Source organism: Vipera ursinii (assembly GCF_947247035.1).
Source record: "Vipera ursinii genome assembly, chromosome: 8".
Lineage (NCBI taxonomy): Eukaryota > Metazoa > Chordata > Lepidosauria > Squamata > Viperidae > Vipera > Vipera ursinii.
This window is the reverse complement of record NC_139519.1, coordinates 1308578-1594125: the sequence shown is the minus strand read 5'-3', so window position 1 is coordinate 1594125 and position 285548 is coordinate 1308578. Positions and strand designations below refer to the sequence as shown.

The 285548-nt window shown below is 44.9% G+C and overlaps 8 protein-coding genes and 3 long non-coding RNA genes across 19 annotated transcripts; 4 read left to right on the top strand and 7 right to left on the bottom strand.

Annotated features, from left to right (window-relative positions):
• Window positions 1-16897: 16897 nt before the first annotated feature.
• On the bottom strand, window positions 16898-33239 carry ACTG2 (actin gamma 2, smooth muscle). 2 transcript variants are annotated; one of them, XM_083368709.1, is made up of 9 exons: window positions 33184-33239; window positions 29638-29803; window positions 28646-28774; window positions 27766-27876; window positions 27259-27343; window positions 26015-26176; window positions 19070-19261; window positions 17466-17647; window positions 16898-17144 (listed from the first exon to the last, which is right to left on the bottom strand). In XM_083368709.1, exons 2-9 carry the CDS (start codon window positions 29761-29763, stop codon window positions 17001-17003), a joined length of 1131 nt encoding a protein of 376 aa, XP_083224835.1. In that variant the 5' UTR covers window positions 29764-29803; window positions 33184-33239; the 3' UTR covers window positions 16898-17000. The 2 variants fall into 2 exon arrangements, with proteins under 2 accessions (XP_083224835.1, XP_083224834.1); XM_083368708.1 differs by lacking the exon at window positions 33184-33239 and adding an exon at window positions 30208-33083.
• A 10370-nt stretch (window positions 33240-43609) lies between these two features.
• On the bottom strand, window positions 43610-76165 carry STAMBP (STAM binding protein). Its single transcript, XM_083368297.1, has 10 exons — window positions 76071-76165; window positions 74528-74741; window positions 72448-72523; window positions 60813-60908; window positions 55148-55511; window positions 53935-54059; window positions 51014-51151; window positions 50229-50341; window positions 47920-48019; window positions 43610-45729 (listed from the first exon to the last, which is right to left on the bottom strand). The coding sequence occupies exons 2-10, from the start codon at window positions 74728-74730 to the stop codon at window positions 45673-45675; spliced, it is 1272 nt and encodes a 423-aa protein (XP_083224423.1). The 5' UTR covers window positions 74731-74741; window positions 76071-76165; the 3' UTR covers window positions 43610-45672.
• An 8451-nt stretch (window positions 76166-84616) lies between these two features.
• LOC310643759 (RNA/RNP complex-1-interacting phosphatase-like) lies at window positions 84617-111371 on the bottom strand. The gene is made up of 9 exons (XM_083368301.1): window positions 110977-111371; window positions 105850-105925; window positions 104786-104917; window positions 95796-95919; window positions 93452-93512; window positions 91905-91951; window positions 90760-90835; window positions 88841-88942; window positions 84617-84818 (listed from the first exon to the last, which is right to left on the bottom strand). Exons 1-9 carry the CDS (start codon window positions 111339-111341, stop codon window positions 84776-84778), a joined length of 1026 nt encoding a protein of 341 aa, XP_083224427.1. The 5' UTR covers window positions 111342-111371; the 3' UTR covers window positions 84617-84775.
• Window positions 111372-111395: 24 nt separating this feature from the next.
• KANSL3 (KAT8 regulatory NSL complex subunit 3) lies at window positions 111396-153330 on the top strand. 4 transcript variants are annotated; one of them, XM_083368296.1, is made up of 25 exons: window positions 111487-111814; window positions 113097-113166; window positions 113669-113946; window positions 114197-114367; window positions 121744-121834; window positions 122058-122243; window positions 122674-122805; window positions 123431-123547; window positions 124421-124522; window positions 124667-124738; window positions 125809-125883; window positions 126275-126432; window positions 127268-127331; window positions 127553-127756; window positions 128385-128538; window positions 130515-130694; window positions 133177-133261; window positions 141222-141379; window positions 142199-142311; window positions 142865-143090; window positions 143473-143612; window positions 143850-144003; window positions 144616-145047; window positions 147567-147709; window positions 153046-153330. In XM_083368296.1, the coding sequence occupies exons 3-24, from the start codon at window positions 113729-113731 to the stop codon at window positions 147605-147607; spliced, it is 3273 nt and encodes a 1090-aa protein (XP_083224422.1). In that variant the 5' UTR covers window positions 111487-111814; window positions 113097-113166; window positions 113669-113728; the 3' UTR covers window positions 147608-147709; window positions 153046-153330. The 4 variants fall into 4 exon arrangements, with proteins under 4 accessions (XP_083224421.1, XP_083224422.1, XP_083224419.1 ...); XM_083368293.1 differs by lacking the exons at window positions 147567-147709; window positions 153046-153330 and having other exon boundaries at window positions 111489-111814; window positions 144616-145295; XM_083368295.1 differs by lacking the exons at window positions 111487-111814; window positions 113097-113166; window positions 147567-147709; window positions 153046-153330 and adding an exon at window positions 111396-111417 and having other exon boundaries at window positions 144616-145295.
• Window positions 131364-133256, bottom strand: LOC310643761. Its single transcript, XR_014493139.1, has 2 exons — window positions 131946-133256; window positions 131364-131584 (listed from the first exon to the last, which is right to left on the bottom strand). It is a non-coding gene; the product is annotated as an uncharacterized lncRNA (long non-coding RNA).
• On the bottom strand, window positions 146878-154938 carry UFM1 (ubiquitin fold modifier 1). Its single transcript, XM_083368302.1, has 6 exons — window positions 154878-154938; window positions 154734-154790; window positions 154199-154256; window positions 153850-153889; window positions 148900-148932; window positions 146878-147938 (listed from the first exon to the last, which is right to left on the bottom strand). Coding segments are annotated over exons 1-6 (288 nt in total). The 5' UTR covers window positions 154880-154938; the 3' UTR covers window positions 146878-147840.
• Window positions 154852-212586, top strand: POLB (DNA polymerase beta). Of its 3 annotated transcripts, XM_083368298.1 has the most exons (15): window positions 154852-155081; window positions 162426-162483; window positions 162593-162682; window positions 163566-163632; window positions 163967-164041; window positions 165456-165514; window positions 172260-172309; window positions 172841-172892; window positions 173687-173741; window positions 173830-173902; window positions 181988-182058; window positions 195237-195323; window positions 209177-209241; window positions 210182-210321; window positions 210782-212585. In XM_083368298.1, the coding sequence occupies exons 1-15, from the start codon at window positions 155021-155023 to the stop codon at window positions 210874-210876; spliced, it is 1098 nt and encodes a 365-aa protein (XP_083224424.1). In that variant the 5' UTR covers window positions 154852-155020; the 3' UTR covers window positions 210877-212585. The 3 variants fall into 3 exon arrangements, with proteins under 3 accessions (XP_083224424.1, XP_083224425.1, XP_083224426.1); XM_083368299.1 differs by lacking the exon at window positions 195237-195323 and having other exon boundaries at window positions 210782-212586; XM_083368300.1 differs by lacking the exon at window positions 162593-162682.
• Window positions 212587-222360: 9774 nt separating this feature from the next.
• On the bottom strand, window positions 222361-232455 carry DKK4 (dickkopf WNT signaling pathway inhibitor 4). Of its 2 annotated transcripts, XM_083368787.1 has the most exons (5): window positions 231333-232455; window positions 228820-229104; window positions 227326-227479; window positions 226756-226905; window positions 222361-224417 (listed from the first exon to the last, which is right to left on the bottom strand). In XM_083368787.1, exons 2-5 carry the CDS (start codon window positions 228937-228939, stop codon window positions 224164-224166), a joined length of 678 nt encoding a protein of 225 aa, XP_083224913.1. In that variant the 5' UTR covers window positions 228940-229104; window positions 231333-232455; the 3' UTR covers window positions 222361-224163. The 2 variants fall into 2 exon arrangements, with proteins under 2 accessions (XP_083224913.1, XP_083224914.1); XM_083368788.1 differs by lacking the exons at window positions 228820-229104; window positions 231333-232455 and adding an exon at window positions 228278-228741.
• LOC310644027 lies at window positions 225514-235034 on the top strand. The gene is made up of 3 exons (XR_014493213.1): window positions 225514-225563; window positions 232918-232999; window positions 234908-235034. It is a non-coding gene; the product is annotated as an uncharacterized lncRNA (long non-coding RNA).
• Window positions 235035-235684: 650 nt separating this feature from the next.
• GGCX (gamma-glutamyl carboxylase) lies at window positions 235685-269354 on the bottom strand. Of its 2 annotated transcripts, none has more exons than XM_083368785.1 (15): window positions 268786-269354; window positions 268307-268495; window positions 264252-264410; window positions 262991-263156; window positions 254452-254530; window positions 253774-253880; window positions 253492-253655; window positions 252574-252851; window positions 252054-252185; window positions 244939-245090; window positions 244086-244255; window positions 237523-237653; window positions 236696-236843; window positions 236359-236554; window positions 235685-235925 (listed from the first exon to the last, which is right to left on the bottom strand). In XM_083368785.1, the coding sequence occupies exons 1-15, from the start codon at window positions 269051-269053 to the stop codon at window positions 235778-235780; spliced, it is 2487 nt and encodes an 828-aa protein (XP_083224911.1). In that variant the 5' UTR covers window positions 269054-269354; the 3' UTR covers window positions 235685-235777. The 2 variants fall into 2 exon arrangements, with proteins under 2 accessions (XP_083224911.1, XP_083224912.1); XM_083368786.1 differs by having other exon boundaries at window positions 269020-269354.
• Window positions 237652-243170, top strand: LOC310644026. Its single transcript, XR_014493212.1, has 3 exons — window positions 237652-237797; window positions 242398-242536; window positions 243046-243170. It is a non-coding gene; the product is annotated as an uncharacterized lncRNA (long non-coding RNA).
• Window positions 269355-285548: the final 16194 nt, after the last annotated feature.

Sequence of the window (285548 nt, the reverse complement as noted above, 5' to 3'; positions counted from 1 at the left end):
GTCCTTCGTCGGAGCTTTCAGATGTCCCTGACTATTGTGTAGTGGGTCCGACGCAAGGAAGAGATGCCAGCCGGTGTGTGAGTTCAGCTCTTTATTGGATGGGGGGTAGCGAACTGAGAGATGAGGGTTATCTGGCCTCCTTAAATACCTAGCCAGGTAAGCGGACAGCCAATGGGGTTGGCCCTAGGTTTCCTGCCGAAACTGGGTTTCCCGCCAAAACTGTTCAGGCCAACGCCCCCTGGTGGCTGTTGCTATGCAGGTGCCTGCATACATAACACCCCTCCCCCCCTTAGAGAAGAACCAAATAACAATGAAACAACTTGCAACTAACTATAACTATATACACTGTGTGTCAATAATAATAAAAAAAAACAATGCAACTGTGTAGGGGTCATTTGCACACATAGTCCGACAGGTAGGCAGGTGTCCTGTGGGGCCGGGTGGACCATCTGGGTGTGGCCTGGCCATGGGCTTGGACAGCTGGTTCCTGGGGCCTCTGTGCTGAGTTGAACAGAGCTGGGTTCAGGAGGCCCTCCTCCTCTGGTTCCTGCTCTGTGTTGTTTCTGGTTGGGCTGGCCTCTCCTGGGGTGTGGCCCTCCAGTTGGGCGTGTGTGGTGCACTCAGGGACCCTTTCTCTGAGCTGGTCAATGTGTCGCCTTATGTGTCTGTCCCCCTCCATCCCCACGATGTAGGAGAGGGGTCCAGTTATCTCAATCACTGTCCCTGGAACCCATGGATGCCCTGCCCCGTAGTTCCTTGCCCAGACCAGGTCCCCCACGTTGAGAACTCTGTGTGCTGGTGATGATGGCGATGAAGATGATGAAGATGATGATGATGAGGGTGGTGGTGGTGGTGGCCTAACCGTCTCGGCTGCTACCCGGTCTGGGTGTAAACGGTCCAGCTTGGTGATGAGATGCTGTCCCCATCGCAGTTCTGCTGGGCTCTTCCCGGTAGCAACGCATGGTGTAGTGTGCTGAGCGAGTAGGAATTTCGCCAGTCTGTGGTGCCAGTCCCCACTAATGATGTGCCGGAGTGCGTCTTTGGTCGTCCTTACCATCCGTTCAGCTTGCCCGTTGGTCGATGGATGGAAGGGCACGGAGGTGGCGTGCCTAATCCAGTTTGTCTTCAAGAACGCCTGGAAATCATTAGCGGTAAACTGAGGCCCATTGTCAGACACAATTACGTCTGGGAGGCCGTGTGTGGCAAAGAGAGCTCTGAGCACCTGGATTGTCCACCCCGAGGTCATGTTGGGCACTGGGACTACCTCCAACCACTTGGAGTGGCTGTCCACCACTACTAAGAATAGTTGGCCCTGGAATGGCCCTGCATAGTCAATGTGGATGCGGGACCAGGGTGTATGTGTGGCCTCCCACCTGTGCACGGGTGAGTGTGGCATTTCCGGCCTGGATCTCTGGCACGTGTAACAGGCCTTGACCCGTTCCTCAATGTCCTTGTCCAGCCCTGGCCACCAGAGGTAGCTTCTGGCCAGGGCCTTCATCCTAACCACCCCCGGGTGTCCCTCGTGTAAGGAGTCCAATACCCTGCCCCGTACTGTGGTGGGAATGATGACCCTGCTCCCCCAGAGGAGGCAGCCCCTGTGCATGGAGATCTCGTTGCGCCTGGTGAAATAGGCCTGGAACTCAGGCCCCAGGGACTTGTCCTGCCACCCTGTGCAAACCCATGAGTGTACCCTGCTCATGATGTTGTCTGTGGCTGTGTGGCTGGCAATGTCCTTGGCATGAACTGGGCACTCTGGTAGCTCTTGCAGTGCTAGGACCTGTGTGGCTGGGGCCGGGTCTGGATCAGGGGTGTCTATGGGTAGCCTACTTAGACCGTCTGCGTGGCCCATCTCCTTCCCTGGCTTATGCACCAGCTTGCAATTGTAGGCTGCAAGGAAGATGGACCACTGGAGCATTCTGGGGGACAGGATTTGTGGGGTCTGCCTGTCCATTGTGAACAGGCCCAGGAGTGGTTTGTGGTCCGTGAAGACAGTGAACTCCCTGCCATATAGATAATGGTGGAATTTTTTGATTCCTGCCACGATTGCCAGGGCTTCTCTGTCGATTTGGGCGTAGTTTCTTTCTGCTCCAGACAGCGTCCTGGAATAATAGGCTATGGGAATTTGCGCCCCATTGGGCTCAAGGTGACTGAGTACTGCGCCCACACCGTAGGGGGATGCATCGCATGCGATGCAAATGGGCTTGGACTCGATGAAATGGGTTACTGTGGACTTATCCGACAGTAGTGCTTTCAAGGCCCTGAAGCTATGGTCATGGGCGGCGGTCCAGACCCATGCTGCCTGCTTGTCTAGCAGCCTGTGGAGTGCTCTGCAATGGCTGCTTTGTGTGGGAGGAATGCATGGTAGAAATTCAACAGGCCCAGGAATGCCTGTAGCTCTGCCTTGTTCTTGGGTGTGGGTGCTAGTTTGATGGCCCTCACCTTGGACTCTGTGGGGTGGATTCCCCTGGCATCTACTCTGAACCCCAAGAACTCTGTGGAGGGAACACCTATGCTGCATTTCTCCCTCTTGAGTTTGAGTCCAGCTGTGCGTAGCCTGGACAGTACCTCCCTGAGCCTCCCTGCTAGTTCCTCTGCTGACGCTCCTGCGATCAGGATGTCATCGAAGTAGGGGCAGACTCCCAGAATGCCCTTGAGTGTCTTTTCCATAACTTCCTGGAAAACGCTAACTCCAAACTGCAGCCTATTCACCCGGAACGCCCCCCTGTGTGTTACTATTGTTTGAATGTCAGCTGTTGCCCTAGTAACCGTGAGTTGCTGGTATGCCTGCGCAAGAACGAGCCTTGCAAAGATGGCGCCACCTTGGAGGGAAGCAAGAACGTGGCTGACCAAGCGTGCAGGATCAGGGCACGGTTCACCGAGCACTTGTAGTCGGCGCAGATCCGTATTTCCCCGTTGGATTTAAGGGGGGTAACAATCGGGGTTTCCCACTCTCCCCCATCTACGGGCTCTAAGATTCCCTGGGCCACCAGCTTATCTAATTCACGCTCTATTTTTTGTTTGAGCGCGAAGGGGACTCACCGCGGCCAGACCCTAATGGGGGGAATGTTCGAGTTAAGCTTGAACGATATGGGGGGCCCTGTGACCCATCGAAGAGGTCTGCAAACTCCTTGCAGACGGCCTCGATGGAGTCCCCCTGGATCCGGTGGATCCCGGTGATTGTGATTCCCAGGGCCTCGAACCAGTCTAGGCCGACCAGGCTGACTCTCCGGCCCTCTGCTACTACAAACCCCAGGTGCTCTTCACGACCCTTAAACCCCACCGAGACTGTAGCCTCCCCCTTTACCTTGACCGGTGAATTCTAGAAGTCAGTCAGGGTTAAATTTGTAGGCTGTAATTTGATCCGCTGCTTGCTCTGGCTATTTATGTAGTTAAGGGTCTCGTCTGAAATGATCAAGACCGCTGATCTGGAGTCAAGCTCCATGCTGCAAGGGATGCCTTGCAAGCGGATTGTTAGTCTAATTTTGGGTTTGAGCAGCTGGCGGCTACCCGTTTGGTTAATGGCCAGCCGGCTCTCAACATAGCCAATTCGCGTTTTGGTCAGGGCCCCAGTACCTTCAAACGGTGATTACTCCGGTTGCAGCTCATGGATCTCCTCTCGGGGGCGGCGGCTACGACAGACCGTGGCTATGTGGCCTGTTTTCTTGCAGGCCCGACACGTGGTGGACCGGAACTTACAGAGGCTGCGCATGTGGTTCCCACCACACCCTGTGCACTTCTGAGGGTTGGTGGCGTTGCTGGGAGGCCTGGGCTTGTCTGGGCATTTGGCTCGCTGGTTGGGGGTTGACATCTTCCGCTGGAGGAGGTCGATGCTCTGGTCGTCCTCCTCCGTGGCAAATTGCCGGTGGATGCTGGCTGCCTGGCTGCCGGTCCGGGTTTCCTGGCATGCTTGGACGGCCCCGCAGGCCGCTTCATGGGCCAGGATGGCGTCCTCGGCTTCCTGGAGCAAAACCTCCTCTCTCTCAAACAGGCGCTCTTGCAGCCGCCTGTCGCATAGGCCACAAATCAGCTGGTCCCGTAGCCACTCCTCCAAGTTTGAGAACCTGCAGGCGATGGCGGCTTCTCGGAGGGCAGCGAGGAACTCGGCACCGGTCTCGTCGGGGCGCTGGTCCCTATTCTCGAATAGGGACCCGCTTTGGAGCGCCAGGGCTTGAAATGGTCTTGTCAGGGTTGAGTCGAAGCCTGTTCCTCCCCATCCAGACCCGAACCGCCTCCAGGCAGCGGGACATCACATCGAGGGCATCACTGGGGTGGTTTGGGGTCAAAATGAAAAGCTGGGTATCATCAGCATATTGATGATACCCAACTCCAAAACCACGAATGATCTCACCCAGCGGTTTCATGTAGATGTTGAACAGGAGAGGCGAGAGGACCGACCCCTGAGGGACTCCACAAGCGAGAGGCCTCGCTTGTGGAGTCTGTGGACTAAACTCTTTGGCATGCCCCTCCAAGGGTTCCTCACTCACCTCCTGATTAAGGAGGGAGCGGGTCACCCTAAACAGGGCGGCCGGGTGATAAGGGTAGTGAAGTAATTAGACCTCGCCACCCTTATCACTGCGAGATAAGACCTAATATGGGTTCTTAGTCGCAATCGGTCGGATTCAGATCGGTTGGACCTCCAACCGCTCTCCAGGCCCCGTCTCCTACGCTTCATCTCCCAGAGCTCTGCGGAGAACCATGGAGCCCACTGGGATCTGCGCCGGGTCAGGGGCCGCAAGGGTACAACTCGGTCAAGTGCCTCCGTGGCCGTCCTTTCCCAGGCTTCCACTAAGGCATCTGTCGAGCTGTGAGCAGAGGAGGCAGGTGGGGGCCCCAGCGCTGCCTGGAACCTCTCAGGGTCCATTAAGCACCTGGGGCGGAACCATCTAGTTGGCTCAACACACCCACAATGGGGAGTGGCAAAACGGAAGACCAGCCGCAGGAGATGATGATCGGTCCATGACAGGGGCATAACAATTGGGGAGCCCCCACCAAGATCATCTAACCACCGTCCAGATAGAAAAACCAAATCCAGGGTGTGACCTCCCACATGAGTCGGTCCATGAATTACTTGCGTCAGGTCCATGGCCGTCATGGAAGCCATGAACTCCCGAGCTAACTCGGATGATCCTCCCAGGGATGGTAGATTGAAGTCACCCAAAACCATGAGTTTGGGGAACTCAATCACCAGCCCTGAGAGGATATTGAGAACCTCAGGCAGGGCTGCTGCTGCACGACTAGGCGAAAGGTACACCAGCAGCAAGCCCAACTGCGCCCTAGGACCACACCTCAGTAAGAGAGATTCACACCCGACTATCTGAAGAACGGTGGCCTCCTGCAGACATAAGGTCTCCCTCATAACCACAGCCACTCCCCCACCCCTACCCTGAGTCCGAGGCCGGTGTAGCACCCGGAAGCCTGGTGGGCAAAGATCAACCAGGGGGATACCACCCTCTGGGCCCAACCAGGTCTCCGTGATGCAAGCCAGGTCCGCATGCTCACCCTCGACCAGATCCCGGATGAGAGGAGCCTTATTAACGATGGACCTGGCGTTCAGGTACACCAGCCGGAGCTCGGGTGGCTGCACATCCTCACTCCCAGGGCCTTGGGGTGAAGACAGAGGGTCAGAGCGCCTCACCGCTTGTAGATAGCGGGGATGCCCTCCCGGATATCGATACGGCCCTCTGTTCATACACCTGCTGCCATTCCCTAACGTCGTGGGAATAGGTAATCCCACACCCGCTCCGGAGCTCCGGAGGCAACTAACCCCGGCTCCCCCCCTACACGATCTGTCCCAGGCCTGGCCTGAACAACGGTTGGTAGATTACCCCCCATTTCCAACCAACCACAACCCTTCCCCCTCCCTAACCCCACAAAAAATTTTGCTAAAAAAGTAACCAGGGGCCTCTTATTAAATTTAAACCTGAGGCCCCTGTTCCTGCCCAGCCATCTCTCAGGGTCCCAACAATCGGGCCCTTCATCAAGAGGCAGAGTGGAAAATGGGCAGGTCGCACCCAGGATGGGGGGGCACCTCTGAGGGTGAACAGAACGGTACTAGGGTAACTAAGGCGCTTAATAATAATTAAATAAATCCAGCGGTCCACATTGGGCTATTTGTAGGCAGCTAGGTAGTTAGAATAAAGTTAGAATAGAGATGTTAAAGAATATTGTTGACCTTGTCAAGTCAGGGCGGCAAAACATAAAAAACCATTAAGCCAAGCCCGTCCAAGCCAAGCCAAGCCAAGCCAGCCAAGCCAGCTCTACTCTCACCCGAGCTGGCAACAGATATAAAGCCATGATTCCTGTAATGTATTGTGCCTTGTTTTACTGAGTGTACCACATGGGTTTGAATGCTGGAAGATTGCTTAAGCTAGAAGCTGGCTAATGGCTTCCAGCTCCTCAGACAACCCGTCTCCGGTGCTGCCATTGGCTGCCTCTAGGGTGGCAATAGGTTGCTTTAAACCTATTGGCCACCACCTAGAGGCCAGTGTATAAATAGCTGCATCACAGCCCTGTTTTCTCAGTTCAGTTCCTGTTCTCAATAAAAGGATTAGGATTAGGATTTATTAAATTTATATGCCGCCCTTTTCCCTAAGGACTCAGGGCGGCTCACAACAATAAAAATTAAGAGACATAAAATACAAAAATTAAAAAAGAATTAAACAATGAATATAAGAAATACGGGACAATTTAACACAATAAAAACCAAATTAAAAACCATGGTCAGTCCAGGCCCGCTTGTTGGAACAACCATGTTTCTGCCTGAACTCACTTGTCTCTTCCTTCAACACAAGAACCCAGTACACAACTCTGGCAACGAAGGTAGGATCCTGCTCCTCCCAAAGAGCTGAGAGTAACTAGGGGATGAGGCCAGTAAGTGCCTGGCAGGGAAGCGATTTTTTTCCCCTCGGTCGGCCTGTGGGTGCCAGGAAAAATCGCTAAAATCTCATAGTCATTCTCATACGAAGTGACTCTGGATGGCAGGTGAGTCGTTTGCTGCCATATTGATCAGCTGTGGAAGTGGTTCCCAGAACGGCCACAAAGCAAGGACTTCATCACAGGTCTGCTCCTAGAGACAGAAACCGGCAGCCAAGTGGGACAATTTACATGCTCTGAGGACCCTAGCTGTCAGAGCAACAGGGAGGTGGTCGTAGATGGGAAAAGCCCAGGAGTGCAACATGGGTCCCCTGACAGGGAAAGTCAACCCGACCAATACAGCCGCTGTGCTAACTCTGCTCCAACAATGGATTTTGGCTTGGGCCGACCTGGAATGGCCAGCCAGAGGGACTCGAGTCAGCCTCTCATGGACTCAAGAGTCCTGGTCTACCCAGCCCAGAGGGCAAGCTGGTAGACCAGGAGTTGCCTGGGACCCCCAGGTAATCTGCGAGGGTTCGTAAGCCTCCAGCTTATTTACAGGATTTTGTTCTTAAATAATTGTACTAGTAATGTTGTGTGATTACTGTAATTGCTGCCTGCTCAGCAAAGTCTCTGTATTAGCAAATACACTTGAACACTACTGTACTTATGCTTACTGCTATTTTGTACTATTGCAAACTCTGTAATTTGCTGTATTTTATTTTTTTACTTTGTTATTATAATGTGTGCACATTCTAGGGGGGAGGAGTGTAATGTATTGGGCCTTGTTTTACTGAGTGCACCACCTGGGTTTGAATGCTGGAAGGTTGCTTAAGCTAGAAGCTGGCTAACGGCTCCCAGCTCCTCAGACAACCCATCTCTGGAGCTGCCATTGGCTGTCTCTAGGGTGGCAATAGGTTGCTTTAAACCTATTGGCCGCCACCTAGAGGCCAGTGTATAAGCAGCTGCATCACAGCCCTGTTTTCTCAGTTCAGTTGCTATTCTCAATAAAAGCATGTTCCTGCCTGAACTCACTCGCCTCGTCTCTTCCTTCAAGACAAGAACCCAGTACACAACAACTCCTTTTCCAACAGGACTCCGGTCTGGAGTGGGAGACTTGCAGACTAACAAACAGTTCAGCATCCAATATCACAAGTCAAAGTTATGTTATGGACTGACTCTGAAGACAACTATCATATCCAGAAAACAAGTGGTTTTCTGGCTTCCTGGAGCCAGGGCAAACATGAATATGTTCCTCTTTTTCCATTTTGACACCTGTCTGGAGCCGGACACTTGCTGGGTGAAAGGGAGTTCATCGTTCATATTAATGGGCTTGGTTTCAAGTCAAAGCTATGTCTTGGAGTAACTCCACAGACGAGCATATGCAGCCAGGGACAAAGATGAAAATAACAAAACAAAAAAAAAAACAAGTGAATGGATTTTAGGCACATTTATTAAATTAAACCCTCAGTTGTCTGGATTTAGCTTGGGAAGCAAAAGATTTTGCCCCTTGTTTGGGATGAAGTCCAAATTAAAACGTCCCTCATATCTCTAATCTAATCTTAGAGAATCAGAGAATGCAGGTTTTCCTGTCCGTGCCCAAAGGAACAGGAGCAGAAAGGGAAATAGGCATAAGGAATCGATATCATTCATACAAAAAAGACATTGTGAAGAAAGTGTTCAAATAAACACATGGATCGAATTGTGTACAGTCCCTAACCAAGTATCCCACAGGTAGTCCTCGACTTACGACCATTCTCTTAGCCACAGTACCAAGCAACCAAGCCACGAAAAAAGGGAATTTTGACTTCCGGTGGCAAAGCTCTGTCGATGGCGGCTGTTTCAGTCGTCAGCCCCATTGCTTTCCGTGGAACCGCTAAAACAGCGACGATCAGCTGTTTTGTGGCTCGGAAACACTCTCCTCGGGAGAAGAGGGGAGGGTGAGTGTTCAGGTATGGGTAGAGTTCCCCTAGACCCCGAGAGTTTAAATTCTGGGGGTTGAAGGGTGAGAGCCCCCCCGAAGCCTGAATTTGCTCCGGACTCGGGGACTCCTCTGCTCCAAGGCTTTGGAGTGGAGCAGGATGCTGCAACCATCCCTGCAATCAACAATTAACTTTGGATTACTTGGATGCAGGCAGAGCTGTGCAGGAGAATATTGAAACAGCAAGTATTTGAACTTTAACTTTGGTTTACTTTGAAAGAAAAAGTTGCAAGTGGTGTGGAAAGTAAAAGTGCGCAACGGAAATTAACTGGGTGTTAAGATGGCTTCTAAATCAACCAAAGCTTCTGTTCCTAGAAGTGCTGGTGCTTCACCAGTTCAGCATTCTTCATTACAGGCTTTGATGCCCCCTCCTGTGGCACCCGCACCCGCATTAACATTAAAAGATTTACAAGATGCTTTAAAAATACAATCCCAGCAAATAGCTGAACTTATTGAGGAGAAGAATACTGAAATAAGAGCAGACGTTTTGGCTGCATTTCAGGGGCTTGCAGTCTGTAATGAGCGCCTGGATGATTGTGTGGAAGAGCTGAATCAAAATAATTTGGATGCTAAAATGTTGGAAGCTAAAAATAAGATGGAAAAGATTGATGATGATGTAGTTATGATACAATATAGAGATATGGAATTTGCTTTGAGGATTAGAGGATTGAAAGAGGACCCAAAAGAAAATTTGAAAGAGTTATTGGCACAAGCCCTCGAACCGATCTTGGAGCGTCAAGCAGAAGATATTATGGGGGATATAGACAAAATATTTCATGTTAATTCTTGGATTGCCAGACAAAGAAACTTATCTAGAGATGTGGTGGTCTATTTTACAAAGAGATCAATCAGAAATGTGATTATCCAAGCTTTTATAATAATAGATTTAAAGTTGCTGAGCAAGAAGTTTTACTTTTGAAAGAGATTCCTCCAAGAATTTTAAGGAAAAGAAAAGAATTTGCTTTTTTGGCAGATGAATTAAAGAAACGGCAGCTTCAGTTTAGATGGGAGATACCAATAGGCTTGGTGGTGAATTATGCTGGCACGAGATATCGTCTTAATACAGTTTTGAAGGCACGAGATCTTTATTTTAACATATTGAAGGCAGGTCCTCCGCCATCTCCAGAATTCAAAGAAAGGAAGGAAGAAGGAGAGCATCAGACTCAAGTGGAGAGTAAACAAGGAGATGAAGGAGTTACTTTGCAGATGGTTAAAGAATCTCAGCTAATTGTAGAAGTTGAGCAGCCCCAGACGTCGACAGAAGAGGTTAAAGAACAAAGAATGACAAGGGCTGCAATTAGACGAATGAGACAAGAACAAGAACAACAGACAGCTGCAATCATATCTCAAGAATTTACTTATAGTGAAGCTGTGGGAGGAGCGAAACCAAAGAGGCAGGTCCAGGTGGTTCTGCAAGAGGCACTCCGAAAGCTTCAGGTCGCAAAAGATGGCGACAAAGTTTCTAACCTGGAATGTTAATGGATTAAATTCCCCGCACAAGAGAAATAAAGTTTTTCAGTACTTGAAACAATTTAAAAATGATGTTATTTGTTTACAAGAAATGCATATTCATGCAGTTGATCAAAAATATCTGATAAACTCTAGATTGGGTATACAGTTTAGTGCGTCTGCTCCAGATAAGAAAAATGGAGTAGTCATTTACGTGAAGAAGAATTTAACAGCAAATTTAATTGAAACAGATTAACAAGGAAGATATATTATAATTGAACTTTTAATAGAAGGCAAGAAAATACTTTTGGTTGGATTATATGCTCCTAATCAACAGCAAGGAGAATTTTATAAACTTTTACATAGTAAGATAATTCAATGGGATTATAAATCGTGTATTTTGATGGGAGATTGGAATGGAGTCCTGGACACACAGAAAGACAAAAAAGGTCTTTTCAAAAGCATACCAAATCATGCTAGATTGCCTAATTTTTTTTTTTTTTTGAGATGAAAGATGACTTGGAATTGAGAGATGTTTGGAGAGAAAGAAATTTGGAAGAAAAAGATTTTACCTTTTTTTCTGATAGACATCAATCCTTTTCCAGGATTGACTTTGTATTAACTACTAATGATTTTTTTCTAGGATCAAGAAGATTAAGATATGTCTAAGAACTTTATCAGATCATAGTCCAGTATGGTTGGAATTGGAAAAAGAGAGTGGAGAGAGGAGGTCTTGGAGATAGAATGAAAATCTGTTTAGATATCAAGAAAATGTGGATGAATGTAAAAAACAGATGAAAGAATTTTTTAATACAAATATGTATAAGGGTAGTTCTATTGATATGGTTTGGGATGCAAGTAAAGCTTATATGAGAGGAGTGTTAATATATTTGAATAATAAATATAGGCGTAAATTGGAATATAAGCGAAAAGAGAGGAGGAAATTAAGAGGAAAGAGAAGGCTCTAATTTTGAATCCATCTGATAAGAGGATCAAAGAAGCAATTACTTTGTTAAGAGGTCAGTTTAACATGTTGATGGCAGATCAAGTGGCAACCAACCTACGGTATGTTAAACATAATACTTTTTGTAATGCTAATAAGCCGGGTAAGTGGTTAGCTTATTTGTTAAGGAAGAAACAAAGGTCACGTAACATAGATAGAATAGTATATAAGGGAAAAGAGGTGTTTCAGCAAAATCTTATTAAAAAGGCTTTTGTTGAATTCTATTCTAAGTTATATGTTAGGGATAAGATTCAAGGTATAGATATAGATAGATATTTGCAAGAAGTGAATATCCCTGTTCTTACACAAGAGCAAAGGGAAGGGATGAATCAACTGATAAATGCTGAAGAAATTATTTTAGCAATTAAACAATTAAAGGTGGGGAAAGCACCAGGAACAGATGGCTTGACTGCCGTTTATTATAAAGATTTACAGTTAGAAATGGTGGAACCTTTAAAAGAATTATTTAGAACAATCTAATCCAGCGGAGAAGTGCCTCCATTGTGGAAAACAGCTTTTATATCGCTGATTCCGAAGGAAGATCAAGATCTTACCCAAACCAAAAATTATAGGCCAATATCACTCTTAAATACTGATTACAAGATATTTGCAAAAATTTTCGCAAATAGATTAATGAAGGTAATACAGCAAATGATTCATAGTGACCAAACAGGATTTATAAGTGGTAGACAAATGAAAAATAATGTGAGACATATTGTAGATTTATTGGAATTTTTGGAAAGAAATAACCAGGTCTCTGCAGCACTGATTTTTTTTGGATGCTGAAAAAGCTTTTGATCAATTGGACTGGCAATTTTTATTTAAGGTACTGGAGAAGATGGAGTTTGGGGATAACTTTTTGCAACCTATTAGGGCAATATATCAGAAGCATACAGCTCAAATAATAATTAATGGTACTTTGACAGAAGCATGTAACATTGAAAAGGGGACAAGACAGGGGTGTCTGTTGTCACCTTTGTTGTTTGTTTTAACATTGGAAATATATAAGAGACTCAAATAAAATTAAGGGAATTAAAATAAGAGGTCAAGATTATAGATTGAGAGCATTTGCAGATGACTTGGTTATTACATTAAGTCAACTGACTTACTCAGTTGTAGATTTGATGGAGATAATATTGTTGTATGGAAAAGTTTCTGGATTTAAGATAAATACACAAAAAACTAAAATATTGTCTAAAAATATGACTACAGAACAAAAGGTTGTTTTAGAAGAACTAACTGGATTTGAAATAGTTAAAAAGACTAAATATTTGGGGGTATATCTTTCAGCTTGAAATGTGAAATTATATAAAAATAATTATGAATTGTTGTGGTTAAAAATACAAAAAGAGTTAGATAGTTGGAAAAAATTACAATTATCTTTATTGGGAAGAATTGCAGCAGTGAAAATGAATGTTTTGCCAAAGTTTTTATTTTTGTTTCAAATGATACCTATACTTAAAAAGGATTCAAACTTGGAGGAATGGCAGAAAGGTATTAATAAATTTGTTTGGGCAGGGAAAAGACCAAGAGTAAAATTTAAGATAATGCAAGATGTACGTGAAAGAGGTGGTCTTAAAATGTCCAATTTTAAATTATATTATGAGGCTGCTGCTTTATCATCAATTAGTGACTGGTTTAATTTAACACAAGGGAGATTATTGAGATTATTGGTTGTGATTTGTTATTTGGTTGGTATGCATATTTATTGTATAACAAGAAGGTGGATAATGTTTTTAAGACACATACATTAAGGTATGCTCTGTTGCGAGTTTGGAAAAAATATCGATATAAGTTACATTATGAAATACCAATTTGGGCAATACCTAAATATGCAATAGAAAATATAAATGTGGGATTTAAACATGATGTGACTACATATAAAGAAATTCTTAGGATGGAAAGGAATATATGGCAATTGAAGCCATATAATATTTTAAAAGAAGGGAAAATAGTACAAACTTGATTCCAGTATGGGCAGTTACAAGCTAGATGGAAGGAAGATCAGAAAGTTGGTATTTCGATAACTGATGAAAATTTGGTAAAACAAATTAGAGATCAGGGTCAAGCACATATAAGAAGGATATATAATGCATTGATAGAAATAGACTCAGAAACGGAACTTGTTAAAGATTGTATGATAAAGTGGGCCCAGAATTTTCAGGAGGTCATAACAATGGATACGTGGGAAAAGATATGGGTTAGAAATGTAAAATTTACACAGGCTCAAAATTTAAGAGAGAATTTTTATAAAATATTTTATAGATGACATTTAGATCCTAAAAGATTAGCAAGTATGTATCCGAACTGTCAGCCTAAATGTTGGAGGTGTGGTTGTGATGATGCAACGTATTATCATATATGGTGGACTTGTAAAAAAGTCAAAGCTTTTTGGATTAAAATGCAGAAGATATTTAAGAAAAAGATAAGGTTTTCTCCACAGTTGTTTCTATTGGGTATTATTACAGATTGTACTGTTATAGATACTAAATTGATGTTGAATTTAATTACGGCAGCAAGACTTTTAGTAGCGCAATATTGGAAGAAGGAGGAACTGCCTACTATAGAAGAGTGGACTTTGAAAGTTTCAAACCTGGTGGAAATGGCAAAGATTTCAACATATTTGAAAGAACAATCGCAACAGAGATATATTGTGGAATGGAGAAGATGGATCGAGTATATTCAGAATAAATATGGGACTAAAAAGTTTCATTTAGCATATGAATAAGTATTAGTTTTATATGATGTATTATTAGGTATTCATTATTAGTTAGTAATTTAGTTATGTTTAAGGGGAGTTAAAGTGTGATAGAATTTAATGTGGTTTTTTTTAGTTAGTTAGCATAATTTAGCTTAAGTTTGTAAAAGTTAATACCCTGTATTCAGCTCTGGGAAGTCGGGGGGGGGGAGGGCGAGGGAGGGTAAGTGGGGGGAGGGGGAGGGAGGGAGTTCATGTTTTTAAAATGTATTCTAAAACTTTTCAATTAAAAAAAAAGGATTTATGATGGGTCCTTGCACTTATGACTGCAGCCGCATCCCCAGGGTCACATGATCATGATTTGGGTGCATGGCAGTCGGCATGGCTTTATGACAAGTCATTTAATGGGAGAAACTACAGTTGCTTAACGACTGCACGATTCACATAAAAACCGCAGTGGTTTGCTTAATAACTGCACCAAAAACATTGTAAAATTGAGCCCAACTCACTTAACGGCCACCTAGCTTAGCAATGGAAATTCTGGCCCCAATTCCAGTCATATATTGAGGACTAGCTGGATGATACAGCAGTGGGCTGATATGGAAAAGCTTAAGCAGGCTTGAATTTAAGGTGGGTTGGGAGACCACCAGGAAATGTCAGGGTTAGGTTGAGAAGGCGGCAGCAGCCAACCCATCTTGCTCTCAAGAAAACTACCCAGATGCAGCCGCCCAGTGAATGGGGCTGACCTCCCCACCTCGAAGGCGGCAGCATTCCTTTAATTCCTGCGGAATAGGCAGCCAACGTCAGATGTGCCCAGCTCATTGCATCGACTGCACCGCTGCCGCAGATCCAACTCTAGAACCTCAGGGATGCAGGTGGTCCTTGACTTACGGCCACGCAAGGTGCCAGCCTTTCCTTTGCAACAGAAGGAAGTTGTTCAGTGAATTAGAGCCAGTTCTTTTCACCTTTTGTGCCATAGTTGTTAAACAAATCATTTCAGTTGTGAACTAAATCACAAGGTTGTTAAGTGAACCCAACTTACTGTAGTTTATGGGAAGGCAGCACGGAAAGTCACGAACCAAGATCACGTTACCCCGAGACTGGCAAGCACTGAAATATCTGCTGGCTGCCCAATGTCCAGATGTCAATAGGGGGACGGTGGGAATGTCGTGATGGTTGGAAGCGTGGGGACTGGCCATAAATCACTTTCCTTAGTGCTACTGTAATTTCTAACAATTGGCAGAAAAATGTTTTTAAATCAAGGACTCCATTTACCTAGAAAGGTAGAAATCCCTCCGCATTTCTGTCCTTGCTCCACAGGGCAGGAGCAGAGGCTGGAATGACGTCTTCAGCCCAATCGCTTCCTTGAATGTGGGGGCACTGAAGTCCAAGGTTTTCCCCAACCTTCCTTCCATTGGTGGATTTGATGCCTTTTTCTATTTTTGAATACATCAAATTCTCACTGCAATCAGCATTTTTAATAAAAAAATAATAAAAAATTAATAAAAAATAATTTTAATAAAATTTTAATAAAAAATGCTCCATTTTCTTGTCCAATTCCTTACCTTACGGAACTGAAACAAAAAAACCTGGTTTCTTTTGTATACGTATTTTAAGAATCTTCTGGACTGAAACGTAAATTTGGTCCCTGCATTTCTTTGCCTTGTGACGATAGCCATAGACGATGGAAACGCCTTCTTTACCATGACATTTCCAATAGACATTTGAAACATTTTATATACTTTTCCCAATTTCTCAGGTGTTCAATACAAACAGTACATTATTTGATACAAATTCACGATCAATTTTTTATAATTACATTATAATTCAATGTAAATTTCCAACAGATCATTTTCCTAAACATTGTCAATTTTTATTCCTCATTCTTCCAGTGAATCATTGATAATCATCATTTATTTATTTATTTATTTATTTATTCGTTTTATATACCGCCCTTCTTCCGGAGGACTCAGGGCGGTGTACAGAGCAAAGTAAGTATACAATAAACCAACAATAAAACAAATAAAACCCCAGATCTACAAATAAAACCCCAAATCTATCAGGCCAGGCTGGCTTGCTGGAATAGATAGGTTTTTAAATCTCGCCGAAAGGTGCGAAGGTCGGGGGCCATCCGGATTTCGGCTGGTAAGCGGTTCCAGAGGATTGGCGCACCCACCGAGAATGCTCTCCCCCTGGGGGTCACCAGCCAGCATTCTCTGACCGGTGGCACCCTGAGGAGGCCCTCTCTGTGGGAGCACACAGGACGGAGGGGTGTTGACGCTGGCAGTAGGTGATGAATGTTAAAGATTATAGGATTATATATTTAATGTTACTACAATACCAATTTATTTATCAGCAATCAGTATACATGATGTCAAAAAGTACAAATGAAACCTTAATGATAGATATAACTTGTGGCTCCCATCTGTCTGTTCTTATACAGTATGAGGTTGCTGAACAGAAACTTTTCCACTGGGTTGTATTTATGTACCTGCTTCTATTGAGAAATCATACATATTTATTTTCCTGAAAGCTGGAAATCTTTTCAAAGTGACATAAATAGCTTTATCTAAGTGTTGGTATAAATCTTTTATCACAAAATCATGGCTGACTCATATTTATGACGGTCACAGTGTCCCAGGGTCACATGATCACCTTTTGCAACCTTCTGACAAGGAAAGTCAATGGGCAAACCAAATTTGCTTAATAACTGTGAAACTAATTGAACAACTGTATGTTTCACTTAACAACTGTGGTAAGAATGGTCATAAATTGGGGCAAAATTCACTTAACAAATGTCTCACTTAACAAGAGAAATTTTGGGCTTCATTGTGGTCGTACGTTGAGGACTACCTGTATATGATAAAGCACTAAGATATTTATTGAAAGCAGCTAAAATAACAAGGACAGAGAAAAGGCTTGAAAAACAGTGTTTAATGCTCCTTGCAAGGTTCAGAACTCAATGCAAAGAAAGAAGAAAGGAGTCTTCTGATCTGAGAATAATCTGGTTTTGTTCTTTAGAAGCACTTCCGGTGCACAATGGAAGGGCCGGCTTCGTCATATTCTGGTTTGCTTATCCACATCTGCTGGAAGGTGGAGAGAGAGGCCAGAATGGAACCTCCAATCCAAACAGAATATTTGCGCTCAGGAGGAGCAATGATCTGTGGAAAGATTTTCAAAAGGGTTAGGAGCAAGCAAGTGGATTACAGATCTCACATTTTGGTGGTAGAGAAACCCAGATCCATGAGAACAGCTGTCTTACAGCTGTCTTAAATGAAACTCCATTTATGCGAGTGGTGGGCGCACCTGCCGCTTGTACAAATGGAGCTTCACAGGAATGTCGCTTGCACAAATGGAGCTGTCTGTCCATGCCTGCTGCTTGCGCGGTCTGGTTCAGGACAGGTCACAGCCCAGCACCAGGCCACAACCTAGGGGTTGGGGACCCTGGGCTGAACCCCAAAGTACACCCCAGAGTAGCTTGCCTTTATCTTCATTGTGCTGGGAGCCAAGGCAGTTATTTCCTTCTGCATTCTGTCTGCAATGCCAGGATACATGGTGGTGCCACCTGAAAGAACGTTGTTGGCATAGAGGTCCTTGCGGATGTCAATGTCACATTTCATGATAGAATTGTATGTCGTCTCATGAATACCAGCTGATTCCATGCCTGTGGAGAAAGTACAAGATCACAGGGGCACCATCCCAATTCCAGTGAGGTTTCAGAATTGATCTAGAATTCCCTCTCTAGCTTCAAGGAGGATTTTTGCATCAACCGTTCACCTTGGTTTATCACTGTCACTACCCCAAATACTACTACTGGGCACAATTTCTTTCTGCAGAATATCTTTGGAAAAGATCTGTGCCCCTCTCGTTTCCAGCACTAGTGTTCGGGTAGTAATGGCCAAGGGGATATGCAACACATATAAAAAGAGGCTGGGTTTTGATTGCACCATTGTGGGTGCCATGTTGGCTTGTCTGACCATCATGTACAACAGAAAAACAAAAGCCTTTAGGATTTGTCATTGCTAACTGGCATATAATGGCTAGCTTCACTGAAAATGTGACTTTAGTGTTTCCTACAGTTTCACTGCAAAGGAGTTTATTTCCTTTGGACTACTGTAACGCTCTCTACATGGGGCTGCCCTTGAAGACCACTCGGAGGCTTCAACTGGTGCAGAATGCGGCCGCGCGAGTTGTAATGGGGGTCTCCCGATACTCCCATGTAACACCTCTACTCCGCGAGCTGCATTGGCTTCCGGTTGCCCTCCGGGTGAAATTCAAGGTGCTGGTTATTACCTATAAAGCCCTACATGGCCTGGGTCTGGGCTATTTGAGGGAACACCTGCTGCCGGCATCAAACGCCCTTCGCCCAGTGCGCTCCCACAGGGAGGGTCTGCTCAGGGTTCCGCCGGTAAGAGACTGCCGGCGGGTGACACCCAGGGATAGGGCCTTCTCAGTGGGAGCGCCTGCCCTCTGGAACCAGCTGCCGGTGGAGCTGAGAACTGCCCCCGACCTCCGATCATTCCACCGGGGCCTGAAGACCTGGCTCTTTGAGCTCTCGGGCCCAGGCTGAGGAGAAATTTTTAATTGGGGTTTTAAGTGTACAGGGTCAATTTAATATTTTTTAATTTGGTTTTTAACTTTTGTATGGTGGATTTTTTAATTCCCTGTAAACCGCCCTGAGTCCTCAGGGAAAGGGCGGTATATAAATGTAACTAAATAAATAAATAAATAAATAAATTTCCTTCCATTCATTCTTTAGCAATAGCAATAACACTTAGACTTATATACCGCTTCACAGTGCTTTACAGTCCTCTCCAAGTGGCATATAAGAGTCAGCCTGTTGCCCCCAACAATCCAGGTCCTCATTTTACCGACCTCGGAAGGATGGAAAGCTGAGTCAACCTTGAGCCAGTGAGAAACGAAATGCCGAACTGCTGGCAGCTGGCAATCAGCAGAAGTAGCCTGCAATGCTGCACTCTGACCACTGTGCCATCACAGCTCCTATCCTTCCTTTATCCAGAAAGAGGCACTTTGTCAATGATGCTAAGATGCCCCCAGCTGACCCTCCTCCACAGTAGAGACTCACCAATGAATGAGGGCTGGAAGAGGGTTTCAGGGCAACGGAACCGCTCGTTGCCAATGGTGATGACTTGTCCATCAGGCAGTTCATAACTTTTCTCCAGGGATGATGAGGAAGCTGCCATTGCCATCTCATTCTCAAAATCCAGGGCGACATAGCACAACTTCTCCTTGATGTCCCGCACAATTTCTCTTTCAGCTGTGGAAGACACAGGCCGGTTGCACCTGCAGCAGCCCCCAGCAGGGCACTGAACATGCAGGTGTAAGGCACGTACAAACTGAAATAGGCTCCTCTGAGCCCAGGGCCAAGTTGCAGATATGTCCTGCACTAATCCGTGGTCTGTTAGAAGCCACACAGTCCTGAACTAGCTTGTTTTAACCACAGGCTTGATATATAAAACCTAAAACATGCAGTGGATTGTTCCATGTCCTGCACTGGGCAGACCCACTTTCAAGCCTTTTCTCAGCACTGGTCAGTTGTTCTCTCTTATTCCCATCCTCTGCACAGGACTGTTGTTGGGGGATAAAATAAAAGCAAGTTTCCATGCAAACCACTTGGATCCTGAAGAAAAAGGAGGGATAGAAATCTAAAAAAAATCAATATAGTAATTGACTAATTGACTAAATGCAGATAGAATTGTGACAATCTTTAGAGTTACATCATTAATATGACCATAACTGGGCCAGGCTATACTAGAGTTCCAATATAGTCTAATTTTAGTTATCATTTTAAGGGCAGTAGAGTACTGTAAAAGTTGCTGTTTGATCACACATTCAGCAGCAAAACATCCAGCTGCATCTCATAGCTGTGACATCAGTCATCTGTCCTAGTGCTTTTATTCTTAAGGGCTATGACATCCAATCCCTGTGACTGCAAGGGCCATCATTCTAGAATAAGGCTACAGCTTTTTGGATGTCTGACGCCAGCCAATGAGCCGGTCTGGAAGTTCCACTGGCTCAAAAGCTGGTGCTGCCGAGAGAACTTCGCATTCCTAGACCAGGGTCTGCATTACCTACACGAAGGGCTTCTGGCAAGGGATGGGCTGCACCTCACAAGAATTGGGAAGAATGTACTTGGAAAACAACTGGCTCAGCTTATCTGACGGGCTTTAAACTAAACTGAAGGGGGAGGGTGACCAATCTTTAGGATCTTTAGGATTTAATACCAAGCATAAACCCCAAGACAACCAGACAAACAAGGAGATAGGGAGTGGAAGGAAGGAAGAAAAACTCAGATGCAAAGTAGGAGATGTAGGAAGCATACCCAGGGTTAGCCACAAAGGAGTGAGATGCCTATACACTAACACTCAGTTTAGGGAACAAACAGGATGAACTTGAAGTACTAGTAAACTTGGGCAGTACACCAAGTTTCAGTTGCCGTCACTGAAACTTGGTGGGATGAAACTGACAACTGGAATTCACTGATGGAAGGATACAAGGATACAAACTATTCAAAAGAAACTGACCAAACAAAAGAGAAGGTGGAGCTGTATTATTTGTAGAGATCACTTCCTCTCTACAGCCATGCACACAACAAAGGATGAAAGTCCTCTAGAATGCATACAGGTCAACATAAAAGGAAAAAAGAATGACATTGCCATAGGTGGATACTACAGGCCACCCAACCAAGCAGAAGAAATAGATGAACTTTTTGCCCATTAACAAACACACCACAGTAGTAAGGAGACAAACTCTGCACCAAGTGAGAAATTGAACAGATTCCTAACAAACTTAGTTGACAACCTAGTCATCCAAAAGGTAGAGGAGGGAACTAGAGGCTATACAGTAATGGACCTTATTCTTACTAAGAGAGAAGAAATTAGAGGGTGTTGAAGTTGCAGGAACTTCGGGGGAGTGTGACCGTGTCATATTGAAATTCAATTCAATGCAAACACAAGCAATAGAACATTATCAAACTAGGATCTTAGATTAAAAGAGCTGATTTCAACAAACTTAGAGCTTCCGAAGGATTCCATAGATGAAAATCTTACAGAGGAAAACAACTAAGAAGCTCAGGAAACACTAAAAATGTGATTATTAAAGCTCAGTCCAGCACAATACCACTGAAAGAGAAAAACCAGAAATCCAAGAAGAAACCAGTATGGTTGCACAAAGATCTCTCTCTGATAAAGTGAAAGACAAAAAAGATAGATATAAAAAATGGAAAGATTTTATATTATACCAATATATAACCCGAACCTGCAAATATGAAGTCAGGAAAGCAAAGGCTCAGAATGAATTAAGTCAAAATATAATGTCAAAAATAATTTTAAAGTTTCTTTCAACATATAAAAAACAAAAAAGTCAAGGAAACAATTGGTCCACTGATGGGAGAAGATGGCAAGGAAGTAATGGGCAGCATGGAAAAAGCAGAGCTGCGTAATTCTTTCTTTGCATCTGTCTTCACACAAAAAGAAAAACTAGCCCAACCTAATGGAAATAGAACAGAACAAAAGACAGACTAGGAATACAAATTAAAATCAGCAACAAAATGATAAGATAACACTTGTTCTCTCTAGACAAGTTCAAATCACCAGGTCCTGAACATCCCAGGGTTTTGAAGAAGCTGGCAGAAATGATTATGGAAACAGTGTACCGTATCTTGCAAAGATCCTGGAGCACCGTGGAACTACCAGAGGACTGGAAAAGAGCTGATATGGCTCCCATTTTCAAAAAAAAAAAAAAAAACAGATGCAGGAAACTACAGACCAATCAGCCTAACATCAATACCCGGGAAGATACTGGAAAAGATAATCAAGCAACACCTAGAAGCAAGCAAAATTATAACCAGGGTTTGTCAAAAATTAATCATGCCAAACAAATTGATAAAATGACAAAATCAGTGGACCAGCAAAATGCGGGATAGACAGCATCACCACCAGATGGATTTGTAACTCGCTGACAAACTGCACTCAACAAGTAATCCTTAATGGAACTACATCTACATGAAGAGAAGTAAGCAGTGAGGTACCACAAGATTCTGTTTTAGGCCCAGGACTCTTCAATATCTCCATAAACAATTTAAATGAGGGAATAGAAGGGGAACTTTTCAGATCTGCAGATGACACCAAGCTGGCAGGCATAGCCAACTCCCCAGAAGTTTAACCAGATGAATCATGATAGACATGAACAAAATGGAATTCAATGGTGAGAAAAATACAGTTTTACATTTAGGCAAGAAATACCAAATGTACAGGTAAAGATTAGATGAAACATGGCTCACTAGCAGTAACTTTGAGAGGGATCTTGGAGTCCTAGTGGTCAGTCACTTAAATGTAAGCCAGCACTGTGCTGCAGCCATAAAAAGAGCCAATGCAATGACCCAAAGATGGAGTCTACAAACGAAGAAAATCACAGTTTAACCCAGACAAAGAAAAATCTGCAAGATTTTACCATAATATTGGAAATGGAAAAGATATTTTATTTTTCAGGACTTCAAAACAAAACTGAGGATAAGAAAGAAGATTTGATAAAATGGACTAGAGATGTCAGCAGAACCACTAGAGCAGGGGTGTCAAACTCAGTTTCATTGAGGGCCGCATCAGCATTGCGGTTGCCCTCAGGGGGCCGGGTGGGTGTGGCCAGGGTGGGCGTGGCCTACTGAGTGGGCGTGGCTAGAGTGCATATGGCCTGCTGGGTGGGCGTGGCTAGCTCTACATCGTTGGCATCAAGGGTGCCTATGGGGGCCTGGGCAGGAGTGGGACAGATCTGAGGGTCTCTGGGCCAGGGCCAAGGCAGTGGGGGCAGTTCCTTCACTGTTTCCAGGATGGCTTCAGGGGCCACATGAAACCACTTCGCGGGCCGGATCTGGCCGCCGGGCCTTGTGTTTGACATGTCTGCACTAGAGCTTGGGAGACAAAAGATGAAAAGAGAAATTGAAGGAGAAGGAAAGTGGAGGCTTCTAAACGAATATAAAGGGTGAAATTCCCCCTCAAAAGCACCTTACTCAATTTGTCTTTCCCATTTTTAACAACACTTATAAAAATACAGGAAGAATCCCCTGGCAAGCTGAACACACTGACCCAGAAAGCTGCCTGGCCAAAGAAGGTGGCGAGAGCCAGACTCAAGAGAGATAATGTGATCTAACAGACGGAGTACTACATGACTAAACCCTTGTTTGAATATGGTTGAAGGAATAGTTAAATTATGGACATGAATGGGTTTCATAGTAAGAGAGATGTGATTCATAAATAGTATAGTATTTTTTTATGATATGGGAAACGTAAAATACTGGAATGATTTAAATGTATGAAATGTTTTGGATATTTAAATATAATCAATTTTGAAAAAATAATAATTGACAAGAAATGTTTTGACTAGTGAGGGAAAATTAAGCTTAAACAAGAATTCTGAAAACAGGATCTACAGCAATTTACATGATAATTTTTGGCAAATTATAAAGCAAGCTGATTTGAAAAGATTGATGTTACCATTATTCGTATAAATATTAGAAAAATCTTTATATTCAACTTTATATGTATTGAAAATACTAAGAACTATAATTGCTTAATGTTGGTAAAAGGAGAATATTATTGGAAGAAGGATCAAGGAAAGGTATTTCTAGTTAGGATGTTGATTATGAAATCATAGAAATTAACTATTAATGATTGTTAAATATATGAATCCAGACAACACGTTGTTTACCAAGTAACAAAGATTGTTATTGTAAAAAATCAAATCAACCAGTGGAACAGCTTGCCTTCAGAAGTCATGGGTACTCCATCATTGGAGGCTTTTAAGAACAGACTGGACAGCCATTTGTCTGAAATGGTATAAGCTTTCCTGCTTGAGCAAGGAGTTGGACTAGAACAGGGCTTTTCATCCAGTGGTACGGGTACCACCTGTGGTACATTGGCACCTGGCAGGTGGTACACGACCATCCTAGAAAAGTGGTAGTGGGGGAGGGGAATGAGCTGAACCGCATAAGCCTGAGCGAGATGACTGGAGCTGCAGGGCTGTCAGGGCTCAGTGGAAGCGCCAGGATCAGCACCAGGCTCCAGCTGGAGCTCACTGCTGATCCTGGCGCTTCTGAGCCCAGAAGAAGCGCCGATCAGCTGGAATGTTGCAGCATCTCCATGGTCTTGTGATTTACATTCAGATGCTTGGCAACTGATCCATATTTATGACAGTAACAGTGTCCCAGGGTCATGTGAAGTGACCAAAACCTGCTGCAACCATCCAGCAGACCGGGGGAATAAAAACCAAACACCCCCCCACCCCACCCCCGCTGCCAATCCTCAACAGAAATGCTCACAACAATGAAAACCTTGGACAGGAGGAAGAGCACCGCCGGGCAGGCAGGCAGGTGTCTTGCTCGGCTGTGGCTTGGGGGGAACTTTTTCAGTGTCATTGTAACTTCAAACAGTCACTAAGCAAACAGTTGTAAATCGAGGACTACCTGTACTTCATCACTTTTTTCCTTTTTTTTTTGGTCATCAAGTTTTTGACACCTTGCTAGGTGACTGGTGGTACTCGGATGTTGCCATATCCTAAAAGTAGCACAATGGGTCAAAGGTTGAAAAGCCCTGGACTAGAAGATCTCCAAGGTCCCTTCTAACTCTGGTGTTCTATTTTCTATGTTCCTTGGGCTGAATGAAGGTGGGGACCTAGACGCTGAGTGCTTGACTTTCAGCAGGAGGTAAGCTGCTGATTTGGTCTGTCAAGCATCAGGTACAGCAGACTGAAACAAGCACATTCAACTCTTTGGTCAAGCTTTGAGGCCTATTGTGTCAATCAAACTCCAAGCTGTTTGAAGTTTGGGTGACAAAGTAAAACCAGATCTTGGTGACTGACAAAAAAATATAATGGTAGCATATCTGTGTCCTTATTTACCAGCTCTGAGAGAGATGGGTGGTTAACAAAGATGAAATATAAACAAACTAACTTTGTAAGTTGCCCAAAGTCCTGTGACAACTAGAAGAGCAGCAAATTAATTTAATAAAATAAATATGTTTTTCTCTTAGGTGAAAGCAGGGTTTTTCCCAATGATTTCCTGGGAAGTGTAGCTTTGTGGGAGGGAACCTGCACTCGCTGATCCTCACTGTAGCCATAAAGATCCTTGCATGGAAGTCATGATGTAGACCTATAAAATGGGCTCATCTACACAGAGATGACATGTCATAAAATCACCAGTCACATCACAAACTAAGCCTCCAAGCAGGAATTAAAATTAAAGCTCTGCTGCTTCCACCTGTAAACTTCCAGTGAAGGGGAGAATATCACCTCTCTGGATCAAACTGCTTGACTTTTTAGAAATCAGAATCTATCTTCTGGAAAATTAAAACCCTTCTGTGGTGTCCGGCTTTCTGTAAAAAGAGAGCATAAGTTCTGAGCTTCTTCTACGTGACATCCTTCAGGGGGCCATCACGCATTTCTCCCTCCAGACTTCTCCTTTCTCAAGACTAAGCATATGCAGCTCCTTCAATCTACCTTTATCAGACTTAGTTTCTAGTTAATAAAACAGAGTGGAATGATTACTTCCCAGGGTTTAGAAATTATATTTCCGTTGGTGCAGCCTAAAGTTGCATTTGCTACCGTCACAGTCCCTTCATACTTATGGTTCAGATTCAGCTTGCCATCAATTATTCCAAGAACTGTCCAATAGATGCCATTACCAGGCAAAGTATCCTCCACCTTACATTGCATTCTATGCCCTGAGTGCAAAACCTTAACTTGTTCTTGGATAAACTTTGCTTTCAACCCATTTTCCCAACCTCTTAAGATCATTCTGAGGGCTGTGTCTGCTTTTAGGACACTCTTCAGGGCAGCTATGCATCCATTAAATTGCCATGTCATCCAGACCATGCTCACTCCAGCCTGGCTTTGTACATGGGCATGAAGGACTTTGTTCCCTGAAAGAAGAGCCGTTTTCTTCCTTGGCAGAGAAAGAAATGCTAATACAGTCTCCCCTCCACATCACTGCAGAGCCTAAGTAGTCTCAATCCCACCTTACCGGTGGTGACAAAAGAGTAGCCTCTCTCTGTAAGGATTTTCATGAGGTAGTCCGTAAGATCCCGGCCAGCCAGGTCCAGGCGCATAATTGCATGAGGCAGGGCATAACCTTCATAAATGGGCACATTGTGAGTGACACCATCACCAGAGTCCAGGACGATACCTTGAAATTAAAAAAAAAGGGGAAAATATTTTTTTCCTCCCACCTACTAGCAAAAGCAGGGTGTGTAAAACCTCAAGAGAGATGCCCATTTGTGTGTGGCTTAAGGCTACCGTCACAGCCTCCCTTCCCTAGCCTGAAGTCCCTTGGAGCATTCATAGGGGTCCAAGGTAGCTGGAGACCTGCCCTTAGAGGCCATTGAGACTTTGCCCATTATAAGTATTGATCTCCAGCACAAGCTTATAAACTTGCATAAGGCCAATTGGCTATGGCTTCACCTAAAGAATCCAGACAAGAGATTAAACCAGCCTGGCTAGAAGTTGCATTTATCATGTTCCAAGTACCAGCAGGGAAAGCTGGAGCAGATTGGTAAGGGGAAGCAGCTGGTAGAAGATGTCCATGGAGCCCTTCTAAGCAAGCCTTTAAAGCAAATGCCAGGTTCTTGCAGCCCCAGGAAGAAATGCAGCTGCTTTAAACAGCTTTATTTCCCTTTCAGCAGCGCTGTTGGACTTATTTCTGGATTTGCTGTAGTTGTAGTTGTAGAGTCTTTCAGATGAGATGGGTGGTGTAGAAATGTGATGAATTAAATGCTATGTGTCAATGCTGCTAACATTGGATGTTCTTGCTTTGACAACATATGGAGATGCAGCCATTTTCCTTCTTATGTTTTACTCTTAGAGTTAGAATTAGTTGATGCTGGGGGGAGGAGGAGGAATGTGTGTGGGAGTTAGTTAGACATAACAATATTGCAGTAATATGAGAGTCAAGGTTTTTTGAAATAAGAGATGATAAGAATTGGCGGGTTGGAGAACTGGAGGGAAAGACTGCACTTCAAATTAATTGGAGAATGTGATTTATGACTGTTAATTAGAGGAGGGATTTGTGCTAGATACTATGTGTTCAGGGGAGGGGAATTCAAATTTTGCCTTCACTTATGTTTGTGCCGATGTTATGCTACTCGAATAAAGATTCTTTAAGGAAAACAATGCCTTGAAGTGCTTTGAAGAGTTTCATCTGTTGGAACCATGATACTATGTATGTATATATGTATGTTACAAAATCACACAGAGGACTGAAGTACTCACCAGTGGTTCGGCCAGATGCATAAAGAGACAACACTGCCTGGATGGCAACGTACATGGCCGGGACATTAAAGGTCTCAAACATGATCTGGAGGAGGAAAAACAAAAATCAGGAACAGGTCCAAGACTGGAGAAACCAACCACTAAGAAAGGGGTTTTTCTCAATAATTCTTGGGAGCTGTTGTGCAAAATCCAAGGGGCACCCTCTATAACTCTAAAAACAGGGGATCCAATCCTCTGTAAGACTCTCTTGAAAATGAAGAGGATCTGTCCAAGGGGAGATCTCCACTTCTGGTTTTGCCTAGGAAGCTTCTGAACTGCCTGCTTTCTGGGCCTCCCAAATCCTTCTTTGCACAGATCACGTTGACCAACATCTCAAGTTCTGCCCATGACACTAGCTTGCAGCAGAACCAGGATTTCTGCCTGCTTGCCGTCATGAGGATGCAGGCGAAGTAGCTCCATCCCACATATCTGCCCTTTCCCACAGCAGCCTTGGGATGGAGGATTTACCTGGGTCATCTTCTCTCGATTTGCCTTGGGGTTCAGGGGTGCCTCTGTGAGCAACGTGGGGTGTTCTTCCGGGGCCACTCGCAATTCATTGTAGAAGGAGTGGTGCCAGATCTAGACAAAAGGACAGTGTTGCTGAGCTTCATTTGCAGCAGGAGGGGGTTTAGAACGATCAAACGCAGCTACTCTAGCACTGGGACCCCCACTGCAGCTGGCTCCCCATGGCTATTCATATTCAGCTGGCCCTCCACGGGTGCTCCTTCCCTGCTCCTTCCTCCCTGATGATTCACAGAGGGACAACTGGCTGTGTAGGACATTTAACCAAGCATCCCGGCAGGTTCGGGCGCTGGGGAGGCAGGAGGTGCGGTGGTTGCTTTGCTGCAGTCAGCACAGAGCATCCTCCGCATGGGGGGGGAAGCAGCCCGTGGGGGTGGGGGGGTTTCCCCTTCCCAGCAGCCCTGGGATCGGGACCACCTGACCAGCTCGCTACGTGGTCAGATCAGGTGGGCTGGGGCTGCCCGACCGGCCTGAAGAGCAAACAGGAAAAAAAAAGAGCCTTAAAAGGTTTAAGTGGGAATTGGTAGTGATGACATTTTATAAGGTATTGTTGCCCTTTGTGTATCAGATATAAAAGATTCATACTTTAACATACATCCCAGAAGCTTTTTTTCTGGGGTAATTCAATTAAATGCACATCTGTCTCCAATTCCAATTTTATTTACTTGGAAACTGGCAGGTTGTGGTTTGAACTAGCTGATTAAATTCCAACAGACAAATCAATCAAGGCATAAGAAAGTGTGCCTGAATTCTCTCCAGCTGCTTCCAGTCAGAAATTTTGCTTAAAGACCTGAAGGTCAGATACATCCTTTGAGTAAAAGCCCACCTTCTCCATGTCGTCCCAGTTGGTGATGATGCCATGTTCAATGGGGTACTTCAGAGTCAGGATTCCTCTCTTGCTTTGGGCCTCGTCCCCCACGTAGCTGTCTTTCTGGCCCATCCCCACCATCACGCCCTAGAAAGCAAAGGCCGGGCAGGGGGTAAGGGCAAGCAGGCAAAGGAGGCAGAACCTACTACAAGTGTTGAAAAACGTTTAATTTTCTCCAGCCAGGGCAGACTCGACTCCTTGGCCTAGAAAGGGGCCAAGTGCTATCCAACATTCATAGGGCAGCTTGACCTTTTCACAAACTTTAACAAACAAGAATTGGAGTGTTGTCATAGCTGAGCTGGTATGAAAAGGCCCCTCCCCTCCTAGAGAATGAAATATTTTGGAGAATATTAAAAGAGGCAGAATATTATATTTCCCCTAAGGGAGAAGGGGAGAAACATGTTTTTAAAGGCAGAAATAGGAAAAACAGCTTCAAGCAGAAGCCTGAAGTCTTTTGTAATGGAGATTTTGTAATCCATTCAGAAAGACGTCTGTCTGTCTGCTTTTTTCCAGGATCAGACTTAGATCCCGGATGAGGCTGGAGCCAAACAAACTGTCCATTTCTAGGGGTCTGATCTCATTCCTATAGAAAATGCTAAAAGGTCTGCAGTTGAAACAACTCAGACTGAATCTTCTTCAGACATTTGACTTGTTGTATTTTGAGGGTGATTGCTAGTTTCATACATCCAAATGCAGGAGATGTGTGACTTTTGCATTATTAGCATTTAATGTACATTTTCTTGATTGTTCTTACATGAAGCATTTTCCTTTCAGATTTTAATTAGTAGCATTTCATCTCCTCTTTTCTCCGAATACCTTTGATCCTGTGGTTGTTTTCAGCAGGAGAGGAACTGACCATCTTGATGCTCTGGATCCCTTAGCAGGCTTTTGCACCCCTTCTGAGTACATAATCACTCCCCACCCCCCAAAAAAGAGCTTGAGATACCAACCTGATGACGTGGGCGGCCCACAATGGAGGGGAAGACTGCGCGAGGAGCATCATCCCCAGCAAAGCCAGCCTTGCACAGCCCAGAGCCATTATCACAAACCAAGGCCGTTGTCTCCTCTTCACACATGGCTCCGATAAAAAGTGGTGCAGGGGACCTCACAGGGGACCTGGAAGGACAGAATAGTTTGGCTGTGCTGGGAAGCTGATGGTTCTTTGCTTGGAAGAACTGGGGTGGGTAGGCAAGCAGCGGCAGCAGGACTTATGGCAGGTAGCACAGCAAGCCCCAGGTCCAAGTCAGAAGGGGAAGAAAGCACATCTGGGGAAACTGTTTCTGAAGGCATTGAGCCACAGAGACGTCTCTCTGCATGGGCTTCCAAAAAATGCCAGCGGGAGCAGATCAGGAACTCTTGCAGAAGTTTTGTTGCTACATCACAAAATGCAATTTCTTGGATTCTTTAAGCAGAACCTTGCTTGACAGGCTAACTGGAAGGAAACCATACTATATGTCCAACAATCAATCAATTTTATTTAGGCCCGAAAGGCCCAAAAGATATATGTGTGCTGCACTTACTGGTGCCTATAAAACCCATCATGCTGACATCTTAGCAGCTCCCCCTCACTGGATTTCAGCTTTTCGAGAGGCAAACCAGAAGCCTTGATTGATAGTAGCTGCAGCTTATCCTTACAGGTGCACCCAAGGAAGCTGTATCTCGAGGGAGAAGTATTAGCAATGGATGGGGACAAGAGAATTTTGTAGCAAATGAACTCAGGATTGCTAATGGGGATTTTGCCTGTGCTGTGCCCTCCAGCTGCTGTTCCTTGCCCAACTGAGACAAAATGCCTCTGATACAAGAAGAGCATTTCACTGCATGGAAAAGTCCCAAAGAAACTTCAGTAGGATAAAACAGAAAACAAGAAGTCTTTGCTACCACTAGATGGCTCTTCGAAATGACATAGCCAACCTACAGCACCTCATAGGGTTTTGTTGAAAAAAATCTGATGAGAAGGCACTAGGCTGCCATTGAGCTCTTGTACAAAAGGTGGGGGGCATCAAATAAATCAAAAATAAATAAATCTTCTTATTATATCAAGGAGTTGCTGATATAGTTCTACAGAGGAATTACTGAGTCTGTCATTTGTATTTCTATAACTGTCTGGTTTGGCACAGCAACCAAATGGGGCAGATAGACACTTCAACAGATAGGACTGCAGAAAAAACAATTGCTACCACCCTGCCTTCCATCGAGGACCTGCATGCTGCATGAACCAGAAACTGAAAAAATATTTATAGACCCCCTCACATCCTGGACATAAACTATTTCAACTCCTTCCCTTAGGATGCCACAATAGGGCATAGCATGCCAAAACAACTAGACATACAGTTTCCCCCCCCCCCCAGTGCCATTATTCTGCTAAACACGTAATTCCCACAACACTGTCTTCTACCTAAGTATATTTATCCATGTAGTGTGGCTGTTCTCTTTCTCACCTTTCTTATTACCTACTCCTATTGGTATCTTGTAATTTATCACTTTGTTGTTGGTATGTATACTGAGAGCTTATATACTGGACACAAATTCCTTGGGTGTCCAGTCACACTTGGCCAATTAAGAATTCTATTCTATTCCATTCCTTTCCATTCTTATTCTACTCTATTCTACTCTACTTTATTCTTATTCTAGTCTGTTCTGTTCTATGCTGTGCCATGCCATGCCATGCCAGCATGTAGGCCAGGGCTACGAATGTACAATAGCTATTGGTACAATCCATAATGACTCTCTACACTCAGAAGAGTGAGCATCTTTGCTGGAATCAAATACAGCCCTTTCCACCTGGGTCTACCCCAAATAAATGGATGATGCTCTGTTCCATCCCTTCACATTCAGGGAATTCTTGACCAGCAATTCCCAGCCCACACTAGAGATTCCACATGTCCTGTGTGACCCAGTGCAGTTTAATGACCAAAGGGCAACTTCATATTCATCTCTAAAGATCATTGGGTAATATTAAACTAATATTTTGTATCAACTTTTTTCCCAATTGCCAACTAACTAAAAATAACTGCTGCGTTTGAATTAAATTTTCTTTCAGCTTTATATCTTTAGCTTTTAAGGATACCATAAGTCATTCTAATATCCAAAGAGGCAACAGAGGCAAACAGGCTCAGCACTTTTGCAGACCAAAAGACTCCAGTCTTTGCTCTATCCCAGTCCAGGCTGTGTTTCTCTCCTCACTTCAGGACTTAATGCATGTTTAGGTAAAGTAGGACGTAATGAAGGTCTCCCAGACCACACAGCTCTTAAAGCTAACCAGCTACAGAAAGAGGAAGGAAAGATGATGTTCCCAACCTCAACATTTGCTTCTCTAAAAGTAAAATTCTTAAAGTATTTGAATGAAAACCTGGAAGGAGCAGAAACATCCATGATGGTTTAGTGGTCCCCAACCTTTCTGGCTTTGCAGACCGGTGTGTGGGGGGAGAGGAAATGGTTCTGTGTGAGTGGCAGGCTTTGCACGTGCGCATGAGTGCCGCCGCTCATGCAAATGTAGCTGCATGCATGTGCTCACCTGCCACTTGCATGGTCCTGTTCCAAATAGGCTACGGCCCAATCTCAGGCTGTGGCCCGTGGGTTGGGGATCCCCGGTTTGGGGGATTTCATGTCTAATTTCCTCCCCCAGACGATGCGGTATTATGATGAATTTAAACAATCCATCTTTTTTAGCACAAGAAGCATGGCAATGTGAGACCTGGTGATTTGCTAGAGTCCCTTGTCAGTAGATGGCCACAACCTCTGAACTTTCCATCCATCCCAACAGCTCAGCACATGAATCACAAAGCTGTTATGGAGGAGAGCTCCAGCATGGGTGAAAGTAAAGAGAAACATGAGGTACACCAAGACTTTCCCCAAAAATGAAAATAATCTTTTCTAGTTCTGCCTTTTTAGAAAAAAGCCTCTCCCTATATTTCAAATCCAGGCACAACATCCCACTTTTGTAACATTAAAAAAGAACAAACGGTCAGATTCTAGGAACTGATACTTATTTCAGTGGAATTTTTTTAAAAAATACAAATGTATTAAAGTAACGGAATAAAAAATTTGGGGAGGTAGTAGGAATGGAATAACATGTGATCTGCCTGTCTTGAATCATATGCAACATTCAGAAATAGCAATCCAAATGCTACACAATTTTCCCCAACGTTTGTTTCCAAACTGCCAGATCCAGCTTTTCCTGATCCTCCAATTTAGGTCCTCCCTTCCCTCATTCTGGAAGCCACGACAGAAGCTGCTGAGGGTGTTTCACCCCTCCTGCAACTGAGACCTGCCAAAAGATTAAACACAATCTCTTTGTCAGTAACTCAAGAGTTTTGGGGGCTATGCAAAGATTCCCTGGGACTCTGAGAGGACCTAAAACACCAGAGACCTGACTGCTGTTTCTCAATCCAGATGGGATCCAACTACCACTTCTACTTTCAAAAGCAGCAGCCACAATTTTCAGAGGCAGCCCTTCCCAGTCTTCTCCCTGAGCAGAACCTTTCCACCTTACTCACCGAGTGCAGAAGAAAATTCCTTTCCTCAGGGACTTTGCTCTGGGGATGCCTTCTGTATAAATACCAGTGAGATTATAAAACCCCAGAGGCGGATCTTCCCCCAATCAAGACCCTAAAAAGGCCAATGAGTAGCATGTTAGCCATATAAGGTGCTTTATTTCAGTATATTGACCTTGGCTGATGGTAGAACAGAGCCCAGTGAATTGTAAGAAAAATGTGTGCGGTAAAAAAGTTGGAAAGCAACGCCTCAGTTGTGAATTCGCTCCTTCTTTGCTACACTTTCAATAAACAAGTGAGGGTCAAGTCCTTATAAGCTACAGTTGGAGAAGGAGGAAGGAAGGGAGAGAGGGAGGGAGGGAGGAAGGAAGGAAGGGAGGGAGGGAGGGAGGAAGGAAGGAAGGAAGGAAGGAAGGAAGGAAGGAAGGAAGGAAGGAAGGAAGGAAGGAAGGAAGGAAGGGAGTTGCAGCACCAAGCAATGAGGTGAGAAAGCTTCCCAGAAAAGCAAGGCTCTTGAAGGCAAATCCTTCAAGACAAAGAATCTCCCTGCTGCTGGGAAGATTGCAAGGATGTCCTTTCACTTGTGGAGAGCCATGGGATGAGCATGAAAGCAAGAAGGTGCACCCCAGAGTCTAATCAATTTGGGAAGGCTGAGGGTGGATTGGGACCTGGAGGTCAGATCTGTGCCTTTCCTGCCACTGAGAAGTCTGCTTCATTTTTGCAAGTCTTTTACTTTGTTTTGCTAAGTTTGTACCTGACAGAACCAGCACCTGATCTGCAATAAACACAGATCTACCATGATTTGTGGTAGGCTTAAGCTAACAAAATGGCAACTAATCTGGGCACAATGACAGTTTGGGGTATATTATGGCTGTTCTCAGAAAACATCTATTTTGCAGAATCTAAAGAGGCCTCTTGAATCCAGCTCCACCCAGGTCATCTGCTGGAGCCTACAAAGCTCTCTTGGGCAAAATTTCTCTTGGCCACTTAAACATCGTTCTTAGTATGTGTCTATTTTTCAGATGCCCTTCATGGATTACTGCCTTGTCGTGGCAAAGGGGCTTGCGTAATTCAATGAAGCTATGAGCTATGCCGTGCATGGACAGGTCATAGCAGAGTTCTGACAAAACGTGATCCACTGGAGGAGGAAATGGCAACCCACTCCAGTATCTTTGCCAAGAAAACCCCATGGACAGTACCAAAAGGCAAAACGATATGACGCTGGAAGATGAGCCCCTCAGGTCGGAAGGCGTCCAATATGCTACTGGGGAAGAGCAGAGGGCTAGTACTAGTAGCACCAGAAAGAATGAAGCGACTGGGCCAAAGCCGAAAGGATGCTCAGCTGTGGATATGTCTGGTGGTGAAAGGAAAGTCCAATGCTGTAAAGATTTTTTCTCCATAGGAACCTGGAATGTAAGATCCATGAATCAAGGAAAGCTGGACGTGGTCAAACAAGAGATGACAAGACTAAACATTGACATCTTAGGTATCAGCGAACTAAAATGGACAGGAATGGGTGAATTTAATTCAGATGACCATCAGGTATACTACTGCGGGCAAGAATCCCTCAGAAGAAATGGAGTAGCCTTCATAGTCAATAAAAGAGTAGGAAAAGCAATACTGGGATACAATCCCCAAAATGACAGAATGATCTCAGTTCGAATCCAAGGCAATCCATTCAATATCACAGTAGTCCAAGTCTATGCCCCAACCACCGGTGCTGAAGAGGATGAAATTGACCGGTTCTATGAAGCCCTACAGCACCTTATAGAACTAACACCAAAAAATGATGTCCTTATCATCATGGGGGATGGGAATGCTAAAGTAGGAAGCCAAAAGATAACTGGAATAACAGGCAAGTTTGGCCTTGGAGTACAAAATGAAGCAGGGCACAGGCTGATAGAGAATACAATGGTCATAGCAAACACTCTTTTCCAACAACCCAAGAGACGGCTTTACACATGGACATCACCAGACGGTCAACACAGAAATCAGATTGACTATATACTCTGCAGCCAAAGATGGAGAAGCTCTATACAGTCAGTAAAAACAAGACCAGGAGCTGACTGTAGCTCAGACCATGAGCTTCTTGTTGCAAAGTTTAGGCTGAAATTAAAGAAAGTAGGGAAAAGCGCTAGGCCAGTCAGGTATGAATTAAATCATATCCCTGTTCAATATACAGTAGAGGTGACAAATAGATTTAAGGATTTAGATCTGATAGACAGAGTGCCTGAAGAACTATGGACAGAGGTTCGCAACATTGTACAACAGGTAGCAACCAAAACCATCCCAAAGAAAAAGAAATGCAAGAAAGCAAAATGGCTGTCTGAGGAAGCTTTGCAAATAGCTGAGGAAAGGAGGGAAGCGAAAGGCAAGGGAGAAAAAGAAAGATATGCCCAATTGAATGCAGAATTCCAAAGAATAGCTATAAGAGATAAGAATGCCTTCTTAAATGAACAGTGCAAAGAAATAGAAGAAAACAATAGAATAGGGAGGACCAAAGATCTTTTCAAGAAAATTGAAGGGAACGTTTCATGCAAAAATGGGCATGTTAAAGGACCAAAATGGCAGGGACCTAACAGAGGCAGAAGAGATTAAGAAGAGGTGGCAAAATTACACAGAAGAACTATACAAGAATGAGCTAACGTCACTGATAATCACAATGAGGTGGTCACTGACCTCGAGCCAGACATCCTAGAATATGAAGTGAAGTGGGCCTTAGAAAAGATGAGCAACAACAAAGCTAGTGGAGGTGACAGTATTCCAGCTGAGCTATTCAAAATCTTAAAAGACAATGCAGTAAAAGTGCTACACTCAATTTGCCAGCAAATTTGGAAAACTCAACAGTGGCCACAGGATTGGAAAAGATCAGTTTACATTCCAATTCCAAAGAAAGGCAGTGCCAAAGAATGTTCAAACTATCGCACCATTGCACTCATTTCTCATGCTAGTAAAGTTATGCTTAAAATCCTACAAGCTAGACTCCAGCAGTATGTGGATCGAGAACTACCAGAAGTACAGGCAGGATTTCGAAGAGGCAGAGGAACTAGAGATCAAATTGCTAACATACGCTGGATCATGGAGAAAGCTAGAGAGTTCCAGAAAAACATCTACTTCTGCTTCATTGACTATGCTAAAGCCTTTGATTGTGTGGATCATAACAAACTGTGGCAAGTCCTTAAAGAGATGGGTGTACCAGACCATCTTATTTGTCTCTTGAGAAACCTATATGTGGGCCAAGAAGCAACAGTGAGAACTGGACACGGAACCACTGATTGGTTCAAAATTGGGAAAGGAGTCTGGCAAGGCTGTATACTGTCGCCTTGCCTATTTAACTTATATGCAGAGCACATCATGAGAAAGGCAGGGCTAGATGAATCAAAAGTTGGAATTAAGATTGTCGGAAGAAACATCAACAACCTAAGATATGCAGATGATACCACTCTAATGGCAGAAAGTGAAGAGGAACTAAAGAGCCTCTTGTTGCGAGTGAAGAAGGAGAGTGCAAAACTTGGGTTGAAACTAAACATTAAGAAAACCAAGATCATGGCATCCGGCCCTCTCAATTCCTGGCCAATAGATGGGAAGAAATGGAGGTAGTGACAGATTTTATTTTCCTGGGCTCCAAGATCACTGCAGATGGGGACTGTAGCCAAGAAATTAAAAGACGCTTGCTCCTTGGGAGGAAAGCCATGGCAAATCTAGACAGCACACTAAAAAGCAGAGACATCACCCTGTCAACAAAAGTGTGTATAGTCAAGGCTATGGTCTTCCCAGTTGCTATGTATGGCAGTGAAAGTTGGACCATAAGAAAGGCTGAGCGCCAAAGAATTGAGGCCTTTGAACTCTGGTGCTGGAGAAGACTCCTGCGAGTCCCTTGGACTGCAAGGCGATCAAACCGGTCAGTCCTAGAGGAGATCAACCCTGACTGCTCTTTAGAAGGCCAGATCCTGAAGCTGAAACTCAAATACTTTGGCCACCTAATGAGAAGGAAGGATTCACTGGAGAAGAGCCTAATGCTGGGAAAGATTGAGGGCAAGAAAAGAAGGGAACGACAGAGAATGAGGTTGCTGGATGGAGTCACTGAAGCAGTAGGCGTGAGCTTAAATGGACTCCAGAAGATGGTAGAGGACAGGAAGCCCTGGAGGAACATTGTCCATAGGGTCGCGATGGGTCGGACACGACTTCGCAACTAACAACAACAACAACAACAATTTTTCAGATGGTCTCTGAAAAATAATTTAATTTTTTTTAAAAATATTTTTCTTTGCAGCTGGTGTCCTTGTTTGAAACACAGTTTGTTGTGGTGGCCTTTGCTCATGCTTTCTTCCAACTTTTCAGCCTAGGCTACACCCTGGGATTCCTTGGTGGTCTCCCATCCAAGGACTCCATAGCCTTGACCTTAACTAGCTTCCCATAATCAGCCTTGGACAGCCAGGTGCAGAATGCAAACTGGTAAAAGAAACTTGCCTCAAACCCCAAATTCCAAGCAGGCATGGAATTTGAATGCCAAATTGTTTGGGCCTTGATCTCCGAATGAAATCCAGCAAGTTGAGGGGTAGAGCCAGTGGTGGTATTCAGCCAGTTCGCACCACTTCAGCAGAACCGGTAGCTAATTTTTTGTTGTGCAGGTCCAGAATGGACTTCCAGAAGCGGCATCCACACAAATATTGTTCACATGTTTGAATCCCACCACTGGGTAGAGCCCAAGAAAGGGGAGCTCAGCCTCTGGGCAGGAGGACATGGGAAAAGGCCGTGGCTCACAAAAGGCTCCGGCAGCACTTCTGGTTGAAAGAACATCCGATCTGCCTCCAGTGGAGAACAAAGGAGGCAGATCCAATGACACTTCCCTGGCACCCTAACCTTCTTTTCTTGATGGGGGGGGGACAGGATGATGGACCCAGTCGAATGGCCTTTACCAGTGTTTCACCTCTCTTACTTTCAAAGGGAAGTTGAAGCAGAAAGGGGAGAGAGCACTGGGGATGGTCCAGCTGAGGACTGATTCAACCTGTGGCCTGCAGTACCTACCTCTCTATCCTGCCCTGCAGGTTCTCCACGCTACAAGTGTGGCTTTTAAAGAATAACTGTGCTGGGCACCAACTAAACTGAACATAGAACGGTCTCTTTTTCCCCCAAGACTGGGGGCTGCTTCTGAACACAGCCATAATTTGCAGAGAAAGATGCACCAACAGGCTAGAGGCTTGGGAAGATGGGGGGGGGAGGGAGCTCCAAGGCCCCTTTGCTTCCAGGACAGGTCCCAGCAGAGCAACCCAAATGGCCTTCAATGCTTGTCCAAAAGTGCCCACATAAGACCAGTAGAGAAGGCACCAAAGTTGACAGCTAAAGCCAAATATCTGCATACTGCCTTGATGAGATCCTATGCACAAACTCACCTGAGTGTCTGCAAAGCAAGGATGGGGCAGACCCACTCTTTTTGTCACACTGTATGGGTCCCCATTCATACACCCCACCTATTTTTAGTGAAATGATTGTGCAAGTGTGTCCTTAGGGGCTCAGATGGAAGCAGAAAAGACTGGGGAGATGATGCTAAAAAGGTTTGTGGTTTGGGCAACCAAAAGACTAGTTACAGGCTGCTGTGTGAATTTAGTTCATTTTTTTTGCCACTCGCAGTCATTCAGAGTGGGTGATCTACAAATGTGATTTAAAAAAAATAAGTTTCTTCATGCCTACCTGTCTTTCTGTCCACTAATCTTGGGGGAAAGAGAGGTCCATACTCACTGTTCACTTTATTTTACAACTGGAACTTCTCAAGTCTTTTGACTTCAAATCCTTAGTATTTGCCAGTAGAATCCACCACAGAAATCTGGAGTTTGTAACCAGAAAACTTACAGGGTGTATAGGTGATAGTTGTGCAAATGTGCTCTTCCCTATAGCCAGCAGATGCAAATCTGGGGGCATTTGGAGGTTCATTCAGGCTCTTTCTGGGAGACTGCTGCCCCACACAACACAAGCTTTTTCATGATTTTAGTTTTCATTTTACCAACAGATTTAATCTCGGTGTATGCTTCTTTCCTGGGCCTGTAATTGGATTAAACCCCATTCAGGATCTAAGAGACAAAGAAGAATGGAGCTGCCCACTGGCTTTCTGATATACTTTATTCCACTCCAGAACTCTGAATGACCACCCTGTGCAGTTGCATGTAGGAGCTGAACAGCAAAACAGACAAGAGAATTACTCTGCGGAGTATCACAGACACAGTAGGAAGAGAGATGTGTTGATCTATGGCTGTGTTTCTCAACCTTCACTACTTTAAGATATGTGGACTTCAACTCCCAGAATTCTCCAGCCAGCATGCACTGGCTGGGGAATTCTGGGAATTGAAGTCCATACAACTTCAAGTTGCTAAAACTGAGAAATACTGGTTTATGGTGACCAAAAAAACCCAACAACTCCACCTCTAAAATGGAGGTAACATTTTTTCCAGCTCATCAATTTTATTTAAAGGCATACGCTTTTGCCTATAGTGGCCAGACTGCTATAGGGTTTAAATTGGGATGGGCTGATCAGCTGGTGACGTCAGTCTTTGTGGGTCAGGTAAATCAGTCTGATAGACAACAGTGGCAGAACTCCAACCCTGCCCCATCACACATTATAAAGCAGGGGTCTTCAAACTTGGCCTTTTAATGACTTGTGGACTTCAACTCCCAGAATTCCTCAGCCAGCATGGCTGGTTGAGGAATTCTGGGACTTTAAAGTCCACAAGTCATAAAAGGGCCAAGTTTGAAGACCCCTGTTCTAAAGAATGACCGGAGGGGAAAATACAGAATCCACCAATTCCTACTTTGCAACTTTCCTGCCTTAAACTGTATGAAGCCAGGCCTTGTTGCCCAGCTGCAGACAAAATATTGCTATTTCTGCCATGCTTTGCTCCTCACTCCAGGATCTGAGAGAAACACATTAATGTGGCCCTGAGGAGAAGTCTTATGCTGAAGCAGAGAAACCTACGCACACCATCAAGCCGACATCTGTATGTCAAGATGGAACCCCAGTTGGAGAAAGGAATTTGACCAGATCCACCGTGAGCCTGAAACTTTAGTGTGGAAAAGCACTTTAAGGACTGCAACAATGGCAAGAAAGAGGTCACCTTGATCCACTCAGTTCAGAAAGCTCTAAAGGGGCCAGAAGCCCAGCCTCAAGAGGACTCCCACCAGAGGAAGGGCAGTCTAGTCTAGTGGACAGGCTCTCTGGAGTACCCAGCTTGGAATATACACGGCCTTCATTTCTTGACAGAGCTTTTTTCAGTTTGTACCCGAGACAGCCTGGGATGGATACGGTGTGGATATGAGGCCATCCATCTCCTGTCTCTGCTAGGAACTGATCACCCCACAGGCTTTCATAAGGTACCATTTCAGCTTGACGCCAAAGGATGAATTTTAAAGATTGGGTGTAAATTGATTTGATTTAAAATACATTTCTTTTCAGTTGGTTTATATTTTCTCTTAAGGCTGTTTTAACACCATATTTTATATGTAATTCAGCATAATGGAAGGATATTGGCTATCGACATTGATATTTTCAAGTCATTTATATTTTTGTTACATGTTGAATGAAAACCTTGTTCCGACTGACTATAAAAATGCTATCTGAAGGATCTTAACCTGGAAAATAACTGTATCTCGTGAAAGCCTTCCCTGTTTCTGAGAAGAAGGTTTCTACCTTGAAAGCATCAAAACTCTGAGGAGCCCAAGACGCCGAACTGCAATTGAATGGTGGGGGAACTGGCCGTCAGCTGACCACTCCTCACAGAACAAGGGAGAAGATGGCACAGATCAGCCTGGAAGGATTTACCCCAACAAGAGACTGAACCCCAACCAGGGGCCACCTTTAAAGCCGCCAGGCTATTAGGGAAAAGAGCATTTTCTGGTACAGCATAAGCTGACGTTCAAGGACTGATGGGAAATACAATAAACAGCAGATGAAGGCCTGGGACAGGTTTATGCCTGACATGGGCACCCTCCTTTCTCCATAAAGAACGGGGGGGGGGGGCGTGGATAGCAAATGGCACATCGCCATTCCAGTCCTGCCCGCCTTGGCAGCTGATGCGCCAGCGGCGTCAGTTCACCCTCGATGCTCTTCAGCAGAGGACCACTCCCTGCTGCAGACGTGGGCCGCTTCTCTCTGCTCTGGGCCCTCTGCTCCTTGGTCCACTGCTAGGAAGCTTTTAAAAGCTTCTGCTTAACTTTCAACTCACTCTGAATATTAGCAGGCAAAGTAAGCATGAAATCTTCCTCTCCCAGACGTTGAAATGCCTCCTCCCCTTCCTGGTGCAAATCCAGTTCTCAGCCCTGCATTTACACATCCATTTCGGGCCCCTGACCCCCACCCCACCCCACCCCACTCTTCCCTTTAATTGTGGGCCAGGCATCCTCAGCCTCCTCTCTGTCTGCAGGGCCGGCTGGCCCTCCAAGAGTCCCTGGGAGGCTCCTTCGGATGGCACAACCCATTTCCTGCCAGCTGTGATGAAAAAAATCTGCAACACGAGAAGGAAGAGCAGATGCCTTAAAAGATCCGACCAGATGCTGAGAAACTCCCCGTTGCCTTTTTAAGGGAAATGAATGTGCCTCAGAGCCCAGCAGAGTCTCCTCAGGGTTGGCTGGGTGCAAGGAAAGGGAGGCTAGCCAGACACAGAGCCTGCCAGTAGGACACTTGCAGGATCAGGAGCAGCTCGTTCCCAGAGCTTCCCGTCTGCCTCCAAACTCAAGGACAGAAATTTGGCATTATATTTGACAGACAGCAAAATTCACCTCCAGATCCGCGACTTCAACCTCAAAAGACAGACTTGCAGGAAAAAAAAGTGGCACCTTAAAAATAGGCAATTTCGTTAAAATCCAGTTTTACTTCCCTTTGCAAATGCTGCGCTTTGTCCCCCATCCTGTCAGCCAACGTGTTCATTTAGTCTACACAAAATTCCGGGCAAAATATGAAAGCTCAACATGTTCCAGCCAGAAACTGGGGAAGAGGGTGGTGGGAACCACGGCCATCTTCAGATGCACCCATCAGGAAGGCGGCACCATTGACACCGGATGACCTGTACCCAGGAATGGAGAGAGAAAGTTTCCATATAAGAGGACGGAGGCAGATGGAAAGTGGGAGTAGGGAAATAAATCCCCAGGGGGTCCTGCTTTCCATTAAAAATCTGGGGAAATCTTAAAAGCAGCAGTGGCAGGTAGGAGAGTCCTCCTAAAGCTCCGCTACAAAGGCAGGCAGCCCTAAAGCTGCTGGTGAGCCTTCTGCTTCCGAGGGGGGAGGAACACGGCTTCTAACAAAAAGCACACACATATCAGAAATTGGAATCTCTCTATTTAGAAGCAACAGGCCTAACCGTTCCAGATATCCCAAGAAAACTACCAGGAGAGGCTGTAGTCCTGGCTTCCTGCTCAAGCAAGTAAAAACCTGGGCTGGACAGACCCCTTGGTCAACAGCAAAGTTCTGTCCAGGACACCAACACCAACTCTTACCCCTGTAAACAACTGTACCAGAAATTTGTCAACAGAAGCAAATCTGCAAAATACTGTAATTGCAAAAGTCCATCAAGCCACAACTGGCCTGTTGTATAATGCTCTTCATACTGCAAATGGGCACTTCTCCTGAGACAAAAGTTGCTGCATCCAACATTGTTGCTGGAAGGGATGCCCCCAGTTCCAGCCTTTCCCAGGTTCAGCCAGAAAGGCGGAAGAGGATGCTCCTGTCTGTGGGTCTCCTACCTGCACACCTGTGTTGGGCTCACAAGAGTCAGAGGTGGCTGGAAGAACAAGGAAAGAGAGACTTGTTCCCAGCTATCAGTGCAGTTGAAGAACCGCACAACCCACCTCACCACCAAATGTCCTGCTCCATTGGTGCCCTGTTGAAAGAGGAGCAGTGAAGAGGGGGGCATTTTGCTGAAGGCCTGCACACCACAGCTCCCAATGAGTGATCTGCGGTAATAAATTTAATGGATGACCCTCAAGGCATGCTGAATATCCTCTGCAACAGTCTTGCTCACCAAGTGGCAGCTTCAGAGCTTTAGCTCAGTTTCTGCTTACGCCAGGAAGGCCTTTTGAGCTCACCCAGAGGACCCCTTCCCCTTCCAGATTCAGAGCCTTTGTTCAAACAGCCCCAATTTGTGAATAAGGCAGCACTGACCTGGGCATCCAGTCTGGCTCCTGCCTTGGGTTCATATCCCTTGGCCATTGTAATGGAATGCAGCCCTGAACATAGAACAGGTCTGGGGGGGGAAACCAACTCTCAGGCCAGGGATGCTGCCTTGCGTGTCGGGGGCAAAGCTGTCCTTGGCTGGGCAGCAGCAGCTGGCCTCCCATGCTTGGGAATTGGCACTATCCAATTGACTATCATGGCCTGAGGCCACCAGCTAAGGTTTTTTGCCATTTAACTCAGTAGTCCCAAACCTTTCTGGTTTTGTGAACCGGGGGGGGGGGGGAAGAGAAAATGGCTCCATGCGAGTGGCAGGGGCGCACACTTGTACACACAGCTCCATGTATGCGAGCAGCAGGCACTCGAACATACACGAGTACCTGCCACTCAGGCACATGGGGCTGCGCCTGTTTGCTGGCCTGTCACTTGCACAGCCCAGTTCCAAACTGGCCACAGTCCACTACTGGGCCATGGCCCAGGAGTTGGGGACCCGATTTAACCTTCACATTTTTTATTGATTGATTTGAAAAATCCTATTTTGCCTAATTATTAATCATTGATTAGCATGATGCAAGATTTCCAGAGCATGTTCAGATACTCACTGCAAACCACATAGCAAAGGGTCTGCCAAGTATCCCTTGGAGAGAACAGGTAAGACTCCATTTTCTAGCACTCTTCTGCAGTTGCATATTGCAGAGTAAGATCAGTAGCAATTGACAGCTGTCTTCTGAGAAATCTGAACTACTGATGTCTGCTGGCCTTCACCTGCCAGATCCCAAGACAACTTTGGAAGCTTTTGGCTTTCCCAGAGGACAGATCAAAGGCCACACAATTCAGTGAAATAATCCCTCCTAAATCAGCTCTGACAGCCACCTTTTTTGTTCCTCATACACCCAGTTCCACACCCACAGTCCAGACTTCGGAACCCAGGCGAACCCTGGAGTGAAACTTGCTGTGGTCTGGGGAAGGACATGCAGCAAAGAAGCCTGGTGCCCTATTTTCAAGGAGCAAAAATAGCCTATTCTCAGTAAGAAGTGACACATCTAGAAGTTCTTCAGCCAGTCCTCCTCACAACTCAAAACAGGTAGCAGAAACACACTACCAAGGGTAAATGAATTTGTGCAGAAATGATAGGCATTTTCATGTCTCTCTCCACAGAAATATAACTAATTACAAATGAATGAAGTCACTGGAGAAAATCAGAAATTAGAATTACAAAGGGTCTCATTTCGCATCAGCTGCTATTAAGATACAATTATGGAGGTCACGTGCATATTTTGGGCACTTTTTTTCACTTTGGGATAGGACAGGATCACAGCAGCAGCACAAGAGGAATTTATTGGGCTTGAATGCAGGTTTTGCATCTTCCACTAGGCTGTTCTTCTGCACATGGACTACATGGGATAGTTTAGTCCTTCACAGGGTTTAGAGCATAGCTGTAGAAAGATTAAGCTTAGATTGATGTTTTATAAAATCCAGAATCCTAAAAAGAGAGAATCGGTAAAAAAACAAAACCTAGCTAGTTATTTCAAGAAACTCCTTTGATTCTCTCTTCTTAAACCTATGAATTATTCCCTTGGAACAAGGTGCCATTATCTAGGGCAGGGGTCCCTAACCTCCAGGCTGTGGCAAGTGAGCACACACAGCTCCATTTGCGCTCACACAAATGGAGCTTCACACATGCGCAAAAGTGCCCACCATTCATGCAAGTGGAGCTGCATGCACAAGTGTGTGCATCTGCTACTCACACAGAACCATTTCCTCTCCTCCCCCTCACCTCTGGTCCACAAAATCGGAAAGGTTGGGGACCCTTGATCTAAGGAAGAGGAATCCAAGACCTAATAGACGCTAGCCTGATTTTTTTTGTGGGTGCTTCCTTCTGTCCGACACAAAAAATGCTTTATTACTGCTCACTAATTTTGGCACAGCACAGTCGAGCGTGAGAATTCCAAATCACTGATGGGAGCAATGTTTTCCAAGAACATGCAAGAGTTGAGAAAGATCTTAATAGACAGAAGGACGGATGTTCTCCGAGTCAAGCCAAACACTTCCAAGAATTGTTCCTGTTTGTTTATGCCTCTGGGTGTGTTCTGGAGCCTGGTTTGTTGAAAAACTTTTGTCAGCAGCCAAGATTAGCTGTATCAAGGTTAGGGTTAATTTTAGTTTATAATTTTGCTTTACTGATTCTCAGCGATGCCCAAATTATTATTTGCATGAGATCAAAGAGAAGACAAAATTCCTTTGCTGTTACAGGTAAGATTCTGGGTATCACTGCATAGAGTGAGAGAAGCAACCATAAAGAAGGTCAAGAATGGCTGATAAGAGATATAAAGGTAGCCTTATCGAAGGTCCAGCACTGCCACTTCTTGTTCCATGATGGTCACATGGTTGCAAGTCTGAAAGAGAAAAAAGAAATCCATGAGAGTCTGGAACAACATAGAGACTGAAGGGCCAGGTCCTTACCTGGAACCCATGGCTCCTTCCTTGGAGACAGGGCTGTCCTCCCTTTTCCTAAGCAGGTGGCGGTTCCCCTTCCCCCTAGAAGCCGCCTTAGACCCAACTTTCTGGACACTTTTTTGTCCAATTTTCAACATTTCCTTTCTAGGGAAAGTTGCTGAGAAGATGGTTGTGCAGCAGCTCCAGAGAATCCTGGAAGAAGCAGATCTATATTCAGGCCAGGGGATAAGAAAAGCAGAGGTCGTGTTCTTCTGGTGGGAACGGAATGGGGTTCTTAACCTCTTGGCAGCTGTTGATGCCATCAACCATGGCATCTTTCTGATTGGCTCCAGAGGCTGGAAGTGAGGAGCATTGTGTTGTGCTGGTTCTCTTCTCTCCTCTGCAAGCAGTTCCAGTCAGTATGGGGAAGAGGCCTTGCCCTCAAGCCCCGGTTTTGTGGGTTTCTGTACTCCCTCTACTCTTATTTAACATCTATATAAAGCCTCTGGGTAAGGTCACCCAACAGCACCAGATGAGGTACACAGACGATGCCCAGCTCTATATTTCCATTGTAGAACCTACAAGTGATGCCATGGAGGTCCCGTTTTGGTGTTTGGAGGCTTGGATGGGGAACAACAGGCTTCAGCTCAGCCCCAGAATGACTGAGGTCTTTGGTTTTTGGGGTCCTGGCTTCCAGGGACTTTCCATCTCTTGTTCTGGATGGAGAAGTGCTGCCCCAAATACTTCTGGACCCCTGGCTTTTGTCTGAGGAAGTGGCAGCGGTGGCCAACAGGACCTTTGTATAACTTTGTGTTATGTGCCAGCTACACCTTTTCCTAGACTGGGAGGCTCTGTTCAGAGAAACTCTTGTAGAGCATCTGGAAGCCAGGGCTGATGCAGAATGCAGGGGCACAGGGCAGTAATGACCACTTCTCGATCAGCACGCATTATACCTCTACTTCATGAGTTGAATTGGCTGCCACTATTATTCCAGTTTCAATTTAAAGTGCTGTGAGGACCTGCAAAGCCCTTTGTGGCTTGGGGGAGGACCATCTTTCCCTGATTATGTCTCCCATCCATTAGATCTGGCACGAGGGCCTGTGAGGGGATGGTATCTGGCCAGCCCAGGAAGAGAGCCTTGGTGTCTAGGTGCACTGAGAGATCAGGTTGGCCTCCACCCTACTGGGTTTGTGTAATGCCTGAAGGACACAGTTCTGCCACTGGGCTTGGGGATCTGGATGACTGGTAAAGCCTGTACAATGGTTATATTGATTGTTGGTGGTGATTTGTTATATCTGAGTTGCTGATTGTGTTGCATGGTTTTTATATTGCTTTTAGTTCTTTTATGTTTTTTTTAAATTGTAAGCTGCTCAAAGTCACGAAGATGAGATGAGCGGCCACATAATTTGACATAACAAATAAATAAATTGTGGCGCAAAAGGAATTGTGGATTCTAGAATTTAGAATTGGCTAAACATTTTACAGGATGGGAAACTGTTCACCTTCCTCACTGGCTGCAAAGTTCAGGCACATGCAACTTACTCAGAGATTTTACTCCTTAAAAGAGCAGACACAAAACCAAACATGAAACAAAACAAATTTCAAAATCAAGGGGATGCCTGGTTGTAGATCAGCTGTTGAAATTCAGAGGCCTTTCAGAGAAGTGACTGGAATTTATTTCCATTTGACCCAGTTTAGCTCCAGATTAAACAATCTGAGACGTTTATTCTATGATATATCAGGGGTGGTTTTTATTGCCAAGAAAAAAAAACACTTCCTAAAAGCACTTTGGAGTCAAATCTATGGCATTTTGACACACTTTTAAGAAGCTTTGGAGGTAGAAAATTTAGAGGGGAGGTGGGAAGAGATGGAGAAAAGTTGTTTCCTGACCTGAAGAGGCAGAGAGTGTTTCACCATTGAAATCCCACTGCTTTATTTATTTTGAAATGCATCAGGTTGTCCAACTCCAATGCAACACTGAAGGGATCAAATCATACAATGAAGGAAAAAACCTCCCCACCCAAAGGCCAGAAGAAGAAGGGCAACCCTGGAGGCAAGACTCGCCCCGCGTTCCAGGCCAAGGCCTGGGGAAAGGCCTTCTTCCCTGGACTTTCAGAGGGAGGCCTGGGAAGCAGCTCTTGGGTACTTACAATAAAGAGAGGAGGATCTTTGCAGTGGGGATGGAATCCTTTTTGTCTGCAGGAAGAGATCTCCTCCATCCCATGGTCTGTCAGTTTAAAGAATCCAGTCCTAGACAGTAATTGTGGACAAAATCAGCTGGCTCCAAATGCTGTAAATGGCCTCAGAGCCAAGAACAGTATTAAGTTCAAAGAACAGACGGAGAGTGTACCTTGAAGAAACTTGTCCAAAAACTGAACAATTCCTTCCTACCTACAAAACCAGAACCCTGCTTATCTACAATATGAACCATTCTTTACAATTTTGCCCTTCTGTGCTCCCTACCTTGGCTAGGTTTCCCCCAACAGGTAGACTGGAACAGAACTAGAATTTCCACAGGATTTGAACAAACTAGCCTCATTAATGAGCTGCTTAAATTCAGCTGAAGTGTCTCTGAATCACAATCTTCCCCAATTTCATTAGTAATTCAGGGAGGAATAGAGTGCATCTGAAATGTGGTACTTGTCCCTTAAAGCAATATGAATAGAATAGAATAGAATAGAATAGAATAGAATAGAATAGAATAGAATAGAATAGAATAGAATAGAATAGAATAGAATAGAAGGATAGGGATAGGGACATCAAGGTTGAATCGCTAAAATGCCTGCTAATTTCTATGGCTAGTCAACTTGCCATAGAAAGAAGGGCGAGGGGTGGAAAGCATAGGGAGGAAACGGGATTCCAACAAGCCGTCCACAGACCACAAGAGCCAAGGTCACTAACACAGGCATCTGACGGAGAAATGGATTGTTCTCATAACAAACCAAACATATATGATTGGGCAACATGAACACCTAGTGGGTGGGAGTTAAAGGAAACTATTGCTAATTAGGTGTCAGAATCCATTTATATCCCATTCATAAAACTCTATCTGTATGTTTCTAAAATCTTATACCTCCCCCTGGATTCTGCATATTTTTCCAAGGAGGAGAAGAGAGGATGTGTATTCAGCCTGCCGGGAGGCTGTCTTTAAGGACCAGGGGAAGAACCTTTGAACTGAGAACAACAAAGGAAGGGGGGGGGGAAGAGATCTGGTTTGTATCTTCGATTGGAATCTCTAAAGGAAGGGAGCAATTGTCGTGAAGACATGAGAGTTCCATCTTTCCCATGGAAGGATTTGACACCTGAATTTTAATTGATCCAGGACAAACCAGAAGGCTTGGAGGGAGGGGGTTCGACCCGGGGACTCTTTAAAAAAAGCACCTGTCTAGTATTCCCATTACCAATCATGTTTCAGTAAAAGCTCCTTTTGGACAATTCCTGTTTCAAGAGTTCATTCTTTCCTGGGATGCGGATTGGGTTGGGTCCTGACACTAAGTAAAATTTCGTGCAGGAAAACCAGAGCTGGTTTTGTTTCTTCAGTTTCGATATGTGTATTCAATAAAACTTATCTTTTATGGTCTTGTAAAGTCTTGGAGAGTACTTTTTTAGATTCACTTGTTGGACAGCTCACAAGGAATAGGAATGGGAATGGGAATTGGGAAGAATAAGAATAAGAATAAGAATAGAACAGAACAGCTTTATTGTTCATTCACACAAGGAATTTTTTTTGGTGCAGTAGCTCTCAGTATATATGCAAAGCAACAGAATCATCATTATCATTAATCATCCCAATAAGAAAGGGGGAGTAAAGAAGATAGTAAGTGATAATACTACGTATCATATGGGTAAATACACACAGATATTAGACAGCACTGTAAGAATTAGGTGTTCAGCAAACTGACGGCCCGAGGGAAAAAGCTGTCCCCACACCCAGCTGTTTTGGCATGCAGTGCCCAAGAGTGCTGCATGTATCGAGGGGAGGGATTTCTGTCCAGGACGTGAAAGGTTTTTGTAGTCCCAAATGCAGCCCTGTGATCTTACTCAATCTCACAACCAGATTGGGATAGTGAGAGATTGCCGGCGAGAGATTGCCGGTGAGAGATTGCCGGTGAGACATTGCCGGCGGGTGACACCCAGGGATAGGGCCTTCTCGGTGGGAGCGCCTGCCCTCTGGAACCAGCTGCCGGTGGAGCTGAGGACTGCCCCCGACCTCTGATCATTCCGCCGGGGCCTGAAGACCTGGCTCTTTGAGCTCTCAGGCCCAGGCTGAGGAGAAATTTTTAATTGGGGTTTTAATGTATACAGGGTAATTTAATATTTTTTAATTGGTTTTTTTAACTTTTGTATGGTGGATTTTTAATTCCCTGTAAACCGCCCTGAGTCCTCAGGGAATAGGGTGGTATATAAATGTAACTAAATAAATAAAAATAAAATAAATAGACGCAGTCCAATAACTTACTCTTGATACTTCGGTGAACAAACAATAGCAATAGACTCTGGCAACATCATCTGATAGGAGCAATGGGTATGCAAATCCACACTGGAAAGGAAAGCCGTCTGAGTAGGATGAGTCTGAAGGAGAAAAAAAAGTGGGTAAATGTTAAAATGAAAGAAGAATCGGGGGGGGGGGGTTGGGGTATGTTTCAGTTTCACTCTGCTTATTATTTTTCCATCCTGTTTTTTAAAAGGCCAAACAGAAATTTTCTTCTGTATTTTCTGGAGATTTTTAAGCAGTGTTCCTTAATATATTGCCGGATTTTATTCTCAAAAATATAGTTTTTGTGAACAATTTTGAGACACTTGCACATTCTTATTTACAGATACCTTTTCTATATAATGAGAAAAAAATCAAAAAATGTGGAAAATATGAACTTCTAAAAATATGAACAAGGAAATATGAACAGTTTTGTAAACTGTTATCTAAATTCCCATAAGTGGACTACTCAGCGGGCAGAAGAGGCAAGATTCCCAGGAGGTCCCTCCCCTCCCCCGCTAAGGGCATGGAAAGGGCATCTACTGGAAGACCCAGAGGCAATCCACTTGGGGGCCCTCCTCTGAAGAACAGCTTCTGGGAGAGAAGCCCAGAGGGACTGTCCAGGGAGAGGCTCTGCAGCCCCCCACCCCCACCCCGAGTCTTCCTCTGCCCTGCAGCCATTCTCTCTCTCTCGGGGAGAGAACGGCTACAGGAGACCCGCCCCTGGGCAGGTTTTGGATCCTGGGAGGGCCTGGGCAAAGGAGGCTTACGTGGATCCATCCCAAGGTGATCAGGCTGTTCTGATCCTGGATTAAGAAGAGCTCCTCCTCACTCTCAGTGTTGCAATAGTCAGGACCTCCATGCTGCTTGGGAACAATGACGTGGGTTATTGTGAATTCATTCCTCATCTGATGGGGGAGAGAAAGAAGGCCAAATGTCAGGAAAAAATAGCTTTTTCAGGTAAATGGTTGGTAGGCAGGCATGGGAATATGGCATCCTCTAAAACAGTGGTCCCCAACCTTTCCAGCTATGCGGACCAGCAAGGGAGGGGGAGAGGTACAGGAGGCCCCCTGCTCACGTGAATGGATCTTCACGCCCGTACGTGTCTGTCACCAGTGCAAATGGAGCTACTGCTTGTGTGGCCTGATTTCGAACAGGCCGCAGTCCACTACTGGGCCATGGCCCAGGGACTGGGGACCTCTAGTCTAAGTAGCTTGGTTTTAAAGTTGTTCCACAGGAATTCAGATGCACAATTTGGCTGTAGCCTTAGGAGCAAGGACACCATCTCTTCCCTTGGACTCACCTCGCCCTTTAGCTTTACCTGTACCTAGTGGCAGCAGCTTTTGAGAAGCCCTTCCTGGATTGCCTGCCTGTAAAATAAGGCTTTAATTGCTGAATTACATTCTTTTCCCCACTACCCCTATGTGATACAGGAACTTGCAAGCCAGGCAAAACTTCTAGATTTGACCAATCTCCCTCCTGCAGATGGCTGGGTCAATCTGCTAAAAGTGTTGTGTGAAAACCTTGAACTGACAAACTGACAAACCATGATTGCGATAAGACTGAAACTTGAAATATAACAATATTTAATAATTTAAGAATATTTAATAAAAGGCACTAATTTATATAAATTAAGACATGTAAATAATGTATGAAATTATGAAATTTAAAAACTAGATAAGTTGTGTACTTACAAAACTAAGCGAAAGGGAAGAATGTAATAGATTGACAGAAGGTAGTCATACCTTGTGGAATGGAATTGAGGAATACAAACAGGAGAGATTTAATTGTGAATGAAAGGATTAAAATGTCAGAATGAAGGAACTGGGGTCACCTGTGGATATATATTGAAATACAAATTCATATGTTGGTGATAGCTGCATGTGGAGGGTGATAATGAAAGGATGAGTTTTGGGAAGAATGGCATAACCGTATCTTGAAAGCTATATGCAATATGGCAAATGAATCTGAAAATTGATTTACTAAAGACAAAGGCAGTTGTACTTAATGGGAAACAGAGTGAACTGCAAATTATGCATAAATAACAAAAATAGTGCAATTGGAAGAATTTGTGAATTTATTAAATGCGGGGTAAAGGATGGAGAGCTTTTAAAGAAAGTAGTGCACAAGAAACAGGTGGTATGTGGTCCATAATGAAGAAGCTTGTCAAAAGAAGCCTGGGCACAAGAGCATGCCTCTCTTCACTTGAGCTACCTGGAAGGGAGAATTCTCATGTCAGGAGAAACATAAACGTTGAATGCAGTGAGAAAGTGGTACAGGTAGTCCTTGACTTACAACAGTTCATTTAGTGACCATTCAAAGTTACAACAGCGCTGAAAAAAGTTTAGTTATCACCATTTTTTACACTTATGACTATTGCAGCATCCCCCTGGTCACCTGATCAAAATTCAGATGCTTGGCAACTGATTCACATTTATGGCGGTCGCAGCGTCCCGGGGGGGGCACGTGATCCCCTTTTGCAGTTTTCTGACAAGCAAAATCAATGGGGAAGCCAAATCACAAAATAGGGCAAAATTCATTTAACAAATTGCTCACTTAGCAACAGAAATAACGGGCTCAACTGTAGTTGCAAGTCGAGACTACGTGTATTTAGTTGTGAGGTCAAAAAAAAAGAGACACCAATGGGTGAAGATTTTGAAACCACTATAGAAGAAGCATGTTGGTTTGAGTCACATAAAGAAAATGGTCAAGGACCGAATCCCAAAACAAACGTAAGCAGCAGCCAAGAGTGACTCTGTTAAGAGGAAGGGGAGAGTCAAGAACACCTTGGCTGCAGAGGATGAGAGCCGCAAGAGTAAGAGACGAGACATCTCAAGTACAAAAGTCAGCGGGTGAATTAGTATCGGGATGCAATGGAAGCAACGTTTTGCAAACACAGAAAGTTACACAGAAATAGACAGCAGTGAGTTGTGCTGGTGTAAATTCTTCTCATCTTCTTTAATTTATTTTCCTATTGCTTCTTACTCTTTTTCTGCACTTTGCATAATGCTGTTTGCATTATAGCATATATGTTGTTAGTGGGGCTCATTGGGGAATTCTGGGAGTTGAAGTCCACCCATCTTAAAAAATGCTGAGGTTGCGAAACACTGAAATATTGGATTTCATCTTGTAGCACTCACACAAAAAAGAAAAAAAATGTTTAAAAGAAGCCCAATTTCTATCTAATTTCTATTGCTTTTATGTCTGTGAAAAAATATGTTGTTGTCCTTATCTCAGGCACAAAGAAAACATGGAAGATAGAGTAACAGGGTTGAGGGGACTTTGGAGGTCTAATCCCTTCCTGCACCATTCTGGACAAATGGCTCTTCTTAAAAACCTCCAGTCTCAGCCTCTTTTTTTTGTATCTTGGTGACCAGAACTGGACATCTGCTTTCCCTGAGTTTATAGTTACCATTTACAATTCACTCAGTTAGGAACTTCTGCCATAACAACATGAGATCATGAGTCATGCTTAAATTACAAAAATCTATTATGAAAGGCAACAGTTTCTAAAGTAACAAGACCTTATAGTTCTTCCGACTATTCGGGCCTGCTTCTGTCTCATATACTTGCATACTTCCTTCAAAGATGAATGGTGAGACCTGTATCACTATTTAGGGTATATCCAAATGATCAAGTTACCATTTCAGGAGACTTCACACAGCCTTGAGGATTTATGCCATCATCTTACCAGTTTCCCACAAAGGATCCCACATGTCTCCACACATCTGGCTGTATTTGCATCTGCCAACTGCAGAAATTTATGACAGAGCTCCCTGGGCACAACGATGTGGCGAAGACCATCTATAACTGCATCTGTAAGGAAAGAGCTAAGTCACAGGGTGTAACAGGCTGAATTCCAATGTAGCCATTTCACCAACTTGCTAATTTGCTAGGTAGAGAGTTTTATTCATCACAAGCTCTGCCTACAGCCCACAAGGCATAGTCTAGCAGTCTCACTTGATATTTGTAAAACAGGGGCCAGAAAAATGTGGACTTGAAATTTATCCTTTCAGAGGGCCAAGCATTATTTTAACCAGAGCAAACTCCTGCCAAAAGTGGTGAGAATAATCAGCTAACCTATTGCAGTGCTGGAAATCTTTTTCCAAAGTGGTTTTGTGCTATTCCAGCTTTTGTGTTTTTTAAAAAACTTTCAATAAAAGTAAATATTGCTAATCTGTTACAAAAACAGATCACTGCAGCAGCACCATCTACAACCTAGAAACTTTTAGGGGGAAATCTGAAAACCTTTTGGTGGCACGAACACGGGCAAGGACCATTAATGCCAAGACCCTCTATTTGGTTAGAGGTCAGGGTTTTCCAGTTAACAGCTGAAGACCGTCATCTTGCCAAGCTTTGAGGAAAAACTCTCTCCAAGGCCAAATGGCACAACTCTTACCCAACTTGATTTCTCAGAAGATGAAGCATGGTGGGAAACAGGATGGGCCTTCATTTGGAGAATCAAAGAGGTCCCCTCTGACCCCAGTGGTTGTTTCCAGGCCACCTTGCTTAGAAGGCAGACAGCAAGAATCAACTCTGGGATAGCGGCACAATGCTAGCTAGCTATAAGGCTGGTTGGAGACTGTCATGGGAGGCAAAGAGAAGCATGTAGAAGAATTTTTCAAGCAGATTTGACTTTGGGAGGATTTAAGTTTTGGAAAACAACAGATTTCAGAAGGCAAAAGAAATGCCAAGCAATCCAGATATTCTGCTAAGAACCTTCCAGTTGATTAGAATTAGAATGTTAAATAGATCAAACGTTGTCATCTTAAGCATTCCCTCATCTGCAACAAAGGGATTGGATTGTGCAGGGACAGGGGATTATTTTGAGCCTTGGGAGCCAATTCCGACAAGGCTATCACTGCATTCCCTAGAAAGTGTACCAAATTCATTCCAAAACATACTGTTTTCTGAGTTCCCCAAAGTGCCAGGTTTTAGAGACCTGTCCACTATGGGCGGCTTTGGTAGTCCACTTCCTCCAGCGGGGCTCAAAGGTTGACCAGCAGACATAAGAGTTTGGGGGTCAGTGGGTGGCTTGAGCACACCAGGTATTAAGGGACCCTCCAAGAGGCCAGGAGTTGCTGTCCCAAATTGCTGCACCACCCTCAGGCGCTCTTTCTCAAGCTCCTGGCGCCTGATCATGTCTTCAAAGGCGTGGAACTGCTCCTGTTCGGCCTGCTGTTGCTTCATGCGAGCTACTCTCTGCCTCTCCTCCTCCAGCTGTTGCTGTAGGGCCAAGCTGTGGGCAAACTCCTCCTCTTGCTTCTTCTGGAATGGTAAGAGAAGAGTCACCAGATCATATGAGGAATAACAGCAGGAGCAACACTCTTTGGGCATCTCTTTCCCTAGCAGCAAAATCTGGGTTAAGAACTGAGCAAGATTTGAGGAGCAGAAATTATCTTTGGGCGAATTTGATCCAATAGTTAGAACAGGCGAATAGAACAGAATAGAATAACAGAGCTGGAAGGGACCTTGGAGATCTTCTAGTGACTAGTCCAAACCCCTGCACGAGCAGGAAACTCTATACCATTTCAGACAAGTGGCTGTCCAGTCTCTTCTTAAAAACTTCCAGTGTTGGAATATTAACAACTTCTGGAGGCAGGTTGTTCCACTGGTTAACTGTTCTGTCATGAAATTTCTCCTTAGTTCTAGGTTGCTTCTCTCCTTGGTTAGTTTCCATCTGTTGCTTCTTCTTTTTTTGTAATATATTTTATTGATTTTTAACAAGACATAAATCACTCAATAACTGGGGAACAGTGTGTTGTCTGGGTTGCATTTGTAAAACAAACCTTAACAATTAATTTCTATAATCTATATTCCATATATTAATTTTAGTTGATTTCCTCTTTCCCCAAAATATCCCTTTTTGCAAACATTGAGTTAATACAATTATTTTAAGTTTAAGTTTAAGTTTATTGAATTTTTATACCGCCCTTCTCCCGAAGGACTCAGGGCGGTGAACAGGGCAAAAAGTACACCAGCAGCAAGCCCAACTGCGTCCCCGGACCAAATCTCAAAAAGAGAGACTCACACCCGACTATCTGAGGAACGGTGGTCTCCCGCGGACATAAGGTCTCCCTGATAACTACCGCCACACCCCCACCCCTACCTTGAGCTCGTGGCCGGTGTAGCACCCGGAAACCTGGTGGGCAGAGGTCAACCAAAGGGACCCCACCCTCTGGGCCCAACCAAGTCTCCATGATGCAAGCCAGGTCCGCGTGCTCACCCTCAACTAAATCCCTAACAAGGGGAGCTTTGTTAACCATGGACCTGGCGTTCAGGTACACCAGCCGGAGCTCAGGAGGCTGCACATCCTCGCTCACAGTGGAGGCCATTTTCATTTCCATAGGGACTATTAATTTCTATGATATTAATTTTAATGGTAAAGGAAAGCACACTGTTACTATCTAACTAAAACAGAGGGAGTCCAAAAGCATTTTGGGAAATGGACCTTTAGTCCAATCCCCAAACTCCCCAAGAGAATAGAGTTGTGCCCCCATAAATTCAAGCTTTGCTCCCCCCCTCTACAGCCAAGTGAAGGGCTTTGCCTTCAGAAGTTGTGGTTGCTCCATCGCTGGAGGTTTTCAAGAAGAGACTGGACAGTTGCTTGTCTGAAATGATAGATTTTCCTGCAGGGAGTTGGACTAGATCACGGGTCGGCAGCCCGCGGCTCCGGAGTCGCATGCGGCTCTTTGAGCCGTCTCCTGCGGCTCCCAGCCGCCCGGTGCGCGCACACCTCTTCGAACGGGCAGTGGTGCGCGCGCACCTCTCCAAATGGAGAGTGGCACCGCCCGTTTGGAGAGCGGTTGTAGAATTGATGGAGATAATAATGTCATATGGAAAAGTTTCTGGATTTAAGATAAACACGCAAAAAACTAAAATATTGTCTAAAAATATGACCATAGAACAAAAGGTTGTTTTAGAAGAGCTAACGGGATTTGAAATAGATTAAATATTTGGGGCTATATCTTTCAGCTTCTAATGTAAAATTATACAAAAATAATTATAAATAACAATTGAGTATATAATTTTTCCAATATTCCTAAAAATAATAATCATATTAGTATATTTCTTTTCAGTCATTTTGATTGCTTTATCATAAATACTGTTAAAATCCTTATTTTAGTTTATTTCTCCCATCAAATTCTAGATATTCTTTAGTGAAAATTTTCTCAACGATTAATTACATTTCCATTGACAAATTTCTATTTTTCCCATATAAGCCATCTCACACTTTTACATTTCTTAAGAAATAGATAAAACAAGGAAAAGAGAGAAGAAAAAGAAAAATGAAAAAAAGAAGAAAAGAAAGCAAGAGCAAAGGAACATAAGAAATAACATACTACTTAAAATATATATCCCTCCTAGGTTAATATATATTTATTTCCTCAATTTCTTATTCTTTTTAACCATAGTTAAGAATATATTTAATCTTTAATCTTTAAACATTCAATAGGTCTAGTCATCTAATCCCTTAACTCTGATTCAAAACATTTTTAATACTTTTCTTAAATTCAATCACATTTAAGTATCTAAAACATTTCCTTTATTTAAGTCGTTTTAGCTCTTTTTTTTACAGAAAAGAAAGAAGCATTATTATTTGGAGAATTCATCCCTCTTAAGAGTAGTATATTCCAAAGTTTTTCTATTTCTTTAACCATATTCAAACAAATGCTTCTTTTTTAAGTATTCTCTCTGATAGGTCCCATCATCTATTTTCTTAGTTTCCATCTTAATCTTTTTTCTTTGCCCAGTATCTTTCTTAATCAATGTACTTTGCTGAATCAAAAGGTTTTTCCATATGATCGTAAGTGTTGCTGTAGATATAGAACATAAATCAATATCTTTGTTATGGACATTTGCCCACTCCTTTTTATTAGGAATCTTTTTTTTAAATCCCATTTATATCACGCCCTTCTCCGAAGACTCAGGGCGACTTACAATCTAAGCACAAATCAAATGTGCTTAGCAATAGCCTTCATTCTATGTATATGCCAGCTATCATGTCCTTTTTTCCCTTAAACTAGACATACCCAATTCCAGCAACTGTTCTTTATATGTTTTAGCCTCCAGTCCCTTGATCATCTTTGTTGCTCTTCTTTTAACTCATTAGGTGACTGGCTCATAAAGCAGTTTCCTGTATACTGTTTTCATTTTTTAAACTCTGCCTTTCCATTATGTTTGAAGGAAAATTGTTACAAATGCTAATGTAAAAAAGGAACCTGGGCTGGAAGAGAAGCTAAAAGTAATTTAAAAGTAAGGGGGGGGGAAAGGAGAAATAAAACTGGTGCTGGGACTAAATGGAAAGTAATATGGGTTTATCAAGAAACAATTATGCTAAGCTAACCTAATCTAACCTTCTAAGATGGCAGCGCCTAGAATGGCTGCGGCTGCATTGGCTCTTGAAGGCGAATAGTTTTGGGAGGGATAGTAAGGGCTATAGGCCACATGATCAGGAAGATTTTAATGTGTTTGAGCAACATGGTGGAACTAAGGGCTGTTTCCAGAGGAGAGCACCTGGAGCTTATGCAGCGAAGGAACTGGATGAGGCTGTCGGCAGGCCCAGAGGAAGAGAGAGGGGCTTTTGGAGGAGTTGGTGGCGGTGGCAGCAGCGTGCTCCAGGGGCGAAAAGAAGCAAGGCCTCTTTAAGGAAAGGGTGGAAGAGTCAGGATCAGAAAAAGGAAAGAAGGCGAGGTTGTCAGAATACAAGCGAATTTGGAGGGCTAATCCACATGGAGCCCCATTTCCATCTGTCCTGTTTGCCATCGTTCACTCACTAGAGACTAAAATGGACAATGTGAAATTTGAGCGGGCCACGAACAAGAAGTATATATCGGAGGTGGTGACCCTTTGAGAGCTGGATGCAACGAAATTTCATTTTGAGGTATGCCGATTGGTGTACATTTAATGTGACAATAAAGTTATCATTCATTCATTCATTCATCTCCTTTTTCTGATAAAGTGACTGGTTTAAGTGATCATGGAAGTGCAGTGGACATTGTTTGTCATGACTTCAGCAATGTATGAAATCCTAGTAGAAAAGATGACAAAACATGGGGTGGACTATAGTATGTCACTATCTGATGGCTACAATGCTGCTTGAACAAGCACACCAGATGAATGTATGTCAGTGGCTTGTCAATCAGCTGGAGGGGAGACTGGGTGGCATCTGGGGGGACTCTCTTGTAAGCCTTGTGTTGTTCAACCCTAAGTGACTTGGGGGAGGGATTAGAGAATAAGATGATCAAATATGCTAAAATCACAAAGAGTGGGGAACTTCAAGGACCTTTAAAGGACAGTATCATACTTTGGGAAAAATTGGCAAGCTGGAACAATATTCCTAACCCATCAAAATTAATTCCAGCAGGGACAGGTGAGAAGTTCTACATTTTGAATAGGAAAAATTGAAGGCAATTAAAGGACTAGAGAAAATCCACAGGGCAACTATGCATGTGAAAAGAATCACTAACTAATCACTAAGCCGAGTGTGATGCAGCTGCAAAAAGAAAGCAAACAGAATTCTAGTTGCAGCAACAGAAACATGCTGCCAAGATCAAGGAAGATACTGTTTTCTCTTTTCTGCACTGGTCATTTCAAACCTCGAACACAGCACGCACACACACGTATGCACACACCAACTGAATGCTGCAATTTAGGAATGCCGGTGACAAACTGAAGTGTGCCATCATAAAGAGACACTTGGAGGGAAACCTTACAAGGAAGGAGGGGAGGTATGTTTAACCAGAAAATAAATTTGCAGCTGTACATGATAACGCCTTCTAAAAGGCTGTGATGAAAGTTGGGGCAAAAGTATTTTTATGTTAATATACTGCTCAAAAAAATAAAGGGAACACTTAAACAACACAATGTACTGTATTTAATAGTAGGATGTCTTATCTTGTGTTCCCTTTATTTTTTTGAGCAGTATATAAACATGTTTATATTTCGGTGGGGCTGCAAGAATTTCCTAATATTAAGAGTTGTTCACCAGTGGAACAGCCTGTCTTACGAGCTGATGGAGCCTCCTCTGCTGGAAGTAATTAAACAGAGACTGAAGGAAGGGCTGCCAGTGGAGGATGTCATAATAGTAGATTCCTAAAACAGACAGAGGGTTGGATCCGATGGTCCATGTAGTTTTCTTGGCAACTTCTTTGAGAACATTTCTCTGTTTCTTATTCAAGTACAAATGAGGGCCCAACTCTGCTTAGATTCAGAACCTAGACATCAACCTGCTGCCGTCATTTATACCCAACAATACTCATATTAGATTAGTTACATCTAAATTAAATCTTTTTAGTTTTTGTTAAGGCCCTACCCACTTTTTATCTTGATGCAGCTTATTTTGTCCCTTGACCGTGCATTCTCCAAAGTATCTCCAAAGACACCGACTGGGCTTCTGCAGCGCTTTAACAGACATAATTCCCAGAAATTAAGGAGAATCAATCCAGGCCAGCAGAGCTACATTGCTAGCATGACAGCCAACTTGTTTGCTTCTGGCACAGCCAGATTAGGGGCCAAGCATTCCAATAGCCAAGGCAACAGAAAGCTCCAGAACATTCTGTTACTCACCTTCTGTATATTGTACTCTGCATATTCTTTGTTGTATTTTGCTAAAAGCTCTTTTTTCAACTCCTCTGCTTTAGGGAATGCAACCTCTTTTAGCTTCTGAGTTAAGGAAAAAAACAGTACAAAATTAGAAATTTGGAACTAGAACTAAAACTGAACAGTGCAGCTTATCAGTAAAAAAAGTATCCTTAGAAGGCTAGGACAAACAATCCCCTGGAGAGGTTTCTAAGCAATTTCCACGCTGGATCCACCAATCTTGTACTGAAACCTGGAGAAAGAGAAGCCAGTCTTCTTACCACAGGGCGCCTCCATCCAGGGCCTAGAAGATCCTCGTTCTAAGTCAGAAAGAAAGATGACTTTCCGTTCCACCTCTCTGAGGAGCCTCCTGTACTAATGCACAGTTGGGAAAGTCTCAGAGAGGACTAGGACTATCCACAGGCCAATAGTCTGCTAGCAACACTCATAACCCAAAGACAGGACACAGACAATTTTGAAGAGTCACAAACGTTTCAAAGCCAAAACCAAACCAGCCTCCATTTTCATGCTCCCCTTTCTTCCCCTACCACAGATATAAGATATATTTACCTCCATTTTTAAATTAACCAGATTCATCCAGATTTGAGGCTTCTGGGGAGTTTAGGGTTTAATTAGAATACTTCATTTGGCCAAATGTGATTAAACATACAAGGAATTTGTCTCCGGTGCCTAAGCTCTCAGTGTACATGCAAAGCAACATAGTAGTAATAATTATAATACCAGTAAGAGAGAGTAGTAAAGAAGATAAGGATACCGTATTTTCCGGTGTATAAGACGACTGGGCGTATAAGACGACCCCCTACATTTCCTGTTAAATTATAGGGTTTGGGCTATACTCGCCGTATAAGACTACCCCTCTTCCAACGCACACCAAATAAAAATTAAAAAAACATCAGATTTGATTTTAATATGGTAATTTTAATTCAAATGCTTATGACATGCAGGTGCTTAGTAGGAAAACTGTCACTTATAAACATAAGGCTGTTTGTCATCAAACATGTAAACATAAAACAGTGCAAGTGGATTAAACTTTATAATAATAATAATAATAATAATAATAATAATAATAATAATAAGAAGAAGAAGAAGAAGAAGAAGAAGAAGAAGAAGAAGAAGAAGAAGAAGAAGAAGAAGAAGAAGAAGAAGAAGAAGAAGAAGTAGTAGTAGTAGTTGGAAGGGACCTTGGAGGTCATCTAGTCCAACCCCCTGCTCAGGCAGGAACCCTATACCATTTCAGACAAATGGCTGTCCAGTCTCTTCTTAAAAACTTCCAGTGTTGGAGCATTCACCACTTCTGGAGGCAGGTTGTTCCACTGGTTAATTGTTCTAACTGTCAGGAAGTTTCTCCTTAATTCTAGGTTGCTTCTCTCCTTGACTAGTTTCCATCCATTGCTTCTTGTCCTGCTTTCAGGTGCTTTGGAGAATAGCTTGACTCCCTCTTTGTGGCAGTCCCTGAGATATTGGATCACTGCTATCATGTCACCCCTCACCCTTCTCTTCGTTAAGCTACACATACCCAATTCCAGCAACCATTCCCTATTTTCCTAATTCACTTTTTCACTTTTCCTAATTCACTCTAAAGCTTTCCCTGCGCAGAGCCTTAAATAACACCAGCTGCCTGCAATTAGTGCAGGTTCGCATCCCACCAGGCTCAAGGTTGACTCAGCTTTCCATCCTTCCAAGGTAGGTAAAATGAGGACCCAGATTGTTGGGGGCAATAAGCTGACTTTGTAATAATGCTGCTTGGGGGGGTGTGTGAAAGCCCTAATAAACAGGCATATACACAGAATGAAGGCTATTGCTAAGCACATTGATTTGTGCTTTAAATTGTAAGCCACCCTGAGTCTTCGGAGAAGGGCAGGATATAAATGGGATTAAAAAAAAGAGCAAATGGGAGATCCGCTCCAGGTTTTCCAGCCAGCCCGCCCAGTTCCTGAGTCAAATGTGTCCTTAGAGCTAAGCAGCTGCTCTGGCTGCTGCCTTCCCCACCTGCCTTTCAAGTTCGGATATACTACAGCTGCTCTTCAACTTTAGAAGGAAAGACGCCCAGACCCCAGCCTGTAAAAAATCAGACTGCAGCTTCTTCTCCAATTGGTCCCGCTTTCCCTGCGCAGACTAAATGGGAGATCCGCTCCAGGTTTTCCAGCCAGCCCTGTCCCTAAATTTTCAGCACCCGGCGTATAAGACGACCACTGACTTTTGAGAAGATTTTCATGGGTTAAAAAGTAGTCTTATACGCCGGAAACTACGGTAATAATACTACACCCATGCAACATGGGTAAATATATCTAGACATAAGACAGTACAGTGAGTATAGCCTGGGCTGCTCCCAGCTGGCTAGCGTCTCTGCTCCGGACTTTATGGAGCAGAGCCAGGCGTCTGCGACCATCCCTGCTTGAAGGAGAGACTATGAAAGGAAAAGAGCAGGCAGAGCAGTACAAGAGGGAAAGATGAAGAGATGAAGAGGATTATTTTATTTTACTCTCAAGCTTGATGGACTTTGTTTAAAACTTAAAGTGAAAGTGCGTCACAATTGTAAGTAAAAGATGGCGGCTAAACCTCCCCCTAGAACTTTTCGGAGTGCTGGAAATTCTCCGGTGCAACAACAATCATTACTGCAGGCGTTGCATTCTCCTGATGTATTGACATCGAAGGATCTTGAAAAACATACCCAGTTAATTTTGGAGTCAATGGGTGTTAAATTTGCACAGATGGAGGAGAAATTGGAGAAATTGGAGCAGAGAATGGAAGAAAGGATGGAGCAGAAACTTAGAGAGATGAAGGTAGACATTTTGTCCTCAGTGCATAAAGTAGCTAAATGTGTGGAGGTGCTGGATGATCAAGTGGAAGACTTGACTCAAAGGAATGCTATATTAGAAGCAAAAGTATTGGAAATTGAAGATTTAAAAGACAAAATGGATAGCGAACAGAGTTTGGCTCAATTTTACCAGATGCAGTTTGCTGTTAGAATTAGAGGCCTAAAAGAGAATATTAAGGAAGATTTAAAGCAGCTGGTTTCTGAGGCTTTTGAGGGGGTATTGAACCATCCAGCATCTGAAATAAAACAAGGCATGGACAAAGTGTTTCGTGTGAATTCGTGGATTGCTAAGCAGAGAAAGTTGCCTAGAGATGTGGTGGTTTATTTTGTAAAAAGGGAAATTAGAGATGAAGTTATACAAGCTGCCTATGATACTAAAGTTGTGATTGCTGGTCAAGAAGTTTTGGTTCTAAAAGAAATTCCTCCAAAGATTTTAAAGAGAAGGAAGGACTTTATATTTCTTGTGCAAGAGCTCAAGCAAAGAGATATAAGGTTCAGATGGGAGATCCCAGCTGGGTTGAGCTTCATGTATGATGGCAAAAGGTACTGTTTGGGTACTGTGAAGCAAGCGCATGATTTTTACAACAATGTTTTAAAAGCAACCCCATCAACACTTCTGGAAGCTGCAGAGGGATCTGGAGAAGGAGAACATCAAGAGGATGAAGATGGACAGATAGACGAGAAGGGTACAGGAGGAGATCAAGCTGCAACTCTTTTGGATGATCCTAGAGAACAGAGGGTGACGCGTGCTGCCTTAAAACGCTCAAAAAAGAAATAAGACCAGTAGAAATCTAGAACTTCCACAATATACTTATAGTTAAGTGGTAGTTGTGTTTTTAAGAGTTTTGGGATGATATGTCTGGTAACAGAATGTTCAATTTGGAATTAATGGACAATTTACTACAGAGGAAGAGGAAGAAAGTTTTGTGGGTTAATGCGGGTTAATTTGTGTAAGAACTATCTATTATAGCCTATTTTGGCTAGAGAGGTTAATAGGGATAGGTGCTTGTGATGAGTAAGTGAGAATATGTCTAGGTAATAGTGAATTGTGGAAGAACATAGATGGGAATGATGCTAGTTTTCTTTTATTTTAGTTTTTTATACATATTTAGTATTGTTAAGGATTGGTTTACTCTATATAAGCTAGAGAGTGATGGATTTTAGAGTTTATAATTGTTAGTATATGATTGTTTATGATTGCTTTTTAGATATATACCTTGTATTTTGCTCTGGGAAGTCGGGGGGGGGGAGGGGGGGAGGAGGGGAAGTAGAGGGGGGGAGGCAGGGGAGGGAGGAGGGAGAGGGGGAGGGGGGGAGATAGGGGGGAGGTAGGGAGGGGAGGAGGGAGGGGGAAGGGGGGTTTTTCAAAGGAAAATTGTATTTTAAAACTTTTCAATAAAAAAAAAATCAGACTGCAGCTTCTTCTCCAATTGGTCCCGCTTTCCCTGCGCAGACTAAATGGGAGATCCGCTCCAGGTTTTCCAGCCAGCCCTGTCCCTAAATTTTCAGCACCCGGCGTATAAGACGACCACTGACTTTTGAGAAGATTTTCATGGGTTAAAAAGTAGTCTTATACGCCGGAAACTACGGTAATAATACTACACCCATGCAACATGGGTAAATATATCTAGACATAAGACAGTACAGTGAGACTTAGGTGTTCAGCAGAGTTATCGCACAAGGGGGAAAAAACTGTTCCTGTGTCTACATGTTTTGTATGCAATGCCCTATAGCAGCATCCCAAGGGCAGGAGCCGAAACAATTTATGTCCAGGATGTGAGAGGTCTGTAGATATTTTTTCAGCCTTCTTTCTGGCTGTTGCAGTATACAGGTCCACAATGGAAGGCAGGCTGGTTGCAGTTATTTATTGTGCAGTTCTAACTATCCGTTGAAGTCTGTACCTGCCCTGTTTGGTTGCTGTGCCAAACCAGACAGTTATAGAAGTATAAATGACAGACGTGATATTTCCTCTGTGGAACTGTATCAGCAGATCCTTGGGCAGTCTGAACTTTCTGAGTTGACGTAGAAAGAACATTCTTTGTTGTGCCTTTTAAATGATGGTTCTAATATTAGGTGTCCATTTTAAATCCTGAGAGATCATAGAATCTAGAAACTTGAAGATTTCTACTGTTGATACCGTGTTATCTAATGCAGTAAGAGGTGGTAGAATAAGAGGGCTCCTCCAAAAATCCAATTTCATCTGTACAGTTTTAAGTGTGTTCAGCTCCACATTGTTCTGGCTTCACCATAGGGCCAGTTGTTCAACCTTCCATCTATATTCCAAGCCAAACCAATGACTGTTGTATTATCTGAAAACTTCAGTACTTTAACAGAGGGACCCTTAGAGATGCATTCATCGGTATCTAGAGCAGGGCTTTTCAACCAGTGGTACGGGTACCCCCTGTGGTATATCTGCACCTGGCAGGTGGTACGCGACCATCCTAGAAAAGTGGTAGTGGGGGAGGGGAATGAGCTGAACCGGTGGTAGCACCGCACAAGCCTGAGCGAGAGATGGCTGGAGGTGCAGAGCTCAGTGAAAGCGCCAGGATCAGCGCTTCTTCGTGGCTGTCACGGCTCAGCGGAAGTGCCAGGATCAGCACCAGGCTCCAGCTGGAGCTCGACGCTGCTCCTGGCGCTTCTGCTGAGCCCAGAAGAAGAGCCAGTCAGCTGGAACGTTGCAGCATCTCCAGGGCCTTGTGATTTACATTCAGATGCTTGGCAACTGATTCATATTTACAATGGTCACAGTGTCCCAGGGTCATGCGAAGTGACCAAAGCAACCACCCAGCAGACGGGGGAAATAAAAACCAAAAAAACCCCCACCCCACCCCCGCTGCCAATCCTCAACAGAAATGCTCACAACAATGAAAACCTCGGACAGGAGAAAGAGCACCGCCGGGCAGGTAGGCAGGTGTCTTGCTCGGCTGTGGCTTGGGGGGAACTTTTCTCAGTGCCATTGAAACTTTGAGCAGTCACTAAGCCAACTGTTGTAAGCCGAGGACTACCTGTACTTCATCACTTTTTTCTTTTTTTCTTTTGGTCAAGTTTTTGATACCTTGCTAGGTGATTGGTGGTACTCAGATGTTGTCATATCCTAAAAGTGGTACAATGGGTGAAAAGGTTGAAAAGCCCTGATCTAGAGAGAAGAGTAATGGAGAGAGTACATAGTCTGGGGGGGGGGACACCTGTTCTAATTGTACAGGTATTCTATGTGATTTTTCCCTAGCTGCTTCCTATCTTTTAGAAAGTTTATGATCCACTTACAAATGTGGTCAGGCATAGCTACCTGAATCAGCTTAAAGTGAAGAATTTCTGGAATGATGGCATTGAATGCCAAACTGAAGTCTACAAAATAGACCCCTACATAGTTCCTTGGAGATTCAATACGCTGCAAGATGTAGTGCGGCAGCATATTAACAGCATCATCTGTTGATCTATGTGCCCAGTAGGCAAAATGCAAGGGGTCTAACAGCAAAATAAAATAAATAAATAAATATCCAAGATGATTTTCAGGTGGGTCAACACTAGCCTTTCAAAGATTACTACAGATGTCAGAGCAATCAGTCTGTTAGGCTTTCAACTCCTTGATGGAGGGTTTCTTGGGAGCTGGGATGATAGTACAGCATTTGAAGTAGGAAGGGACATAACACATCTCCAATGATTTAATAAAGATGCAGGTGAAGATGGGACCAGTTGTTCAGCACAGGTTTTCAAACAAGGAGGAGTCATTTCATATGGGTCTGGCGCTTTTCCAATCTTTTACCTATGAAATAGACCTCACACCTCTTTTTCTAGGATCACCAGAGGTGGGGGGCCACAGGGAGGGAGTTAGGTATAGGAGATTTGGCTATTGTTGGTGTATTTGAGGTGGGGAGGGTAGCAATATTTGGCAGTGTTCTCAAACCTCTGAATGTAGGAACACTCAGGTCATCTGCCAGTTGCCAATTCTCTTCAGCATGGGAAGGTGGTTTGCTGTAGACATTGATGTTCTTCAGGCTTCTCCACACATTTGCTGGTTCATTTAATGAGAGCAGATTCTAAGCTTTTCAGAGTAGCTGTCAGAATCCATTTATATCCCATTCATAAAACTCTATCTGTATGTTTCTAAAATCTTATACCTCCCCCTGGATTCTGCCATTTTTCCAAGGAGTAGAAGAGAGGATGTGTATTCAGCCTGTCTTCAAAGACCAGGGGAAGAACCTTTGAATTGAGAACAACAAAGGAAGGGGGGGGGGGGAAGAGATCTGGTTTGTATCTCCGATTGGAATCTCTAAAGGAAGGAGCAATTGTCGTGAAGACATGAGAGTTCCATCTTTCCCATGGAAGGATTTGACACCTGAATTTTAATTGATCCAGGACAAACCAGAAGGCTTGGAGGGAGGAGGTTCGACCCGGGGACTCTTTCAAAAAGCACCAAGCTGTAACACAGTTCAGATCCTGTCTAGTATTCCCATTACCAATCATGTTTCAGTAAAAGCTCCTTTTGGACAATTCCTGTTTCAAGAGTTCGTTCTTTCCTGGGATGTGGATTGGGGTGGGTCCTGACATTAGACAGGATCTGCAGTAAGAGTCAACCGGGAAGGAAAACCCCTACCGGGGGACTTTGCAAAAAATACAATGTCTAACGACGAAGCAAGGCAGGAGGAAAGCCCCATGGAAAGGGAGTTTTTCCCTCAACCGAAACCCCACCAACGGGGGGAAGCCGAAGCATCAGATTCCTCCGGGGAAGAGGCGGTGGAGACGCACGACCGCAAACCACGGTTGTCGATGGGCGCTGGAAGGAAAAGTGAGTGGGAAAAAGCATCGAGGAAAGTGACCCTGAGGCGGGGCGGCCACCAACCGGGATGGAAGCAAGAGATGGAGAGCTCCCTGCATGCCAGTGAAGAAGAGCGGGTGCTAGAAAAAGCTATTGACCTGATGAAGACAACCCTTAGCTCACTAAGAGGAGAAAGCTGAGCATCGCAGCTGCAGCAGCACCTGGGGCCGCAACTGGAGAGACAACGGAGGGGATCCTGTACCTGGAACACCATGGCCATCCGCTGAAACAAGGTTTGCTGCCTCAGTAGTACCCCCCCCCCCAGAACCACAGACAGGGTCCAGGATGAGGGGCAATACCGCCTGCAATGCAGACAACAGTCCAGGCAAAGACTTCCACCTCTGGAAACAAAATTCAAGGGGGAGCCACCACGCTTGGGGTTTTTCCTAACCCAAGTCCTCAGCTATATGGAAGAGTACGGACGGGACATCCCCAATGACAAAGCCCACATCCGTATTGTGCAATCCGCCCTGGACGGACCAGCTGCAGACTGGGTGGTGAACCTACATGACTCCAACGCCCCAGAATTCAACGATTTCAACCGATTCATGTCATCCTTGAGGCGGCGGTTCGAGGATCCTTTGGCTGATCATAAGGCCCGGGAGAAAATCAAAACGGTGAGGCAGGGCAGACGGGCGGTGGCTGAATATGCCCAAGAATTCCGAGCCATTGCCAGCAAGCTGAACTGGCCAGAAGATATCCTCCTTAGCCATTTCAAAGACGGGCTAAACTACGACCTGTATAATGCTTGCCTGCCTCGAAGAGACCCACACCATCTCGACTGGCATGTCCTGGCAGAGGAAGTGGAAATAGACCTACTGAAGAGGCACCGTCGGGGGAAACCATGGGGCCGGCCGCCAAACGAACAAACACGTGAGAGGGAAAACCCACCGTCCACAGCTAAAAAATCAACAGGCTGTTTCAAATGCGGGAGAGAGGGTCACTGCGCCACAGAATGCCGCTCAAAAATCCCCCAGCGTAAATCAGAGGCATCACCTCCCAAGAAACTAGGGAAGCCCCAAGGCAACCCAAAAAAATCTTCCATGAAGGGGACAGAGGCTGTAGAGTCCACAACCCCTGCCAAGAACAGGGATTGGATTCCGGCCTACACCGCAGGGGCAGTGGATACCTCGGAAGACAGCTCAGAGGGAGAGCCTTTGGTAAGTGGATCCGTCCCACCCATCCTTAAGACAGTGACTATATTAGCTTCCTCTATGCCTAAAGCCTTCGAAATAAAAGCTCTGATAGACACTGGCTGCATCCGCTGCCTCATCAGCCCAACGCTGGTGGAGAGACTGAGCATCCCAGTGAGGAGGCTAAAACAACCAATCTCCTTTAGTCAATTAGATGGATCAATAGCAGGGGGGGGACCAGCTACCCTAGCCACTTTACCAATTCACTTATCCCTGGGGTCTCATGAGGAAGACATAACGTTCGTAGTGGCCCCAGGCATGGAATGCCCAATGGTTTTAGGACTGGAACAGCTGAAGAAATGAAACCCCAGGATAAATTGGAGGACAGCAGAACTCAACTTCCCAGAGGGGGAACTTAGGAATTTAAAACCCAAAAGCACCCCCTCAACCCCAACAGAGGAGTCAGCATCGGTGGGGGAAGAGAAGGGGTTACCAGAGATACCGGAGGAATACAGGGACCTTGCTGAAGTTTTCAGTGAGGAACGGGCAGATGAGCTTCCCCCCCACCGCCCCACAGACTGTGCTATAGAATTCAAACCTGGGGCAAAGCTCCCAAAGCCCAGGATGTATGCCATGAGCCCAAAGGAAATGGCAGAGATGGAAAGATTCATAAAGAAAAACTTAGAAAGAGGATTTATTGAGCCTGCCAAACCCAAAATGGCCACCCCGGTCCTGCTCAGGGAGAAGAAGGACGGTTCTTTCCACTGTTGTATAGATTACAGAAATTTGAACACAATTAGTGAATGTAATCTGTACCCACTACCCCTAATGAAGGATATGCTATCCCACCTATCGAAAGGAAGGATTTTCACTAAACTAGACCTGAGGGAAGCATATTACCACATTAGGATTAAGGAAGGAGATGAATGGAAGACTGCATTCAACTGCCCATTGGGTTGCTACCAGTTCAAAGTACTGCCATTTGGACTGCAAGGGCCCCCTGTAGTCTTTATGCAAATAATGACGTGCTAAGAGAGCACCTATATAAGGGGGTCCTGGTTTACCTAGATGACATCCTGATATTCACTGAGACCAAAGAGGAACATATCAACCTAGTCAGAGCAGTCCTGAAAAAGTTGCGGGCTGCCTACCTATATGCTAAATTATCTAAGTGTGAGTTCCACCAGGAAAGAATAGACTATCTGGGATATCGCATATCCCCAGAGGGCATCGAAATGGACCCTGAGAAAGTCAGGGCAGTATTAGAATGGGCACCCTCCCCCGCACACGGAAGCAATTGCAAAGCTTCCTGGGATTTGCAAATTTCTACCGCCAATTCATCCCTTCATTTGGCCAAATAGCCATGCCCCTCACAAACCTGTTGAAAACGAAGGGGGGGGGGGTTCCCCCGTGAAACCCAGCCAGCCTCTGAAGTGGACCAGGAATGTCAAGCAGCATTTGAAAGGCTAAAGAGACTTTTTTCTGCTGAACCTGTCCTGAGACATCCAGATCCCGATAAACCTTTTGTAATATAGGCAGATGCTAGAGATGTAGCGGTGGGAGCAGTATTATTACAGGAAAATGATGAGGGGGTGTTACAACCATGTGCATATACATCCAGAAAACTCACGGAAACAGAACGTTGGCCCATATGGATTGGGGTGGGTCCTGACAGTAGCTTCTCTTTGCTACCCTGATTTCTCTTGTTAATACATTCCTGGCCTGTTTATATACTGGTTTAAAGTAATTAAAGCAGTATTATTATTATTTTCAAACCAACTGTCAGAACCCGTTTTCTTGTTGAGGAGGGATTGGTTCTGTCCTTTTCCAGTTTCTTCTGTGGGTTCTGTAATTCTCCTAAGGGGGAGGCCCTATGGAATGTATTATTTCTCCTTTACTTAGCTGCAATGTATCCTCTCTGTCCTTTCTATCTGCTTGCTTTTTGAACCTTGATGTCAACCTGGGGTGAGAAAGGAATGTGCCTCAGGCCATCTGGCATATCTCTCGCTGCAGAAGAGAAAGGTGCGGAGACCCAAAAACGTCTTCACAGGCATAGGACGGACTCCGTTATCAGCCCCGTTCCCACAACGGATTTAACACCTGGGGATTGGCTCGTTTGAACTGACCGGATGAACTATTGGGGTGGGGTTTGCTTGAGGCTCCTTAACCTATTGAGACCTGAGCGGGAAACCCTCAGATCCTGCCTTCCCTGCCTGCTGTCAGCTTCTCCTAATAAAAGTTCATTTTGGAATGAAAGTGTTCCAAGAGTCCTGCAGTCCTACTTTCTTGGAATGAGGTTTTGAAGTGGGTCCTTACACCTAGTTTGATCTGTGATGTCATGCAATTATGATCCCGGCTTGCTCAAGCTCATTAGGACAATCCCAGTTCAGATGCAACGGAAAGTGAGTTACAGACTAAAAGTAGATGCTTATTCTTTCTTTATAGCCATGTCAGAGGAGAACAGAGAAGCTAGTAAATCCTAGGCTCTTCTGCAAGTAAATACTAATTCAGAATTAAAGGCATGAACAACAGTGAGCCATGGACTGCCTTGGCTTGGTTAGAAGAACAGAGGCATCACATCCAGAATGAAACAAACAGCACTTCCCACCTTCCACTGGCAAAGTTGAAAAAGTAAATGCGAGATTGAACAGAGATATTCAGTTTCACAGGAGGAGCATCATGTTTGTACATCAAACTTGTAAAACTCTCATGCAGGACTTTCTCAAAAGAGGACTTCTGAACATGCTAACTGGGCAGCCAACTTACCTTTTCCCATTGCCAATGTAGATAATTTTTAGGGGAAACTCTTACAAGAAAAGTATTTTTATCACTTACTTTCACTGTCTCTCTCTTCTCTGGAATGATTGCAGTTTTATATTCACGATGCTTGGGGAGTTTCTCTAAGAAAAGCCTGGAAGAACAGAGCACAAAGGGACATTAAGATAGCTAAGAATATGTCTAAACATTTTAATCAGAATACTTATGCCAAAAATAAGGTGTGACTTTCCAGATGTTTTGATCTATTTACTTATTATAGCGTATTTTTAAATTCAAATATTAAATACTAATAATAACAACTTTGTCACTTTGAATGTACACCAATCGGCATACATCAAAATGAAATTTCATTGCATACAGCTATCAAAGGGTCCCCACCTCCGATATACACTCCTTGTTTGTGCCCCGCTCAAGTTTCAGAACATCCACTTTAGTTTCTATGGAGCGAACGATGGCAAACAGGACAGATGGAAATGGAGCTCCATGTGGATTATACTATCCTCTTAAATAATTCTACTACTCACTATTCCACCCTTTATACCTTATCCCTGGCAAGCTGACAAGGCGAATGGTAGTTTCCACGAAAGTAAGACCTACCCCAAAAATAAGCCCTAACTTGACTTTGGGGAGTGGGCCTAATATAAGCCCTACTCCCAAAATGAGCCCTAGTTTTGGGGTGAGGCACCAAAAAATCAAGCTAGGGCGGGGAGAGGGGGTGGAGCTTACCATTGCACCCAGGCCTCCCATGGATTGATATCTGCCTCGCTGGAAGAAGCAGCTTCATTCTGCAGCTGAGAATGGAGCTCAGCCTGCATTTCATAGTCAGAGGCCTTTCCAGAAGGCCTTTGCAGCAGAGAATCGAGCTGTGGATTGAATCCATAGCTCAGTTTTTGGCTGCAGAGGCCTTTCGGAAAGGCCTCTGACTGTGAAATGTAGGCCAGAGCTCCATTCTCAGATGCAGAATGAAGCCGATCCTTTGGCCGAAGAAGGGGGGGGGGGTCTGTCAGTGCCGCTGCTGTAAGGTAAGTGGAAAATAAGACCTGGTGCCTCTTTTGGAGGCAAATAATAAAATAAAATAAAATAAAATAAAATAAAATAAAATAAAATAAAATAAAATAAAATAAATAAAATAAAATAAAATAAATAAAATAAAATATAAAATAAAATAATAAAATAAAATAATAAAATAAAATAAAATAAAATAATAAAATAATAAAATAATAATAAAAAATAATAAAATAATATAATATAATATAATATAATAAATATAACATAACATAACATGACATAACATTAGTAAAATAAAATAAAATAAAATAAGACCGGGTCATTTTCGGGGAAACATGGTCAAGTCCGCAGAGCCAAAAGCTATACATTCCAGGGTTAGACTCTTAAAAGTATATTTTTAGAGACAAGATTACTATCCATATAACCACACAAATTCTCTTTCCAGATGAAGTTCCAGGAAACCTCTTCTACACTGCAGTAACACAGTGTACTTTTCTTTAAAGGTGATCAGTTGTATCTGTCACAGAATCATAACTTCTCCCTGAGAAATTACATCTCTAATAGGATTCTGAAGATCCAGTCCTGTAGCCCAAGACAAATTTACTTTTATGTAATTCCCCCCAAATCAAATAGTTTTCAGGCCAGAACTATTGCATGATAATCAGCAAAACACATTTTTCCTTTTCAGGAAATTGTATTATAATATCTATCCGAGGTAGGTAAAATGAGGACCCAGATTGTTGGGGGCAATAAGCTGACTTTGTAATAATGCCGCTTGGGGTGTGTGTGAAAGCCCTAACAAGCAGGCATATACATAGAATGAAGGCTACTGCTAAGCTTGTAAGCCGCCCTGAGTCTTTGGAGAAGGGCGGGATATAAATGTAATAAAAATAAATAAATAAATAAAATAACCTACTTTGCTCCTAAACATACACCATTCTGACAGAACAAACTCTTTGGAGAAATTGTAATTTTGTTTTACTTAGAGGCAAAAACAGATGAACTCATTTGGGCCATAGATAAATAAAAAGTTTACAAATTCCAGGATGGCTAACTAGTTTGTAACACAAAAATATTCTATTGATTTATCAGTATAAAGGCTTACAATTGAGCAAAGCTTATTTCTTACGTAATGTATTTGTTGTACAATATAAAGGCACGTTCAATGTTGCCCTCTTCAGAATAAATAGTTGCCATTCGGATGATTTCAACACCTGAACGGTAGTATCGTCGTGGTGGAACATCTTCATTCACCTCCACTGTACTCCCCATATGAATAAGACCTCTGACCCGGTCTTCTGGGGGGAGGCTGATATCTGCGTAGTCAGGCATATAGGTTTACTCTGAAAGAAGAACTGATCTGAATATTTGTATCTAAGTTAGTTATTTATTTCATATATTCCAAATTTCTTAAGATATATAACCTTGAGATATCAACAATAAAGTTGGAAGGGACCTTGGAGGTCTTCTAGTTCAATCCCCTGCTCAAGCAGGAGAACCTATACCATTTCAGACAAAGGGCTGTCCAATCTCTTCTTAAAAAACTTCCAGTGTTGGAGCATTCACAGCCTCCAGAGACATATGGTTAATTGTCCTCACTGTTGGGAATTTTCTCCTTAATTCCAGGTTGCTTCTCTCCTTGATTAGTTTCTATCCATTGCTCCTTGTCCTGCCCTCTGCTGCTTTGGAGAATAGCTTGAGTCCCTCTTCTTTGTGACACTGAGATACTGGAAGACTGCTATCATGTCACCCCTAGTCCTTCTCTTCATTAAACTAGACATACCCAATTCCAGCAAATGAATGAGAAAAACTTATATTTGAATCCAAAGAAGCTTGAAGTTCTAGCTTTACAGTTTTGTTTCAATACATGACATTAAAGAATATTTTCCCTACATAGTCCTATTAATGCAATTTCAGTAGGAAAACTTTAATTGAAACATGCTCTGTTCCAGCACACGGATGCAAAGCACAGCTCAGATTAGTGAGCTGATCACTATATAAATTTGATCGACAAACTACAAATTGAGCAAACCATGCTTTACATTGCAGGCTGAGCGTTTTCTGGTCAATAAGAACTCTGGCAGGAAGAAGCTGCATCCCACTCGGCATCTCCGTAAAGGAAATCCCCTCTAAAACATATCAAGAATGATTGCAGAAGGACTGGGAGTGGCACGATAGCAGTATTCCAGTATTTGAGGGGCTGCCACCAAGAAGAGGGGGTCATGTTATTCTCCAAAGTACCAGAGGGGAGGGCAAGAGACAGTGGATGGAAACTGATCGAAGAAAGAAGCAACCTGGAATTAAGGAGAAACTTCCTGACAGTGAGGACAATTAACCAGTGAAACAGCTGGCCTTCACCTGGAGGGTTTTAAGAAGAGACTGGACAGTCACTTGTCTGAGATGGTCTAGGCAAACTTGGCTCTTTTATGACTTGTGACTTCAACAGTCCACAAGTCATTAAAGAGCCAAGGTTCCCTAACCCTGGTCAAGGCTCTCCTGCCCTGGGCAGAGGGGCTGGACTAGAAGACCTCCAAAGTCCCTTTGTTATTCTGTTCTCTTCCAACCCGAGAAGCCCTTCGCCCACCGCCCTGGAAGCCACTTGGGCCCGTCCTGCCTGCTGTCCTGGGGTGGCAGGAGGAAAGGCGAAAGGCCAGCCGCTCCCGCCGACTGACCTGCACAGGAGTTCCCGGCCGGCAACGGGCCGCCACAGAACTTCGCAAGAGTCGCTTCCGGCTTCTCTAGGCCAGCTCTCGGACACTGAAATGGGGCCGAAAGTTGAGCCGAGGGACTTCCGCTTCCTTCGGTTACGAAGGCCAACCCGGAAGCTCTCCCTGCGAGTGCCGGATGCCCGGTCTCGCTCCCTGGCTGAGGCTTCGGCGGCGGCTTTCGCGGCGCCCGGGCCCCTCGCTGGGGAGGGGGCGGGTTGTCTCGCGGGGCTTCCCGAAAAGCCGCAACTGGGCCGGGGGGACTTTTTTTCTTCCGTGGGAAAGGAAACGGCCGGGCGAGGCCTGCGGCTGGCGAAGAGCGGAGGCCCCCCGCGACTTCCTCGAGACCTGCCCGGTGAGGCGATCGGGATCTCGGCGGCTTCGCTCTCGGTGAGCGTTCACAGCTACCCCGCGGTGACCACTCGCCGCCTTCTCGGCGATGGAGAAGCGGAGGGTGAAATCGCAAAGCAGGCCCAGGTGGCGCCTTGCTTAGAGATGGCATCCCGCGAGGATGGAGTTCCCAGAGCCCCGAAAGGGATTGTTAAGAGCTAGGATGCAGCAAAGCGTGTTTACGTTTGGGCTTTCTGTGCTCCCTGATCAAAGACAGACCTGTGGGAGGGCTAGAAATTGAACCAAAAGGCAAAGGCCGAAAGCCCCCGTCGGTTCTAATTTGTAAAATAACCTGGAAACAAAATGCGTCTCGTTTTGCAGGAGCCATGTCGCCATTTTGGATGGGTATATACCAGCTTCTGCAGGAGCTCTAAGAGTGGCCTGAGCCCTTTACGTCACTCCAGGATCCTTCTTGGAGGGTGGAATTACAGCCAATGATTAATCGAGCAAGCGGGGGGGGGACCCCTGCTGTAGCACAGTATTTTGGCCGTCTGAAAGACGTGAGGACTTCAGCTCCTAGAATTCTCCAATCGGCATGCCAAGTTTGAAAATCATTTCTCTGCCAAATAGTTAATTTCAGCACCCGGTTCCCAAAATGTAAACACATTTTGCTACAGCCACTTTTGGGACTGGGAACTTAGGGGATGTAATCATTAAGCAAGACACCATCTGTGTTTTGCAATTTTACTGTTAGCTTCTCCATTGCTGTGAAGCCGGCAAATGGTGATAACGTGACAAGGTGATAATTGTAAATACCCATCGAGTAGCCGGAATCCTGATCACTTAATTGCAGGGATGTTGCAGCAGTTGTAAATGCAATGATTAGTCTTGAAGTTACTTTTTCAGCACCATTGTAACTTTGGTTTGCTAAACGGAGCATTAGTTAAGGAAGGCTAGCTCGTCACATTTTTCAGCCACCAATGAGTATTACAGTATGAAATAGAAATCAGAAAATTGATCTAAATTACTCATCTCTTAAATTACTGATTTCAAAACATTTGTTGTTTTTGAGTTACCACATTTGTATGCTTATATAGTAGCTGACATAATATTGTTGGAGGGATAAGGGAATTTCATTTATTCTTAGGCCTGAACAATACAGGATTCCAAGCTGTAAAAATGCAGAATATGTAAAAATCTTCAGAATCTTCTGTAGACATTTACACAGCCACACCATTTGTATTTTTCACATTTTCTAGTCTCAAAAATGTGTTAATTTTTAAATTTCATTTTAGATAACATAATTTTTTAAATATCTGCTAATTCAGCTATTAGGTGATATTTTTACTCATCCTAGTGAGGGCCACCAAACATGGACTTTGTATTACCAACAATACGGACTTTATAATATTGTACTTGCTAACTAATGGTTTTTTCAATTTTATTTTTCTCTTTTAAACTATTAACTGATAAACTGTTAAATAGTTTATCAGAATCTTGCAGTTGGAATATAGAACTCCCCCCCCCTCAATAGTTGGACCCTGTTACTGCTAATTGATTATTACATTTAACATTTTCTAACTGCAAGTTAAACTACTTTTGCTCTCCAGGTGAGGATTGGGCAGAAGTGTAATTGGGTAACAGGATGCCTGTAGCTTATCTCCTGAAACTTTTCCAGCGTTAATTAAAATCTTATTTGTCTCTTCATGGACTCTAATCTTACAACAATTTCCTCAGTAACATTCTAAGTTCTCCATCTACAAGTTTCTAGAAGCTTATTTAAATGATCATGCTTATTATTATAGTTAATATGTAGCATGTTTAACATCATATAATTTACTTTCTATGTAAAGGGGCACCATGGGCCTTGTCCTATCCAATTAACTATTCGTTGTACTATCCTTTGATGTGTTACCTATAAAAGAGAATGCAAATTGCTGCCCAGAGTTCCCTCTTTACCTAGTTTATACTGTTTCAATTATTTTAAACTTGCTTAGTCAGATCAGGAAAATGTGTATGAAACATCTGCAGCAGCAACTGATTGTATTGAAAGCCCATTTGAAACCCAGTACTATCACAAAAATCCATAGCACATTTTTCTGTATTGCCAGTTCTACAGGGACATTCACATTCACCTCTTTTATTTAAATTTCTGGAGCACTCTGATAGCTTTTATTTGCACTGTCTGAAACTGAAAACATTCAATGGGATGACTAGGCTGGGTTTAGAACAGGATGTTCAACATTAGACCATGCTTTGATGCTGCAACACCTAATATAAAAGTATGTCCATAATTCAGGACAATTTATCTCTAAAAATAGCAAAATCTTGCTACATTATATGTAAGCTTTGCTCACAATTATTTGCTAAGAGATAGTTTTGTGTTCATTTTATTAAACATACTTTTACTGGTTAATTACCAAAATAAAAGTTTGTCTATTACAGTGTATTCTATTGCAATTAAGAGCTGCAAATTCTCTTTTAATGGTATTATCTATATTTCAGGTACTGCTTTTTCCAGACCACAAGTTACTGCTGCTAACTTGGCTGGCAACTTAAGCTTTTGAACTTAATGGTTCAAATTGCAGTGGATGAACCTCCTGCTGTTTAGGCTTTAAAGCAAAAAATAATGGTGCTGATAATTATTAGTAAATGCCAAGGGTCTATTAAGGCATGATAGTTTTAATTACAGGGTAATTTCCACTCCAGCCACAAATCATTGCAGATTAATCTCAAAGGCAGTTCTTTTCATACTATGCTTTTATTCAGGGAAGCAGCAACAATTAAAAGCACAGCAACTCTTGCTGCAATTTGCATATTAATATAACAGTGCCATTTTGGTCCAGTGGTTAAGCTGGTAGATTAGAAGCCAGGAGACCAGGGGTTCTAGTCCTGCCTTAAGCATGGGGGCTGGCTGATGACTGGGCAACTACTGCCCACCCTACGAAGAAGTCCTAACAAGTCACCAGGAGCCAGCAATTCTTAGTGGACAATAACAGCATATATTTATTTATTTTATTTATTTATTTTAATTCCATTTATATCCCGCCCTTCTCCAAAGACTCAGGGCGGCTTACAAGCTTAGCAGTAGCCTTCATTCTATGTATATGCCTGCTTATTAGGGCTTTCACACACACCCCAAGTGGCATTATTACAAAGTCTGCTTGATGTCAGAATCCATTTATATCACATTCATAGATGTATGTTTAAAACATTATCCCCCCCATGGATTCTGCCATCTCCCGAGGAAGGAGGAGCACATATGGATTCAGCCTGCCTTAGGTTATTTCAAAGGCCAAGGGAACCTTTTGAACTGGGGGGAACAAAAGGGAGGGTTAGAGAAGAAGGCATCTGGCTTGTGTCTTCCTTTTAATTCTGGAGAGGAAGAAGGCAATAACCATAAAGACTCGAAGTTCCCCACAAAAGGGATGACACGAAGTAGAAGGATGGGGGCTGACCAAATGGGGTTGAGGGAAGGGGGGTTGAACCGGGTACCCTTTATAAAATTTCAATTTGGAAAACAATACTAAGTCCTGTGTTGTATTCCCACAACCAAGCATGTCCTAGTAAAGATTCCTTTTGGACTAGAACTGACTCCAAGAGTTTTTCTCTTCCTAAGATGTGGATTGGGGTGGGTCCTTACAGTTGTACTTTATCACTTCCTGGAACTTGGTTAACCACACAAATTAGGAAGTTTGTGGTAGGGCATTTTGACAGCCTGCTAGATAATAGCACTTAAGACTGCTTTACAGCTCTAAGCGGTTTACAGAGCTCCCAACAATCTAGTAGTAGTAGTAGTAGTAGTAGTAGGAAGGGACCTTGGAGGTCATCTAGTCCAGGGCTTTTCAACCTTTTCACCCATTGTACCACTTTTAAGATAAGGCAATATCCGAGTACCACCAGTCGCCCAACAATGTGTCAAAAAACTGACCAAAAAAAAGGGAAAAAATGATAAAGTACTAGTAGTCCTCGACTTACAACAATTCGCTTAGTGACTGAAGTTACAATGGCACTGAAAACGTGAATTATGACCATTTTTCACATGACTGTTACAGCATCCCCAGGGTCATGTGATTTACATTCAGATGCTTGGCAACTGATTCATACTTATAACATTTAGTGTCCCAGGGTCATGTGATCAATGGCCAGGTCATCACTCAGGTTGCAGGGTGCCTGTGAGGGGGGGAATCCATCTCTGGTGGAGGGGAGTGGGACTGGGATGGGTGCCTTCCCACTTTCCCATTGTCCCTTCTTTCTTTCCTTTCTTTCTCTCCCTCTTTGTCCTTTCCTTCCCTCCCTCCCTCCCATTGTCCTGTGCTACGCCGCCCAGATCCCAGCCTGGTTTTGGCAGGTAGTGGCGCATTCTCATCCACACAGAGCGGCCGGGCAAAGTAAAATCACGGACATCACAGCCCTGCCTGTGCACACACAAAGGCAGAGGAGAGCGCATGCGCTTCAGCCACTACGTGCACACAGGCAGGGTGGGGATGTTGCCGGTTCACCTCCTGTTTTCAGGCACGTACATTACGAACCGGCTACTTCTCCCAGTCATTTTTCCCCTACCGGAGCCCACCATTTGAGCCAGGTTCCCCAATACATCGTTCTTCCCATAGCTCTCCCCAGCGCTGTCAAGAGATACCCATTTCTGGCCGCATTGCTACCATTCTTAAGTTAAATTTGAACCCGACTGAAGAGAGCGACGCTTTTCTCCCTCCTCCAAAGGAAACAAACCCGCATCGCCACCCAGTCACCCTTCCTTTGGGTGAAGTAATCTCTGGACCCAACCTTGATACTGTTTTAGCCTGAAGCAGAGAGTTGGAGAGCTGTGTCACTCTCGCCGTTTGGACTCTACTTTTATGCTCCGGAAGCAGCTTGCCTTTCAAACCTCTGATATATAACAGAAGGGGAAACCCACTGCAAAGGCGCATCTCGCAGTCTTTGCCAAGCGACGCCTGCGCTCCACTGCTGCAGGAAAAGAAGCACCACGTTTCCCACCAGTGCAGGCAGCCTGGGTCCTGTGAGAGGCTGAGTGGGAACAAAGCAGCCCTCAGGTCTGCACTGCGGAAAAACTGCTAGTGCCGGTGTTGCCTGGGGAGGCTGCTTGCTAAATGAGCTGGGCAGCAGCCCGGGATCAGCATTTCTGAGCGTGACATTTGAGCGCGACCGGGATCAGCTGAGATCCCGGGCTTGTGCCTGGCTCGCTTCAGGAAAAGAGGCTGCTTGCTAAGTGAGCTGGGCAGGAGCCCAAGATCAGCTGAGTCGCACTCAGAAATGCTGATCCCAGGCTCCTGCCCAGCTCACTTAGCAAGCAGCTTTCTGCAAGCGAGCCTGGCAGGAGCCCAGGATCAGGGTTTCTGAGCATGATTTCCGAGGGCGACTTGTAAGCTGATCCCGGGCTCCTGCCTGGCTCGCTTGCAGAAAAGAGGCTGCTTGCTAAGTGAGCCGGGCAGGAGTCCAAGATCAGCTTAGTCACGCTCAGAAATGTTGATCCCAGGCTCCTGCCCAGCTCATTTAGCAAGCGAGCTGGGCAGGAGCCCGGGATCAGCTGAGTCACGCTCAGAAATCGTGCTTAGAAACACTGATCCTGGGCTCCTGCCTGGCTCACTTGCAGAAAATAAGCTGCTTGCTAAGTGAAGCCCCAGGATCAGCGGGCTACCTGGTGCTGATCCTGGGGCTTCACTTAGCAAGCAGTATGTTTTCCCCAAGTGAGCTGGGCAGGAGCCATTTGCTTGCTTGCCCTTGTCCCCCCAAACACTCCACTTGCTCACTCACCCTTCCTCGCTCGCCGCTCCACTCGCTGTTCCTCTGAAAGCAGGCTGGTCTGCCCTCCTCTTCCGGGTGCGCCGGAAGTTCCAATTAGCATGTCGCCACAGATCCTGGGGATTCTGGCAAGCTCTGCAGCTCCAGCTGATCTCCAGGTCTGTGCGGCTCCGTTTTGACTTGTTCCCTCCCCCACTGTAATTAGCTAGGGCTTGCGTACGTACCACTGATGGTACACATACCACTGGTTGAAAAGCCCTGATCTAGTCCAGGGCTTTTCAACCTGTAGTACGCATACCACCAGTGGTACAGGAGCCCCTGGCTAGTGGTACGGAAGCCCAGCCTAGCTAATTACATTGGGGGAGGGAACGGGTCAAAACGGAGCCACACAGACCTGGAGATCAGCTGGAGCTGCAGAGCTTGCCAGAATCCCCAGGATCTGTGGTGACATGCTAATTGGAACTTCCGGCGCACCCGGAAGAGAAGAGGAGGGCGGAGACAAGAAAAGGGATAAAAGGGGCAGACCGGCCTGTTTTCAGAGGAACAGCGAGCAAGGGAGGTTGAGTGAGCAAGTGGCGTGTTTTGGGGGGAAGCATTTACTTTTTCATATTATAAACTAGCCATTTCTATAACAACAAATGAATCTAACCAATAAAACCCAAAATACCCCCCCCTTTTTTAATTCATCAAGTTTTTGACACCTTGTTAAGCACTGGTGGTACTCGAATATTGTCATGTCCTAAAAGTGGGTCAATTTCTGAAAAAGTTGAAAAGCCCTGATCTAGTCCAACTCCCTGCTCAGGCAGGAAATCCTATACCATTTCAGACAAATAGTTTTCCAATCTCATCTTAAAAGACTTCCAGTATTGGACCATTCACCACTTCTGGAGGCAAGTTGTTCCACTGGTTAACTGTTCTGTCAAGAATTTTCTCCTTAGTTCTAGGTTGCTTCTCTCCTTGATTAGTTTCCATCCTTTGCTTCTTGTCCTGCCTTTGGACAACAGCTTGACCCCCTCTTCTTTGTGACAACCCCTTAGATATTGGAACACTATCATGTCACCCCTAGTCCTTCTCTTCATTAAACTAGACAGATCCTATTGCAGCAACCGGTTTTTGTGTTTTAGCCGTGATCAACTTTGTTGCTCTTCTCTGCACTCTTTCTAGAGTCTCAATAGCTTTTTTATATCATGACCAAAACTGGATGCAGAATTCCAAGTGTGGCCTTACCAAGGCATTGTAAAGTAGTATTAACACTTCACATGATCTTGATTCTGTCCCTCTATTAATGCACCCTAGCACTGTGTTGGCTTTTTTGGCAGCTGCAGCACACTGCTGGCTCATATTTAAGTGATTGTCCACTAGGACTCCGAGATCCCTCTCACAGTTGCTACTATTGAGCAAGGTACCACTTATACTATCCCTGTGCATTTGGATTTCTTGCCTAAATGTAGAACCTTACTTTTTTCACCATTTAATTTTATTTTGTTAGATAGCATCCAATGTTCAAGTCTGTCAACATCCTTCTGTATCCTAGGCCTATCTTCTGGAGTATTGGCTATTCCTGCCAGCTTGGTGTCATCTGCAAATTTGATTAGTTCCCTATCTGTCCTCTCATCCAAATCATTGATGAAGATGTTGAAGAGTACTGGGCCCAGAACAGAGCACTGGGGCACCCCACTACATACTTCCCTCTATGTATATGCATTGAGGACCACATGCTGAGTACGGCTGGTCAGCCAGCTACGGATCCATCTGGTGGTGATGCTGTCTAACCCACATTTTTCTATCGATAAGATAGGTTGTGGTCTACTTTATCGAATGCCTTTGTTCTGAGTCCTCATATTACTGATCTCAGAAGGATGGAAGGCCAAGTCTTCCTCAGGGTACCGCCAGTCAAGTATTGCCGACAGGCGATCCACAGGGGGAGGGCGGTCTCTGGGCGCGCCTGACCTATGGAATCAACTGAAAACAGAACTCCGGACTGCCCCCGACCTTCGTTCATTTCGCCGGGACCTAAAAACCTGGCTCTTTGAGCTATCTGGTCTAGACTGAGGGGTTTTAAATTGTGATTTAATTTTTGTGGCTAGACTTAATTTATTTTATTTTAATTTTATATTGGATTGTTTTTAAATTTTGCCTTTGCCCTGAGTCCTTTGGGAATAGGGCAGTATATAAACCAAATAAATAAATAAATAAGTCAACCTTGAGCTGGTCAGGATTGAACTCCTGGCAGTGGGCAGTCAGCCTGGAATACTGCATGTGACCACTGCACCACCATGGCTCATGGATACGTATAAAAGCCAGTAGTTATTTTAAAATATGTCCATGAAAGCATTTATTCCAGGAATCATACTTTCTCTCACACCTGAGCACTGTCGAAAAAGGATACTAGAAACCCTTATTCTAGAAATAATTATGCCAAATCAAGATAACAATGCAGTTTTAAATTACACAAATCAGGACAATTTATGACTGCCTATTGCGGTATAACATGAACATCCCTGGAACAGATGTCCTCTTCATCTAAGACCAACCAGAGATACATGCTTTATCTGCAGATGTTTCCATGAGTCCTCTGCAATTTACCTTTTTGGGTTTCGTCCACCTCTCCTAAATGGAAAATGCCTGAAACAGAAAGAAGGCAAAAGCTGCTGATGCATAAATAACAGGAGCATTTGTGGAAGGAAGGGCTTGCAGTGGGCAATATGAGCTCATCCTTTCGTTTTCTCCCCTGAAAATTAAACTAAACTGTTTTCTTGTCTCACCTTAGCCACAAAGCTTGCTGGGTGACCTGAAGCCAGTCCCCCTCTCCTTTTGCCCTAAGAAGAAGGCGATAGCAAGCCATTTCCAATACTTTGCCAAGAAAACCACACAGACTCAAAGCACAAAAACCCAATATGTGTGAGATACAAACACAGAACCTGAGAACCCCAAGCTCAGGATTTTGTCAATAGAGAATGCAGCAGACGGTTCTTCCCCATTAAAGTGACAACAACCCAATAACTTCAAGTCTGGGGTTACTGTTCTAAACACGAGGATTTATTCACTGATATACAGTGGGACAAAGAGTATTTAGTCAGCCACCAATTGTGCAAGTTCTCCCACTTAAAAAGATGAGAGAGGCCTGTAATTTTCATCATAGGTATACCTCAACTATGAGAGACAAAATGGGGGGAAAGAATCCAGGAAATCACATTGTAGGATTTCTAGCCAATTTATTTGCAAATTATGGTGGAAAATAAATATTTGGTCAATAACAAAAGCTCATCTCAATACTGTTATATACCCTTTGTTGGCAATGACAGAGGTCAAACGTTTTCTGTAAGTCTTCACAAGGTTTGCACACACTGTTGCTGGTATTTTGGCCCATTTCTCCATGCAGATCTCCTCTAGAGCAGTGATGTTTTGGGGCTGTCGCTGGGCAACACGGACTTTCAACTCCCTCCAAAGGTTTTCTATGGGGTTGAGATCTGGAGACTGGCTAGGCCACTCCAGGACCTTGAAACGCTTCTTACGAAGCCACTCCGTTGCCCGGGCGGTGTGTTTGGGATCATTGTCATGCTGAAAGACCCAGCCACATTTCATCTTCAATGCTCTTGCTCATGGAAGGAGGTTTTCACTCAAAATCTCACGATACATGGCCCCATTCATTCTTTCCTTTACACGGATCAGTCGTCCTGGTCCCTTTGCAGAAAAACAGCCCCAAAGCATGATGTTTCCACCCCCATGCTTCACAGTAGGTATGGTGTTCTTTGTATGCAACTCAGCATTCTTTCTCCTCCAAACACGACGAGTTGAGTTTTTACCAAAAAGTTCTACTTTGGTTTCATCTGACCATATGACATTCTCCCAATCCTGTTCTGGATCATCCAAATGCTCTCTAGGAAACTTCAGACGGGCCCGGTCATGTACTGGCTTAAGCAGGGGGACACGTCTGGCACTGCAGGATTTGAGTCCCTGGAGGCGTAGTGTGTTACTGATGGTAGCCTTTGTTACTTTGGTCCCAGCTCTCTGCAGGTCATTCACTAGGTCCCCCCGTGTGGTTCTGGGATTTTTGCTCACCATTCTTGTGATCATTTTGACCCCATGGGGTGAGATCTTGCATGGAGCCCCAGAACGAGGGAGATTATCTTGTATGTCTTCCATTTTCTAATAATTGCTCCCACAGTTGATTTCTTCACACCAAGCTGCTTGCCTATTGTAAATTTAGTCTTCCCAGCATGGTGCAGGTCTACAATTTTGTTTCTGGTGTCCTTCGACAGCTCTTTGGTCTTGGCCATAGTGGAGTTTGGAGTGTGACTGTTTGAGGTTGTGGACTGGTGTCTTACACTGATAACAAGTTCAACCAGGTGCCATTCATACAGGACAGAGGAGCCTCTTAAAGAAGTAGTTACAGGTCTGTGAGAGCCAGAAATCTTGCTTGTTTGTAGGTGACCAAATACTTATTTTACCGAGGAATATACGAATTAATTCATTAGAAATCCTACAATGTGATTTCCTGGATTCTTTCCCCCCATTTTGTCTCTCATAGTTGAGGTATACCTGATGAAAATTACAGGCCTCTCTCATCTTTTTAAGTGGGAGAACTTGCACAATTGGTGGCTGACTAAATACTTTTTTGTCCCACTGTATACTGTATCACAAGATGTCAGAAACAAACCATCTACCAGGAGACGCATAAGTAGTAGCTGGCAATTTAAAGATTTTGCACAATTTTGTAGCAATTTTAAAAAGCCAAGGGAAGAAGGTTAATCCTTCCATCCACTACACAGCAACAGTAGCCTGCTTTGTGCAAACAGTGTTCCTCCCACAGCCTGGCTCCTTAACCAACATACTTAGCCACTGGGCCTCCTCCTAAATCAGCTGAGTGATCAGGGTAGGGAACTTGTGGGAAGAAGATGTTAAATGGGACCAGATTGTCCCGTCTGCTATTCAAATGTTTTCCAGGGAAAATAGGTTCTAGAGGTAGGAAAAACAGGCAGGGGACCATGGAACTACCAATTCTCCCCAGTCCTCTGGAGAACAAATCAAGGTTTCTTACAGAAGGCATAGCATGAAGGGCTCAACACTGTCCTGGGGGCTGGGGAGGGAATGAGACGCTTCTAGAAGTTACTTGAACACATGTCAACATCTAACTTTACCCTAATCTTTCCTACTTTTATATCCAGAACCTCAGAAAGCTCAATTTGTGACTTTGGAGTTGGGTATCATCAGTATGCTGATGATACCCAGCTTTTCATTTCGACCCCAAACCACCCCAGTGATGCCCTCGACGTGATGTCCCGTTGCCTGGAGGCGGTCCGGGTCTGGATGGGGAGGAACAGGCTTCGGCTCAACCCTGACAAGACTGAGTGGCTGTACGTGCCGGCATCCCGGGAAACTCAGATCGTTCCATCTCTCACTATGGGGGGGTGAGTTAATACCCCTCGTAGATAGGGCTCGCAACTTGGGAGTTCTCCTAGATTCACAGCTTTCTTTAGAACAGACATGTCAAACACAAGGCCCGGGGGCCAGATCCGGCCCACGAAGTGGTTTCATGTGGCCCGCGAAGCCATCCTGAAAACAGTGAGGGAACGGGCCCCACTGCCTTGGCCATGGCCCAGAGACCCTCCTTCTGCCAGAGACCCTCAGATCTGTCCCACTCCTGCCCAGGCCACCATAGGCAACCTTGATGCAAACGATGTAGAGCTGGCCACGTCCACCCAGTAGGCCATACGCACTCTAGCCACGCCCACCCAGTAGGCCATGCCCACCCTGGCCATACCCACCTGGCCCCCTGAGGGCAACCGCAATGCTGATGCGGCCCTCAATGAAATTGAGTTTGACACCCCTGCTTTATAGTAACTGTGACTAGGGGGGCCTTCGCCCAGGATCACCTGGTGCACCAGTTGCGGCCCTATCTAGACCGTGATGCCTTGCGTACGGTCACTCATGCGCTCGTGACCTCTCGGTTAGACTACTGCAACGCTCTCTACATGGGGCTGCCCTTGAGGACCACTCGGAAGCTCCAACTGGTACAGAATGCAGCCGCACGAGTTGTGTTGGCGGTCTCCCGATACTCCCATATTACACCTCTGCTCCGTGAGCTGCATTGGCTTCCGGTTGCCTTTCGGGTGAGATTCAAGGTACTGGTAATGACCTATAAAGCCCTACATGGCATGGGTCCGGAGTACCTAAGGGAGCACCTGCGGCCGGCATCAACTTCCCTCTGCCCAGTGCGCTCCCACAAAGAGGGCCTCCTCAGGGTGCCACCGGCCAGAGAATGCCGTCTGGTGGCCCCCAGGGGGAGGGCGTTCTCTGTGGGTGCGCCTGACCTGTGGAACCATTTACCGGTTGAGCTCCGGATGGCTCCCGACCTTCGCTCCTTCCGACGTGATCTAAAAACCTATTTGTTTGAACAAGCCGGCCTGGTCTGATGGGTTTTGGTTTTAATTATTGTTTTAATGTAATTTATTTTCTGCATTTGGGCACTAGGGCTTAATTTGTTTTTAATTTCTGTATTTTGGGTATTTTGGTATTTATGGCCCTGTCCACCGCCCAGAGTCCTTCGGGAGAAGGGCGGTATACAAATCTAATAAAAATAAAAAATAAAAATAAATTTTCACTGAATTATACTGAATCCATGGAAATAGAAGAAGAAGAAAAACCTTGGTGCGTGTTCCCAGTTTTGTGCTTCATAGTCAGCAACTTCATAATCAGGATTTGGGATATGACCAACATGCCCTTTCATCCAAGCCATATGATGGTTCCTTTGGAAAAAAACATAAGAAAATCAAATAGAGTTATTTCAAATATTGCTTTCAGGGGTCCAGAGTATCTGTTAATAACTTCTAGATGCTAGGCATAGTCTTTTGGCTTACAAGGAGTTTCTACTATAGCAAAGTTCTAGTTTGCTCAGAATAGAAAAAAACACAGTGTAAAACTGGGTTTTGGTTATGCAAATTGTGCTCAAGCTGACCAACATACTAGCATTGGGATGTGTTTATTTTTAACAAGTAATTATTCTATCCCTTTTTTTATGACAAGCATTATGTGAAAGCCTTGGATGAGCAAAGTCATGATGAACCGTGGAAGTTAACATTGTAAAGTGGTTTGGTGATGACCATGGCAAGTGGGAAACTGTGACTCTGAAAGTAAATGTTGTCACTGGTTGTAGTGGAACGTGTGGATGACCCTGGGGGAGGAAGGAAAGATATACTGCTTAGGGAACAATCACACGAGAGGAAGGAACCCCAAGTGGCTTAATGGTGGAGAAAGAAATTTAGGTTAAGGTGATTAAGTGATGGTTTGAACGTGATTTGCAAGACTCTGTTAATGTAGCCTTACAATAAAGTAGAATTAGTTCATCTAATCCTGATTCTTGTCTGGTTTACCTGGAATAGCTGACAGTGGTAAAGAGCATGAATTAAGGAATGAAATAAATGGAGAGAAAATAGACAGGTTATGTGTCTGTGAAACTAAAAAAAAGGAACGATGTAAAAGAACTAAATGAAGGTGGTCTAATCAATTTGGAGAAAATGTGCAGGAAATCATGTTCCCATGGTTTAATGTACTTATGGATAAATCTGTAGGAAATGTGATTATAGTATGGCAACTGGCGATGTCATGGTTCTGATTAATGAGAGACATAATGATATAGACAATGATATGTTGGCCAAATAATTTACAATAAGTATTGACCGTGACATGGGAATCCCACGCAAGCAGGCCAGTGGGCAAGAACTATGGTTGGGTGGTGCTGCAGGTGAACACTACAGTGTGGCTTGATAGGTGCCATGGGTGGATCCTAGAGCGTTCAGACAAGAGGGGGAGCACTGCAGTCAGGGCTATGGAGCACAGACGGACAGGCAAAAAGGCAGCCTTGTGGGAGTGAATCTCATACTGGCTTCCCTATTGACTTTGCTTAACGGAAACTGGTAGGGAAGGTCACAAATGGTGATCACATAATTGCTATTTTGATTCACTTTTCTTAATTATGAACCAGTTGCCAAATGCCCGGATTGCGATCATCTGACTACGCAGACGCTGTGATGGATGCAACTTTGAGGACCAGATTTATATCCTCCTTGTATAGCACCATACTTTTGAAGGATGCTGAACAAGTGGTTGTAACCCAAGGACTATCTGTAGAGGAAACTGGCTGGATGGTGTTGATAAGATTCCAAAAAAGAAAGCATGAGAAGTTCAAGCAAAATAAAGCAAAGGATGGGATTGGGGAAAATCAGGATAATTTAGAGGAATAGTATTATTTTTTTAACAAACTTGTAAGCCACCCATTTCACCAAAGGTGATGCTAGTATATGGACAGGCATAATTGCTACTGCATTTGTATAAATTAGATTCAATTGATTTCCTATGATCTAGTGCCTACTTCTTTTGCTTAGTACTAGGGGGGGTTTTTTGCACTTTGTGTAACATTCTGAAACTGTGAGGGATATGTTCGTATGTTGCTTATAGGATAATATGCAAGAGCTAGCAGCTATGGGACACAATTTTACAGGCAGGAATTCAATAGTACAAAATGCAAAAAAATGTTGCAGCAAGTCAAACTGGAAGAGAGAATTACCTTGTTCCAGATGTTTTCTGAAGAGCAGAAATATAGTTCTTCCTCTCTATAGAATGTCCCCTGCATCTGTTGAACACTATGAAAAAAATAGCTGTAATGTTCTGTGTGCCCCACTATATAGATGTTATTTCTACACATACTATTTTCATTAAAGCACAAAGCAGCAGCATATCTTTTGCTTAGGGTCAATTTAATATTTTTAATTTGGTTTTTAACTTTTGTATGGTGGATTTTTTTAATTCCCTGTAAACCGCCCTGAGTCCTCAGGGAAAGGGCGGTATATAAATGTAACTAAATAAATAAATAAAATAAAAATATCTTAATTCTAGAGAATCTTGGAAAATCTCTACTGTATAAAATAAACTGCTCTATCTCCACAGGCAATTTCCTGACATGGGGCCAGAGGCAGAGTACTAGTTTTCTCAGGGAAACTCCTAAATTTGCAGCATGGAGACCAAGATAGTTTTCTATGGAAACCAGATCACTATTGTCAGTCAGAAAATAGTTTTATGCAAAACATCTCATTCTGAATGGGACATTCTAAGTAACACCAGGACATTCTGTGCTTCATTTTTACTAGGGCAATCAGTTTTGCTCAACCCTACTGGAAAGTGCAAGTCTATTGTTGACCCAGTATTAGATTACAGCGATGCGCACTATGTGCAACAGGAAAAATAAATCTTTAGAGAAAGCATTGTGGGTCCTTTTCTTTATCAGTGCAATTCAAATTCCCTATGTATTTTATAAGTATTTCAGTGGCAAAGGGAAAGTTACGGAGTTATTTAATTTTAAAAAAGTTTAACTTGAAGTAGTCATAGAGACTTTTTTTTCTAGATAATCTGATGAATTATATCACCAACTGTATATTATATCTAATCAAAACTGAAAAATGTTTCTTTTTTGCATGATAGCTTGTAAAATATGCCTGCAGTTAATAGCTATTATTTTGGTTATCATATCCCATAATCCTACTATTTCAATAAAGCAGGGCACTACAAATTAGGTTAATTCACAGTGCTTATTAGTTAGTGTTTAATGCTTTTTGTCTTTTCTTTTTTTGGCTGTGCAAACTTAAATTTATTAGCTACACTGTAAGCAATAAAGAGTTGAACTAGAGTGCTCTCAATTAAGGGCACAACACTTACATTCTATTGTCGTGTTTGGATCCATTCCTTCAACGTCAATAAGGTATCTTAGTACAACAATAATAAAGAAAGAAGAAAGCTAACATAAAACAGTGAAAAAATTATAACACAGTGAAGCTCATTTACTAGACTTCAGTGCAACAGACCATAAACAGATCAAATTCACTCTCAGATTTACATTATCTGCATGATGTAAATTTAAAGGGAAATCCAGTCTGCTAAAAACAACCTGTTTACAGTTTACTGAGTTCCAATAAAATGACACTTTATGCAGTTTGTCAGTTAATATTTGTGCAATGAGATAAATGAACACAAATGAGATAAATGAACACAAACAGCATCATTTGTACGACATCCCTCATTACTCCATGGAAATGAGATCCCATAACATTTTTAAAAATTGGTTCAGTTTTAAAAATACATTTATTGGACTACAACAACTCTGAATATTTACTGCGCATTAAAAATGAACAGAAACAGAGGAATTGAACACATCACTAAATAAGAGTCTGTCTACTAATTACATGACTGAGATACAGGAAGTCCTTGAGTTACAACTGTAATGGAGTCTGCCTATCACAATCATGGTTGTACATCAGGTCATTCATGTGATCGATTTGTTTTGACAACCTTTTTTTGTTGTGGTCATTAAGCAATCACTATGATAATAAAGTGACTATCATGGTTGTTAAATGAACCCAAGTTTCACTACTTATTTATTTATTAAATTAATATGCCACCCATTTTGCCAAAAGACTCCAGGAGGCTTACAACCTAGTAGGCAAGAATGGGCCAGTTTTGCTGAGACTCAGAAGTAAATGCAGCTTTTCAGCAAGACTGAAACGCAGGGGTGGGCAGGAGCAATTGGACGGGGCCACGGGCGGTAAACGCAACCTGGCCAGCAAGAGCCCAAAGTGTCACCATAAGAATTGGGAGCGAGGAAGCGGAGGGACAAGGACCACTGGAATTTTGAACCTAGTTCATAAGTGGCCCCAAGGAGGTCCACTGTGACTTCAAATTGTCCCGAAGCAACTGGCCATAAGTCAAGGATTACCTGTACTAGTTCTCTGGAAATATAACAATTAATAGCTGTGTACAACTTAAGAACTAATTCTAAAATATTTCTCAATTTTAAGAAATTAAAGATTATAAAAATGTGTCTACTAATTCTCTCCCTTGGAATTCATGGATAAGCTCTCCTGGGAAGCATGTTTAACAAAAATAAAAATCCAAAGTTTCAGATTTAAAGTACAAAACTGTATTGAGAAATTAGGATCTCTGACAAACAGGCACATCTGGGTTGCCTAAAAAAGCAATTGTGATTTTTTCTAAATAAAAAACCCTGTCTTCTCCCTTCCTTTCATTGTTCTTTTATAGTATTAAGACTAACAGAAAATAAAAAATTTCTAGAGGAATTATAATTAACCAAGTACAACCCAATGCAACAATATATCAACTGAAGATAAACATAAATTGACATTTCTGCAACAGATGTGAATTTTCAAATCACACCAGCTGAATCACCTTCGTTTCTAAGAAAAATTTACCTGCAAATAAGGTAACCTGTTCGATTCAAGCCATGTGTACAGTGGACTCCAATAAGTTTGTCTAGAGAGATAGGAAATGCAAATGGTGTATTTATAAAGGCTCAACTACAGAGATGATTTTACTTTTTAACTGCTTGAACAAATATATCTGATTTCTTTTTAATGTATGGCAAGAGGCAGTAGTATTTACAGGCAAAAAATAGTAACGTCAAGTGTAAATTAAAAATGGCATACAGAACTCTTAATAGAATAACAGTTGGAAGGGACCACAGAAATCTTCTAGTCCACTCCCCTGCATTTTTTGGTAGATTTGAGGCATCAAACAGCACTCCTGCTAGGAAAGCTGTGCCCCATCCTGACGAGCAAGTGCTAAGCTTTGATGTCACCTGTCCAGAAAACACTGCAGAAAGTTAACATTCGGAAAGCAGCAGGCCCAGATAACATCCCTGGATGTGTCCTTAGGGAATGCGCAGATGAGCTGGCTTGTGTTCTCACAGATACTTTCAATCTCTCATTGCAGTAGGCAGTGTTCCTATCGTGCTTTAAGATGGCCATCATCTTGCCAGTGCCAAAAGTCCACAATTACAGGCCTCAATGATTACCACCCGGTTGCACTGACATCCACTGTTTTGAAATGCTTTGAGAAGCTGATAAAGGACATTGTGTCCAGCCTCCCGCCAGCATTTGACCCACTTCAGTTTGCCTACTGACCAAATCGCTCTACAGAGGATGCGATTCTTCTGTTCTCCATCTGAGCTTGAAGCACTTAAGAGGAAAGAAATACGTGCGTTTGTTGTTTGTTGACTTCAGTTTGGTGTTTAACACAATCATTCCCCAGCATCTAGTAGACAAACTGGGCCTTTTAAGCTTAAACACTCCTTTGTGCAACTGGATTCTTGATTTTCTTACCAACAGGCCCCAATATGTGCGAGTTGGAACAAATACCTCTAATACCATTTTCTTGAGCACTGTTTGAGGGGTTGGTGAACTGGTGTAGGAAAAATAGCCTGAAATCGATCACTGTCGATTTCAGAAAAGGCAGGCACAGCCACACTTCTCAGTGCATTAATGATTCACCTGTGGAGATGGTTACTAGCATCAAATTCCAGGATGTGCAGCTAATGAGTAGGCTAGCTTGGTCGTTCAACAGTGAGAAACTGGTGAAGCGGGCTCAGCAGCGCCTGCACTTTCTGCATCACATGAGAAAAGCTCATCTTCCTTCCCCTGTTCTGACCACTTTCTACAGGGAGACGACTGAGAGCATCCTGTCATACAGCATCACAGTCTGGGTTGCAAGCATCCCTGCTTCAGACAAGAAGGCGGTGCAGAGTGGTGAGGATGGCCGAAAAGATCATGGCAGTTCCCTCCCCTCCATCCAGGACATAGGACAGAAGAATTGCTTGAGCAATCCATAAGATTATCTGGGACACTACACACCCTCTTCACGACCTGTTTTCCTCGTTCCCTTCTGGGAGGAGGGGGCTTCGTGGTATCCGAAGCAGAACATCCAGATTCAGCCATAGTTTCATTCCATACAGCATTAACCTTGTGAACTCTCAAACTTCCTCCTTCCGTTATATATTCAAGATGGATAGTATTTAATGTTTGTTATGTAATGTAGGGGTGTGGGTCTACACACGTTAGTTGTGTGTCATGTATGTGTTTCACTTTGAGAGTGGGCAACTTAAATTGATGTGTGCCGTTGTGCCCACAGTAAAAAAAATGACAATAAACGTTAACTTGTATCGTTGTGACCCAAACTGGACACAATTTTACAAGTGTGGCATTACCAAAGCAGTATAAAGCTTGCTTCTAGGTGTTCACACACCCATTGTTTATTTTTCCAGGATCTTCCCCAAAAGTACAATGTACAATATGCAGAAACTCTCTAAGAAAATGGAGATACATTGAATTATTTAATAGTGGCAACTTAGTTTTTAGGCAAGGATTAACTGATATGTTCCTGAAGTAATACAAGTATCCCTATCTCTTGCTTATTTATCCTCAGTATCTAGTTTTATTATTCCAGAACGTCTTTCTGTTTTTACCAACCCTTTTTGACTTTGTATTATCTTGATGTGTTGGTTATAATTAAAATCAGCTATTTCAGGAAGTAAATTCTCCAAACTGAAAGCTTTTTAAAGTTTTCTTAGCTGGACTAGGCCCAAAACAGATTCGTTTCATCCTCCTCAAACCACCTCCAATTGGGAAGTTATTTCCGGCAACTGTTCCACAGTGATTGCCTTGAAATGGTCCACAAACAGGTTTAGGAATGGAATTTTTGGGGTTTAATGCAAAAATTCTGTTACTAAATCAAAATGTTTGCACATCCAATGGGACTCACCATTATGCTGGTTCTCTTTGAGGAATTTTTTTACAGCGCTTTTGAATTTAGAAACTATAGCGTTATTTGGTACTTGATGTCCAACTGTTAAAATTTTACAATATTGTAGTGTATCTGGTAGTTCCTAAAAGAAAATGCAAAGCCCTTGAAATAATTGAAATGAATACCCAAACAGCCACTTAAGAAAAAAATAAATCAGCTCAATAGAGCAGGCAAACAATGACAAGGCTAATGATCATGAATGCTCACCTTAGATTACACAATATCAGGATGATCTTCTTGGACCTAACTATATCTGGATTCTCAGGGAGCAATGGTAGCCATCACTAAACATAGCTAGCTGTCTCTGAGAGAGTGCTGTGTGTCAGTCACTAAGTTACCTCCAGACTGATCTACTGCAATGTACGGTATGTAAGGCTACTACTGAGATGAACCTGGAAGTTCAACCAGTGGAAAATACAGCAGTCAATTTGCTACTCAGCGTGTAAGAAGGGGAGTCCATAATGCCTGTTAAAAAATTTCCACGTTTTCTAGGCATAATTAAGGTGTTGCTTTTGATACTTCAAGCCCTGAAAAACTTGGGCTTGCATATCTTATGCATCAAGCTTCTTCTCTCAATCTAGATTTCAGAATGAAGTGCTTTGGTCAGCAGGAGAGGCTGTCCTGAAGATATCCTCATTGAAAAGTGATTTTGATAAAAATGAATAAAAAAATTAACAATATGGACTCTCAATTTGAAAATTTTAAACAGGTGATCACAGATAATCAACCAAGAACCCAAAAAATAGAAGATAAATCAACTGAGGTAGACCAGAAACTAGAAGTTTTAAAAGATGAAAATCAGAAATTGATCCAAATAAATGAAGAACTAGAAGACTTGATAGCTGGGATGGAGATGGAAAGATCCTCATACTTTTTAAGATTTCAAAATATAATGGAAGATAAGGAAGAGGATCTCCTAGACTCAGTGCTTTTTTTGTAAAAGAAAAAGGTGCCGGAACTCACACATTTCATACAATCCGCCTTGCCTACCCTACAAGGTTCCATCCAAAAAAGGTGCCGGAACTCCGTTCTGAGCGTTCTATGAGAAAAAAAGCCCTGCCTAGACTTGATAACAGAATTATTGGCAGATGCATTAGGAACTGGGAAACAGCAAATGGAAGGAGAATTAGACCAGATCTATCGAGTCAATTCAAAGTATGCTAGAAGAAATAAAGTCCCCAGGGAAGTACATGTTAGATTTCTCAAAAGATCTACAAGAGTCGAGATTCTGAGAAGAGTGAATTTCAGATGGCTGATTCCAGAAGGGATTTTAATCTACTGGGATATGAAAAGATATAGACTGGTTATGCCACTTAAAGCAACAGAATTCTTCAACAACCATAGAGCATTTTTGGAAGGAGGTGACTCTGAACCCGGTAGAGAGAAGCAAAGAAACAGAAAGAAATGGCAGTAGAAGGAGCAGTCAAACCAAGAGAGGAGGAAGAAATTAAAAAGACATATATACATACATACATACACACACACACACACACACACACACACACACACACACACACATATATGAAGGAGCAAGACCAAGAGATCAGAGACAGATAAGATCGACTAGAAGATTAAGACCTAGATATAATTGAAAGTGATGGAGGAGAGTGGGATTTTGTCAATGAATATAAATCGACTAAATTCTCCTTCAAAAAGGAAAAAAATCTTTACACAATTACAAAATTAAAAATGGATATAGTTTGTCTTCAAGAAACACACATTAAGAGACACAACATTATAAGTTATTAGAACAACAGAAAATTGGTAAACTTCACTTTGCTTTAGCATTTCAACATTAAAGAAACGATGAACCCTAAACAAATTTATGCGGTTGAAGAGGGGAGAATATTAATGGTGGAAATAATGATGGATCAAAAATATATATATGCACCAAATGATAAACAAGAACAATTTTACCAAAAATTACATTAAAAATATTAGATTTAAACTATCAAAATCTTTGTATAATGGGAAACTTTGGGACTATAAAAGCGCCAAACAAGGGAGAAAAGGAGGAAATATATTACCTAAAGCATTTTTAAAATGACAGAAGAACTTTGTATCCAAGATATATGGAGAGAAAAAACTCCAAAGAAATTACAATATAAATTTTACTCAGACATAAACCATGGTCTAGAATTGATATGATATGGACATCTTTGGAACTTAATACAATGATACAAGAAATTGAGTTAGAAACTAATGTTTGGGCAGATCATAACCCAATAAAGATGACTTGGAGAGGAATTAAGACAAAAATTAAGATGGTCTTTGAATAAATCTATACTGTAAGAAAAAGAATTTCTACAACTAGTGACAAAGGAAATGGATTTCTTCTTCAAAATAAACAAGAAAGAAGAAACATCACTTCAAAATGTGTGGGACACAGCTAAAGCATATTTCAGAGGGTTGGCTATAGCTTATATTGCTAAAATGAATAAAGAAAAAAAACAAAAAGTTGAAGGAAGAATTCAGAAAGTTAGAATCAGAATTACAAATAGATCCACAAAAGAAAATACTTAAGAAATAAATGGAGATAATAAAACATAAATTAAATCTAGCCAAGATGGAAATAATGGCTCAACAGATTAAAAGGGCTAAACAGAACTTTTTTGAAAATCCCAAGAAGCCAGGCTGAAAAAAAGAAAAAATTGATAAACAAGCTACAAGATCCAAAAAGCTGAATTAGTTTCAAAATGATACACTTAACAAAATTATTAGATTATAAGATACTTTACAAGGCAGAGGAAAGAAAAAATACAGCAGTATTTTAAAAAAGCAGACTCACCAAAAATTTCAGAGAACATTTGAAATATATTAAATGGAAAAATATCAATGATGGAGATTAGAGAGACTACCGTATTTTCCGGCATATAAGACGACTGGGCGTATAAGACAACCCCCTACATTTCCTGTTAAATTATAGGGTTTGGGCTTTACTCGCCATATAAGACTACCCCTCTTCCAATGCACACCAAATAAAAATTAAAAAACATCAGATTTGATTTTAATATGGTAATTTTAATTCAAATGCTTATGACATGCAGGTACTTAGTAGGAAAACTGTCACATATAAACATAAGGCTGTTTGTCATCAAACATGTAAACATAAAACAGTGCAAGTGGATTAAACTTTTCCTAATTCACTCTAAAGCTTTCCCTGCTAAGACCAAATGGGAGATCCGCTCCAGGTTTTCCAGCCAGCCCGCCCAGTTCCTGAGTCAAATGTGTCCTTAGAGCTAAGCAGCTGCTCTGGCTGCTGCATTCCCCACCTGCCTTTCAAGTTGGGATAGACTGCAGCTGCTCTTCAACTTTAGAAGGAAAGACGCCCAGACCCCAGCCTGTAAAAAATTACAGACTGCAGCTTCTTCTCCAATTGGTCCCACTTTCCCTGCGCAGACCAAATGGGAGATCCGCTCCAGGTTTTCTAGCCAGCCCTGTCCCTAAAGTTTCAGCACCCGGCGTATAAGACGACCCCTGACTTTTGAGAAGATTTTCATAGGTTAAAAAGTTGTCTTATACACCAGAAAATATGGTATAAAAAGGCAACAAAATTGATAAGACTCCTGGTCCAGATGGATTACCTGCAGTTTTATAAATCATTATAAGATGTATTAAGTCCAATCTTGAAAGAACTGTGTAATGAAATACTTCTGGAGGCTAAAATACCAAATACATGGACTGAAGCCAATATTACTTAAATACTGAAAGAAGACTCCGATTTAATGCAAATAAAAAAACTATAGACTAATATCACTATTAAATGTAGACTATAAAATTTTCACCTCAATAGCAGAAAGACTAAAGAAATTTTTGATCTAATTTATACATTCAGACCAAAATGGTTTTCTACCTAAAAGATAAAAATAATTTAAGAATGATTCTTGATGTGTTAGAGCAGACATGTTCAACTCGCGATGTCACGTGATGTCATGCCACACCATTGGCGGCAATGGGGTGGGTGCGGTTTCTTCATGACGTGTCCAGCCCGTGGGCCGGCAGTTTGACATCCCACTGTTAGAGTACTATGAAATTCATTCAGGGAAACAGACGGTTTTAATATTCCTTGATGCACAGAAAGCGTTTGACAACGTAAACTGACAATTTATGTTCCAGCAACTTGCAGAAATGCACTTTGGGGGAAAAATTATAAATGTAATTAAAACAATTTATTGTAAACAAACAGCCAAAATAATGGTAAATGGGGACCTTACAGAAAACTCCAATATTTAAAAAGGCACAAGACAGGGATGCCCACTATCTCTATTACTATTTATACTAACACTGGAAGTATTGAATAGAAATATTAGACAAGATATAGAAACTAAAGGACTGGAGATAAAAGATGAAAAATATAAACTACAAGCATTTCCAAATGATTTGGTTTGCGTATTGGAAGGTACATTCGAAACAAGCCCTAAACTTCTGGAGAAAATAGAAAAATTTGGAGAAGTGGCAGGGTTGACAATAAACAGAGAAAAGACTAAAGTGCTAACAAAGAACCTAACAGAAAAACAAAAAAGCAACTAACAAAAAAAGCAAATCTTCAAATAGTTAAAAAAGTTAAATATTTGGGAATTGATCTAACAACAAGATGTGTAACAATAAAAGAAGATAACTATGTAAGACTGCTAAAAAAATAAAATTGGATTTGGAAAAGTGGAAAAACTTCCAACTTTCAATGTTGGGGAGAATAGCAACAGTGAAAATGAGTATTTTAGCAAAAATACTCTTTTTATTTCAAATGATTCCTGTAAGGCTGGGAAAAACCTTTTTTGACGAACTGAATACAACAATATTGAAATTTATCTGGCAAGGAAACAGAGATAGAATTAGATTGAAAATGCTACAAGAAGCGAAAGAAAAAGGAGGATTTGGACTGCCGGACTGGAGGTTATACTACCAATCAACTATTTTAACATGGCTTAAAGAATGGATAATGCTTAGAGACAAAAGACTATTGTACCTAGAGGGGCATGGCCTACAAATTGGTTGGCATGCCTTTCTATGGTATGGGAAGAATAAAATACATAGATACTTTCAAAACCATTTTATAAGAAATACACTTTTAGAATGGGAAAAAATAAAAGAAAAAAAATTATATTAAGATACCTGGATGGCTTTTAACAATGGAAGCTTTTGCTTACCCAAATTTAATTAACTACGATAAAGTTATGACCGATAAAGATATTTTGGACAATGAAGAAAAATTGAAAGACAGACAAGATTTACAAGAAAAAGGTATTGATCTAGCATGGTGACCATATCTGCAAATTCAAATGAGATATGAAAAAGATACTAAAACAATGGGATTCTATAAAGAACAGAAATTAATCAGATACTGTTAAAAACAGATGAAAAGTTGATTAAGAAACTCTAAAAATTTCTGTTAAACTTAAAGAAGAAGAACAAGTAAAAGAAACAATGATAATATGAGCAAAGAACTTTGGATATTATATAGTTGCAAGAAAAAGTATGTGAACCCTTTGGGATTACGTGGAGTTTTGCATGAATTGGCCATAAAATGCGCTCTAAACGTCATGTAAGTCACATCAATAGAAAAACACAGTCTGCTTAAAATAATACTACACAAACATTAGCTGTTGTCATGTTTTAATTGAACATAAGATGGAAACATTCACAGTGCAGGGTGGAAAAAGTATGTGAACCTTTGGACTTAATAACTGGTTGACCCTCCTTTGGCAGCAATAACCTCAACCAAATGTTTCCTGTAGTTGCAGATCAGAGACCACTCCTCTTCACAAAACTTTCAGTGTAGCAATATTCTTGGGATGTCTGGTGTGAATCGCTCTCTTAAGGTCATGCCACAGCATTTCAATCGGGTTGAGGTCAGGACTCTGGGCCACTCCAGAAGGCGTATTCTGTTCTGTTGAAGCCATTGTTTTGTTGAATTACTTGTATGCTTTGGGTCATTGTCCTGTTGCATCACCCATCCTCTGCGGAGCTTCAGTTGGCAGACAGATGGTCGTATGTTTTCCTGCAAAATGTCCTGATAAACTCTGGAATTCATTTTCCCATCAATGACAACAATCCGTCCAGGCCCTAAGGCAGCAAAGCAGCCCCAAACCATGATGCTCCCTCCGCCACGTTTTACAGTGGGGATGAGGTTTTGATGTTGGTGTGCTGTGCCTTTTTTTCTCCACACAGTGTTTTTATTTTTTTATTTTAATCCCATTTATATCCCGCCCTTCTCCGAAGACTCAGGGTGGCTTACACTCTAAGCACAAATCAATGTGCTTAGCAATAGCCTTCATTCTATGACTACAACAACTACTTTATTGATTAGCCCTTGGGCCATATCAAAGTACAAAGTTCCAGCAACAAACCGTCACCAAAACTAGATAAAAGCAATCCGAAATGGAATTTGATAAAATACAATTTAAAATGGAATTAAAATACAATTTAAGTTAAAATAGTAATAAAATGCAAATTTAAGATATAGATAAAATATGGAAACATTATATTTCGGAGTCGCCCTTACAATCTACCCCAATCAGTCCCACATATGCAGATCTTAACTGGATCATTTTGTTCAAATACTGTGCTACGTTGGATGTTATTTTCAAGTTCTGGCCGGACATAAGGCAAGTTATTTTGATATGGGGATCCCAATGGGTCATTCGTTTGGTATATAGACCAAGATACCTGTCTCTCACCCTCTTATACAAACAACAGTCAAATAGGTCCTCTACCTCTGCTGCTCCGCAAATGCAGAGACGCTCATTGTACGGTATAGCATGAAATCTCCCATATCTGACCATTGTATCAAGCTGTTCGAATCTCGCTCTTGTAAATATCTCCCTAAGATGTTTTGGGAGTTGTAACTTCAAATAACTGTCCACTTGAAAAGTACATTTGTATTTACTCAGCCATTTCAAGTTACCCACCTTACTAAGGATAGCTATATCAGTTTGTGCTTCTATATCCTTAATTCTTTGGGCAACTCTTTTTTTAGATTGTTCTCCTGTTACGCAAGAAACAGGAAGGCCACAGCTTCTTACAAAATTTGTTAGTTTGGTGATCCAGGAGATTTGTGATTGCAGTTTTATTTGCTCTAGTAGGCATAATTTGGGGAGTCTATCAGTCTCCATTTCATTAACTTTGCACCAGTAGTTATAAGCTCTAATTTTAGATAATGCCTGAATTGTAGCCTTCATTCTATGTATATGCCTGCTTATTAGGGCTTTCGCCCCCCCAAGCGGCATTATTACAAAGTCAGCTTATTGCCCCCAACAATCTGGGTCCTCATTTTACCTACCTCAGAAGGATGGAAGGCTGAGTCAAGTGTTGTGTGTTTTTCCCAAACAACTCAATTTTTGTTTCATCTGTCCACAGGATATTTTGCCAGTAGTGCTGTGGAACATCCAGGTGCTCTTTTGCAAACTTCAAATGTGCTGCAATGTGGTGTCCTCCTATGTACTCCATTCTTGTTTAATGTTTTCCTTATTGTAGATGTGTCAACAAAAATGTTAGCATGTGCCAAAGATTTCTGTAGGTCTTTAGTTGACACTCTAGGATTCTTCTTTACCTCATTAAGCATTATGCACTGTGCTCTTGCAGTCATTTCTACAGGACGACCACGCCTAGGGAGAGTAGTAACAGTGCTAAACTTTCTCCATTTGTAGACAGTCTGTCTTACCGTGGACACATGAACATCAAGGCTTTTGGAGATACTTTTGTAACCCTTTCCAGCTTCATGCAAGTCAACAATTCTTGATCGTAGGTCTTCTGAGACCTCTTTTCTGTGAGGCATGGTTCACATCAGACAGTGCTTGAGACCAGTAAATCCAAAACAGGTGTGTGTTTTTAAAGGGCAGGACAGCTGTCAGCAACACATCCAATATCATCACACTGATTGGAGTCAAGGTTGGCTCACTCCTGGCTCCAATTAGCTCTTGGAGAAGTCATTAGGCTAGGAGTTCACATATTTTTTCCACCCTGCACTGTGAATGTTTACATGTTATGTTCAATTAAAATATGACAACAGCTAATGTTTGTGTAGTATTATTTTAAGCAGACTGTGTTTTTCTATTGTTGTGACTTACATGACGTTTAGAGCCCATTTTATGGCCAATTCATGCAAAACTCCACGTAATCCCAAAAGGTTCACATACTTTTTCTTGCAACTGTATACAATTAGAAGACTGGCAAAAGTTATGGGAAAGAAATGTTAAATTAACTAAAGCAGTGGCATATAAAGAAATCTTATATAAAATGTTTTACAGATGGCATATAACAACAGTGAGATTAGCAAAAATGTTTAAAAATACTTCAAACAACTGTTGGAAATGCAAACAAAGACCAGGTACTTATTATCATATCTGGTGGACATGCCCTAAAGCGAAAAGATTGGGGGTTAAAATACAATTATGGTTGGAGAAAATGACTAAAAAACAAATAGACCTTAAGCCAAAATTATTTTTCTTAGGAATAATAGCAAATTATAAGATTGCAGATATTTAATGCTACATGTACTAACTGCAGCAAGAATTGTATTTGCCCAATATCGAAAAAATGAAAATTTACCAGCTGAAAAAGTACTAATTAAGAAAATGTTAGACTATGCAGAAATGGATAGATTGACTTTAAAGATAAAAGAGAAAGAAGTGTATTTTAGAACATGTATAATTTCTATCAATGGCTAGAAAAACGAGTTAGAAAGGAATGTGATTTGTAACTTTGAATATATATTAGCAAAAAGACTATCAAGCAATTAACATATTGTTTATGATAGCTAATCTCAATGTACACATGTTGTACTTTGACAATAAAGGTTTATTATAATTATCTATTATCTATTATTGTTTGTTTAAACACATGAACCAACTTGAAACCAACTTGAAAACCCCTTGTCTCAAAGTTACTTCTATAATCCCAAAGCAATGACTGTATTAACAAGTAATTTATCCCTGTTAAAGGAAACTTACCATTGGGTCATAGTAGCGTGTTGTGTATGTTAAATCGATGATCAAACCAAGTTCCTCTTTTTGCTCTTTCACTTCAGTGAGAAGGTCTGAGGGGGAGAAGCGCTTGTCTGGTGCAAGCCTCCATTCAAAACTCTGAAAAAATGTTATTTTTTACAATGTTATTTAGAAAAACCCCAACCCAAATCACAACCCCACCTTACTCCTATCCCTATAAAAACTAATAAAACCTATAAAAAAAGATATCATTTTCTGAGGTATGCCCAGCCTAGCAAGGCCTTTGACACCCTACCCCAGCTCCCTCCCATCTCTGCCCTGTAGCCCTGGAGTGCAGGACGACCAAGATGGCAGAGAAGTGTTATTCCCAGGCCTCCAATTCTGAGGAAGCTACTCCAGCTGAACCTATGTAATGTCAGATTCAGAAGACACCAAGCCAAGAATCACATGATGATGATCAAAAACAGGCATTACCTAGAGTAGGGGGGTCAAACTGCTGGCCCACAGGCCAGATGCGTCATCCGGAAGCCACACCCACCCCACTGCCAGCAATGGCAAAACCATCCCGATACATTGCACGATGTCACATGACATCACGAGTTTGACATGTCTGACCTATTTATTTTTTTATTTATTTTATTTTAATTCCATTTATATCCCGCCCTTCTCCAAAGACTCAGGGCGGCTTACAATTTAAAGCACAAATCAATGTGCTTAGCAATAGCCTTCATTCTATGTATATGCCTGCTTATTAGGGCTTTCGCCCCCCCCCCCAAGCGGCATTATTACAAAGTCAGCTTAATTGCCCCCAAACAATCTGGGTCCTAGAGCAATCAGATGAGTTAGGCCCCCTCCCCCCAAGTAGAACAAACAGCAAGCAGAAATGTTCTATGAAGCTTCTCACCAAGCAACCACTTGGCTGATGACAGCTGGTTGCAGTCTGATTTAAGAGGCAGCTCTGGCCCACCATGTTCCTTCACTGGAAACAACTATTTATTATTTGACTCTCGTATGCCCGTCCTGTGGATTCCGCCCATCAAATTGCTAAGCACATTCTTCACCTTACTTACCTTCCTAAGAGGAACTTTAAAGGCAATGAAGCGCGTCCCAGGCATTCTTTTTCCAAGAGGCAGATAATCAGTCCATCTAGAAAGGAAACTTCACAATGTATTGCATTTGCTTCAATGTGATTAGGATAGAGTTGCAGTGAGGAAGGATAACATAGAAGCTGAGAACCCTTGAGGCAGTGAATACATTTCAAATGTAGGCACTTTTAGAAAACAGCTATCAAACTCTCATTTCAAACTAGAAATCAAACTATTGATGAAATTATCTCTATTATCCCAAACTATTTTTGTCTTTTTTTCTGAGCAGGTAGACATATTTCCAAAGGAAATACTCTGCTGCACCTGATTCATGAAAACCACTTCCAGCTGATGGATCTGTCTTGCCAAATCAGCCCATCCAGGTCAGGGGGGCTTTGGGCTCCCCACCACTGAACGGTTCAGTGCACTTCAGCTGCAGCCTTGCCCTTTCCCCTGAAGAAAAGAAGTAGCTAATTAATCCTGCGGAACATTAATGGGATTGGCAGTGCCAAAGAATTGTCGTGGACCATCCACACCATGCCAGTGAAAGAACTGTGAAGCGTCTCCTGCCATCTAACGTCTTCTGGACTAGAAGACCTCCGAGGTTCTGCTCTTTTCTCTTCTCTTCTCTACTCTATTCTATTCTCACATACAGAAAGATGACTCGGCAGAATAACCCTTGGCAGCAAACAAGGGACCAGAAATAGTCCTTATTTAGCAACCACCATTGGGACCAGCAGCATTATTGCTAAGTGAGAAATCCATTCTCCCACCTTTTAGAACACTCAGGACAATGCAGGGATAGCCAGGCTGGTAGCTCCTGCCTGCAATTGACAAAAGATTAATCAGTTTTACCCCTCCTGCTTTTATTTGTCTCTTAATCATTTTAGATCACCTTCCCCTTTTTCCACTGCCCCACGCTTTGGAATACACTGAAATAGTTAGCAAGAAAGGAATTGTTTGTCTTTACATTCACTGAAGAGGAAGAGATTACAAACAAGGAAGCACATAACGGGGAATATACTGGGCTATTTAGGCAGTACACTCAGGGCTGCTGGCACCAGCACTGTCAGAACCCCTATTTATCTCTCTTTCCCCTTGTTTTTGGGTTCTGCCATTCTAGTGTGTGGGGGGGAACTGATGGGTTTTCTGCAGTGCATTCCTTTGCTTTGTTCCTTTTTGTTTGAAGTATCTTGCTTGGGGCAAGAATGGAATGTGCCTACGGACATCTGCCTTATCTCCAGGTTGAGGGAAGAGGCCGCGGAGAAACCTGACAGCCTTGAGACCGGCGCCTTAATCGGTTCTTTCCCACAATTTGACACCCATTGATTGGTTCTGTGTGAAACAGCCAGATGGACAGATGGGGTGGGGTTTGACTGGGTTCTTTTAATCTACTGTTTCACACAGGAAATTCTCAGATCCTGCCTTACTTTCCTGCTGTCATACCTTCCAATAAAAGTTCCTGTTGAAACAAGAGTTCTGCTTTCTTGGGAGGTTTAACTGAGGCAGGTCCTTACAAGCACATTGCTTTCAATTTGTATTCCTCACTTGGTGTCTACTTACTCTCTTCTAATCCCTTCCTCTGCAATCTCTCCACTCTGCAAGAGGAGGGAGGGTGGAAGCAACAGATCATGTGCAGGAAAATGACTACTGGCTATAATGGCAATCACATGACTGTAGGACACTGAAGGTTTGTAAATACAGGCAGCGGTCATATTTTTCAGCATTGTTGTAAAAGGGCTACAGTGGTTCATGTGGGTAGGATGCTGAGTCAGAAGACCATGGAGAGTGGACGGCTCAGCAGAGCACAAGCCACATTATGGAACGAGCTGCCATCAATCTGCCCAGTTCCTGCCCATCTCACAGTTAGAAAGCATGCAAATGCAAGTAAATATACCACTTCAGTGAGAAAATAACAGGGACATGAAAATGAGCCCTCTTAGGCATCCCCTGGGCAATGGTGATGTCACCAGCTAATCCTTTCAACCGGGTGTCAGAATCCATTTATATCCCATTCCTAAATCCCTATCTGTATACCCCCGAATCTCACACCCCTCACTGGAATCTGCCATTCCCAAGGAGGAGAAGAGAGGATGTTAATTGGCCATCCCTATCCATTAGATGCAAGGTTGTTTATTCAGCCTGCCTGGAGGCCGTCATCAAAGATCAGGGAAAGAACCTTTGAACTGAGAAGAACAAAGAAAGGGGGGGGGAGAGATTCTGGTTTGTATCTCCAATTGGAATCTGAAGGGGAGGAAGGAAATGTCGTAAAGGCACGGAAGATCCCTCTTCCCATGGAAGGTTTTGACACCTGAACCTTAATTGATCCGGGACTAACCAAATGGACTGAAGGGAGAGGGCTTTACTCGGGAACACTTTAAAAGTATCAATCTGCAACACAGTTTCCAGATCCTGTCTAGATTTTCCACTGACAATCATGTTTTAGTAAAAGATCCTGCTTGGACAATCCTGTCTCCAAGAGTTCTTCTTTCCTAAGACGTGGATTGGGGTGGGTCCTGACACCGGGAGTGCCTTGGTAGGAGCTTCTGAAATGAATGTAGTAGTAGTAGTAGGATAGTAAGTTTGAACAGCTGCTGTACATGGCGGTCAGTAAGCAAGGTCTTCCTACAGTTCCTAGTTCAAGATGAGCTGGTTCATCTGGGCCGGGACCTCCTAATATGCTACTTCCACTCCTGATACGCCTGTGAGGGAGGGCCGCAGCTCCCGGAAGGCCACTCCTCTGGCCAGCAGTGTGTGAGTTTCCCGTTCATTTTACTTGCATTACAACAAAACTACAGATGAAACTCGAAAAATTAGAATATCGTGCAAAAGTTCATTTATTTCAGTAATGCAACTTAAAAGCGGAAACTAATATATGAGATAGACTCATTACATGCAAAGCAAGATAGTTCAAGCTGTGATTTGTCATAATTGTGATGATTATGGCTTACAGCTCATGAAAATCCCAAATCCACAATCTCAGAAAATTAGAATATTGTGAAAAGGTGCAATATTGTAGGCCACGCATGTCAAACTCGCGACGTCACGTGACATCACGCGACGTATCGTAACTTTTTCCCATTGCCAAAAATGGGATGGGCACTGTTTCTCCGTGATGCTCCGGCCCACGGGCCGGCAGTTTGACACTCCTGTTCTAGGCTCAAAGTGTCCCACTCTAATCAGCTAATTAAGCCATAACACCTGCAAAGGGTTCCTGAGCCTTTAAATGGTCTCTCAGTCTGGTTCAGTAGGAATCATAATCATGGGGAAGACTGCTGACCTGACAGTTGTGCAGAAAACCATCACTGACACCCTCCATAAGGAAGGAAAGCCTCAAAAGGTAATTGCAAAAGAAGCTGGATGTTCCCAAAGTGCTGTATCAAAGCACATTAATAGAAAGTTATGTGGAAGGGAAAAGTGGAAGAAAAAGGTGCACAAGCAGCAGGGATGAGCGCAGCCTGGAGAGGATTGTCAGGAAAAGGCCATTCAAAAGTGTTGGGGACTTTCACAAGGAGTGGACTGAGGCTGGAGTCAGTGCATCAAGAGCCACCACACACAGACGGATCCTGGACATGGGCTTCAAATGTCATATTCCTCTTGTCAAGCCTCTCCTGAACAACAAACAATGTCAGAAGCATCTTACCTGGGCTAAAGAAAAACAGACCTGGTCTGTTGCTCAGTGGTCCAAAGTCCTCTTTTCTGATGAGAGCAACTTTTGCATCTCATTTGGAAATCAACCAGAGTCTGGAGGAAGAATGGAGAGGCACACGCTGCTTGAAGTCCAGTGTGAAGTTTCCACAGTCTGTGTTGATTTGGGGAGCCGTGTCATCTGCTGGTGTTGGTCCACTGTGCTTCATTAAGTCCAGGGTCAACACAGCCGTCTACCAGGAGATTTTGGAGCACTTCATGCTTCCTTCTGCAGACGAGCTTTATGGGGATGCTGACTTCATTTTTCAGCAGGACTTGGCACCTGCCCACACTGCCAAAAGCACCAAAAACTGGTTCAATGACCGTGGGATTACTGTGCTTGATTGGCCAGCAAACTCGCCTGACCTGAACCCCATAGAGAATCTATGGGGCATTGCCAAGAGAAAGATGAGAGACATGAGACCGAACAATGCAGAAGAGCTGAAGGCCGCTATTGAAGCATCCTGGTCTTCCATAACACCTCAGCAGTGCCACAGGACGATAGCTTCCATGCCACACCGCATTGAGGCAGTAATTGCTGCAAAAGGGGCCCAAACCAAGTACTGAGTACATATGCATGCTTATACTTTTCAGAGATCCAATATCGTTCTATGTACACTCCTTCTTTTATTGATTGTATGTAATATTCTAATTTTCTGAGATTGTGGATTTGGGGCTGTACACCACAATCATCACAATTATGACAAATCACGGCTTGAACTATCTTGCTTTGCATGTAATGAGTCTATTTATTTTTTATTTATTTTAATTCTATTTATATCCCGCCCTTCTCCGGAGACTCAGGGCGGCTTACAAGCTTAGCAGTAGCTAAGTGTCCCCTTTTAAGCTGCATATCTGAAATAAATGAACTTTTGCATGATATTCCAATTTTTCGAGTTTCACCTGTATATCTGAAAAATCAAATCACATCAAGCAATCTCCTCTTGGGAAAACTATGGGAAGAGGTTAAATAGCACCCACACCAAATGATTTTTATTTTCTATTGCAAGGGAGCAATAAAAAATAAACGAATCCAAGGGATTTACAGAAACGCCCTAAGAGTTTAATATGGATTGGATGCCTTCGGCAAATTTTTTTTGCCCGGCCCTGAAATTAAGCAGGAGGGTGTCTGAAGTTGGGTAGCTTTGACGCAAATACACTGAACGGCTAACTGGACGCCACCCTGGAAGGGTCAGTACAGGATCAAGCGCGGACCAGGCCGTTCCGACTCGAAGCCTCCGCCTCGCCTGCCCAATCACGGAGACCGAGGGAGGAGAGGCGCCGGCGCTGCCCGATAAAGCGGCCGCGGTCGGGAAATCGCCGCGGCACGGCACCGCCTCGCTCAGCGGCAGAGAGCAGGGCTGGAGGACGGGCAGCAGAGCCGATTCCCGGGGAAGCGCTTCTCCCGCCCGACACCCCGCTCACCTGTCCGGCAAGCCGGTCCTCCGCTTCCCCATGGCTCCCCCCGGGACGAAGCCGCCGTCGCGCCAGCCGCCGCCCTGGTGCGCTGGGCCGGGAGAGTCGGCCTCCGCCGCTTCCGGCTTCCGGCCCTGCGCAGACCCAGAGCTTCCGCTGCGGCCCTGCCAACCGCTGGGACGTAGGAGTGGCACCCGAGGGACTGCGCCGCTCCCGCCGCGCGGAGCGCCGCCTGCAGGCCGGACGGGGTAGCGCGCATGCGCCCATCCGCCGTCGGCCTGCTCCTCTGGCCTGAAAAGCGGTTCTGCAACCTGGAAGGGGAGGCCCAGCCTGCCGGCCCGCGCGCCCGACCTGCCGCCGATCCCGAACGCCATCGCCGCCGCCGCCGCCGCCTCACGCGTGCGCAAAAGTGACGTGGTGGCGTCACCGCCCTGCTTGGCTGGGAAGCAGGTGAGAGGCGCTTCCGCTGGGGAGGGGACGGCGTAGTACTTGACGGGAACTGTAGTCCGGGAGGGGCCTGCAGCGTGCACATGCGCAGGCGCGCCGGGGAAGGAGCGGAGCTGCTGCGGGCGCCCGGCCTGGCTTTCCAGGCTCCAACTTGGGCGCTCGCCGCCTTGCGGCCCTCCTGGTGCCCGGAGGACGGCGCTCCCGGATCTTTTTGCGGACCGGCCGGGGGCTTGGGGCGCCGTCCCTTCGCTCGGGAGCGTCCTGCCAGCCCTGGAGGCGCCGCGGCCCCGGCCTGGCCCTCTGCTTGACCGGCTGCCTCCTGGATCTGGAGCCGCAGAGCCGGACCCCACCCCCGGCTGCTGTGGGCGGCGTGAGGTGTCCTTCGCTGAGCACTGCAAGGGTCGGTCTTCCCCCCCTCCCACGAAGGCTGAATGGGAAAGGGGGTCCAATAATGGGGGGGGCGGTTGCTGCCATCGAGACCCGGTTTTGGATTGTTACTCTAGGCCACTCTGGGGCCCTTGAGGTCCTGTTTTGGCCTCTGGAGGCTGCGAGGGGCTGGAGGCGAGATCCCTACGCAAAACCGGACACTGTTTGGCCATCGAAGCCGTGCCTGCTGCAGGGTTCTTGCTCGACAGATTGGCACCAACCGTGAGGCGGCAGATCTTGGACTTGGAGGTCCTTTTGGACTGACCCTGCAAGCGTAGCGGGCACTAGAGGCTGTGGCCAAACAGGCCTTGTCCAGCTTTGCCTGGTGGGCTGGTTGAGGCTGCTGGAGCAGCAGGACCTTGTCTTCACTTGCAGTCGTGCCTTTGAAAGACCACACAAAGGCTACAGTCGATTGCGAGTGCAGAGACCCTGGGCTAACTGCTATTTGCCAGCAGAAACTCTACACCAGTGCTGCAAACTCTACCTTGGTTGCCTAGTTGCTCCTAGGTACAATTTAAAGGGCTGGTGTTAATCTATAAAGCCCTGGTGGTGGTGATGATGATGGTGTTGGAAGGGACCTTGGAGATCATCTAGTCCAACCCCCTGCTCAGGCAGGAAACCCTACCATTTCGGACAAATGGCTGTCCAGTCTCTTCTTAAAAACTTCCATTGTTGGAGCATTCACAACTTCTGGAGGCAGGTTGTTCCACTGCCTCCTTAAGTAACACCAGCTGCCTGCAATTAGTGCAGGTTCGCATCCCACCAGGCTCAAGGTTGACTCAGCCTTCCGTCCTTCCCAGGTAGGTAAAATGAGGACCCAGATTGTTGGGGGCAATTAAGCTGACTTTGTAATAATGCCGCTTGGGGGTGTGTGTGAAAGCCCTAATAAGCAGGCATAGACATAGAATGAAGGCTACTGCTAAGCTTGTAAGCCGCCCTGAGTCTTCGGAGAAAGGCAGGATATAAATGGAATTTTTTAAAAAAATTGTTCTGTCAGGAAGTTTCTCCTTAGTTCTAGGTTGCTTCTCCCTGATTAGTTTCCATCCATTGCTTCTTGTTCTGCCTTCAGGTGCTTTGGAGAATAGCTTGACTCCCTCTTTGGGGCAGCCCCTGAGATATTGGAACACTGCTATCATGTCCCCCCTCGTCCTTCTCTTCATTATACTAGACATACCCAATTCCAGCAGCCGTTCCTTGTATGTTTTAGCCTCCAGTCCCCTAATCATCTTTGTTGCTCTTCTCTGTACTCTTTCTAGAGTCTCAACAGCATTTTTACATCGTAGTGACCTAAACTGGATGCAGTATTCCAAGTGTGGCCTTACCAAGGCATTGTAAAGTGTATTAATACTTCATGTGATCTTGATTCTATCCCTCTTTTAATGCAGCCTAGCACTGTGCTGGCTTTTTTGGAAGCTGCAGCACACTGCTGGCTCATATTCAAGTGATTGTCCACTAGGACTCTCACAGTTGCTACTATTGAGCAAGGTACCCCCTATATTATACCTATACACTTGGTTTTTCTTGCCTAAATGTAAAACCTTATTTTTTTCACCATTGAATCTCCTTTTGTTAGATAGTGCCCAGTGTTCAAGTCTGTCCATTTGGGTTGTGGTTCCCTCTGGTTGGATTATAGTTTGTTACTAATTGTATTCTATTTTTAAAAAATATTTTACAATGTATTTCATTGCATTTTATCTTGAAATTAGATAGAGTACTTCAGAATCATAGTGGTCAGTGATTAATAAATAAATGAATCTGGGTTCTGGGAACACAGCCCTGGCTTGTGTTTTTTCAGGCTACTCACTCATTCGTTCTCCTTCCCTTCCAGACAGAATGATGTGCAGCTTCGAGAGCAGGTTGTGCCATTGTTAAACACAAAGAGTGAAACATGTCTTATCGAGGGAATGAGCGTGATTTTCAAACCTCAGCACGGAGGATGGGGACCTCTTTGCTTTTTCAGCTGTCAGTCCATGAGAGGGAACTAGACTTGGTCTTCCTGGACCACAGCTATGCCAAGCCATGGAGTGCCCACCCTGATGCCAGTAATGCTCGTCCCACACGCCTGCTGTTTGTCACTCCCAGACGGCATCAGGATAACAGCATTGTGTAAGTTCTTTCTTTCTTTCTTTCTTTCTTTCTTTCTTTCTTTCTTTCTTTCTTTCTTTCTTTCTTTCCCTCCCTTCCATGTTGACTTGAATATTTATGGAACCAACACTTGATACTTATTGGGCCCATGTTATTTTGAGTATTGCATGTATTGCTTGTGTGATGATTTCCTTCAAGCTCATAAGCCCTTAAAGAGGAGCAGATGGTTACAAAATGCTCTTTGTCTTAAAACTGCAATATCTCTTTTCAGAGAGGCAGATGTTCCTATTGACATAGAAACAGTGACACCAACACCCGTGCCCCTCTATGACAACCAGAAAGCCCGAACTGTGATGAATGAGTGTGAACGGCATGTGATTTTTGCCCGTACAGATACTGATACACCTCCTCCACCTGATGACTGGGAGGAACATATGAACAGGTATAAAAATGAGTGGCAGGAATCAGAGAAGAAAATCATTATAACTGCTGATGTTATCTCTACCTTGATGCTCTTGTTTCTGATCCTGAGTGTAATTTGGGGATATATAGTATTAAAGTTCTTGTCATCTCAGATTATACTGTGAACTATGCTGGTGATTTGTGTTTTATTATAATGACTGTGTATGATAAGTATAACCACTCATCATATAAAATCATACTAAACTGATAAGGTGTAGTTTTGTTCCATATGTTTATGTGAATGAACATATATAAATGATGGAAGATTGAGACTCACTCAGCATAGGCCAAAGAGGAAGGAAGGCTTGATCAGAACACTTTTATCCTAGGCAGCAAATGAAAAACTTAGCAGTAGGAAGAGTCTGACACTATCAAAAAAACATGGCAGAAAAGGCCCTTCTGCAACCCCTCCCAGCTGGAATTCCTTGTCTACAGCATGCCTCTTCTGCCAGCGCCTTTCCTCTTGCAGTGATGTGTTTGTCAAACTGCTCTAGCAATTTGACCTTTAAAGCAGTCAATGCCTTAGGATCAGATTTGAGTTTGTGAAACTTCATACCAGCCGTGACAGTGTATCCCCAGACTGGGAATACACATATTCAGGAATGGGGTTATAGCAGAAGCCTCACAACCATGATATGGCTAGGCAATTTCATTAGAGCAAGGTTCCCAACCCCCAGTCCGTGGACCGGTACCGGGCCGCAGCATGCCAGCAATCGGTCTGCAAAAACAAGCAAAGCCCCATCCGTAAGATTCAGGCAGCACACAAAACCACACACCCTCCAGCGCACAGAAATACCTCTCTCCACATAACCGATCCCTGGTGCCCAAAAGGTTAGGGACCTGTCAGAACCCACTTCAATCCACCTCTTAAGAAAGTCTCTTGGAGACAAGATTATCCAAGCAGGAACTTTTACTAAAATATAGATGATAGAGGGTATAATAGACAGGATATGAAAAATCCCCTCACAGATCGATATTTTTAAAGTGTCCCCAAGCAAACTCCACCCCTCAGTTCATTCGGTCAGTTCTGTATCAGCCAAGCTCCAGGTGGCAAGCCGCTCATGGGACAAACAGGATCATTCCCACCCCCTCACATTTCATCCAGAGAAACAATCCAGATTCCGGATGCATTCCTTCCTCACTTACCACCCCATTTGTCCGCAAGATAAAAGGGGAATGCCTGGTAATTAGTTATATTGTGACGGATAGCAGGCAGGCTACATTTAAGGAAGGAAGTGAAAGTAATAAAATCACATGCTTGTTCCCTCTTCTCCTTGGGAATGGCAGAATCCAGGGAAGGGTGAGATTTGGGTTTTGCACAGTTAGAAATGAAATATAAATGGATTCTGACATCCTGCCCTCCTTTAAAAATAGGAGACATCCACCTGTAGAGGAAACAAAAATATAGATGTTAGCCCGGTTTGCTGGGATATTCTGTATGAAACCTCTTTAGCAACTTGGGTGCTCTAATGTGACGTTTATTCACCCACTCATTTTCTGAGGAGGGGAGGTGTTTCCAGGCTACTAATTGCTCCGTGGTGCTTTCTAGTATATTAGGATTTCTTTTACGTCAAAGTGTTGTTCTCCTTCAACCATGATTGGAGGTGGTGGTGGTGGGGTTTTTGGTCGTAAGGGTGACTGTTATTCGCTTTTTAGTAAACTGCAGTGAAAAATTTGGTGTAAGATAGGGTAGTTCTAATTCTACTGTAACTGGTTTTATGATTCTTTTAATTGGAAAAGGTGCTGGTACTTACCTTTAAAGCCCTACATGTCTTAGGCCCGGGATATTTGCAGAACCGTCTGCTACCGGGGACAACTTCCCATCGCCCAGTGCGCTCACACAGAGAGGGCCTCTGCAGGGTGCCGTCGGCCAGACAATGTCGGCTGGCGACCCCCAGGGGGAGGGCCTTCTCTGTGGGAGCACCAGCCATTTGCAACCAACTCCCCCTTGAGCTTCGGATGGCCCCGGACCTCCGGTCCTTTCGCCGCGACCTCAAAACTTTCTTCTTCCATCAGGCTGACCTGGATTGATGATGGGTTTTTAAATATGTTTTAATTTTTAACTGTGTAGTTAATTTATTTTGGGGCAGTTACTTAATTCTTTTTAAATTTTTGTATTATTGTTTTTTATTGTTGTTAGCCGCCCTGAGTCCTTCGGGAGATAGGGCGGCATATAAGTCCCAAAAATAAATAAATAAAATAAATAAATAAAAGGTCCAATATATTTTGCTCTGAGTTTTTTACACGGCTGTAGGGATTTTAGGTATTTTGTGGATAAATATATCATCTCTCCTACCCTGAATGGTGTGGGATCGACACTCTTTTTGTCTGCCTGTGTTTTGTATGCTTGCCTAGCTTCGTCTAAGCTTTCCTAACGATTGGCCGGGTGTTTTGCTATTGTGCCATCCATTCTTTCAGCGATGGGATTTCCAGTTCGTTTGGGATTAGTTCTGGCATGGGGTTGAAACTTTGACTGGTGGCTATTTGAAAAGGAGTGTAACCTGTGCTGGAGTTGACTGCGTTATTGTAAGCAACTTCTGCGAAAGGGAGTAGGTCTGTCCAATTTGTTTGCTGGAAATTAATAAAGCATCTTAAATATGGCTCAAGTACAGAGTTCCCCCATCCTGATTGACCGTTCCCTTGAGGGTGGTGACTAGACATCAGTCCCTGAGTAGTTCCTAAGAGGGATAAAAATTCCTTCCAAAACTTTGACATAAATTGTACTCCCCTGTCAGATATGATGCATTGGGGTACACCATGCAGTCTGTAAATGTGCTGCACGAATAGTTTCCAATGGGAATCTTTTGGCACGGGATAAAGTGCACCTGTTTGGAAAACAAATCTGTGACCACCCAGTTGACAGTGTTCCCGTTGCTTTCTGGTAATTCCACTATAAAATCCATAGCTATCTCTTTCCAGGGGGCTGAGGGGTTTGCCACTGGTTGTAACAGTCCAGGCGACTTCCCTTGCAGCCTCTTAGCCATCGTGCACGTTTGACACCTGGCCACGTAGCTTTCTATGTCCTTTTTCATGGATGGCCACCAAAATTGCCTTTTAGTTAAGTGTAAGGTTTTTACAAACCCAAAATGCCCTGCTGATTTTGTATCATGGCACAACTGCATGAAATTGATCCTCTGGGTGGCCGGTATGTATAACTTCTCACCCACCCAGGGTAGTCCGTCTTTGATTGTGCATACATGTCTATTTTTCTGGAACCATTCATCAGTTTCCAAAGACTTTTGGAATTTGATTCCAGTTTGGCTATCCACCTGCAGCTTTATTTTAGCTTGGGCCCTGGTGGTGACCGGTGCTGCCAGTTGTTGTTCAGGCATAAGTGGTTTAGAGTCAGTGGCTCGTGTACTGTTATATTGGGGCATGCGAGATAATGCATCTGCCAGGAAATTCTTTCCCCCTGGTAAGTGTTTGAGTGTGAAGCGGAATCAGTGAAAATGTTGAGACAAGCGAGCTTGCTTAGCAGTGAATTTCCTGGGTGTTTTTAGCGCTTTCAAATTTTTGTAGTCTATCCAGAACTGGAAGGGGATTTTATTTCCTTCAAGTAAATGACGCCATGTAGGAGTCATTTACTTGAAGGAGTCCTTTGGGAAAGGGCGGTATATAAATCCAATAAAATAAATAAATAAATAAATAAAATGACCAGAACACAGCGTAAGCCTACTTCTCCCACATGGCCTAACGTTGTTCTGTCTCTGTGAGTTTCCTGGACATATATGCACACGGTTGCAATGCCCCCTTGTCATTTTCCTGTAATAATACAGCTCCCACCGCCACATCGCTAGCGTCTGCCTGTATTACAAAAGGTTTATTGGGATCTGGGTGTCTCAGGACAGGTTTGGCAGAAAAAAGTCTCTTTAACCTCTCAAATGCCGCTTGACATTCCATTGTCCACTTCAGGGGCTGGCTGGGTTTCACTGGGGACCTCCCCTTCGTTTTCAACAAGTTTGTGAGGGGCAGAGCTATTTGGGCGAATGAAGGGATGAATTGGTGGTAGAAGTTTGCAAACCTCAGGGAACTTTCCAATTGCTTCCTTGTGCCCATTCTAATACTGCCCTGACTTTCTCAGGGTCCATTTCGATGCCCTGTGGGGATATGAGATACTCCAGGTAGTCTATTCTTTCCTGGTGGAATTCACATTTCAATAATTTTGCATATAGGTGGGCGGCCCACAATTTTTTCAGAACTGCTCTGACTAGATTAATATGCTCCTCTTTGGTCTCAGTGAAGATAAGGATGTCATCTAGGTAAACCAGGACCCCCTTATATAGGTGCTCTCTTAGCACTTCATTAATTAATTGCATAAAAACTGCGGGGGGCCCTTGCAGTCCCAACGGCAGGACTTTGAACTGGTAGCAACCCATTGGATAACTGAACGCAGTCTTCCATTCGTCTCCTTCCTTAATCCTAATGCGGTAGTATGCTTCTTTCAGGTCTAGTTTGGTAAAAATCCTTCCCTTCGATAGGTGGGATAGCATATCCTTCATTAGGGGTAGGGGATACAGATTACATTCACTAATTGTGTTAAGAGACCTATAATCCACGTATAAAAGAAGCGAGCCGTCCTTCTTCTCCCTGAACAGGACCAGGGTGGCCACTTTGGGTTTAGCAGGCTCAATAATTCCCCTTTCTAGGTTTTTTTATGAATCTTTCCATCTCCACCGTTTTTTTGGGGCTCATGGTGTACATCCTGGGCTTTGGAAGGTTTGCCCCGGGTTTGAATTCTATAGCACAGTCTGTGTGTCATTGAGGGGGAAGCTCATTTGCCCGTTCCTCACTGAAAACTTCAGCAAGATCCCTGTATTCCTCCGGTATTTCTGGTAACCCCTTCTCTTCCCCCACTGATGCTGTCTCCTCTCTTTGGGTTGGGGGGGTGCTTTGGGGTTTTAAGCTCCTATGCTCCCCCTCCGGGAAGTTTATTTATTTATTTGTTTGTTTTTATATACCACCCTTCTCCTGGAGGACTCAGGGCGGTGTACAGAGAAATAAAGTAAGAATACAATAAAAATAAAAATTTTTAAAACCCAAATACATCAGGCCAGGCCGGCTTGTTGGAATAGATAAGTTTTTAGATCACGCCGGAAAAAGCGAAGGTCGGGGGCCATCCAGTTGGGTTCTGCTGTCCTCCAATTTACCCAGGGGTTCCATTTCTTCAGCCATTCCAGTCGTAAAATGGGCATTCCATGCCTGGGGTCACTACAAACATTATGTCTTCCTCATGGGTCCGCAGGGACAGGTGAACTGGTAAGGTGGCTAGGGTAGCTGGTACCTCCCCCTGCTATGGACCCATCTAACTGGCCATAGGAGATTGGTTGCTTTAGTCTAATGTCCTGTGTAATGTCAGAACCCACTTCAATCCAGAGGGGAATGCGTGGTAATTGGTTATATTGTGATGGATAGCAGGCAGGGGAATACACAGAGGTTACAATTAAGGAAGGAAGTGAAAGTAATAAAATCCCATGGTTGTTCCCTCTTCTCCTTGGGAATGGCAGAATCCAGGGAAGGGTGAGGATTTGGGTTTTGCACAGAAGAGACAGTTAGAAATGAAATACAAATGGATTCTTACAGGACCTCTGTATTAGAGGCCAGTACAAGAGTCATGATTTCGTGACTGTCTCCTACAGCATGGCTTTTCAACCGGTGGCACATGTACCACCAGTGGTACGGGAGCCCCTGGCTGGTGGTACAGGAGCCCAGCCTAGCTAAATACAGTGGGGGAGGGAATGAGTCAAAACGGAGCCACACAGACCTGGAGATCAGCTGGAGCTGCAGAGCTTGCCAGAATCCCCAGGATCTGTGGCGACACGCTAATTGGAACTTCTGGTGCACCCGGAAGAGAAAAGGAGGAGGGCGGAGACAAGAAAAGGGATAAAAGGGGCAGATCGGCCTGTTTTCAGAGGAACAGCGAGTGGAGCGGCGAGCAAGGAAGGGTGAGTGAGCAAGTGGTGTGTTTGGGGGGAAAGGGCTAGCAAGCGAACGGCTCCTGCCCAGCTCACTTGCGGAAAACATACGGCTTGCTAAGTGATGCCCCAGGATCAGCGCCGGGTAGCCTGCTGATCCAGGGGCTTCACTTAGCAAGCAGCCTATTTTCTGCAAGCAAGTGAGGCGGGCAGGAGCCCACAATTGGCTGAGTCGCACTCAGAAGTTGCGTTCAGAAATGCTGATCCCGGGCTCCTTCCCAGCTCGCTTGCGGAAAAGAGGCTGCTTGCTAAGTGGCAAAAGAGGGAGAGAAGGAAAGAGGAAGGAAGGGACAATGGGAGAGAGGGAAGGCACCCATCCCAGTCCCACTCCCCTCCACCAGAGATCCACGGATGCCCCCCCACAGGCTCCCTGCAACCTGAGTGATGATCTGGCCACGCCCCCCCCCCCCGGCCATTGATCACATGACCCTGGGACAATGTTATAAGTATGAATCAACTGCCAAGCATCCTAATGTATTCTTACTTTATTGCTCTGTACACCGCCCTGAGTCCTCCGGGAGAAGGGCGGTATATAAAATAAATAAATAAATAAATAATGTAAATCACATGACCCTGGGGATGCTGTAACAGTCATAAGTGTGAAAAATGGTAATCACTTTTTTCAGTGCCGTTGTAACTTCGAACAGTCACTAAACGAATTGTTGTAAGTCAAGGGCTACCTGTACTTCATCATTTTTTCCCTTTTTTGGGGGGTCACGTTTTTGACACCTTGCTGGGTGACTGGTGGTGCTCGGATATTGCCTTATCCTAAAAGTGGTACAATGGGTGAAAAGGTTGAAAAGCCCTGTCCTACAGAATGCAGAAATGCTTGTTCGGAATGTTACCACCCGGTAAAATTTAAAATTTTAGTCTCTTCCTCCCACTTTTTATGTACCACTCTGGAGAAAAATACTTTAGATGCACTTCTAATATTTAAATGGAAAATTCTTCATTGCCACGACATGCCAGGCTGTGGGCTTCCTCCAGGGTGGGTGTGTCCGTGCACAAATCCACACGTGCTGTGAAAAGGATGTGCTGCTTTAGGAACTGGCACTTGGAGCTGCCCTCCCACTTGGCAGGCCCAGTCCTATCGTCTAGTTGGGATAGGGCAATGGGAGCATGGCGGTCACTTCCTCAAGGTGCCAGCAATGCCTCAAGGTAGTAGAAGTCACTCCAGGTTTAAATAAACCATAATTCTCCACATTTAGATGCACAGCAAACACTGGGTATTTGAAGGTGTAAGCTTGCTGTTTCCTTGTCTTTGCTTCCAAAAACAAGGGCAGTAGGTTTTCTGTTAGTCTGATATAAGCATGAGTTAGAGACTTCTAATGCAGTCCTGATTTGTTCAGGAGCCGGACTTCATAATGGAATCTTTCCTTTACAGATCTGGCTGGACAATGGCCCAAAACAAGCTGTTTAATAAGATCTTCAAAGCCTTGCAATCTGACCGACTGGCCCGGCTGGCTAATGAAGGGGTGAGAATCTCCTGGCTCTTGCTAATTTTCCACCTGTCTTCCCTACGTTCTGTGCTTGTAGCAACTCAGCCAGATGGGGCCAGAATATGAAGTGTAGCCATATTTTGTTTGCTCCTACATTTTATCCTGTTGAATCTGGATGCTTTTGTTTACCACTAAGCTTGAAAAGAAGGGCTGTGATACCGTAACCTACTGAGGATTTTTCTTGTTTGCTTTTTACAAGGCTTGCAATGAGCCAGTGCTTCGAAGAATAGCGGTGGACAAATGTGCTCGGCGGGTCCGACAGGCTTTGGCAAGCATCAGTTGGGAGACCAAGCTGATCCAGTGGCTCCACTCAACTTTGGTAGAAACGCTCAGTTTGCCAATGCTGGCTGCGTATCTGGATGCTCTGCAGACTCTCAAGGGAAAGGTGATGGGTACAAAGTGTTGAGCAGTGGGCGAGTGGCTGGTTTTTCCGTGCCTTTTATTTCAGGGTTTCCTCTGTAAAGGAAATACTCTCATTTTGACAGTAGAACCCAAAGTGTCAGTTCTGACACTGGGGCATTTTTTGCATTGTAACATAGAGGTGGAATTGATTGATGAGGAGAAGACACCAACGGGAGGGTGTTAAGTGTAAATGAAGTACCCCAAAAGAGGAATTGATGTCCTCATAAGAGCAGATGAAAAATGGTTTGGAATCTTGTTCATTCCAAGAGAGGTGGGGTTTTCTTTTCATTTGGCGGAGCATAAGAATGATGTTTAAAAATAAGGAGAGGGTGATGTGTGCCAGCAAAGTAAAAAAGTAGCTGGTTCAGAAGAAGTTCTGAGCTTCCACAGCCTGCCCTGTTACTGGGTTTCAGATTCCCTCCCTGATTGACCGGATGCTGTTATCCTCAACTGCAAAGACGGGGGCGGCAGGGGCCGAGGCATTGTCCCTCCTGCTGAAGAGGCCCTGGGATCCAGCCATTGGCGTCCTTTCACATAACAAACCAGTAAGTGCACCGGTAATGGCCTTGGCTCTAAGTTACATTGTCATTATTAAACAGCTAGTGACAATATGAACCATCCTCACGTAGTGCTCTCATGTAGTCAAGTATACAAACCAAACAAGAATCAGTTCCTTGATATTCTTAAAAACAGAGACAGGTTAAAATATTCTGAAACCTTCTCTGGCAGCTTTACACCCCCTTGGTCTGCTCTGTTTCCTTTGGGCCAGACTGGTGGTCAGCAGAAGCACAGGACTCTCGAACACTGTTGTTCTAGAAGGCATAATTGGTCTCCAGGGGACAAACGAGAGAGTGGATCTACGGGAGCAGGAGAGGCTGGCTCTGGGAAGAAAATTCTGTAGAGGTTAACATGAATTGGGATCGAAGGAGGCAGAAAGCCACTAGAGAGATGGTTGTCTGCACCCACTCAGTCAGGAGACAGCAGTAGTTCCTCTTCCCTGCAGAACAGCATCAGTTTAATGCTTGGGGAAAAAATTCTCCCAGCAGACCACTGTAATTAGGCCTAAAAATTTAACCCCTAGAGCAGTGTCTGAGCTGGAACAGCTCAAAGAACAGATTTCTGATGCATTAGGCACAGAGCCTTTTGAATCTGTGTTGGTTTTTTTTTCAGAGCAAATTACCTGGTTCTCCCCTTATCCTACTGGCATCATCTGGACCTTCCAATTCCATGTTCCCCACTTCTCGGCGGCATCGATTCTGGCAGTCACAACTCTCGTGTCTGGGAAAGGTTTGTATCGTTTTGGCACCCTGAAGCTGAGTTTTCGGTTGGGCATAGACCTCCATTGGCAAGTGTTGGGCGGGAGGGAGGGAAAGAAAGCAGCTGCTGGGTTTGCAGGTGAGACTGCGAGGGCCTCTTGCCTCCCCAATTCATCTGCTACCCGGAGGGGTGCAAGTGAAGCAAGAGTCAGTCAGCCTGTCCTTTACCTCCAGCAGCGAAAGAACGGCGCAGCCCTGCCTGTTTTGTGCTGGGTGCCCGTGCAGCTTTTCTCCTCCGTCCTGCTGGGGATGCTCTGCTGCTTCTTCGCTCAGATACGTTCCACCTTCCAGCCTGATCTCATTTGCAGGAGGCAGAGAGCATCAGAAACCCAGAAGTGTGAAGCTGGCCTAGCAGGCGGCAGCTGTGGCCAAGATGACCTTGGCACAAATTCACCCTGGGTGTCAGTTTTTCTCATACCTAAACCAGAAAGCCCTGATTGCAGTCATTCGTGCGTTTGGACTACTGCAGTTCACCTTACCTGAGTCTGCCCTTGAAGAACACCTGGGCAATACATATTTACAGTATTTTATTCAGTGTATCTGTCCACCCATCGCAGACGGGTGACACTGGGTGGCTAACAGTAATTTTAAAAAGTAGAAAACACCAGAAAGTACAAAATAAACAATTGGCAGGCAAGGTTCAAAAAACAACAGAGACAACCGATAGTACAGCTATTGCACCTGCTCCAACCAGGACCTCAAGTCTCAAGGACTCTTGGTAGAGAGATGGGCAGCATACAAATTGAATGAATGATTACAATAACACAGTCACATCTTTAGGGCCTTGTGGCAGTGGAACATTGGTGCTTGAGTCTGATCGTTGTTTCTTCTTTTGGGCTACCAGGTGATCCCAGTTGCTACCCACTTAGTGAACAACGGGAGCGGAGTGGGGGTGTTGCAGTGCCTGGAACATATGATTGGTGCCCTGAGAGGCAAAGTGCTGGAGGTGAGTTGGGCACCCCGTCTTTGGTCCTGTGAGACCAGATTGACCCCATTGGCCCTTCTTTCTTCATTAGTTCAAAATGAGCTTCTAGTTCTAGTTATAAAGATGGTCAATGGTTCGGCTTGGCTTTTCTCTCCTTCCCACCAGATCCACAATCATTTCTCTCATAAGCCAGTCGTCCTGATTGGATGGAACACGGGAGCTCTGCTCGCCTGCCATGTAAGTCTCTTTACTACCTTTCCTTCTACTCCTAGGCTGGTTGGTCTGTCCCGACTTAAATATTAAAAGTTGGAACCGAGGCCCTCCTGGAAAATGTTGCTGAATTACCTGGGGCACGGTAATATTAACCATAATGTTATCTAATCGTAGGGGAAAAAAATGGCCTTGCATGCTGCTCCAAAGACTTCTAAGTACATTGATTTGTGCTTTAAATGTAAGCCGCCCTGAGTATTCGGAGAAGGGCGGGATATAAATGGGATTAAAATAAATAAAAATAAATAAATAATGCAAGTGATTATTCTGACTGATGCATTTTAAAGCACATCAGACCAAGAACGTAGCTGATACAGATAGTCCTCAATTTATGAGAGCAGCTAGGATTGCTGTGGTTAACTAAATTCCATGGTCATTAGGTGAGGGAACCTTCTGCCAGCTTCCCACAACCAAAGTCAGCGGGGAAGCTGCAGAAAATTGTAAATCCCAGGTCCACAGGCAGGTAGGTGGCTGCTGCTGGGTGTGGGAGGGAGCAGGGGATGCAGGAGGGGCTGGTGCAGCACAAGCACAGGGAGCCGGAGAGTTGCGGGTGGGGGAAACTCGCTCCAGCAACTTGCAGCCTTCCCTGCCAGCTTCCCCACTGACTTCAGCACTTCAAAAGGTTGTGGAACAAATGGCGATAGAGTCAAGGACTACTTGTCACTGCTTTTTCCTCTTGTTGCCCTACAGCTTTTGTGGTATAAAATGGCAATGGGATGGGATCATTTAGACATTATGTTAACTGCAAAAGTGGATTCTCACCAGCTGCCTGTTGACAGCCATTGCCCCTTCCCCCAGTGGCACAGTATCTACCTGGCAGACCAAACCAGTCTATAGGTGAGCTTAGGACACATACCCCGGCCCCTAAGTGATCATAAGGCCCTGTATGAGCATTCCCAGGGTGAGTCTTGAGTTCGCTCTCCATTTTCCTCCAGAGGCAAAACAAATGTATTTGGTTGCAGGAGCCAAGATGGTTTTGCTGGCCTCATCTGGCCCAGAGCTTTTGCATCTGCAGCCCCTTTTGTTTCCCCACCCAGGTTTCTGTGATGGAAGATGTTACAGCAGTTGTGTGTCTTGGATTCCCTCTGTTAACAATAGACGGACCCAGAGGGGTAAGAATGAAATGGGGGCCGGGAAGAACATTTTTAATTTCTGTTTTTAAACGCATTCTTTGTTTTGCTATTTTGTTTTGTTGTGCTTACATTTCCAGCTTTGTACTGAAGTATTCTGCAGGTTGTCTTCCTTCTTTTATAAGACAAATACTAAGAAAATTATTTGTTGTTGTCTGACTCTTTGTGACCCCATGGACCACAACATGCCATGCCCCCCGGTTCTCCACTGTCTGCCTGAGCCTGCCAAACTCATGCCCACTGTATGAATCGCGCTACCTAACGATCTCATCCTCTGCCATCCCCTTCACTGAGAGAATTGCAGCATATCTCATGTTTGCTGTGAAATGCTTTCTACTATAACAACTTCTGGAAATTTTGTTTTGGGGAGCAGGATGTTGATGACCCTCTTCTGGATATGAAGGCACCAGTTCTCTTTGTGATTGGTCAGAATGCTCTCCAGTGCAACACTGAAGCCATGGAAGATTTCCGGGAGAAGCTTCGAGCTGAAAACAGCCTGGTGGTGGTTGGAGGGGCTGATGATAGCCTCAGGTGTGTGAGCCGGAGCAAATCACAACATCCTTTTTTCTGATACTGTGAGAGATTCTGCCTGTAGCTTAGTGAGTGACAGGCACAGAAATTGCCCTACTCAAGAAGACTCCGTGGTCTGCTTAATGTCTCTGGCCTTACTTGAACATCATAAATTTTGCGGGATAAGGAGGAACAGAGCTCACAAGAATATGGAGGTGGTTGATTGAGTAATAACAGATCCTACCTCTCCCCCCCCCATATGTCCTTGATTACAATGCCTGATTTTAACTTTTAGGTTTTAACTGTATATGTGACTGTAAGCCACCCAGAGTTACCCTATGGTAAGATGGGCGGCCAATAAATTTTATAAATAATAAGGTTCTGCAATGCAATTTCTTTGAAAAATCAATAGCTTTTCTAGTTATTTGTGTGGTGCACATGGATCTGTGCACATCCAGGTAAAAATCACCTGCCCAAGTTGAGGGAAATGGCTGTTGTCTGTCTGAGTTGTCCCTTGCTATTGGCTTTCTGATGGTGAAAAGTTCCAAGAAGCAAGGAGGGATGATGGAGAGCAGATAGCTTTGAAGAAGAAATGTGGCAAAGCTTAGCCAGGAACAAGAGGAAGGGACAAGGAGGAAAGTCAAGATTACCCCACCCCTTGAAGGTCTTTGTTATAAGGAGGGAGGGAAAAACTCTGTCAGGCTTTCAAGACGTTATAAGGTGGAGCCGTCCTTGTGTTGTCTTTTTCATGACTTGGTCTACCTTGAAGGGCTGACATGAAGATAAGGAAAAGGAAGTGAAATATCCTCTGGATATTGACAAGCTGTTTTTGTTGTTCTTGTTGTTGTTTTAATAGGATAAGCAAAGCCAAAAAGAAATCAGAAGGATTGACTCAAAGCATGGTGGACAGGTGCATTCAGGTGAGTAGCTTCCTCTTCTCTGCTAGTGTGAGGCCACTCATTGCTTGAACTTTATCCCCCATCAGGTTGATGAGGCTTTCCTTCTTCTGGGACTCAGGACTGTCTATTCTCTTGGGGACACCTTTGACTAGCAACGTGATCTCACGGATTGGCTGGCTTTGCAGAATCACCTCTCTACTTTATGATTTGTGAAAAGATGAAGCCGCTTCTTCCCTTTGCAGGACGAAATAGCTGACTTTCTGACAGGAGTGCTTACTCGAGCAGACAGCCACACAGGCTCTGATCCTCGGGACCTAGACATGGAGAAAAAGAAGAAAACAGCCCGTGATGCAGCTAGGCGGGATCTGTCTTTTGACCTGCCAGATAGAAACAGCCGGCCAGCCTCTCCGGCAGCCAAAATTCCGGCTTCACCATCTGGGTCAGAGGTGAGGGAATTGATGAGGGAAGTAACAGACAGTAATCAGTGAGGGGAAACAAATTATGTGTCCCTTACCCCAGGCACAGAGCAAATGCTGGATAGAAGATAGATGGTATGGGGAATTCCTTTTTCTGGTGATCTTAGTTTTTATCTTGCAAGGTTCTCCAAGTCCAAGCATTCAGGTGTTTCTGAAGCGGAGGCATCCAATTGGCTGCAGATGGAATTCAGTAAATTTGGAATTTTCTAGCAGGATTGTTTTTCTGTAGCTTTTACTTGGAGAGGATCCTATTCTGAGTACATGGCAGGTTGCATGGTAGCATGAAAATGAAAAAACTGGTCAAGCTTTACTACGTGCAATAATGAAACTTGTAGTTGGGAAAGCCAAAATTTCTATGCATGGAAGACAATAGCATGTCAAATGTCGACCTTTTCCTGGTAGGTCTATCATCTGGCTAGATCATCAAGCTGCCTTTGGGAAGATGCTCACTTTGAGCACTGCCGCACTTCAGTATTGCTCCTCTGTGGGATGTGATTGGATGAGCAAGGCCAGGAGACGGACAGAGGGGGTGGGTTGGTGAGCATTAATCTTTTCCATGTGCTGCCAATCTCATAAACCGGAGGCTCTCTTTTCCTAGGAATTTTCCAGTGTCTCCAGCAGCCCTGCCTCCAGTCCCAAGGCTAAAATGGCGGTGTCTTCTCTTCAAAAGTCCAGCCAGGTTGGTGCCAGCCAGTTGCTGAAAAGGTCTGTGCAGCGAATGGAAGGAGCCATGATGCCCAAGCAAGCCCAAGGTAAGACCAGGCCCCTGTTGTGGTGCTGCAGAAGCGCCATCTCCAGGTGGCTTCCATCGAGTTCCTGCTTTGGTCTGCAGGCATCCTTCAAGATGGGGCTTCCTTCTCCAGGGGGATCCCAGTGACAGAATGGTAGGCAGAGCCAAATGCCCCTTTGGGGTCTTGGCCTAAGCAAGAGCCTGGAGAGAGCAGCTGCTCCCCATTCCTTTCCTTCCCTGTTGCAGGGCACAGCTGGGCCTGTCCTGCTCTGCTTTGTTCTGAACATGGCATTTTTAATGATTTTTTGGAGAGCTGAGTGCAAGGAAATTTCATTTTAATGTATGCTGATTAGTGCACATTTAAAGTGACAATATTCTATTTATAATTTATAAAAGTTAGTGAGAGGCATGATGATGATAATGATGAAGACTTCAAGACTTCAAGCAGAATCAGTGAAATGGCATGCTGAACAAGAGGGGGAACCTTTGATTAATCAGAATTAAAGGGATGAGAGGGAGGCTGAAACTTCTCCCAAGACATGGAACCCCTCCTGAGTGGGGAATTACAAACAGGTAGTCCTTAAGTTACTACCAGTCACTAAGTGTGACTATTTGAAGTTGAAGACCATCTCAGAGCTATTTACAACCCAGTTTTGAAGTTCTGACAGCTGCTTTCCCCCCCCCCATGGTCAGGTGATCACATCTTGGGAGCTTGGCAACCAGCCTGCATTTATGGCTTTTGCAGTTTCTCAGTCACATGACTAGGATTTGTGGTGGGTTTCTTTTGCCAAAAATTGGCATTTTGCTGGTTTCCAGCAAAAATTGCCATTGGCTATAATGGGTTTGTTTAACTATGCCATGTTTGCTTAGCAGTCATGGCATTCATTTAACAACCACCATATTTGTTTAACGATCACTTCCAAAAAGGTTGTAAAATTGGGTGCAGTCACATGACAACTTGCTTAATGACTGCCACAACTTACAGCCGTAATTCCAGGCTCAGTTAAGGCCATAAATCAAGGATTACCTGTAATTCATTGCCTCTTTTTCTCATTAGTACCGTGGTGTGTCAGAATGCTTTTATGACTACTCTGTTTGTTTTAGTTTTACATGGATATCTGTGTAAGTGTTTGTTTTGTTTAAATGTCAGTCATTTACAAATACAACATGTAAACTTGTTCAAGCCTCTAAATCAGGGCTGTCAAACTTGCCGTGTCACATGACGTAGCATGATGTTTTTTGCCTTTGGGGAGCTTGGTTAGGCGTGGCCTGTGCGTGATGCATCTGGCCCATGGGCCGGCAGTTTAATACCCCTGCTCTAGATTTTGTTTGTATGAGATGCAGAACCATAATAACATTCCAAACCAGGTTTACTGAAGAATAAATAACTGAGTTCAGTGCAACTCACATCTGAGAAAGTGGTGGGATGCTCTGAAATAGCACAGAATGATGTTGCTTCTGGCTAGATTGATTTCCAGAAGCATCCAGTCATCCTGTGTCCATCCAGTTTGTTCGATCTACCTGGGAAAGAGCTTTGATTAGAGGTTTGGAATGTGTCTTCTCTTTATTGTTAACCCTGTGTATAGTACGAAACACTTGTGCTGTGCTTTGAAGGTAAGATATCGAAGAAGGTTAGAAGAAATAATCCTGGACATCTTGTGCTGAAATAGCTCAGGGTTGGGCTCTGAGAATGTGCTATTGAAGTCCAGTGCTCAAGGCTCTAGGGGTCTGTAGTGGGACCTGATATGCTCATTACAAACCTCTCTCTGTGTGTGGACCTTTAGTCTCCACCCTTCATTAGAATAGAGCGCTTGCCAGACATCTGTGGTTCATGTAACTGATTTCTGCAGTAGAAACAGCAGAGATTCTGAAGGCAGAGATGCGGAGTCCTGGCGCTTCCTTGTGCAAGCAGCATAGAGAAGGCCGATGGTACACCCAGTGGGGGGATCCAGGTACAGGCCGCTCAGTACTTCTTCCCCTGTGTCATTCTCCCTCCAGAGCTGTCCCCAGATGCAGGGGAAAAAGAAGAGCTCCGGAAGCAACTAAAGAGGCATCAGGCCTCCAGCCCCACTCATGGCAACAAATCTTCCAAGCGAGCCAAAATTAAGGTGACCATCGTCTCTCATGGAGAAGCTGCTGGATCTGGAAATGGCACATCCTTGGATGGACCACCAGAAAGTGAGTCCTGAGGAGCCACTTATACATATCTGGAGGTGGGCAGTACAGAAGATAAAGTGGAGTATCCCAGGTTTTCCTTCGTTCTGGTCAACTGTGAGCAAAGCAGGTTTAATCTGGGGGCTGGAAGGAAGAGGGAATGGGAATCTCCTGAAATCCTCCTTAATGGTGAGCTTGTTCTAAAAATGTTTTAGGATTACAGTTTGTGACATTTCTTAGCTGCGGTTTTGATTTTGTGAATGTGTTTGTAAAGCATAAGTGTAACTGTACAACTCATTACGAAGACGAACACGTGGCGTAGTTGTTGCAGAACTGAAGGTTTTTGTGAATTTTGATTGATGAGAAGCAGGTCATGACTCACAAAAGATTCTTGCCTGATTTTGGCAGATACTGCTGAATCTGTTATCCTCTCCATGATTTGTATGGTGAAATGTTTCTTTTTGGTGAGTTGCATTTCATCATGTAGTGAAGGTGATTGATGGAGAGCAAAATGAAACTTCATGGAATCTGCCTGGGTTTTTAAAAATTCTGAGGGTTGATATCTTAACTTTCAACTGTGTCCTTGTCCATGGCTTCCCAAAGGAAACACGCCAGCATTGTATTCTCTTTAGAAAGGCAAGCACTTCCATGGACTCCCTCAGTATTTCCCATTGGAAAAAGTCTTTGTTTTAGTTAGTCAGTGTTTTTTGCAGATCTTGCTTTTGGATGTGGTTACCACAGGGGTCTTTAACCCCTGGGCTATGGCCTGGTACTGCCCATAGTCCATTCAGAACCAGGTTACATAAGTGGCAGGCAAGCACACACGCGCAGTTCCATTTGCATGCACGAGTGGCTGCCACTCACAAGTGCAAATGGAGCTGCGGACACAAATGTGCATGCCACTGAACTATTTCCTCTCCCCCCTAAAAAGGTAAAGGTAAAGTTTCCCCCGCACATGCGTGCTAGTCGTTTCCGACTCTAGGGGCTGGTGCTCATCTCCGTTTCAAAGCCGAAGAGCCAGCGCTTGTCCGAGGACGTCTCCGTGGTCATGTGGCTGGCATGACTAGACGCCAAAGGCGCACGGAACGCTGTTACCTTCCCACCGGAGTGGTCCCTATTTTTCTACTTGCATTTTTACGTGCTTTCGAACTGCTAGGTTGGCAGAAGCTGGGACGAGTAACAGGCGCTCACTCTGTTACGCGGCACTCGGGATTCGAGCCGCCAAACTGCCGACCTTCCGATCGACAAGCTCAGCGTCCTAACCCACTGAGCCACCGCGTCCCTTTACCGGTCCACAAAGCCAGAAAGGCTAGGGACCCCTGGGTTATCAAATCGTTTCTCAGACTTCAGTTGTCTTCCCCAAACTGACAGATGTTTAAAGACTTTCCAGCTTATTTGCCTTAGTAGTAGTTTTGATAAATCCCCTTCTAATTTAAATGGTACTAATAATACATTTGAAAGGAACCCACAAGTATTGACAGGACTTCATAACCAAAATCACTGAGAAAGAACTTCCTTTTAGATGTGTCTCTTGTAAGTTCTGCTGGCCCCAGTGTTGGGAATAGCTGCAGCTCGCTGGATGAGCGCTTGATATCTGAGGCCACCGACATGGATGAATGCAGCCTCTGGCAGAAACGGCCATGTTGACGGCAGGAGCAATTGCAGACTGAAGGGTCCTTCTGAGTGAGGTTAAGGCTTTGGAGTCATGTCCACCCTTCTACAACAGCCCTTCATGTGGAGCAGGACTGAATAAACCGACCGCAGCACATTGGGGCCTGGAGACTTCCAAAGCTGTACAATATTATACTTTTGAAAATCTGCCTTTGATTAATTCAACAGTAGATTTTTTACCGTACAAATTAACTAATTTGTATTTGGTCATAGAAGATCAGCTTTGAAAGTCTCAGCTTCTTTTTTAAAAAAAATGTAATTATCCAAACTTTATTTCTCTTTACAGAAAATAATGAAATACAGAAGTAAACTTGAACCAAACAAGAATTCCCTCTTACCATACGTGGACAGGAGGAATGAGCAAGACAATTTTTTTATTTGTATCCAAACACTGCAATAAATATATAATTTTAACTCATTTCTGTTCCTGTGTATTTTATAAATATTTTAGGAGAATGCTGGCAAAGTAAAACAGATTAAGATAAGTCCTGCTGTGAATGACTGACTGATGAGAAGAGGTGTTTGGGCAGAGAAGGAATCTGGAAAAAGAGATAGTAGTAGAGCTGCTGCATCTCATTTATGAAGGCAGGGATGGAGCTTCATTTGTTTTCTTGCGTATTGTAAAAGCTGAAGCATGGTGTTTAAATTTTTTGGCACCTGCTAAGTAAGCAGCCAGGTGTTGTGGTGTTTTACGTCTTTTTCAAAGTCATGACAGCTTACGAACTGCAAGATGAGTGTAGGGTTTTTTTTCTCAATCTTTGTACATGTTAGAATGAGGCTGATTTTGTATGTTAGGATTACCTGATTCTTCTTAATCTATATTTTCATTTTACAGTAGCTGCAGGAAAGCCTGTTGCCATGACTTTGGGGCAGATGATGGCCGGTACAAAGGAGGTGACAGGATTGCTTGCCACTTCAATGTGAGTATCTGCAGACACAGCCCAAGTTGCAAGTTTAGATGACTGAGGAGAAAAGCCTCTATTCTGGATGGCTCCTTATGCTACCTTCGATCAGAAGGAATAGATCCAAGAGAGCAGGGGATACACATACCATTGGTGGTACATTGAACCTGCTAGGTGGTACACGTACGATGGATTGAAAAGCACTGTAAAAAGGAAATGGGTAAAAAGTGTGAAAGTGTAGCTGTTAGAACCCACTCCACATCTTAAGAAAGAAAGACTCTTGGAGACAAGATTATCCAAGCAGAAACTTTTACTAAGACATGGATGATAGAGAGTGAAATAGACAGGATCTGAAGAATCCCTTCACGGATCGATATTTTTAAAGTGTCCCCAAACCCCACCCCTCAGTTCATTTGGTCAGTTCCGGATCAGTCAAGTTCCAAGTGGCAAGCCCCTCGTGGGAAAGAGAACCATCACTCCATTCATAGCACAATCACTCTCTCCCCTTCACATTCCATCCGGAGAAACAAACCAGAATCCCCCCACCCCCTTTCTTAGTTGTTCTTAAGATGAGAGGGAGAATGCCTCTCATCGATCTTATTGTGATGGGTAACAGGCAGGCTAGATAAACAAAACGTTACATCTAAGGAGAGGAAAATGGAGGCAATAAACTCCCATCTTTATTCCCTTTCTTCCTTGGGAATGGCCGAATCCGGGGGTGGGGGGTGAGATTTGGGTTTGCACAGAAGAGACAGTTAGAAATGAAATATAAATGGATTCTGACATCCTGCCCTCCTTTAAAAATAGGAGACATCCACCTGTAGAGGAAACAAAAATATAGATGTTAGCCCAGTTTGCTGGGATATTCTGTATGAAACCTCTTTAGCAACTTGGGTGCTCTAATGTGACGTTTATTCACCCACTCATTTTCTGAGGAGGGGAGGTGTTTCCAAGCTACTAAGTATTGAATTGCTCCGTGGTGCTTTCTAGAATCTAGGATTTCTTTTACGTCAAAGTGTTGTTCTCCTTCAACCATGATTGGAGGTGGTGGGGGGGTTGGTTATAAGGGTGACTGTTGTTTCCTTTTTAGTAAACTGCAGTGAAAAATTTGGTGTATCTGCCTAAGATCTTTGGGTAGTTCTAATTCTACTGTTTCTGGGTTTATGATTCTTTTAATTGGAAAAGGTCCAATATATTTTGGTCTGAGTTTTTTACAGGGTTGTAGGGATTTTAGGTATTTTGTGGATAAATATACCATCTCTCCTACCCTGAATGGTGTGGGATCAACTCTCTTTTTGTCTGCCTGTGTTTTGTATGCTTGCCTAGCTTCGTCTAAAGCTTTCCTAATGATTGGCTGGGTGTTTTGCTATTGTGCCATCCATTGTTTCAGCGATGGGATTTCCGGTTCGTTTGGGATTAGTTCTGGCATGGGGTTGAAACTTTGACTGGTGGCTATTTGAAAAGGAGTGTAGCCTGTGCTGGAGTGGACTGTGTTATTGTAAGCAACTTCTGTGAAAGGGAGTAGGTCCGTCCAATTTGTTTGCTGGAAATTAATAAAGCATCTTAAATATGGCTCACGTACAGAGTTCCCGCGTTCCCATTGGCCGTTCGTCTGAGGATGATGACCAGATGACAGTCCCTGAGTAATTCCTAAGAGGGATAAAAATTCCTTCGATGTAAATTGCACTCCCCTATCAGATATGATCCATTGGGGCACTCCATGCAGTCTGTAAATGTGATGCACAAATAGTTTTGCTAAGGTTTTTGCAGCAGGAATCTTTTGGCACGGGATAAAGTGCACCTGTTTGGAAAACAAATCTGTGAACACCCAAATGACAGTGTTCCCGTTGCTTTCTGGTAATTACACTATAAAATCCATGGCTATAACTTTCCAGGGGGTTGAGGGGTTTGCCACTGGTTGTAACAGTCCGGGCGACTGCCCTTGCAGCCTCTTAGCCGTCACGTACGTTTGACAGCTGGCCACATAGCTTTCTATGTTCTTTTTCATGGATGGCCACCAAAATTGCCTTTTAGTTAAGTGTAAGGTTTTTACGTAAGGGACGCGGTGGCTCAGTGGGTTTGGACGCTCAGCTTGTCGATCAGATGGTCGGCAGTTTGGCAGGTCAAATCCTGAGTGCCACGTAACAGAGTGAGCGCCTGTTACTCATCCCAGCTTCTGCCAACCTAGCAGTTCGAAAGCATTTAAAAATGCAAGTAGAAAAATAGGGACCACCACGGTGGGAAGGTAACAGCGTTCCATGTGCCTTTAGCGTCCAGTCATGCCGGCCACATGACCACGGATTCGTCCTCGGACAAGCGCTGGCTCTTCGGCTTTGAAACGGAGATGAGCACCGGCCCCTAGAGTTGGAAACGACTAGCACGCATGTGTGGGGGAACCTTTACCTTTAAGGTTTTTACAAACCGAAAATGTCCTACTGATTTTGTATCATGGCACAACTGCATGAAATTGATCCTCTGGGTGGCCGGTATGTATAACTTCTCACCCACCCAGGGTAGTCCGTCTTTGATTGTGCATACATGTCTATTTTTCTGGAACCATTCATCAGTTTCCAAAGACTTTCGGAATTTGATTCCAGTTTGGCTATCCACCTGCAGCTTTATTTTAGCTTGGGCCCTGGTGGTGACCGGTGCTGCCAGTTGTTGTTCAGGCATAAGTGGTTTAGAGTCAGTGGCTCGTGTACTGTTATATTGGGGCATGCGAGATAATGCATCTGCCAGGAAATTCTTTCCCCCTGGTAAGTGTTTGAGTGTGAAGCGGAATCAGTGAAAATGTTGAGACAAGCGAGCTTGCTTAGCAGTGAATTTCCTGGGTGTTTTTAGCGCTTTCAAATTTTTGTAGTCTATCCAGAACTGGAAGGGGATTTTATTTCCTTCAAGTAAATGACGCCATGTAGGAGTCATTTACTTGAAGGAGTCCTTTGGGAAAGGGCGGTATATAAATCCAATAAAATAAATAAATAAATAAAATAAATGACCAGAACACAGCGTAAGCCTCCTTCTCCCACATGGCCTAACGTTGTTCTGTCTCTGTGAGTTTCCTGGACATATATGCACACGGTTGCAATGCCCCCTTGTCATTTTCCTGTAATAATACAGCTCCCACCGCCACATCGCTAGCGTCTGCCTGTATTACAAAAGGTTTATTGGGATCTGGGTGTCTCAGGACAGGTTTGGCAGAAAAAAGTCTCTTTAACCTCTCAAATGCCGCTTGACATTCCATTGTCCACTTCAGGGGCTGGCTGGGTTTCACTGGGGACCTCCCCTTCGTTTTCAACAAGTTTGTGAGGGGCAGAGCTATTTGGGCGAATGAAGGGATGAATTGGTGGTAGAAGTTTGCAAACCTCAGGGAACTTTCCAATTGCTTCCTTGTGCCCATTCTAATACTGCCCTGACTTTCTCAGGGTCCATTTCGATGCCCTGTGGGGATATGAGATACTCCAGGTAGTCTATTCTTTCCTGGTGGAATTCACATTTCAATAATTTTGCATATAGGTGGGCGGCCCACAATTTTTTCAGAACTGCTCTGACTAGATTAATATGCTCCTCTTTGGTCTCAGTGAAGATAAGGATGTCATCTAGGTAAACCAGGACCCCCTTATATAGGTGCTCTCTTAGCACTTCATTAATTAATTGCATAAAAACTGCGGGGGGGCCTTGCAGTCCCAACGGCAGGACTTTGAACTGGTAGCAACCCATTGGATAACTGAACGCAGTCTTCCATTCGTCTCCTTCCTTAATCCTAATGCGGTAGTATGCTTCTTTCAGGTCTAGTTTGGTAAAAATCCTTCCCTTCGATAGGTGGGATAGCATATCCTTCATTAGGGGTAGGGGATACAGATTACATTCACTAATTGTGTTAAGAGACCTATAATCCACGTATAAAAGAAGCGAGCCGTCCTTCTTCTCCCTGAACAGGACCAGGGTGGCCACTTTGGGTTTTGTTAGAATATGTTGTTGAAAAAAAATGGTTTGTTTAACAGAGTATTATTAATACACAGTGGAAGTTGTACTGGGACTTTTAGGCAAACAGTAATGCACTAACACGAGTTTTATAACTTATTTTTACTCAGACAACAAAAAGAAACACAGTAAGAAATAGTCCAAGTATCAATCCAGTATCATGCACATAAAAGTCAGTCCATAAAAACATAGTATCAAAATACAAAAGCTGCTTACCAATATCAAAAACAATATACACTGTAGCAACAGTTGATTCTTGAGAGAATAAATATCAAGTTAGCAAACAAGAGAACAAGAGGTATCCAAACACTAACATCAAACACATATACAAGAGCAACTACGTGTGACATCTAACTCTCTTTTATGTGGAATAATTACAGCTACACCCTTAGGCCGTTTAACTCCTTAAAGGTGCTTTTACTCCATTATATAATATTGTCACCCAAATCAAGTTTAATCTCTAACAATCTCCCCTTTTGGGTGGCATATTATACATATATTTTTACAATCTCAAATTACACATATCACAAACAGATTTATGCTTTATAGCACCCTGAGCTTTAGTAAACTGGTCAGCAATATTATCTTCAGTTGCACAATATTCCAGTTTAATCAAATTATCTTTAACACATTGTCTGACATTTAGATACCGTAGATCCGTATGTTTTGATCTAGTTTTCACTGCAGCATTAGTTGCTAATTTTATAGCTGCTTGATTGTCTTCATACACTTTTATTGGTTCATTACAATTTAAACCCATATCAAACAATAATTGTTTCCATACCAATAGCTCAGTACATAATAAAGATAGACAAGAAAATTCGGATTCAGTTGTTGATAAGCTTATATGCTTCTGTCTGTTAGACCTCCATCCTACTAAAGCGTTTCCCAATAATACAACCAATCCTGAAGTGGATTTCCTGGTTACAGTATCAGATGCAAAACTAGCATCTGCAAATGCTTTTAGTTCCAATTCCTTTGTTGGCTCTAGATATAGAGAATAATGTATGGTGTGTTTCAAATATCTTAAAACTCTTTTCGCACCTTGCCAACATCTGGTTGTAGGATTCTCACAATATCTAGCTAAATGATTAACTGTAAATGCTATGTCAGGTCTTGACCAGTTACATAAATACATCAAGCTGCCTATTAATGATTGATATATCTTTTTATCAAAGACATTGCTGTTATCTGCTGAACTCTCAAAACCTTGAACCATAGGTGTTTTTACTGGTTTACAGTTTTCCATATTATAACGTTTCAGCAAACCATTAATTTTCTTAGCTTGAGACAGTTTAAATCCTTTACTAGTCCTGACAATATCCAGCCCTAGATAATGACTAATAGCTCCTAGATACTGTGCCTGTCCTCAGCACCACACTGGATCTGGGCCCATAACCATTGTTAGAATATGTTGTTGAAAAAAAATGGTTTGTTTAACAGAGTATTATTAATACTCAGTGGAAGTTGTACTGGGACTTTTAGGCAAACAGTAATGCACTAACACGAGTTTTATAACTTATTTTTACTCAGACAACAAAAAGAAACACAGTAAGAAATAGTCCAAGTATCAATCCAGTATCATGCACATAAAAGTCAGTCCATAAAAACATAGTATCAAAATACAAAAGCTGCTTACCAATATCAAAAACAATATACACTGTAGCAAGCAGTTGATTCTTGAGAGAATAAATATCAAGTTAGCAAACAAGAGAACAAGAGGTATCCAAACACTAACATCAAACACATATACAAGAGCAACTACGTGTGACATCTAACTCTCTTTTATGTGGAATAATTACAGCTACACCCTTAGGCCGTTTAACTCCTTAAAGGTGCTTTTACTCCATTATATAATATTGTCACCCAAATCAAGTTTAATCTCTAACAGGTTTAGCAGGCTCAATAATTCCCCTTTCTAGGTTTTTTTAATGAATCTTTCCATCTCCATCGTTTCTTTTTGCCTCATGGTGTACATCCTGGGCTTCGGAAGTTTTGTCCCGGGTTTAAATTCTATAGCACAGTCTGTGGGCCGGTGAGCAGGGAGCTCTTTTCTTCCGCCACTAATGCTGTCTCCTCTCCTCGGGTTGGGGGGGCCCTTTGGGGTTGTAAACTCCTATGCTCCCCCTCCAGGAAGTTGAGTTCTGCTGTCCTCCAATTTACCCAGGGGTTCCATTTCTTCAGCCATTCCAGTCCTAAAATCATTGGGCATTCCATGCCTGGGGTCACTACAAACGTTATGTCTTCCTCATGGGTCCCCAGGGACAGGTGAACTGGTAAGGTGGTTAGGGTAGCTGGTACCCCCACCCCCTGCTATGGACCCGTTAACTGGCCAAAGGAGATTGGTTGCTTTAGTCTTCTCACCAGATTGCCCTAATTCCCCACCAGCGTCGGGTTAATGAGGCAGCGGGTGCAAAAGTAAAGGTCTATTATGGCTTTTACTTTGACGGCTTTGGGCATGGAGGAAGCTAATATAGTAACTGTCTTGAGGATGGGTGGAATGGATCCACTTACCAGGGTTTCGCCCTTCGAGCTGTCCTCCGAGGTGTCCACCGCCCCTGCAGTGTAGGCCAGAAGTCCCTCCCTTTCCTTGGTAGGGGTTGGGGACTCTACACCCTCTATCCCCCTCATTGCGGAGTCTTTTGGTTTGCCTAGGGACTTCCCTTATCTCCTGGCCAGTGATGGGTCTGATTTGCGCTGACGGGCTTTTAAGCGGCATTCTGCGGCGTGGTGGCCCTCCCTCCCGCATTTGAAACAGCCTGTTATTTCTTAGCCATAGTCGGTGGTTTTGCTGGCTCACGTGTTTGCTCGGGGGGGGGGAGGAGAGGATTTCCTCTCTAAGGAGAGGAAATGGGGGCAATAAACTCCCATGTTTATTCCTTTTCTTCCTTGGGAATGGCAGAATCCAAGGGGGGTTGAGATTTGGGTTTGCACAGAAAGAGAAATGAAATATAAATGGATTCTGACAGTAGCATGAAGATGAGCTGAAGCAGCAGCAACATATGCACAAGCCTGTGGGGGAGTCAGCTGGAGCCGCAGTGTTGCTGGGACTCTGCTGAGTGCCCAGGATCTGTGCCAGGCTCCAGCCGACTGGAGCTGCACGCAGCCTGGGGAAAGGAGTCAGTTGCAGCTACACCGAAGACAAAAGGAGGAGGAGAGGATATAAAATAGGCATGCCTGTGGGGTGTTTACATTTGGCCTGGGACCACCCTGGAGACAGCACCTGCTGGAAAGCCTCCTGCTTCCCCCCCACCCACACACCTCTTCCACAGCTACCTCCTTTGGAGCTTTCCTGATCCCAAGGGACCTGCCATGCCAGCAGCCAAGAGTGCTGGGTGAGCCCCTCTTTGTGGGACGAAGCAGGTGGACCATGCTGGCAGGCTGGTCAGGATCAGGAAGGCTCCGAAGGGGATAGCAGCGGGGGAGTGAAGCAGGGGGTTTTCCAGCAGGTGCTGCCAGGCCTGCAGATGCAGTGTTGCCCTTCTGCTTTTCAACCCTGAAGTTCCAGATTTAAAGTTGGGCAGCCTTTGAGCGCCCCTGTCATTGAAAAGCCTGTCTTCCCTGGTGGTGGGCTATCAGGGAGCATCTGCCTGGGCTCCAGCAGGAATTTGTGATGAGGATGGGTGACGGCGTCTGCCTCTTATTAATGGGCTATTGGGCTGACCTAGCAGAACTCTGTTTTCAGGAGAGGTATATGTCATGTGTCAGTTGTGTCTACACTGGCATTTATCAGAAGAAATGCTGCAGTCCAACCACACCAAGAGAAGGCAGGTGTGAAATCGACAGGGTGCCTCCAGCAGGTGCTCCAACAGCTATATGCAAGGAAGCTGAGACTGGGGGCGGGGGGGGAACAATATTTTCTGTGCAAGCAGTTCCACAGCTGGCTATACCAACAGCTTATTTGTGCAAGGAAATCCACGGGTATAATCCACCCAGCTTAGCTGCCTCCGACCAGCTTTCTAGCTTGGGTAACTGCATTTTTTTTCTCATTTCCTAGGCCAAGTCCTGCAACAGACGGCCCCTCCTCTATCAGTCCCACACCCTCAGTTACAATCCCGAGCAACACAGTGCCTAGTGCTTTCCATGCTCTGCAGAACAGACTCGTGACCAGCGGCACCACTTGCTTGCAGGCCCAGTCTGCCGGTGCCCTCCCAGGTAACTTTAGGCTGTGATTCTGTAAGGGAGAGGCAGCCCTCGAAGGAGGGCGATAGGAAAGCGTCCTTGTCTTTAGCCAAATTTGGATACTGCTTGGCCACTGGCATTATTGGCATAGTCACAATGGAGCAGATGTCTTTGTTTAAGCGTGTTTAATCCGTCTGTCTAACTATATCATGTATATAACTCCCCATCTCATGTAACGACTCTGGATGGCATACACAATAAAACAATCAAAATAGATTAAAAAAAACACACAATCCAAATAAAGATAAAAAACAAGATGGTGAAGAAAATGTTCAGGGAGCGCATTCCAGTTAACCATCATGTAACCATATAGCACACACTATCATGGAATCCCCAGGCTGGTTGACAAAACCATGTTTTGAGGTCCTTCAGGAAGTCCGATGGGGTTGGAGCCACCTCGGAGAAGAAGGACATTCCATAGGGTGGGGGCCACGGAGGAAAAGGCTTTCCCCAGGCGCTGCCCAGGGAAACACTCTGGCTAGCAGGGCCCATAATGTGCCTCTTGGGCTAAATCTGGGAACTGGGAAGAGGCGGCCCCTCCAATACCCTCTATGTAGTCCTTCCAAGTGAGTGAAATTTGGAGACAAAATCCTCTATTAAAACACAATAACAAAGGTAGCAGTGGACCTTCCAGATGCAGGGCCCCATCCAAGAAGTTCTGGTTCCATTCCAGAGGGACCTGCTTCAGATATATAATCCCAATGAATTGGCCAACGTGCTGTTCTGGCTGGCCATATCTAAAGGACACCTTGAATTTCCTGATGCGGAGCTTCTGTCGCCTTTTCTCTTTAGGGGCAGCTTCAGCCAGCAGCCTTCTCCAAGGTCTGAGCTTCAGTCTGCAGGACATCAACACGAAGGCCGCTGCTCTCCCAGCCAGTGCTGCTGCTGCTGGGGCCTTGGCACAGGTGGGCACTAGAGGCAGCACAGGCCCAAGGACAGTGGCTTGTGCCAATGGGCAACAGTAGATTGTTAATTTTTCTGGAATTTTGTAAGCTAGTTGAGAGTAGAGCTAAGCTGCAACATCTCACACGCAGCTGGCTGTTGGGCAGTGGCAATGGAGCCGGGAGAACTGGGTCTTAAACATTTACCAGCACACCTTTCAGTAGGTGGAAAATGTGCATTTTAATGGAACATGGAAGTATGAAATAATGGGCAAAGTCTGATTTCAGTGATGCAGATTTGACCAAGTGGAAACCTGAGTGTGAAGCTTAAGAAAAGGTGAGATTAAGGAAAGTTATATTTAGCCTCTGCTTATAAAGGATGGAGTGCTTCTTCGCATTCTGGAGAATGCCTTTATTCTTCCTTTTTACAGGGTGCCCGTACATGGCTTATTGTGATCTGAAGACCTGAGTGTGGCAGACTAAGCACTCCTTCGTTTAAATTCTTTTCTCTATCCCAAGAGGATAGAGAAAAATGATTTTTGTTCTGTTGTGACCTTTTCTTCTTTCCACCTTGCAGAACAACTCAACCTTGAAAACTTCAGCACCACTCCAGAGCCTGAGTACCATCACCACCAGCGCAAGCACTATTGTTCGAACGATCCCAGTTGCCACATCTTTATCATCTCTTGGAGCCTCGGCTAGTGGGAAGCCCACCACTATTCATCAGCTGCTTACAAATGGGGGGCTGGCAAAACTTGCAAGTAGCCTCCCTGCTTTGGCTCACATCTCTGGTCAGGGGACAGGTAAGATTCCAGCTGCATGAGCAAACCAAAGAAAAGTTCTTCTTGGGATGGCTGACACTTGATTACATGTCTTAGTGACACAATTTGAGAAAAGAATCTCTGTAAGGCAGTAGCCAAAGTGTTGGAGTTGAACCAGTACCAGCTCTAGCAAAGTTTGCCCAGTAACCTTCCCCCTTTTATTCTTCCATATGTAATCACCCTGCAGGTTTAAAAAAACTCATGCCTTACGGAGTGCCATCTAGACAAACTAAGCTACTGGTACACTGTTCGTAATTGAGGCCCAGCCTGGGAAATTCCACACAGATTTTCTTCATGTCCAAAAAGCTCTCTGCTGGAATGTGCATTTCAGGGCCTCCAGTAACTCTTGCCTCCTCTTTGCCAGGCTTAAAGGCCCCAACCACCATCACAGTGACCCTCCGGGGACAGGCCAGTCGAGCCACCACACTCAGCCAGACCACGGGGGGGGCTGCCCAGAGCCAATTGGAGGAGCAGACGCAGCTGCTGCTTCCCCAACTGCCCCAGGTAATGTGCGTGACAGTGTGATCTGCCTCGTACGTCCTTTGGAGAGGATCAGGCAGGGGTCTTTGGCATCCACCTAGAGACCTGGTTCTTGATGGCCGTGGGGTGATTTCAGTGAAAATCTGTACTTGCTGTGATGAGAAGTGATGTTTTGACTTGCCTTGTGCTCACTGCAGCATTCTTTGAACAGACTTTTTATTAGCCTCCATTTCAGTTCATGGTGCCTGTCCCACTTTACAGGTTGCAGATAATGCAGCTGGGAATCTGAATTGCCCAACTTCCAGCCCCATTCCTTCCAGTAAACGGTTGCCTCAACTGGAACTTGGCAAAGCCCAGAGCGCCGAGAGACTTCCTGCTGATCCTCAGCCATCCTCAGCGGTATCACTGTCTGTAGGTGAGAAAGAGTGATAGCCCTGGTTTTCTTTCCCTTCATGTGGCTAGAGCCATCAGTGATTGTATGTATCTTATTATAAATAGCACCCAAGAATAAAGGGTAGGTTCTTCTGATTTTAAATCTCTGGTTTATGTTACAAACATTGGATCAAACATCAACTTTTCTGACAGCTGCTCCTTCCCAGATTACATCTGTCGGGACTAGTGAGTAAATGTCCCAACAACTTCTGTTAACCACAGCCAGCATCACCAGGGTGGAAGTGGAAGCCTGGCATTAAATCAGTTTCATCAGCAATTCTATTTATGCATTTTTAAGAAAAGTTTATGCATTTTTAGGAAAAGTTATCGTTATGTTTCCTGACTTTCCTTGAATCATTGCCATATTTACAGGTTCACCGAAATTATGAAACTAAAGACACTCAGTTGCTAGAGGGTAGATTGGGAAGCCTGGTTGATTTGAAGGCTGCTAGCAGAGGTCACAGGAAGAATTAGAGAATCACTTCATCAGTTTGTGGAGGTTTCTCTGAGGAATCCATGCCTGTGATGTTCAGTTATAGTAGTTGAATATTTAACACCATGTGAACCATCTCCCTTGTCCCTTCTCCTTACCTAGTAACTACCACGAGCCCTATGAAGACCCTCTATGTGATGTCAGATGCGAAACTGTCTGCACTCACAAAATCTGTCATGGCAGAAGCTGCATCTGTTCCTCTGAAAGCCACAGCTGTCCAAACAACTGCTGCTGCTTCCTCTACTACTTCTTCCTCCCTTCCTGGAGCTGTGACCTTTGCCACCTCGACTACAACCAGCACACCTTGCGGTTTGGGGCATTCTAAAGTGGGACCTGTTTTGCAGACAGCTTCCAAGACAGTGATACTCACCTCTACGCTAACAGCTTTGAAGACTGACCGAAGCCTAGGACAGAGAGGGGAGATGATCCCTGGGACTATGGAAACTTTGGGCAGAGTACCATCTGTAATGGATGACAGCAGTACCATCATCCACACCCGGGAGAGCCTCACAAGCAGACATTTGCTTCCACAGGGTATGTTGCCTTCAGCAGCTGGCACCACACTTATTACTTTAAGCAGCAACCTAGCTGGCTCCTCCATCATCCCCACCGCTGGGGCTGCCCTCAGCCAGAAACCAGGACATCCCACCATTTGACTTCTTTTTGGCTTTACCATGGGAAGTAAAATTAGAGGCCCAGCTTATCATTCCATGACAAGAGGATGCATTGTTTTGTTTCTTTGACCCTTTTAATAAACTTTTTGTGTATGTACCACCTTTTAATTCTGTAAAGGGCTGGGCTATTTTTCACAAATATTAAGTACAGTCTAGATGCTTCTTTTTGGAGTTCTTGAGTGGATAGGCAGAGTGTGTGTAAGGGTGGCATAACCATTTCTTGCTGCGACGTCTTGAGGGGTTGGGAGTGGGAGGCAAGGTTTTATGGTGGTTCTCCTCCTACCTCTCGGGCCGTTCGCAGACGGTGTTGGCAGGAGGGCAGAAGTCAACCCCTAGGCCCCTTAGTTGTGGGGTGCCTCAGGGGTCAGTACTCTCGCCCCTCCTGTTCAACATCTATATGAAGCCGCTGGGTGAGATCATCCGTGGTTTCGGGGTGAGGTATCATCAATATGCTGATGATACCCAGCTTTTTATCTCCACCCCGAACCAACCCAGCGATGCCCTCGATGTGATGTCCCGTTGCCTGGAAGCAGTACGGATTTGGATGGGGAAGAACAGGCTCCAGCTCAACCCAGCCAAGACTGAGTGGCTTTACGTACCGGCATCTCAACTTGTCCAAGAGGTTCCATCTTTGGTTATGGGAGGAGAGGTGTTACCTCCCGTTGATAGGGCACGCAATTTAGGCGTCCTCCTGGACTCACGACTCAGTTTTGAAGATCATATTGGAGTCGTGGCCAGGGGGGCATTTGCCCAGGTTCGCCTGGTGTGACAGTTGAGCCCCTATCTGGACCGAGATGCCCTACATACAGTCACTCATGCACTTGTTACCTCTAGGATAGAATACTGCAATGCTCTCTACATGGGGCTGCCCTTGAAGACCACCCGGAGGCTCCAGCTGGTACAGAATGCGGCCGCGCGGGTTGTGATGGGAGCATCCCGATACTCCCATATTACACCCCTCCTGCATGAACTGCATTGGTTACCGGCTGTCTTCCGGGTGAGATTTAAGGTACTGGTACTTACCTTTAACGCCCTACGTGGCCTAGGCCCGGGATATTTGCAGGACCGTCTGCTGCCGGGGACAACTTCCCGTCGCCCAGTGCGCTCACACAGAGAGGGCCTCCTCAGGGTGCCGTCGGCTAGACAATGTCGGCTGGCGACCCCCAGGGGGAGGGCCTTCTCTGTGGGAGCGTCAGCCCTGTGGAACCAACTCCCCCTTGAGCTCCGGATGGCCCCGGATCTCCGGTCCTTTCACCACGACCTCAAAACTTTCCTTTTTCATCAGGCTGACCTGGACTGATGATGGGTTTTTAAAATGTTTTAATTTTTAATTGTTTAGTTAATTTATTTTGGGGCTGTTTATTTAACTTCTTTTAACTTTTGTATTGTTGTTAGCCGCCCTGAGTCCTTCGGGAGATAGGGCGGCATATAAGTCCCAAAAATAAATAAATTTCATTAACAAGGTCACGCTTGTTAATGAATGCATCAGGTCCTTCCCAAATAAACTATGGGAAATGGCATAAATGGGAAAGACCTCATGAATTGAAGAGGTGCTGAAAATTTTTTATCTTGCTCAATAGCAGCGAGTGTTAATCTGCCAGAAAATTCCAGTCTTTTACTATTTCAAGGGTGAGCAGAAATATTCCTGATATACCTTTTTTTGAGAACCCACAAGCCAATAAGACAGAGCTTTCATTACTGATGGACACTTTATTTTGCTTCCACAAACAAAACATTTATCACGTTCTGTTAAGGTTAAACTTCTAAGCATACTCATGGCTTTCAATTAATAATAAATCCCCTTAGCTAGAATGCAGTTCTATAGCAGACTTTACTCAAAAATTGGGAAAATAAAGAAAAGGAACAGTTGAAAGATTTAAATCTGAACCCACCCAAGCCTGAAGATTAGTGGGAACCAGTCTGGCACACCAGAGCCTCTCTGGCATTTTGAAAACTCTCATGAAAGGGCTGGCTTTATGTTTTTTTGCCCAGTAGGGCTCAGAAATATAATTTATTATCTATGGTAAAATGCATTTCCACATAAAAATATCTCTCCTGAAACTATACATGAGATAACAAAACTCATGATTTCAAGGAAACAACATTGACACAATTTAAGCATATAAGCACCCAGTGGTTACTTGCTATTTAAATGGCCTTTTTTCTTGGAATGTAATAAAGGATTCCTAATAGTTACACAAACTTTTAGCAAACATTGGATGTATGTGCCATAATACTTTTCATAATATTCAATACATGATTACATTGTCTAAACCAAATTAATCATTTATCAATGTATTAAACTGCCTTGCTATGGCTATAGAAGTAGCTGCCCCATTGCTGGTAAACACAAGAAAATGCTTTCTATTCATTTCAAAGGAACAGAAAACACCATCCATTTACCGGCTCCCCTTGGTTAGGAATGTCAGCTCCAAGTGAACTGGGAAACTCAAAGAGCAAACAAGCTGAGAGACTTCAAAAAAGAAGGCAGGCCTGGTAGTGGTGATGAGATTCTCCTTTAGGTATGGTTCAAAAATGACATTCTGACTACTATTCTTATCGTGAGTTCACTGTGGTAACAATGATTTTATAGAGAAATGCAGGATTCTTGGGATGGCATCAGGCCGATTGATGTATTTGTCTGCTACTTCTGTTATCTAAGTATAAGTGGACCCTGCATGTGCCAATATCTTCCCACACGATCTCTGGGAATAAGTCTTAATTCTGAACCATGCTTCAGGAAAACATTCCCTGGAAAAAGGAAAGGAAGGTTATTACCTAAAAGGATACACGAGATTTTTTTACTTGTGCTTTAATTAAATGTTTTAGTAAATACATAAACATAATTCTGCAAGGTGAAGCAGGAAAGAAACAACAGAAATTCTAAAAAAACAGATCTGCATGTTTTACTCCTCCACTGCTAGGGAGTAGCAGAGAACATGGCAGCAGGTCAGACCTTTATAAACACACACTGCACTCTCAAGACATCTGGACTCACAAGGCCTTTTTAACAATCTTTTGTTCATGAAATATTTTCACAAATTACAATCATTACACAAATATGCAGATCTAGGTAAAAATTTTATTCTCGTGTTGGGTAGGATTGTTTCAGACTTCAAATTCTAGACAAAACCTATTCTTAAAAAGTGACACTCTTAACTGATGTAGACATATTCAGGGTAAAGCATTTTACCATTTACCATAAATGATTAAAAAAAAGCTTACAGGGATCACACAGAACATGAGTCACACATTAACCAAACGGTTTACGGCTTGCCTGGACCTAGCAGTAGAACCACAACTAATTTATGAGCTTATTGTAAAAGGCTGTTTTGAGCACCAATAATGTAAAAGCATAGTCATGAAAATACTTATAAGCTTTTATGCTTGTTCACACTTGCAAATGCTATGCATGTCTCAAGAGATGCATATTTGCACAGACAATGGTCAGCAGTCTAGGTTTCCAGAGTCTGTTGAACTGCAGAAGTCGTCATTCACCACAAGAACAGGGATCTGCCAATTCATGTCTTAACATAATTAATTTTATTCAGAAATGTTTGGAAAAAGTTGTCAGGATGATGCTTCATGCTGTTTATTGATATTATATGGTGGAAAAAATCTATTTCTTGCTATCCCATATCTTTAATATCTACAGCAGTACATCTGTACAGAATTCATTACAAAATACTCTTAGAATTTTACAGGCACTTACCAGCTGTCTGATCAGGGTTTATTCCTATTCCGTCTGCGGGGGAAAATTAAAAAGGTTACTTAGTGATATCCCCTCTTGATCCCATGAAAAGGAATGGAATCATTGCTGAAACAAAATCAGATTGCCTGTGCCCTCTATGAAAAAGCTAGCACGATTTTACTACATGTGGTTCAGTGGTTCTCCTATCTCCTGGGACGCTCGCAGTCGGTGTTGGCAGGGGGGCAGAGGTCGACCCCAAGGGCTCTCGTTTGTGGAGTTCCTCAGGGATCGGTCCTCTCGCCTCTCCTGTTTAACATCTACATGAAACCGCTGGGTGAGATCATTCGTGGTTTTGGAGTTGGGTATCATCAATACGCTGATGATACCCAACTTTTCATTTTGACCCCAAACCACCCCAGTGATGCCCTCGATGTGATGTCCCGTTGCCTGGAGGCGGTTCGGGTCTGGATGGGGAGGAACAGACTTCAGCTCAACCCTGACAAGACCGAGTGGCTGTACATTCCGGCATCCCGGGACATTCAAAATGTTCCATCTCTTTCTATGGGGGGTGAGTTTTTACCCCCCGGTGGATAGGGCTCGCAACTTGGGAGTCCTCCTGGATTCACGGCTTACTCTAGAAGATCACATAGTAGCCGTGACTAGGGGGGCTTTCGCTCAGGTTCGCCTGGTGTGTCAGTTGCGGCCCTATCTGGACCGGGATGCCCTGTGTACGGTCACTCATGCGCTCGTGACCTCTCGTCTAGACTACTGCAATGCTCTTTGCATGGGGCTTCCCTTGAAGACCACTCGGAGGCTCCAACTGGTACAGAATGCGGCCGCGAGAGTTGTCTTGGGAGTTTCCCGGTACTCCCATGTTACACCTTTGCTCCGCGAGCTGCATTGGTTACCAGTTGTCTTCTGGGTGAGGTTCAAGGTCTTGGTGATGGTTTTTAAGTCCTTACATGGCATGGGTCCGGAATACCTCGGGGATCACCTGCTGCCGGCGTCGACTCCCCTCCGCCCTGTCCGTTCCCAGAGAGGGCCTTCTCAGGGTGCCTCCGGTCAGAGAATGCCGGCTGGTGGCCCCCAGGGGGAGGGCCTTCTCTGTGGGCGCCCCGGCTTTATGGAACCAACTGCCGGTTGAGCTCCGGATGGCACCGGATCTTCGCTCCTTCTGGCGCGGGTTAAAGACCCATTTATTCGACCAAGCTGGCCTGGCCTGATGGGGGAACGTTAGGGTTTTAATGGGTTTTATATTCTGATTGTTTTAATTGGGCAATTATTTAATCCTTTTTTTTAACTTTTGTATTTCTATTTATATGCCCTGTTCACCGCTGAGTCCTTCGGGAGAAGGGCGGTATAAAAATTTAATTAATTAATTAATTAATTAATTAATACATAAATAAATGTAATCAGAAACAAGTGGGCAAGCTTTATTACTGGATTTCAACAGAATAGGCATTAACAAGTCACCAGTGCTATTTTTAGAACTAAAACTGTGCAACATTTCAAAGGCCAAAAGATACCACAGAGCATGAGGACTCAGCCTGCAATTCCTTAAAGCAACCCACCATTCCCTGGATCACTTGGCAGCTCCAGATGGCTGCACCCGACAAATTCAAGGAAAGACTTTAAGCAGTTATGGATAGGAGCTGCATTCCTGCCTTAAATTCCAAACACTGCACAGTGGAATGATGTCTGGATTCTCAGTCATCTGGGGCACAGTCTAAAGCAGGGCTTTTCAACCTATTCACCCATTGTACCACTTTTAGGATATCGCAAAATCCAAGTACTGCTAGTCGCCTAGCAAGGTGTCAAAAACTTGATGACCAAAAAAAAAAGGAAAAAAGTGATAAAGTACAGGCAGTCCTCGACTTACAACAGTTCACCTAGTGACTGTTTGAAGTTACAACGGCACTAAAAAAAGTGTCCCCCCAAGCCACAGCCAAGCAAGACACCTGCTTGCCTGCCCGGCGGCACTTTTCCTCCTGTTCGAGGTTTTCATTGTTGTGAGCATTTCTGTTGAGGATTGGCAACGGGGGTGAGGTGGGGTGCTTGGTTTTTATTAGCCTTGGTGGAGCAGTGGGCTAATGCCTCCTTAAGTAACACCAGCTGCCTGCAATTAGTGCAGGTTCGCATTCCACCAGGCTCAAGGTTGACTCAGCCTTCCATCCTTCCCAGGTAGGTAAAATGAGGACCCAGATTGTTGGGGGCAATTAAGCTGACTTTGTAATAATGCCGCTTGGGGTGTGTGTGTGAAAGCCCTAATAAGCAGGCATATACATAGAATGAAGGCTACTGCTAAGCTTGTAAGCCGCCCTGAGTCTTCGGAGAAGGGCGGGATATAAATGGAATTAAAATAAAAAATAAATAAAATAATTCCCCCCTCCCCGTGTGCTGGGTGGTTGCAGCAGGTTATGATCACTTCACATGACCCTGGGACACTGTGACCGTCATAAATATGAATCAGTTGCCGAGCATCTGAATATAAAATCACAAGACCCTGGAGATGCTGCAACATTCCAGCTGATTGGCACTTCTTCTGGGCTCAGCAGAAGCACGGGGATCAGTGCTGAGCTCCAGCTGGATCCTGGCGTTTCTGCTGAACCCTGACATCCCCGAAGCGCTGCTCCTGGGGCTTCCACTGAGCCCTGACAGGCCTGCGGCTCCAGCCGTCTCTCGCTCAGGCTTGTGCGGTGCTGCCACCAGTTCAGCTCATTCCCCTCCCCCACTACCACCTTTCTAGGATGGTCATGTACCACCTGCCAGGTGCCAATGTACCACAGGTGGTACCCATACCACTGGTTGAAAAGCCCTGGTCTAAAAGGTGCTTTTTCAAAAGGCAACTGGACTGTTTTTTCCTTGAGGAAAAAACATTTTCTTCTTCCTCAAGAAAGAACAGTCCAGTTGCCCTTTGAAAAAGCACCTTTGCATAGTTGAAACACTTCCAAGTTTCAAAATATTGAGATGCCCTTCACAATGCAGAGCCCATCAAGATTCTGGTTCACCCTTAACAAAACCAAGTATTTGCAAAGCTTAGGCTTTTTTCTGTTTTCATAGGCAAGTTGCTCATGCCCATTTGGTAATTAAAGGGGAATTAAAGGGGAATAATCCGTTAGCTCCCTCCTGCTTATCTAGCGGCTCATTGTCAGGTTTGATTGATGTGGGTGAGCCTAATTTAGGACTAGGCCAGGCATAAAGACAGTCTTTGACTCAAAACCATAACTGAGCCCCCCCCCCCCGACCTCCGTTCATTCCGCCGGGACCTGAAGACCTGGCTCTTCGAGCTCTCTGGCCCAGGCTGAGGATTAATCTTATTTTAACTGGGGTTTTATTTATGCAGGGACAAATATAATTTTTTTAAAATTTGTTTTTAACTTTTGCATTTTGGTTTTTTAATCACCCTGTAAACCGCCCTGAGTCCTTCGGGAAAGGGCGGTATATAAATGTAATAAAATAAATAAATAAATATACAATTATAAGCCATGGTGCTCATGTGACGGCACCCACTTTCACAATCTTTTTGCAAGTGAACATGGCAAAAGGCTTTATTTGCTGGAAACTGAAAGTAAGCTGTGGTTTCTGACAAAACACACCAAAAATCACAAAGCAGACAGGTTGCCAAGTGCCCAAAATATGATCATGTGACCACGGGGATGGGGAGGGAATGGGCACAGCTGTTGGAACTTTGAAACAGAGTTGGAAGTAGTTTTGGGGAGGCCACTGTAACTTTGAAAAGCCACTAAAAGACTCATGATGAGTCGAGGACTACCTGGAAAATCCTCATAGAATAAGCACGAAGATAGGACAAAATATGAAACCTGGAAAACAAATCACCAAATCAGACTATTCAAACTGGAGTCCTCAATTCAAATATTTTCCTCAAGACTGCAACAGGCCTTTCCGTTGAAGAATCTTCACCAACAGTTCAAACCCACAAAAGTTTGAACTGTTTTTTCTACCCATTAAATGGCTGCCAGGAACTGAGGAAGGGTTTCCTCTTCCACCGCGTATCCTTCAGAGGACCCCTGAGGACCTCCTCATTCTGCCAGACCAGCTTTGCTCCATCTGCATGTGGTGATGGGCCCTGCACACCACCTTCCTTTTCACCCTTCCAAAAGTATAGCAGAAAGAACTGGCTAATCCTGAACTGCTTTCTCCACCCAGCAGGTTTCTGATGCTGCATGTACATGTACAGAAACTATCAGATCCTGGGCTTTGAAATCTTAGGATCTGTAGTCAACTGATCCATGACCAATAGTGGAACATAGCTGAGCATGGGTGTTGGTTGAAGAAATAGAAAGACAGTATTTTTCTTTTATTTTTTGATATGCGAAATACAAAAATGTTTGGGATGATCAATATAAAGGAAATGTTTTAGATATTTAAATGTAATTGATTTTAAGAAAATTCCAATGGATAAATAAAAACATGTTTTGAATAGAGTTAAAAGATTAATGATTGGATTTTTAAATGGAACATTTAAAGATTAAACGTAGGTTTAATTATGGGTAAAAAAACAGAAAAAAATTGGAAATAAGTGTATACTAGTTTAAGAGGGATATGTATTTTAAGTAGTATATTATTTTCTTTTTTCTCTTTTTTTCCTCTCTCATCTTTTGTGTCATGACATGAAAATAGATTTAACTAGTAAGAATGTTTTGAACATTGTAGGGAAAATAAATTTAAATAAGAATTGTAAACAGGATTCATGACGAGGCAACTAAGATGACCAGAAAAGAAGTATGATTATTATTGGTAGAAATTTTAGAAAAATCTTTATATTGTTACCTATCAAACTAATAAGAATTGTATTAATTTAAGGTTGGCACAGAGAATATTATTGGAAGAGAAAATCAAGCAAAGCTATTATGTGGACTTATGCTATTTATCAAGTATCAAGGTGTTTACGTTAAAAAAACCCAATAAAATATATTTTTTAAAAATAAATTATGGGTCATATAAACTCACCATTTGTTATAATGGCACTTGTAGCTGCAGGGACTTTGAACTAAATTAAATAGAAATACAACAAGTTAAAAGAATAGAATTATACCTTGCCATTTCTCTTCATAAAAAAATTATTTGCAACTCCTACTTTATAAGAAGAAAGTGACACTATCATACTACTATATTTTGTTCTTTTTATTCCATTTCAAAACTGCCAAATAAAAAGGAAACACTCCTTTGTGGGAGCAAAGGGAGGCTCAGCTAATCTCAATGTATACATAGTTGTACTTTGGCAATAAAGATTCATTCATTCATTTTAAACAAAACATGTTGCTAAAAAATCTATTTGAATATTTTGAAAATCACTCACTTCTTCTGCGGCAAACTTCAAGACGGCTGTGAAAGGTGTTTTTTCAGGTACACTTAACCTACAAAAACAGATGGTTCTCTAACGTTGGTGACGGCTACATATTTCTACGCCAAAGCCTTTTTTCAGAACCCAGTCCCAACCGCCTGGTCTGGCGGGCCTGGCCCTCCTATGCATTATTGCCGAAGCAAAAGCTCCGGGCCAGGGAAGCGCGGCTCCCAGCGGCTCCGGGGACCTGCCAACAGTTCTTTGCCCCGTCTGCGAAGTCTGGGCGGCGGCGGCTCCTCCCGCCCCAGCAGCTCCCGGTTGGCACCCCGGCCCGCCCCTCCCCCACGGCAGCAGCCGCTGCTCCGGGCGGGGGTCCCGGCGGGGGAGGGGAGAGGCCGGCGCGCGCCCTCGCAGGTGCAAAGAGAGCTTCAGGCGCGCGTGCGCCCGCTCGCTAGCCCGGGCCTGGCCACGCCCCCCCTTCCCCCTCCAGAGGGCAGCGGCCCTCCGCGCGCGACGTGGCCAGCCGAGCCGGCGCGTTGCGTGTACTCACACTTTGTAAGGCAAACGCGGGTCCGAAGTGAGCGTGACCTTGAAGGTGACCTTCGCCCTGCGGGGAGAGAAGAAGACACGGCGGTTAGCGGTCGGGAGGAGGCGAGGTTCCCCCCCACGCCGCGGACCCCGCAGCCCCGCTCACATCTTCGGCCTCTGAAGCCGGCGGCCCCACTTCCGGAGCTGCTGCGCGCGTCACTTCCGGCTCCGCCTTTCCCCCCCCCCGCGAGCAGCAGCAAGCAGAGGGCCCCCCGCGTCCTGCAGCCCGGCCGCTCCTCCTGCGCCCCGATGAGCAAGCGCAAGGCGCCGCAGGAGAACCCCAACCAGGCCATCACCGACCTCCTCAGCGGTGGGTGCCGCCGCTCCGGGCGGAGGGCCAGCCAAGCGGGCCGGAGGGGTTATAAGGCGTTTCAGGATCCGCACGGCGGCTCCCGGGCCCCGCGGGGCTCTTGCCAGGCAGGGAGGAAGCGGAAGCGGGGCTCCCCGCGTGCCGACGGAGCCGGAAGGCCCCGAAAGCCCCTTTGCTCGGTTCTGAGGAGGCGACCCGGCGCCCGTTTCCTCCCGGGTCTCCCTGCACGGCGCTTGAACTGCGGCCCTTTGGGCCTCTCCCCGGGAAGCAGAGTTCGTGCAGGAGCCAGAGAGAGGCCCGCGAAAGAACCGGCAGGCCCCTCGCGTCCTGGACGTAAAACTCCGTGGCAACGACGCCTTCCTCAGAGAGCTAGCTCAGGGGTAGGCAACCTCGGCTCTTTTATGACTCATGGACTTCAACTGAGGAATTCTGGGAGTTTATTTATTTATTTATTTAGATTTGTATACCGCCCTTTCCCGAAGGACTCAGGGCGGTTTACAGGGTAATTAAAACAAGAAATACAAAAGTTAAAAACGATTAAAAAGAATTACAACAGTCCCTGAAAAAGTAAAAGCCCCCAATTAAAATTAAAGTTCTCAGCCTGGGCCAGAGAGCTCAAAGAGCCAGGTCTTCAGGTCCCGGCGGAATGAACGGAGGTCGGGGGCAGTCCTCAGCTCCACGGGCAGCTGGTTCCAGAGGGCAGGCGCACCCACTGAGAAGGCCCTCCCCCTGGGTGTTACCCGCCGGCAATCTTTTACCGGTGGCACCCTGAGCAGACCCTCCCTGTGGGAGCGCACTGGATGAAGGGAGCTTGATGCTGGCAGCAGGTGTTCCCTCAGTTGAAGTCCATGAGTCATAAAAGAGCCGAGGTTGCCTACCCCGAACTAGACACAAAGACAGCGCCTCCCCCTCATCCATCTGCTAAATAACTAATTCCCACAAGACTTGTTTTAGGACACTGAGCTTGTCGATCAGAAGGTCGGCATTTTGGCGGGTCGAATCCCGAGTGCCGCGTAGCAGAGTGAGCGCCTGTTACTCGTCCCAGCTTCTGCCAACCTAGCAGTTCGAAAGCACGTAAAAATGCAAGTAGGAAAATAGGGAACGCTACGGTGGGAAGGTAACAGCGTTCCGTGCGCCTTTGGCGTCTAGTCATGCCGCCCACATGACCACGGAGACGTCCTCGGACAAGCGCTGGCTCTTCGGCTTTGAAACGGAGATGAGCACCGGCCCCTAGAGTGAGAAACGACTAGCACGCGTGCAAGGGGGAACCTTTACCTTTATTACTGTTACCCCCCCCTCCTCTTTCCTAGTACCTTAGCATTTTATGACTATCATTTACTTGTTTGTGTCTTATGATTTATGTTGATTGCTTTTATTTAGTATCGTATGACTATCACTGAGTTATGATTTATGGTGATTGGATTATTATGAACATGGTTTGTTGCTTGTAGGAACCCTGAGAGCTCACACACGTAGACAAATGTGCATGTGTCCAATCACATGTTGGCCAATGAAGAATTCTATTAGAAAAATGGTATTTGATTTTGGCAGTGCTTTGCTCTCCAAGGTTGTTTCAATTTAGTTTCTGAACTTTTTGTTACCAGTTTCTGTCCTAATTTTCTTTGCTTATAAATGTCTTGTGTGCCAGTGTGGTTAGGTGATTGTGTGATTGGTTGTTCGTTTGGAGCTATATAAAATCTTGCTGATAATGTTGCCTAGTCTGGTAACAAAATGTTCAGAATCTTGCTGCCAAAATAAAAAACTGAAGCTATAAGTATTTTCTATTATTTCAAATACTACTTGAGCTTAGAAACCTCTTAGAGCACGAGGACAAAACATCTGCAGATGAGGAATACAAGCATATTGAATCTTCCTATTTCCTGCGGAGTAGGAAATGCATAGGCAAACAGAAAAACTGCTGAGTGAAGAATGAGCAAATGATAGGTTTTGTTTCAGCTCCTGTTGACTCTGATTATTAGAATGTATTTCCTAGCCCAGCTTCGGGAAAATTGCTATCATAATCCCAAAGACTTTCAATCCCCCCCTTGCATACTCTTATTGAAACAGTATTTGTTTGGAGATTAATGCTAAACAGTATTCCAAATTTCAGTGCTTTTGTTGAATCTACACTGAGTACAAAAAAATCCACCCCTGTTACAATGCCAGTTTTTTGTAAAAAAAAAACCCAGACGTACATAAATCACTTCAGAATTTTTTCCATATTTAATGTAATGTATAAGCTGTGTGATTCAATTTATTTTTCAATAAACCTTTTAATGGGGAAAACAATAAAAACCATTCAATAACATGGTTGCATAAGCACACAGACTTAAACTAATACTTTGTTGAAGTACCTTTTTTTTAATTGAAAAGTTTTAAGATACATTTTTAAAAACATAAACTCCCTCCCTCCCCCTCCCCTCCCCCTTACCCTCCCTTACACCACCACCACCACCACCCCCGACTTACCAGAGCTGAATACAGGGTATAAACTTTACAAACTTAAGCTAAAATATGCTAACTAACCAAAAAAGACACATTAAATTCTATCGCACTTTAACTCCCCTTAAACATAACTAAATTACTAACAAATAATGAATAACTAATAATACATCATATAAAACTAATACTTATTCAGATGCTAAATGAAACTTTTTAGTCCCATATTTATTCTGAATATACTCGATCCATCTTCTTCATTCCACAATATATCTCTGTTGCGATTGTTCTTTCAAATATGCTGAAATCTTTGCCATTTCCGCCAGGTTTGAAACTTTCAAAGTCCACTCTTCTATAGTAGGCAGTTCCTCCTTCTTCCAATATTGCGCTACTAAAAGTCTTGCTGCCGTAATTAAATTCAACATCAATTTAGTTTCTATAACAGTACAATCTGTAATGATACCCAACAGAAATAACTGTGGAGAAAACCTTATCTTTTTCTTAAATATCTTCTGCGTGTTCCACCAAATTTTAATCCAAAAAGCTTTGACTTTTTTACAAGTCCACCATATATGATAATAGGTTGCATCCTCACAACCACACCTCCAACGTTTAGGCTGGTAGTTCGGATACATACTTGCTAATTTTTTAGGATCTAAATGCCATCTATAAAACATTTTATAAAAATTCTCTCTTAAATTTTGAGCCTGAGTAAATTTTACATTTCTGACCCATATCTTTTCCCAAGTATCCATTGTAATAACCTCCTGAAAATTCTGGGCCCACTTTATCATACAATCTTTAACCAGTTCCGTTTCTGAGTCTATTTCTATCAGTGCATTATATATCCTCCTTATATGTGCTTGACCTTGATATCTGATTTGTTTCACCAAATTTCCATCAGTTATCGAAATACCAACTTTCTGATCTTCCTTCCATCTAGCTTGTAACTTCCCATACTGGAACCAAGTTTGTACTATTTTCCTTTCTTTTAAAATATTATATGGCTTTAATTGCCATACATTCCTTTCCATCCTAAGAATTTCTTTATATGTAATCACATCATATTTAAATCCCACGTTTATATTTTCTATTGCATGTTTAGGTATTGCCCAAATTGGTATTTTATAATTTAACTTATGTCGATATTTTTTCCAAACTCGCAACAGAGCATACCTTAATATATGTATCTTAAAAACATTATCCACCTTCTTGTCATACAACAAATATGCATGTCAACCAAATAACAAATCATAACCCTCAATATTCAATAATCTCCCTTGTGTTAAATTAAACTAGTCACTAATTGATGATAAAGCAGCAGCCTCATAATATAATTTAAAATTGGGCATTTTAAGACCACCTCTTTCACTTACATCTTGCATTATCTTAAATTTAACTCTTGGTCTTTTCCCTGCCCAAACAAATTTATTAATACCTTTATGCCATTCCTCCAAATTTGAGTCTTTTAAGTATAGGTATCATTTGAAACAAAAATAAAATTTTTGGCAAAACATTTTTACTGCTGCAATTCTTCCCAATAAGGATAATTATTGGGATAATCGCCCGGCCGCCCTGTTTAGGGTAACTCGCTCCCTCCTTAATCAGGAGGTGAGGGAGGATCCCTTACGGGGACGAACCGAGGAGTTTCGTCATCATCTGGCAGACAAAATCGCTCAGATCCGGACCGGTCTGGACTCTGACTGGGCAGAGTCTGATGTGGAGGAATCGGACAGTCTTGAGCATGTTATCTGGACTGAGTTCGATCCTGTTTCCCCTGATGATGTGGACAGGATCATGGGGAGGCTGAGTACCACCACCTGTTTCTTGGATCCATGCCCCTCCTGGCTAGCTTATGCGGCCCGGGAGGGGACACGAGGCTGGTTCCACGCAGTAATAACTGCTTCTTTGAAGGAGGGTGTCTTCCCTGCCGCCTTGAAGGAGGCAGTGGTGAGACCCCTCCTCAAGAAGCCTGCCCTGGACCCGGCTGTTTTAAATAACTATCGTCCAGTCTCCAACCTTCGCTTTTTGGCGAAGGTTGTTGAGAGTGTGGTGGTGCATCAGCTTCCTCTGTTCCTGGAGGAAACTGATTATCTGGACCCGTACCAATCGGGTTTCAGGCCCGGATACAGCACGGAGACGGCATTGGTCGCGCTGGTGAATGATCTCTGGAGGGCTCGGGACAGGGGTTGCTCCTCTGTCCTGGTCCTATTAGATCTCTCAGCCGCTTTTGATACCATCGACCATGGTATCCTACTGCGGCGTCTCAGGGGGTTGGGAGTGGGAGGCACCGTTTTACGGTGGTTCTCCTCCTATCTCCTGGGCCACTCGCAGTCGGTGTTGACGGGAGGGCAGAGATCCACCCCGAGGCCTCTTGTTTGTGGAGTTCCTCAGGGGTCGGTTCTCTCGCCCCTCCTGTTCAACATCTACATGAAGCCGCTGGGTGAGATCATTCGTGGTTTCGGGGTGGGGTATCATCAGTAGGCTGATGATACCCAACTTTTTCTTTCCACCCCAAACCAACCCAGCGATGCCCTCGTGATGTCCCGGTGCCTGGAGGCGGTCCAGGTCTAGATGGGGAGAAACAGGCTTCGTCTCAATCCCGCCAAGACTGAGTGGCTGTGCATATCGGCATCTCGGGTCAACCAGACTATTCCATCTCTAAGGATGGGGAGTGAGGTGTTACCCCCCGTTGATAGGGCTCGCAACTTGGGTGTCCTCCTGGATTCACGACTCAATTTTGAAGACCATATAGGAGCTGTGACCAGGGGGGCTTTTGCCCAGGTTCGCCTGGTGCGCCAGTTGTGACCCTATCTGGACCAAGATGCCCTACGCACAGTCACTCATGCGCTCGTGATCTCCCGGTTAGACTACTGCAATACTCTCTACATGGGGCTGCCCTTGAGGACCACTCGGAGGCTTCAGCTGGTGCAGAATTCGGCCGCGCGAGTTGTGATGGGGGTTTCCCGATACTCCCATGTAACACCTCTACTCCGTGAGCTGCATTGGCTTCCGGTTGCCCTCCGGGTGAGATTCAAGGTGCTGGTGATGACCTATAAAGCCCTAAATGGCTTGGGTCCGGGATATCTGAGGGAACACCTGCTGCCGGCATCAAGTTCCCTTCGTCCAGTGCGCTCCCACAGGGAGGGTCTGCTCAGGGTGCCACCGGTAAGAGATTGCCGGCGGACGACACCCAGGGATAGGGCCTTCTCAGTGGGGGCGCCTGCCCTTTGGAACCAGCTGCCAGTGGAGCTGAGGACTGCCCCCGACTTCCGTTCATTCCGCCGGGACCTGAAGACCTGGCTCTTCGAGCTCTCTGGCCCAGGCTGAGGATTAATCTTATTTTAACTGGGGTTTTATTTATGCAGGGACAAATATAATTTTTTTAAATTTGTTTTTAACTTTTGTATCTTAGTTTTTTAATCACCCTGTAAACCGCCCTGAGTCCTTCGGGAAAGGGCGGTATATAAATGTAATAAAATAAATAAATAAAAAATAAATAACTTTAGTTTTTTCCAACTATCTAACTCTTTTTGTATTTTTAACCATAACAATTCATAATTATTTTTGTATAATTTTACATTAGAAGCTGAAAGATATAGCCCCAAATATTTAATCTATTTCAAATCCCGTTAGCTCTTCTAAAACAACCTTTTGTTCTATGGTCATATTTTTAGACAATATTTTAGTTTTTTGCGTGTTTATCTTAAATCCAGAAACTTTTCCATATGACATTATTATCTCCATCAATTCTACAACCGCTCTCCAAACGGGCGGTGCCACTCTCCATTTGGAGAGGTGCGCGCGCACCACTGCCCGTTCGAAGAGGTGCGCGCGCACCGGGCGGCTGGGAGCCGCAGGAGACGGCTCAAAGAGCCGCATGCGACTCCGGAGCCGCGGGTTGCCGACCCGTGATCTAGTCCAACTCCCTGCAGGAAAATCTATCATTTCAGACAAGCAACTGTCCAGTCTCTTCTTGAAAACCTCTAGTGATGGAGCACCCACAACTTCTGAAGGCAAAGCCCTTCACTTGGCTGTAGAGGGGGGGAGCAAAGCTTGAATTTATGGGGGCACAACTCTATTCTCTTGGGGAGTTTGGGGATTGGACTAAAGGTCCATTTCCCAAAATGCTTTTGGACTCCCTCTGTTTTAGTTAGATAGTAACAGTGTGCTTTCCTTTACCATTAAAATTAATATCATAGAAATTAATAGTCCCTATGGAAATGAAAATGGCCTCCACTGTGAGCGAGGATGTGCAGCCTCCTGAGCTCCGGCTGGTGTACCTGAACGCCAGGTCCATGGTTAACAAAGCTCCCCTTGTTAGGGATTTAGTTGAGGGTGAGCACGCGGACCTGGCTTGCATCATGGAGACTTGGTTGGGCCCAGAGGGTGGGGTCCCTTTGGTTGACCTCTGCCCACCAGGTTGCCGGGTGCTACACCGGCCACGAGCTCAAGGTAGGGGTGGGGGTGTGGCGGTAGTTATCAGGGAGACCTTATGTCCGCGGGAGACCACCGTTCCTCAGATAGTCGGGTGTGAGTCTCTCTTTTTGAGATTTGGTCCGGGGACGCAGTTGGGCTTGCTGCTGGTGTACTTTTTGCCCTGTTCACCGCCCTGAGTCCTTCGGGAGAAGGGCGGTATAAAAATTCAATAAACTTAAACTTAACTTAAACTTTTCCCAAGGCCCTGAAGAGTTGCTTCTGCCAATGGGCCTGGAGACCCCATCAGGTGGCTCACAAGATTTGTCGCCAAGGGGACGTGAGATCATTGCTTTTTGTATTGTTTTTATATTGGGATTTTATCCTTGTATGCTGCCCAGCGCCGTTGAGTTGAGCGGCCATATATTTTTTAAAAAATAAATAGTTAAATTGAAAGGTTTTAATTTATGCTCTTTATACTGTTTTCAGAATTGGCCAACTATGAAAAGAATGTGAATAGAGCTATTCATAAATACAATGCTTACAGGTAAGATTTACACTTTGTGAACTATCATCTAATCTATTTCATATGGAATCTCTCATCGCTGTTTTAGAACAGGGCTTTTCAACCTTTTCATCCATTGTACCACTTTTAGGATATGGCAACATCTGAGTACCACCAATCGCCTAGCAAAGTGTCAAAAACTTGATGACCAAAAAAAAAGGAAAAAAGTGATGAAGTTCAGGTAGTCCTCAACTTACAACAGTTCGCTTAATGACTGTATGAAGTTACATTGGCACTGAAAAAAGTGCCCCCCAAGCCACAGCCAAGCAAGACACCTGCCTGCCCGCCTGGCGGCGCTCTTCCTCCTGTCTGAGGTTTCCATTGTTGTGAGCATTTCTGTTGCGGATTGGCAGCATGGGTCGGGTGGGGGGGTGTTTGGTTTTTATTCCCCCGGTCTGCTGGGTGGTTGCAGCAGGTTTTGGTCACTTAACATGACCCTGGGACACTGTGATCATCATAAATATGAGTCAGTTGCCAAGCATCTGAATGTAAATCACAAGACCCTGGAGATGCTGCAACATTCCAGCTGATCAGTGGTTCTTCTGGGCTCAGCAGAAGCACCGGGATCAGCTCTGAGCTCCAGCTGGAGCCTGGTGCTGATCCTGGCACTTCCACTGAACCCTGACAGCCCTGAAGAAGTGCTGATCCTGGCACTTTCACTCAGCCCTGCAGCTCTAGCCACCTCTTGCTCAGGCTTGTGCAGTGCTGCCACCAGTTTAGTTCATTCCCCTCCCCCGCTACCCCTTTTCTAGGATGGTCGCGTACCACCTGCCAGGTGCCAGTGTACCACAGGTGGTACCCGTACCACTGGTTGAAAAGCCCTGTTTTAGAAAATATGGTAGAAATTTTCCTTGTATTTCTTTTTTGCAAGAGGCTGTTCTTGGAATTCTATCATGCAATTTGTAAAACACTTTTGCCATAGACCTTTCCAGCTTGGCGGACCAGCAGGAGGGGGAGGAGAGGGGATGGTTCTGTGCAGGCGGCTGGGGCGGGCTTAGGGACACCCCCCCAGACTGACAGCGTTGCCCAAATAGGAAGATACTTTTTTTTCTTGTCCCATGCAGGAAAGCAGCATCTGTAATATCCAAGTACCCTAGCAAGATAAAAAGTGGGTCTGAAGCAAAGAAATTGGTAAGTTCTAGATAAGAATAAGGAATTTTCAAAAGTTTTGGGGGAGTTTTTACTTGATACGGTTGGTATTTCAGTCAAATTTCATTGAGAAATTGCTTCATTTTAAATATTCTAAATATAATTAAATCCATTTAAAAAGGTGTTTACTAAACAGGTTCATGAGAAATCTCATACTTCTGTTTTACAGAAAACAGATCTTATTCTGCTGTAAAGGACAGTTGAGAAATTTTGCAGGAATTACTAAATTGAGAACATTTATGCGAAGAGCTTGTCTGATGTCACTGGTTACTAAATGTAAGATTTGGGTTTTTTAATGTCATCTTCATATTTTTAGGATGGCATAGGAACTAAAATTGCTGAAAAGATCGATGAATTTTTATCTACTGGAAAATTACGTAAGATAGAAAAGGTAAATATTTGAATGCTTAGAGTCTTATTTATAATAATAATAATGTTGGAAGGGATCTTGGAGGTCTTGTAGTCCAACCCCCTGCTTAGGCAGGAACCATATACCATTTCAGACAGATTTCATATATATTTTCATTAAAGCTAAACTGGACTATTCCATTGGTTAATTGTCCTCACTGTCAAGAAGTTTCTCCTTAATTCTAGGTTGCTTCTCTCTTTGATCAGTTTCCAATCATTATTTCTTGTCCTGCCCTCTGGCGCTTTGGAGAATAAATTGACCCTCTCTTCTTTGTGGCAGCCCCTCAAGTACTGGAATACTACTATTATGTCTCCCTAAAAAGTAAGCAGTGGGGTACCACAACACTCCGTCTTAGGTCCAGTACTCTTCAACATCTTCATCAATGACTTAGGCAGGAATAGCCAACACCCCAGAAGACAAGCTCAGGATCCAAAAAGATCTTGACAAACTGGAACAATGGGCCCTATCCAACAAAATAAGTTTTAATGTGGAGGAAAGCAAAGTTTTACATTTAGGCAGGAAAAATCAAAGGTACAACTACAGATTAGGTGAGACTTGGCTCCTGGTGGATGATCACTTAACTATGAGCCAGCAGTGTGCAGCAGCAGCCAAAAAAGCTAATACAATCCTGGGTTGTATAAACAGGCATAGAATCAAAATCGTGCGAACTATTAGTACCACTTTATAAAACCCTAGTGAGACCACACCTGGAATACTGCGACCAATTTTGGTCAACATACTACAAAAAAGATGTTGAGACCTTGGAAAAAGTTCAGAGAAGAGCAACTAAGATGATCCAAGGCCTGGAGATTAAAACATACAAAGAACGGCTGCAGGACTTGGGTTTGGCTATTCTAAAGAAAAGAAGAAAAATGGGTGACAGTACTGCAGTATTCCAGTATTGGAGAGGCTGCCACAAAAAAGGGGTTCAGATTATTCTCCAAAGCACCAGAGGGCAGGACAAGAAACAATGGTTGGAAACTGATCAAAGAGAGAAACAACCTGGAATTAAGGAAAAACTTCCTAACAGTGAGGACAATTAACCAGTGGAACAGCTTGCCTTCAGAAATCATGGGTGTTCCATCTCTGGAGGTTTTTAAAAAGAGACTTGTCTGAGATGGTATAGGTTTTCCTACTTGAGCAGGGGGCTGGACTAGAAGACCTCCAAAGTTCCTTCCAGCTTCTATTCTATCTATTCTATTCTATTCTATTCTATTCTATTCTATTCTATTCTATCTGCAATTCATATGCTAATATACAGCTCTCATGCATCCTTATGATAATGTTTCAGCCCAGCCATGCTATGACTCTTTGTGTGTGTGTGTGTGTGTGTGTGTGTGTGTGTGTGTGTGTAAAACTCAAAAGTAGTGATTTTATTATATTTTCCTTGCTCTAGATTCGACAAGATGACACAAGCTCTTCTATCAATTTACTGACCAGAGTTAGTGGCATAGGGTAAATTTATGTGCATATTTAATCTTAAACTGCCAGAATGGGTATTTGGAAAAGGCAAATAACTGAAATCTAAAAAATAGGAATCGGGTTTCCTGAACAAAATAATACTAATAAAAGTAATTACTACTATACTTAATAGTAGCATGCTTGGGATAAATTCATGCTTGGGATAAATTCATCATCCCACAAAAGCATGTTGTTGTTGTTACCCAGTGAGGCACTCCTTGATATGGTTATGGGGCTTATGTGCTCTGACGAAAGTGAGAGCTTTGCCAGAGGTTCAGTCATACTGGACAGGTCTCCTCAGAGGTGTCAGACAGAATATCTCTTCCATAAAAAATATAGTGAGACTACAGTAAATTACAGAAATTTGTACCAGCTTAGTTCTTGCCCAAGTTAACAAGGACTGCACTAGATGTTGGAGTTCCTGGACATCTGGTGAAAAATGGGCTACAGGACTCAGGACTGTGGGTTGAGCAACCAGGGCCAGGTTAGAATTGTAGTGGAATAGGAATATTTGAAATTGATCAATATATCAGACCGTTAATTATTGTATATTAGAAGTGTTAGTGTAAAAGGTTTTATATTGTGTTAGCAATAGAAAATATTATTGTTAAGATATAAGGTATCAGTGACCATAACTTTAGAAGAAGAATATTTCAGGTGTGGCAGAGGGAAAGATAAAGATTGTACACAAGGGGGAGGGCTGGCTGACGTCATTTCGAAAGATGACAAGCATTCCCAACCTAACAAGAGTTGGGACTGGAAGAAGGCAGATAACCCAGGCCACATCGGTGGAACTAAGCCCAGCAGGGCAAAGATCGATAGAAGAAATGATGCCACCTGAGAGAGCAGGCTCACTCAAAAGATTTACAATCAATGCTACAATCTCTGCAAGAGGTTATGCTGAGAAATCACGAGGACTTGAAAAAAAGAAATAGGTGAAATAAGGAATGATACTAGAGAACTTAAAGAGAAGATGGGAGCAATGGATGGAAAATTCGAATGTTTCCAACAACAAATATTGAAAAATGAACAGAAATTATTAGAAATGGAAGACAGAATGAATAAAGAAGAAAGAAGAGTAGATGAAATGAATGAAAAACTCTTACAAGCAAACAAAGAATTAGAAAAAAAAACTGTTATCTTGCTTGAAACAGAGAAAGCAGATCATTAACTACACTTTCAAAACGTGAAAGAAGAGAAATGATGACAGATTTGTTGGCGAGGGCCTTAGGGACCAGGAAAGAGGAAACGGCAAATGAGATCGATGAAACATATAGAATCCACACAAATTATGCGAGAAGAAACAACTTACCTAAGGAAATTTTAGGGATGGTTTTTAATTTTAGGGATGATTTAATCTTTTTAAATTTGTTTTTAATTTTTGTACTGGTTGTTTTAAATACCCTGTAAACCGCCCTGAGTCCTTCGGGAAAGGGCGGTATATAAATTTAATAAAATAAAATAAGTACATATTAGATTTGTTAAGAAGTCAGTCAGGGACGAGATCTTGCACAGAACTAGAGACGACCCAATAGAACACAGAGGAAAACAACTAACAGTTCTCAAACAAGTCCCCAGGAGGGTAAGAGATTTAAGAAGGCCCTATCAATACATCACATCAAAATTAATAAGACAAAACATCAATTTTAGGTGGCTGATGCCAGAAGCAATCCTGGTGACTTGGCAAGAAAAAAGACATAGGCTGGATATGATAGATAAAGCAGAAGAATTTTTTCAGCAGTATCTAGACAACGAAGGTGAATCAGAAGAAAAAGAACTAAGAGAAGAGGACACAGAGAGATACAACAGAAAGACACGAGAATCACAAGGCAAAGAACAGGAAACGAGAAAAAGCGAAATATGGCAATGACGATGAAAGCAGACTCAAAGAATTTAAGGAAGACAGATCGACGAGAGTGACAGGATCAAAATATAGACAGTAATGTGGAAGAACTAACAGCACTATCATTAAATGTAAACAGTTTAAATTCCCTGGCTAAGAAAAATAAAATTTTGAGCAGGCTCAGTAAGAAAGACATAATAATTTTACAAGAAACACATATAAAGAACCAGCACCAAGATTTATTAAACTACCCTAAGTTAGGAATTAAATTTGTATCACTCTCACAGCAGAAAAAAGGAGGAATTTTGATATATGTCAAGGAAAGAATCCTAGCAAAACAAATCTATCAAGATGAGGAAGGTAGAATATTGATAATTAAAATCTCCCTGAATAAAAATAAAATAGCCCTGGTAGGAATTTATGCCCCCAATGATGGTGGAGGAACTTAATATCCAGGATAGTTGGAGGGAGAGAAATTTGAATGCAAAGCAATTCACATATTATTCAGGGCGTCACCAATCCTGGTCTAGAATTGACATGGTCTGGACAATGAAAGAATTAAATTCATATGTAGACAACATAGCAATAGATATTAATACATGGGCAGACCACAATCCCATTATAATTAAATGGAAAGGACAGAAATCAACAAGGAGGTGGACCCTAAAAAGGCAATCTTAAACCAAAAAGAATTTAAGTGTAATTTAAGAACAAATGCGGATATTCTTCCAGACGAATAAGAAAGAGGAGATTAACATCCAAAACCTATGGGATACGGCCAAGGCAGTCATGAGAGGAACCACAATTGGATATATGGCCAATGAAAATTTTAAAAAAGGCAATATCAAAAAAGTTTAGAGGAAGAGCACAAAAAACAGTAAACAGAACTACAAAAACCCCCACAATGTAGGGACCTAAAACGACAACTAGATTTAAATAAGCATAAACTGAATATTATAGAAAAGGAAGAAATGGCACATTTAATGAAGTACTAAAAGTAGCAAAAATCCCAAATTCATGGAAAGAAGCAACCATCTTGCTAATTCCTAAAGAAAACTCCGATTTGACCTGCATTAAAAACTATAGACCTATTTTTTATTGAACTCGGATTACAAGATCTTCATGACTGTAATGGCAGAAAAATTAAAAAGATACTTGGTTGAATTTATCTATACTGACCAAAACGGTTTCTTACCCAAAAGGCAAATAAGACACAGTGTTAGGATTATATTAGACACCCTAGAATATTATGAATCACACAATGAAAAACAAATGGCATTGATTTTTGTTGACGTTCAGAAAGCATTTGACAATGTCAAATGGAATTTAAATATATGGAATTTGGGGAAAGATTCATAAATATGTTTAAAGCAATCTACTCTAAACAGGAAGCAAAAGTAATTCTAAATGGAGAATTAACAAGCTTTCCAATACAAAAAGGTACGAGACAAGGCTGCCCACTTTTAGCACTATTAATTGTACTCTCTCTAGAGGTATTAACAAGAATAATTCGAAAAGATAAGCTGATTAAAGGATTAAAAACTAAGAAAGAGACATTTAAACTACAGGCCTACGCAGACGATTTAGTTTTTCTTTTAGAAGACTCCCTAGAGTCCGGAACAAGACTAATACAGGTTCTGGAAAATTACGAAGATGTAGCTGGGTTGAAGATCAACAAAGAAAAAACCAAAATGCTTATTAAAAACATTTATTTATTTATTTTATTTTAATTCCATTTATATCCCGCCCTTCTCCGAAGACTCAGGGCGGCTTACAAGCTTAGCAATGTCCAACATGTCCAAATTAGAAGAAATTGAGCTAGCGTAAAAAATTAACATTCAAATATCTAAAAGGGTAAGATACATGGGGATCCAACTGTCGGCAAGATGCATCACACTCAAAAGAGAAAATTATGATAAATTAATAGATCAAATCACAGTAGACCTAGATAGATGGAAAAACTTGCAGCTCTCCTTCATGGGGAGAATAGCGACAGTCAAGATGAATATACTCCCTAAACTATTTTTAATCCAATGTGTACCGATTAAATTAGGCAAAGATTTCTTTGAAAATCTAAATAAAATTACATCCAAATTTATCTGGACCAAGAATCAAATTTAAACTATTACAAGATGCAAAGGGAAGAGGAGGGCTTGGCCTCCCAAATTGGGAAAAATATTATCAGGCGGCAGCATCTGTGTGGATAAAGGAGTGGATAAATCTAAAGAACAGAAGATTGTTAGCATTAGAAGGCCATGACATGCAGATAGGGTGGCATGCAATACTGTGGGACAGGAAACACAAGGCACCTCAGTACTTTAAGAAACACTACATTAGATGGGCACTAGTAGAGGTGCGGACTAAAATTAAAAAATTCAACTATATTGAAATTCCCAACTGGATATCAACATTGGAGATATTTATGCACCCAAAATTCATGAATTTAGGAAGAATGATTACGTACAAAGATAATCTAGATAAGAACAGAGAGCTGAAAACAAGGAAAATACTATTAGAAGATGGTATACAGCTGGAATGGTGGGCCTACTTGCAAATACAGACACGATACAGAAAAGATAAAAAAGAACCTGGGATAAAATTAGAGCACACAGAATTAGATAAAATCCTATTAGGAACAGAAGACAAAATTATAAAAAAGATATATCAATATTTATTAGAACAAGGTATGTTTGAAGAACAGGTTAAAGATACAGTGCTAATCTGGAGCAAAAAATTTGGCTATACCATTGAGCTAGACAATTGGCAATCAGTATGGGACAGGAACAGGAGGCTAATGCTAGCCACCACCTCTAAAGAAAACATATAAGGTGTTTTATAGGTGGCACCTTCCCCCCACAAGGCTAGCAAAAATGGATAAAAAAAAACTCACTGACATGCTGGAAATATAGAAAGTTACCCGGGACCTATTATCACATGTGGTGGGAATGTCTAAAAGCTCAAAATTTTTGGCACCTGATAAAAAATTGGCTTGAAGAGATAACATTACAAAAAATTGAACTAAACTCAGAAAACTTCCTACTAGGGATTATTAACGATAAATTCAACAAAGGATCTTTATACGTAATACTGCATATTTTGACTGCAGTAAGATTGGCTTATGCTCAAAAATGGAAAAGGAAAGAAACCCCTACTGAAGAAGAATTAATAAGCGAAATCCTATCCTGCGCTGAAATGGGATAAGTTAACATTAGAGATCAAAAGCAAAACCGAAACGGACTATTATGAAATTTGGAACAATGTACAAATGGCTAGAGTTGAGGAGCTCTGGGATGAATACCGACTGATTAGTTGATAGTTTAGAAACTTTTACAGGATAGAATTGAAAGATATTTAATTACATTGTAGAATCGAATGTTCACTAGAAAACTTACTGATGTTATATGCACATTTTGCTACAATGTAATTTTCTTTATTTTTGTTTTTTGTTTTCTTTATATAAGGTGATACTAATAGCAATGTTGAAACCAGGGAAGCTGTAACATGTCCACTTTTGTTTTTAATTGTATATTCAATAAAATTTTATATATTTTTTTAAAAAAGAGTAAAAAAGAAACTGAAATGAAAGAACCAGTAATAACAGCAGAAATGGTGGAGAAAAGGGCAAGGAAGATTAAGAATTGGTCATGCCAGATGAAAGATGAATTGCAAGGAACTACTCCACCTACTTGTTGCCAACATACTGGAAGGAGGTGAAATTGAAGAGTGGGTCACAGCTGCCAAAACCTACCTGATAATGAAAGATCCAGAAAAAAGGGAAGCACCAGGCAACACAGGCCAATTATCTGCTCACCAACCACTTTCAAATTATTAACTGGTGTGGTAGTTGAATCATTCCAACAGCATCTAGTTGAAAACAAGCTCTTTCTACCTGAGCTGAAGAGAAACTGCCCAAATAGCAAAGGAACAAAAGATCAACTTCTAATTGACAAGATAATTCTGGAAAACTGTAAGGGAAGGAAGACCAACTTGAATGTGCAAGTGGGGCTGCGAGCATGCAAGCACCGACCCACCACTCATCTGACCCAGTTGCGAATAGGACACAACCCAGTAGTGAGCCACGGCCCACAGGTTGGGGAGCCCTGCCATACACTAAATAAAATAAATGCTGTAAATCTCTCTCATTTTTACTTGTTTGGTATTTCCTCAGCTATGAATATGTCGGAACCCATTTTCCTGGTTGGGGGGGTTTGATTCGTCCCTTTCTGGTTTCTGTGGTTCTGTCATTCTCCTGAAGGGGAGGGGGGAGGCCCTATGGAATGTACTATTTCCTTTTCCTTTCGCTACAATGTATTCTCTGTGCTGTTTCTATCTGCTTGCTCTTTGAACTGTTTCCCCTTGATGTCAGCCTGGGGTGAGAAAGGAATGTGCCTCCGGCCATCTGGCTTATCTCTCGCTGTGGAAGAGAAAGGTGTGAAGACCCAACAACGTCTTCACATGGGACGGACTCCTTTATCGGCTCCATTCCCACAGCGGACTTAACGCCTGGGGATTGGCTCATTTGAACTGACTGGATGAACTATTGGGGTGGGGTTTGGGGCTCTTTTAACCTATTGATCTGAGCAGGAAACTCTCAGATCCTGCCTTCCATGCTTGCTGTCAGCTTCTCCTAATAAAAGTCCCTTTTGGAATGAAACAGTTCCAAGACTCCTGCTTTCTTGGGATGAGGTTTTGAAGCGGGTCCTTACAGAATAGCTTTAGTTTTCTTTGCTTCCCAAAGATTTTGAATTGGCACTATCTTATCTTTCTGAATTATTTCTACCATTTTGGTTAAGTAATCTGACAGTTTTCTTACTCAGATGTATTAATTTGAGCTCTACTGAGATTTTGCAGTGTAAATTCTGTCCAGTTATTAATGAGTTACCTTTTTCTTTGCAGTCCTGCTGCTGCGAGGAAACTAGTAGATGAAGGTATTACAACATTGGAAGGTGAGCCATTAAAAGGTTATTACTTGCATATCTACCTTTACATCTGAAAATTGAGAGATTTGTTGAGCACCCTGCTGAGACAGATTAGCAGACACCCTGCAAACAGAGTTTCACTCCCCTGTTAAAAAGAATCTTGTTGCTCAGTTAGGCTTGATTCTCCTGCATGATGATGTTATGTCAGTGTAACTGATGTATTAAAATTTGTATGATATGTTAGGTGTTATAGTATTTTTGTTTTGTTAAAAGAATATGTTATGTGTTGATGGAATATTAAAATTAACACAGAAATCAAATTGTTCCTGCAGTAACTAAATTTTTGACACCTTCCTCTGTCTTGTTTCTTCTCTCTCTCTCTCTCTCTCTCTCTCTCTCTCTCTCTCTCTCTCTCTCTCTCTCTCTCTCTCTCTCTCCCCCCCCCCACCTTAAAGTTTTCAAGAAAATAGATAGCTCTGTTTTAGGAAAGACTTTGCTTTTCAAGGAAGCTTGCTTTTCAAGAAATACTTAACTGATTCCATACTCTGTTTTTTCTAGACTTAAAGAAAAATGAACATAAATTGAATCATCATCAACGCATTGGATTAAAGTAAGATCTGCTTACTTTATTCATCTGAGGGAAGGGTGTTTTCATGCCTAGGAAAGGTGCCTCATTTTTACATTCTGATTGTTTTGATTCACAAGAGGCTTAACAGTTGACCCCAGGGTGAAAGGAGCTGAACTTGGCGAAACAGATTATTTTCCATTTTGTTTTTTTAGAGGAACAAATAGATGCATTGAAACTTACACGCTCCTTGAAAATAGACAAATGCTCTTGGATTATTTAAAAATTGTATCTCAATTGTGAAAAACCTTTCTTGAGTAATCTGTTAGTGGTCCTCATTATTTCTGTTCCTAATAGCAAAAATGGTGTGGCAGGGCGTAGCAGTGGAATTTTTAGTTGCAACATTCAGTTGTTATTTAGAATGAACTGCTATAAAATTGATCTGATGTGGCGCAGTGGTTAGAATGCAGCACTGCAGGCTAACTCACTGCTCACTCCAGCAGTTTGATTCTGAGTGGCTCAAGGTTGACTCAGCCTTCCATCCTTCCGAGGTTGGTAAAATGAGGACCCGGATTGTTGGGGGCAACAGGCTGACTCTGTAAAACCGCTCACAGAGGGCTGTAAAGCACTGTGAAGCGGTATATAAGTCTGAGTGCTATTGCTATTTCTAAACTCTGTCTAATATGCATGGTCATTTTCTTTAATGTTGATGTGCTTAAGTCCCAGGCAGAATTTGATGCCAATCTAAGCATTTCATTTCAACAGAATTTGTTTCAAAATAAATCTTGTGGATCACAGCCACAATTCATGCCTGATCCTCATTTATGTTGCATGCACAGATACTTCAAAGACTTTGAAAAAAGAATTCCTAGGAAGGAGATGCTTGAAATGCAGGTAAGCAATTATAACTCCTTCCTCTGAAGACAAACAAGCATGTGTATTCATGAGAAATCGAATGACCTGACCTGTTTCTTCACAACAGGACGTTGTATTGAGTGAAGTGACGAAAGTAGACCCTGCCTACATTGCTACTGTTTGTGGCAGTTTTCGCCGAGGTTGGTGTTCCATATTTTTCCTTGCCTGCCATATGACTTTTGGAATCTATTGCTAGAATGTGGGCTAGAAGGCTACACAGGTTTCCCTTTCTTCTGTGTTTCATGTTTACCACATAAGCAGACCTTTCATTAATGGGTCTGCAGCAGAGATCTGGGGATCATGGTGAGCAAGTTGCTAACAATTTGGCCCATCAGGTAAAGCAGCAGTAAGTCCAAAGTTTATTTCGATGATCTGGAAAGGTTGTTATGTAATGTAATAAGGATTTAAGATATTTTTCTCAGTCTGAAGGAGCCTGGGAACACCTTTTCCAACTAACTAAAAGGCGTACTCTTTTGTGACTTGCCGATGTGGCAGAATCTCCAGCTAGAGTAGGGGATGGAGAAAAGAGACTGCCAAGCTTGGAGTCCCTCCAGGGAAGGAAGCAAGGGAGGCCAGATCCACACCCCTTTTATTTGCTTTTTCCTAAGAGAATGCAGTTCGTCTGGAGAGATTCTTCTAGATAGGCAAGCAACAACAAAGAACCTACTTTGATCAGCTCACAGTGTCGTTCTGATTCCTTGCCTCTGACACAGCCCCCATCAGATGTATAGAATGGCTGGAACGATGTAGGGTTTTTGTGATGAGGTGGAGGAAGATAGATTAGCTGTACATATGCAGGTTACAGGGGAGAAAAATTGCCAATACCTTATCAATTAACAATTCTAATATGATAAAAATCTGATGTGTTTTTGTGACATTGAGAGATTGCCTGAAACCATTTGATGGCATTTAGGCTTATATACTGCTCCACAGTGTTTTGCAGCCCTCTCTAAGTGGTTTACAAAGTCAGCATATGGCCCCCAACAATCTGGGTCCTCATTTTACTGACCTCAAAAGGATAGAAGGCTGAGTCAACTTTGAACAAGTCAGGGTCGAACTCCTGGCAGTGGGCAGAGTCAACTTGCAATACTGCATATTCTAAGCACTGTGCCACCATGGTTCTTAATATGATATATATGTGTTCAAAGGTGGAATTAAAGTCCCTTTTTTTGCAAAACACACTGTGGAAGGTTGAAATACTCTGTGGAAGGTTGAAATACTCTAATACAGATACAGATAGTTCTTGACTTATGACTGTTTAACAACAGTTTGAAATTACAACAGCCTCGGAAAAGTGATTTACCTATCCTCAAAGTTACCTCCGTGGTTAAGGTTAGGCAGTTTGGGTACTTGGCAACTAGCTTACATTTATGGTATTTGCAGTATTTTGGGTCATGTGATTGCAATTTGCAACCTTCCCAACCAGCTTCTGACAAGGTCAATTGGGGAAGCTGGATTTGCTAAATGACTGCGTGATTCATTTAACAAATGCATAATTTACTTAATGACTGCAGTAAAAATTCTTGTAAAATCGGGTACAGTTATATGATGGCTCGTTTAACAACAAAAACACTTAGCGACCAAAATTCCAGTCCCGTTTGTGATTGTAAGTTGAGTTTACAATGGCAGTTAGGATGGAATTGCCGTTTGTCAGGCCCAAACCCAAAGATGACACAATGAGATTTAATTTAATTTAATTTAATAATATTTCTATACCGCCCTTCTCCCTGAGGACTCAGGGCGGTTCACAGGGCAAGAATAAAATACAAAGTTACAAATATTAAAAGGAAATTAAATAATTGCCCGATTTTAAAACAATTGATATATTACAATTATAAAACCCCAAAGATAATATTAAGAATACAAAAATAAAAAAGCCCACCAATCCCCCATCAGGCTAGGCCGGCTTGTACAAACAGAAACGTCTTGAGATCGCGACGAAAGGAGCGAAGATCGGGCGCCATCCGGAGCTCTACCGGTAACTGATTCCATAGTTCCGGAGCGCCCACAGAGAAGGATCTCCCCCTGGGGGCCACCAATCGACATTCTCTGATCGGTGGCACCCTGAGGAGACCCTCTCTGTGGGAACGCACAGGGCGCAGGGAGATTGATGCCGGCAGCAGGTGTTCCCTAAGGTACTCCGGCCCCCTGCCATGTAGGGCTTTGAACACCATTACTAGTACCTTGAATCTCACCCGGAAGGCAACTGGTAACCAATGCAGCTCACGGAGCAAAGGTGTAACGTGGGAATATCGGGAGACTCCCAACACAACTCTCGCGGCTGCATTCTGTACCAGATGGAGCTTCCGGGTGGTCCTCAAGGGCAGCCCCATGTAGAGAGCATTGCAGTAGTCCAGACGAGAGGTCACGAGCGCATGAGTGACCGTGCATAAATCATCCCAGCTTAGATAGGGCCGCAACTGGCGCACCAGGCGAACCTGGGCGAAAGCCCCTCTAGTCATAGCTCCTATATGGTCTTCCAAGGTGAGCCGTGAATCTAGGAGGACTCCCAAGTTGCGAGCCCTGTCTACGGGGGGTAATAGTTCACCCCCCATAGCAAAAGGTGGAATGTCCGAATAAAGATACAGGAGATTCACTCCTGTATAGTTTTTATGTGCTTACACTTAATAGAATCTTGCCAGATTAAAGTTATAACTGTCTAACCTAATAGATTCACCCTGGGAGATTCTAGGGTGCAGCTATCCTGAATGTTTTCTTCCCTCCCCATTCACTTCAGGACTGTGCAGTCTCTTGTCCTGGGCCCCTCTGGCTTCCCCATTGACTTTGCTTGTGAGAAGCTGACAAGAAACACTAGAAATTATGATTGTGTGACAACAGCTTTAGCATTGTAAGCACAAGCTAAGTAACAAGCACCTAGTTTGTGGCCACGGGGGACTATTAGGCACCGACACTTGTCAATGTCCATTTCTCTCCCGGCCCTCCACCGCAGCCCACCCACAACGTGCTTTCCTCTTCCACTGAACCTCTACCAGTGATTCTCCACTGCCAATGGCCCCCTGGCCCTCCACCCCAAGCCCCTCATCCTGGCCCATTCCCTGAAGCACATTTTTACCCGGGCAATTCGCTGGACGGGACGTACGCCTGCACCTCCGAGCAGCCAGTTGATCAGCAGTGATGCAGAGCTGCTGGGGGGGCGGTGGGCAGCTGGGAGACGCGACAATTGCAGACGTTGTGAAGAAAGCCGGGGGATGCACTTTTAATTTTTTTCGCCTCTTGATGGTGTTTCTCTCCTCGTCTAACCTGCTCCAATTCTCAGTTTCCTCAGTTGAAAAATGGCTGTGATGCAGGGACCAGGGTTTTAGGCTCCGGCACATTGATCGCTGTGGCAGGATAGGAAAAAGATCTTCCCACCTGGGAAAAGAGGTGTGGGGGAGGAGGGGAGGATCATGAAACACCTTGACTGTTATTTCAAGATGTCTTGGAGAGCAGAATCTTAGACACCCTTCTTTTCTTCGGGGGGGGGCATTGGGAGTGGAGAATCGCCAACGTGGACAGTGGGGGAGGAAAAACCCCTATGGGTCGACTGCAGCGAGGGCTGGGAGAGAAGTGGGTGCAGACGAGTGTCAGGCCTAATAGTCCCATTCCGACGGGACACTGTGACACTTAGAACTCCAAGGACCCTTGTTCAACGCTGTCACAAGTTTGAACGGTTGCTAATCAAAGGTCCTGCCTTAACTACTCCCAAGAAAGCAGACCTCTTGAAACACGGATTGTTTCAAAAGGAATATTTATTGAGAGACGGTGATGGCAAGAGAGCAAAGCAAGGTTTAAAAATTTCCTGCATGAATTGCTACATTAAAACTTTTGTTTCCCAAAACCCCACTCCAGAGCCCAACTGTCCAGTTTGCATCCAAACAATCCATAGGTACGAGATTGTTATGGGAACTGGAGCTGATAAGGAACAGTTCCCAGGCTCTTGACCAGATCTCGCAATGGTGTGAAGATAAGGCAGATGGCCTCTAGCATATTCCATTCCCCTCTTCACACATCAAAGGCTCAAAAGGAACAAAGCAGAGGAGGAACACCCAAAAGCTCCCCTCCCAGCAGAGAAAACCTTCCTCCCCCCCCCCAGTAGAATGGCAGAGCCCCGAAAGAGGTACTGGGGGGTTTCTAACAGGTTCTAAGCTGCGAATTACTGGTACTTTTTTTAGTTTTGGTATCAAATGTACCGTGTTTCCCCGAAAGTAAGGCCTACAGCAATAATAAGCCCTAGCTTGATTTTTGGGGGTGGGCCTAATATAAGCCCGATCCCAAAAATAAGCTCTAGTTTTGGGGCGAGGAATACACCTAAAAATCAAGCTAGGGTGGGTGGAGCTACCCCACCTGCCCCGCACCCACTCACCTCTCAGCCAGGCCTCTCCTCACTGGCCCACTTCTTCTAAGGCCTCTTCTGCAGCTAGGCCTACATTTCTCAGTCACAGCAGGGCTTTTTAACCGGTGGTACGCGTACCACTAGTGGTATGCAGAGACACGGCTGGTGGTACGTGAGCCCTAGCTAATTAGTGGGGGCTACAGCTGATACAGCCACCCAGAAGCACGGATCAGCTGTAGCCCGGCGCTGATCCTGGAGTTCAGTTAGCAAGCAGCATATTTTCCAGAAGCGCAAGCAAGTGAGCTTGGTAGGAGTCCAGGATCAGCATCTGCAGCTACAGCTGAGCCGCGCTTCTGCAGAGCCACCCAGAAGTGCGGCTTAGCTGTAGCTGCACATGCTGATCCTGGGCTCCTCCCCAGCTCACTTGCTTGCAGAAAACATGCTGCTTGCAAGTTGCATTGTCCCAAGGGAGATCACGTGATCCCCTTTTGCAACCTTCTGAGAAGCAAAGTCAAGCCGGATTCAAACAACTCTGGGACTAACTTAACAACTGCAGGGATTCACTGAACAAACATGGCAAGAGAAATTCATAAAATGGGGCAAAATTACAACGGCCAAGCAACTCTGGAGGGCCACCGCAGGGCGCCTGCACGTGATTCCCCCCCCCCCGCCTCAGTTTCACCCTCAGGCAAAGGGGAGCCAGAGAGATTCCCTGCTGCCTTCCCAGCCAGGCTGCTCAGACATGGGCGGTGAGGACTTGCGCTCTCCAGGAACAAACTCAGCTGGTTGCAAAGGGAGCCGTGGGGGGCATCACGGGCAGCTCCGGTGAAGGAGACGGGGAGATCTGGGCAGCTCCGACCTGTGACCCCCTGTAGAGCTCCATCAGCGACATGGTCGGGCCGGCGGGGCACACAGCCAAAGGGGTGCAAAGCAGAGGAGGTAAGTCTGTGGGCATCCCCAGAGCCAGAGTGGCGGCCAGGGGAGGGGGGGCACAGGCAGTGCAGTTCCAACGGCCAGCGCACCCTGCAGAAAAGTGCCCACGACCTTTGCCCGGCCTCGGCCTGACTTCTCTACCCAACAGTGGGCGGGGAGGGAAGGAGCAGCTGCTACCCAGCAGGGCGGGCAGGGCAGGCACCGGTCCCTCATGGCCAGGTAGGGGAGGCACTGAGCCCAGCGGGGGGAGGTGGCCGCCCGGCTCTGTTTCCGTGCGCTCGCCTAGTTGGCGCAGGTGGGAGCGCCGGGCGGCCCAGGGGCACTGCTCCCCTCTGCCAGCCAAGCCCGGGAAGCCAGAGCGCGCCACCAATGATGGGGCCTCGCAGTGGCATGGCCAAGCTGAGGAGGGCCAGGCCAGATGCCCTCGGGGGAGCCCTCCGGCTCTTTGCCCCCGGAGTGCTCCCAGGCGCCCTTTCCTTGAACTCCCCGGCCAAAGACGCACTTTTGCTCCTGGCCCTCTTGGCTTCTGCGTAGGGTCCCGAGGCAGTGCGGCAGGTGGCCTTCCTCTCCTGCGAATAAGGCCAGGAGCAACACGCTGGGGAAAGTGGGGCTCTCTGGAGTGGGGAGACGCATCCTGCACCTGAGTCCCATCTTTTTTCCTCACACACACACACACACACACCCCTTTTCCCAGCCAGGATCAAAAAGAGAAGCAGCCCCGAGTTTCTACCTGTCAGGTAGTAAGATGGCATCCTGACATCCCTGGAGAAACCCCATTAAGGAGCTCCAGCAAGAGGAGGTGGTCCTCCAGGTCACCTGATTCCCACAATTCTTCTTGCCGAGAGAGGACACCAAGCCCCCCACCTGCTGGAGGGTGCCCGGTTGAGAAAGCTGCCTTGTCTCCTATTTTCTTTTCTTTTTTTTAACTCCCCTGGACTGGAGGAATCTGTCAGACAATTTTACCAGCTGACCAAAGGGGAGAGAGGGAAAGGGAAGGTACGTGGATGGGGAAGGAAAGGAAAAGAAATAAATGGATGAAAAAGGGAAGAAAAGGAAAGGGAAGAGAGAAATGTGAGAGAAAGCAAGGAAGAAGAACGAGTAGGGAAAGGTGAGGAAAGAGAAAGGAAAAAGTGAAAGGTGAGGGGAAGGAAGGAAGGAAGGAAGGGACAATTATGGAGAGGGAGGGAAGGAAGACACCCACCCCAGTCCCATCCCCCTCTACCAGAGACCCACGGATTCCCCCCCCCCCGGCACCCTGCAACCTGAGTGATGAGCTGGCCACGCCCCCCTACCCATTGACTTCGCTTGTCAAAAAGTTGCCAAAGGTGATCACATGACCCTGGGACACTGAACGTCATAAGTATGAATCAGTTGCCAAGCATCCAAATGTAAATCACATGACCCTGGGGATGCAACAGTCATAAGTGTGAAAAATGATCATAAGTCACTTTTTTCAGTGCCGTTGTAACTTTGAACAGTCACTAAGTGAATTGTTGTAATTCAAGGACTACCTGTACTTTATCATTTTTTTCCTTTTTTTTTTTTGGTCACTTTTTTGACACTTGCTGGGTGACTGGTGGTACTGGATATTGCCTTATCCTAAAAGTGGTACAATGGGTGAAAAGGTTGAAAAGCCCTGAGTCACAGGGCTTTGCGGAAGGCCTGTGCAGCCGAGCACCAAGCTATAGATTCAATCCATAGCTCGGTACTTGGCTGCTTAGGCCTGGAAAGGCCTGACTGCAAAATGCAGGTCTGAATATAGCTGCAGAACTTCAGCCCCAGAAGAAGTGGACTGGCTGGGTGGGGCTGTCAGTGCAGGAGGTAAGGTAAGACTTACCCCAAAAATAAGACGTGGTGCCTCTTTTGGAGACAAAAAATAAAAAAGTCCCAGTCTTATTTTTGGGGAACCACAGTACATTATTTTGCATGAAATTTGTCTTATGCAGAATCTAAAAGACCATTGCTGGCAGATGGTCTCTCTCTCTCCTTCTCTTACATTATGTAACCACCCATCTTAAAACAACTAAGCAACTTACAAGCAATAAAACAATTAAAAACAACAGCAAATTAAAAAAAACACCCTGGCACCACAACCACACTTCTCTAATGCAATCCACATTCTCATCCCATACTGAACTCAACTATCTGTTGGAATGACCTTGAAGGACAAGTTAGGTAGGATCTCCCAGTGGCTTAATGGGCAGAGAAAGAGGGATCTGCCCTCATGGATCAGACTGAACATAGAATAATAGAATTGGATGGGACCTTGGAGATCTTCTGGTCCAACCCCATGTTTGAGCAGGAGACCTTATACCATTTCAGACAAATGCTTGTCCAGTCTCTTTTTGAAAGCCTCCAGTGATGGAGACCCACAACTTCTGAAGGCAATCTCTTCCATTTTTTTGATTGCTCTCATAGTTAGGAAATTTCTCCTTAATTCTAGGTTGCTTCTCTCCTTGGTTAGTTTCCATCCATTGTTTCTTCTCTTGCCTTTTGGTGCTTTGGAAAATACGTTGACCCTCTTCATCGTTGTAGGAGCCCCTCAAATATTGAAACAATGCTACTATGTCTCCCTTAGTGCATCTTTTCATTAGACTAGACCTTCCCAATTCCTGCAACTGTTCTTCCTATGTTTTAGCCTCCAGCCCCTAATCATTCTTGATGCTCTTTTCTGCACTCTTTCCTGAGTCTCTACATCTTTTTTATATTGTAGACTGTTACAGAGGCAGTCTGTAATTTGTACTTTTAGTGTTGCAAGATTAATATTGGCCCTCCCAGGTAAACCAAACAGAAAACCTGACCGAATGAGCTAATTCTACTTTATGTAAGGCTTCATTAACAGAATTGTGCAAGTCTGAAAGTACAGATATTCTACTGTCATTTTTAATAGATTTCTCTTAAATTGTAAACCCATTTCCAAGGCAGAACTAACTTGTGCTGTCTGGCCTTGCTTTGAAAGGTGCAGAATCCAGTGGAGACATGGATGTCCTGCTGACACACCCAGACTTCACTTCAGAATCTGCCAAAAAGGTAGGTTTTCTTTTTGGATAATCCTGTTGTAATCAAGACACCAGTAGTTATTGGAATCCAAAGGTTCTTTTCTGTTCCCAGGAAATCCAAGAAACTACCTGAAAGATGGCAAATTACTTTGGGATTAATCTCTTTAAAAATATTGCCATTTCATTCTCAGCCAGATTTTTCATTTTTATGGATGTAGTATTTGTCTGAATAAAAGGAAGATACTCATTGCCAAAATAAGCAATACATATTTTCTTACAACTTTTAACATTTTTCATTCTGTTTGCATCACAATAAAAATAGTAGTTGATGCTTGCAAAGAAGCTTCCAGAACACTACATAGGCCCACCTTCCCTTTAGATCTCAGAGCAGAGAGAGAGAGAGAGAGGTTAAATTATTTCACTTCCCCTGTGCTGGGCTTTACATGACTTCACCCACCCACCCCGTTTAGAGATTCACAGTGTGGTGTTTTCAAGAGCATCTGGAGACAGGCATTGCAGTGCTGGTTTTGGATCTCTAAGATAGCCTGATATTCTTCTGTGGGGTTCAGAGTCACTGCCATTGTAAAAACCCTGCATGTAGAGGTCCCAGAAGAAAAAAACAGGAATCTTCTACAATAAGCAGTATAAGAAAAAGAGCAGAGAGCTTTTGCTGATGACTTGGTTGTGACATTATCTCAACCGATACAATCGGTTATAGATTTGATGGAAATTATAACTCAGTATGGTAAGGTTTCAGGGTTTAAGGTAAATAGTAATAAAACTAAGATATTGTCTAAGAATATGTCTATGAGTGAAAGGGAAATGTTAATTAAACTAACAGGTTTTGAAATAGTAAAAAAGGTTATGTATTTGGGAGTGTATATTGCAGCTTCAAATGCAAAATTATATAAGAATAACTATGAAACACTATGGTTGAAGATACAAAAGGATTTAAATAATTGGAAAAAATTACAATTATCTGTATTGGGAAGAATCGCAGCTGTTAAAATGAATGTTCTGCCGAAGTTTCTTTTTTTGTTTCAAATGATACCTACCGTATATACTTGAGTATAAGCCGACTCGAGTATAAGCCGAGACCCCCAATTTCACCCCCAAAAACTGGAAAAAGTTATTGACTCGAGTATAAGCCGATCCGCCGTTCTGCAAGCCTCTGCCGCCAGCAGAGGCTCGATCCGCCATTTTGCAAGCCTGAATACACAGGAATACCCTGTGTAGCCGCGGCTCGTCGGCAGGTCTCCGTTCCTCCTGCCGACCTTTGGGGAGGTTTGGGCGCCTCCCCAAACCTCCCCAAACCTCGGCAGGTCTCCGTTCCTCCTGCCGACCTTTGGGGAGGTTTGGGCGCCTCCCCAAACCTCCCCAAACCTCGGCAGGTCTCCGTTCCTCCGCGCAGACCTGCCGACCTTTGGGGAGGTTTGGGCGCCTCCCCAAACATCCCCAAACCTCGGCAGGTCTCCGTTCCTGTTTGGGGAGGTTTGGGCGCCTCCCCAAACGTCCCCAAACCTCGGCAGGTCTCCGTTCCTCCGCGCAGACCTGCCGACCTTTGGGGAGGTTTGGGCGCCTCCCCAAACGTCCCCAAACCTCGGCAGGTCTCCGTTCCTGTTTGGGGAGGTTTGGGCGCCTCCCCAAACGTCCCCAAACCTCGGCAGGTCTCCGTTCCTGTTTGGGGAGGTTTGGGCGCCTCCCCAAACCTCCCCAAGCCTCGGCAGGTCTCCGTTCCTCCGCGCAGACCTGCCGACCTTTGGGGAGGTTTGGGCGCCTCCCCAAACGTCCCCAAACCTCGGCAGGTCTCCGTTCCTGTTTGGGGAGGTTTGGGCGCCTCCCCAAACGTCCCCAAACCTCGGCAGGTCTCCGTTCCTCCGCGCAGACCTGCCGACCTTTGGGGAGGTTTGGGCGCCTCCCCAAACGTCCCCAAACCTCGGCAGGTCTCCGTTCCTGTTTGGGGAGGTTTGGGCGCCTCCCCAAACCTCCCCAAACCTCGGCAGGTCTCCGTTCCTGTTTGGGGAGGTTTGGGCGCCTCCCCAAACCTCCCCAAGCCTCGGCAGGTCTCCGTTCCTCCGCGCAGACCTGCCGACCTTTGGGGAGGTTTGGGCGCCTCCCCAAACGTCCCCAAACCTCGGCAGGTCTCCGTTCCTGTTTGGGGAGGTTTGGGCGCCTCCCCAAACGTCCCCAAACCTCGGCAGGTCTCCGTTCCTCAGCGCAGACCTGCCGACCTTTGGGGAGGTTTGGGCGCCTCCCCAAACGTCCCCAAACCTCGGCAGGTCTCCGTTCCTGTTTGGGGAGGTTTGGGCGCCTCCCCAAACGTCCCCAAACCTCGGCAGGTCTCCGTTCCTACGCGCAGACCTGCCGACCTTTGGGGAGGTTTGGGCGCCTCCCCAAACGTCCCCAAACCTCGGCAGGTCTCCGTTCCTGTTTGGGGAGGTTTGGGCGCCTCCCCAAACCTCCCCAAACCTCGGCAGGTCTCCGTTCCTGTTTGGGGAGGTTTGGGCGCCTCCCCAAACCTCCCCAAGCCTCGGCAGGTCTCCGTTCCTCCGCGCAGACCTGCCGACCTTTGGGGAGGTTTGGGCGCCTCCCCAAACGTCCCCAAACCTCGGCAGGTCTCCGTTCCTGTTTGGGGAGGTTTGGGCGCCTCCCCAAACGTCCCCAAACCTCGGCAGGTCTCCGTTCCTCCGCGCAGACCTGCCGACCTTTGGGGAGGTTTGGGCGCCTCCCCAAACGTCCCCAAACCTCGGCAGGTCTCCGTTCCTGTTTGGGGAGGTTTGGGCGCCTCCCCAAACGTCCCCAAACCTCGGCAGGTCTCCGTTCCTCCGCGCAGACCTGCCGACCTTTGGGGAGGTTTGGGCGCCTCCCCAAACGTCCCCAAACCTCGGCAGGTCTCCGTTCCTGTTTGGGGAGGTTTGGGCGCCTCCCCAAACCTCGGCAGGTCTCCGTTCCTCCGTGCAGACCTGCCGACCTTTGGGGAGGTTTGGGCGCCTCCCCAAACGTCCCCAAACCTCGGCAGGTCTCCGTTCCTGTTTGGGGAGGTTTGGGCGCCTCCCCAAACGTCCCCAAACCTCGGCAGGTCTCCGTTCCTGTTTGGGGAGGTTTGGGCGCCTCCCCAAACCTCCCCAAACCTCGGCAGGTCTCCGTTCCTCCGCGCAGACCATCCGACCTTTGGGGAGGTTTGGGGAGGCGCCCAAACCTCCGCAAAGGTCGGCAGGAAGAACGGAGACCTGCCGAGGTTTGGGGAGGTTTGGGGAGGCGCCAAAACCTCCCCAAAGGTCGGCAGGAAGAACGGAGACCTGCCGAGGTTTGGGGAGGTTTGGGGAGGCGCCCAAACCTCCCCAAAGGTCGGCAGGTCTGCGCGGAGGAACGGAGACCTGCCGAGGTTTGGGGAGGTTTGGGGAGGCGCCCAAACCTCCCCAAACAGGAACGGAGACCTGCCGAGGTTTGGGGAGGTTTGGGGAGGCGCCCAAACCTCCCCAAACGTCGGCAGGTCTGCGCGGAGGAACGGAGACCTGCCGAGGTTTGGGGAGGTTTGGGGAGGCGCCCAAACCTCCCCAAACAGGAACGGAGACCTGCCGAGGTTTGGGGAGGTATGGGGAGGCGCCCAAACCTCCCCAAACGTCGGCAGGTCTGCGCGGAGGAACGGAGACCTGCCGAGGTTTGGGGAGGTTTGGGGAGGCGCCCAAACCTCCCCAAACAGGAACGGAGACCTGCCGAGGTTTGGGGACGTTTGGGGAGGCGCCCAAACCTCCCCAAAGGTCGGCAGGTCTGCGCGGAGGAACGGAGACCTGCCGAGGTTTGGGGAGGCGCCCAAACCTCCCCAAACAGGAACGGAGACCTGCCGAGGTTTGGGGAGGTTTGGGGAGGCGCCCAAACCTCCCCAAACAGGAACGGAGACCTGCCGAGGTTTGGGGACGTTTGGGGAGGCGCCCAAACCTCCCCAAAGGTCGGCAGGTCTGCGCGGAGGAACGGAGACCTGCCGAGGTTTGGGGACGTTTGGGGAGGCGCCCAAACCTCCCCAAACAGGAACGGAGACCTGCCGAGGTTTGGGGACGTTTGGGGAGGCGCCCAAACCTCCCCAAAGGTCGGCAGGTCTGCACGGAGGAACGGAGACCTGCCGAGGTTTGGGGAGGCGCCCAAACCTCCCCAAACAGGAACGGAGACCTGCCGAGGTTTGGGGACGTTTGGGGAGGCGCCCAAACCTCCCCAAAGGTCGGCAGGTCTGCGCGGAGGAACGGAGACCTGCCGAGGTTTGGGGACGTTTGGGGAGGCGCCCAAACCTCCCCAAACAGGAACGGAGACCTGCCGAGGTTTGGGGACGTTTGGGGAGGCGCCCAAACCTCCCCGAAGGTCGGCAGGTCTGCGCGGAGGAACGGAGACCTGCCGAGGTTTGGGGACGTTTGGGGAGGCGCCCAAACCTCCCCAAACAGGAACGGAGACCTGCCGAGGTTTGGGGACGTTTGGGGAGGCGCCCAAACCTCCCCAAAGGTCGGCAGGTCTGCGCGGAGGAACGGAGACCTGCCGAGGTTTGGGGAGGCACCCAAACCTCCCCAAACAGGAACGGAGACCTGCCGAGGTTTGGGGAGGCGCCCAAACCTCCCCAAACAGGAACGGAGACCTGCCGAGGTTTGGGGACGTTTGGGGAGGCGCCCAAACCTCCCCAAAGGTCGGCAGGTCTGCGCGGAGGAACGGAGACCTGCCGAGGTTTGGGGACGTTTGGGGAGGCGCCCAAACCTCCCCAAACAGGAACGGAGACCTGCCGAGGTTTGGGGACGTTTGGGGAGGCGCCCAAACCTCCCCAAAGGTCGGCAGGTCTGCGCGGAGGAACGGAGACCTGCCGAGGTTTGGGGAGGCGCCCAAACCTCCCCAAACAGGAACGGAGACCTGCCGAGGTTTGGGGAGGTTTGGGGAGGCGCCCAAACCTCCCCAAACGTCGGCAGGTCTGCGCGGAGGAACGGAGACCTGCCGAGGTTTGGGGAGACGCCCAAACCTCCCCAAACGTCGGCAAGTCTCCGTTCCTCCGCGCCCTGCCTGCCTGCTTCTTTCCGCTGCGGAAAGAAGCAGGCAGGCAAGGCGCGGAGTTTGGGGAGGTGCGCGCGCACCTCCCCAAACCTCCCCAAACTTCGGCAGGTCTCGGACGGCGGTGGCTTGGGAGAGGTGCGGGCGATCCCGGAAGCACCAAAGCCTCGGCCGCGCACAAGTCCTCGGTAAGTTTTTTTTGTTGACTGGAGTATAAGCCGAAGTGGAATTTTTCAGCCCAAAAAGTGGGCTGAAAAATTCGGCTTATACTCAAGTATATACGGTATATTGAAAAAGAATGCCAGCCTTGATGAATGGCAGAAGGGTATTAATACATTTATCTGGGCGGGGAAGAAACCAAGAGTTAAATTTAAGATTCTGCAAGATGCTAGGGAAAGAGGGGGACTCAAGGCGCCTAACTTGAAATTGTATTTTTTTTTATTAAAGAGTTTTACAAAAACAAAATTTTACAATATATCCCCAAATCCCTCCCACCCCAAACCCACCCGCTTCCCCCCCCCCACTTCCCAGAGCTAAATACAGGATTATAGTTCCCCTTATCAAAGAGGACTCTCGAATTTTAATTAATAAAATCTCTAATGTTAAAACAAACAATAATGGTGATAGGGGGCAACCCTGTCTTGTACCTTTTTCAATTTTAAAAGTCTCTGCTAATCCCCCATTAACTATAATTTGTGCAGTTTGTTGTTGATATATAGCTTTAATAGCATGTAGAAAACCTCCAAAATTCATCTCCTCAACAACTCTTAATAAAAATTGCCAATTCAATTGGTCAAAGGCTTTCTCTGCATCCAAAAATATCAATGCTGCGGAGACTTGGTTGTTCTTATCCAAATATTCAAGCAAGTTAACAATTTGTCTTACATTATATTTCATATACCTCCCAGATATAAATCCCGATTGATCACTATGAATCATTTGTTTCAAAACTTGCATTAATCTATTAACCAATACTTTAGCAAAAATCTTATAATCTGTATTTAAAAGCGATATAGGTCTATTTATTTATTTATTTATTTATTTATTTATTTATTTATTTTATTGCATTTATATACCGCCCTTTCCCTGAGGACTTTACAGGGAGTTAAAAATCAACCATACAAAAGTTAAAAAACCTATAATTTTTAGGTTGAGTAAGATCTTGATCCTCCTTTGGGATCAACGATACAAAAGCTGTCCTCCATGATGGAGGAACTGCGCCTCCAGTCTGAATTTCATTAAACAAAATCTTTAAGGGTTCAATCATTTCAGGCAACAACTTTTTATAATAAATTGCTGTTAATCCATCTGTTCCCGGAGCTTTGCCCAATTTCAACTGTTTAATAGCTAAAGAAATTTCTTCTGATGTAATTGGGCAATTCATCTCAAGTTGTTGTTCTTGTGAAAGTCTTGGAAAATGAGCTCCCTGTAAATACTTGTCTACATCTAAAGCTTGTATATTCTCTTTAGAATATAATTTGGAGTAAAAATCTAGAAAACTCCTCTTAATCAAATTTTGTTGGTAGACTTCTTTTCCTTTATATTCTATTTTATCTATAATACGTGATTTCTGTTTCTTCCTTAATTGATAAGCCAACCATCTACCAGGCTTATTAGCATTACAAAAAGTGTTGTGTTTAGCATAGCGCAAATTAATTGCTACTTGATCAGCCAGTAGCATATTAAATTGTTCTTTCAATAAATGTATTGAGATCTTTAAATTATTATCCAATGGATTCAAAATGAACTTTTTTTCCTTAGTTTTAATCTCTTCCTCAATATCTAAACGTTTTTGTACTTGCTTACGCCTATAAGCATTATTCATATAAATCAGAACCCCTCTCATATAGGCTTTACTAGCGTCCCAAACCATTTCCATCGAGGTACCTTTATGCATATTCATGACAAAAAATTCTTTCATATGTTCTCTACATTTCTGCAAGAACAAGTCATTTGTAAATAAATTCTCATTCAGCTTCCACGATCTCCTAGTAGTGTCTTCAGCAAAGAACTCCAACCAAACAGGACTATGGTCAGACATTGTCCTAGGAAAAATTTTAACGTTCTTAACCGAAGAGGAAAGATCAGTAGTAATCATAATGAAGTCAATCCTGGAAAAAGATTTATGTCTATCCGAAAAAAAGTAAAATCTCTCTCTCTCATATTCCTTTCCCGCCATACATCTCTTAATTCCAGATCTTCCTTCAAATCAAAAAAAGCTTTAGGTAATTTTGAATTTAAAAAGTTTTTAGCAAGATCCCTTCTTATCTTTAGATGGCACCAAAACCCCATTCCAGTCTCCCATCATAATAACAGATTTGTAATCCAGTTCAATTAGTCTCTGATGTAAAAATTTAAAAATTTTTTGCTGTTGTTGATTTGGAGCATATAATCCAATAAGAAGAACTTTCTTTCCTTGTAATGTTAATTCAATACTAACATATCTCCCTTGTTTATCCGATTCAATCAGTCTTGCTGAAAAGTCTTTTCTTAAGTAAATAACCACTCCAGCCTTCTTGTCCGGAGCAAAAGATGCAAAATGTGTTCCCAATCGGGAATTAATCAAATATTTTTGATCTTTTAATGCAATATGTGTCTTTTGTAAGCAAACAATGTCATTTTTATGTTGTTTCAGATAAAAAATACTTTCTTTCTTTTCTGTGGTGAATTTAACCCATTAACATTCCATGTCAGGAACTTCACCATCTCTGGTGACCATGAGCCTTTGGAACATGGCCTGAAGATCAGCTGTTGCTCTCTTAGGACGTGCTCCTCCCACGGGCTCTAAAACAGCTGCATCTTGCGTAGCTGGACCAGTTACAGGCTTTTGTTTTTGCTCTTTTTCCATACGCTTATGTGCAGCTCTTATCATCCTCTGTTCTTTTAGATCTTCCTTTAATGCCAAACTCTGCTCCATGGCCTCCGGCTTCTGCGTCTCCTCAAGGGGCAGTAACATTGCCCCTTCACTCAATTGTTTATCATCTTGTCTAGCTTCTGTTCTTTTAATTCAGGGAGATGGTGGTAAACCTGCTTTCAGGACCTTAGTGTAGAAATCTTTTGCTTTTAAGATTGTATCCAGTCTGTATCTGGTCCCTGCATAATTTACCACAATTCCAATAGGTATTTCCCATCTGAACTGGATTTGTCGCTTCTTAAGCTCATCAGACAAAAAGGCAAAGTCTTTCCTCTTTCTAAGAATTTTTGAAGGTATCTCCTTTAAAATCATAATATCTTGGCCTGCAATCTGAAATTTTTCCCGATAAAAAGCCTGGATAATAGAATTTCTGGTTGATCTCCTGGAAAAATAAATCACTACATCTCTAGGTAGACTTTTTTGCCTAGCAATCCAGGAGTTAACCCTAAATATCTTATCCATTTCCTTAAGTAATTCTTCAGGTTCCCATTTCAAAACAGGAGCCACTGCTTGTGCTATTTCCCATTCCAGATTTTCTTTAGGATTCTCTTTGAGGCCTCTGATACGCAAAGCAAACTCCATGTTCTTATATTCTGATATAGTAACCTCGTCTTCTGTTCTGTCAATCTTGGCCTCTGCTCTATCAATCTTCTGTTCAGCATCAATAATTTTATTTTCCAAGTTCTCCACATACTCCATAACTGAGTCCACACGAACATCCAGGCGTTCTATATGTGCAGCTAAGCCCTGGAGTGCAAGCACTATATCTTCCCTCATCTGGTTGTTTTGATTCTTTATTTCTTGTTGTAAAACTTGTGTTGACTGCATCACAACTTGCTGGATGTCTGTCAGTGTAAATGCAGGAGGTGGGGGAGAGGGTGGTTGTACTGTAGGTTTCATCGAAGTCTGCCCTGCAGCTTGTGGTATAGGTGAGGAGATAACATTCTTAGAAAGCGGGGGCCCTCCCCCATGTCTCACAGCCATCTCTTAAGTTTCAATTTCCTCTTTCACCCAGCAGAATCAAAGTTCAAAAGGAAAAAAAAAGGGAAGAAGAAATAACAATTCTCTCAAAGTTCTTAACCTTCAATAAGAAGGATAGGGAACAGGCTTTCAAATACACAAAATCCGATACTGGATAAAGTCAGTTGCAAATTGTATCTCTTGCTTTGTAGCAAAATATAACAATTTTCAAACACAGTCACTTCACACAGGAGAGAAACATTCCAGCGCCATTTTTACTCCATTTCAAACTTGAAACTTGAAGAAGATAATGAAACTGAGTTAAAGTTGAAATCCAATTTATAAATTCAGATCTTCCTGCTTTGCTCTGCCTGCTTTCCAAAGGAACAAAATACTCACAGTCCCCTCTAAGCAGCAAGTGTAGTTGTCGTGTCTTGTTCCACTCCTTTTGGAGCGAAGACGTCCTGGGAGTGGAGAAAGCCTGGGCTCCGAGGGGGCTCACCCTGTTATCCCCCAAACTACTTGGGAGAATCGCAGGGGAGCTCTACCTCTATCCAGGCAGGCTCGCCTCTCCCTCTTCTCCCGAGGGAGAAGCTCCGGTGCTGCGGAACAGCTGATTTTCGCTGCCTCCGGGCGCTTTGACGCTTCCCAGGATCGGGCGGCTTCAGAACGCCGCCATTCGGTGTGGCAGCGCTACCGGAGCCTCTGAAATTGTATTATTTATTTATTTTATTAATGGGACTTATATCCCGCCCTATCTCCCGAAGGACTCAGGGCGGCTAACAACAATAACATATAACAGAAATTAAGATAAAATTAAAATTAAAGTCATCTGTGCAATAAATTAAAATTAAAAATTAAAAATAAATTAAAAATTGTAAACATAATTAAAATGCCTGTCAGTCCAGGTCAGCCAGGTGGAAAGGAGTGTTTTGAGGCCGCAGCGAAAGGACCGGAGATCTTGGGTCATCCGAAGCTCAGGGGGGAGCTGATTCCATAGGACTGGCGCTCCCACAGAGAAGGCCCTTCCCCTGGGGTTCGCCAGCCGACATTGTCTAGCCGACGGTACCCTGAGGAGGCCTTCTCTGTGTGAGCGTACTGGGCGATGGGAATTCGTTCCCGGTAGCAGATGGTCCTGCAAGTATCCTGGGCCTAAGCCATGTAGGGCTTTAAAGGTAAGTACCAGCACCTTAAATCTCACCCGGAGGGCAACCGGTAACCAATGCAGCTCATGGAGCAGAGGTGTTATATGGGAGTATCGGGGAGCTCCCATCACTACCCGTACAGCCGCATTCTGCACCAGCTGAAGCCTCCGGGTGGTTTTCAAGGGCAGCCCCATGTAGAGAGCATTGCAGTAGTCTATACTACGAGTGCGTGGGTGACTGTACGTAGGGCATCTCGGTCCAGAAAGGGGCGCAATTGGTATATTAGGCGAATCTGGGCAAATGCCCCTCTAGCTACGACTCCAATATGATCTTCAAAACTGAGTCGTGAATCTAGGAGGACGCCCAGATTGTGTGCTCTATCAACGGGAGGTAACATCTCTCCTCCTATAATCAAAGATGGAACCTCTTGGACTAAACGAGATGACGGTATGTAAAGCCACTCAGTCTTGGCCGGGTTGAGCCGAAGCCTGTTCTTTCCCATCCAAATCTGTACCACTTCCAGGCAACGGGACATTACATCGAGGGCATCACTGGGTCGGTTTGGGGTGGAGATGAAAAGCTGGGTATCATCAGCATATTGATGATACTTCACCCCGAAGCCACGGATGATCTCTCCCAGCAGCTTCATATAGATGTTGAACAGGAGGGGCGATGCGGTGGTCATGACATGGGTTAGCGATTGGCTTAATTTAACTAATAAAAGAATACTTCACCTTGAGGGTTGGGATTTGGTTTATGGATGGCATGCATATTTGCTTTATGATAAAAAGGTAGATAGGGCTTTTAAATCTCATATTCTTAGAAGTGCCTTGCTGCGTGTCTGGAAAAAGTATTATTATAAGTTAAATTATAAAATACCGATTTGGGGAATTCCCGGACACACGATAGGTGTATCTATGGGAGTGAGTTTGGATATGTTTTCCTATAAGGAATTACTTAGATTGGAAGGGAATGATTGGCAACTTAAATCATTAGATGAGTTAAGACAAGAAAACATAAGTTACTCTTGGTTTCAATATACCCAATTGAAAGCTAGGTGGAAGCTGGATCAGAAGGTTGGCATATCAATTACAGGTGAAAACTTAGTAAAACAAATTTAAATCGTGCACATATAAAGAGGATATATAACGGTTTAATTGAATTGGACTCGGAAACGGAATTAGTTAAAGATTGTATGATAAAGTGGGCACAAAATATCCAGGAACCAATTCCGTTGGATACTTGGGAGGTAATCTGGGTCAGAAATGTTAAATTTACTCAGGCTCAAAATTTAAGAGAAAATTTTTATAAAATGTTTTATATATGGCATTTGGATCCCAAAACGTTGTCTAATATGCATCCTAAACTACAGTCTAAATGCTGGAGATGTGGTAGTTTTGATGCTACTTATTTTCATATGTGGTGGACTTGTAGAAATATACAAGCTTTTTGGATTAAAATTTGGTGGAACATTCAAAAGATTTTTAAGAAAAAGATAAAGTTTTCTCCACAATTGTTTTTATTGAGCATTGTTGTAGATTGTGATACTAAAGAAATCAATTTGATGTTTAATTTAATTTAATTTAATAATTTTATTTGTATACCGCCCTTCTCCCGAAGGACTCAGGGCGGTGAACAGGGCAATACATAATAAAAAACAGGATACAAAAATTAAAAAGTGATTAAACAACTATGCCTGTAGTAATTGATACATATTAAAAATTAAAACTAATTATAAAAAACCCAATCCCATCCCGTCAGACCAGGCCAGCTTGTTCAAAAAAGAAGGTTTTGAGATCGCGCCGGAAGGAGCGAAGGTCGGGGGCCATCCGGAGCTCGACCAGTAAGCGGTTCCATAGGTCTGGCGCACCCACAGAGAACGCTCTCCCCCTGGGGGCCACCAATCGGCATTCTTTGATCGGAGGCACCCTGAGGAGGCCCTCTCTGTGGGAGCGCACTGGACGGAGGGAAGTTGACGCCGGCCGCAGGTGTTGCCGTAGGTAATCCGGACCCATGCCATGAAGGGCTTTGTAAGTCATCACTAACACCTTGAACCTCAACTGGAGAGCAACCGGTAGCCAATGCAGCTCGCGGAGCAAAGGTGTAACATGGGAGTATCGGGAAACCCCCAAGACAACTCGCGCGGCTGCATTCTGCACCAGTTGAAGTCTCCGGGTGGACCTCAAGGTGATAAGAACAGCACGGTTACTGGTGGGACAATATTGGAAGACGGATAGTTTGCCTAATATAGAAGAATGGGTACTTAAGGTATCGAATCTTGCAGAAATGTCTAAGATTTCTGCTTATTTGAAGGATCACTCGCAAGAAAGATATATTTTAGTTTGGAGGAGATGGATAGATTATATTCAGAATAAATATGGGACTAAAAAGTTCCATTTAGCTTATGAGTAGATTTTAGATTGTTATTAATTTTAGTATTAGTATTGATTATATTTTTGTTTAAGTTATTATTATGTTTTTAATAATTTGAATGTATCAATGTTAAAGGGGAGTTAAAGCACATTATGAATTTGGTTAATTTTATAATGGATAATTTTAGTTAGAATATGGTTATTATATCTATGACCCTGTATTCAGCTCTGGGAAGTGGGGGGGGAAGGGGGTGGTTTGGGGCGGGTGGTTTTTGGGGATATGTATTGTAAAAAAAATTTCTAAAACTCTTTAATAAAAAGAAAAAAGAAAAAGAGCAGAGCACATCCATGAAGACCAAGTAGCAGTCAGAAGACGTGACGAAAACATGTTCATTTCACAACATACAGTATGGAGAAACTTAATCATAGTTTCAGTTGAGAGCAAGAAAGCACCAAGAACACAGCAAGCCACTAATATATAAAAAGAGACTAACGCCCCCATTCCCTCCTGGCATTGATGATGTTATTCAGTTGGGTCATGAAACGCCTACAAGAAAAAGACCAAGCTCAGAGAGCACTGAGGATCCCATAGTTTAGCCCTGGTGTACAAATATTAACCTCTGTAGTTATTATTCCCTGGATTGTCCCAAGGACAGTAATTCCAGTGTTTCCAAATTTCCTGTACAGGGACTGAAACCATTCCTAAACTTTTCTGAGGTCCAGATGAGGCACCAGAATAGCATTCTCAAGCAGTTTGATTCTCTTCCTGATTGTGACGAGGTTGTTTCTTTTCAAGCCCAAGCTTTTGCATCAAGTTGTGGAGCAGCTGGAAAGCATTCGCTTTGTTACAGACACACTCTCAAAGGGAGAAACCAAATTCATGGTGAGTCTTCTTTTTTTCCTAAACAAATATTTTATGTGTCTTAAAAAGTCCTGTCTTTCAGGGGAATATTATAGCCTCCCTGAGGGCTGATCTGTGATTCTCTTCTGACCAGAGGTGGTTTCATGACCACCTTCCATCAGACTTCCTCGCCTCTGTGGCCTGGTGGCCAACCTGATTGAGATGCTTTGCCATGGTTGGCAATGTTGCCTGGGAATTTGGGAAGATGTGAACCCAGCATATGTAAAATGTGTCAGATTGCAGAATACTGAACTGGGCAAATGATTCAGAAAACCCCAGAACTATTCATCTTTTCCAGTCTCTTTATATTCTACTGTATTATTCTGCTGTTCTATTCTGTTCAGTTCTATATATAGTATTAGAATTGAGAAAAAAACTCAAGCTCAGAAGATCTTTCAGATACATTTTCAGCTTCAGAAGAATTTTGGCTTTGTTCAATAGAAGGATGTTAAGGTGGAGACATTTTTGCTGTTTTTTGTTTTGTTTTGTTTTTTGTTTTTTTGCTATAAAGCTATTTGGAAAAAGATGAAAAAATGTGGTACTCTTTACATGCCCTCAAATTTTACCTTATGTCATGACTGACCTCTTATTCTCATTGCTTTAATTTATTGAGCACTCCTAAAATTACATTTAACATGATCTGAATTCTGTATTTTTTCATGGACATCGAGGACGTATTCTAGATTGCTTCTTTTGCAAACCTAGGCAACAGTGCTGATGTTAATAGGCATAAGGGATGTTGTCTGCAGAGGTCCAAAAGGATCTCTTAAGAGCCAAAGGCCAGATGTCTGGCTTTGAAGTGCAGCCGGCCAGTCCTAAAATCCTCTTTCTTCAGAGGCCAGTTGCTGGCTCTCAGCCATCTGCCAAAAAAAGGTCTGAACCTCAAAGCCGAGAATCCTGGCCAAATCCTGTTTTGGTAGAGCCAAAGTGACAAAATAACAGTAACAGTGGGAAGGGACATTGGAGGTCTTCTAGTCTTAGCTTCCTGTTCAAGCAGGAAACTCTACATTATTTCAAACAAACAGCTGTCCAGTCTTTTCTTAAAAGCCTCCTGTGTTGGAGCACCCACAAGTTCTGGAAGCAAGCTGTTCCACTGGTCTTCATTGTCAGGTTGCTTCTCTCCTTGATTAGTTTCCATCTGTTGCTTCTTGTCCTGCTTTCAGATGCTTTGGAGAATACCTTGACCCTCTCTTTTTTTTGTGGCAGCACCTTAGATTTTGGAACACTGCTATCATGTCACCCCTAGTCCTTCTTTTCTTTAAATTAGACATACCCAATTCCTACAACCATTCTTCATGTTTTAGCCTTCAGTTCCCTAATCATCAAAGCAGGAGACCTTGTTCCACCCCAAACAAATAGCTGTCCAACATTTCCTTGAAGACCTGCAGTGATAGAGCACCCACAATTCTGGGAGGCAAGCTGTTCCACTGATTAATTGTTTTTACTGTCAGGAGATTTCTCTTTAGTTGTAGATTGGATGACTTTTTAACAAGCCTGCACTTATTGCTTCAGTTCATCAGAAGCCCTCAAGTGCTTTGGAAAATAAGTAACCTCCCCCTCTTCTGTGACAACCCCTCAAATTTTGGAAGACTGCTATCATGTCATCCCCTAGTCTTCTTCATTAGACTAGACATAACCAATTCCTGCAACAATTCATCATATGTTTTAGCCTCCAACCCCCTTCATCTTTGTTGCTCTTCACTGCACTCTTTCTAGAGCCAAAACATATTTTTATATTGTGGGGACCAGAACTGGATTAATTCAAATTGTGGTCTTACCAAGACATTATAAAGTGGTATTAAAATTTCATGAGATCTTGATTCTATCCCTCTGTTAATGCAGCCTAGAACTGTGTTGGCTTTTTTGGCAGCTGCAGCACTCTGCTGGCTCATATTTAAGTGATTGTCCATTAGGACTCTTGAGATCCTTCTCACAGTTACTACTATTGAGCCAGGTACCAGCTATTCTATACTTGTGCATTTGTTTTTTTCTTGCTAAATGTAAAATGATACTTTTCTCCACTGAATTTCATTTTGTTAGATAGGGTCCCTTTTGTTACATGGGGCCCAAGTCGGTCAAGATCCTTCTGTATCTTAAGCCTATCTTCTGGAGTGCTGGCTATTCCTGCCAGCTTGGTGTTGTCTGCAAATTTCATGAGTTCCCCTTCTATTCCCTCGTCCAAATCATTGATGAAGATGTTGAAGAGTACTGGACCTAAAACAGAACTTTGGCGTACCCACTGCTTCCTTCCTTCCATGTAGATGCAGTTTCATTGAGGACTACACATTGAGTGCCGTTTGTCAGCCAGTTATGAATCCATTCAGTGGCGATGCTATCCATACCGTATTTTTCTAGCTTTTCAAGTAGTAGGTTGTGGTCAACTTTGTCAAATGCCTTACTGGAGTTCAAGTAAATTATCTCCACAGCATTTGGCTGGTCCACTAATTTTGTCACTTTGTCAAAGAATAAAATAAGATTTGTCTGGCATGATCTGTTTTTGACAAATCCATGTTGGCTTCTGGTTATGACTTTGTTTGCTTGTAAGTGTTCACAGATCCGTTGCTTGATTAGCTTTTCCAGAATTTTTCCAGGTAGTGATGTCAGGCTGATAGGTCTGTAATTTCCTGGATATATTTTTTCCTTTTTAAAAAATGGGAATTACATCAGCCTTTTTGGAGTCATCTGGTAGTTCCCTGGTGCTCCAGGATCTTTGAAAGATACGGTTCAGTGGTTCTGAGATCTCATCTGCCAGCTCCTTCAGAACTCTGGCATGTACCAGAGCTGATGTTTTTCCTTTTTTTTTTATTAAAGAGTTTTACAAAAACAAAGTTTTACAATATATCCCCAAATCCCCCCCCACTCCAAACCCGCCCACTTCCCCCCCACTTCCCAGAGCTAAATACAGGATTATAGTTATAGTAATCATATTCTAAATAAAAATCATGCATAATATACAATTAACCAAATTCATAATGTGCTTTAACTCCCCTTTAACATAACTACAAACAAAGTATCAATAACAATATCCCACTAAAATCTACTCATAAGCTAAATGGAACTTTTTAGTCCCATATTTGTTCTGAATATAATCTATCTATCTCCTCCAAACTGAAATATATCTTTCCTGTGAATGATCTTTCAAATAAGCAGAAATCTTAGACATTTCTGCAAGATTCGAAACTTTAAACACCCATTCTTCTATAGTAGGCAAACTATCCTTCTTCCAATATTGTCCCACCAGTAACCGTGCTGCTGTTATCATATTCAACATCAAATTAGTTTCTTTAACATCACAATCTACAACAATACCCAATAAAAACAATTGCGGAGAAAACTTTATCTTTCTCTTAAAAATCTTTTGAATGTTCCACCAAATTTTGATCCAAAAAACTTTTATATTTCTACAAGTCCACCACATGTGAAAATAGGTAGCTTCTAAACTACCACATCTCCAACATTTAGACTGTAAATTAGGATACATGTTAGACAACTTCTTGGGATCCAAATGCCATCTATAAAACATTTTATAAAAATGTTGGTGGAGGTGGTGGTCAGGCCCAGCGGCTGGACCTTGTCCAAGGGCTGCAGGTTCACCTGAAAAGCCCTCGGGAGCCTCAGCCTCCTCCCAAAGCAAGCTGGTTTGGCAGGGCGAGGAGCACAGGCCAGCTTCTTGCTGCCGAATTGGGTTGTGTCAGTCTTCCTTCCTCCTGCCCTCCTGCCCTGCCAAGCCCCAGGTGGTGGCAGAGTTTCTGACAGCTGCCCATGGGCTCCACCTCCCTGAAACGCATTCCCAGCGCTACGGGGCTGGAGGCAGGGGAGCCCGTGGGCGGCAAACTGCTCAGGCAGGCGTGCTCTTGGGGGCCAGTGGGGGCCCCTGGTGCTTCCAAGCCGTCTGCTTGCCTCCCTCCAGGGCAGCCCTCCGCGAGCCTGCAGAGGCGGCCTCTTGCGATGGCATAGGGGGTGGTTTGGGGTCTCTGGGCTGCAAGGGACAGTGCAGAGGGGTAACTGGAAGGCACAGTGGGTAGATCTGTGCAACTAGACCGTGTGCTTGAAACAGCAAAAGATGCTCAAGGGAGGTTAGCTCTCTTAAGTTTTGAGCCTGAGTATATGTAACATTTCTGACCCAAATTATCTCCCAAGTGTCCAACGAAATTGGTTCCTGAATATTTTGTGCCCACTTTATCATACAGTCTTTAACCAATTCCGTTTCCGAATCCAATTCAATTAAAGCATTATATATCCTCTTTATATGTGCACAAGTTAAATCTCTAATTTGTTTTACTAAATTTTGATCTGTAATTGTGATGCCAACCTTTTGATCTGACTTCCACCTAGCTTTCAATTGAGTATATTGAAACCAAGAGTAACTTATGTTTTCTTGTCTTAACTCCTCTACTGGTTTAAGTTGCCAATCATTCCCTTGCAATCTAAGTAATTCCTTATAAGAAACCCTATCCATACTCACTCCCATAGATACGCCCTCTATCGCGTGTCCAGGAATTCCCCAAATCGGTATTTTATAATTTAACTTATAATAATACTTTTTCCAGACACGCAATAAAGCACTTCTAAGAATATGGGATTTAAAAGTCCTGTCCACCTTCTTATCGTAAAGCAAATATGCATGCCATCCATATACCAAATCCCATCCCTCAAGATGAAGTATTCTCTTATTAGTTATATTAAGCCAATCAGTAACCCATGTCAAGGCAACCGCATCATAATACAATTTCAAATTCGGCGCCTTGAGTCCCCCTCTTTCCCTAGCATCTTGTAAAATCTTAAATTTAACTCTTGGTTTTTTCCCTGCCCAAATAATTTTATTAATACCCTTCTGCCATTGATCAAGGTTGGCATCCTTTTTCAATATAGGTATCATTTGAAACAAAAAGAGAAACTTTGGCAGAACATTCATTTTAACAACTGCAATTCTTCCCAGTAATGATAATTGTAATTTTTTCCAATTATTTAAGTCCCTTTGTACCTTCAACCATAGTGTTTCATAATTATTCTTATATAATTTTACATTTGAGGCTGCAATATATACTCCTAAATATTTTACCTTCTTCACTATTTCAAAACCTGTTAATTTACATAACATATCCCTTTCACTCATAGATAAGTTCTTAGATAATATCTTAGTCTTATTACTATTCACCTTGAACCCAGAAACCTTACCATACTAAGTTATAATTTCCATCAAATCTATAACCGACTGTAACGGTTGAGATAATGTCACAACCAAGTCGTCAGCAAAAGTTCTCAAACTATAATCATTCTGTTTTATTTTAATTCCCTTTATCATAGAGACCTTTAAAATTGAAAAAGGTACAAGACAGGGATGCCCCCTATCACCATTATTGTTTGTTTTAACATTAGAGATTTTATTAATTAAAATTTGAGAGTCCTCTATAATTGTAATTGTTGTTGTTGTTGTTGTTGTTGTTGTTGTTATTATTATTATTATTATTATTATTATTATTATTATTATTATTATTATAGAGGACTCTCGAATTTTAATTAATAAAATCTCTAATGTTAAAACAAACAATAATGGTGATAGGGGGCATCCCTGTCTTGTACCTTTTTCAATTTTAAAAGTCTCTGTTAATCCCCCATTAACTATAATTTGTGCAGTTTGTTGTTGATATATAACTTTAATAGCATGTAAAAAAGCTTCTCCAAAATTCATCTCCTCAACAACTCTCAATAAAAATTGCCAATTCAATTGGTCAAAGGCTTTCTCTGCATCCAAAAATATCAATGCTGCGGAGACTTGGTTGTTCTTATCCAAATATTCAAGCAAGTTTACAATTTGTCTTACGTTATATTTCATATACCTCCCAGATATAAATCCCGATTGATCACTATGAATCATTTGTTTCAAAACTTGCATTAATCTATTAGCCAATACTTTAGCAAAAATCTTATAATCTGTATTTAAAAGCGATATAGGTCTATAATTTTTAGGTTGAGTAAGGTCTTGATCCTCCTTTGGAATCAATGATATAAAAGCTGTCCTCCATGATGGAGGAACTGCACCTCCAGTCTGAATTTCATTAAACAAAATCTTTAAGGGTTCAATCATTTCAGGCAACAACTTTTTATAGTAAATTGCTGTTAATCCATCTGTTCCCGGAGCTTTGCCCAATTTCAACTGTTTAATAGCTAAAGAAATTTCTTCTGATGTAATTGGGCAATTCATCTCAAGTTGTTGTTCTTTTGAGAGTCTTGGAAAATGAGCTCCCTGTAAATATTTGTCTATATCTAAAGCTTGTATATTTTCTTTAGAATATAATTTCGAGTAAAAATCTAAAAAACTCCTCTTAATCAAATTTTGTTGGTAGACTTCTTTTCCTTTATATTCTATTTTATCTATAATACGTGATTTCTGTTTCTTCCTTAATTGATAAGCCAACCATCTACCAGGCTTATTAGCATTACAAAAAGTATTGTGTTTAGCATAGCGCAAATTAATTGCTACTTGATCAGCCAGTAGCATATTGAATTGTTCTTTCAATAAATGTATTGAGATCCTTAAATTATTATCCAATGGATTCAAAATAAGCTTTTTCTCCTTAGCTTTAATCTCTTCCTCAATATCTAAACGTTTTTGCATTTGCTTACGCCTATAAGCACTATTCATATAAATCAAAACCCCTCTCATATAAGCTTTACTAGCATCCCAAACCATTTCCATCGAGATACCTTTATGCATATTTGTAACAAAAAATTTTTTCATATGTTCTCTACATTTCTGCAAGAACAAGTCATTTGTAAATAAGTTGTCATTCAGCCTCCAGGATCTTCTACTAGCATCTTCAGCAAAAAAACTCCAACCAGACAGGACTATGGTCAGACATTGTCCTAGGAAAAATCTTAATGTTCTTAACCGAAGAAAAAAGATCAGTAGTAATCAAAATAAAGTCAATCCTGGAGAAAGATTTATGTCTGTCCGAAAAAAAAGTAAAATCTTTGTCTCTCATATTCCTTTCCCGCCATACATCTCTTAATTCCAGATCTTCCTTCAAATCAAAAAAAGCTTTAGGCAATTTCGAATTACAAAAGTTTTTAGAGGATCCCTTCTTGTCTTCAGATGGCACCAAAACCCCATTCCAGTCCCCCATCATAATAACAGATTTATAATCCAGTTCGATTAGTCTCTGATGTAAGAATTTAAAGAATTTTTGCTGTTGTTGATTTGGAGCATATAATCCAATAAGAAGAACTTTCTTTCCTTGTAGTATTAATTCAATACTAACATATCTCCCTTGTTTATCCAATTCAATCAATCTTGCCGAAAAGTCTTTTCTTAAATAAATAACCACTCCAGCCTTCTTGTCCGGAGCAAAGGATGCAAAATGTGTTCCCAATCGGGAATTAATCAGATACTTTTAGTCTTTTAATGCAACATGTGTCTCTTGTAAACAAACAATGTCATTTTTATGTTGTTTCAGATAAAAAAATACTTTCTTTTCTGTGGTGAATTTAAGCCATTAACATTCCATGTCAGGAACTTCACCATCTCTGGTGACCATGAGCCTTTGGAACATGGCCTGAAGATCAGCTGTTGCTCTCTTCAGGCGTGCTCCTCCCACAGGCTCTGAGACAGCCGCGTCTTGCGTAGCTGGACCAGTTACAGGCTTTTATTTTTGCTCTTTTTCCATACGCTTATGTGCAGCTCTTATCATCCGCTGTTCTTTTGGGTCTTCCTTTAATGCCAAACTCTGCTCCGTAGCCTCCGCCTGCCGCATCTCCTCAAGAGGCAGTGACATTGCCCCTTCACTCAATTGTTTATCTTCTTGTCTTACTTCTGTTCTTTTGATTCAAGGAGACAGTGGTAAGCCTACTTTCAGGACCTTAGTGTAGAAATCTTTTGCTTTTAAAATTGTATCCAATCTGTATCTGGTCCCTGCATAATTTACCACAATTCCAATAGGTATTTCCCATCTGAACTGGATTTGTCACTTCTTAAGCTCATCAGACAGAAAGGTAAAATCTTTCCTTTTTCTAAGAATTTTTGGAGGCATCTCCTTTAAAATCATAATATCTTGGCCTGCAATTTAGAATTTTTCCCGATAAAAAGCCTGGATAATAGAATTTCTGGTTGATCTCCTGGAAAAATAAATCACTACATCTCTAGGTAAGTTTTTTTGCCTAGCACTCGAGGAGTTAACCCTAAATGTCTTATCCATTTCCTTAAGCAGTTATTCAGGTTCACATTTCAAAACAGGAGCCACTGCTCGTGCTATTTCCCATTCCAAATCTTCTTTAGGATTCTCTTTGAGGCCTCTGATACGCAAAGCAAACTCCATGTTCTTATATTCTGATATAGTAACCTCGTCCTCTGTTCTGTCAATCTTGGCCTCTGCTCTATCAATCTTCTGTTCAGCATCAGTAATTTTATTTTCCAAATTCTCCACATACTCCATAACTGAGTCCACATGAACATCCAGGCGTTCTATATGTGCAGCCAGACCCTGAAGTGCAAGCACTATATCTTCCCTCATCTGGTTGTTTTGGTTAACAAATTCTTCCCTTGTTTCCTTTATTTCCTGCTGCAAAACTTGTGTTGACTGCATCACAACTCACTGGATATCTGTCAGTGTAAATGCAGGAGGTGGGGGGAGGGTGGTTGTACTGTAGGTTTCATCGAAGTCTGCCCTACAGCTTGTGGTAAAGGTGAAGAAATAACATTCTTGGAAATTGGGGGCCCTCCCCCACGTCTCGCAGCCATCTCTTAGGTTTCGATTTCCTCTTTCACCCAGCAGAATCAAAGTTCAGGAAAAAAAATGGAAAAGGAAAGAAAAAATAAAAATTCTCCCAAAGTTCTTAACCTTCAATAAGAAAAAAGGGAACAGGCTTTCAAATACACAAAATCCGATACTGGATAAAGTCAGTTGCAAATTGTATCTCTAGCTTTGTAGCAAAATATAACAGTTTTCCAACGCAGTCACTTCGCACAGGAAAGAAACATTCCAGCGCCATTTTTACTCCATTTCAAACTTGAAACTTGAAGAAGATAATGAAACTGAGTTAAAGTTGAAATCCAATTTATAAATTCAGATCTTCCTGCTTTGCTCTGCCTGCTTTCCAAAGGAACAAAATACTCACAGTCCCATCTAAGCAGCAGGTGCAGTTGTCGCGTCTGGTTCCACTCCTTTTGGAGCGAAAACGTCCTGAGAGCGGAGAAAGCCTGGGCTCCGAGGGGGCTCACCCTGTTATCCCCCAAACTACTCGGGAGAATCGCAGGGGAGCTCTACCTCTACCCAGGCAGGCTCGCCTCTCCCTCTTCTCCCGAGGGAGAAGCTCCAGCGCCACGGGACAGCTGATTTTCGCTGCCTCCGGCGCTTTGACGCTTCCCAGGATCGGGCAGCTTCAAAACGCCGCCATTCGGCGTGGCAGCGCTACCGGAAGCCCCAGCTGATGTAGTTCCCAACTTCAAAAAAGTGGGAAAAAATGGATCCAGGAAACTACAGACTTATCAGCCTGACCTCAATACCTAGGAAAATTCTGGAAAAGATAATCAAGCAATGAATCTGCGAACACCTACACACAGGCCTTTTTTTCTCATAGAACGCTCAGAACGGCGTTCCGGCACCCTTTTTTTTTTCCCAAAAAAAAAAGCTCCCTCTGAAAGCCTATTGCAGGGCTAGGCAATCTTGGCCCTTTTTTATGACTCATGGACTTCAACTCCCAGAAATCCTGAGTCAGCCATGCTGAGGGCAAAGGGAGAGGTTTCCAAGCTGAGCCATGCTGGCTCAGGAATTTTGGGAGTTGAAGTCCTTGAGTCATAAAAGAGCCTGCACTAGAGGAGGACATTAAAATTATTTACAGGGTTACTTCTTTAGGAACTAAACTTTTAGAATATAAAACAGCTAATTCAAAAAAGCCAACAGGAAAGAACCTCACATTTTTCATCTGCTTCTGTCTTTTGGAAGGTAAAATTAGATAACAAAATAATCTATTTCCTATGTTAACATCTCTGCAATGAAATCAATAAAGGTAACAGGAAAGAAATGAGAAACATTTTTCTCAATGTAATATGTCTAATAGCTAATGCTAGAAAAAAAATAGTATCTTTTGTAGATGCTCTTGAAAACTATTTTGAATCTATCTATTACAACGAAACCACTTTAAATTAAACAATTCTTAAGAATGAAATATTCTTAATTTGGACTTTACTTTTACTGTTTGGACTGTTGTGTGTTTTGAAAAGATTATTTAGAATCTAGTTATGTTGCACTTCAGTCTTTAAATAATTAACCTAGTATACACATAACAATATATGATGTTTTCCATGGTGAGCTTAACATAAATAACATTTATTAAAAAGGCTAAAATAATTTCTGGTACATTATAATTTCTGTCACAATCTTTCACTTTTCACATTCTGGAAAAGCAGTGGTCATGTATCCTAGCAAAAGATGTTACATATGTGCATAAGCCTACGCATACGCCTTTTAAAAAATATCAAACGTGCAAAGAAACAAAAATAAGTCCAAAATATCTGTATTACATCCATAAATGCCAACTTTGCAACCAATATTTCTCATCCATAACTATGGCACCCTAAGGATACCTGCATACATGCAAATTCTTCTCTGGTATCAGTAACGCAGCAGGGATTGCTTTTTCCTTCCAGTAACAGATTGCTGGGAAACATGGCCTTAAGAATTCCAATGTTTGTTACAAATTTTTCTGGATGTGGTTGGAAAGAGGCCTAGAAATGCCAGCACAAATACATCACACTTGCTGAACATGCACACGCAACTAATTACAATCTTCAATTATATGTGATATATCCATGGCTTTTTTCCCCATAGAACGCTCAGAATGGCGTTTTTGCACCTTTTTTGCACCAAAAAAAAAAAAGCTGAAGGAAACTGTTCCGGAGACCCAAATTCTCCTCAGGCAGCCAGGTTGCAGAGCAGCAGAATGCATCGCAGCAACAGGCCTTCAGATGGCTCAAATCGAAGGAAATGTGATCTGTACAGGCTAATTTAAAAGTGGGAGGGTAAGAAGGGCGGAGTGTGAACAGGTTACTTAGCAACCTGCTTAAACAGTCTCTGTAACTTTCAGCTCCCAGTGCCTTGCCTTTTTTAAGCTGGGAATTTGGAAAAAAGGCTAAAAAGAAGGCAATAGAGTGCTATCAAGGAAAAAGTATAGATGTAGCCAGCAGACATTTAGGGAACCTATATTTTTCACACACTGTTCAAATTTTGTTTTAATGCCATGGTGATACATAATCAAACGTAGTCAGACTTTTTTTTTAATCCCAAAGCATCTGTTTTTTAAATACAGTATAACAAAGTTTTGGATGATGGAATTATTTTTTATCTAAGGATAACTAATGATAACAGCTCTTAAATCTGTTATTTTCTTTTATTTTTGCACAAAAATTGTATAATTTGCATTTGCATTCATTTACAAATAGAATATGTTATTAAAATGTATTGGTGTTGAAATAATTAGTGCACACATATACCTAAAACCAGTTTATTGCATATGGCAAATGTACTAAAAAAAATCTCATTGTCAACCAATATAATTCATTTAATTTGAAATCAAGTGAAAAATTGATTTAAATTATTTTATTAAAACAAATTAATGGCAATTCTTTTATAAGAAGTTGTCTCAAACAAAATGAGTTTGACATGCCTTCTCTAGATAGTTGAATGCTCCAAAATAAATTCTAGACTAGGCCTGTACATACAGCCTACCAAGCACCCTTGGACAGAGCACTTTCCTTTTCCCTTCTACAAATTGCACAGACCTCTTCTAGATTTTCCTCTTGCCTTTCCGAGTTAACTCCTTGGTCTGTCATTGAGCAAGAACTGACTTTGTAGGGAAGCATATTATCATTTGATGTATATTTAACATATGTTCTACCTTTATTTACCGATTATATAATATTTTTATGTAATCCACATGGCGAGGTTTGTAGCAACTTACAATATTTTTAAAATCATAAGATTAAAACATAAAAGCAGGGCTTTTTTTTCTCATAGAACGCTCAGAATGGCGTTCCGGCACCCTTTTTTGTACAAAAAAAAAAGCTTTTGCACAAGCTATGCTACTCCCTCTATTGGCTTTCAAAAGCCTGTTGGCTTTCGAAAGTCAATAGGAATTGCTGCTGAGCGTGCCAAAAGACCTGGCCGGCAAACGTTGCACCGGCAAGTTGTCTGCAGCGAAGGTGAGTTGGAAGGAACTTTCTCCCTGCTGCCCAACTAGGTAAGTAAGAGAGGACAAGGAGTAGGAGGTGGGTTCTGCGGAGTCCATGTGCACTCCTTCCTTGTGCTCACCCGTGTCAGCCAGGCTGATGGCCTACCTGGTGCTGGACCTGTGCCACCGTCGCCTCACCCTGCGTGCCTAAGTGGCCACCCTGCATCGCCTGGCCCGCCCTGCCTCCGCCACCCACTGCGCTGGCTCCCGCCCCAGGGGGGGCAACCTGCCACCAACACCCCTTACACCTGTGACCGCAGCAGCGCCCCCCCCCCCACCTTGTGCATCCGCCAAGATGAGAGTTCCGGCACCTTTTTTTTTTTTTTTAGAAAAAAAACATAACCAAAAGCCAATATGGGTTTGTTAAAAACAGATCGTGCCAGACAAATCTTACTGCATTCTTTGACCATGTTACAAAATTAGTGGACCAGAGGAATGCTGTGGATATAATTTACTTGGACTTCAGTAAAGCATTTGATAAAGTAGATCACAACCTACTATTTGATAAGGTAGAAAAATGTGGGTTAGACAGCATCACCACCAGATGGATTTGGAGCTGGCTGACTGGCCGTACTCAGTGTGTGGAACTGCATCTATGGGGAGGGAAGTGTGTGCCCCAGGGCTCTTCAACATCTTCATCAATGATTCTTCAACAAATTCATCAAATTTGCAAACAACACCAAGCTGGCAAGAATAGCCAACACTCCAGAAGATAGGCTTAAGATCCAGGAGGATTTGGACAGACTTGAACATTGGGTGCTATCTAACAAAATGAAATTCAATGGTGAAAAAAGTAAGCTTCCACATTTAGGCAAGAAAAACCAAATGCACAGGTATAGTAGATGATACCTTGCTCAGCAGTAACTGTGAGAGGGATCACTTAATATGAGCCAGCAGTGTGCTGCAGCTGCCAAAAAAGCCAACACAGTGCTAGGCTGCATTAACAGAGGGATAGAATCAAGATCATGTGAATTATTAATACCACTTTACAATGCCTTGGTAAGACCACACTTGGAATACGGCATCCAGTTTTGGTCACCACAATGTAAAAAAGATGCTGAGACTCTAGAAAAGAGTACAGAGAAGAGCAACAAAGATGATTAGGGGACTGGAGTCTAAAACATAAGGAACAGTTGCTGGAATTTGGTATGTCTAGTTTAATGAAGAGAAGGACTATTATTATTATCATCATCATTATCCATCTGGTCCTTGTGATTTGAACTTGTCTATAATGGATTGGTGTTCTCTTACAGAGAGTGGTTAATTGAGTCATTATCCAATTGATTGACTTATAGAAGAATGCTCTAAAATAATTATTTATTTATTTATTTATTTATTTATTTATTTATTTATTTATTTATTCGGTTTATATACCGCCCTATTCCCAAAGGACTCAGGGCGGTTTACAAGGCAAAATTTAAAAACAATCCAATATAAAATTAAAATAAATTAAAATAAATTAAATTAAGTCTAGCCACAAAAATTAAATCACAAATTATAAAATTTGACAGGTTTTTTGCTTTTCTATATTTCTATATTTCTTATTAATCAGTTGCCATATTGGAAAGAAGTAGATCTGCAATCATTGTTTCTTGTTCTTCGGGTTCTAGGGTGTATGTCAACTCCCGAGTAGAGATGATGACACTGTCTATCCATACAGGAGAATTGATATCAGGTAAATCAGAACAAGATGAGATTAAAAATCCAGCAGTATTTAAAGGGAAGTTGTAGAGTCCATGCTTAGCCAGCTTACTAGGAACAATGAAAAAACAAAAGGAAAAGTCATAGATGTCTAACTCCATGTATCCCATAGAACAAGTTGAACCACTGTGCAACTAGTAGGCAAGATTAGCAGGGTAGTTGAAAGAATTAAGCAACCTGGATCAACCACAAGTGTACCTTGTGGCTTTCTGTGTTTGCTTCCCAGCAGCTGCTGCCATGTGGGGCTTAGATTCTGAATGTCCTTGATAAACAGGGACCTAGTCTGACTCAGGCAGTGATACAGGATCTCTATGGAAAGTAGGGAGAAATCTTCCTTGGAGTTTAGAAGGTTTCCTTCCATAAGTCCTCAGCTTAAGACATTAATTCAGCCACCATTCAAAATTACAACAGTGCTTGAATGAGTAGTGGTTACAACTGTAACCCCCCCCCCAGAGCTCTGCCTCTCCCCCTGGTCATGTGATCACCATTTGAGATTTTTGCTGCTGGCTTCCCAAAAAGTCAATGGGGAAATTGGCAGGAAAGGTCACAAGTCTCTAGGGCAAGTCTCCCCCAGCCACACTCCCACGCCCAGCCCTTCAGCGCTTGCATCCTCCCTAAGTCCAGCCTTGCCTCCTCTGCCACTTGGGCATCAGCATGCACTTCCCAAGCTTTGTGGGTGCCTCCTTCACACCTTCACACACTCGTGCATTTTCACCAAGCTTGCCACACCTCCCGTGTGTCTTCACATACACATCTTGCACCCTCACACACCCTCCCTGCTCCATCCTCCCACAAGCCTCACTGGGCTTCCCTTGCATCCTCGCATTGTAAGCATTGCAACTACCAATGTTATAATTTGAGGACTACCTGCACTGCCAGGCCAGCAATGCCAGTGCCTCTCTTGATGGTCTCAGGTTGATTCCCAAGGATCAGTATTACTGTGGAGTCCTGTACTTCACTGGAAGTGACCTCTTCAATAAGAACATGCGAGCCCACGCCTTGGAGATGGGCTTCACCCTCAATGAGTACACGATCCGGCCTCTCGGCATCACTGGTGAGTATTCTTCCTTGTCCTCTCGGAGAGCTGGCTCACAAAGAGCTTTTTTGCTTGAGTGTAATGCCACAAATCCCAAATTTTGTACAAGCAAAGCCATGTTGTTTTGTCTAGTCCTCATCAATTTAGGATGAGGAAAAAGCTTTCTTGTGTCAACAAGAAGGAATGCTTTGGTTGATGGGTGTTCATTAACCCTGCTTAATAGCCATCCAGTCCTTCTCTTTTGCTGGTTTCTGTCCTTCTCCCTATAATGGTTGGTAAAAGGTCTGAAGGGTCTCTCCTCTAGAAGGAAGCAGAAGCTGGCACGGTCAGACCTGGCCAAGTGGAAATTGTTTCCACAAAGCAACACTGCCTGTGCCTCGGAGGCCTCCTCTTCACTTAACAGGCCTTCTGGCTGGGGAATTGGGGATCTCTCGCTGGGGTGGTAACCAGGTGGAACTCTCTGGCTCTGAATTGGCAGGAGTTGCGGGGGAGCCACTCCCTGTGGACAGCGAGAAGGACATCTTTGACTACCTCCAGTGGCAGTACCGGGAGCCGAAAGAGCGGAGTGAATAGCCACCAGGCCCTGGAAGGCACTTTCCGAAGCAGAGCTGGAAGCTGTCCTGGGATTAAACTTGACTGCTGGGTCCTGTTGTGGAAAATCTGTGGCGGGGGGAGGAGGGCGAAGCAACAGGGGTTTTTAAAACCTGCTTCAAGTGTGCAAGTCAAGCATTCACCATAACCAATAAACATGAGACATTATTTTGGCTTGATTTAAAAAAAAGCAACCTTCTTATCTTCCTTTAAAGTTATGATGTTTCTAATTTCCTGAAATAATTAGTAGCAAATGAGGTAAAATCCTGTCGAGAGAGTTGGCTGATTCCTCAAAAGCTGTCCTTGTATCGGGGAGTTGGGGTGATTCTGCCCACAAGAACCCTCCTGGACAAGAATTTTATTCATGCTCAAACTTTCCTTCACCAAGAAGAGCCAGTGAGTTGAGACTGCAGGAACTATGTCGAGGACATTACAAAACCTTTTTATTTTATTTTAAGCAGGTATTTCTAGTGCTTATTCCTATGTTCCAATTGCAGAAGATCAAAAATAGTTTTAACGAAGGAATAACCATTGAAAAATGTGGATTTGTTTTTTTTCTCGGAAGAGCTGTTGTTTCAAGAAAATTGTGTTTTCAGTATTTTGCAGAAGACTTCCCTAGAAAGCATCAAAAACCTGTAAAATCTTCTAGATTTCCACTTCAGTTGAAAGGTACCAAGCTGCCTACCCACAGGCGTTCCGACCCAAGCATTCTCACCTCAGGTGTGTGTACTTCATGCCACTCTGAGTTGACGAGAATGCAGAGCTCGGTACATCTTTGAAGTTACATTTGAGATGTGTCTGAACCCAAGTGAAAAGTTTCATATTACACATAGCAACAGCATGCAGCCACAGAACTGAATCAGGTGAGGGGCTTAGTCAAGTCAAGTTGTAAGGGGAACAGGTGGTGGTTCAAAGAAATGATAAGCAGATACTTTTAGAAACCTATAGGTTAAAAATGTTCCAGTGCTATTTTGGAGGTTTGTTTAGGCACAGACAAAGCAAATATTTTAACTGGACATTATTTCACAAGTACTCTAGAATTAACTGTTCTGCTTTTTGAGCATTTATCGTCTGCAGTGTTCAGTATTCCTCTCCAGTCTGTGAGCAGCAGAGCACAGCTCACCTTCATTCCCAATTCTGCCTTAGCAGCCAGGGAGACTCGGGAATCTGTCCCCAAGAGACAGAAACTGTAGATGCAGTAAAGACCCCTGTCAGAATCCATTTTTATTTCATTTCTAACTCCCTCTCTGTGCAAACCCAAATCCCATCCCCCTTACTGGATTCTGCCATTCCCAAGGAGGAAAGACAAGACAGGGATGTTAATTGTCCCATCTCTATCCCTTAGATGTAATGTTTGTTTATTCAGCCTGCCTGGTAGCCATCACAAAAGACCGATGGAAGAAACCCTCTCCATCTGAACTATGAAGAACAAAGAAAGGTGGTGGTGGTGGGAATTCTGGTTTGTATCTCCAGATGGAATATGAAGGGGAGGAAGTAATAATGTTGCAAATGTACTCGTTGACACCTGAGACATGACTGATCCGGGACTGACCAAATGGACTGAAGGGAGGGGTTTCACTCGGGGACACTTTAAAGTATCAATCTGTTAGACAGTTTCAGATCCTGTCTATTATATCCACTGTCATCTATGTTTTAGTAAAAGTTCCAGCTTGGACAAACTTGACTAAGAATTTTTCTTTCCTAAGGTGTGGATTGGAGTGGGTTCTGACATTAGACAGGATCTGCATTAAGAGTCAACCTGGAAGGAAGAATCTTACCAGGGGACTTTGCAAAAAATACAATGTCTAACGACGAGGCAAGGAAGGAGGAAAGCCCCATGGAAAGGGAACTTTCCCCCCAACTGAAACCCCACCAACAATCAGAAGCTGAAGCATCATATTCCTCCGTGGAAGAGGTGATGGAGACGCACAACCGCAAACCGTGGTGGTCAATGGGCACTGGAAGAAAAAGCGAGTGGGAAAAGGCATCAAGGAAAGTGACCCTGAGGCGGTGCGGCCACCAACCCGAATGGAGGCAAGAGATGGAGAGCTCCCTGCACGTCAGTGAAGAGGACAGGAGCTATGCACCACATGCAGAATGGATCCTAGAGAAAGCTATTGACCTGATGAAGAAAAGCCTTAGCTCGCTAAGAGGAGAAACCTGAATACCGCAGCCACAGCAGCACCTGGGGCCGCAAATGGAGAGACCAGTGGGGGGGATCTGGAACCTGCAACATCAGGGCCATCCGCTGGACCAGGAGCTGCCACCTCAGCAGTACCCACCCCCCGCCGAACCACAGATGGGGATCAGGATGGGGGGCAATACCGCTCACGGCACAGACACTGGAAGCAAAATTCAGTGGGGAGCCGCCACACTTGGGGTTTTTCCTAACCCAAGTCCTTAGCTATATGGAAGAATACAGACGGGACAAAGCCCGCATCCGCATCATGCAATCCGCCCTGGATGGACTGGCTGCAGACTGGGTGGTGAACCTGCATGACTTCAACCGGCTTATGTCATCTTTGAGGAGGCAGCTTGAGGGCTCTTTGGCTGATCATAAGGCCCGGGAGAGAATCAAAACAGTGAGGCAGGGCAGACAGCCAGTGGTTGAATATACCCAAGAATTCCAAGCTATTTCCAATAAGCTGAGCTGGCCAGAAGACATCCTTAGGCATTTCAAAGACAGGCTAAACTACGACTTGTATGATGCTTGCCTTCCTCAAGGAGACCCACACCACCTCGAAGACTGGTATGTCCTGGCAGAGGAAGTGGAGATAGACCTACTGAAAAGGCACCACCAGGGAAACCCATGGGCCCACCCGCCACCCGAGCAAACACGCGAGCCAGTGAAACCACTGACCACACAGGTCGGCAACCCGCTGCTCTGGAGCCACATGCAGCTCTTTCAGCCATCTCCTGCGGCTTCCAGTCCTCCGCCATGTGCAGTCCAAAAAAAAGAAGTGGGACTAAAAAAGTTCAACCAATCAATTCAAACTTCTCACGGAAAAAAAATCTTAATGAAGTTTGAATTAATTGGTTGAAGTTCTTTGGTTTGTGGTACTGCCCACAAACCTCTTTTCTTCCTCAGACTGCACGTGGCGGCAGCGGAGGAAGAGACAGGAGGACTCCTGGAAAGGTGAGTGGGTCGGTCAGATGGGGCGTCCCGGGGAGGGGGAGTGTGTGTGTGTGTGTGTGTGTGCACGCACACGTGTGGTACCTCCAAGTCCATTCATTGCCAAGATTTTTTCCCAGCGAGGAGGTTCCGTTAGAGGGGATTTAGCAGCTTGGTTGGTCAGCCCACAAGCTTTCTCTTACCAGTTTTGCTGGATGAGGAAAGACGCAATCCCCTTTCCCGATCTGTACCTTCCCTAATACCCATTGGGCGCCACTGTGTCCTTTAGAAGAAAAGAAACCAAAAGCCACCCCTTTCACTTTCCTCCTTCCAAGCAGGGAACCTTTGGGGGGAGGAAAGGGTGAAGCAAACGCATCCCTCCCCCAACCATTCCTTGCAGAAGAAACTAAGACTGATCAGCCACATTTATTAGGAAGTGCTCCCTCTATTCTGGAGAGCCAGCCTGGAATGAGGCTATGCTTGTGGATGCCTTCCAGGATGGATTGTCGGAGGAGATGTTGGATGAGCTGGCCCGTGTGGATATTCCCTCAGACCTCAATGGGCTGATCCATCTCTGCCTGCGGATCGATGCTCGGTTGCAGCAGCAAAGGAGTCGCCGTGCCACCCCACAGAACCCTGCAGCCCCTGTTGTGCGTGAGACCCCAGTTCAAAGGGAGGAGCCAATGGAGCTGGGTGCCACCAGGTCTCGTCTATCAGTGACTGAAATGAACAGACGACGATCGGGGGGGTTGTGTTTTTACTGCGGGGACCCTGGGCATTTGGCTGCTTTTTGCCCAAAGAAGCAACAACGGGCATCAGTGACCGAGTCTGCCCCGAGAAAGTCCCCTACTTTTGTGTCGGGAAACGCCCCGAGCCCGATCTAGACGGTGTGATAGATCGGGCGTCCCACAACAACACTGAGCGACGTCTTTCCGATGCTGCCTGTGGACCTCCACGGCATCTGATATTGGAGGCACGTCTGATCCTTCCTGACAAGCCAGAGGGCATTCCAGTCCATGCCTTAATTGACTCTGGGGCACCACAAATTTTATGGACTCAGCATTTGTGGCCAAATGTGCTGTTCCCCAGTGCCTGGTGGATCCGCCCATGTTAGTGGAGACTATCAATGGTCGAGTGCTCCTGTCTGGGCCAATTACGGCCGCCACGCAACCATTATGTATGGCCATCAGTTCCCATGTGGAGGCCATCCAGTTCTATATCACCTCAGATCTGCATTTCCCCGTGGTTTTGGGACTGGCGTGGCTCCAGGCGCATGACCCACAGATCTATTGGTCACAGAACTTGGTCACCTTCCCAAGCTTGCAGTGCGTGGACCACACCTGCCATATCTGTGCCGGCCAGGTGGAGGGTTCCCCCAGGGTTTCCTTGTCTCCCGAACTGTCCGACTTTGCTGATGTGTTCAGCGAGACAGAGGCAGATCAATTACCCCCGCACAGGTCCTATGACTGCCCCATTGATTTAGTCCCTGATGCGCCTCTCCCAGTGGGGTGTTTGTACTCCCATGTCGGACCCCGAGTTGGCTGCATTGTGGGACTTTCTGGAGAAAAATTTGGCTCACAGTTTCATCCGGCCCTCGTCCTCGCCAGTGTCTGCACCCGTGCTCTTCGTCAAAAAGAAGTCAGGCGAATTGCGGCTTTGCTGTGATTATAGGAAACTCAACGCCATCACGGTGCGTAATCGTTACCCGCTGACCCTCATCCCCGAACTCTTGGACCGACTCCGGGAGGCTAAGATCTTCATGAAAGTGGACCTGCGTGGAGCTTACAACCTCGTCAGGGTTCGGCCGGGTGATGAGTGGAAGACAATGTTTGGTACTCGTTATGGACATTTTGAGTACACAGTGATGCCGTTTGGCCTGAGCAATGCCCCCGCTGTGTTTCAGCATTTCATGAACGACATTTTCCGGGATTTGTTGGATCAGTTTGTCATGATCTACTTGGACGACATCCTGATCTACTCCCCATCGCGTGAAGTGCACCATCAACATCTCCATCAGGTCCTGCAGCGACTCCGAGAACCAGCTGTTTGCCAAGTTGGAGAAGTGCCAGTTCTACCGGGTGACCATCGATTTCCTGGGTCACCGCATTTCTCCTGAGGGCATCGCCATGGAGCCGAGTAAGGTTGAGTCTTTGCAGAGTTGGCTATCCCTGCATTGCGTGAAGGATGTTCAGCGACTTCTTGGGTTTGCCAACTATTACCGAACTTTCATCCCTGGGTTTGCTGCCTTGACAGCCCCCCTCACCCGGCTCCTGCAGAAGAAGACTCGGTTCCAGTGGAACGCTCCAGAACAACGGGCTTTCCAGACTTTGAAGGAAGCCTTCATGAAGGAGCCCATCTTGAAGCATCCTGACCCGCAACGGCCATTTGTCGTGGAGGCAGACGCCTCCGACATTGCCATTGGGGCAGTTGTACTCCAGGCAACGACGCCCAGCGGTACCCTCTTCCCTTGCGCATACCATTCACGAAAACAACCCATCGGAGCGCAATTATAAAATCTGGGAGAAGGAGCTGCTGGGCATCAAAGTGGCGTTCGAGGCCTGGAGGCATCATCTAGAGGGAGCGCGGCATCAAATCGCGGTCCGGACGGACCATAAGAATTTGGAAAGCCTGCAGACCGCTCGGAATTTGAACCAACGCCAGATCCGGTGGTCTCTTTTCTTTGCGAGGTTTGACTTCCGAGTTCGTTACATACCTAGTGGGCACAATCAAAAAGCGGATGCTCTGTCCAGGAAGCCCGAATATTCCCGAGTGGAAGACAAGCTTCTGCCCAGGACAGTGATCCCCGTCGAGTCTTTTACTGCGGTGCGGGAGCCGGTAGTTATACGGGCTCGGATCCGGGAGGCACAGCAACAAGAGGTGTGGGTGGCTCAGCAGAAGGAGGAGGTGGGGCCAGATTCTCCTTGGACGGTCACAGATGGACTCTTGTATTATCGTGACTGGCTCTACGTTCCGGGAGGGCCACTCAGGGGACTCATCCTCAGCCAGTGTCACGATAACCCGGCGGCAGGGCATTTTGACCTGTTCAAGACCCTGTTCAAGACCCCGTACCTTCTGGTGGCCCCGAGTCCGACACGACGTCCAGTCCTATGTCACCTCCTGCATCCCATGCAGGCAGGCCAAGTCAGCGACAGGGGCCCCGCCTGGATTACTGCAGCCCTTGCTGACACCCAAAAGACCCTGGGGGGCTGTGTCCATGGACTTCTTGATGGATTTACCCCCATCCTCTGGTTTTACGACAGTGTATGTGGTGGTGGACATGCTGACCAAAGTTGGATATCAAGATTTGCCTCTCGTCCACGCATCATTCTCAAACTGACGGGGGAACCGAGAAGGTCATCGGTATTCTGGAACAATATCTGCGCTGCTACGTCAATCTGCAGCAAAACAATTGGGTGGACTATCTGGCCATAGCTGAGTTTGCATTTAACAATTCGCAGCACACCTCCACACAGATGACACCGTTCTTGGCCAATGTGGGATATCACCCCCGGTTTTTCCCCCTTTCTCCTGTGGACTCACCGGAGCCGGCAGCGAACGACTTCATGGCAGAGTTACAGGCGATCCATTGATTGGTGCGACGTCAGTTAGAGAAGGCCAAGGCCGATTACAAAAGGTTTGCTGACCAGTCAAGGCGGGATACACCTCCACTATCGGTGGGAGATTGGGTCTGCAACCCGCGGCTCCGGAGCCGCATGCGGCTCTTTGAACTGTCTCCTGCGGCTCCCAGTCCTCTGCCATGTGCAATCCAAAAAAAAAATGGGACTAAAAAAGTTCAACCAATCAATTCAAATATGCAGGGTAGGTCCATATCTCGCCTTGGCTCCACTCTTCAGTCAAATCCTGTTCTGCACATGTGCGCATGTACACGCATGTGCACACATTTTTTGCGGCTCCCAGTTTTTCCTTTTGTGAGGGAACCGGTTCCAAGTGGCTCTTTCACTGTTTCAGGTTGCTGACCCCTGCCCTAACCCTAATGAAGGATATGCTATCCCACCTATCAAAAGGAAGAATTTTTACCAAACTAGACCTGAGAGAAGCAAGGAAGGAGACGAATGGAAGACTGCGTTCAATTGCCCAATGAGTCCTTCGGGAGAAGGGCGGTATACAAATTTAATAAATGAATGAATGAATGGGTTGCTACCAGTTCAAAGTCCTGCCATTTGGACTGCAAGGGGCCCCTGCAGTTTTTATGCAATAAATAAATGAAGTGCTAAGAGAGGTCCTGGTTTACCTAGATGACATCCTTATCTTCACTGAGACCAAAGAGGAGCATATTAATCTAGTCAGAGCAGTTCTAAAAGAATTGCGGGCCACCCACCTATATGCAAAATTATTGAAATGTGAAATGTGAGGCTTTTTTCTGCTGAACCTCTACTGAGAAACCCAGATCCCGATAAACCTTTTGTAATACAGGCAGATGCTAGCGATGGTGGGAGCTGTATTATTACAGGAAAATGACGAGGGGGCATTGCAACCATGTGCATATACATCCAGGAAACTCACGGAGACAGAACAACGGGACATGTGGGAAAAGGAGGCGTACGCTGTGAGGTGGTCATTACTTACATGGTGCCATTTCCTTGAAGGAAATAAAATCCCCTTCCAGGTCTGGACAGACCACAAAAATTTGGAAGCACTAAAAACACCCAGGAAACTCACTCCTAAGCAAGCCCACTGGCCCCAACATTTTCACCGATTCCATTTCACTCTCAAACACTTACTGGGGGGGGGAGAGAATTTCTTGGATGCATTATCTTCCATGCCCCAATATAACAGCACACAGGCCACTGACTCTAAACCACTTATGCCCGAACAAGAACTGCCAGCAGCAGTAACCACCAGGACCCAAGCTAAAATTAAGCTGCGGGTGGATAGCCAAACTGGAATAGAATTCCAGAAGTCTTTGGAAACTGATGAATGGTTCCCGAAAAATAGACATGTGTCCACAATCAAAGATGGACTCCCCTTTGTGGGTGAGAAGTTATACATACCTGCCACCCAGAGAATCAGTTTCATGCAGTTGTGCCATGATACAAAATCAGTAGGACATTTTGGGTTTGTAAAAACCTTACACTTAACTAAAAGGCAATTTTGGGGGCCATCCAAAAGCTACGTGGCCAGCTGCCAAATTTGCAGGCTGCAAGGGAAGTCGCCAGGACTGTTACAATCAGTTACAACTGTTACAACAAGTGGCAAACCCCTCAGCCCCATGGGAAGAGATAGCCATGGATTTTATAGTGGAATTACCAGAAAGCAATGGGAACACTTTAATCTGACGGTCACGTACTTGTTTTCCAAACAGGTGCACTTCATCCCTTGCCAAAAGGTCCCCACCGCAAAAGCCTTAGTGAAACTTTTTGTGCAGCATATTTACAGATTTCATGGGGCAGCACAATGCATCATAGGGGGGTGCAATTTACATTGGCATTTTGGGAAGAATTTTTATCCCTTTTAGAAACCACCCAAGGACTGTCATCTAGTCACCATCCTCAGATGGATGGATTGGCTGAACGTTCAAACTCAGTACTTGAGCAATATTTAAGATGCTTTATTAATTTCTAGCAAACAAATTGGACGAATCTACTCCCTTTCGCAGAAGTGGCATGCAGTCCACTTCAGCACAGGGTACACTCCTTTTGAAATAGCTACCAGTCAAAGTTTCAACCCCATGCCAGAACTAACTGCAAATGAACCAGTAATCCCATCACTGAAAGAATGGATGGCACAATTGCAAAACACCCAGCCAATCATTAGGAAAGCTTTAGACAAACCTAGACAAGCATACAAAGCACAACCAGAAAAAAGAGAGTGGAAGAGATGGTATATTTATCCACAAAATACTTAAAATCGCTACAACTCTGTAAAAAACTCGGACCAAAATATATTGGACCTTTTCCAATTAAAAGAATCATAAACCATAAAAATCATAAACCCAGTAACAAACTTAACACATCTTTCCTAAGATGTGGATTGGAGTGGGTTCTGACAATCCCCTTCCTTGGTAAGAGGAGGGTTTAAGGAATGGGGAACAGGTCACCTACCAGTTCTGATCCCAGGAAAGGGCTCTGCCGGATCAAAGAGCAGGTGTCCAAGAGGTCCATCTTCCCTGTGCATTGGGGTGAGGGATGGCTCTTGCTGCTGCTCCCCCAGGGAGGGGTAAAAGGGTATCTTTAGCTATTCCCCCGTGGGCTAGACATTTCAGCACCTAGTCTGTGGTGGGCAGGTACATGTTCTGACATGTTTGGATGTGCATGCAAGAATCTTCCAGACCACCCTGGAAATGTGTCAGAAATACATTTATACAATCCTACAAATTGGGCACTAGCATGGTGGTTTGGGGTAGAATCTAGAGAGGCTTTGCCTTTCCCCCTTTCCATAAAACATCTTCCTGGGATAAAAGGTAGCGCAGGTGCTCACAGGCAGAGACCTGCCATTCCTCCAACCTCTGATGGCTCTTGGGCCCAGAAGGAGAGCTCTGATCTCTCCTGCCCACAGAAGCAGAGTGAGCTTGCAGCATCTTCAGTCATCAGAGCAGAGCAGATTCCCACAAAGGCTGCTGTCATAGTGGTCCAGCAATAAGTTAAAGCAGGTTAAGCTCTCCTGGAAATAGCTGGCAAGCATATTTCTGCTAAAGCAGTGTGTCCCAGATGCCTATTGCTATTGATACCATCTTTGCTTTTATTTCTATTTGCAGGTCTTTGTATTTTGACTTCTCCAGTTCTTCCTCTTCTATTCTGCTGTCCCTAAGCACTGCCACATCCATTATCCAGACCTTTTCTTTGATTTTCTTATCAACAGTTGTTACGTCAGGGCTATTATGTGGCAGCTACCTGTCTGTTTGAATTCTAAAGTCCCAAAGCCAATGCTTCTTCATTTTCTATTGCTCTATTTTGTGGTCCCATCAGTTCTTGATTGCAAGCAAATGTTATTTCTTGCAGATATTCCAGTGCACCATTATTACTACTTTGTCATGCATTCTTTGTACTTAGTCTGCAATCTTCTTGCAGCAGCTAGTAGTCTACTGTTTCTTCAGCTTCTTTGCAGTGGAAGCATTTGTCTTCTTAGTTCTGGCTTTGTGTGTATTTGTTCTAAGGCTTGGCCTTGTTTGGCCAGAATAAGCCCCTCTGTGTCTTTCTTCAATTTTCCTGCTCTTAGCCATTGCCAGGTTATTATCTACTTTGTCTTTATTTATTTATTTAAGTACTGGCCATGTAATATTTTGTCTTCCTGTGTCTCTTTTCTCTTCATTTGGTTTTTCTTGTAGGCCAGTTTTGTCTCTCCAGTACTCAGTAAGCTTCCTGCATCTTCTTCATTGTCCTTCAGATATTCTTCCAATGTCCTTTCTTTCTTCAACTGTCTGATGTACTTGCAGAGATTCCATGCCCACCCATTTTCCTTGGTAAGTAGAGTCTGTCAACATTGTTGTATGAATGTAGGTCATGATTCATTGACATTGTTTTTCTGGTCTTCCTATCCAGGGCTTTTGATTTGTTAGTGTAGCCTTACAATAAAGTAGATTTAGCTCATCAAATTCTGTCTCCTTTTTGGTTTAGGTTTACCTGGGAGGCTGATATAATCTTGCAAGTCTGAAGGTAACTTGCTGGTTTTAACATCAAGTTTTTTAACAGTCAAATCAATTAGGTTAGGCCCTTCTTAAGTTTCTTTCTCTGACCCCTGGGAACTCCTCTGTCTTGTCTCATTGTTCCTTAGGCAGCATCTCATTCCCTCCTCTGCCAAGGTCATCCACACATTCCATTAGACATGCTCTTTCTGAATCCATCTCTTATCCCTCGTTCCACCTTTTTTTAAACAAATGATTTCTTTTTGAAGCAGCTGACAAGAAAGTGTTGTTTGATGCAATGAGAGAGCGCTTCCCCACTTCACCTTGCACCTTTCACACACACCCCGTATCCACCAGACTGTTTTTTCAGGATACATCTAAACACAGGATACATCTAAACACAGGTTTATTGCTATTCCAGAATGACATTAACCTCATGTCTAAAAACAGAATAGTTGTGCAAACCTAGAACTCTTTCCCAGCCCCAATTCCCATGTTAGAGAGATTGGTTGGTGCATGTACTTGCCCCCTACCCCTCATCAGATGACTGACATAATATGGGAAACAAAATAAAGCCTCTACCCATTCTTTAATTTATTCCATAGTATTTACATCTGCAAAGGCACTCTCCTTTATCTGCTGCACCCCTGAAATAGCCTGGGGCTTGGCAACTGGAATAATCAAATTTGTATCATCCTATTCTTCAATGGGTTCGAGTACTGGAGGAAAGCTCATGAACAGAGAGGCGAGGAAGAATCCAATGTTTGATAAGGGTGATCCACCCTCCATTCCATTACAGGTGAAGTTACATGGTCAGCATAAATGTAAATCGGGTAACAACTTTCTGCTCCTTGAGTGAACAAGGGTGGGTGAAATGGTGGTTCGGGTAATCTTTGACTTATGGCCACAATGGAGCCAGAATAATTTCAGTTGGAAGTCATTGTGGTTGACTAGACTCAATTTTGTGCCCGTTTTTGTGATGGCCGTAAAGTGAATCACATGGTTGATAAACAAATCCATTCTTCCAAATGGCTTTTTTGGCAAAATGGTCATAAATCATGGTCATGATATGGCAACCCATCATAACAGCCAGTTGCCAAGCACCCGAAATGCAGTCACGTGACTGAGGAGGGCAGCAGTCGTAACATTGAGGCCAGGTTGTAGGTAACTAGAGATCCATTGTAGTTTTGACTGGATGTAAGTCGGATTACTTGTAGAAACATTCTCTGCGCATTATTGCCAAGAATCAAAGCCATGGCCACTTCCTTTCCTCGTTAACATTTGAGGGAGTTGTATTTTAAGGAAAAAGTCTGATCCCAGCCTTCACCAACCCTCACATTTATTGTGGCTAGTTGAGACATTAAGAAAAAGGATTTGTTCAGAAAAATTATTTCTTTTTGAAAAAGTCTTGCCCCTGCTTGCCCGTTTTGTGCCTCTTCAGTTTCATTTCTCACTGATCCCGAAAGCCGCTGGCAAAAGGGAGGGTGGGAGGGCTCGGGGGAGACAGAGAGGGTGGCAGCTCCCTCTGCTAGGCCAAAAAGCACTTTTGCAGAGGGGAGGGCTGGCCCTCCGCTGGTGCAGTGGACAGCAGAGGTTCAGCAGAGAGAGAGTACCAACCTATTTGGCTCAGCTCCACACCAGCCTTCCCTGGAGCGCTCCAAGTTATTGAGTGGGGCAGCAGCTTCTTTCATTGCATTAGGCCAGGGGTACCCAGTCCCCAGGCCATAGCCCAGGACTGGGCCGCAGCCTGTTGAGAACAGGGCAGCGCAAGCACTCGCACCATGTGAAGCTCCAGTTGTGTGAGTGGGGTGCACCTGCCACTTGCACAAATGGGCTTCATGCATGGGCACGAATGCCCACCACTTGCACAAATGGAGCTGTGCATGCATGAGTGCATGAGTGCCTACCACTCGCATGGAACCATTTCCTTCCCCCCCACCCACTGGTCCACAAAGCCAGGAACATTGGGGACCACTGCATAAGGCAACAGGGTTGAAAGAACCGGAAGGGAAGGACTTCTGTTTATGTTTGGGCCTAAAAGAGAAGTGGGGAGAGAGGCTTTTGCTCAGATCTAGGCAGCTTTAGCAGCAGGTCTGGCATAAAAAAAGCATTTCTGAAGGAATTGTGGCTCTCCTTCCGTTGTCTTTTTTCCATTCTTGGCATGCAGGGTGCAAAAGCCAAATGTTGACTGGCTTCTTGCCTCCAGCCCTATCTCCCACTGCAACACTACCAAAATTAATGCATTTTTCCCACCAGCTGCTGTTACTTAAAAGGGGGGAAAGCAGGAAGCAGAGGAATCTATTGATGGCTTTACTTACAGTAATCAGGACATTCCCCCCCCCGCACACCAGGGATAAGCCAGGTCAGAGATAGGAGCAGAAATGGGGGCAGGCAAGTTCATGCTAGTTAATCTTCTGCCAGCTCAAGTATGGGTAACTTGGTGATGAGCCAGCTCCTAAGGGGCGCAATGTCTGTAACGCCAGGTGCGCAGCCAGCCCACCCCTTGTGGACTGGCCCTTGGGTGCTTTGCTTCAGGCTCCCTCTGCTTCTGCCCTCTTCCAGGCTCAGACTCTCCTTAGTTGCTGCGGCAGACACGCAGGCGAGCTCTCTGTGGGACACCCTGGGGGGGGCGTTGACAAACCAGACCGGGTGCACAACCGCAACGCTGGAAGATTTCAGGGCCTGGTGCCCCACCATCCTTCTGCCCTTGCCCGGAACACACGGCCCCTTCGAGGAGAACAGGTTTGCAGATCTTGGCCCAGAAGTGGCGGGCACAGCAGTGTCCTTGGGCGCAGTCGGAGGTGCGGAGGCAGCGCTCTCCCGTGCCAGCTGTGAGAGGCAAACAGTGATCAGCTCTTCCAGAAACAAACCCTGATTCTGGAGGCTGCATTGCTGAGTGACAGTGAGGTTGAATGTCATCAGAGGCAGATACAGCTGCATGACGTCCGGAGACCAGCCACTTTATCAGGCAGCCAGTCCCTCCTTGCAGGTGGCATGGCAACAGTGCCCCCTCCCTCACTATTTTAAGAGTAGTGATGAGCTGATCTCAGACCAAGTGGTTACCACGTGACATGGACTAGTCTGCCTCGCAGGGCAGCGGTTGAGAAGGGAAAGCTGGGTTTCCCCATCGCAGCTCCTAGAAGACCACCACCACGCTGGTAGCGTTCATTGTCCCACCATCTGGCCTGGGCAAGGGTCACTCCTACTAAACCAACCTTTGGGCATATGCTTGGGGGCCTGCCAGTGTTCCCCACTAGCTCTCCACGGCCAAAGAATAGTCCTGCATCACATGGGGAAAAGGGCCATTCCCCCACCAGGGTTTTCCACCCCCTGCAGCATATCATTTCTTTCCCTGCAGGAAAGGCTGGTGATGCTGCCACGGCAAACCCTCCTTTGCTTTTCTCCTAGAAGAGGGTCAGCCATATCTGGGGGAGTGGAGGTTGCAGCTCTGCCTCTCCACCTCTCCAGGGGCTGAAGGTGAGGATGTTTCTGGAAAGAATGAGGCAAACCCACTTTTTGTCTATTTCTGAAGTTTAAGGCTAGTCCCTGCGACACAGACAGTTGGAATAGACTGTGTTCCAAGTCTAGAGAGAACATCTTCGGGGGGGGGGTCTGCTCTTATGCCACCATTCCAGTCTTGAAGAAACATCTTAAGGAACCAAAATGGTTCTGTCCTAGCTGATTTCCAGAAGCAAGCAACATATTTGGATGATCCCAGGCCATTTGGGGGCACCACCTGGAAATGTAAAGCAAGGATTCCCCCAGATCTCAGCCAAGAGAGTTTATGGACACATCCATGAAGTTCCCAGTAGCTGAGAGCTTCAATCAACCTCTCTAACAGAAGCCAAGGAAGGAAACATTTCTTTAAGATGGAATTCGGAGGAAGGAAAAGCCTTTACTTGTTTGGACTGGCCAGGATAAAAGGGCAAGATGGGCCAATTCAGACTTGGCCTAGAAAGACTTCTTTCAGATGAGGTTTGGCTTATTTCCCATCTCAAACCACACAGCTTACTCCACAACCTGACGGAAGGTGGGTCTGGCAATGGCCCAACAGAGAGTGGCCCATACCAGCCCTGGGATTGCTGGCAGTCCAGTCCCTAGCATGAGCCATGACGGAAACCTGGCTTGTTTTCTCTCTCTCATCCCACTTTATGAGGTGCAGACAAACTGCTCAGATGGGCACCGTCCCAATATTAGTTATCCCTTGAAAGCCTGGAGGCTGTTTGAGGGACAAACAGCTGGTGCACACAAGCTGCTCCAGGGAAGGAAGAGGGGCACCTAGGGGGATCCTTTGGGGTGCCACTGGCCAGCAGGTTGTGCCTGTTCCAGGTCTACCCAATCTGGGTTGCCAAACTCCAGACATTCCCAGCTGGCAGGGAAGAGTTATGGTTTTCTGCCCCATGGCAATCACCTGGTCAAATTGCCCAGAGGCTTGCCTGCTGCTCTGCCCGCTTCTAACCTGGCCCTGCCCAGCATCCTAGCAACAACTACAGTTGCTTCAGGGCCCCACCTGCCTGAGACAGACCATGATCCAGTGTAGGTTTTTAAGGAATGTAGGTCTGGCTAGGTCCCCTGTGTCTGTGGGCCCCAAAGTGGACAGTTACCCTGCCATGACTACATCTAGGGCATTGCACAATTCCCCCCCCCCGAAGAGGGAAATATAGGTGGGGAAGCTCAAATTTCATCTTCCCAACTCCATGAGGTAGATTGGGGTGAAAGTGGCTGGCCCTCAGCTCACCCAGTGGCCTCCACAGTTAAAGGAAATCTTGAAACCAACCTCTTCCCATCTAATCCTGCATCTTAATCAATAAGCCGCATTGTGGTTTATAGCTTTGTGGACATGTCCTAATTCAACTAATCATGGCTTGGTGTGTTATCTGACTCGAGCCCTGCTATTGCCATAACAAGAGCAGACCACCCTGCGCCCCAGCAAGCAAAGGGGATTAGCTCCTGTCACACTGAAATTTAATGCAATGGGGCCACATATTCCTCATTGCCAAATTATTCATCACCCCTCCCCCAGCTTGGACTTACTGTAACTAAATTGTTTTAGGTTGAGAAATTCTAAAATTCTCTCCATAAATGATTGATCTTTAAAGAATACACTATTCTGATGGCTTCTTTCTTTGCTGGGGTGCTTGCGGGAGACTCCTGCTCCCTCTCTTACCTGGGCTACGTGGCCTCGGCCGAGCTCCCTCCTTCCGGACATGCCCAGCTTGAGCTGGACGTGCCCGTCGTTCCTTGGCACTCAAGTCAACCTGTCGCCCATCTCTCTGCTCCTCAGCCAAAGGCATCCTTTCCACCTGGGCACACAAATCTGGCATCAAACAGAGGAGGCTCAGGTTACAGTTGTCCCCAGCAACCTGGCTCACCTGCTCCATCAATTGGGCACTGGATACAGGAGGGAGAAGGGAGGGTAACAGGTGGAGGCTTCCTTTGCCCACACTTGCCACCCACAACGTTCACCACAGACTGTATAGGAAGAGATTCAGAATAGGAGCTTATAGATACGCGTAACCTCAGTCCTTTTGGTCTTCCCAAAAGGGTTAGAAAAATCACAGGATCACAGGAACCCCTCCACCCATAATGTGGATCACAGGTGGGCCCTGCATGAGAGATCAGACTTTGCCCAGATAGGAAACCAAGTGGGTGTTGCCCCACCTCCTAGCCCAGTCTGGTCTCCCCCCTCTAAGCCTTGAGGAAGGTTCCTGGAGGGGCTGCGGTGGCTAAAACTCACCGTTGATGCAGATCATCCCCGGGCAACACATCTCCTTTCCCTGGCATCTTCTTCGTAAACCTTGGCAGGGAGCACAGAAGGGAAGTTGTTCCTCTTGGGGCTTGTAACAATATTTCCCCAACCGACAATCTTTGTCTGTCAAGCATTGTGTGCTCTGTAGAAAGGAGGGAGGGAGAGAGAATTGTTAGAAGATGGGGGGGGAAGGGGGGAAGAGAACCAGAAGGAAACAAGATTCAGAGGTACAAAGTCTTAGTCCAAGAGCTTTGCCAGGAAAGGGGGGATGGTGTGATGGTCTAAATTGGGCTATGCGGTACAGACCAGGGGATCCAAGCTGGTAGCTAGTGGAAGGGTGATCCTCAGAGGAATCCCTTCCTAAGTAATGCGGACCCTTTCTGCCTGGGGTGGCCCTGGGAAGTGGGGGGGCTCTTTATCCAAGTAAGAATCCTCTGCAGAGGCCCAGAGCAGGAAGGGCTGGGGGCAGCCCCCCCAGTTAAATGATGTCCAGGTTAGCTCAAACAGATATGTCCCCACTATGTTTTGGTTGCCCCCCCCATAGGACTCCTTAAGAGGGGAGGGACTTTTGCCATATTCAGCAAGATATCCTAAACCAGGTTTGTCCCCAGGCTGAACTACCCGTCATTCACAATGTTTGCCTAGGAACTCATATTTTAGCTTCGGGAGAACAGCTGGATAATTCCCTAAGCAGACCCTCACCAAACAGACAGAGGGGGAAAAGAAACAAAGGAAGCTGTATATGAGCAAAGCTCTGGCCCGAAAGTCAGGTCCCAAGTGCAAATTCACAACAATATCCAACGTGTTACATGCATTTCAAACTCAGAAGTCATCCGTGAGACACTCAGTGGTACCAGGATCTACCTAAATAAGACTTCTGCTAAGCCCAGCCTCCTCCCCTGAAGCATTCTTTGCAAATAACTGCCACAAGGCCTCTCACCTTCCTGGGTGGGGACACTTCAGATGAGCCCCTGATGGTATTGAAGTCAAGAACCAGAGCAGTCAAAGGGGAGCAGAGGCAAGTGAGCCCCAAAAGGAAGGTAGCCTCCATCTTCTTCTACCCTGCAGAACTTTGATGGTCCCTGGAGATGTTGCCGGAGCTCCTTGTAGACCTTTGTTTCCAGGGCTAAAACATCACTCAGTGATACATTTATTGAGCATTTGGGCCACCTGCTCAATGGCTGTCAGAGTTACGCTCTGCTTATAAGAGATGAAGGAGTTAACCTGCCTCTATGGCCATTGCACCACCTTATTTATAGTGGCCTGCTTCACTTTTTCTTCCTCTTTGGACCCCCCAGTCTCTGAAAATCCCTTTGATCACTACTTCAAAACAAACATTCAAAGGGATCCAGGAGGGAAGTGGGCCAGCAGGGGCCAGCTCCTCCTCTTGCCAACAATTCCTAATTACAGCATATCAAAGTAAGTTCAAAGGGCCAGAAAGAGAGACGGATGTAGGTATCAAAGGCACCTGTTGGTAATCACCTGTATTTCCTGGTCTTTGTAATCCCTTGCAAAAGCGGTTTTGTTCCGAGATCTGCTTTCACAGCTGACAGATGATTCACTTGACCACACTGTGGTGGGAAGGAAGCGAGCGGGCAACATGGGCCATTTTCAGCTTTAAGCAGCTGCCTAGAAACACCTGCTGCAGCCATGTGGGCCCCACTTTGAAGGAAGCCCTCTTTCCCCTCTGGCCACTAATGCTGCTATTGTTTTCAAGAATTAAGAAGACACTTCCTGGATCTTTCAGGCCTTAATATCAGCCAAATCCTACATGACATAGAAAGACTTTATATCACAAACTGAAACAAAACCATTTGACCTACAAAATGGTGAACTGTCTCCTGCTCTAAGCTCACCTTGGTGGGTGTGGGGGTCTGCAGACCAATCCTGCTGTTCTCCTCAAGGGAGCTTTTATTTTTTCATCCTCATTTGGTTGATGTTCTGCCACCTTGGCCTCAGTGTCACTTTAGGCCTACTAAACTAACCCTATGTGTATTACCCCTATGACTAATCTAAGCCATTGTTTTTTAAATCCTAAAATCCTACTAATTCAAAGAGACCAGACCTTCTAAGTTCCTTCTCTGTTAGGGAGATGTGATTGCAAAGATCAACAGCTGTCTACATCACAAACTGTTTTTAGCCTGTTTTATTGCAATTAACCCATCCTTTCGTCCTCTCATCTGTGCTTTTACTAACACCATAAGTTGAATGTCTTCAGCTTGAACTCACTGCAAACAGATTGAAAAGCATCAGGCTTCAAAGCAGCATTTTCACCATGGAAGAATAATTGTGCCATATTTTCCTGGACCAGGACAACATTTGATCTACCAGTACTTCAAAAAGTTCTAAATAGGGCCAGGACAAAGAATGTCATTTACCTATAAAATTTGGGTAAGGTCATATTATAACTGTCCAGTCATGCTATTCGGTAATTTCCTCTTCTGTTCCTTAATATTAAGAATTCGGAATTCCCTTGCCATTTTGGGGCCTGGGGCTGGAGGCTTCTAATGTGGAACTAGTCCTTCCGACTCTGTTATTCTATGTTCTATGTTCTTTTCCTCATTAACATCTTAAATTTAATGCCTCTGCTTTTGTCAGACCTCATTTAAATGGACATATGTATTGTCACATGTAATACGTTTTAACTCGTCAGCTCTGCCATCTTCATGACACTTCACTAAGCTTGCTGGCATCCTGCCATAAATGTAGGGAGGGAGCAAAAGAGTTTGGAGAAGTTGTACAGGAGGAAAGAAGAAGGATGTAAGGAGGAGGGAGGCACTGACAGAAATCAGAGGTGTCAAACTAGACTAATCCAGACTCCCCAAGGATGTCTGGCCTGGGGGAAACTGTGAAACCTCTTCAAGATGCATCTAACATCAAAGCGGTTCCCAAAACATCAGACCGGGTGTCAGGACCCACTTCAATCCCACATCTTAAGAAAGCAGAACTCTTGGAAACAATTTCTTCCAACAGGAACTTTTATTAAGAGTAGTTGATAGCAGGCATAATAGACAGGATCTGAGATTTCCCACGCAGAGCAATAGGTTAAGGTATCCCCAAGCAAGACCCCATCCCATAGTCCATCTGGCCAGTGTGGGATGACCAATCCCCAGGTGTTAGGTCCATCATGGGAAAAGGGGAGATAACAGTGGCCCGTCACCAGTTCACACCACGATGGTTGGCGGCTCTTCACACCTTCCTCTAAGAGCGTAGAAATAAACCAGGCACAGAGGTTACATTCCTTGTTCCCTCCCTTGTTCGAGCTGACAGTTTAGGGAGAGAAAGTTCAGAGAGAGATATAGCAGGAAAGCAAAATGTTACACTGTAGCAGAGCAGAGGCAATAAACCCATGGGCACATCCCCCTCCCCCTTGGGAGTATGGCAGAACCCAGGGAAAGGTGAGATTTGATTTTGGGTCAGAGGGGACAGATAGAAATGAAATAGGAATGGGTTCGGACACCGGGATGCTATTGGACACTGAAAATCTGGTCAAGATGGGAGAGTCACAGAAAAACCTGTAACTTTTGCGTGGGAATACTCAGATCTAGCCTCACTTTTGCTGCAACCACTAATCTTTAGTAAAAGAACCTATCACTTCAACCAAGTGCAGTCGAGGATCTTTCTTTCCTAGGGACATAGCTGGGGCAGGTCTAACATTAGGCTAGTTCTGCAGTAATGGTTAACCTGGAGACGTATCTCAATCTGGGGGACCATGCAAGGAATGTTGGCTCACAAGAGTGACCAAGAGAATGGGGGGAATCTGCAGCTAAATCCCATGGCGGAGGGAAATGGAGCTGTGCGCAAGCACTCGCCTGCTGTTTGTGCAGCCCAGTTCTGAACAGGCCACGGCCAAGTACCAGGCTGTAGCCCAGGAACTAGGGACCCTTGGTCTATTAGATATGTTTGCCAGCTTGAGCTGTTTGAAAATAAAGATGGGATGTAAATAAATACAATAAGCATTTAAAATAGCCTGAGAGCTAAAGAGTCCTGCTCACCTCTAAATGTTCTTTGTTATTGGGATGGAAGGACTTGCTGGAGAGGTGCTCCAGAATATTAGATTATATATAAACCAGCATCAGCATCCTTGCCTTCCTCATAGAAGTTCATTGCAAGCTTCAAATGGAGTTAAAGGTTTGAATTCCCAACACTGAAGCTAAAAAGACAAAAGCTGAAATGCCAATTTTTGGAGAGAAGAGTGATGATTAGCAAGAACTGTGCTTCCAGACTTACATTTAAAACACATAAAATAGATGTGGTACCACGAGTATATATATTTGTAATCATTGCACATGTAGTGGGAAGGAAAATGCATTCAGTCCAGAGTTTAAATTTGGTTTATATATGATAAGATGTTGCATATTGTGCACCCTATTTGGCAATGCAATCTTGCATCCTTGGTATTTTTCCTTATAAAGCACAACTGGCAGCCCATTTTTTAAAATAGGTGCTTGAAGGGATGATACTGGGCAAATCACTTTTCCCATGTATGACCAACTATATGATTTTTAAATAGTCTCAAGAATCTGACACTTGATAGTAGCATTCTATAATGCCATCTCCCCATCTTCTTTCTGTGCGAAAAGACATTACTAGTATCAAATACAGATGTGTCAGGCTTAATGGCAAGATCTTCTGATAGACAGTTGGTTTGGTTTTTTATTTGAAGACTTATAACCAATTTTAGCTTGTCAGATATACCACACAGCACAGCTGCTCAACATCTTTACCTGTATACTAGGAAGAAGTCACTCAAAGAATTGGTTACTCTGCAACATGAAGGTGCCACTGGTTGTTGACATGATGGCATCTCTCCCCAAGTCACCCTGGCTAGATTGCTAAAACAAACCTTATGGAATAAGACTTGGGACATGCTTGTTTTGGTTTCAGGTACTCCTTTTAACTGCTTGTCAACAAATGTAAACAGGCTCTGGCAACCTCATTTTTTCCTGGCATGTCCTCATGATGCTCTTTTTCTCTCATTCTCAGCCATCTCCTCCTCTGCTTTGAAAGAAATGAGCTTCTGCTCCTAACACAGCTTTGCCTTACTGACAGCTGACGAGATACGATTAGCTCCTCCAGGTCATTTTAGGCTGCTGGGACGCATCCCACCCCCCTTCTGGTCACTGATCACCATCCCCCATTTTGTCTTGCATTGCAAGAGAGACTGGAGACTGATTTCCACCACCCACATCATGCCAGACCAGCACTTTCTGAAAAACTATTCTTTTAAAAGACCACCAAAACTGGGTTTTGCAAATGGGTTTAGCTATTAAATAAGTGTAGTCCTTTATTATTTGATTCACTTAATATCTGCCCAGTTTAGCCCACAGAAATCCCAGAGAGGAATGGTCCATGGTACCTTCTTGGGGCCTGACCATTAATGATCCTGCTACTAAGCCACCTGGTTTTGACCTACCTTGCTCTGTCCAGACAAAACTTAACAGAATTAGGTGTGACACTGGAAGAAGGGCCTCTGCCCTGTATCAGTGGGGATGGATTATTGTGATTGTGGTGCTGATACGCAAACTATTAAACATATTGTGCAAGATTACCCACGACCTGTGTTTTCCAGTTCTTTAGAAGATCTCCACGAAGCCACACCAGAGGCATTGCCTGGACAGCTGAATCGGACACCCAGTTAGGAGGCCATTGCCATGCCCAGGTAAAAGTTTTGTATATAATTATGTGGATTGTGTGTATGTGCTTACTTCTGTCATGGTCTCATCATATGCTAAATAAATAAGTTCTTTACTGCAAGGTTGGTTTAAACAGGGAAAAAGGCCCAGCACCAAGCCCTCAGCAGCTGCCTAGAGTTAAACAACTGGTTTCTCACCATCTTAACTAGATTTATTGAAAGGGAAAAGGGCCATTCAGCTAGAGAAATCTTGGCAACTGGATGCTTTTATTTTAGGACCAAATTTCTTTCTAATTCTTGTGCTAGTACTGAAGAAATCACAGGACATGTCACAGCTGATTTCAGGTTTCCTCCTTAGACGCTAATGAAAAACACAAGTGCTGGGGGAGAAGGAAACACCCCTTCATCTTCAGGGTCCTGGAGGTCAAGCCAGGCTCTGCTTCTGGGAAGATTCCCTCATACTGCCCAGAATCAGACAATGGCCTCCAAAGTGGGGGGGCTGACTGGGGCAGAGCAAAGAGTGATGGTGCCCACACTCTGGACTCTATGCCTCTAATTAAAGCATCCCTAGATAACATTTGCCTTTGTGGCAAGTGCATCACATTGGTGACTCATATTTTAGCCACCTTAACTTCCCTAACGTTTTTGTCAATTTCTCTCCAGAAGATCAAATCATTTTCATTCAGCTCTATGGAGTAGAGTCAACGCTCAGGGCTTTTCTGAGCGCCTGCTCTTTCAGTTTTATGTTATTTTTAAGAGTGTATTTTGATGCTTTTGTTTCATTTTAATTTTTAATCAAAGTAAGTATACTAGGCTTTATTAGATTTTTACTAGACCTGCTAGACTTTTATTAAATGTAATAATTTCCTAACTGATCACTGTCTGTTAGGCATATGGTGTTAGCCTACAATGTTGGGTTGAAAATATATTAACCATGATGTTATGTCTTTAAGATGTTAATTGGCCAATGGGTGTGTAAGTGTTCTCATGGCCATAAGAGGAAGCTAGGAACGTAGCTTTTTTCTCTCTCTGAATTCACTGCTCTCTACTATTACTGTTTTTGCTCTGTTACCTGAACTGTGTATTGACCTCTGGACCGGTAAGAAGACTTTGCATTTTGGATTGCTACTTGGACTGTTTATTTTTGACTGTGCATTTTTGTTTTTACACCACCTCAAAAGTAAACTACTTTTTGCTTTTACAACTCAGTGTACTCTTGTGTGACTCTTGCTACTCTCAGTACCCTTTCCTTGTCTGTGCAACTCTTTGGTAGCACAAGGAGACCTCTGCACAACAAATTCCTTAACAGTCTCCTTCTAGCTTTATAGGATAAGGGCTGCCATTTGCTACAGTGGATATAAAAATGCCAGGTTTTTGATATGTAAAAAAATCAGGATTTTCCCACCTTTAATACAACATATAAGCTATTCAATTCAATTAAAAAACTGGCATTTTAACAGGGCTGCGTAGACTTCTTATATCCACTATATATATGGTAAGAGCAGCTTACTTAAAGGCCTGCTATAGACATTTCTGTCCATGAAGCCGAATCAAAGTTCCCGGGAGACATGAAAGGAAGAAGAGAAGGCAAAGGAAAGATGGCGGCCATCAGATGCTGGTGGCCAATGATTTGATGGTATCTCTTTACTCTCCTACCATCTGGTAGGAGATATAGGAATATAGCCAGCCGTACCAACAGGCTGAAAAATAGCTTTTATCCGTGGGCTATTAGGCTTTTAAATGAGACATAATCTTATGCAGAATTGACTTGGGAGGCCGGTGTGTGGTGGTTGGTTCACACGGTGTGGTAGGATGGAGGGTTTGTTGTCACTGTGTGTTGGGGGGAGAGAGCACGGGGGGGAGGCTCAGCTAATCTCAATGTACACATGTTTTACTTTGACAATAAAGGTTTACTATTATTATTATTTCTTACAGCCTGAAGACTCAGCTAATGACAGAAACGTTGACTTGCAGAGTTTAGATATCAAGAACACACAGACGTTTGCACAATATAATTTTTAATTTTTTTAAAAAGACTCATTTTGTCTTAACGAAATGTAGCCAGCCCTTTTCCTTGTAAAACTCTAAAGAAACTGGAAATGCCTATGGGTTTATGTTGCTAGGCCTGATCTCAAGTGTGGAGTATTATGGGATGGGGCTAAGAGTGAGGGAGAGATGTCTCATGACTGGAGAAGAGATCCTTGGCTCAGCATCCGTAGCAAACAGAAATGCCAGAAAGCCGAGAGAGGAAATTCTAAAATCCACGGAGGAGCAAGGCAGCTATTAGGAAATGGCCAGCCGGGCTGGCTTTTTTGTTGTCCCTGGCTGGATTCACACATTCCTTTCTCTCCGGCCCACAAGCTGCTTCGCTGACTACATGGTAGCAAAGAACTGAAACCCCCTTGGCTTATTAAATCAGTCCTAATAAAGGAACTGCCAGAGTATCCTAAAAGCAGCCCCTCTGCCCAAATCCTTTCTCGCAGCTGCGCAGTGGGATTGTGAGACCCACCAAAGAAAAGACAACTGTTTTAAAAGTGAGATCTTTGATCTCCTTCCATCAAAGAGGGATTATAATTGTGCTGGCCAGCTGACCCACAAACTCTGCCCTCCCTCTTCCTCCCTGCAAGGGTAAGTTGTACCCCCTACCGACGGCAGGAGAGGATCAGAGCCCACTCCCCCAGTCTCAGAAAGAGGGCACCTGGCTAAGCAACAGAGGGTGACTTCTTAGGCCTGGCTACATCCCTTGGCCCTTGGCCCACAGAAAGACCTTCCTGCTCCTGGTGGTGGCCGAGGTAGTGAGGACTTTCAGAGGTCCGAGCGCTCCGGCCCCTGCGGTGCCATCTCCTGCTGGCTGGCCTCTTGCATGTTGGCATAGGCCACCTCCTGGGCCAGCTGAGGGAGGGGGGGGCGCCCCCACACCAGGTTCCGCAAAGAGATGCAGCTCATCAAAAGACTGTGGGCAAAACCAGAGAAACTGTCAGGAGGAGGCACGCAACATAATCCAAACTGAGCTCTTTTTTTTGAAGAGCCCAAGAGTTGTAAAATGCACATCCCACACAAAAGTCTGCTTTAGGTTTTTTTGCTGATACCCAGACTGGAGGAGATGATCTTTATTGGATTTGCCCATAGTTAGGAGTTATGGGAGATTTTTATCTGTTAATTTACGGGAAAGGAAGAGATCATGATGACGGTGGGAAGTCACTTTCTTAGTATTTTTTCTTTCTATTGTTCTTTAATTTTCTGTTTTCTTGCACCCTTTATTCTGGTTTTATATTTTTCTTTTTTTAGTTTGTATTATCTGTTACTATTTTAACTAAAACTTGTAATAAAATTATTTAATAGAGAATGTGGAAAGCAACCCCCCCACACACAAGCTTTTCTCTCACCTCCTGCGGAAAATGAAGTACTTCTTGCTTATGAGACGCTGCAGCCGCTCGGCCAGGGTGGCGTTGCGTCTCCTTTGCAGCTCCTCCAAGCGCCGCTGGCGGTGGAGAAAAGCCTGAACCACCGGATCTGCCTGCGTCACATTTTCCAGAGAATCTTCCAAGACAGGCTGCAACTCTGGGGGGAGAGGCTCCGTTTCTGCGAAGAGGGAAGGGACAAAAACAGGTTTTAGAAGGTGAAACATTTTCTGAAGACCAGGCAAGTATAGAGAGAAAGGCCACAGTGCAGGGTTGATACGCAGAGGGCCTGTCCAGACACCCAGCTTGTTTGCAGGCTTACCAGTCCCGTTCTGAACTTTCTCCCGCAACTCCTGAAGTCGAGTGAAGTTCTGCTCAAGAGCCACCTCGGTCGTGTTGACGTAGAGATACATGTAGCACGAGGGCTCCTGAGAAACTGTGAAGACTTTGTGGTACTCCCCAGCTGGCAGCTGTGACCAAGAAGAGAAAATGACAAAGGCTCTGGGCAGCCAAAGGCAGCTGGGGACAGCCCCTAAGCAGAGGGCTCCTTTCCGAAGGGCCAGGGAGCCTCAGTATCTAGGCCGGCCCTAAAGTTGGTGAGTAATATGCCTTCCCAGATAGCCCAGCTTGTGAGAGGAACTGGCACAGGGCAACCCAACTGCAACTGGCAACAGGTGGACTGCATAGGGGTTATAACAAGCTGCGCAAATGTATCTATATATATGTGTGTGTGTGTGTGTGTGTGTGTGTAAATCCATGCATACACACAGATGGACTTATGGTGGCATGCTTCTTCCAACCTTTGGCAGACTCTTTCACTGTACAGGACAGGGAAGCCCCTCCCCCCTTCCTTCTCTTCCAGCAAAACCATTTAATCTCGCTGCATTGTCATTGTGAATAGTGAAACACAGCACCGTTGAGATGTTCCTTTAAAAGGCAAAGAGAAACCTCCGACTGGTTATCCCAATCTTCCATCCGAAGCCTGAGGCCAGATCTGAAGGTCACACCCACCTATGGCTGCCCTCTCCTGATGTAGTTTCTCATCGTGTTATGAGATCCTGTTCCGTGGGAGCGGGGAAGGTGATGTTATCTATTTCCCCTCTTCTTTTGGAGGGGGGGGGAGAATCAGCACATCAGCCTGGCCCTCACCTGGATCTTGTCTCCCTCTCGCAGTGTATAATTCTTCTGCAAACTGACAATCTCCACTGTTACTTCCCCTTTCAGCAAATGGAGACTGGTGTTACCAAGGTCCTCACTCACAAAGTTCTCCAGGTGCAGCCCTGCCACGGAGATGGACAACCAAATGTAAACAGCGAAGTCCACAGAAGCACCCAGGTCCACAGTTCTTCCCACATCTCAGCAGCTCCCCCAGCTGACAAGAGAGCCATCTTCATTGTGGCTGGCTGACATCAGGAAGCAATGAGGTAAATACAAGACTCAAGATAAACAGCTTCACCTTAGTACCCAAGGTCAATTCAAAGAGACAAAAGAGTAGATGGAGCCAACCTGCAGCTTAGACTAAAACATCCTGAAGGAGAACAAGGCTTGAAGGCATCCAGGAAAGAGAAGTCATGCCACTTCTTCAGTAGTTCAATGTTCTTACTATGAATACAACATTTCTGTTGCTGAGGGAGACAGTTATAAAGTGAGTTTTGCCCCATTTTATGACCTTGTCAGAAAGTCACATGCTAGCACACCTGTCAAAAGGAAAATTTTTCTCTCAGTTGGACTTACAGGAGGCTTACTATCGAATAAGAATGAGGAAGAAAGATGAATAGAAGACTGCTTTCAATTGCCCTCTGGGCTGTTTTCAATTTAGGGTGCTACCCTTCAAGCTACAGGGCCCCCCTATTTTCATGTGATTAACAAGGTTCTTCATGAGCACTTATACAAGGGGGGGGTTGGTGTTTCTTGATGGTATCTTAATCTTAATTAGATTTCAGTAAGGCATTTAATAAAGTAGACCACAACTTACTCCTTGGTAAGCTCGAAAAAGGTGGGATAGACAACACCACCATCAGATGGATCTGTAGGTGGCTAGCAAACCATACTGAGCAAGTGGTCCTCAATGGCACTACATCCACATGGAGAGAAGTAAGCAGTGAGGTACCACAAGGTTCCATCTTAGACCCAATACTCTTCAATATCTTCATTAATGACTTAGATGAGGGAATTGAAGGGGAACTCATTAAATTTGCAGATGACACCAAACTGGCAGAAGTAGCCCACAACCCAGAAGACAAACTCAGGATCCAAAAAGATCTTGACAAACTTGAACAATGGGCCCTATACAACAAAATGAGTTTCAGTGTGGAAAAAAGCAAAGATTTACATCTAGGCAGGAAAAATCAAAGATACTAGTACAGACTGGGTGAGACCCGGCTTAAAAACATTAACTGTGAGAGGGACCTTGGAGTCCTAGTGGATGATCACTTGTGCAGTGTGCAGCAGCAGCGTGCAGACTGGCACTCAAAGAGCCCAAATTCAGAGGCGTGGCCAGTGTGGTTCCACTGGCAGTTGCTGGCAAAAGGGCCCTGGCAGGCGAGTGGCAGGGCAGCACCCCAGACCTGGGCCAACTCACCCCACGCCAGGCAGGAGCACCCCAGCACGGCAGCCCAGGGCAGCGCGGCCAGGAAGGCAAAGAGCCCCATGAGGCAGAAGCAGCACGGGCAGCCACTTGGCTGCCACATGGCACCCAACGCGGCTGAGAAATGTCCCAGCAGCAGCAGGGCCAGCAGGCAGGGTGGGCAGAAGCTGGGGCTCACCTAGGGCTTGGTTCATTGTGGCTGCAGGCAAGCAGATGGTGGGACAGAGAGGGCAGGGCCAGCGGTAGCCGGTTCTACTGGCAGCCGCTGGCGAAGGGACTTGGCAGGCCGGTGGCACACTCCTGCTGTTGCATGGAAGATCTGGGCCAACTCGCCCCGCCCTGCACTAGGGCTTCCTTTTGGGATAGGGCTTATATTAGGCCCACCCCAAAAAAATCAGCTGGGGCTTGCTTTTGGAGCAGGCTTTACCTTCCGGGAAACATGATATATAAAAAAATTACACTTTGACCACAAGTGGGAGCTATGAAGATGGAGAAACATGGATTCCAGCCTATTGTCAGAGATGTGTTTGAAAAATACTTAAATAAAACCATTCACTTTATAGATCAATTACGTTCTAAAGATGTTACAAATGAACAGCAAGAGGAACAAACTATTCAAGTAACTGGAAGAAATATGAATAACTCAGTAATATATATAATTATCAAACCACTGAGGCAATTTCACAAGTATCTGACAACACAAAGGACTTAACTGAAATTTTGGAATATAAATCTGACATCAATTGCTATTATGAGGACAGTTTAAATACTGTACAACTGAAAGAGCTCCAAATAAATCTACAATCCTCAAGAGAACAAGACTACTAACAAGATTTGAGAATCCCTTGAGAAAAAGAGAAATTTATTTCTTGATAGACATGCCAGTGAAGAAAAAGATTTTACTCTTTGAGGATAAGCTAAAGCTTAATTGAAACCAGGATGGATTTTTACCAGTCTGATATATGTAATTGAAAGTACTTTAATGCAGTTTTGTCTTTATAAAGTAGATTTGAATTTTTTTTCTCATATATAATGTTTGAGTAATTCCTGAAGCTTGTAAAATATTATTGAAAGTGAATTTTAAAGTATGTATGTTAAGAGGAAGTTAAAAAAAATTAGAATTTATTAACTTTAGAAATATTTTAAAGAAAAGTATAAAGTTTTAAAATGGATGTAGAAGGTTAGGGTTAGCAAGAAAAAAAAGAGATGGTTAAATTGGTTACTTTAGTCGGAGAAAAGAACATAACTACTTTTGTTTTCATTTGGAATCCAATTCTAGATTTTGTGTTTGTGATGGAAAAAAATGAAACGTTAATTTTGGTTTTGCTAATTAAATAGGTTTGTTGTTATAGAAATAGCTAATATATATTACTGTATGAAAGTAAAAAGGCTGTAATGTTATTATCTCCTAGTTAGTAAGAGTGCTAAAAAGAGTGGGAAGTCAATGCCTTTTTTGTCTTTTTCCCCCCTTCTGTCACCCTGGAGAAATCCATTTTCCTTCCCTAGTTTCCCATTATTTTCATCATCTTTGTATTTTATATTCTGATAAACTAATAAAAATTTGAAGGCAAAGGAGAAAAGAACAAAAAAAATTTCCATTTTGTTGGAATAAACTAGAAGAGGTAATCCATCAACAAAGGTTTAGACCACGGGTCGGCAACCCGTGACTCCGGAGCCGCATGCAGCTCTTTGAGTCGTCTCCTGCGGCTCCCAGCTGCCTGGTGCGCGCGTACCTCTTCGAACGGGCAATGGTGCGCGCGCACCTCTCCAAATGGAGAGTGGCACCGCCCGTCTGCAAAGCTGCCGCCTCCGCTCCCTTCCTTCGCCCGGCCTGCTTTTCCAACCTCACTTCCCTCCCTGCCAAAGCTCCTCCTTTTCTACTCAAACCGATTTTCGGGGTTCCTCGGCTTACACCCCTTGGCGAGAGACCCCAAACGTCCCTTTCTCGCCGCTCCTCCCTCCCTGCCCGCAGAGGCTCTTGCCCTCCCCTGGCTCGTTCAACGGGGGGGGATAGGTCGGGTACCCCTTTCCCCCTGAGAACGACACGTGTAAATCTCAAAACGACCCCGGCAAGCTTCGCGCAAAGCCGCCAGGCAGACCCGCGAGCTGGGGCTCAGAGCCAGCAGCTGGAGGGGAAGAAAAAGACGGCGCCGTCTGAGGAGTCTCATCTTCGGCTATCTTGCTCTGCCCGTCTCCTGCTTGAAAGAACCTCCTCAGCGGATCGGTGCGGTGAAGAGGCCGGGCTTCCTTCGGGGGGCCTTTCATTCCTGTACAAGAGGGAAGGGGAACTCTCTGTGCTTTTGTGTGTGTGCGTGTGTGTGTAAAGCACGAGAGAGGGAGAAAGAGGGGGGGGAAAGCGAGATCTCAAGCCCCGATGTTTCCTGCCTTCCACTGCTGGCGGCCGCCCCGCATTCTTAGCATTCCTAGGCTGTGACTCCGAGGTCATTGTCGCCGTCTCCGCTGAGCAGTGCCGCTTGGAAGAGAAAGGGAGCAGGACAGGCATGCTCGCCCCAGCGGAGTGGCCGGCCCTCGTTTTAGTAGCGAGACAGTAATCGCTCCCCTCCGTCCCCCCAATGCTCCCGGTTCTCACGTTCGCCCCGCTTTCCTTCCTGAATTTTGCACTTCCTTACCCAACTCCAAACTTTCTCTAGCGCCCCTGTGTTTTAGGAGGGGGAACCAAAGGCGGAGCCGTTTCTCTCTCTCTCCCCCCCCCGCTTTTGCCACTCCCCCACCCAACCAGTATCCCGCTTCTCCTTCCTCGGCAGCTTTGCAGATGGGCCGCGGCAGCTTTCTCAAAGAGCGGCGCCGCTGCCCGTTCGCGCGGAGGTACGCGCGCATCTCTCCAAAGGTTTGGGGAGGTGCGTGCGCACCTCCAGTCGTTCAGAGAGGTGCGCGCGCACCTCTCGGAATGGGCAGCGGTGCCGCTCTTTGAGAAAGCTGCCGCGGCACGTTTGCAGGCTGCCGAAAGCGGCAGCTTTGCAGATGGGCCGTCGCCATCTAATATGCAAAACAAGCCCGGCAGAGGGCCGTCGCCATCTAATAGACACTTGGAGAGGTAAGAATTAAAACTCTAGAGAATATGATGTCAACGCTGCTAACATTGAATGTTATTGCTTGACAAGAGATGAAGAAGTAGCCATTTCATATGTTAAACTTGTGTATTGCTTTAAGAGAATGAATTTAAGGTTGGGTGGGGTGACGAGTAGGATTGTACTTTCAAGGTCAGAGCAGTCCTAAATAAACTCCGGGCAAAGTTGTCGAAGTGTGAATTCCACAAAGAGAAAACCGACTACCTGGGCTACAGGATTTCGCACAACAGGGTGGAGAAGGACCCAGAGAAAGTATTAGAGTAGGCGGCCCCCTGCACCAGAAAGCAGCTACAAAGCTTCCTGGGTTTTGCAAACTTCTACCGACAGTTCATCCCCTCTTTCGCCCAGATCGCTCTGCCTATCACAAGCTTGTTAAAAACAAAAGGGGTCGATAAACTGAAACTCAGCCAGCCCCTGAAGTGGAGTATGGAATGCCAAGCAGCATTTGAAAAGATCGCAGAGGCGATCTTGAAACAGCAAGACCCAGGTAAGGCATTCATAATCCAGGCTGACGCACCTGGGGATTGGATGAACTCAAACTGGAACTCAAACCCATTGAGGTGGGGTTTGGGAAGGAGATGGTTTAATGTAACATTTTGTGTGGGAAAACTTTACATCTTGCTTTGATCCCTTGCTATCACTATCTCTCAATAAAAGTTCCTTTTGAGAAAATGCCTGTTTCAAGAGTTCTATTTCCTTGGGAGGACTAGTTGAAGCAGGACCTTGCAGATTCTGCTATTTTATATCAAATTAAACATTGATATCAACAATTATCTATGCTAAATTAAATTATGTGAAGCAAAAAACCTCTGAATTTGCAAATAAACCATGGAAATGGTTAATGCCATTGTGTCAGGTCCCCAAACCCTTATTCTTTTCCTTGCATATATATTCTATTTTGGGGGGGCTGCCATTCTGCTGGGGGGGAGCTTTGCATTAGCTTGGGGTAATTTTCACTTTCTACTCTCTCCTGCTGCCTCCATCCCTTTGAGAAAGGAATGCGTCTTCTTTATCAGGAAGATGATTACAAAGAAATGAAACTGGAGAAGACCTTGAGATACGTGCCTGCTGTACCAGTTATCCGCTCTTCAGACCACCTGTGGATTGGCTGGAATTCAAATGAACATTATGAATTTAGTGGGAGGAGGAATACTGCTTGCTTAACTATACCGTTTCGCCTTGACTTCCCCACTGTCACTGACCCCTAATAAAAGTATCCGTTTGAGACACTGCCTGTTTCAAGAGTTCTGCTTTCTTGGGTGGTTAGTTGAAGTGAGTCCTTACACATTGGTATTAACACTAATAAATTGTGAACGATGTGTAAAGATGCATCAAATATAACTTTTTAATCAACTTTGGGGTGAAAAGCTAAGAAATATTGGGATCTGATATGTACCTTAATTCAAAGAATTCTTGGAATAGATATACAATTAAAACCAGAGATTTTTCTTTTAGGTTTGAAGGATAAAGAGCTTGAAAAAAAAATACCACCATATGATAATAGCAGCAAGACTTTTGTATGTGCGAAGATGGGATGACTTATTCCCACAATGAAAGAATGATTAATGGAGTTGGCAAAGATGGTGAAATCGACTGCTTTGATTAAAGAAAAGTTTCTAGCTTCATTTCTACTTGAAAACCACTTTGGGATATTTTATTTGAAACTGAAATAAATGAAACTTTAATTTTTACATTTGACAATTAGAACTGTTTAGAACTTTAAAAATATTCTGTGCTTAGAGTAACTGTATGTTATATTTATGTCTGTACTGGAAACTTTTTTCTATTTCCTTCCTTTTTTTCCTTTTCCTAAACTTGTTCCCTGTTTGAACTTTTCTTGAAACAGAATAAAATTGTTAAAAAAGAGGCTCCATTTAAGCAGCAGCCACAGTTTCTACAGAGCACAAGCCTGCATCTGAGGTCCTGAATTCTGCTTCCATCCCAAGGATTCAGATGAAAGACTTTCATATTTAAGCATATAGACTTGGCTTAAAACAAAGATCTGGCTCTAAGAGAACATAAGAGCAACTCGGTACCTGGGAAATCTGCAATGAAGACAACCTCGGTCTGGTTGTCCAGCGACTTTTCAATCTCCATCAGTTTGGTTCTCCAGGGTGACAAATCAATCAGAAGAGGCTTCAACCACGGGGTCTTCTGGAACGGGGACCAGTGTGCTTGTACAATATCAGTGTTTGGATCAAAGAGCCTAGGAAAAACATGAATGAGAAAATATTAAATTCAGGGACCAATGGATCAGTGGAAAGAGCCAACCCATTCCCCTCTTTGCCTGTCTAAGCCCATGAAGTTATCATATTTCTATACATTTTCCTGAATAGAATAGAAGCCAGGGATTATGCCAATATATCAAACAAAACTTTAATATGGTCATAGGCCACCAGAAAGAGGATGGGATGCAAACAGCTGACAATTGTTACAAAAACAAAAAAATATTAAAACAAAAATTACACAAAATTAAAAAACAAAAATTCATTTTTAAAAGATAGATATACAGATATAAAAATTTAAAAACATCTATAGGGGCAGGTAAAACATTAAATAAATACAAAAAACAAATTATGCTACTATATACAATGGTGCTAACTTTATGTTTTAAACATTATCCAAGATTTGGTCTCTGTTCCTTTCTAGCACTGGAAGCAACGTCCCCTTTGCTAGTCAATCCCAACGTCTTCCCATAACCTCCCCAAATGAGGGCTACTTTTTCAGTAATCCCAATTTTGCAATTTTTATGTTTCAGCATGACAAATTCCAAAAAAGAACACTCTGCTTGGAAGCAACATTTGTTGAAGATTCTGTAACTAAATTACATGTTTTTTTCACAATTGGCACAATTTGCAGATAGGTATGGCCGTCTGCTGTCTCACTAACCTTTGCTGGAAACGATCATTGATGGAAACCCAAACATCAAAGTAGATCTCCGGTTCCGAAACATTGTAATTATGCAACAAATGACTGAGGCAAGTGGCATACTGCTTCAGCATGTCTGCATGGTCCTTCCAGCGCCGGCTCTGTGTGAAGACCTGCTCCAATATATACAGATCTCAGCTGGAAAACAGGTGCGCAGTTGGCAGAAGGAAGGGTGAGACAGAGGAGGAAAAAGAAATGGGGGTGCAGAGCATTGGATGGGTCATTGCAGCAGAGGCTGGGGATCAGACTTCTAAGTCCAAATCAGATGGGTAACTTCCAAGGTCACTATCACAGGCAATAAATATACTTCATTGGATATTTTGTCCTGACTGCTAAACAGGCATGGCCTTTTTAAGGATATGGAGCTTTGTTCCACAGGAAAGCTAGAAGGAACAAGAGTCTCAATTATGGGTTGCACAGTAGAACATTGTGGGGAGGTAATAGGACCACATCTATTTATTCAGTTTATATTTAGATTAAGTACGTACAGATTAACCAGAGATACTGTTCTCTGGGATATCCAAATCTTCCTTTTCTTCCTTCAATATGAACATGGAGTGTCTCAAAAACCCAGTGTATTTTTTCCAATGTGACTTAAAGCAGCTGTGCACTATGCTTTAGAATAGATCCTAAGCTTAAAAGGTCTTCAAAGAGTTTGAGGGAGCTTAGACTACAACACTGGGGAGCCTCCTTAAAAGAGTTGTCTTTTCCTGGGCTCATACTGTATCTTGCTAAATGCTTTCAGGTCCTCCTCAGTAGAAACATGTATTTTGGGGGGCAATTACACAGCGATTGCATAGGCCCAGGAAAAGATGCACTTTGGTACTCTGAAGCTTGTTTGTGGCTCCAGGTCTGAAGTGTAATATATTCTTGTTGGTTCAAAATATGTTAAAAGAGCTAGAAGAGCAAATACAGATTAGGCATACAAGGGATAGTCCAGGCTTTGCCAAAGACTACATTCCACAGCCCCAATACATTAAAATAATCCCATCTGACTGGCAGAGATATTGTTCTGGATCTCTCCATTGATATTAGTTTTAGTTTTAGTTTAGTTTTTATTAAATTTTTATACCGCCCTTCTCCCTAGGGACTCAGGGCGGTGAACAGGGCAGATAATAAAAGTACAAAACTACAAAAGTTAAAATAGAATTAAATTAATGCCCAAGATAAAACAGTAAAATATACAAATATTTAAAAACCCAAATTAACTCCCCATCAGGCCAGGCCAGCTTGTTCAAACAGGTGGGTCTTTAACCCGCGCCGGAAGGAGCGGAGATCCGGTGCCATCCGGAGCTCCACCGGCAGTTCATTCCATAAGGCCGGGGCGCCCACAGAGAAGGCCCTCCCCCTGGGGGCCACCAGCCGGCATTCTCTGACTGGAGGCACCCTGAGGAGGCCCTCTCTGTGGGAACGCACAGGGCGGAGGGGGGTTGACGCCGGCAGCAGGTGGTCCCCGAGGTATTCCGGACCCATGCCATGTAGGGACTTAAAAACCGTCACTAAGACCTTGAACCTCACCCGGAAGACAACTGGTAACCAATGTAGCTCGCGGAGCAAAGGTGTAACATGGGAGTACCGGGAAACTCCCAAGACAACTCTCGCGGCCGCATTCTGTACCAGTTGGAGCTTCCGAGTGGTCTTCAAGGGAAGCCCCATGTAGAGAGCATTACAGTAGTCAAGGCGAGAGGTCACGAGCGCATGAGTGACCGTACACAGGGCATCCCGGTCCAGATAGGGCCGCAACTGGCGCACCAGGCGAACCTGGGCGAAAGCCCCCCTAGTCACAGCTGCTACATGATCTTCCAAAGTAAGTCGTGAATCTAGGAGGACTCCCAAGTTGCGAGCCCTATCCACGGGGGGTAACAGCTCACCCCCCATAGAAAGGGATGGAACATTTTGAATGTCCCGGGATGCCGGAATGTACAGCCACTCAGTCTTGTCCGGGTTGAGTTGAAGTCTGTTCCTCCCCATCCAGACCCGAACCGCCTCCAGGCAACGGGACATCACAGCGAGGGCATCACTGGGGTGGTTTGGGGTAGAAATAAAAAGTTGGGTATCATCAGCATATTGATGATACCCAACTCCAAAACCACGAATGATCTCACCCAGCGGTTTCATGTAGATGTTGAACAGGAGAGGCGAGAGAACCGACCCCTGAGGAACTCCACAAACGAGAGACCTAGGGGCCGATCTCTGCCCCCCTGCCAACACCGACTGCGAACGTCCCAGGAGATAGGAGGAGAACCACCGAAGAACTGTGCCTCCCACTCCCAATCCCCTGAGACGCCGCAGCAGGATACCATGGTCGATGGTATCGAAAGCCGCCGAGAGGTCTAATAGGACTAGGACAGAGGAATATCCCCTGTCCCGAGCCCTCCAGAGATCATTCACCAGAGCGACCAATGCCATCTCCGTGCTGTACCCGGGCCTGAAACCCGATTGGTAGGGGTCCAGATAATCCGCTTCATCCAGGACCAGAGGGAGCTGATGCGCCACCACACTCTCAACAACCTTCGCAAGAAAGCGAAGGTTGGAGACTGGACGAAAGTTGTTCAACACAGCTGGGTCCAAGGCAGGCTTCTTGAGGAGGGGTCTCACCACCGCCTCCTTCAAGACGGTGGGGAAATTACCCTCACTCAAAGAAGCAGATATCACCGCCTGGAACCAGCCTCGTGTCCTCTCCCTAGCTGCATAAACCAGCCAGGAAGGGCACGGGTCCAATAAACATGTGGTGGAGCTCAGCCTCCCCATAATCCTGTCCACTTCATCAGGGGTCACAGAATCAAACTCCTCCCAGATAACATTGACAAGACCGCCCGTGTCCTGATCGTCAGACTCTGCCCAGCTGGAGTCCAAACCGGTCCGAATCCGAGCGATTTTGTCCGACAGATGCTGACCAAACTCCTCGGCACGACCCTGTAAGGGATCCCCCCTCACCTCCTGATTAAGAAGTGAGCGAGTCACCCTAAACAGGGCGGCCGGGCGATTATCTGCGGACGCGATGAGGGTGGAGAAGTAATTACACCTCGCCACCCTCATCGCAGCGAGATAAGACCTAATATAGGTTCTTAACCGCAATCGGTCGGATTCGGATCGGCTGGACCTCCAGCAGCTCTCTAGGCCCCGTTTCCGACGCTTCATCTCCCGGAGCTCCGCGGAGAACCATGGAGCTCGTTGGGATCTGCGCCGGGTCAGGGGCCGCAAGGGTACAACTCGGTCCAGTGCCTCAGTGGCTGCCCTTTCCCAGGCTTCCACTAAGGCATCCGCCGAGTTGTGAGCGACGGAAGCAGGTGGGGATCCCAGCACTGCCTGGAACCCATCAGGGTCCATTAAGCGCCTGGGGCGGTACCATCTAATTGGTTCCGTATCCCCACGGCGGGGGGTGGTAAAACGGAAGACCAGCCGCAGGAGGTGATGATCCGTCCATGACAGGGGCATGATAAATGGAGAGCCCCCACCAAGATCATCCAGCCATCGTCCAGATAAAAAAACTAGGTCCAGGGTGTGGCCTCCCTCATGAGTTGGTTCAGAAATTACCTGCGTCAGGTCCATGGCCGTCATGGAAGCCATGAACTCCCGAGCCAACTCAGATGACCCTCCCAGGGATGGTAGATTGAAGTCACCCAAAACTAAAAGTTTGGGGAACTCAATCACCAAACCGGAGAGGACATCGAGTAGCTCAGGCAGGGCTGCCGCTGTGTGACTAGGCGAAACGTACACCAGCAGCAAGCCCAACTGCGCCCCCGAACCAAACCTCAAAAAGAGAGACTCACACCCGACTATCTGAGGGACGGTGGTCTCCCGCGGGCATAAGGTCTCCCTAATAACTACCGCCACTCCCCCGCCCCTACCATGAGCCCGGGGCCGGTGTAACGCTCGGAAACCTGGTGGGCAAAGATCAACCAAAGGGACCCCACCCTCTGGGCCCAACCAGGTTTCAGTAATACAAGCCAGGTCCGCATGCTCACCCTCCACCAAATCCCGCACAAGGGGAGCCTTATTAACCACGGACCTGGCATTCAGGTACACCAGCCGGAGCTCAGGAGGCTGCGCATCCTCGCTCCCGGCACCTCGGGGAAGAAACAGAGGGTCGGAGCGCCTCACCGCTTGTAAACAGCGGGGACGGCCCTCCCGGTAACGATACGGCCCTCTGTCCATACGCCTGCTGCCATACCCCAGCGTCGTGGGAATCGGCAATCCCACGACCCGCTCCTGAGCCCCAGATGTAACCACACCCCGCTCCCCCCGAACGCAGTCAGACCCAGGCCTGGCCTGCACCGTGGTTGTATGGCCACCCCCCATAGTCAAACAACCATTACCCCCCGCCCCCCTCCCTAACCCCCTAAAAAATTTAACTAAAAAAGTAACCAGGGGCCTCCTATTAAATTTGGATCGAGAGCCCCTGACCTTACCCGGCCATCTCTCAGGGTCCCAATAATTGGGCCCCTCATCGAGACTGGGAATGGCGAAAAAGGCGGGACGCACCCAGGAGAGGGGGGCACCCCTGAGGGCGAGCAAGTCCGTGCTGGAGTATCTATACATAAGTCCAACAAGTCCAGATAAGGCAGTCCCATAATGGAAAAGTCCAGTAGGAGGTTCTAAAGGAAGGGAGTAAAACATTCAGGCCATCAACCAACCTACTGCCACCAGGTTGGATGCTCCCGGGGGCAGACCCCAACCCGTCCTCCCACGACCGGTCGAGAGTCTGAACCAGGGGGATGGTCAAGAATGTACACCCTGGGTGGGGCATAACCCATAGAGCTCCCACCTCTATGGGAGTGCCGATGTGAAAACAGGCCGCTCTCCCACTGCGGCCTGCACCCAGGTCCGTCCCAGTCCAAAGGGGAATAGAGAGGTAGATGGAGAGTTAGTAATTGGCAGTCCACCGGAGCTGCTACGGCCCTCGCAGACCAGATGGAAAAGCACCGACCACCGCCATATCACTGCCGATGGAACGGGCCAGCAAGCCCCGAAAACGCCGTCGTCGCCATCACCGTCGAAGGCCGGAACAAGGCAAACGAGGCAGCAGCACCACCGTCGTCGCCGCGGTCGTCCTCTCCACTGCCAAAGGCAGCCCGAGGACGCCGTCACCGTCGCCACCTCCGCCGCCGGCAGCGGCTCGAAAAACAATACCCGGGACATCTCTGCCACCAAGCTGACCAGCGGTCGTCCCCTCCACCGTCGAAACGGCCCGAAGACGCCGCAGCCGCCGAAAGCGGCCCGAGGCAGGTCCAACAGAGAGCTCCCCGCCGCCGCCGCCGCTAACATCGCCGCCAACACAGAAGGGCCAAAATAGAGGCGCCGATCAGCTGGAGCTCCGAGGCCACCGCCGACCAGCTGGAACTCCGAGGCCGCCGCCGACATCGCCGCCAACACGGAAGCGCCAAAATGGAGGCGCCGATCAGCTGGAAGTCCGAGGCTGCCGCCGATCAGCTGGAACCTCAGAGACGCCGAAAACCGCCGAGAGCCGGCCAGAAGCAACAGCGCTACTGCCCGAAGCAGCAGAGAACGCCGTCACCACCAGCCACAACCCGTCAAGAGCAGCCCAAGGCAGCCCGGAGACATCGAGGCAAAGCAGCCCGGAGACGCCGAGGCTGTAGAAACCGGCAGGCCGAAACCAAACACAGCGAACACAGCGGCAGCACAAACGAAGCAGATGGAAACAGCGGGCGAAGCAGCAGACGGAGCAGATGGAAGCAGCCACTCACAGACGGGAGAAAACGAACAGCAAGCTACCTCATTATTTGCCTCTAAAATTAATAGTCTAAATCCCCTACCCAGGGGCTCAAAAGGACCCCTGGGGGGCTCCCAAGGGACGCCCAGCAACCGGAGCTCGCGGAGCTCAGCCCAACACGTCCGCCATCTTCATTTTAATGTATTTAATAAGTAGTCCTCAACTTACAACCATTCATTTGGCAAGCGTTTGAAGTTACAACGGCATAGAAAAATGTGACTTAAATGTGATATTGTTATAGTCATCAAGGATCCAAATCCCAAGAAATATCAGAAATTTAACTTCCAAGTATCTTGCAAATGTCTTCATGCCCAGCTACTGTGGACATCACTAAATCATTTAATTGGCACAATTAAAGGGCCTTCCAATAATTTGGAAAGTTCTGTTCAGGGGATACTGAGTAGCTGCTGTGATAGCCACAGTGCGACTGACATGAGCTTGAATTTGAATCTGGATGGGCTTCTCAAAAAGATTTTCTTTGCCCATCACCTTCCAAACTTCATTGCTTTTAATTTGGGGGTAAATGAAAGAGATATTCAAAAGAGAAAAATCTTGGTTATAACCAGCTTAGCCGCCTGAATGATCTCTATTTTTGGAAAACCATAAAATCAGAAGCAACAACTAGAAAACATTTCCACAAGATTTCAGGAATCTGCCAACAGTTAGCTAAGATCAGCATTGCAAGCATCTAGAAGAGGCCTGCCTGAAAGGCCACACCAGGAATGCATTTGCCCAAGACAAAAGGATTTGAACAACTTCTCATAAAAGCATCATCAAAAACTAGCAAGGGAAAGAACTGTCTGGTCAACAAATGTCAAGAACAGATGAAGAGGAAATATAGAGAACTGGATGGCAGCAACAAAGACACCCTGAGGCGGTTGGGCGATGAGAAAAGGAGAGCAGAACCAGAACCAGCCACCCTTTAGGAAGAAACATGTGGGCAATGAGCTAACTGCCAAAGAACAAGGCCCCAGGTCTTGATATCATCACTGCAAAATTGCTAAGCCACAACCATCACACCCTCGGGGCAAAAAAACTGGGAAACGAACACATGGCCACAGGATTGGAAACCATCAGTGTGCATTTCATTGCCATTCCATTCCACTGGATGAAAACAGTAAGGACTGCTCCAATTAACACACAACTGCCCTCATCCCTCATGCTACTAAGTTTCTTCTTAAGATCATACAACATCTGGCACTGACCATCAAAAAGAAATTGCCAGAAGTTCAAGCTGGCTTCAGAAAGGGTTGTGACACTAGTGACCATATTGCAATCAATGCAGGATCATGGAAAAATCTCAAGATTATTAAAAGAACATTGAAAGGAAAGAGAGACTGACCCCAGGGTTCAGATAGCCAATCTCCCCAGTGTGACTGTCACGGTAAGTAATCTTCACGTGTTGGTGGGAGCGTGAATGGACCATCATGTCCCATGAGTAGCCGTAGAGCCCATTTGTCCAGTTGTTGTAGCCCTGCAGGGAGAATTATTAGGGGCAGAGTTGACTATTCTCAGAATAAGAAGCACTTCTCATCCCTTGGACCAGTCCCCAAGTTCCCCTATCTCTTCTCAGACTCCTTGGGGCTATTTGGGCTATAGGAACTGGAACTCAACCACGCAGCCTTGATTCAAGTGTAAGTAGTGGTTTCCCACCCACGTTCAAGCTCAGGACCCTCCCCTTCTGTTTTGTGGCTGGGATGCTGCTATGAGGAGGCAACAGAAGAGAGACTCTTTCAGGGGCTCCATCTTTTCTGTCCCTTGTCAGGACCTGAACTATGGAAAATGTCATCAGTCAAATACTATCCAGTCTAAACCTTTCAGTTAAAAAATATATTTTAAAAAATACTTAGGTTCTTTCTTACCTTGGTAATAAAGTGTGAGTAAGGTAGGAAGAACTGCTCCAAGATATACAGGATAGTAAAAATGGCACCCAGCTTCTGCCGCAGGCCCAATTTCCTAGCTGCTCCCCTTGGCCTTTGCCGCTCCATTTCCAGATAAACACACTCCAGACTCCGCTGTGGAGGCTTGGTAAGTGGCAGAAACTTTTGGAAGCAGGCAGGGAACCTGGCAATCAGTCGACGTGGCCAGTCTGGATAGCAGAAGAGTGGGCTGGTGGCCAACATGGTGTAAGAAAACATGCCTTTGGGATGAAAAGTTGGGAGTATGATGGAAGGACAGATGTAGGCTGATCACTCGCAAGACAGATCATCTGCCGGACACCCAGCCTCTTCAGATGTGCTCAGGAGATTCTTGTTGAAATCTGTTGGAACTGTTTCTGGTCATGCGGGCAACGCAGACTAAGATTTATTTAAAACTTTGTTAAATCCATTGCCCTCCTTTCCTCCAAGAGCTGAAGGTATCTTGGTGGACATCTCCCTACACTTTACCCCCAAAAGACCATCTCTGTCAGGCAGGCTGGGCCGAGAGTGACTGCCTCACAGATACCCACAATTGTAGGCTGAACTGAACCTGAGTCTTCTAAGTTTTATCGTTACAAAAAGTGGTATTGGTTTTCCTTCAAACATACACTAAATCTGTACCAACAAACGATACTATATAAGATAATCCACCTTTAACAAAAGCTTGTTAATCTTGTAGAAGGCACCGTTATTCATTTCAGATGAGCAGTTTTTACAGGCATTAACCACTTCTCACAAAAATAGATTGGAACTAAAGTCCAGTCTTAACCCTTTTTAACATAACACTTATCACTCAACATCCTACTTTTATAAGTTCTCCTGTGGCTTCTTAAAGGAACAGCTGGATACCGCAGAACTTACCAATACTGAAAAGTTGGGAGTTCATGCAATGGAAGTAGGAGACGAAGAAAAGGGCAGCAGGACGGGTAGCATCCAGGAACAGCAGAAAGCCAGCAGTAAGGTCCAACACAAGCCCTCCACCGTGCACCACCAATAAGCTGGTCAGTTCCTCTGAAAGCAACAACCTAAGGGACCAGGCAGATGGCTTCATCCAAAGCTGCAATGCCCAGGATGGAGGAAGAGGAGGGAGCTCAATCTCCCACCCACCCACCCGCCTGCCGCAGCCTGATTTCCAACACTCACCTGAACGGGCTGAAGAGCCAGTGCCTCCCCAGGGAGCCCATGGAGTAGCCCTCCACCCAGTCAGCATCCAGCTTCTTGATGCCCGCAATGAAATAAACGATGAAGATCTGTTCAGAAACAAAGAGGCAACAACATGAGACTCCAAGGCAAACTAGTCAGCAAAATGCACAAAGCAGCAGCAAGTGTCTCACAGGAAGCAGCAGACATGCTGCCATTTCCAAACAAGATTCCAAGTTACAACTTCCTGCCAAAATTTCCATGGTCAATTTCACCATTCAAACTAACCACAGGAGTTTGAAATATCACATTGAAAAGCATGGGGAACCAGAACACAGATGGGGCAAGAATGAGAAAAACGGTGAATTTCATTTCATGCTATACACATCTACACTTACCTAAAATTAAATAGTAGCTCCCAATATGTTATAATTTACCTATTCTGCCATCTTAAATATTACAACTGGATGGCAACTCTGACGGGGCCTCCCACAAGCCTAATGACCCAGAATCGCAGGAAGGTAGGCCTGCCTCCTTACCATCCTCCAGGCTTTCTCTGGCTCTAGTGGGACCCTCAATACATTAGAGCTGGTGGCTTCCCCATTTCCATATGGCCTCCTGAAACTCTGGCGCCAGCATGCAATGCAGACCAAGCAACACTAGCTGGGAGCTATTCATTACCTGTGTGCGAAGAATGGTATAGTTCCACAAAGGGACATGAGCATTTCTCTTCCGTGGATGCCAGAGACCATCAACAGACCTGAGGAGAGGAAGCTCATTAGCAACAGTAGGGACTGGAGGCAGTCTGGAAAACCAACCCAAGCTTCAGTGATCCCTGGAAAACCTCAAGAACATCTTGACTCTTGAACATTGCCTCAACAATGCTGATTCTGAACAGCCCAGAATAACTGTCAGGCACAAAGAATCAGGACCATTCATAAGGTCATTTATCTTCTGGGGTTGGCTATTCCTGCTAGCTTAGTGTCATTTACAAATCTGATAAGATCCCCTTCTGTTCCCTATTTAAATTGTTTATGAAGATATTGAACAGTGCTGGACCTAAGACTGAACCTTGTGGTTTTCCACAGCTTGTTTCCCTCCATGTATATGTAGTTCCATTAAGGACTGCATGTTGAGTGTGCTTTGTCAGCCAGCTACAGATCCATTTGCTGGTGATGCTGTCTACCCCACATTTTTCTAGCTTACCAAGAAGTAGGCTATGGTCTACTTTGTAAAATGCCTTGCTGAAAGGACTGTGTTGTAAACAGAATAGAAGGGACCTTGGAGGTCTTCTAGTCCAGCCCCCAGCTCGAGCAGGAGAACCTATACCATTTCAGACAAGTGACTGACTAGTCTCTTCTTACAAACCTCCAGTGATGGAGCGCCCATGATTTCTGAAGGCAAGTTGTTTCACTGGTCAATTATCCTCACTATTAGGAAGTTTCTCCTCAATTCCAGGTTGCTTCTCTCTTTGATCAGTTTCCAACCATTGTCTTGCCCTCTGGTACTTTGGAGAATAATTTGACCCCCTCTTCTTTGTGGCAGCCTCTCAAATACTGGAATACTGTTATCATGTCGCCCTGTTTCTTCTTTTCTTTAGACAAGCCAAACCCAAGTCCTGCAGCCGTTCTTCATATGTTTTAGTCTCCAGGCCTTTGATCATTTTAGTTGCTCTTCTCTGAACTTTTTCCAAGGTCTCAACATCTTTTTTGTAGTATGGTGACCAAAATTGGTTGTAGTATTCCAGATGTGGTCTTTCTAGGGTTTTATAAAGAGGTATTAATACTTCACGTGATGAATTCTATGCATCCAAGGATTATATACAACCAAGGATTTTATTAGCTTTTTTGGCGGCAGCTGCACACTGCTGGCTCATAGTCAAGTGATTGTCTACTAGGACTCCAAGGTCCCTGTAAAACACTGCAAACATTGGATGTTTTCGCTCTGACAATATAAGAGGCAGCCTTTTTCTTTAAACTGTTTTAATTTAATTTAATTTAATTTATTAATATTTCTATACCGCCCTTCTCCCGAAGGACTCAGGGCGGTGTACAGGGCAAGAATAAAACACAGAGTTACAAAAATTAAAAGGTAATTAAATACATGCCCATAAAAACCCCAATAAAATGATAGTAAAAACCCCACCAATCCCCCCTCAGGCCAGGCCGGCTTGTTCGAACAGGTATGTTTTCAGATCGCGGCGAAAGGAGCGAAGATCGGGCGCCGTCCGGAGCTCAACCGGTAACTGGTTCCATAGCTCCGGGGCGCCCACAGAGAAAGATCTCCCCCTGGGGGCCACCAATCGACATTCTCTGACCGGTGGCACCCTGAGGAGGCCCTCTCTGTGGGAACGCACAGGCCGGCAGCAGGTGTTCCCTAAGGTACTCCGGACCCCTGCCATGTAGGGCTTTAAACACCATTACTAGTACCTTGAATCTCACCCGGAAGACAATTGGCAACCAATGCAGCTCACGGAGCAGAGGTGTGACATGGGAGTATCGGGAGACTCCCAACACAACTCTCGCGGCTACATTCTGTACCAGTTGGAGCCTCCGGGTGGTCCTCAAGGGAAGCCCCATGTAGAGAGCGTTGCAGTAGTCTAGACGAGAGGTCACGAGCGCGTGAGTGACCGTGCATAAATCATCCCGGCTTAGATAGGGCCGCAACTGGCGCACCAGGCGAACCTGGGTGAAAGCCCCCCTAGTCACAGCCACCATGTGATCTTCCAAAGTGAGCCGTGAATCTAGGAGGACTCCCAAGTTGCGAGCCCTATCTACGGGGGGCAATAATTCACCCCCCATAGAAAGAGATGGAATATCCGAATAGACCCGGGATGAAGGTATGCAAAGCCACTCAGTCTTGTCGGGGTTGAGTTGAAGTCTGTTCCTCCCCATCCAGACCCGAACCGCCTCCAGGCAACGGGACATCACGTTGAGGGCATCACTGGGGTGGTTTGGGGTCAAAAGGAAAAGCTGGGTATCATCAGCGTACTGATGATACCCAACTCCAAAGCCACGAATGATCTCACCCAGCGGTTTCATGTAGATGTTGAACAGGAGAGGCGAGAGGACCGACCCCTGAGGAACTCCGCAAACGAAAGACCTCGCGGTCGACCTCTGCCCTCCTGTCAACACCGACTGCGAACGTCCCTGGAGATAGGAGGAGAACCACTGTAAGACCGTGCCTCCCACTCCCAATCCCCTGAGACGCCGCAGCAGGATACCATGGTCGATGGTATCGAAAGCCGCTGAGAGGTCTAATAGGGCTAGAACAGAGGAATGTCCCGTCCCGAGCCCTCCAGAGATCATTCACCAGCGCGACCAATGCCGTCTCCATGCTGTACCCGGGCCTGAAACCCGATTGGTACGGGTCTAGATAATCCGCTTCATCCAGGACCAAAGGGAGCTGATGCGCCACCACACTCTCAACAACCTTCGCAAGAAAGCGAAGGTTGGAGACCGGATGAAAGTTGTTCAATACAGCTGGGTCCAGGGCAGGCTTCTTGAGGAGAGGCCTCACCACCGCCTCTTTCAAGACGGCAGGGAAGCTACCCTCACTCAAAGAAGCGGATATAACTGCCTGGAACCAGCTGCGTGTCCTCTCCCGGGCTGCATAAACCAGCCAGGAAGGGCACGGGTCCAATAAACATGTGGTGGAGCTCAGCCTCCCCATAATCCTGTCCACTTCCTCCGGAGTCACAGAATCAAACTCCTCCCAGGTAATATCGACAAGACCGCCCGTGGCCTGATCGCCAGACTCTGCCTAGTCAGAGTCCAAACCGGTCCGAATCCGAGCGATTTTGTCCGACAGATGTTGGTTAAACTCCTCAGCACAACCCTGCAAGGGTTCCTCCCTCACCTCCTGATTAAGGAGGGAGCGAGTCACCCTAAACAAGGCGGCCGGGCGATTATCTGCGGACGCGATAAGGGTAGTGAAGTGATTAGACCTCGCCACCCTTATTGCAGCGAGATAAGACCTAATATGGGTTCTTAGTCGCAATCGGTCGGATCGGCTGGATCTCCAACCGCTCTCTAGGCCCTGTCTCCGACGCTTCATCTCCCGGAGCTCCGCGGAAAACCATGGAGCTCGACGGGATCTGCACCGGGTCAGGGGCCGCAAGGGTGCAACTCGGTCAAGAGCCTCAGTGGCTGCCCTTTCCCAGGCTTCCACTAAGGCATCTGCCGAACTGTGAGCAAAGGAGTCGGGTGGGGACCCCAGCGCTGCCTGAAACCTCTCGGGATCCATTAGGCGTCTGGGGTGGTACCATCTAATAGGTTCCACACACCCACGGCGGGGGGTAGCAAAACGGAAGACCAGCCGCAGGAGATGATGATCGGTCCATGACAGGGGCATAACAATTGGGGAGCCCCCACCAAGATCATCTAACCACCATCCAGATAAGAAAACTAGGTCAAGGGTGTGGCCTCCCTCATGAGTCGGTCCCGAAATTACTTGCGTCAGGTCCATGGCCGTCATGGAAGCCATGAACTCCCGAGCCAACTCAAATGACCCTCCCAGAGATGGCAGATTGAAGTCCCCCAAAACCATAAGTTTCGGGAACTCAACCACCAACCCAGAGAGGACATCGAGAAGCTCAGGCAGGGCTGCTGCTATGTGACTGGGCGAAAGGTACACCAGCAGCAAGCCCAACTGCGCACCAGGGCCGCATCTCAAAAAGAGAGACTCACACCCGACTATCTGAGGAACGGTGGCCTCCCGCGGACACAAGGTCTCATAACAACAGCCACTCCCCCACCCCTACCCTGAGCCCGAGGCCGGTGTAGCACCCGGAAACCTGGTGGGCAAAGATCAACCAGAGGAACCCCGCCCTCTGGGCCCAACCATGTCTCCGTGATGCAAGCCAGGTCCGCCTGCTCACACTCGACCAAGTCACGGAGAGGAGCTTTGTTAGCGACAGACCTGGCGTTCAAGTACACCAGCCGGAGCTCAGGAGGCTGCACATCCTCACTCCCGGGACCTCGGGGCGGAACAAGAGGATCGGAGTGCCTCACCGCTTGTAAGCAGCAGAGAGGCCTTCCCTGAGATCGATACGGCCCTCTGTTCCTACACCTGCTGCCATTCCCTAACGTCGTGGGAATGGGTAATCCCACGACTTGCCCTGGAGCCCCGGGGGCAACCGACCCCCGCTCCTCCCCCCCCGCGATCAATCCCGGACCTGGCCTGAACAACGGTTGTTGGACTACCCCCCATATCCGAACAACCAAAAGAAGTTCCCACCCCCCCTCCCTAACCTCCTAAAAAATTTAGCCAAAAAACTAACCAGGGGCCTCTTAATTGATTTATATCGGAGGCCCCTACCCGTGCCCAGCCATCTCTCAGGGTCCCAACAATCGGGCCCTTCATCAACAGGAGGTGTAAAAAGTAAGGCGGGTCGCTCCCAGGATGGGGGGCCCCCCTGAGGGCGAGTAAAACCGTGCTAGGATAAGTCAGACGAATGATGGTTATTAATTAAGTCTGACAAAAGGCAGCAAGGCAGACCAGATCGATACGGGAGGATCTCAAAATAAATCGAAGGCAAATGACCAGAGTGCCAGCCCAGCTCCACTGCCACTAGAGCTGGGAAACCCCGGAACAGATCGAATCCCGCCCTCTCACGGCGGTCAGGGCCGGGGAGCAGCCTGGTACATACAACTGGGGGGGGGGAAGCAATACCACCCAGAGCTCTCACCTCTGGGGGCAGCAGATGTAAAATCTCAACCACTCTCCCACAGTGGTTGTACCCTGGACCTTCCAAAATTATAGGGGAGGGGAGGAGAGAAGAGGGAATTAGAGCAAAAGGGTCAGCGAAATACATCAGGGCTGATAAGCCTGTAGAGATACAGAATGGTAGGAGAACTCCGGTTACAGTTCAATGTCATGTTGTAAAAGGACCAGATAATAGTCAGCCAGGAAGGGAAACCAAGACCATGGTAGTTCAACAAAACCACAAAACATGGTCTAGTCAGTTTCTGGCGGCGCAGAGGTTAAAATTGTGTCTCATTAATGTCCGAGGCATCAGCGTCCGCATTCCCCCACCAGGCCAGGTCGCCATACCAAAGAGGCCGCGGTACTCCACTCTCCTCGCCGCCAGCCATCTCAAACATCAGCCAGGCAATATCTCCACCACTTCAACACTTCTACGCTGACGCTGCTCCAAGCCGCGATTCATAGTTAGTCAACACGCGGCTCTCCCAAGCAGCTGAAAGGCGCTCCGGAACACCACCAAGCTCTAGAAAGTTGTCCCGGGCTCCGCAGGCTTCAGAACACCACCAGGATCCGCAGACTCCATCAGGGGCCGACAATCAGCTGGTCGGTGGAGCGCAGGCCTCCAAAATCCTCCGCCCGGCTCCAACGAGTTCTTGGTCAGGCTCTCAAAACTCTCAAACTCCCCCGGCATCCGTCACTGGTCGGCGCCGCGTAGAGCAGAGCTCCGAAAAATATCTAGGTCTTCCAGGCACTCCAGCAGCCTCCGCTAGAATTTGCCGAGTCCGCCGAGCCCCCGCGGTCCGACAAACAGCTGGTCGTGCAGCACGGGGAACTGCTCAGCTCCTCCGCGTCCTCTAGGGCCTCCAGCAACTCTTCCGGGCTCAGATGGAAAACCTCGGAGAGTCCGGGGCTCGCGGGGCTCGCGGGGGGTTTGCGGGGCCAAAAGATAACAATCCAGAAGCTCACCTCATCCCCCATCCCATGTCCATCACAGGGGAAAATCCTGTGAGGCTCCCAAAGGTCGCCACATTGCCGGAGCTCCGCACGGAGCTTAGCCGAGCACGTCCGCCATCTTGGGCATGCTCAGAAACATGAGCATTATTTGCTCTGAATAAAATGAAGCTGGTGGGAGGAGAATGCTAAACCGGTTATTTAAATAAGATAAGAGATGGCGCAATGGAAGTGAAGCTTGCATTTTAAGCTACTTGGAGAATGTCATTTATGACGTCCAAATTAAGGGAGGGAATTGTGTTTGATACAATGTGTTCAGGGGAGAATTCAGATTTTGGCATCCATCTATGAGTGGCGATGCTTTGTTCTCATTATTATAGACTTTTTAGAATAAACAATGCCTGAATGTTCTTTGAACTCTTTAGTCGGAACCATGACATCCCCTCACAGTTGCTATTTTTGAGCCAGGGTTAGGGTTAGGGTTAAGTTAATCTGTACTTAAAACTTTGATTTTTCCTGCCTAAATGTAAAACTTTGCTATTCTCCACATTAAAACTTATTTTGTTGGATAGGGCCCATTGTTCAAGTTTGTCAAAATCTTTTTGGATCTTGAGCTTGTCTTCTGGGGTGTTGGTTATTCCTGCCAGTTTGGTGTTATCTGCAAATTTGATGAGTTCCCCTTCTATTCCCTCATCTAAGTCATTGATGAAGATATTGAAGAGTACTGGGCCTAAGCAGAGCCTCGTGGTAACCCACTGCTTACTTCTCTCCATGTGGATGTAGTACCATTGAGGACTACTCACTGAGTATGGTTTGTCAGCCAGCTACAGATCCATCTGATGGTTGTGTTGTCTATCCCACCTTTTTCTAGCTTACTAAGCAACAGGTTGTGGTCTATTTTGTCAAATGCCTTACTGAAATACTGAATACTGAAAGTATACTATGTCCACAACGTTTCGCTGATCTACAAATTTACTCACTTTATCAAAGAATGAAATAAGACTGGTTTGGCATGACAAACCAGTGCTGGCTCCTGGTTATAACCTTGTTTGCTTCTAGTTGTTCATAGATCTGTTTTTTGATTCTGTTTTCCAGGATCTTCCCAGGTATTGATGTTAGACTGATTGGTCTGTAGTTTCCTGGGTCTGTTTTTTTTCTTTTCTTGAAGATGGGAACCACATCAGCCCTTTTCCAATCCTCAGGTACTTCCCTGATGCTCCAGGATTTTCGAAAGATATGGTGCAATGTTTCTGAGATAACATCTGCCAGCTCCTTCAAAACTCTGGTGGTGGTGTATCCCTCCCTCTATGTTGAGAGAGGGCTGTTCAATTTTGACACAGATGGTCTCTTTGACCCCTTTTTCAAACCAGTGGTCCTCTCTGTCCAGAATGTGGACTTTGCTATCTTCAAAATAGTGGTCTTTGTCTTTCAAATGCAGATGGACTGCTAAATCTTTTCCTGATGGGTTTGTTTTCCTATGTTGTGCTATGCATTTGTGAAGTGGTTGTTCTGTTCCTCCGATGTATGGATCTGCATGTCTCACTACATTGTACTGCATATATTACATTGCTCAGTTTGTGTCTGGGTGTTTTATCCTTGGGGTGGATAAGTTTCCGCCTTAGTGTACCCTTGGGGTTAAAGTGTGCATATATGTAGAGTTGGTTGAAAATCCTCCTGAGCTTTTCAGATATTCCTGAAATGTATGGAATAACAACATCACTTCATTTGTTGTTCTCTTCTTTGTCTATTATGGAGGAGCTCCTGCTGGGTCTTTTCCTGGATTTGATGAAGTCCCAGTTGGGATAGCCATTAAGTTCTGAAGACTTCTTTGATGTATTTTAGTTCTTTTTCTTTTCCTTCTTTGCTGCTAGGCAAACCTTCAGCCCAGTATTTACATTTTGTGCTCCAGTGGGTGGCGAGAATCAAAATGTAAATACTGATCTGTGTACAGAGGTTTTTTGTAAACTTCATTGTTAAGGCTTCTTCTTCTTTAATGTGTACTGCAACAGTTAAGGAAAGCCAGACTATTTTCCTTAACATTTTCCTATGTGAATTTAATGTATTTGTTCACTTCCTGTGTTTTAATCTTGATTCAAGTATCGTCCACATACCTGTACCAGTGAAAGGTGAAGGACTTTAGGGCTTTGGCTTCTACCTCATCCATGTAGAGATTGGCCACAGTGGGGGGACACAGGTGAACCCATGGCCCAAGCATTTTTTTGTTTGTAGAAACCTTCATTGTATTTAAAATAGACAGTGATAAAGTAGAGGTCCAGCATGGCACCTCCATGGTCTGGGCTGAGGTTTGTTCTGTCACCTAAAGTGCTGTTTTGTAGCAGTCATTTCTTCACTACCGTGACAGCTTCTGTGGCTGGAATGCAGGTCTTCTGCTGCATGTAACTCCCCACTGGGGTCTGGCTGATTCCAAGCTGGGGGAAATTTCAAATTTAAATTATGCAACTGGAAAGACAGGAAACATGTTTGCTTATCAAAGCCTTGATCTGAAGGGGGAAAAAGGCAAGATGTGCCTTGCCAAAGCCCACCCAGAGCAATGAAGCCTTACCAATAGCGATTTGCATTCATGAACAGTAGCTGGAACCCCAGGAGGCCGTACAAGTAGGAGTGGTTGTTCCAAGTGGTTTTGTCCAGGAAGAAGATATACCAGTAGGGCAGCAGGAAGAGGAGGCAACTGAGTCGGTAAAAGCAGCCCAGCATGATGCCCACAGCACCTAAGGAAAGAGGCGAGGGAGGTGAGAGTGGTTGTCCCAAGGCCTTCAGGTGCTCAGGATCAACCAGACAAGTACCAGCACTTTCTTGTGAATACTTTTTTCTGCTTTATCTTTAACACAAACTGGAAACTCTTGGCTTTGTTTCCAGTAGGGCAAGATTATTTATGCAGCATTCAACTAATAGAGGAAAAACAAGCTTCATCTCCCCACCTCTTTATAGCTTTTGTACAAGAGTTTGGTATACAATAAAAAAACAATAAGTTAATTTACTGCCGCACTTGCATCCCAAGCAGAGGCAATGTCTAATCCAGCCTATAAGCGCTCCGCTCAAACCACTCTTTGAGTTAATCAAGGATTTTATTTATGCTAGGCTGTTACTCTCTTATGGCTGGCAGCAGATAAGATTTTATTTACTGCAGTTGTCTTCTCCCTCTGGCAAGCTGGAATTTCTGCTGCTCTTCTGGCCTTGGCTGTCCTTCAATGGGGCCATTCCAAAACAAGCTGTCTTTCTATGGGGCTACTCATGGAACCAGCAAATGTTCAACCGCCAGAGCTGTCTAAATTTTCTAGGGTTCTCTAATTACCTTCTTTTTCCCTTATACAGGGGTTTCCAACTGGGGGTACAAGACAATATTCCAGGGGGTGCAAAAACTTGGATTTTCAAAATTATAGTGTATATGCATAATTTGTTGCCGTTATTTCAAACTTTTGTAAGGGGTGCGAGAATATATCAAAAGCGTTCTAGGGGTGAGGGGTATAGAAAAGGTTGGGAACCGCTGCCCTTATAAAACTCCAGCTCCCTCCATCCCAAGCAATCTGCCTGTTTCACCTCTTCCCCAACCCCACCTTGTGAGAAACTCTGGGGGTTCAACATCTCTTCTTTGCTGCACTGCGTGCCATTTTCTCAGGCCTGGCTTTTCAGGCTCTGGGGGATCACACAGCGGGATGGCTGAGAGGGCTGGGTTGCAGCATTCCTCTCTGACCCTGGGCAGCAACATATATTGCAACAAGGCCCAGGAGGGAAAACAACACAAGTCAGGAAGCCAGAGAAAGTGGGCTCAGCTAGCACAACCCCAGTGGGCTATGGGTCCTCACCCAACAGCATCACTGTGTAGACAAGGTACATCCAGTCCAGGGGAAGTGGCTCCAGGAAGTTGAAGAGGGGGAAGCGACAAACTTGCAGCCCATCCAGGTATTTGTGATCCAGATAGCTCAAACCTCGCTCTTGGGGAATGTCCAAGGCCATCAGCAGACCTGAAACAGGAGCAGAAAAATGGGAGTCAGCAAGAGTAGCAGTCCAGGCTCTCTGTATCTTCCACACTGAGCCAGGAATTCACTAAACAGGGACTGGAATGATACTATCCCAAGCTGTAATCCTTGAGTGGCTGGAAGAGTTCTGGAGAAGAGCTACTAAGTGCATGATCACTGTTAATCAACTGGAATCATGTAATATAAGAAATGGAAGTGACCATAGAAATTCTCTAATCCAACCCCTGCCCAGTGCAACCATGCACAGAGGCTTGAGAGTGCACACACTGTCCATGTGATTTTCACCAATGCTGAAGGACTTATGGTATATATATCAATCTTTCCTATCATAAGGTCAGCTGGCAACCAATTTACTTACCACCCAGCTCTCATTTTGTTCATTTCCCAGAAGTCAAATAATACCACCCATCTGGTTTTTCATATTTTCTTATTCAAAATCACCAGGCCACTTTATGATCATAGCAGGAGCTATGATCTAGAACCCCCCATGTCACAGATCTGCTTTAACAGGGAGAGCCATGTCCCTACTCATTGCGAATCTAGAGCCCAGTATCAAGCTAAATTGATCATTTGCAAGCAGCAAGGCTGAGATTTAGTCTCAGGTTTCAGCCTCCAAACACCAGGGTAAGACCGCAGATGTGTAACTCAAAACCATCCCAAAGCAGGACTTAAATTTTTGGGTAGTCCACACTGGAGCAACCACAGCCAGGACTGCATAATTTGGCTGAAGCCACCTGTTCAGAAAGGAGCAGAAGCATTGCAGAACATCTACAACCTTCCCAAGCAGGCCAGAAGGACAGCATGGTGGAGGATACTGGATGCTGGTAGGAGGTATAATAGGACTGTGGAAGATATGCTCTAGGTGCTGATAATGGTCATCCACCAAGAATGGCCAATGCTATTTCTATGCCAGGCCCAGACAGAAATCTATTGGAAAGAATCCAGAAAATCCATTTCCTGTAGAGCTATCTCTCCAGAAATTTCTTCAAAAAGGGAGGATGTAAGGAAGTTAGCCATACATGGTAAAACTGGATGGAGAGGACCTCTTCTGCAGGGTGTGCACAGTTGCCTCCTTCAAGCCAGATGGTTACATTCTCCCCCCCCCCCCCCACTGGAATTAACCACCTCCCAAATCCAGCTGCATCCGCTATTCCAAGGATCTAGCACATAGGGATGGTGCCCTTTCCAAAAATGGCTGGATCCTCACAACATTATGAAATCAAAACCAAACTCCTGGTAGGCTGAGTGAATATTATGTTCCCTTCCATAGAAAATAGCACAAAACTTTTCATCTGTCACTAAGGATTTCAACTTTTTAGATCCAAACAATGTTTCCTCTGATTTCTGACATGACTTTTTTGGAAAGAAATTTTGGGCAGTTTTCCCCAAATCAAGTATAAATTTGAGTGCTACAAGTACAAGTGATTATCTTGACCCGTACCAACCTGGAAGCGGTCCGGGTCTGGATGGGGAGGAACAGGCTTCAACTCAACCCGAACAAGACTGAATGGCTGTACATACCGGCATCTCAGGAAATTCAGATTATTCCATCTCTTACTATTGGGGGTGAGTTACTACCCCCCGTAGATAAGGCTCGCGATTTGGGTGTCCTCTTAGATTCACAGCTCTCCTTAGAAGATCATATAGGAGCTGTGACTAGAGGGGCCTTCGACCAGGTTCGTCTGGTGCGCCAGTTGCGACCCTATCTGGACCTGGATGCCTTGCGTACAGTCACTCATGCACTTGTGACCTCTCGTTTAGACTACCGCAATGCTCTCTACATGGGGCTGCCCTTGAGGACCACTCAGAAGCTTCAGCTGGTACAGAATGCAGCTGCGCAAGTTCTTTTGGGGGTCTCCCGATATTCCCATGTTACACCTCTGCTCCGTGAGCTGCATTGGCTTCCAGTTGCCTTCCGAGTGAAATTCAAGGTGCTGGTGATGACATACAAAGCCCTACATGGCATGGGTCCGGATTACCTACGGGAGCACCTACAGAGAGGGCCTCCTCAGGGTACCACTGGTCAGAGAATGTCGGCTGGTGACCCCCAGGGGGACAGCATTCTCGGTGGGCGCACCAATCCTTTGGAACCGCTTACCGGCTGAACTACGGATGGCCCCCGACCTTCGCTCCTTCCGGCGTGATCTATTCGAACAAGCCGGCCTGGCCTGATGGGTTTGGGGTTTTAACATTATTTTAACTAACTTACCACATTGGGCACAATCATTTAATGTTAAATCTTGTATCCTGTATTCTTATTTTTATTGCCCTGTACACCGCCCTGAGTCCTTCGGGAGAAGGGCGGTATATAAATCAAATAAATAAATAAATAAATAAATAAATAAATAAATAAATAAATAAATAAATAAATTTCCCATTGTCCTGTGCGCTCCCACAGGGAGGGCCTCCTCAGAGTCCTGCCGGTCAGGGAATGCCGGCGGGCGATCCTCAAGGGGAGGGCGTTCTCTGTGGGCGCGCCTGCCCTCTGGAACCAGCTTCCTGTTGAGCTCCGGATGGCTCCCAACCTTTGCTCTTTTCGCCGCGACCTGAAGACTTGGTTATTTGAACTTGCCGGCCTGGACTGAGGGACTGCGGTTTTAGATTTTAAATTTTAAATTTTAGAACGTGTTTTATTGTTTAGGGCTACTTGGTTTAATTTATTTTAATTTTTGTATATTATGTGTTGTATATGGTGTTTTAATGCCCTGTACACCGCCCCGAGTCCTTTGGGAGAAGGGCGGTATATAAATCCAAACAATAAATAATAAATAATAATAAAATCAATTGCCGGTGGAACTCCGGATCGCCCCCGACCTTCGTTCGTTTTGCCGGGACCTGAAAACCTGGCTTTTTGAGTTAGCTGGCCTGGACTGAGTGGGTTTTAAGGCTTTTAAATTCTAATTTTAAATTTTGGGGCTATTGATTTAATTTTATTTTAATTTTTATATTGTATTGTTTTAATTTTGCCCTATAAACCGCTCTGAGTCCTTCGGGAAAAGGGTGGTATATAAATTGAATTAATAAATAATAAATAAATAAATAAATTGCCAATCCATATAATGTGTACTTCTTAAAAACCAGAAAGTGTAATAGTCATTTTTTTACTCCTGGCAACTGCTTTTTACAGTTTTCTTCTTCCTAAGGCCAGGAGGAATGACTGGCTCTGTGCATAAGGTGCAAGCAGAAGTCACAGTCTCCTAGGTTTTAGTCCAGCCCCTTCACCAAACTGGTTCTACACAGACATGCTTACAAATTGAAATATAAACTCAGTGGCCCCTGATAATTGATAAATGCAACCAATATTTTAAAATCATTTAACATTATTTGTTTTTGAGGGGGAATTTGATGTTAAAATGAACAAAAAGTTTTTAAAAGGAAAAAGAATTGTACAAAAATCATTTAGATAATTCCCTTTCAAGTGCACAGTTCTGTTGTGTGCATGTGCACATCTCAGGGTCCAAACAATATTCAAGCTCACTCTTCATCCAAAGCCTTGGCTAAACTTCCCAAGTTTATCCCACGTGAAAACTTGGTAAACAACTCCTTGAACCTTCTTCTAGAGAATTTATCTAACATTTTAATAAATCATAGGTAACAACTGTTGTATTGTAAGCACGCATTGCAAATAAACATTGTAACCAGAGTGGGATTAAAGAGCAGCTAAAAGTCATCTCATGCTTAGGGCTGAAGCTGGAGGTGAAGTCAGGGGTGCCAGGACAGGAGCCGAGGGTGGCTGACCTCCCTGGAACCCGCTGGCCCAGAGCCACTCCCAAAGGCCACTGGCCCCACAGCCACCCAGGCCTGCTGCTGCCTGACCAGGGCGGCCCTTCTGCCGCTGGATTCTCTAGGCCAGGCCCGGTTCTGGACAGAGCCGAACTCACCGAAGAGGAAGCGGAAGACCCCCAGCGCCGCGGGATCAGCCGGCCTGTTGAGCAAGCAGACCATCCGGGGCCAGCTGGCCAGGTCGGCGCACTCAAGGCCCAGGAGGCGCCTGGCCCACCCGGGGGGAGCCGGGACAGGGGCCTGGGCTCCTTTGGCCTCCCTCGGCCTCCGCGCCGGCGTCTCGGCTTCTGCAGAACCAGAGGGAAAAGAGGGCAAATGGGTCCTGGGGAAGGGGAAGACCCGTCCTGGGCCCCGGGCCTCTACGGCGGCGGTGCCCAACCTCTCCGCCTGTGCGGACCGGAGGGCGGGGAGGGGATGGTCCCCTGCCAGCCAGCGGGGGGTTGGGGGCCTCCGCGCTATCTTCAACCGCATCCCGGGGCGCGGAGGGTTTCCCGGGCAATGGAGAGCAGCTCCGTTCGGGAGCCCAAACCAAAGCGGACCCAGAGGAGCCCGGGCAGCGCGTGGAGCCCGGACTAACCAGCCGCAGTTGCCTGGTCCGCGCGATGCGGCTGCTCAAGCAAACTACGCGAAGCATCGCCGGCCGCCCCGGGGAATGTGGTGACTTGCGCGGCCCCCAAATGGTGATGCCGCGGCGACACAAAAGGGGGGGGCCGCGAACAGCCCCTCGCCGCGCCCCCGCCCAGCAGCCCTCCCGGCGCCCCCGGGCCGCCCGCGTGTTGGCGGCCCGGGCGTCCCCCGGGTCCCCCTCGACCTCCGGCGAGCGCAGCAGCGCGGCTCGTCTTCATCCCGGCGGCGGCGCGTCCTCGGTTCCCAGCGAAGCTCGGAGAGGAGCGACTCTGGCGAGGCCGCCGCCCAGCGGGCACTTCCGGCCGGAGGCGCAGCCAACGGACCCTGGACTTCCGCGCCCGGGAGGCCCCGACCGAGAAGGCGCTCCAGATTGAGCTCCGGGCGGAGGCCCCGCTCCGAGCCCGGCCAGGCGGTGAACGCGGCGCTCTCCGGGCCCTTGAAGGGCAGAGAGTGGCCCAGGGAGAGTCTGCCCGAGCAACCAGATCTCTGTAACTTTTTAACTGCAAAATAAAGGACTTTCTCGGGATGAATAGCAAAGGATTATTCGTGTCAACTTTGAATGAGCGTGGCTGGGGCCATTTTCCTTTCTCATTTTTAATTGACACACTCAGCACGGAGGGAGTGGGGTTGCAGGTGTTTCACTAGTCCAGAGGTAGGCAACTTTGGCTCTTTTATAACTGGTGGACTTCAACTCCCAGAATTCCTGAGCACAGCTGGCTCAGGAATTCTGGGAGTTGAAGTTCGAGTCATAAAAGAGCCAAGGTTGCCTACCCCTTAGCTCAGACATGTCAAACACAAGGCCGGGGGACCGGATCCGGCCCGCAAAGTAGTTTCATGTGGCCCACAAAGCCATCCTGGAAACAGTGAGGGAATGTCCCCTGTTGTGTACATAGTATTTGACAGCTTGGCACCTGGCAACAGCAGATGGCATCAGCATACGCTCTGATAGGCCGGCCAGCTTTTGGCGGGACATTTCAATGCAAACGATTGGTTAAGAGCTCACCAGCCAGAGTATTTAAAGGGTTAAAAGGGGCTGCAGGAGAGCGATGTGACTACCACAATAAAGCTGAGTTACTGAACCTCTGGCTGTCATCTGTTCCCTCGCAGTCCATCCCACGCTATCTAACAGTGGCGACGAAGGTGGGATTGATACTGCTATAACTGAGCTGAAGCACTAGCTGAGTCACTTGAGCTGAAGTGCTAGCTAAACCTCAGGAAAGGGGGAAAGAGAAAACTTTCTGAAAGTTCCTTCCCGTTTAAAGCAGTATCCTGGACTGGGACAGCATGACCCAAATCGGGCACATCCGTGAGTTCGATATCTGCTACCCTGGTCACTGGGAGTCGCACTTGGGGCAAGTTGAAGGCTACCTCCTAGTGAACCGAATAACGGAAGATCGGATGAAGGTGGTGGCTTTGTTGTGCCTCAGTGGTCTGGCTGTTTATGATGTGGCTGTCAGGTTATGTAACCCAGACCCTGTCACATCATTACCAGTCACTGACCTCGTCAACAAACTGAGCCAGCATTTCATGCCGAAGAAATCAGAAATTTTCTGGCAGCTACAGTTCATCCAGAGGAACCAGCTCCCCGGGGAGTCAGCAACCGACTTCGTAGCTGCGGTACGGCAAGCTGCTCGCATGTGCAGGTTCCCTGACCTGGAAGACCGTATTTGTGATCGAATCGTCTTCGGTCAGCGATGAGCATCTCCAACAGAAGATAGTCGCGAAGCCAACCCTGAGCCTGTCTGAAGTCATTAATGAAATAATGGCTCAGGAGGCTATCAACCACAAGAACTCACTCTGACCCAGCAACAACTCAAGTGGATCCATTCACCAGGAGAGTGTTGCGGACGGCGGAGACGACGAACCAGCAAATGAGGCAGAGATTGATGCCTTTCTCCAAAGGCTGGAGAATTTCAAAATCCGTCGCAACAACACCACAAACCAAAAGAAACCGGCAGTGGCCAACAAAAATCCAAGATACCCGAGCCACAGTTCCAGAGACATCAGCCTAAGCTGTGCCAGCTGTGGCAGCAGCCACGCAAGGGCATCCTGCCGTTTCTGCAGTGCAAAATGCCGTTCTTGCGGTAAAACCGGCCACATTTGAGCCGTCTGCCGAAACCGTGACCGCGACAACCTCAACGAACTTGACTCGTTGCCAGCAGGTACTAATAACCCGTTTTTCCCCGGCACTGAGCCCTCAGGGACCTGGGCACACACAGTTGTTGAAAATTTGGAAGTAGCATGCCAGTCTTCAATCCACTGCCTACTTAAGCCAAAGATCACAATTGAGGTCTGTTTGCAAGGAATTCCTTACCAAATGAAAGTTGATTCAGGCTCATCTGTCTCTTTAATCTCCTACGAGACATATTTAATGATCTGTGGTCAAAGCAGGCGGCGGATTCTGTTGGAACCAACCAAAATTAAATTAACTGATTTCCAATGCGCCCCAATTAAAATGAAGGGACAGGCCACAGTTTTAGTCAGTTATAAGGGGTTCCAGGGCTGCTTAAATGTGCTGGTAACAGAGGGCAAAAGAACTAATTTAGTGGGGCGGGTTGGTTTGAGGCCCTAGGCATTTGGCTGGGGGGAGTCAATAACATCCAGCCCAGTAACCTCGAATCTGTCTGCAATAAATTTGCAGACATATTCAAGGGCGACCTGGGAAAATACACGAGGACCCACCATTAAGTTAAAATTAAAACCAGAAGTCCTGCCAATTAGAATCAAGGCCAGGAGGGTTCCGTTCGCTCTCAAGCACAAAATTGAGAGCGAACTAGAAAAAATAGTTAAACAAGGGATCTTAGAACCCATGGAAGGGGGTGACTGGGAAACCCCCATTGTTGCCCCTCTCAAACCAAATTTGTGCGGATTATAAGGCCACAGTAAACCGGGCCAAATCCGCATGCTTACCTGGTCCCCTCAGTGAAACACGTCTTCTCAGCATTACAGTCCGGCGCCATCTTTGCAAAGTTAGATTTAGCACAGGCGTACCAGCAGATCCCAGTTGCCCGCGAAACAGCTGACATTCAAACGATCGTACACACAAAGGAGACTTCAGGGTGAACCACTTACAATTTGGCATCTCCGTAGCTACTGGAATATTCCAGGAAGTAATGGAAAGAACGCTCAAAGGTATTCCTGGAGTGTGTCCGTATTTTGATGATGTGTTAATTGCTGGAGAATCAGAGGCAGTTTTAGCTGACAGGCTGCAGGCTATGCTAAGTAGATTCCGTACTGCTGGCTTAAAATTGAAGAAAGAAAAATGCAGTATTGGAGTGACTTCCACAGAATTTTTAGGATTCAGGTTGGATGCACAAGGCATCCACCCCACCGACTCTAAGGTAAGAGCCATTAAGATGGCTCCAACCCCTAAAAACAAGGCAGAACTACAAGCTTTCCTTGGGTTAATTAACTTCTACCACTCATTTTTTGTTAGATGATTAGTGCCAGCCATGGCAGTTCCCCAAAAAGGTCATCAGATGGGAGCAAAGAGGCTTCTTTGCTTCCACTGATGAGCCAAGGGTCTCAGACCCGACAGCCCCATTGGCAAGAGAGTTTTATGGTCAGGGAGGGACCAAGACCCCCCATAAATACCTCTGCACGAGGGGCTGCTCTTTGTTCTAGCTTCTACTTCTAGTTCTAGCCTCTTAAGATTCTACTCCTAGCTTCTAGTTCTTCTTCTGTTTTAGTTATGTAATACTAGCTTGCTTTTATTTTATTTCTCTCACATGCAGGCATGAATGCTTTCATGCCAAGTATTTCTTTCTCTTTGATCTATCATTGAATAAAGCTAATATGATTGCATCTCTGCGTGATGCTTTTACTTGGAAGCACCTTTAACGATCCATCGTCCTCGTGAGATCACCTCACAAGTTGGTTGCAAGAGGATGGTTTAAAGGAACGCTTCCAAGCAAGTCCAACAATATGTCTGGAAGATCCAGCACTAATCCATTTATAACAGATGGCAGGACCTCTCCCATCGTGACCAGGAGTCATCGATCAAAGACGGCGTCCCTGCCTACATCCAAGCCTTCAGCCCCTGAAGCAATCTCCGCTGCAGGTGAGAGCACAGATGACCTCCATCCCGTCAGAGGATCCAGCAGAGCATCTGGGAGTTCACTGCATGCCTTTCTACCCCTGAACGCCACAGAGGAAAACTTAGAAGGCTTGCAGACTGCCCAAGACTGCTCAGATGCTGCAGAGACGGACCTGGCTGAAGCCAAACATCATGTGAGTAAGATGACACAACAGGAACGTGAAGAGCTGCTTGTAAAGCTACTTGCAACGAAAAAGAGGGGGACCGCAGCCCAGGAAGCCACGCAGGGAGCCTCTGGACACCTGGTGAGTCTTTCCCTAGTGACCACGAGGCCTCCAAATATGGCGCCCGCCACCCTTGGTGACCCCGGGACCCCAGGGCTTTGGCGCGAACCCCTCTGCCCAGGTGTGAGCTACAGCTTCCTGGGGCAAGCGGAAACAAGATGGCTCCGCCCACAGCACCCACATGGTCTGGCACAGGAAACAAGATGGCGGCCCCCAGTAACCCCACATGGTCTAACAAAGACAAGCCTCAATTAAGCCTGGAAAGCCAGCAATCCCTGGCATCCAGCCGAAATAGCATGCAATCCCTGGCATCCAGCCGAAATAGCATGCAATCCCTGGCATCCGGCCAAAGTAGCATGCAAATTCCTGGGTTCTCCCCACCACAAAGCCTAAAGTCCAATGATGACAATGAGATCTGCCCAGCCGATACTAATACTAATACAGAAGCAATTAAAACAGCCATCCAAGTCCTAACTACAGCCCTGGGGGCCAAACAGACATCAGGGGTGCCCAGCCCCCCTCCAAGGCCTCCTACCCTCTCCCCAGGGCCCAACTGCCGGGGGGGGTCCAGCCTGGAGCCTCCCAACAATCAACCCCCGCGGCCTCCCACCTTCTCTTCAGGTCTTCAGGACCAGTGATGGGTTTCTCAAGAAAAATCAGGCAATGCTGAAAATCCATGTGCTTGCAATTCTCAGAAGGAATCATTGCAGCAAATGCAAACCGGCAAATCTGGGCTCCGCCCCCCCAATGCCTCATGGGAAGAAGGGAAAAATCCTGAACAACGCCCTCCACCGGATCACATGGTTTCCGGGCACGCCCATTTGGAGTTACTAAATAATCAAGAAAAAATTCCCTCCTCGACCACTAGAGGGATCCCTTTCCCTTTGCCTTTTATGTCTATGGACACTTCTCAGATGTATGCTAATGGAACTGAGAGGGACTTCTTTCCAACAACAAATCTTCCGAGCGACTTTAAAAAGCTGCAACTTGGGGGGGGGGGGGAGAATTACAACAGTTGGAGTAGAGATATACAGGTATATCTCTTAAATAATGGGACTCTAGAAATGGTGCAGAAACCTCCTTCTCTCCCATGGGGACCACGAGAAGAGTGGCAACATCTCCAGGCTTACTTGACTCTGCTCAGTTCGCTGGATAATAACTTGTTCTCCAGCATTCCAGCAGGACTCAAAGCTGGTGAAGTTTGGCAGTTATTATACAATTTATTCAACAGCGATACCATTGGTTCCATCACCAGACATACAACTGAGCTTTATACAACCAGACTGAGGTTTGGTGCCAGCATGCCTGAACATCTTGCAAAATTAAAGGCACTCAGGGCAGAATTGATGTCCAGAAATTTCCCAGTAACTGATGCGAACATGGTCGCGGTCATTTTTGCTTCCCTGGACAGGAGTTGGAGCAATTTCATTGTTTCACTTGAAGCGGTCAGGAGGGAAGACATAAATCTGTCCTACCTCACAGGGAGACTCATCGAGGAAGATAGAAGGAGACGAGATGCAGGGGAATACGCCAGAGTCACCTCTCAGCAAGCCATAAGGGGGCGCCACAACTCAGAGCAAATTAATGCTCTACTTAAGTGTTTCATCTGTGGCTCTGAGGAGCACCTCAAAAAAGACTGCCCCCATCAACATCAAGCCCCTAAACGTGGTCCCAATCAAGTAAGGGGCAAGGGGCAAGGAAGGGGGCGTGGCAGGGGCAAAGGAAATTTTCTGCATACTTGTTCCCTCACCCCCACAACAAAGGCTGATAGCTCCACTGACTTATGGTTACTGGACTCTGGAGCTTCTTCTCACATTACTAATATGAGTCAAGGTTTTAAAAGGTTAAAGAAAATTAACTCATCTGTCAAAGTTGCAAATGGTGATAAGGCTTTAATTGTTGGCGAGGGCTTTGTTTCTGTACCTGGACTTGGAAAAGTTGAAGGTGTTTTGCATGCTCCCTCCATTGCCAACAACCTATTAAGCATTATCAAATTATGTGACGATGACAAAGTGGAAGTTTTATTTCGCAAGGGGGGAGGTCATGTCACCCGGAACCAGAGGGTCATTGGAAATATTGCCATCATAAATGGCTTACCATATTTTTCTCCCAAGCCACCACAGCCTGCCCCAAGGCTTTCCAAGGGCAGTGTGGGCAAGGAACCTGAATCTCAGCAGGCACCTACAGCACCACTCAAAGCAACTAGAGCCAAGAGGGTGTCAGTGGGGAAGCCGCTCCACGATAAGTGTGCACACTTATTACACAGAAGATTAGGTCATGCAAGCTTCCCTATAGTTAAAAAGATGGGAGAATTTGCTGAGGGAGTCCAGCTCAAGGATTGTGACATGTTTCTGGACTGTGCCATTTGCAAGAAAACAAAGAGGAAGGCTGCCCCTACCCCAAAGGTGTCACTGCGTAAGGCTCAGTACCCATACCAACTAGTACATGTTGATCTGGTTGGGCCTTTTACACCATCCCTAGGAAAGAAAAAGTATTTTCTCACTGCCGTTGATGATTTTTCACGATACGGCCACGTGTATACCCTCACAGAAAAATCCGAAGTCTTTGACGCCATAAAGTCACTGTACAACTTCGTAGAGACCCAGTGCAAGACCAAGATCGCACAATTGCAGAGCGATCGCGGGGCTGAGTTCATGTCTCAAAAGTTCCAGGACTGGGTAAGGCGTAAGTGTATCCGTAATTTTCTTACTGCACCATTCACCCCCTCGCAAAATGGTGTAGCTGAGAAAAGAAATGGAATTCTGCAAACCATGATGCGTAGTCTGATTGCAGACGCTAAAGTCGCAGAATCATACTGGGGGGAAGCAATCCACTACGCCAATTACACCTTAAACCGCACCTGGAACAGTGTTGTGAACCAGACCCCATATTTCCTGGTTCACGGTAGGAAACCAAATCTGGCACATTTGCGTGTGTTTGGTTCCTACGCATGGGTGCACATCCCCAAGCAGCTGCGGAAGAAGGGGAGATCTGTTTCCCAGAGACTAAGGTTCTTGGGCTATGCTCCTGGCTCCAAGGCCTATCGTTTCCTGGGAGAAGGGGGCAGGCCTGTGACTTCCCAATCTGCCTCTTTCGAAGAGGACTCCAATTGGACTCAGATCCACTCAAATGATCTGAGCCCATATGCCAACCGACCCAGCAAGGACACACCGACCACGACATCACCAGAGGCGACCACGTACCCTGCCACCGACGAAAGTGAGGAACAAGACGAAGATGCGTCCAGTCCCACGGAAGAAAAGAGTGGTGAGTGGCAGAAGGTAAGGAGGTCAAAGCGGTCCAACAAAGGGGTCCCGCCAAAGAGAATTGACATTGGCCACATCGCGTCTGTCAACAGCGTTGTGGTCACCCCAAAATCCTTCTCTGACATCCAGGAGCTGCCCATCGAAGAGCAGGAGAAAAGGCAGCTCACGATGGAGAAGGAGATGCAGAGCTTAAAGAAACTCAAAGTCTTCACCCCCCAGCAACCACCAAAGGAGAGGAAAGTCATTGGCACAAGGTGGGTTTACAAAGCCAAACCACTTGCCAATGGCCTCTACCTATATAAGGCCCGTTTGGTAGCCCAGGGCTTCGCTCAGCGCTATATGGAAGACTACGCCGAGACGTACTCTCCAACCGTCCACGCAGAGAGCGTCAAGGCCACCCTCGTGACTGCAGCCGCTCTGGGAGAAGAAGTCTTCCAATTCGACATCCAGACGGCTTACCTCCACGCCAACTTGGACCGGCAGATCTACGTGAGGGCTCCTCCTGGCTACCAGCAAGAAGGGGGACATACATGGTTGCTCCACAAAGGGTTATATGGTCTCAAGCAGTCAGGGAAATTATGGTATGACTGTCTTAGAAAGAGTTTAGAACGAGTTGGTTTCACTGCGTCCCATGCAGATGAATGTGTCTTCACACGCAACTCCAAGGGCACCACAGAACGGGTGTTAGTTTATGTGGACGACCTGTTATATGTGGGGCCTGACAAGGAAGGGTGTGATAAATTTGCCAAGGCCCTGGAAGAAAAGTTTACTCTGAAGTCTTTGGGGCGGGTTGACAAGTACTTGGGTGTGCATATTTTGACCACTAAGGGGGGGTTCGCTCTATCTCAAAAAGAAAAGATAGAGGAATTACTGGCCAAATGCAAAATGCCAGAATCTAATCCTACGCATAGCCCAATGCAAAGCGACTTTTACAACCACACCCATAAGGACAGTCCTGAGTTCACAGATAACACGCTTTACAGATCTGTGATTGGCTCCTTGCTATACATCAGCAATTGGAGCAGACCTGACACAGCTTTAGCTGTGAATCTATTGTCCAGGCACGTGGAACACCCAAAGGAATTCCACTGGACTGCTGTTAAAAGGGTGCTTAGATACCTTAAGGGCACAGCTGATGCCCTCCTCATGCTAGAACCAGAGAAGGGGAAGACAGCCCAGCTCTCCGCTTACTCAGACACAGACTGGGCTGGCGACACCAAAAGTAGACGGAGCACCTCTGGTTTCCTCATATTGCTAAATGGCTGTCCAATACATTGGCATGTTAGGCAGCAAAAATTTATTTCTTGCTCCACGGCCGAGGCTGAATATGCCAGCCTGTCAGACACGGCCAATGATTTGACTTGGTTCAATGAGCTGATAACAAGCATCTGGGCATCTCCTCCTCTGCCCATCCAAATTCTAGAGGACAACACGGCCACAATTGCAATCTCGGGCGCTTATGCAGTAGGATCTAGGTCTCGCCACATAGACATACGCTATAAAAATGTCAGGCAGCTTACCAAAAAGGGTTTCATTCATGTTGAGCACTGTAACACAGCTGACCAGATAGCTGATCTGTTCACCAAACCTGTTCCCATTGACCGGCACAACCTTCTGTGTAAGCGTTTGTGTTTGGCCTTCTGAATGTTTTTATGCATGTCCATGACACCTGCTCGCCCCTCACATACATTCACTGGTCCCTGTCATTGGCTGGCAAGAAGGGGAATTGTTAGATGATTAATGCCAGCCATGGCAGTTCCCCAGAAAGGTCATCAGATGGGAGCAAAGAGGCTTCTTTGCTTCCACTGATGAGCCAAGGGTCTCAGACCCGACAGCCCCATTGGCGAGAGAGTTTTATGGTCAGGGAGGGACCAAGACCCCCCATAAATACCTCTGCACGAGGGGCTGCTCTTTGTTCTAGCTTCTACTTCTAGTTCTAGCCTCTTAAGATTCTACTCCTAGCTTCTAGTTCTTCTTCTGTTTTAGTTATGTAATGCTAGCTTGCTTTTATTTTATTTCTCTCTCACATGCAGGCATGAATGCTTTCATGCCAAGTATTTCTTTCTCTTTGATCTATCATTGAATAAAGCTAATATGATTGCATCTCTGCGTGATGCTTTTACTTGGAAGCACCTTTAACGATCCATCGTCCTTGTGAGATCACCTCAAATTTTTGCCCCACAAGGCAACTATTGCAGAGCCATTACATAGATTACTGGACAAAAAAGCCCCTTGGAAATGGTCCATTATACATGACAAAAGTTTTAAGAGCCTTAAGCAACTGCTTTCCAGCAATTCAGCTGTAACTCATTTCGTTGAGGAAAAACCAATCTGCTTAGCATGTGATGCTTCACCTTATGGTGTGGGCGCAGTACTTAGTCATTTAGAAGGAAATGGAGAACAAAAGCCAATTGCTTTCTACTCCAGGATGCTCACAAAAGCTGAAAGGAACTATTGATTGATAAGGAGGCATTGGCCCTTGTTGCAGGCGTAAAAAAGCTCCATGACTACCTCTATGGTAGGGAATTCACCATCTTTACGGATCACAAGCCCCTGTTAGGCTTATTTACAACTGACAAAGCAACCCCACAAATCCTGTCTCCCAGGATTTTAAGGTGGTCCGTGTTCCTTTCTGCATATACATACAAATTGGTTTACAAACCGGGGAAGGAGATGGGCCACGCAGATTGTCTAAGTAGGTTGCCCCTAGCAGTGAGTGAGCCGGACCCTGCCCCAGCTAGTAATATTTTAGTCATCCAGGAACTTCCTGAGGGCCCTCTCCAAGCTAAAGACATAGCAGTCAGTACTGCTGCTGATAAAATCCTATGCAGGCTGTTAACTTGGGTAGCCTCTGGATGGCAGGAAAAGAGCCCAGGCAATGAGTTCCAGGCATATTTTACTAGGAGGCACGAACTGTCTTCCCATAAAGGCTGTCTGTTATGGGGTAGCAGGGTCGTGATTCCAGACAAATTGAGAAACAGAGTCCTGGAAGCCCTACACGAAGGGCACCCAGGCATTGTAAGGATGAAAGTGTTGGCACATAGCTATTTGTGGTGGCCAGTTCGACAAAGCAATAGAGGAACAGGTAGCAGGCTGCTACCAGTGCCAGAAATCTCAGCCAGAACAGCCTCGCTCCCCAGTTCATAAATGGGAGCCAACACACACACCTTGGTCAAGAATTCACATAGACTACGCAGGCCCCTTCCAGGGTCAGCTCTTTTTAGTGGTTGTGGACAGTTATTCTAAATGGTTGGAAGTGGTTCCAGTGACAAACATGACCACTGCCAAAACTGTGCAGGTGCTTAGGGGGCTCTTTGCTACACATGGTCTGCCGGATGTGATTGTATCTGACAATGGCCCACAATTTAAATCTGCTGATTTCCAGGCTTTCATCAGGGCCAACTTGATTAGGCACATCACATCTGCCCCCTTCCACCCAGTGACTAACGGCCTTACTGAACGAATGATAATAATGACTAAAGACGCCTTGAGACGCATCATTTCCGGTGATTGGCACCAAAGGTTGCCTCGATTCTTGCTAAGTCAACACTCCACACCGTCAACAGCCACTGGCAAGAGCCCCGCTGAACTGTGTTGGGGCCGGTGTCTCATTACAAAATTGGACAGACTGCACCCTGATTGAGTGGCTGCTGAGGTGGAGTAGCCCACTCCCGTCAGGGAGCTAAACATTGGTGACCAAGTATGGGCCAGGAACTATGCCTCTGGGGACTTCTGGGTGCAAGGGGTGGTAATTGATAAAACAGGACCATTATCTTACATTATAGAGGGGGAAGGGGGCCGCCAGTTTAGACGGCACATCGATCAGCTAAGGAAACGGGCCCAAGAAAACCGGCAATTTGAACAGGCCCAAGACTGCCAGTCAGCACCATTCCCCCCAGGCTCACCTACATCTTCAAGGGCCCCGGATGTGTACCTTCCAGCCTCTCAAACACTGGAGTGGCAAGAGACCTTTACAAACACTGAACCAGCTACTATAACATTGGACCAGGGTGGTCAACTTATTGACCCAGCCCTCAAGGACAGTGGGGGAGAAGAAGATCTAGACCTGACACCAGCCAGGGGAGCAGCCTATAAGACATAAGTGGCAATTAGATGGTGAACCAATTGAGCAGGTTAATACCTTTGTATATTTGGGAGTAACCTTTTCCAAGACTGGATCTTGGGCCTGTCACCATCAACGGAGTACATTTAGAGCAAAAGCCCGTTTGAATTTATTGCTCAAACTAAAGAACCATAGTTACCCAGGGTCCCTAGCTCCATTACTCAAGTTTTATAAGGCTAAGGTTACCACAATGCTCTTGTATGGAGCAGAAATTTGAGGTCTTTACTCAACCACAGTTTTAGAACAAACACAGTCCCAGCATTTGAGATGTATTTTGGGTGTAGATCAAAGAACACCTGCTGCAGCAGTTAGAGCTGAATTGGGAATTCATACAATTCAGGCATTATCTAAAATTAGAGCTTATAACTACTGGTGCAAAGTTAATGAAATGGAGACTGATAGACTCCCCAAATTATGCCTACTAGAGCAAATAAAACTACAATCACAAATCTTCTGGATCACCAAACTAACATATTTTGTAAGAAGCTGTGGCCTTCCTGTCTCTTGCGTAACAGGAGAACAATCTAAAAAAAGAGTTACCCAAAGAATTAAGGATATAGAAGCACAAACTGATATAGCTATCCTTGGTAAGGTGGGTAACTTGAAATGGCTGAGTAAATACAAAAGTACTTTTCAAGTGGACAGTTATTTGAAGTTACAACTCCCAAAACATCTTAGGAAGATATTTACGAGAGCGAGATTCAAACAGCTTGACACAATGGTCAGATATGGGAGATTTCATGCTATACCGTACAATGAGTGTCTCTGCATTTGCGGAGCGGCAGAGGTAGAGGACCTGGCTCACATCCTATTTGACTGTTGTCTGTATAAGAGGGTGAGAGACAGGTATCTTGGTCTATATACCAAACGAATGACCCATTGGGATCCCCATATCAAAATAACTTACGGTACCTTACGTCCGGTCAGAACTTGAAAATAACATTTAACGTAGCACAGTATTTAAACAAAATGATCCGGTTAAGATCTGCATATGTGGGACTGATTGGGGTAGATTGCAAGGGCAACTCCGAAATATAATGTTATCATATTTTATCCATATCTTAAATTATAGTACATTATTACAATTTCATTTTAGATTGTATTTTATTACTATTTCATCTTAAATTGTATTTTATTTTAATTCCATTTTAAATTGAATTTTATCAAATTCCATTTTAAATTGTATTTTATCAAATTCCATTTTGGATTGCTTTTATCAAGTTTTGGTTGCTGGAACTTTGCACTTTGATATGGCCCAAGGGCTAATCAATAAAGTTGTTGTTGGGGGGGGGGAATTGTTATGTATGTCTTTAGTCTTGGTTTCACTTTTGAAGTGCCAATACATTGTAAGAATAAACATATTCTTTGAGGAATTTGCATACCTTGGAGTTCTGCTTTATTTGTCTTTGTCGGAACCATGACATTAAACCAAGACTCATAAAACCTCATTTCTCATGGTGCTGGGCCCCGGTTCCTTACCCATTCACTTTTGGGAGACCGGTAAGGACCTGGTGAAAACTTGAGATGGAGGAGAAAGTTGAAATCGTTGCTAGCGGCAACGGAACTCAGGCTGTAGGAGCACAGGCTAGCCACCAAGGAGGAGTCACTTGGCAGGGGCTCAGCCGAAAACCAGGTTGATCCAACCTGGGAAGCTGGTACTGCAGGAAGGTGACCTCTTCCAAGCTGAGGCTGCCCCTCAGCCTAGGAGCACTTCTGTAACTGCTGGAGAGGAGCTTTTATTGCTGCTGTCCCAGGGTTCTTCATCTGCGGATGGAAAGAAAGAAAAGGGCTCGATGGGATGGGACGACTCTGGAGATTTCAGTCAGCAGTCCACAGCCCCTTGCTTGAACAGCTGAAGGAAAAGTTTGGCCGGCTGGAGGTAAAAGATATAATCCCTGTTGCCCAGGGGCCAAGGTGGGGGGAAAGATGCCAAAACCTATCCATTTCTTCCTCCCCCTCGCCAGAGTTCCAGCCCAGCTGCTGGAGCCCGTGCTGCTTCACCCATCCCCCCGCCAGCTGCGATTCTGAGCCTTGGGCCACAGCCAAGCCTGTTGCCACAGCCTCAGGATGCCAGTCCCAGAGCCTCACCAAGAGAAGTCCAGAGGGTGGTTCGGCCACGACCCCAGGACCAGCAGGTCGCCCAAACCCAGCAGCTGGCATGAGCAGCCCCACCAAGATTTGAGCCACCTCCCATCAGGCCCGCTTTCGATGGAGATCCCGAGAGACTGAACTTCTTCCTGAACCAGATGTGGGCTCACTGGATGGGGCTATGATGGTGAATGCAGTGGCAGCAAATTTAGAGGGAGAAGCAGCTGACTAGGTGACCAATCTCCATGATGAGGGTGCTCCTGAATTGAACATTAACCTATTCATGGAGCTACTGAGGTATCAGTTTGAGCCTGAGTCCCAGTGGCCAAGAAAGAAATCCACCACCTGAAGCAAAGAGGCTGTCCTGCAAAGGAGTATGTCTGTGTATTCAGGAGAGTTGCAAGCTGATTGGGGCAGTGGCCTGAATGGTCACTAATTGAGTACTTCAAACAGGGGCTTGATCGTGACTTTGCTTCAAGCCTGCATCATTTGAGGTTTCCCTAATCTACTACATGAATGGCATGGCAGTGGCGCTGGACATTGAACTGGATTGTCCCAAGAAGCCAAGTTTCACTGAACCCAAGCCACCGCGCATACATGGGAAACACCCTCTGCGGCCACCAGCGTCCCCCAAGCACCAATCCAGGCTCCTATCAAGTGCTATCGATGTGGTCAAATGGGCCACTGCACTGTAGAGTGCCTCGATCCTCACCCGCAACCTAGGAGTTTGCCAGTTGCTGCCATGAAACTGTGAAGAGCTCCCAGAGGGGCGGAGAGAGAACCAACTGGGCACATCAAGGCCTGGACGTCGAAGCCTCCCCTCCCACTCAATTTGAAGCCAAAACCAAAGTGGAGATGCAGCAGATGCTAGTGCCGTATGACAGCAACAATGAAGGCAAGGGAGACTCCATGGTGAGTTGACCCATCCCACCTTTTAACAGGCCCATAGTGCCCAAAACAGGCTCATATGGATTTGGGCATCCTAATAGACTCGGGGTGCTCTCAGTGCATAATCAATTTATCCACTGTGCTGAAACTGGGCATCCAAGCTAAGCTCTTGTCTCGCCCCATGGGGATTGAGCAGGCTCCCTCATTGGAAGTGCTCCTGCCACATACCTAACCAAACCCGTACGTTTAGAATTGTGTCGGCATTGAGAAATCATCCATTTTATGGTGGTTCTGGAGATGACTGAATTTTGGGGGTGATGTGGATGCCTCACATCTGGTAGGAGGAGTGAATGCACAAATTAAGATTTGGGATAGGACCATCCCCACCTGAGGCTGATAAAAACAAGACACTGGCCATCTGTGAAACTCATGGAGAGGCCCGTGATACTTTAAAGACTGTAGCCAAAAAGTTACTGGGGATTCAGCTTGTCCCTAATGAGTGCCAGGATTTGGCAGAAGTCTTCAATGACAAAGAATGTGACATCCTTCCCCCCACCGGGCTATGGACTGTGCTATTGAAATTCTGCCCAGTGCCAAACTCCCTAAACCAAGGATGTACTTGATGACACCCAGGGAGATGAAAGAACTGAGGGAGTACATTGATAAAAACTTAACTACGGGTTTCATTGAGCCAGCCAATCACCTGTGGACGCTCCCATGCTTTTTAAGGAAAAGGAAGATGGTTCCCTTAGATTATGGAAAACACATACTGTTAAGACCCATTCCAATCCCACATCTTAAGAAAGCAGAACCCTTGGAAACAATTTCTTCCAACAGGAACTTTTATTAAGAGTAGTTGATAGCAGGCATAATAGACAGGATCTGAGATTTTCTGTGCAGAGCGATAGATGAAAGCATCCCCAAACAAGACCCCACCACATAGTCTGCCTGCCCAGTATGGACAGCCAATCCCCAGATGTTAGGTCCATCATGCGAAAAGGGGAGATAACATCGGCCCATCTCCAGTTCACGCAGCAAAGGTCAGCGTCTTCTTCACACCTTCCGCTGAGCAAGTAAAAATAAGTCACTAAGGATACATTTCTTATTTCCTCCCTTATTCTAGCTGACAGTTTAGGGAGATAAAGCTCAGAGAGAGAGAGAGAGAAAATGCAGGAAGCAATTTGTTACATTGTAGTGGGTAGAGGAAGCAAAAGCAATAACCCCTCAGGCACATCCCCCCTCCCCCTTGGGAGTATGGCAGAACCCAGAGAAAGGTGAGATTTGATTTTGGGTTAGAAGGGATAGATAGAAATGAAATAGGAATGGGTTCTGACATCCTGCCCCCTTAAGAATAGGAGAGATCCACTGGTAGAGAAAACAAAACAGGTATAGAGGTTAGTCTGGTTTGTTGGGATATTCTGTATGAAACTTCTTTAGCAGTTAGGGTGCTCTGACGTGACGTTTGTGGACCCACTCATTCTATGAGGAGGGAAGGTGTTTCCATGCTACTAGGTATTGAGTTGCTCCATGATACTTCCTAGAATCTAGGATTTCTTTTATCTCAACGTGTTGTTCTCCTTCAACCATGATTGGAGGTGGTGGTGGGGGATTTTTGGCGGTAAGGGTGACTGTTGTTCTCGTTTCAGCAAACTGCAGTAAAAAAATTGGGTGTATTTGCCTGAGGTCCTTAGGTATGTCTAATTCTACTGTTACTGAGTTTATGATTCTTTTAATTTGAAAAGGTCCTATATATTTTGGACCAAGATAACTGGAATAACAGGCAAGTTTGGCCTTGGAGTACAAAATGAAGCAGGGCACAGGCTGATAGAATTTTATCAAGAATTTTATCACTTTTTTCCAACAACCCAAGAGACAGCTCTACACATGGACATCACCAGACGGTCAACACAGAAATCAGATTGACTATATGCTCTGCAGCCAAAGATGGAGAAGCTCTATACAGTCAGTAAAAACAAGACCAGGAGCTGACTGTGGCTCAGACCATGAGCTTCTCGTTGCAAAGTTTAG

What these genes read in the sequence shown, in the direction of transcription:
- ACTG2 (XM_083368708.1), bottom strand. Translation starts at nt 30,497, where the DNA reads ATGCTCTTCTTGTATCAGAGGCATTTTGTCTCAGTTGGGCAAGGAACA. An exon ending in TGGGCCGCCCACGTCATCAG is followed by an intron (nt 28,775 to 29,637) that starts GTTGGTATCTCA and finishes TTTGCTTTCTAG; the next exon opens with GGCGTGATGGTGGGGATGGG. An exon ending in ACTGGGACGACATGGAGAAG is followed by an intron (nt 27,877 to 28,645) that starts GTGGGCTTTTAC and finishes CCTTTTGTCTAG; the next exon opens with ATCTGGCACCACTCCTTCTA.
- STAMBP (XM_083368297.1), bottom strand. Translation starts at nt 74,730, where the DNA reads ATGCCTGACTACGCAGATATCAGCCTCCCCCCAGAAGACCGGGTCAGA. An exon ending in AGAAGAGAGAGACAGTGAAA is followed by an intron (nt 60,909 to 72,447) that starts GTAAGTGATAAA and finishes TCCTTAACTCAG; the next exon opens with AAGCTAAAAGAGGTTGCATT. An exon ending in TTTGGGGAACTCAGAAAACA is followed by an intron (nt 54,060 to 55,147) that starts GTATGTTTTGGA and finishes CTTTCCTTACAG; the next exon opens with ATGCAGTTATAGATGGTCTT.
- LOC310643759 (XM_083368301.1), bottom strand. Translation starts at nt 111,341, where the DNA reads ATGGCGTTCGGGATCGGCGGCAGGTCGGGCGCGCGGGCCGGCAGGCTG. An exon ending in CACGCTACTATGACCCAATG is followed by an intron (nt 95,920 to 104,785) that starts GTAAGTTTCCTT and finishes ATTTTCTTTTAG; the next exon opens with GAACTACCAGATACACTACA. An exon ending in ACAGGTTACCTTATTTGCAG is followed by an intron (nt 91,952 to 93,451) that starts GTAAATTTTTCT and finishes TGTTGTACTAAG; the next exon opens with ATACCTTATTGACGTTGAAG.
- KANSL3 (XM_083368295.1), top strand. Translation starts at nt 113,729, where the DNA reads ATGTCTTATCGAGGGAATGAGCGTGATTTTCAAACCTCAGCACGGAGG. An exon ending in TGCAGACTCTCAAGGGAAAG is followed by an intron (nt 122,244 to 122,673) that starts GTGATGGGTACA and finishes ACTGGGTTTCAG; the next exon opens with ATTCCCTCCCTGATTGACCG. An exon ending in GTCTGCCGGTGCCCTCCCAG is followed by an intron (nt 141,380 to 142,198) that starts GTAACTTTAGGC and finishes TTTTCTCTTTAG; the next exon opens with GGGCAGCTTCAGCCAGCAGC.
- UFM1 (XM_083368302.1), bottom strand. An exon ending in CCGCGTTTGCCTTACAAAGT is followed by an intron (nt 154,257 to 154,733) that starts GTGAGTACACGC and finishes CTGTTTTTGTAG; the next exon opens with GTTAAGTGTACCTGAAAAAA. An exon ending in AAGTGCCATTATAACAAATG is followed by an intron (nt 148,933 to 153,849) that starts GTGAGTTTATAT and finishes TTTCCCCCGCAG; the next exon opens with ACGGAATAGGAATAAACCCT.
- POLB (XM_083368298.1), top strand. Translation starts at nt 155,021, where the DNA reads ATGAGCAAGCGCAAGGCGCCGCAGGAGAACCCCAACCAGGCCATCACC. An exon ending in AGGAGATGCTTGAAATGCAG is followed by an intron (nt 173,742 to 173,829) that starts GTAAGCAATTAT and finishes TCTTCACAACAG; the next exon opens with GACGTTGTATTGAGTGAAGT. An exon ending in TTGTGGCAGTTTTCGCCGAG is followed by an intron (nt 173,903 to 181,987) that starts GTTGGTGTTCCA and finishes TTGCTTTGAAAG; the next exon opens with GTGCAGAATCCAGTGGAGAC.
- DKK4 (XM_083368787.1), bottom strand. Translation starts at nt 228,939, where the DNA reads ATGTTGCCCGCTCGCTTCCTTCCCACCACAGTGTGGTCAAGTGAATCA. An exon ending in GGGGATGATCTGCATCAACG is followed by an intron (nt 226,906 to 227,325) that starts GTGAGTTTTAGC and finishes GTTTGATGCCAG; the next exon opens with ATTTGTGTGCCCAGGTGGAA. An exon ending in GCCGAGGCCACGTAGCCCAG is followed by an intron (nt 224,418 to 226,755) that starts GTAAGAGAGGGA and finishes TGCCTCTCACAG; the next exon opens with CTGGCACGGGAGAGCGCTGC.
- GGCX (XM_083368785.1), bottom strand. Translation starts at nt 269,053, where the DNA reads ATGAAGACGAGCCGCGCTGCTGCGCTCGCCGGAGGTCGAGGGGGACCC. An exon ending in TGGCTCTTCAGCCCGTTCAG is followed by an intron (nt 253,656 to 253,773) that starts GTGAGTGTTGGA and finishes CTGGTCCCTTAG; the next exon opens with GTTGTTGCTTTCAGAGGAAC. An exon ending in CTCCCAACTTTTCAGTATTG is followed by an intron (nt 252,852 to 253,491) that starts GTAAGTTCTGCG and finishes TTCATCCCAAAG; the next exon opens with GCATGTTTTCTTACACCATG.